Below are 260330 nucleotides of genomic sequence, written 5' to 3' on the forward strand. Positions count from 1 at the left end.
ATCACAGGGACAATATTTTCTTCATTAACATGGCTAAATAGCCTAAGGATGATGGTGCCTGTACATGTACTAAAGTCACCAGAGCTCAGGAACTCCAGGAGGATCACTAAAGACACTGATAAGTATGTTTAAATCCTAACACACTATCAATAGGAATAAACAGCATGCGTGCTGTGGCTCAGTTGGATACAAACTCCTTTGGGTATCTCTGCAACTAGAACCTTCTACCAATGAGGAGCATCTCAATGCACCTGGTTATATAATTTTTAAAAAACAGCACACAAACACTCTTTAAGCCAGGTCAGATACAGAGATATGGATCTGAATTCTCTCTTCCCAGCTCAGACCCAAACATGTAAAGATATTTAGTCCAGCTCAAAATTTAACCCTTTGAAGACTCTGGGCCAGAATCACTCAGCCTTATATAAGACATCTCTGCTTCAGTGAAAGTCCAAGTCCAGGCACTGAAATGGGATTCAGTCTAAGAGGAGGTAGCTGATGGTACAAACACCATCTGCCCTCTTCAGGGATTCTGCTAGGGAGAGCAACTTTTGTTTTTGTTTGTTGCTCCACCGGGGTCCTGACTGTGGCTGCTATAGCAAGCCTGTGTTGAATCAATATACTGACTCAACCAGAATTCTTGTAGGGGTTGAGAGGTGGATGTGTGGGAACATATGCTAAAGTGAAATCACCACCTTCTTAACCAGGGAGCAGTATGTGCTCCTCATCACACCAGTCACGTCTGTTGGCCAGTGCAGGAGACAGGACCTGAACCCATTCCACCCACTTTGGGGTGGCTAGTATCAGTAGCACTAGCCCAAAAGTAACTATGGCTATCACCAAGTCAGGGACCCAAATGGAGAGAGAACAGTTTTCAACCATTTGCTCACTGTTGTGCATCCACTAAGGGCTAGACACAATGCAGCCCTAAATATGTAGCTTCATGGATTACTGTATATTTTAGAATTATACTATAAAATATGCTGGACATGGAATGTTGGTGAGATAAGGTTAAGTGATCTCATAAGAACATAAGAATGGCCATACTGGGTCAGACCAAAGGTCCATCCAGCCCAGTATCCTGTCTACTGACAGTGGCCAAATGCCAGGTGCCCCAGAGTGAACCTAACAGGTAATGATTTAGTGATCTCTCTCCTGCCATCCATCTCTACCCTCTGACAAACAGAGGTTAGGGACACCATTCCTTACCCATCCTGGCTAGTAGCCATTAATGGACTTAACCTCCATGAATTTATCCAATTCTCTTTTAAACCCTGTTATAGTCCTAGCCTTCACAACCTCCTCAGGCAAGGAGTTCCAAAGGTTGACTGTGTGCTGAGTGAAGAAGAACTTCCTTTTAGTTGTTTTAAACCTGCTACCCATTACAAAGGTTACCCATTGCTGTTAAAACCTTATCTTTTACAATTCCTGCCATTTTATGATTTTAAGCATACAACCTTGACACTGAAGTAGTGTTTCCTTTAGTACTTATATCAATGGAGTAGGAGGAGTGGACCAAACATAGCTGAAGAAATTGTAGGGAACCAGAGAAGTCTTGTGATTTTTTTTTTTGACACATTGGTTTAAAAAGTCACCTGATGTATAAAATTTAGGAAATCTGCCTAGAGTCTTAGCCCGGGTGCTTATTTTATAAAATGTGTATATTAAATACCTGTGTTCCTAAGCATTTAAGGAATGTTAGGATTCTGTGGGTTAACTTTGATCTTTGATCCATTACTCTCTCACTCAAACACACAGAACCACCACCTTAGGGACTCTCAGTGTTTGATTTGATTAAATGAATAAATATAAATAAAGCTGCTTTTCCTACACAGAAAATTTGCAAAGCATTCTCGAAATTTTATTTTGCCAGTTTTAGCTTACGTGACATTTTTGCACTTCTTATTTTCACCTTTCACTAAGGGGGGCAAAAAAAACCCAACTTTGGGACTGTCTATTTCAGTAAATTAAATGAAGATATTTAGGCATTGACCAAAAGTTCATGCTGTGCAACAGATGTTCCAGGGACTAAAAGCCAAAACCTTGAAACTCTTGTATTTCTAATGAGAGAACTGCTTTTTTTATTGCTATAATTGTGTTGCACAGCTAGATGCAGATAGAGATGATAAATGTGGAGATTTGTGTAACAGTCAGACACTGCACAGGTGTCCTTTATAAATGTCAGATATGGAAAGACTGCTCCTTGGAGACTGGAATATTACAAAGCTGAATGTTCTACACATTCATCATTGAAACAGGCTGGATGCCATCACTCTAGGCGAAAGCAAAGCCAAGTATTCTCAGCTAGACTCCATAGCACATCTAGTAATCAGCTATCCTAAAATGGAAAGCAGAACGTTTGTTTTAAAATTATCATGGGAAGTGGAATCTCACAAACATTCAAACTCTTCTGAGTCAGAATCTCATTCTTTTTCTTCAAGGTTTCTGTAGAAAAAGGTAAAGAAATTATTTCAGGAGGAAAAAATGCTGTAGTTTTCTCAAAGGAAGACATAGTTTGCAGTCTCCTTGTGTGTTATTAAGGTCAGCAGTGGGTATATCTGCTTGTGTTGATGAGATTAAAACTTTTTTTAATAAAAAGAACACTACCAACTGAATTTCTGAACTCAAAATCAACACAGCCACACCCAGTAAGGCCAAAATCCTGCTGGCCTTACTCATGAATTGTCCCAGGGCCTTCAGGAGGACTATTGTATGTGTAACACCGACAGACTGTGGTCATCAGCGGGCGGGATCGAACCTGGGACCTCTGGAGCTAAATGTATGAGCCTCTACTGCATAAGCTAAAAGCCACATGGCCCTGAGCTAACACTGCAGAGCGGACTCATTACTCTCTAAGTGGTCTTGGTGCCACTAGAGGGGACAGAACACCACACCCAGGAGGTTTGAGAGTTACATAAGCATGCAGGGTTTGGTATTCTTTCTAATACAAATGACTTTATACTTTTTACACAAGCTTGGTTTATAAATAAGACACCCTAAAATAGCAGCTCTCTTTTACTGGGACAGGTATTTAAACCTCTCATACTCTTATTAGAAGTAGCCCACGCTCTTGCCTGTTTCAGTTTAAGGACAGCATACTTCACAACAACTATTCACTGAGCCACTTTTACACTTTATATTAAAGACGAAAAAAATCTGGTTTATATATTTTTCTGTTTCCTATCTGATGCCTTCTCTCAACATTAAACTAGTAGCCTAAGCACCTTTGAAGCTAATGCTAAAGCTTCACCAAGATATAAGACATGAACGAATAATCTTTTGCATGGTCTGGGCAAACAGAAGTAATAATTTATTCCCCATTGGAGCAGGTCGGAGGCAAGGCATGAGGAATAGGTGGGGCCTTAGCTCTGCCCCCTATCACACTGGCTAGTGCTGGTGAACCTGTGCAGGGGGGCAGCATAGGTGGTATTAATTTGCAGCAGCTGCAGGCCAAACAACAAAATTACTACTCTGTAGTGCAAAGGAGAGAATTGTGACTCCTTCAGCATTGTTGCACGACCCCCTACTACGAGCTGGATCTTATGACACAAGCTAGCCCTTAGTATGTCTTGAATTATCAAGACTTCTACTTTAATACATACATCTGTAACCACTCTTGTAAATATTAGCAATTACACTGTGCACATGTTCCAAAGCATGACATCTTCTGGGAGAAGAGAGGCCTCCAAATATAGAAGGCATATGCCTCATAAATTCTTAATAAGAGGGTCTGCATTTACACCATATTTGTTCTAGAATTAACTAAACTAATAATCTCCATACAAGTGTTTATCGCTCTAAGTATATAGCGCCTAAGCTATGTAACAAACTCTGTATGAAACTCCCAACTTTTGTCAAACCCTGATTAGAAACACACGTTTGTTGGTGTACATTTCCACAACCACACAATCAAAAATCCCATCCTTTACCTGACCACACATGTATCCAGAGTGGCTATTTCAAGACGCACAGCAATGTGTATCATGTATCTAACTACAGAGTTTGGACTGTAAGACTGAAATGTGTCAGTGTTATGGTATGAATTTGCCCCTCTCAAAGAACAAAGATTTTGGTGCCTTTCCAGACATTTTATAGGAGTCAGCGCTATGCCAGGCCAACTAATTCAGCAGAAATCTCAAAAGGGATTTTTAAAGAATTTTTCTTCATTTAAGAAGGAAACTAGGTCCATACAGATCCACAGGAAGAGGAAAGTTCCCAAGGCAGTTTTACCCAACCTGTTGGGCTGACGGTCCTAGAATGGTACCAGACTAGCCCCAGGGTAGCTGACCCAAAGAGAGGAACAGTGGGTGTAGAGAAAGTTACATTACTTTGTATCCATCCAACTCCCCAAAGAAAATGTACGAATGTGGATAAAATGTTAGATAGATCTTTGAAAACCATCTTCCCTTCCCTCCCCACACTTGTGGCCGCTTCTAATGAGGTGGCAGCAAGGGCAGCTCATGTGTACAAGGCTGAGGCTCTAACGGGAGTCTTTTAGCCCAAGCTTCTAAATTATTTTCTGTTTACACCACCCCCAGCCACATTTCAAGAGTGCATACCACCAAGAGATGCTCCCTGCCCATATTGAGCCCCATGAAGTTTTCTTCTAAATGGCAAGTAGGAGCTATCAAGGCAAGGGAAAGATATGCAGGAAAGCAAAAGATAAGAAAAATAAAAAAGAGAAAAGGAAAAAGACCATAGGAAAAAAGGGAAAGGATGGGAGAAAGGAAACAGGAAAACATGAGAATGTGCTGGTGTAGGGCATGAAAGAAACGAGATGGGAAAGGGGACAGCATCCATCCATCAATCCACTTCAAAAGGCACTCTAATGAAAAGTGTTAGGAGAAAAAAAACTGTATGATTCCTTAAGGCGGTGGCTCCTATTTCTGATAGTTGCCTTTCATTCTATTGACTTCAATGAGGTTGTAGGGTTGTAAATAAGGTCAGTATTTAGGTTGGCAGATACAGGGTGGGATTTTTCAGAAATGTTCAACGTTGTTTTAGCTCTGCTCCCCTTGACTTATCTGGGAGAGTGAAACCTATGCAGAGTACTTCTGAAAAATCCCACCCATAATGCTCAATTCTGATCAAGGTTACACTAGTACAAATCAAGAATCACTTCGTTCTTACACCAGTGTACGTGAGATCAGAACCAAACCCTTGAACTTTAACTCCGACTCTTACCAAATACACCAGGTATTCCATCAATTTCCATAGACCCTTAGGAGCAGAGCAGTTGTATTTAGAATAGCAGAAACATGTTTCATTAGGTCAGACTGTCCTTCCGAAATAATTAATTTTGTATGCAAAAAGCATAGTATGAAGCACCGAGGTACAGCTATGTCAATAGTGAAAGAAGTTGACTGTCATCTTTTGGCATGAGGGCATATTCGCTTACAGTGCATATCCCAATTTTATGGCCCTACTATGTCCACCCTTACATTTCAATAACAAAAGCACCTTTTAAAAAGCACCTATTTTCAGTAGGCACGTAGAAGATTTGATATGAAAGCTATTCATTTTATACCTTCTGGATTCAATACTACACAATGGCAAACCAAAAGAACGTCATCAGTAAATTGGTTCAGCTCTTGCAATATTACACAGAACATTAAAGAGTGATTTACAAGTCTTCCACAATGTGAAACCTACCCACCTCAGTCAAAAACAAAGATTTTTACATTCTCCTTGTAAGCGAGTGGACAGTCACCAGCGAGAGAAGACAAAATTGAGTCCCAGCTTCAGGTCTCTTCAAATTCTCTTCATTGGGGCTTGCTTTATTCTCAAAAATACAAATTCCAGACCAGAACACAGCAATTCAAACAGAGGCCTTTCCAGCTTCATCCAGCTAGGAGTAGAGAGCACGTGCTCTCTTCTAGTAGCTCTCAAACTTTTGTACTGGCGACCCCTTTCACATAGCAAGCCTCTGAGTGCAACCACCCTTGTAAATTAAAAACATTTTTTTATATATTTAACACCATTATAAATGCTACAGGCAATGCGGGATTTGGGGAGGAGGCTGAGAGCTCGCAACCCCCCATGTAATAACCTCACGACCCCCAGTTTGAGAACCCCTGCTCTCTCTATGACAACCTCCTCTACAGCTGCTTCCTCTTAACTTTTTTAAACCAGCCATGTGATACGCAGGAACCCAGTAGCCTTTTTCGTGCTGGGTGCCTTTACATCTTGTCTCATTTCTAATAATATGTACTTTTGTCTTTTTTCCCCTTAAAACAAAGTTATAAACTTGAATCAACTTCAGTTCAACTAAAGAAACAATATTAAGGATTATGACCACAGTATCATTCCCATCATTGTCCAATAAAAATGTGTCTGCCACATTTGGGAGTAACACAAAAGAACATAGATTAAGGATTCATTTAAATATACATTTATAATTATAACGATTTACTGTTTTATTTATCAAAGTGCCTGGCATTTTATCACACACTTTTGAATATACTGAAATCAGATATGAAACAGGCATTTATGTTGTTTAAACAATATTTGCCGGATTACATGCTATTTGCAACAGCTTGTAATAGCATTATTTGTTTCAAATTTAATGTATTTATAATGTGTGTTGTTATAAGATGATATGTAATAAGTATGAAAGAGCATGGCGCCATCTGGTAATCATTTAACAGCAATTAATAAGCCATTTATTAATGGTACTTTAAGTTAAGGTGTTACACAAATTTGTTCTTTAAATTTTTTTCAGTTTATTTAAATTGTGCCAAGGAAACAACTTTACAACATGTATGGGAATTATATAGCTGGAAAGCTTTTAGTTATTGGCAAGTTACATCTCTAAAGCAATCCATACTGTATTAGGGATTAAGCTTTCCAATCATAGTGGGAGGCACATCTAGTAAAACACCATTTCTTCAGCCAGCGAAATCTTGGATCTTAAAGAGGAGCTCAATCCAGCACATCCTTACTTACTCAATGGGATTACAATGGGAGCCCATTCACACAAAATGATGACAATCAGGGCTTCTGCCTGTGACTCTTGACCCCTGCTCTTCCTGGTTAATAAAAGGGACTAGAGCTCACCTAACCTCTATTAACAGAGCTTGAGTGTCTGCAGCTCCTGAACCCAAACTCATGGGTTACTGCCACATCCACACTACCCCTTGACGGTTCTGCTAGTGGCTGAAGATTTAGAACGCCTAAGGCCTTACACTCTAAGATACCACCCACAGGGACCTAATTGAGCCAGTACACTATTTAAGAAGGAGACACAAGCAGCTGTCTGTGAAACAAGGTGGATCTTGGTTTGCTGCTGCTAGAGACCCTGTCTGCTACCTGACTCCTGACCTCACCCCTGGTTCCTGACTTTGACTCTGCCCTCAGACTCTTTCCAGTTCCTGGAACCTATTGCCCTGGTTTCTGACTGTTCTGGCCTAGGCTATGGGTCTTTGGCTTCCAACCCAACACTCACTCTTGACTTTGGCTGCTGTTTCCTGACTGACCCCGTTCTGACTTTTGGCTCTAACACTTGGCTCCTGACATGCCAATTGCTCTTTGGTTCCTGAATACCAGGCCAGACAGCCCACATCCCAGTTGCTGGCATCGGTCTTCCACAGACCCCAACACAGGCTTTCAACACTCTCTTTGATTAGGGGAATCTATTATCACTCCAAAAACGGGGCACTAGGTGTAATCAATGTTAAATCAAACTATTTGTCAACACTAGAAACCTCAAAAAAATTACCAGCCAGCATCTGACCTCCCATTTCTAAGCAAGCTAATTAAGCAACTATTAAAAAAAAAAAAATCTCCAATACCATCTGCCAGTATCCTGGACTCCACATAGTCAGGCTTCTGTTAGAGACACTGTACTAATCCAGCATGTATTGATGGCCTCATGACTATAAATAAGGGAAGTAAGTCCATACTCACCCTACTGGACCTCTCTATGGTGACTGATGGTATCAAATGCCAAAGTAAGACCTGCCTAAGAAACTGATGAGTGAAAAGACACATCCTTAAATGACTCAGGGCCTTCCTCATAGGCAATTGTCCCTCCACCACCAAAGCCCTCTTACTGTGGAAAACCACAAGGCTCAGTCCTCTCTCCTGTATTATTCAATGTAAATGTTGCCACTGAAACAATTATAATCAGATGTTAACAATAATTAGCTACAAATAAAATTAAAATGCTAATGGACACTTGGGCAGAGTAAGGTACAATGCTCAATATTTATTTTAGTCCCTTGCTAACTCCCTTGCTTCTTGACAGAGCTCTACCAAAGAACTACATCACAAAAACTAAAAGCAATAAAAGCATTTCTTCAAAGACTGAAGAGAGCTCACATACTAAGAAAAAAGAACTTGTGAGTCCTTATGGAACAGCACCATCTGTTGACTCCCATCATAACAGTATTTATTCCAAGTGACGTAACAAATGGTAACGTTCTCCTGATGCCCTACCAAAGACCCATGTACTCCCCTTCCTGCCTTAAAAAGGCATGAATAGGCTAGAGAGATACAGGGTTCAAATCTGCCCCCATCACCTGTGTACATCAAGCACTTCGCACAATTTTGGTGCTGTACATCTAAAGATAATAATCTTCCCCTCCTGGAGGGAGGGACAATGATGGAATAAATAGGGAAGGAGGCTGGTCAACAAAAGTGAAAATGCTGGGATCTGTATAGGAGAAACCAATGGACAGCTAGCCTTGTAACACCCTGCTACTGAGTCTTCCAGGTCCCATCGTGGGTTCATGATATTACTGTGTGGTGTACCTGCCTTACCTCCTTTCCCCAGTGCATACACCACATCCATAGTATTGAAAAGCCATGGCAGGGAGAGGAATTTCTGCTACTAACAGTGCTTTAAGCACTATTTCCTGATTGGCTGGGAAGGTAAACTTGCTGTGCAGAGTAGCTCTTCCTTTCACTCCTTTCTGTGGCCATGCCTTCTAGCTGTGTCAGGGATGGTTGTGGCTATAGGGAAAGAGCCATGTGGTAGAGGAACATGTTTAGCTGCCTTTCCACATCACCTCCCAGACTCCTTTTTTTCCCCCCAATAGAGTATTTGCATCTCTAGGTTCTCTTTTGTGATGCATGAATGGAGAGACACATATGGTCCTAAATAGCAGCTACCTGAAATTGTCCTGTTGTTGCCTTGTCCACAGACTTTAGATTTTATATTTTAAATATAGTAATTTGAATTATGTTGTCCCAAAAATCTTTCCTAGGTAAATTTCTCTCAGGTGTCCTTTCAAAATATTTATTTGGAGATTAGCGGAAATCACGTCCAGGGTGATTAGGTGCATGAAAGACCAAGAAAGACACCTGTGAACAGCATGGCAGCAAAAGGCCCAGATCCAGCTATGTGTCACAGAGAGTGATCCTTGCCTTCCTCTGAGAACAAATCTCCTGCCTTTGCTGCAACCTAGCGAGACAGGATTTAGTAATAGGCTGTAAAACTGTAATAATCGGCTGCTGGCAATAGTTCAGTGTGGATGTGCGTCATCCCCTACAGAAGCAAATATATTTGAAAAATTGATGCAAGGCAAAATTTCCACATTTCCAGCAATAAATATCTGTTTTCAATGAAAATGGTAAAATGCCATTCTCCTGCAAAAATGGTGACTTTTCATTTATTTGCCCTGCGCAGCAATTACAAACGTTGAAATTTCTTTAGTGTAACAGCGAAGTGCTCTTGATCTTGGATCCTCATCACATTGAGCTTTCCCTGCTATTGATATCCTTTGTATGTGGCAAGAATGTGGCTCATTTGCCCCAGGTCATTTGAACTTAACTTTTCTACCACCACGGTATACTCATGTTTTCTGTGAAACAGACACAGTATGATGTGAAGTTTTATAAAAAGACTGCCATCTAAGACCATCATGGAGATATCCCACCACACACACACACCTATCCAAAACAATACTCAGCCAAAAGCTCCTGGGCAGATTTATATATATATATATATATATATATCTTTTGTTTTTGTGGAATGGGGAAGAGTTTCCGCTTACGGTTATATAAATTGAAGGGTAAATTCACACCTACCAATCTCAACAGGTTTTAATTCAACCCATAACACCCAGCTCATGATACTATGATGTTGTCAGAACGAGGGCATGTTAGAATTAATCTCAACCTCATCTTGACTCTTAAAAACAATGAAATGGCGTTTGTACATAGCTCAGTACAAACATTTTAAGCACCATCTAGATTTTTGTATTTGATGTCATTACTTTAAGTTTCTGTTAATCAGAAGATACGATTTTTTCTTAATTACCCGGTATCATCAAGGCCCAGTCTGTCCATTCCTAATTGTATGTAAGGAGGCTGTTTAAATCATCTCTTGTCAGGGTCTTCTCCAAACATGAATAAGTTCGATTTTCAGTACTGTGGAGACTCTAGAATATTCGGGGCAGGTGGGACAAAGGGAAGGTTTGAAGGAAGAGTGTTGGCAGCACTCCTACTGGAGCAGAGCTAAGGCTGTGGTGAATTGTCTATGGTGCACTGGTGACTGATCTAGTGGCAAAATTCATTTGTAGGTGTCTGGATGGAATATATATTGTCAATTACCTTAACTCCTTGTTCCTTGCTGTGGTGGTTTTGGAAAAGGTATGTTACAAACTCAACTTTTAAGTTATTTAAAACAAAATAGTAGAAATATTAAAAGTTCTAGGGTTTTATACCATTTTTTAAAATGAATGTACTATTTTGGTTGAGCCTTATGAGGTATTTTATGTAAACACTGAAGAAGTACCTGTTCACTGGTCACAGAGAAATGTACAGAGGAAAAATTAGTATGGTCTCTTTACCACTGTGACTCTAAAGTTATCAATATCATTAGGATAAAGTTATTATACAGTTAATTATGCAGCTTACTATGTGGTTTTCTTCAAACATATGTACCAAAACCTAGGCAAGACTCCCATTGACTTCAGTGAGGGTTGGATTTCATAACAAATTTGTGACATGTTGCTGGCGACCCAAATCTGCATATTTTCCAGTAAAAAAATTCAGCAAACTATAATTTCACCCAGCACTAGTCTTGAATGAGTAATAGTCAACGTGAAAGAGTGAGCCCCCCAACAGCATCAGGAGATTATTGTTAACGAGCAATTTCTTTATGCAAACCCTTTATCCCTCCTCTAAAATTTACTGAGATAGGATCAGACCATAGAAGATGAAGGAAATTGTGCTTTTGGAGCACCATAAAATGAAAAAGCACTCACCTGTGAAATGGGCAGCCCTAAGGGGGTCCAGCTCACTGATCAAATATTGTACAGACAGTAAAGAATTTGACAAGTCAGACAGAACCAGAATTTAAACCCATTCCCTGGGAAGCAGTCAATGGTAACATTGCCATTCTGGACTTGTTTGCTAAAGGCAGAGACTTTCTTGGATGAGGAAACCAGAAAGAATGCACCCCTCTGATTTCAGTTTCTCAAAAAGGACACAGCACTCTGCTTTTAAACAATAGTTAAAGGACCAAGCTCTAAGGCCTGTGACTGAAGGAGATAATACATTACCCTATGCAGCATTTAAAAGGAGTAAGAATTTTAAATAGATTTCCAATAAGATGGGGGCGGGGGGGGGAAGCCTGTTTTTTCTATTGGTTAGAAGATTGGTTCCCAAACTTGTTCTACCACTTGTGCAGGAAAGCCCCTGGTGGGCTGGGCCGGTTTGTTTACCTGCCGCATCCTCAGATTCAGCCGATCGCGCTTCCCAGTGGCCGCGGTTCGCTGCTCCAGGCCAATGGGAGCTGCTGGAAGCGGCGCAGGCCAAGGGATGTACTGGCCGCCGCTTCCAGCAGCTCCCATTGGCCTGGAGCAGCGAACTGCAGTCACTGGGAGCCAAAAATCGGCCGAACCTGCAGACGTGGTTCCTTCTGTTTTTAAACTCTATGACTATGACCCCCACCACATAAAAACACAGTTATTATGTAAACTTTTCCACTTTGACTCCCCACACCACCACCACCGCATAAAAACACATTTGTCATAATAAAACAATGTGGAGAACAGATTTTACATCTCATGATAAAAATTTAAGATTAAAAACAAAAACAAAAAAAAAAAGACCCAGGTTGGGACAAAAAAGCCAAAATTGAAGTTTTTTTGTGAAATTAAATTTAAAAAAAATTAAATAATTTCATGTCTTTCAAACCATTTCAGGCTACCTTGATATTTTTTTCCAATTTTTTTCCTAAACAAAATTTAGTCTGTGTGACTAAATTCACATACACAAAAGTTGGTTTCACCAAATTGGCATTGTCAAACAGAAAACTGTCAATTAAAGTTTTCTAACCAGCTAAAATCAGCATGAAAACTTAAAAGAAATGTGGAGATGCTACATTAAGTGGAAATCACCATACCAGTATATTTGCACGAGGTGACCTTGTCTTACAGGACAAACTAAGATAAATTTCCAGGGTGAACATGGAGTTTGCTTTGTGTCAACCAGGATCCCTGCTGCTCCAGCATCACAGAGGTTGTCAGCAATACCACAGGTCTCTGCTTCAGCAGAAAGACATTAATATTGTAAAGCTAAATCCTTAGAAGGAAGTACTGCCCTAAAATTATTTTTAAATATGTGCATATTAAATAAAATAATTTTGCATAACCAATTAATATTACAGGGTGACTGAAAAAAATACGTTTGGGTCACTTAACATTGTCTAATTACTATAATATTCCTAACCAAGCCTTCAGAAGAACAAGAAGAAACTACCCCTTGTTGTTTCCATCCCAGGTTTTACAATAGATTCAGTGCATTTGAGACAGGACTTTTGGAAGTCATTAGTAACACTATATGTAAACATGTAGCCCGATTGTGTGTAATCATCAAAGCTGCTGGTTCTTTATATTAATACTAAGCCTTAGCATACTAATTCAAGGCTCTCAGAAATCTGAAACAAGTCACCTTTTCTTTTAACTTCCTTTTGACCTTTTCTCTGGCATACTCCCTTGCCTTATCCTCTTCTCCAAATAATCTCAACTTTTTCTTGATACACATCCAAAATATTCTTTTTTGATCTTCCTTGACAACAAACACTCCTCTGCACAAATTTGTATTATCTACTCTGTTTTTCTTGACTTTCACTAATCTGCAGGGCTGGCCTGTGATCAAATAACAGTGTTAGAGTACAGTACCCCAAAACACATGGCGTTCTTGCTGACATCATGGGGTCAACTCCAGGATAGACCTTCCTGAAGTGCGTGGCACACTTGAGTCTCAGATTATTTATTGCTGCTGTTCTGACAAGCTGTCTACACTTTCCACCAGGAAATTCTCCCATACCCTACAAAAGTTCCCAGACTGAAATTGATGAAGGAAGAGAGAGACAAAATAATGCTAAAGGAAGAAGCTGAGTTTCTGAAAAATTATTAATTCAATATGACTACTAGTGAGCCAGCTTGTGACTGGTCTTTACGCAAATGCACAACATGAAACCTTGATCCCATTCCCCTCCACATCAGCCAACACCTCTTGCTCTTGGTACTTTGAGAATTGAAACACAACTCTAGAATTCATTCATTTAAAAAAAAATTAGGTCTCCTTTTAAGATCATGTTCATAGTCCTATTCTAACTTATCAAGAGTTGGAAAATGCAATCATTCTATTTAGGATCAACTGTATTTTAAAATGATTTATTTTACTACTTTATTACTCTGTATATTCAAAAAAATAGCTCTCTCAGGTCCATTTAAGAAAGTTGTCCAACCACAATAGTTTGAGAGCCTCAAGTTTTATAACCTGGTGGTTTTCTTCTTCCATTTTTCCAGGAAATGAATTGTATTTAGTGTAGTTTAAATGCAGAGATGATCAACCCTTTTATCTGCATAAAGAGTTAAGATATGTGTTCTCAGAGGAGGCTGAGTTACTCCACCAAAAGTGGTCATGTAAAGCAAAAGAAAATACTTGAATTTTTCAAGAAATAGACATAGCTACTAGATTTAACTTACAATACAGTTATAAAGATGTCTGTCTTGCAACCATAAAATAAACTATATACTAATACCAACTCCCACTGCTCTCTCATCTGAGTATTGTGATATAAATAGCTTGAAAAAGTGACAACTGAGGATACTCTAATACAATGACATATCACTAGGAAAGAATAAAAGGAAAGATTGAAAAAACATTATATATAGCTTAGCCAGATGACATCTATGCGGGCATGAGGAGATATAATCAATGTATGCATATCTGACAGCCGGAAGAGTATGAATTGTTCGAGATGATATAAGTTATTATAACTAGAAGTAATGGGATTATTAATAATTGTATTTATATTGCAACGGCACCCAAAGGTCTCAGACAGTATCAAGCCCCATTGTGGTAGGTCCTATACAAACGTGTAGAAATATATAGTCCCTGTCTTGTTAAGTTTTCAATCTAACTCAAGAGAAGATACAACAAGTGAGCATTACATACAATGGGATGGAAAGGGAGGGCAGAGGGAAGATGAGGGTAACAGTAATAAGATCATGTACTTACATAGGCTAGCTGGAAGCACACCTTCATAGCATATGGGTGGTGAAAACCTGAGCCTCTTAAAGTTAATGGGAATTTGGCTATTGACTTCAAAGAGGGCCAATATTTCACCCTATTTTAATAAAATATAGGTATCAGCAATCCTCACTGGCCCCATTATCTTTGAAATTCAACAAAAGAAATAGAGGCCGAACAGAGGAATCATTTCCTAAGAATGAACTCTATTAGATGATGGAACACCCAATAGAAGCCCCGTTGCTTTGATAATTAGAAACAGGATGAAACTAGCAAATATGTAGCAAGGAACAACCTTGCACTGGAAAGGGAATAGACAAGATGACATAATAGTGACTTTTCCTGATACACTACGATTACAATATGGATTTTGGGCAGGCTATTTGGGGCTTCTTGGTGATGTGATCCCAAACTTAAATCACTCCCAAAACATAGGCAAGATATTACCAAATAATTTTAGTTATACAAGTCTCAGGCATAGCCTATTAGTAGCCACATTAGCTAATGTAGAAAGACACCTACAAGAGCTCACACTGAACCAACACTTGTTACTCTCTCTGAAACAGTGAAGCCTGTGATACCCCATACCAGCTTCCATACAGAGACTGGTGTAGAAGGGGACTGGTCTCTGTTTCCCCCCCATGCATCCACATTCCTTTTGGATGTCTAGCACCCAAGTGCTTGTTCGTAGGGCATAAAAGGAGGGGAATTTTCCCTGACACATCAGTGAAGAGACTCACTGATGTGTTTGATTGGTTTAATAATAAATGGCAATGCTTTTAACAAGACCCTTTTGAATTTGAGAGGGACACCTGCAAGGAGCAGAAAGCAAGAGCCACAACAACAGTGAAGATCAGTCTGCAACTGGAGCAGGAAGGGGAGCTTTTCTGATTAATAAAATGAGTGAACAGGCACTGCAAATAATGGGAGCTACAGCAAAAACCGGAAGTGGGTGTAGGGGCCAGCAGGGGAAGCATGGAAGGCAAGGAGAGGAGACTCAGTAGAAGTGGGCAGGAAGAGGAAGAGAACCTTGACAAGGGAAGGAGTGGAAGCAGTAGAAAAAATGGAAGCAGAGTCAGAGCAACACAAGGCAAGTATGGGAGATTACTGGGGGAAGGAGGAGTTCAGGGTCAGGGAAGAAGTAATCTAGGAAGTATAAAATCATACACTATGGTCTGTAACTCCATCTCAGCGGTTCGGTGACTTGAACTTCACTCTTCTAATTAAGTTACCAAACCCACCCATTTTATTGATAGAATTATAGTCTGGTGATTTGTACTGAATTGTTTATTCTATATTTGATACACACCCAAGGCAGTGGAAGGCATGAGGCCTCTCAAAAGAGAGCACAGAATTTTTCTATTGCTGAATCAATGAATATACCCTGTTATTCTATGGAATTCCCATGATGTTTTTCCATCTTAGATTTTTCTTAATTCTTTTAAAATATATACAATTTAAGAAACACTCCCTTTCAAAACAGTAACAATGGAAAATTTCATTGGCTACATATGCTGACATCTCTTCAAAAGAGAGGTGTCAAAATGTTTAAACAATTGAGAACCCTGACCGGCTGAACACTCAGAGTTATATAGTAATAATAAACAAACAATCATCTACAGATTTTGGGTTCAATGTAAAATCTGCAGATGGTAATGACAGAATGGATAAAATGTGACAAACACATGTACAACTGCGAACAACCAAGCTATGGAATACATCTGAAGACTGAATTTAGCCCTATTTAAAGAGGATTTTTTTTTTTTTTTTTTGCAAACCTACCATTGCTGGTGTCCATCCTGTGGTAGTGATACCACTTAGGGGCAAATCTTTCCTCAGGCAAGACTCTCATTGAGTTCAGTGGCAGTTTTGCCAGAGTAAAGACTGGGGGCCAAATTCTCAACATCCATGCAAACACTGAGTAAACGGTCTTTGCAGATAAGATCTATGTGGGTCTGGGAGTGTGATATTCCCCCATGCCATACTGTAGCCATGGGACTCCCATTATGCACCACAGTGACTCAGCAACAGGTGACATGAGGCAAATGAACTATAACTGCCAAGAGGCACCATGGCTACATTTCCAAATCAAAAGTTTCAGTTTTCAGCTGAACATTTTCAATATCTGCCAAAAAGTCAATTTTCAGCAGAGGGGGGACACCTATTGTGACAAACTCTAAACTTAATTTTAAAAAACAGCTTTCATTCCAAGGGAGGCATTTACACATATTGGTATAATATATGTGCTTATTTTCCTCTAATTGCTATCTTTTGAACTCTTCTTGATATTTTGCTGGTTACACTATCTCACACAGCTTGATTGCAGCATTTCATTTAAAGTTGCTTAATCAAATATTTTATTTAAGTGGTACTAGGTTGACTGAGCTGAGTAACAAGGACACTTGGGGAGCAGCAAGGTGATTGCATTTGTTAAACTTATTTGCTAAATAATGCACAGCCTGTGCTTTGTTCTTACTGTTCCCTTACAAAATGTTGACATTTGTTCTCTCTTTCCCAGCTGAGACCTCATTACTTAGGCAGTTCAGGGACTTCTCTCATATCACTCCCCCTTCTGAATTGACCATAATGTGTGTATAATACCATACACCCTTTTTTGCCCCAAGCAAACAGAATTTTTATAGACCTCTCTGGCATTTTCTACAATGACCCATTTCAAAATCATTATCCATTTTGCATCAATGCTTTGGCATTGTGACTTCCTGGTCAGTTGCTTGAGATCCGTTTACCTCTTAGTTTGTTTAAAACAAAGTGTTTAAAATTACTTTAAACAGATATTTGAAAATAAAACAGTTAAGAAACAAGTGAAATAAAATTGAAAATTATATACTATGGAGGCAGTGATTGCAAATCCATAGTTAAGGTTGTGTTGAGACTTGCAGCTGAAGTGGAACTAAAATCCTTTAATACCTAAACACTCCTCCTGAATATTCTCACCATACTTAACTCATCTTAAATGCATTTTCACAATATGTTTCATTGTGTTAACAGCAACAAGCTGACCATTCAAAACAGTTAAAATCATATTTTTTAGGGGCAGGGAGACAGAGCTCTCTCTATTTACTTCCCTCCCTACACCCTTTAGAGCACCACATTCCCTATAGGAAACATTTCAGCAGCAGCCCCTGATCAGTTCAGTCTTCCCTAAGCTTAAAGGCTGCAATTCTGGCCAGCTTTATATGTGCAGCAAAATAAGACAGGAATCTTTTACTCCTTGTAGGCCAGCTTTTTGTGAATGAGCGAACTAGTATATCATCATATGATGCTTAAAGAAAACAACATGAACACACTGCCTTTATTTATTTGTTAAAAGTTTAGATGCCTGTCAGTGAAGAGACCAGCATGTTGAGTAACTGTCTTTTAGGACACAGGATGGAGACGATCTAAAGACTGCAGGCAAAAATGGAACCACACCACTGAAACTAACTCAGGAACACCACTTTGGACTTTTCTGTGTGAAAGGATAACTACACAGGACAACCAAAAAGCCTGAAATGCATCATTTGATCGATGGTAAATACTAAGTTATGCCCTAAAAACAACAAGAATTATATTAGTCCCAGATTATACTTTAATCATTATTCTTTTTAAAACCATGATACGTGATATTTTCTTCAGTTAAATGCAATCATGTTTCACAATAGAACTGTTCAGAAAGGTCACATCTGAAGGACACAAAGCATGTAAATAGTGAGCCATGCACTTTCTAATTTTATGGATATGAAAATGCAGTCTTTTTATAAGTAGGACACAAAGTTCAAATTTGTCTAATTTATCATTGCAGAGGGTAGCTTCTAACAGTACCATTTCCCTACATAGAAAAAGAGGGTTTAATCATGATGCTTTGCAGCAGGAAGCAAAACATATATCCCCAAAAGTGTGATAGTACATCCACATGGCTGACTTGCAGCTTTGTAAACTTGTGCTGCCACTTGCTAGGCTATCCATTGTAATTTTGAAAAAAAATGTTTGTAGGTAGTGAAGGAAGTGGGAACCTATAGAGCAACCATCTCTGTCAAAGCATCTCTAAACATCTCTATCCTGCAACCATGTTTCAGCAAACTAAGTCTGGATAGCTAATAATCTGTTACTGTGCGTGGTTTTCCGTACAAGATGGATGTACTGGTGTGTTTAATGCTTTTTCTCCTTCCCCAAAACATGGCTATTCGGCCCATCTGGTAAATAAATGGCATCCATCTTTTTCTTTTACCATTGTTTACTCCTTTGGTATTATCCAACCTATCCTTTTGAGGTAAGATCATTAATAATATAATGAAAGTGAAAGAGACATCTGTCAGAATCTCTGGGTGGCCAGCTATGGCAAGACTGGATGCATGATGAGCAGGGGCTGGCTAGCATGGAAACAGGTACCAGCTGGAACAGGAGCAAGGCCCAGCTACAGCACAAGCACAGGTAGTCTTCTGTCAGAAGAACTAGAAAATGGGAGTGGGTCCCAGATAGATAGCAAAGTGGAGAGATTGCTTCCCTGAGGAGTTTTGGCCAAAAAATTTCACCCAGCTCTAACTATTTGTTACTGTTACTTGTGGGTAGTATTACAAAAATACAGTTCCATTATTCCACACTTCACTGATTCAAGACAATCCTTGCTGAATAATCATGTACAAGCCACTTTACAGTTAAGTGTTATTTGGTCTCAGTCCCAGATTCATTACTCAAGCAAAACTCTCATGAGTTTTGCCTGGGTAAGGAATCCAAGAATGGGACAGTTGAGAGTAAGTTTTCAAAGGAGGACTGTTCAAATTTACTGGACCTTACTCCATGATCTCTCTGCATTTGACAGTGTGCCCCTGTATCAAATAAAAAGTTACTGATGAACTTTCTATTATTTTTATATAAAAGCAAAAAGCTTTTTAAACTAGAAAAACTCGAAATAGTGTTTTGTAAAGCTACAGTTGTTTCTTACCAAGCTTAATTTCAGACTTTAATTTAAAATACAGCATTAAATCAATTTCAAACTTTTTTAAAGAAGCTAATTCCAATACATTTTCACACTGTATAACATGTACTCTTTTCCCTTGGAAAGTAGCACCCTCTTCATTGTCCTGTCTTTAAATCAAACACCCTCCAATCCTTAATTCACTATCATCTTTGTGGAGGGATGAGGCTGGGACACTCTCTGAGACAGGACTTCTTAATCCATAAATTCCTTAACCAGTTGGAGGAAAGGTTACTGAATGAAGTGAGACATTGCCTAGAGCTTCCCCCCCTTCAGAGCTAAAAATGCTACCTGACAGCCTGGTGAGAGAGATCTGGACATGACTGCTTCTAAAAAGGATTCTTAGAAGCAATTAGTTAATATTTTTCCTGTATTTTTTTTTGACAGAGGAACATCCCTCAGCCTGCCTTTTCACTCCACTCTGACCCCCACCATTGGTCCAACATATAGGGCCAAATTCTGCTCTCAGACATATTAGTCCTACTGTCTTCAGCACAGATTTTGGCCTTGAAACCTTGAATTCTTCAGTATTCTCAACACCACCACTTTATTTTTCACTAAAAAACATTTAAGTTATTGTGATAAAAAAAATTAAGTTTATGATCAGTAACATCTGGACCAGAAAAAAAAATCCACCAGAAATTCACTACTATGCAGACAATGTGAATGTAAAAATGCTTTTTTAATTGTGCTGGAGCAGCTACAGCTTTCATTAACTGTCACTTGTTCCTCTGACCGCTCTTAGCATTCTAATTTAAAAATAGAGAGTATAAGTTAGGAGAATTAAATTCTCCCAGATTTAAAAAAAAATATGATAAAAAGAAGTACGCAAAGCACTACGGAAATTTTGACCAGTGCAACACAGGGGTCCAAAACAGACAGGAGGTCAGCAAGCCTGGTGAGTAGTGGGGAGACAGAGTATTAGTAGTGATCTTTCTGTTTAAGAGTTTTTAAAAAGATGCCCACTTAACACAAGAACAAAAGATTAAGGATTTGGACTCTATTTTCCTGTTTGTTTGTTTTCTTGAGCTTATTTGCTAGAATATGGAAAGTGGTGCTTAAAATGTAAGCAAGGTGGTTAAGCCAATGTCATATCCATGCATTGTTTGAGAATTGCTGGAGGGGTATGACTTCATCATCCACCAAGCAGATGGCTCCTTTCAGAAAATTCAGTTCAAAGCCTTATTATTTTTCTTATATGCCTGGTGTTTGCTTTATTATGATTATATCTTGCCAACTTGTGTCCCAAAGTATCTGGGAATTGATTGAAATAGAGTTGTGACCTTTATAAAAGTGACTTGAATTCACCAGTATTCTGTTGTCATGCTGTTTTATATTAAATGTATATGCTCTGCTGTAATACAATTGAAATTTGCTTCATTGACACCATTTGTGTACTAATAGCGCTCTAGAAAAAGATAACTGTAAAGGGTGGTTTGTCCATGGATGGCAGAACCAGTTCTTATGCACACTTAAAAGAGTTCAGTTGTGTTCCAAGTTGACAGATATCAATTTTCTTCAATGCACAGATCATACTAATCGCCTTTAACATATTGTGGGATTGTCATGTTGCTTTCCTACTGGGCAATGCACTGATGTTGTTTCTCTTTATATTCATCATGAAAGCTTTTATGATCAGGCCATCGGACAGGTACTTGGACCCAATTAAGGGCATACCTACGTGCTATAATCTGTGAATGAATGTAACCTGCCTTCAGAATTATCCTAGGAGGGGGTTTAGGGTTTACCTAGACCAGCTAAAAGGACATCTGTCTTGTCTACAGTGAGATTTTAATGCCTGGTAGCTAATAAACATTATACATTGTCAAGGTCCTTGTCCTCCTGAGGAAAAACAATCTTCAGAGCCTGGAGGTTATAAAACTCCAGAAAACAATACAAAACATTTCAGTCCAAATTCACTTTGGTTAGCTTCTGGGAATGGATTTGGCCCATTTTGTGTAGGTTTTAACTACAAATATTTGTTTTGTGTTCTATTTTCCGTAATTAAAGTAGCAAGCTAACACAGGTAGACCTTAGAGAATTAGAAGTTGATTCCAATCCTTAACCTATCTGAACTGGTCTCTGTAGCCAGGCAGTCACCCTGCTCTGGCCCTGAAAGGCTTAAAAGCCAGCCTTTGGAGAGGGCTGGGGCTGAGGGCTAATAAGAAGAGGCTGGGAGGCAGCCAATCAGGGCCAGGCTGGGCCCTATAACAACGCTGCTGGGCCAGATGGCAAAGAGTCTCACTCCAGCCTTGCAGTGGGAAGGATCCAGCTGCCTGGGAGCACAGGGTACTTGAAGCAAAGCAGTGCTGGAGAAGGGCAGGTAGAGCTGAGGAGCTCTGGCCTGATGAGTCCCCAGGCTGAGGCCTTGCTGAAGGCCAAAGGAGGTACTGAGGCTGCAGGGAGACAGTTGGACCAAGAAAGGCAGCAGGTCCAACCCCCTTGCCAATGATGAGTGGCCATCACAGTCTGCAGTTTGCCCCAGAGAATGGGGGCTAGATGATGATTGGCAGTAGCCACTGAGGCAAGGTGGGTATAGCAGGGGGTTCCCCTGGGAGGGGAGACCCAGAGTGGGGGTACTACTGTGGGCAGAACCCCGAGGGAAAGGGGTACCAGGGTCTGGGAGAGACATGGGGCCTGTGACAGAAGGGACACTGGCTAGCAGGAGGTGCTTTGGGGCTGGAAAAGAGCTAATTCCCAGACTGAGCTGCAGGAGGCACCACAGCAGTGAGTCTGCAATCTACGTTCTCCTTTTCACTAATACATGGCAGGTACTCGTATAATTTAACTCAGTAGTGAGAAAGAAGGGCATTGGTCTTGTGATATAGTTCTCATGCTCTGCTCAGTACAAACAGTAAACTGGCTGCTCAGTTGGGCTGTGGGACATGATCTGATAATTGCTATCTAGTTCTTCATGTACACTTGTCCACTTCAGAAACTTTTGTAGCCACCATTCCAGAGGAACGTCCATGCTGATGATGGGTTCTGCTCGATAATACAAAACAGTGCAGACCAACACATGTTCATTTTCATTATCTGAGTCAGATGCCACCAGCAGAAGGTTGATTTTCTTTTTTGGTGGCTTGGGTTCTGTAGTTTGCGCATTAGAGAGCTGCTCTTGTAAGACTTCTGAAAGCATGCTCCACACCTCGTCCCCCTCAGATTTTGGATGGCACTTCAGATTCTTAAACCTTGGGTTGAGTGCTGAATCTATTTTTAGAAATCTCACATTGGTACCTTCCTTGTGTTCTTAAAAAACAAACAACATGTGCTGGGTCATCATCCGAGACTACTAGAACATGAAATATATGGCAGAATGCACGTAAAACAGAGCAGGCACAATACAATTCTCCCCCAAGGAGTTTAGTCTCAAATTTAATTAACCCATTATTTTTTTTAACGAGTGTTGTCAGCATGGAAGAATGTCCTCCGGAATGGTGGCCAAAGCATGAAGGGGCATACGAACATTTAGAATATCTGCCACGTAAATACCTTGCAATGCCAGCTGCAAGGAAGTGCCATGCGAAAGCCTGTTCTCACTTTCTGGTGATATTATAAATAAGAAGCGGGCAGCATTATCCCCTATAAATGTAAACAAACTTGTTTGTCTTAGCGATTGGCTAAAAAAGAAGTAGGATGAGTAGACTTTGTTTTGTTTTTGAGTGCAGTTATGCAACAAAAAAAAAAATCTACATTTGTAAGTTGCACTTTCACAATAAAGAGATTGCACTACAGTACTTGTTTGAGGTGAATTGAAAACTACTATTTTTTACAGTGCAAATGTGTAACATAAAGTGAGCAATGTACACTTTGTATTCAGTGTTGTAATTGAAATCAATATATTTGAAAATGTAGAAAAAATCCAAAAATATTTAATACCAATTATTCTGTTGATAAGTGTGATTAAAAACTAATCGAGATTAATTGTTTTAATCAATCACGTGAGTTAACTGCTATTAATCAACAGCCCTACTTATTTTTAATTTGTATTGCATGATGCTCCTTCTGGTAGCCTCTGAGCCCATCAGATATTGAAGTAGAGCAAGTATTTAAAATGGCGTTCTCTCCAATTAGAGACTAAACTAATATACTAAATGATCTGCATGATAAATAATATGCAAATGAGGACCAGATTAGCAGGTTTTCCTTACGTTGTGCCCTGTTGTTTGACCAAAAATCAGGCCGTCACACACACCATTCTAGGAAACAATTGACACTCCACTCACTCCAGTAGAGATTTTGGTGTCTAGTTCTGGATAATACAACTTCAGAAATGGACAGCAGAAACAATGCAACAGATCTGAAGTGAGATGCAGTGTCTCAGGTAACTGAGTTCAGGGCTTTAAAGATCATGACCAAAACATTGACTTGTACCAGAAGCATATCAGTTATCAGTACTGTGCAGCTCATGGATAGAGTAACCATACATCCCATTTTTAAGCTCTGTCCCTGATGTCATGACTTTTTTGGCACTGGGCATTGTCTCATTTTCTCTTGCCGGGGAAAAGGGGGGTACAGAGGAACAAAAAGGCATAAATTCCAAATTTTGCCAAAAAAGTCACGGTGGATTCTGGACAAGGGGCCCCCACGTGTCGTTAGCCCAACCTGCCTGTTGTTGCCGCTTAGCCAGTGTCCCATTTTCAGTTTAGGGAAACGTGGTCACCCTACTCATGGAGCGCTGGTGTAATGTATTCTGTGACTTACCTCTCTGAGATTGAACCATTGCATTCTGTTCTCTCAGAGGACTGTCAAGGGTAGATCCAAATAAAGTCCACTCCAGAAATTCAGTCTGGGAGGAACAAAAGCATAGATCATTGTGTCAAAGTCCATATCCAAGAGGAGCAATTGTTTTCCGGCCAGCCTCACCTGCGGGGAAGAAAAAAAACACGAACTAGTATGAGCCACCGCTACTATCTGAGAACCCAGAAGCAGTGACAAGTCAAGTGTGCCTTTAGACTCCAAAAGCTATTGACAAGACCATGTTGCATTCCTGCACTAGAAGGAACAAGTGTCTCCCTTCTGATTCCCTCACAATGCTTCCCCTCTCCAGCCAGCATCACTTTTGTCTAGTCAAGAGGTGAACTCTAGTCAGTTTGCCCTCATCTGAATCCTCAGATCTATCAGACATTGGAAAGCATAGAATCCACAGTCTCTGGGGATCACAAAAGGGAGCTACGTATTCAAATTTGTGAGTACACAAATGTTTCAGTGAGAGCTGTAGCTATTGGTTACTCCCAGTAGTTCATCCTAAGTGAATAAAAGCTGCCCACAGAAGCCTAAGTTAGGAGGAGATCAGCCATGGAGCAGCAGTGTGATTCTGCTTCAGCTATAAACACAGAGTTTTGCTCCTTATTTGTAAGCTTCCATTGTGAATTCTCTGGAATTCTTCATGTTTTTGGCATTCCTGCCTATTTCAGCACTGAGTATAGGTACAATTTCCTGTGATTTTAGAATGAGATACGTGGACTTGTCAAGTTGGCAGTCAAAATTCGTAAGACAGGTAATATCTTCCAGAGAAAGTCCATTTCATGTTCTTGGGCCTTTTGAGTTTCTACTGCATTATCTTTCCAAGGGTGGGAAAGTTTGTGATATGGATCACAGAGCAGAGAGCAGTGTGCAGATCCCAAATATTTGCAGGGAAAGCAAAGAGCCATCCTGCTAATTCCATCCCATTTCTGTTAACGGACTTGCACTGTCCAAATTACCACTCACCTCCTTTTTAACTCTCATATTTCCATATATAGCTTGGAATTCATTGGAAGCAGAAGCTAGCTGCTCATAGAATTTCAGTAGAACTATATTTACAAAAGTGTTTTGAAGAGCACTTCTACAACTGCTGGCAAAATAAAAGATTTATTCTATTCTTAAAGAAAAAAAAAAGACAAGATGTAAAATTTAATGTTACCAGCTGCCTGGTCCCCAATAGAAAATTCAACCTCAGAAATGGTGTCTAATTCTGTTTTATTTACATTCTGAGAGAATGTGCATTATATTTTGTTTTGTTTCTATTGTGTAATGCACGTGCTCATTGCCTGAAACAATCATTGTACTTATCATTTAAGTGCCAGAATTTCCACACATGCCCCACTGCACAGTGACCTTCACAGCTTTTCTGTCATGTAAATAGTATTTTGTTAACCACACAGAGAGCTGCTGTTGAGAGCACTGTGGAATTAACAGCTGAGTAAAACTTTTAATGCCCTCTAGTGTTTCTCACTTGCAAATAAGTATGTATATAGTCAGTGAAAAATTTCACAGTTATTTGGATTTTCAAGTCCCTCTGTGTATATTGAAAACAAGCCCATTGTAAATAAAGCCCTGTCATGCAGAGTAGGAGATTTAGCAAAATAGCACTAGATTGATACAAGCTGTGGAATATTTTCAGTTTTTAGAATTGAAGTGTTGAGAAGCCAAGGGTAGTGAAACATTTTAGCTTATATTATGCTGCCCCAATAATCTATATAGTCAAGGCCCTGTGTCCTTCATGACAACCCAGATCTTAATTCTGTGCAAAATGACTGAATTCTGAAGCACTCTCCTACAAACGTGAACTTCTGTGGCAGCTTCATTTACATTAAAAATTTAGGTTTCACAGTAGCAGCCATGTTAGTCTGTATTCGCAAAAAGAAGAGTACTTGTGGCACCTCAGAGACTAACAAATTTATTTGAGCATAAGCTTTCGTGAGCTACAGCTCACTTCATTGGATGCATTCAGTGGAAAATACAGTTGGGAGATTTACATACATAGAGAACATGAAACAATACACACTGTAACCAGAGTGATCACTTAAGATGAGCTATTACCAGCAGGAGAGCGGGGGGTGGGGGGGGGGAACCTTTTGTAGTGATAATCAAGGTGGGCCATTTCCAGCAGTTGACAAGAACGTCTGAGGAACAGTGCGGAACGGGGCGGGGGGGGGGGGGGAATAAACATGGGGAAATAGTTTTACTTTGTGTAATGACCCATCCACTCCCAGTCTCTATTCAAGCCTAAGTTAATTGTATCCAGTTTGCAGCTTCTCTAGAAATCAGATTCACCTGAGTAATTGTTCATTTATTTTTGTAGTTTTACATGGCAGCAGTCAACATAAAAACCAATGAGTGTCTCAACATTAGAAATTGGAGATATCTCATGAACACCAAGGGAAGTTTTCCAATCCATTTGATAGAGGCACTACACTGAATTAATGGAGTTTCTCCACTTCACTCAGCCCCTTAAGAAGGATGAATTGAAAAGAGAATTTATTTTAAACTGAAGAACACAAAGCTGGGAGATAATTGCCTGGATCATTTATGTTATCCTAATACATCAATATCTGGACTGCTTAAACTTCAGCAATAAAGCTAAGTGTGTAATTACATACTATTTTTAGCATAACTTAGAGTACCCTGGCCAATAATTTTACAGGTGTTTTTAAAGCCGATAGTGTTACTGAGCAACCTGTTCTACTGCTAATGTCCATACATGAGAAGTGGGCACAGAAACTAATGTACACTAAATACTCAGTCTGAAAGGTGATTGGTCAATGCGTGAAAAAATGGCAAAGCTCCCATTGACTTCAACAGAGCTAGTATATCACCAAAGAGGTAGGGAAATCTAATTTTTCTAATAGGAAATGAAGCAATTTCTGAAAGTCTTCTATTCTTTGCTGAAGCAGAATCATTTACAGATCTATTGAATGTGTAATTTTAAACCCTTTTAATTTAACATTTTCTGAAACTCCTCAGGTTTATGCACTTATTTTCCTTTCTAAAACCTATAGATCTGTTTTAATTTTAGGCCTGTTAATCATAACTAGTAGCCTAAACATATTTGCTTTATAACACTTTCCGTTCACCAAGTACAGAATGGGCTCAACCCTGCAAATCGCGCCTCCCTGCCCCATCTTGGCCTATTACAGTCACCAACGGTCTGTGAAGCGATATTAGTATTGCCTGCCTTTTTGTAGAGTTCTGTTATTGGAAAGGGGTTTAATCTTTTCTGAGGTGGGTTTGACTTCTGGACTGTTGGGTGGTTTGTTTGTTAATACATTCTTTTCTGATCTCGATTTCATTAACTATTGAAGGGATACTCTTAAAAGGTTATATTAGTAAAAATATGGTTATTAGTTGCATCTTTTTGGAAAGTGCTTGAAACTGCTGTTTCTTGAGACTATTGTGTGTATATTTAAAAAAAGTATAAAACATTATTGATGTAGAGTAAGATCTATGTATATGAACTTGATACATTGACCTAATTCAATGTACACACAAAAAAAAAAATTATGTAACAGTTGGGTTGGGGGGTTCTTAAGGTTACTGCTGAAAGAACAATACTGTTGGTCAGAATTAAGGTTGTGCTGTGATGAAATATGCATCATTATACTTGATTAGAACATAGATGGTCCAAAAAAAATAAGCAAGTTTCACAATTAAAGCATTCATTCACATTAAGTGCTTATGTTTTATGTGAGAGGCAATAATGTGATCATTACCCCTTAGCAACCTCAACTGATTCTTTAAACAAAGTGTTTTAATATACCTATTTATTTTTTTACATCTAACTTCTTTTGTAGAGCTAAATGAGGACAGATTTTTTTAATGACTGGAACAAATCAGATTATTAAAACTGGGGGTGGCCAAGCCAACACCGACTCCTTCAGAAACCTGCTTCATTCAGGATGAAACCACCTCTGTACAACAAGCCAGCACAAAGAGCTTGTGTTAGCTGTCTCTGGGGGTGAACTTCACCCTCACTGCACACCTAGGAAGATATACACAGTATCTAGGTAGTTAAATTCATCAGGTATAGTCTGTTTTCACACAGATATATGATTTGCCAATATTCAATTACTCAAAGTTATTTACAAATACACCTTTTCTAGAACACAAAAGCTTAGTCTCTGAATTTATATTCTCCTTAGTGTCACTCAGTATCAATGCTTTTTTATCCCTTATATTATCTAACCAGCATTTCATGACCAACGCAAGAAGGGCTGCTTAGTTCTTCCTTACTAAACTGACTTCAATTTTAAAATTGTTTTATACACTTTTGTATATTAAACTTTTCAAAGTTATGTTGTGAATGACATGGAGCTGCTGTGTAATGATTTATTCATACTGATCTTGTTAGTGATGCTTCCTGTGATTGTTTTTGTAAAACAAGAAGTCATTTTACAAGAAAAATTTACAATTCACCTTTAAAAATTAAAAGTAGTTACCACAGAGTGAAGGGATCAATAGGTATATCACTGGTCACGCCATCTACTAAAAGGCAAATAAGGACAACCCAGGAAACTATAGATCAGTCAGCTTAATTTTGGTACCCAGAAAGATAATGGAGCAAATAATCAATTTATAAGCGCCTAGAAGATAAGAAGGTGATAAGTAAGGCTACCATTTAATCACAGGTATTTTTAGTAAAATTCATGGATAGGTCACAGGCCATGATTTTTTTTGTTTGTTTGTTTCTTGCCCGTGACCTGTCCGTTACTTATTCCATAAATAGCCCTGATTGAAGCTTAGGGGAGGCACTGCCAGGGTGGAGGGGGGGCATAGCCCAAGGCACCAGCTGCCAGGGGCAGCGAGCACTGAGGGGCCAGCAGCTGCTCCAGACACCACCATGGGCAGGGGAAGGGACCACTACTGGGAGCCGCTGAACTGCGACTGCTCCAGCCGCCCTCAGGACCACCGCTCAGGCGGTCCCTCGGGCCAGCTGCATCAGCCGCCACTCAGGCAGTCCCCGGGCCACCAGAGCAGCAGCCGCTGTGGCTGGCCCCGGGGCTGGGGCCACTCCAGCAGTGGCTGGTGCAGCTGGGGCTGGGCTGCCTGAGCAGCTGACTGCAGAGCTGCTCCAGCAGCAGCCGATGGGGCTGTCTCCAGGGCCAGCTGCTTGGGCAGCCTTGGGGGTCAGCCACACTGGCTGCTGCAGAAGTCACAGAATCCGTGACTTCTGCAACCTCTGTGACAAACATGGAGCCCTAGTGATAAGGAACAGTCCACATGGATTTGTCAAGAACAAATCCTTTCAGACCAATCTAATATCCTCCTTTGGCAGGGGAGGAAACAATGTGGATGGCGGGAAAACCAGTATATGTGATCTATCTCAACTTCAGTAACCGTTCTGTTATTGTCTCACATGACCTTAACATAAGGACACTAGCGAAATATAACCTAGATGTATGCACAACTGGTTGGAAAACCATACTCAAAGTAGAAAGGCAAATCAAGTGGGGCCCTGCAGGGATCTTTCCTAGGTCTGGTTCTATTCAGTATCCTCAAAAATAATTTGGATAATGTCATAGAGAGTACATTTATAAAGTTTGTGGAGGGGTTGCAAGCACTTTGGAGAACAGGATTAGAATTCAAGATGATCTTGAAAAACCTAGAGAAATGATCTGAAATAAACAGGATGAAATTCTTAGGGGGGCACTGCCAGTAGGGAGCAGGGGCAGAGCAAAAGTGCTACACTTAGAAAGGAATAACCAATTGTACAAATAGATAATGGAAAATGACTATCTAGGAAGGAATACTGCTGAAAAGGAGCTGTGGGTTATAGTTATTCTTGAGGGAATTGTGCACCAGAAAAAATTCTGCACACAATAAATTTAAAGTTCTACAAATTTTATTTGTCAATAAAGAAATGTAGAGGCTCCAGCATGGCAGTGGGAAGCATAGGCCACCAGCTGCATAGAGGTGAGAGATCACCCTGCAGTCCCCAACCCTCCCCAGGACATGGACTCTGTGGCAAGGCTGCACCTGACCCGGACATAGCAAAAGGGCCAGGCCTGCCCCTCCATACCATGTGCACCGAGGGGGGAGGGAGGGGGAGAGGGTCTGGGTGCAGGGCTCACCAGGGTGTGATCCAGGTGCAGGGAGCTCCATATAGAATCATAGAATATTAGGGTTGAAGAGACCTCAGGAGGTCATCTAGTCCAACTCTTCTCAAAAGCAGGGCCAACACCAACTAAATCATCTCAGCCAGGGCTTTGTCAAGCTGGGCCTTAAAAACTTTTAAGGAAGGAGATTCCACCACCTCCCTTGGCACCCATTCCAGTGCTTTGCCACCGACCTAGTGAAATAGTGTTTCCTAATATCCAACCTAGACCTCCCACACTGCAACTTGAGACCATTGCTTCTTGTTCTGTCATCTGCCACCACAGAGAACAGCCTAGCTCCATCCTCTTTGGAACCCCCCCTTCAGGTAGCTGAAGGCTGCTATCAAATCCCTGCTCATGCTTCTCTTCTGTGAGCTAAATAAATCCAGTTCCCTCAGCCTGTCCTCATAAATCATGTGTCCCAGCTCCCTAATCATTTTTGTTGCCCTCCGCTGGACTCTCTCCAATTTGTCCACATCCCTTCTGTAGTGGGGGGACCAAAACTGGATGCAATACTCCAGGTGTGGCCTCACCAGCGCCAAATGAGGGGAATAATCACTTCCCTCCATCTGCTGGCCATGCTCCTACTAATACAGCTCAATACGCAGTTGGCCTTCTTGGCAACAAGGGTACACTGCTGACTCATATCCAGCGTCTCATCTACTGTAATCCCCAGGTTCTTTTCTGCAGAACTGCTGCTTAGCCAGTCGGTCCCCAGCCTGTAGCGGTGCATGGGATTCTTTCCTCCTAAGTGCAAGACTCTGCAATTGTCCTTGTTGAACCTCAGATTTCTTTTGGCCCAATCCTCCACTTTGTCTAGGTCGCTCTGGACCCTATCCCTACCCTCCATGTATCTACTGCTCCCCCATCTTAGTGTCATCTGCAAACTTGCTGAGGGTCCAATTAATCCCATCATCGATAAAGATGTTGGACAAAACCAGCCCCAGGACCGACCCGTGGGGCATTCCGCTTGATAAGGGCGGCCAACTAGACAGCGAGCCATCGATCACTACCTGTTGAGCCGGACAATCTTATAGTCCATTCATCCAATCCATGCTTTAACTTGCTGGCAAGAATACTGTGGGAGACTGTATCAAAAACTTTGCTAAAGTAAAGATTACATCCACCACTTTCCCCATATCCACAGAGCCAGTTATTTCATCATAGATCAAGGCAATTAGGTTGGTCAGGCATGACTTGCCCTTGGTGAATCCATGTTGACAGTTCCTGATCACATTCCTCCTCTCCAAGTGCTTCAAAATGGATTCCTTGAGGACCTGCTCCATGATTTTGCCAGGGACTGAAGTGAGGCTAACCCATCTGTAGTTCCCCGGGTTCTCCTCCTTCCCTTTAAAAAAAAAAAAAATGGGCACTATATTTGCCTTTTTCCAATCATCTGGGACCTCCCCAGACCGCCATGAATTTTCCAAGATAATGGCCAATGACTCTGCAATCACATCAGCCAACTCCCTCAGCACCCTTGGATGCATTAGATCTGGACCCATGGACTCGCAGGTGGTGAGGCTCAGTGGTATGGGGGTTTGGGTGCAGGGACTCGGTGGGGTGGATGAGGCTCAGCCAGAGGTTCTGGCTCTGAGAGGGGTCTGGATGCATCAGGGTTGGGCAGACAGGGGAGCAGCTCCCCATACAGTGACCGCTCCCCCTGCAGCTGAGCAGCAATGGGGGCAGGAGAGGTGTGGAGCTTCCAGCAGCCAGGAAGGAAGGAGTCACAGTCCTTCCTCCAGTTGCCAGCACACTGGTAGACAGGCAAGCTACACTGTACCTTAGGCTGGAACAGCTTCTTTCTCTGCCGTCAGTCATTTCCATGGGACAATATTGAGTGAGGTGGGGCCAGTGGCTCCATCTTCTCCCCACCCTTTTCCCTCCCCCTTGAAGCAATTTGCCTCCTAGAAAAGACATGGAAGTAGCAACCCATGCACTCCTCTGACCAGTAAGAGTACCTGTACTCCACCCAGGGGACAAAAAGTATCCCTATACTCTGCCTCTGTGCAACCATGCAAGGCCAAAATAGACTGTTTAATTCTCCTATTGTGGTTCTAAATTGAATCTGCCTAATGGTCTAAAGTTAAACTTCCTGATGTTGAGAGCTTAGGAGACAGCCTTGGCAGGACTAACCAAACAGATTCTCTTCTTTCTAGGATTCCCTTCCTTCTATGCTTTTGCATAGTTCTTTATCCCTTTTGTTACTCATTATTTCCTCTTTTGTCTTTTCTTCTGCATTCAGACAAGCTCTGGTCTCCCACATTGACAAGGAAACATTATTTATATTACCATAGACCCTAGGATACCTACTCATGGACCAGAACTCCCTTGTACTAGCAGCAGAACAAACATTTCTCTTGAACAAAGGCTTCCTGGACTCTCTTCTTCCTCTCTCACTGAGGTTTGGGAGAGCGCTATTTATTCACAACTTTCATTTGTACAACTGATTACTTCTTCCCCTCCTGTCAGCTGCCAACCTAATCAATCATTCTCATGAAACTGTTGTTCTCAACCCCCCCAGTGCTATAGATTTTTCTTTATTCTTTTCAAGCTTGCAGTGGCTGAGTAAGCAGAGTCTTCTCAAGGTCATGTTCATCCCTTGTGTAATGAAATATTAGGAATGGACTTGCCCCTGCCCATTTCTGGCATTACAGCTCAGTTGGGGGAGGGGGTCCCCTCTCCCCATAGTACCTAGCTTATCTTTCTATCCATTGCTTCCTGTGTCCTGAGCACAGCAACATGGCAGATCTCTCCTCCAGTGCTGCAGCACATCCCCAGAACATAGGTCTGACTGGGGATTAGACCTTGTAGAGTGCATGATAAAGGAGCCATGAAACAGTACAGCAAAAGTCTGATTGGAATTCCTAGTCTTCACTAATGGGGAGGTTTTCAGAAATGACACACAACAAACTCCCTCTGTGCTTTTGAAAGTCTCCCCATTTCATTCCCTATCATCTTTTCATTTTCCCCTCAAAGTAACTTGTTTCATTCTTTAAAATCATTTTTTCTGTTCACGTGAAAGAATACGTGTTTCTGTTTTACTTTAGAAGATAAATAGGAGCCCAATGTGCAGAAGCCCTTCAAAAGCCTGAGTTCCACATTTAGGTTTTATGCTGTCACTTGCTGCATTCTTATAGATGCTCTGGATTATAATTAAAGTAAGAATCCTCAACAAGTACATAGAAGTTGAACGTAAAAACTCTGACACCAGATGGTGCTATTTTGCTATTTTTAGAAAGCATGTGAAACGTTTAGATATTAAAAGGATAAGTTTTGACCAAAAAAATCTAAACTAGGAGAAAAGTATCTATTGCATCAAATTATAGGCCGGTTGTGTGACTGCTTTAATGATCATGTATTTGGCATTTTAAGGAAATATGGATTTTTAGAGCATACTGTGGCTGAGCTCCGCCCTTGTCCCTGTGGGTCCTGCACTTCTAGGTGGTTTATGCTAGCCTCAGAGGCTCACTGTGACCCTCCATGTAGCCCTTCTCTCTCTAGGGCCAGGGTTACAATCTACTGAGCCCTTTTCATCATAAGCCAGCAAGGAGGTTGGTGAGAGAACTCCCACAGTCTCTGTTGTCCCTATGGGCTTATTCCCAAACAGTTTAGCCTCCTATCCTGACAGGGGCCTATCTTCCCCTCCCAGGAGGTGTTTCTGTAGTGGCAGGCTGGGGGGAACCCAGGCCCGTCCTCTACCCCAGGTTCCGGCCCAGGGACCCTAATAGTAGCAGCTGTTGGCAGCCAACCTTTCACTGCCAGAGTTGCTACATTTCCCTAGGCCACTTCCCCACAGCTCTCCCGCTTCTCTCTTCTTCACCCTTATCTTAGGGCTCCCTTCCAATGGCTTGGGGGGAGGGGGGGGTGTCTTCATTAACCAGCCCTTCAGCTGCACTTCCTCTCTTCTGGCTCTCCTCTGCCAGACTGGAGTGAGCCCCTTTTATAGTATCAGAGGGCCTTAATTAGAGTCAGGTGGTCACATTAGCTTAATGGCCTCACCTGACTCTTTGCAGGTTAATTGGAGTCAGGTGTTCTCTTTGGCCTGGAGCAGCCCCTGCTCTGGTCAGTCAGGGAACAGAAAACTGTTAATCCAGTGGCCAGCGTATCTGCCTTTTACTTCTCTGCTGAACCTTGACGCCTTTGAGGAGCAGTGGGCGCTGTCCGGGGTTCTCTGCTCAGTGACCCCGACCGGTTCCCTCCTTCTGACCCTTTGATTGAGGGGAAGAGCGAGAGACACCAGCCCCAGCCGCTGCGGATACCATCGTTACTGTCATCTAGGAGGGGTCCTATAATACGTGGGTGTCTACCCCCCCACCCCCAAACCGCCCACCCCGCAGCTGTGCCCATCTTGCCGGGCACTCTCAGGAGGGGGATAATCGGTGACACTGGGCGTGGCACTAGGTAACTCGAGGGGGTGGAAGACCACGAGTGTCGAGGAAGCCCCCCCGCTCTAGGCCACCAGGTAACTCAGGAGGGTGGAAGACCACGAGTGTCGAGGAAGCCCCCCCGCTCTAGGCCCAGGCTAGCCTGAACACTTCTCCCTCCTGAAAGCTGCTGTGTTATACCTTCTGTTTGCGTTGTTTTGTTACATAGTTTGGTTTGTTTTCTTGGTATTCTTGTAACTGTCACAATAAGATTTTTTTCTGTTTCAAAAAAAAAAAAAAAACCAAAACAGAAAACTGTTAATCCAGTGGCCAGCGTATCTGCCTTCTACTTCTCTGCTGAACCTTGACGCCTTTGAGGAGCAGTGGGCGCTGTCCGGCGTTCTCTGCTCAGTGACCCCCTGCTTCTGACCCTTTGATTGAGGGGAAGAGCGAGAGACACCAGCCCCAGCCGCTGCCACTGTGGATACCATCGTTATTGTCATCTAGGAGGGGTCCTATAACACGTGGGTGTACACCTCCCCCACCCCAAACCGCCCACCCCGCAGCCGTGCCCATCTTGTCGGGCACTCTCAGGAGAGGAATAATCGGTGACACTGGGCGTGGCATTAGGTAACTCGAGGGGGTGGAAGACCACGAGTGTCGAGGAAGCCCCCCCGCTCTGGGTCCAGGCTAGCCTGAACACTTCTCCCTCCTGAAGGCTGCTGTGTTGTACCTTGTGTTTGCTTTTGTTTTGTTGCATAGTTTTGCTTTATCCTTTTTGGTGATTCCTTGTAAGTGTTACACAAATAAAATTCTTTTCTGCTTCAAAAAAAAAAAAAAAAAAAAAACACTCCTCTGCTGAACCTTGACGCCTTTGAGGAGCAGTGGGCGCTGTCCGGGGTTCTCTGCTCAGTGTCCCCATCCGGTTCCCTTTGTTTGACCCTTTGACTGCACTCCTGTCCCTGTTGTTCGTTAGTTGTCTCCCGTAATTATTTGGTTTTCCAGGTCTTGTGGACCCCCCCTTAGGCTGGGGGGAATCCTTTAGCAGTGGGCAGGCTTTGCCCACCCACTTCCTGGATCCCAGTATGACTCCTCTGCTGAACCCAACTGGCCTGGGTCTATCACAATACATAATATGAAAAATAAAAGTCTTAACCTTTTGCAAATAATCCTGATTAACTCATGTTGAAAAGAGTTATATAAAATGCTTAATCCACAAAAATACTACATTTGCTTCTAAGAGTGGTTTAAACCCACAAAAGTGGAATTTAAGTTAAAACCAGCTAATACACAGTCTATAAAGTGGACGGGGGGGAGAGGAGAGAATTAAGCGCAGAATATCTGGATTATTGGCCATAAATTCTCATTTCCTTTTTGTTATGTAAGCATAGGAGAGAACTGTTGTTCCATCTCTCCATTTCTTCTGAGATTTGGGGCATATTCAGTATTTCTGGCCCCAAGCATTAAAAATTCCTGAGTCAGCCCCCCGCACCCTAAAGTCACAAGACTGCCTTAAAAGGGAAATTGGGCTGTATAGTTTGGATGTCCTCCACCTCAGTAGAAGGGGAACTAATCTCCAGGACAGGCTGGCTAGAATAGTCAGGAGAGGGTTAAACTGATAGCAAACAGGAAAAGGAAAAAAAGGGAAGATATGAATACTCATAGCACAAAAGAAAGATGTTGAGAACAAAAAATAAATCAAGAAACCAAAGGACATGAAGAAATTCTTGAATTGCCTATACACCAGGGGTGGCCAGCCTGTGGCTCTTCAGAAGTTAATATGCAGCTTCTTGTATAGGCACAGACTCTGGGCTGGAGCTACAGGCACCAACTTTCCAATGTGCCGGAGCGTGCTCACTGCTCAACCCCTGGCTCTGCCACAGGCCCTGCCCTCACTCCACCCCTTCCTGCCCCCTCCCCTGAGCATGTAGTACCCTCACTCCTCCCCCCTCCCCTCCCCGAGCCTCCTGAATGCCACAAAACAGCTGATCGGGTAGTGCGGGGAGTGGGGGAAGCTGCTGACATATTACTGTGGCTCTTTGACAATGTACATTGGTAAAGTCTGGCTCCTTCTCAGGTTCAGGTTGGCCACCCCTGCTATACACCAATGCTAGGAGCTTGGGTAACAAACAAGAGGAATTGGAATTGCTCATTTACGAGCATAAATTTGATCAAGTTAGTATTATTGAAGCCTGGTGGGATGATTTGCATGATTGGAACATTAAAAATCAATAGTTATCTATGTAAGCAGTGTCAGGATGAGCTCCACCCTGACATCTGGTGGTGAGGTGTGGCAAGTTGTGGAAAAGAACTTCAGGGGCCGATCTCATTTGCATAGGCACACCCACCCCGCCTAGAATGAGGCCATAGCTGCCCAACTGGTCACTTTGGCTGCTGTGGGATCCCCACTGTCTCTGTTATTGGGGCAGGAAGAATAAATTGTTATTACCCTGATTATGGGAACTGTGCTTGGAACTGTACTTGGCCTTTTGTTATGATGGAGGGACTCACCATCAACTAAGTAGCACTCGCTAGGCAAGGGTGATGGGTTCCAAAACTGTGAATTGAGAGAGGCTAAGGACAAGTATTAATACTTGGTGGCATGGGCCCCTTGGTGAGGGCCTTACATGTTAATTGCACTTCCTCCTCTCTCCACTGTGGAATATCAGAGCTAATTTTGATTCCATTAGGAGTCTAGTTACAGGCTGCTGAGCTCACTTTGGGCTAATGGTGCACCAGCACTGGGGCTCCCCTACTACAAGCTGAATTCACCTAAGAGCTGAAATCACTGAGTGTTGTGTTAAGTAGTGGGGGAGCCTGAAGATATATTGTGGAGCAGTTTGCGGGACAGCTGGAGTGCCTTGTGGACAGGCTGGTAGAGCAGTTCATGGGACGGCAGGAGCTGCTTGTGGGCCGCAGAGCGGAGCCGAGCGAAGCAGTTCGTGGGGCAGTTGGTGGAGCGGAGCGAAGGCCTATGGAGCTGTGGGGCGGTCAGCTTCAGATCATGTAAGGTGCCCCTTACCTCTCTTCCCCCCGCCCCCCCCATCTCCACCCAGGTTGGGAGGTAAAACTCTGCAGATAAACTTTCGAAGTCTGGGGCTGCCCTGACCAGGGACAGAGACTTTTGGGACTTTGGGTGATTTGGGGTTGCTGGACTTAAGAACCAAAGGAAAAGGGCATGCCCCAATTTGTTTGGGGTGGGTTTTTTGCTCATGGGTTGTGTTATGAATCCTGGTCGTGGTGTTTCCCCAACATAATGCCACATTGTTTCTGTTATTAAAAGGCTTTTTGCTACACTCAGACTATGTGCTTGCGAGAGGGGAAGTATTGCCTTTTGGAAGCACCCAGCGGGGGTGGTATATATTTGTCCCAGGTCACTGGGTGGGGGCTCGAGCTGGTTTGCATTGTGTTATTGGAATGGATCCCCTAGATATTGAACCCAGCCCTTGTTGCTGCCAACTCTGATGGGCAGAAGGGTTACATCTATTTAGGAAGGATTGAGTTGGTGGGGGGAGGGGAATGGGCATTCTGTCAAAAACCTGTTTCTAAATCACTGATAATTTGGAGAGAAAGTGAACTTGAATGTTTATGGATCAATATCCTAACAGATAAATCACAAGATGGGATATTAGTTGGCATCTGCTACAGACCAAATTTCACTAGTAAACTGGATGACCTCTTCCTTATGCACCTATCTATAAGATGGGGGGGGGGAAGACACAATGTGATCACAGAAGGACTTCAAATTTGAGTGACATATGCTGGAGGTCTCATACTGCCAGGACTAAAGTATCATAATTTCTAAACATTATAGATGAAATTTCTTAACTCGAAGTGTGTTGCACCCAACATGGTGAGGAATTCTTTATTCGATCTTATCCTAAAGAGAAAATGACCACAGAAATAAAAAAATATAATAATGGTAGCTTAGGTACAAATGATCATGACTTGATCACATAACATGCAAGAAGAATAAAGTCCAGACTAGTAAAATATATGCTTGGTGCTTTAATAGGTCCAGTTTCACAGAGCTGGAAACAATTATAAGCCAGATCAGCTGAGAGGAAGAATTTAATCAGAAAAACGTGAATGATAACTGTGAATCATTTAAGAACCTTACTACATATCCCAAAAGCCACTACTGCACAAGCGGGGGGGGGACAGGGGGGAAGGAGATGCCATGTTGGTTTAAAAAAAAATGCACTGGTTTAGAGGGGAAGTGACAGCAGCTATAAAATATAACACAAATGGAAGAAAGGGGAAGTTGATAGTAATGAATATAAATCAGAAGATAAGAATTGTAGAAAGTTGATAAGGGAAGCAAAGATACAAATCTATGGTCAGTGGAGTAAAAGACAATAAAGAGGGTTTTTAAAATATTATATATTAGGAACAACAACAAAAAGTCCTGACAATCGTTTTGGTCTGTTACTAGATGGAAATGGTAGAATTATCAATAATTCAGAAAAGGCACAAGTGTTCAATAAATTTCTGTTCTGTATTTGGGGAAAACAGATGATGCAATCTCATAATAGGGTGATAACACTCTTTCCATTCCACTAGTATCTCTGGAGGAGGTTTAATAGAAGCTACTAAAGTTAGACATTTTTAAATCAGCAAGTCCAGATAACTGAGGGGCTCAATGGACCATTAATGTCAATTTTCAATATGTCTTGGATCGATGAGGAAGTTCCAGAAGACTGGAAGAAAGTGTACGTTTGCCAGTTTTTTAAAAGGGTAAACAGATGACCTGGGTAATTATAAGCCTGTCAACCTGACATTGATCCCAAGCAAGATAATGGAGCAGCTGATATAGGACTTGATTAATAAAAAAAAAAAAAAAAGATTATGTAATTGATTAAATCAATATGGGTTTATGGAAACTAGATCCTGTCAAACTAACATGACTTTTTTTTGAGGAGATTACAAGTTTGGTAGATAGGGAAACCCAAACATTCTGGCATAATGTACTTAGAATTCAGTACAGCTTTTAACTTATTACTAAGTGACATTTTGATTAAAAACTAGAATATAAATAATGTGATACTAAATGGATTAAAAGCTGTCTAACTGATGGATCTTGAAATATAATTGTGAACAGGGAACAGTCAAGCAGTTCTGTTTCCAATGCAGTCCCACAGGGATTGTTTCTCAGCCCTGTGCTAGTTAACATTTTTACCAATGACCTAGGAGGAAACATAAAATCATCATTGGTAAAGTTTGCGCTACTACAAATTCACCATCCCAGGCTCTATAGTTGGAGGGAAGAGATCCCAAATGGTCTCTCATCCTGGGACAATCCTTGAAGATGGGGAAGGAGCATCAATTGAAGCCACTGGTGACCAGCAGAGCCTAGTTCGGGGCAGCTGCTGATTCTGAGGCTTTGATAGCCAGGACCCCCAAACCTGGCTCCCTATTTCCCAGAACCCAGGGCCTCCATCTCTTCCACTTCTGGACCCACTCCAGAAGGGGAGATGGAGGCTCAGCAAGGACACACATGTGCCTCACAGCAATGCTAAGGGGGAAACCCTGTATACACGCATGCACCTCTCAGAATGCAGCACATGCATAAAGCAGGATCCCATCCTGCCAACAAAGAAATTGGGAATGTAGTGACATTTGCTACTTCACAGGTAACCTGGACTCCCGCTTAGAAAAATTCCGGTCAGGCCTTTGCCTAGAGAGCAGCCACTCCGACAACATTTCTAATTGGCACCAATTTTGGGCCTTAATCCAAAAGTAGGCACTCTCTGCCAGATTTCAGCCTGGCTCTAGTACAGCTATGATTAGATTATCTACTCATTTTTTGGGTGCTCATCACGGTTATATTAAGCTTCCATATATGATATGGGCATGTCCTCTAGGAACTAGTGTCAAACCAGCAACTTATTTTCCTGCCCAAACAATTTATAAACTAGATTGTGTTTGAGTGGTTATGCAGCCCCCGTAATTACACTGGCATAATATTGTTTCCAGGATTATTTGTATACCTGCTTTGTCAGTTTGATAATACGCAGTGCTGCCAACACGAGCAGAGGTATTGCAGCTGCTTTTGTGGGTCTTGCATCATAAAACACAAACAGCTCAGGAATTTTGCTTAAGTCACCTACAGTTTTCTCCTTTGCTCACTAGAAGCCACTCTGCCACAGGCAGCTGCCTGCAGTATCCAGGCATCCATGAGTAGGTCTAGATCACAATAAAAACCCCACAGCACCAAGTCTCAGAGTATGTCAACACTGCAATTAGATACCCATGGCTGGTGCCTGCCAGCTGACTTAGGCTCATGGGGCTCAGACTAAGTAGCTGTTTAACTGCAGTGTAGACATTAGGGCTCAGGCTGCAGCCCAAGCTTAGGGACCCTCCTAACTCTCAAGGTCCTGGAGCCTGGACTCCAGCCTGAATATCTACTCCACAATTAAAGAGTCCCTTACCCTGAGCCAGAGTCAGCTAGCATGGACCAGCCATGAGTGTCTAACTGCAGTATAGCTCAATTGACTCAGGCTACAGGGCTAAAAGTCTGGGCCCAAACCTGAACACCTACATTGCAGTTTTTAGCCCTGAAGCCTGAGCCCAAGTCAGCCACAGCTGCGCTGCCGATCTTATTCCAGTGTAGATGTATCCCATGTGTACTCTGAGCAGGGCAGAGCTGGACCCTCCCCCAAGATTAGCAACCATAGCCTCACCCTCACCGTGAGGGTGCAGGATAAGAGAGTTAATGGAGGTAACAATCCAGGGCAGCCCCTCACCCTGAAGGCTGGAAAGAGAGAACAGCAGCTGGAACCTGCCAGGGAATATGGGGGCTATGGGACCTTGCTAGGACAATAGGGGATTGAAGAAGCCAGCCAGGAACAGAGGTTGCAGGGACTGCAGGGTCCTATCTGGGATAGTGGAGAGCGGGGAAGCACAGGTTGCTGTGTGTGGGTTTGTGTAATTATGTGTAGAAGTTTGGATTTCAGTCTGTAGTTGTCACACACATAGGGGGGTTCTCAGGACGAAGCTAAAAAAACAGAAGACAGACCAAAAACCATTTAAAAGAAAAAAATCTAAGTTTTTAAGTCCATGATTTTGGGGGTTTTAAGTTCTGATTTGTGAACTCTGTGGGTTAGGAATACTGAATACTTTAAACTTCCTGAACCAGGTTTTCTTATCTGGCCAAGCTGCACTCAGCATACAGCCACACAAGAGGCAACGGTAACCACCTTTGGAGCTGCTGGATTCTGGGACCAGCTGGAAACCAGTCTGGTCTTTAGTGTAAATCAGAGCAGCCCAAAAGGAATCTTGATCCCGGTTTTATTCTCTAGCCTCTAGAAGTTGCAGAAGTAATTCTGCATAGAACAGTTATTCCACTAAACACAACTTTGAGATTTACAAGCTAAGTCTGGCTTTATAGGAAGAGTGTATATCAGAGATACTCTTTCACTGAGTAAATGGTAAAGCAAAGAAGGGATCAAATAGCAAAACGCAACCTGGAAAATATTTGTAATCTGTCAGAGATTCAGAGCTATGAAAATGCTGAAAATTGAGTCCTGTCTACAGAGTTTGTAACTTTGCTAGTACCAGGACAACCAAAAAACAGCTACAATTTTCTAGTGTGCATATGTTGCTAGAGTAAAAATAAAAGTCCGAGAGAAATGTTAAAATAATCTACCATTCTTTTCCATTTTTATAACCCTAACTACTATCCTGGTCAACGTATCCCATCACATTGACCTAGCTGAGGAGGGCTGACACAAAAGAGCACAGGGACTATAAAGACCTAGTAATTTTACTGATTGTTGCTCTATGCAGATTCACCACTGAAGTACTCTCTTGTAGCTGGGCTGAGCAAAGAAGACCATCTCCTCACCAACAGCCTCTCTAGTCCTGTGGTGGTTTACCTCTTCTTGTGACAGCCCTCCAGACAGGTCACAATTTAATTCCACCCTTCCCAGGTGAACAAGAGTACAACACAAGACAGCCTTCTGCCACCTTTGGGGCTTTTTCCTCAGGGTGTCAGGTTCAGTCTTCCACCCTACCCTGCCATCGATACTCCTTATATCAGACTTATAAACCCTTTTCTCAGAGCTGGTAGGGGAATCCAGGCTCTGAACCATGACCTAGGGACCCTAGTTTAAACAGTTAATTTGCATATTCTTGTTTCCTGTAGCCACTCCCTACCTCTCTTCAGCTTGTGTTTAACACAGGCTCTCCTCTGGTTCCCAGTCTGCCAGCTTCTCCTTTCTCTGCTGGAACACTGCTCCCTGAGAACTAGCTGTCTGTGACCTGCTCCCTTTCTAAGGCCCACCACAGAGATGAAAGACAGAAACCAGACCACATGACTTCAGCTCTCAGTGGTTTCTCTGTCTTCCCTAAACCTCACCTGTAGCTGTCACTTCCTTCTTTTATAAAGCCCCAGCTCCTTAACACTTGGGTCTAATAACAAATCAAGTTTTACACCTGGAGGGTGCAGCAACTGAGGTCTCAAACTCCTGTTAACCTTTTGTTCTCCTCCACAGGGTAGGCACACCATCACACTCTGAATGAAATAATGTCCCAAATTCACCCCTAATGCAACACCATTGATTTCAGTCATATTACACCAAGGAATAATTTGACCCAGTATATTTTCCATCTCTGTATATACTACAATCAGGAACAGGCTTTATGCAAATGGCTGCCTGCATTTTTATTTTAGTTCAGAGTAGACAGTGCTTATTGTGTGTGTAGGGGGAAAGGATGGAGGAACTGGAGGTTAGAAATGCATCAAAGAGAGGGAAGAAAAGATGAAGATACCCAAATATTAAATAAATGTAATTATGACATGATACAGAAAGAAAGGACGGACGGACAAGGGACACATAAAAAGGAATAGAAAAAAACCACACCATTTCTCTTCCCCATCTTTCCTCCTACTGTTCTCACTCTACTTCTCCCTTCCTTCAATCTATGCCTTTCTTTTGAAGATGCTCATCAATATGCATTAACCAGAGTTGGATTAAGGTATAGGCAATACAGGTACAGTTTCTAGAGTCAGGTGATGACATCAAAACCTCAACTTTCATTTTAAAATAAAGTCTCAAGCCTTAATGGTTGCAAATAAGCTATGAATCAAACAGGACCACTGCAGTGACATCTAGCTGAATCTTCAGGGAGTCTGACATAATTCTCAGAGGTATGAACTGTCTCATGAATTTCAGTGGGATGTTAGTGCCAAGACCTGCTGCTCTGGGGGTCCCATCAGATACAAGCCCAACAGAGAACTCTGTATGTAGTAAGAGGAAAAAAGGGTAATGACCCAACCTGTCCCAAGCAGATACACCTGCAGGGGTAAGACACCCCTGGCTTCCTCAGTAGGGGGAGAGAGAATCCTAGCCGCTCCTGAGGTGGGTGTTTATATTTTCTGTTGGGGGGAGGAAAGGGCATGCTGCTACCTCTGCCTTTTTAAAGCCCCCTCTCCTCTAATGGAGTGTGTGACCATCATGTGGGTGTGGAGCCACTGAGGTCATTAACCAGAATCTCAAAAACAAACAAAAGAAAGATGAAAAATTTAGAGACGTAATATAGGATAGTAGACAAATTGTCTGAACAGTTTAGAGCCGTGGCTCTGAATTTTTCCAGACTACCGTACCCCTTTCAGGAATCTGATTTGTCTTGCATACCCTCAAGTTTCACCTCACTTAAAAACTACTTGCTTACAAAATCAGACATAAAAATACATTTTTTCTATAGAATATAAAATAAATCAATTGTAATATAAATATTGTACTTACACAGTAGTACTTTTTATGTAGCCTGTTGTAAAACTAGGCAAATATCTAGATGATGTACCTCCTGGAAGACCTCTGCATACCCCTAGTTTAAAGGGATATTGAACCTTTCATCTTTAAGTTACAAATTCAGTCCAGTTATTACCTTGTTATGGCTGTTCAATAGTCTGTCCAATTCTTAGAGAACAGATGTCCACATCACAAAACCACCACGACTACTAACTGGTCATGGACTGAACAAACATGGAAACCAAACTATCCTGCAGTTTAGGATTGAGGCACAGTCCTAGCACAAAGAAGGACAATTTTCTACAAGGACCTGCTTTGTAGCTTGAGATACTGCAAGGCTAACTTCACTGATGAAAATGGCTGATTTTATACTAATTTATGCAGCCACCCCTTAATTGTGCAGCAATTGCCACAGCTGCAGAATTGTTATGACTGTTTATTAAGCACTGGTAGAATATTTGGCACTCTGTATGAAGACATTGAGGAAAACAGTCACATTCTAAATAGATGGATAACACAACAGTGCTAGTTTAGCAGTTTTCTGCATTCATGTGGTAATGTAGAGCTCCTGCTTAGCATCTACAGCTGAGGAATCTATTCCTCAGATTAAAAAAAAGAAAGGGTGTACAGGTGACATAATCAGAAAAGAAAATCTCTCTATTGTCAGTGCCTGCTGAGAATTGGTTACTAACCTGGTTATAACAACCAAGCAGGTAAACCCATACTCAGGGCTGTAACTAAAATCCACTTAATATAGGCAAAAAACTGCTGTTGTGGATTTGCTTGTCACTATAACTATAAATCAAAAATCTGACCTAAAGGGCTGATCCTTTTAAAAAAAAAAAAAAGGTTTCTGCTAACTCCTCAAATCCTATTGAATTCCTTCAAACTACCATCATAAGTTCAGTCTTAGCCAGATGGAATGACAGCCATCTCACTCTCATCCAAGCCCAGATCCCAGCAAGATAGTGAGTGGGTTAGTCAGTCAACCACATTAGCCAGGTCCAATGAAATAGAAATGTAAAGTTGCTTATCATCTCAATATTGGACATATGCACCAGTCCATGCTCCCTCAGGAGGAGTGACAGAATAAACCTCCCATTATAAAACATTTATGGCCAATAAGCAATTATCCTACATTTCCCTTTGCATACTCTCTGAAAGACAAGAATAGAGCCACTTGAGTATGACTTGATCTATCCCTACCAAGATCTATAATAGTATTAACACCTTGTGATTAAGGTATCAATGGCAAGCAATAGATCTAAAAGAATGATCAGTTGATTTTAATCCATTGCCAGGAGATCAATAACCAGTTAAAGCAATGTAGTTTTTGGCCATATCCAGGCCTAAAAACCCAATCAGCCAGGCAAGGAAATCTGAATACTCCAGATATGGCAAAAGTTGATTCAATACCACCTTCTTCCTGATCTTCCTCCAGAAAGGAAGGTTACAGAAACACTGTCAAGAGAGAGTTTCTTGAGCAAGGGCCTAATAACTGTGTCTTTAAAAGAAGTCATCAACATTTCCTTCAAAGCTTAGGGATTGAAAATCTCCTCATGATATTACTCCCTAGCTCCACTGGATCACGCACTTCAGAGGGCCAACTGGATGTACCACAGAAGTCAGGATAGCATGTCAGGCCAAGGACAAGTGCTAATAACCTTACACAGTGTACAGTCTTAGGCAAAAATTTCTTTCATAAACATAACATAACAATCCTTCCCAATCTCTCTTACATTATAAACAATAATCAACACAGTCAAAAGTGGGGAGCCCTTTTAAAGGATCTGGTAGTAAAGCTTTTCAGGTGGAGAGTGGGACCAGATGCACTAGAATTTTTCTGTCAGGCAGGGTGCCACTTTAAAGAGTTTGCTTCTTTTTCCTTGTCCCTTTAATTTTTTTAATGATACATTTCGGTTCTTCCATAAACTCTCTCTAGCCCAATGCGTTTCAACAGGTTAAAGGTACATCCTGGATCTTGAAACCCCATCCCTTTCAAAACTGTTTCTTGTAATAAGAGCTAAGTAATAAAAGTGGACAGATTTCAAATATAGTGATCCCTAACATCCTTTCCTCCCTAACATATATAAATAGCTACTTCTGGGGTACTCTGTAAAATCCTGTATTTTATTAATTACAATAAAATAGCTCTCTGTAGCTTAGTGATCTCAAACTTACATGCTCAAGACTCAACTAAAATAATTCTTGTAAATGTCAAAGGTTAAGGATTTGCAGAAATCATGTTTGAGGATTAGTCCCACTTGCTTGGAGCTTTCTCTTTAGCTGTGAGGAACTTGTCTACAGCTGCAGGAACATAAATAGATCCAGGAAAGAAAATATACTTTCTTGAATGTATTCACTGCATCACGGTTGGATTGTTCCTCTTCTTTCTTTTTGCCACTTCTGTTATCTGGATGTATTGATCTGAGGTGTAGTGACCTTGAAAAATGTACAAATTTGTGTGTAGCAATACATTTTATTGGCCTTTAAACTTTGTGATTTTATCAGTTTGTCAACAGCAAGGCCCTGTTGGATCTTTTGTTATTGTGCCTCATAATTCAAAGTAATCCTAAACCAAATATTTTACATTTTCACATTTTGGCAAGCTTTGGGGCTTTAAAAATTTTTAATTTATTTTACAAGCTCTTTTTTTCCTGAGGCATAAAAGATTCTAACAAAGATTTTTCACACACATTTTGTAATGAGTGTGTTCAAAATGTAATATTTCTCACAGCAGATAATATCATTAAGAATAGAATTAGGTGCATAACTACAGGAAAAGTAATAAATGGTCTCTTGGGAGAAGTAGCTGAAGGATGGAGAAAAGCTAACAAGTTGCATGGGAAGTTTACTGGCAACACAATCTGATTTTAATGTTCAATGTGTCACTCTGCTGTTGTGCTTCACCAGCAAACGCTAGTACCAGAACTAGGTTTTACATTGTCCTAAGTAAATTGGGAAAATACAGAGCTTTCTGAGTCCAAAATGAATGTAACACCTATGTTTCCGTAAGGCATAAAAAATGGAAGGGAACAAAGAAATACAAAACTTCTGCAGCTTTTATGTGTTGCTATTATGCAATATTGTTCCCATACCTCCACTTTGCAAGGTCAGTAGGAATGTAGGGAGGGCAGACTGGAGGCAAGGCCAGATAAACTGCTGAAGCCGAGAATCCAAAAGATATCCTATCCTAAACTTTTTAGATCCTATCTTGTCTTATGAAGGGACTATTCCCTCAGCGCTCCTCAGAGCTTATACATACAATGGCAGCATGGCTGGCTCCTGCTTATGCTGCCATTGGCAACTAAGCACTGGTTGTGCTCTTTGACTCCTTTAAGGAGAGTAACAAAATGTTTTAGGATTAGATGCTGCTGCTCTGAGCAGTATTAGTTAATCTCTGTTTTTTCTGTCCATTGTAGTCCACACAGGAGATGGAATGTACCACTTAGAACAGCTATTTCCCAACTCCTTCCTACTCTCTTTTTCTGAACAGCCCCTTGGCTGTGGCAAATATTTTGTAAGGAGACTGAAGCAGCTACGTGAAAGAGGGGAACAAAACTCATGACCTTTCCATTTCTCCCTGATGCACACCTAGTGCAGGAGACACCATAGTGCAACCAGGTGTGCTACACCTTAAAGTGGGTGTGTCTTGGCAAGATGGGGATGTGACCAGTGCTCTGCCCTGCACACCTTCCAAAGCCAGTGTGGTGGGGAGTGCAAGAGTCTCTTCTAAGTGTGGTCAGCTAAGTAGCCCTGGAAGTTAGTACCATACATTCATCATGCCTCCAGCAACTGCTACTTGGGCACCACACTTCTGCATAACCCTCCACCTCCCTAGCAATACAGACCTGGCTTTAAAGATCACAATAAAGCCTTTATGGGCATGAAGATGAAAGATACATATACAAAAACATCTAATTACATACTTTGTAATAGTAGAATTCTGAGGAGACTGTCTCTCTGTCAGAATTTTTCTTCAGAGAAAGAAGTTAGGCACTCAGACCTTAGAGATATCTTACTCCAAATTAATATGACATTAACTCTAACCACCTAGCAATAGTGATTCTGCATTCATCACCTCCAGGCTGGACTATTGCTACTCAATCAGTCTGGAGCTGAAGGCAAAGACTCCAAGAAAAGTACAGCTTTTCCACTACATGATGGCCTACGTCCCAAGAGGCCATGTTGAAGACAGCAGAGCAGCTAACATCAGTTGTCCACAACTTTCACTGAGTTCCTGTTCATTATCAGATCTGTTTCATGGTAGTAGTCCTGGTCTTTAAGGACCTATTGGTCTGTCTTAGGAACCACTCCTTTTTCAGTGCTGTGCTGTATTTACTATGATTATCTTGCATACTCTGGCTGAGAGAGACTAAAGAGACAATAGCAAGGATCTTATCAGCTCACGGTCACAAACTGTGGAACTACCTATCACTGGAAATCGGGATAAACCCAAGTCTTGTTAAGTTCTGGAAATGATACAAAACTCATCTCCTCATGAAGACATTTCGCAAAGAATTAAGCAGAAGAAAAACCTGGCTTCCATCATATGAAAGACTATAATTTATAAGCAGGAAATGAGAATGGCAGAGGAGATGATCCTCAATCCAGATTTACACCATTTACTTAAATGGAGCTGTGTTTGATGTAAAGGAAGCATTGCATTCTGTGATTCAATAACCATGTAAAAGCAACTAGATTCTTTCATAGAATCATTGGAAGGGACCTCAGGAGGCAATCTAGTCCAACCTCCTGCTCAAAGCAGGACCAATCCCCAACTAAATCATCCCAGCCAGGGCTTTGTCAAGCCTGACCTTAAAAACCCCTAAGGAAGGAGATTCCACCACCTCCCTAGGTAACCCATTTCAGTTCTTCACCACACTCCTAGTGAAAAAGATTTTCCTAATATCCAACGTAAACCTCCCCCACTGCAACTTGAGACCATTACTCCTTGTTCGGTCATCTGGTACTACTTAGAACAGTCTAGATCCATCCTCTTTGGAACCCCCTTTCAGGTAGTTGAAAGCGGCTGTCAAAAAAAGACTAAATAATCCCAGTTCCCTCAGCATCTCCTCATAAATCATGTGCTCCAGCCCCCTAACCATTTTTGTTGGACTCTTTCCAATTTTTCCACATCCTTCTTGTAGTGTGGGACCCAAAACTGGACACAGTACTCTAGATAAGGCCTCACCAATGCCGAATAGAGGGGAATGATCATGTCCCTCGATATGCTGGCAATGCTCCTACTTTTACAGCCCAAAATGCCGTTAGCCTTCTTGGCAACAAGGGCACACTGTTGACTCATATCCAGCTTCTTGTCCACTGTAACTTCTAGGTCCTTTTCTGCAGAACTGCTGCCCAGCTGCTTGGTCCCTAGTCTGTAGTAGTGCATGGGATTTTCCGTCCTAAGTGCAGGACTCTGCACTTGTCCTTGTTGAACCTCATCAGCTTTCTTTTGGCCCAATCCTCTAATTTGTCTAGGTCCCTCTGTATCCTATCCCTACCCTCCAGTGCATCTACCACTCCTCCCAGTTTAGTGACAACTGCAAACTTACTGAGGGTGCAATCCATGCCATCCTCCAGATCATGAATGAAGATACTGAGGAGTATTCAGTTTTTTAATTTTTTGTTTGTTTTTGTATTCACAACACAGCCAACAACACCCTAGGTTGGATGAGATTCTGTATCTTCTATTATTTTTCATTTTTCATATAAATTTGTAATGAGGAAGAATAAAACTGGTGGGTGTAAGAGTATTCACTATTGCAACTGCTAGTAAAATATGTCAAAAAAAGATTTTCTGATATTGCAGGAGCCCTGGCTGAGTTGAAAAAGTTGTTACCTGAAGGATCTAGTAAAGAATTGTTTTCCTTTATACAAAACTTGAGTTCATTTCCACAGGCCCATATCTATTTTTTCGTTTGGGGGGGATAGACTGACAGCAGCATCATACCATATTAACAGCATTCTTCAATTCCTGGCTACTTTACAAGGGAGGCCTGTTGCTATAGCTGACAACAGACTGTGAAGCAGTTCATAATTTCAGTTCCTTTTTGGTTCACAGGATTCGGAAGATAAGGGGTCATTATGTCCTTAGAACCTAAAAGTTAGTACCCTTTTTTTCATGGAACAAATAATTGATTCCAGCCCAGCCGTTTTGGACTCTGACCCTCAAAAGTCACCTTGATCCCTAGCAGACGATGCATGGAGGACTTTAGGACCAGGGGAAGTCCGAGAGGAAGCAGGAGAATTGAACAGCTCCCACCTGCTCGGTTTGAATTGCCTTCGAAGTTTCATCTGCAGATTAAAAGTTTGCCTTGGAGGTTGGAGCAGTAGCCTCAGCCGCAAGTGACTCTCTCCTTCAGGTAGACACCGGGCCCTTCCTCGAAACATTCAGGAAAGCTCTTAAGTGAGCGCTGGTATCTGCAAGCATCGGCTTTTGGGAGAAGGAGGAGAGATTCTCCTGCTCTCTGGAGGCAGAAGCTGTTCGACTCATGTTTTCTTTGGATCACAGAAGAATTGCTCCGAGGGAACATTCAATCCTTCCTCTCTGCTTCTCCTGAAATGACAAGCTTGCTCATTGCTCTGAAATAGCTAACCCGTACCGGTGCAGTCATGCAACTGATCACTAGCACTTGGGGAGAGGGGCTTGCGTGAAACCTGGCGGGCAGTTCTGTGTCTGCAATGAAGTGGCCTTTCCTGTGCAGCATGTTCAGCGTTGGCAGGTACAGCATCCCGAGACCTGTCACCAGGAATCTGGAGGATCTGGACTCAGTGCAAAGTATCCTGCTGCACAGGTTAGTGTGAGGGGGAGGGGAACTGAAAGGCAGGCGAGGGAGCTCACAGACCCTCCCTTTCCCACCAGGCACTCAGTTCAGACTCGTGAAGAGCTGTTTTGTTTTTTAATGTGACTAAAGGCATTGGCAATTCTTGTTTTCCACTTGTTTTCTAGCTGCTTCCTCTGGGACAGGAGCAGCCGGATCTGAAGTCCCCTCTGACCCCCGTACACACACAGGCAATAGGATCTCCTGTAATTCCACTAATATGCTGTGATAAAGGGAACTTCTCCAACCCCAGCTCTGTAGGCACCCCGGAAAGGGGTATGCTAAACTTAAAAAAAATCTGGAAGGGCTAAGAACTACTGTGTGACACCCTCAGCAACGAGCTTCCGTTATAGAGAAAGGTAAAGAAAGAGATCATCTCTCCCTGTGCTCATTGCTTAGTTTACAGACCCTACTCCTGTGCATGGCACGCTCTGGCTGTGTTGTAACAGACACTTGATACTTACAAGAGGCAGCAGTTCAGTGCAGTAACTACTACCGCTCTCAGAACAAGGAAAACATTAAAACTGGGAGATGCAGTTATTAACTTACCGCTTTCTCCAGGAGGGTGATTTGTGGGCAGAGAGTCTTTTGTTGTTCAGACAGGAAATGAGAATGTGCTGTTTCCCCCTTTTTCTGTTATTCAGTCGAGGGTGGGGAAATGTTTAATGTCTGACATACAAAAGAAACATGCTCGATAAGAAACCCAAACTTTCTAAGCATTATAGGAGCTGTGCGATTCGGAGACATGGGGGTAAAATGGATTGGATGCAGAGAATATTGAGCCGGGGCTGTTTGTGTCAGGTAACCAAGAGGATGGGAAGAATTTTTACCTTCTTAATGCTAAAACTAAATAAAAGGGCTGGCTGATTTTAGAATAATTAATCATTCTTTTGTTTAGCTCCCTGTTTTAAGGGTACTGGCATTTCCTGTAGTTGCCACATAGAGATGGAAGGAACGCTGTATTGATACACTTTGTAAGGGTACTATAAAAATCTAAGCAATACAATTTAAGGGATTCCGGGGCAATATACAGGCTTACACTTAATAGAAATGTTGGCGGGGAGGGGGACAAGAGGAATCACTTACATGATCATCTTGAATTTTTTTGCTTTAAAAAAAAAAAAAGCACAAAGCTATGCCAGATGGGAAATCGTCTGCACCTTTTAAGTGAGAGTGCAGGAGGAACGTTGAAAAGAAATTGCTTCTTTTCCCCCTTCCCCGCCCCCCGCTCTCACCATCCCTAACATGCGATTTTCCAGTTTTCCCAAAAGAAGCACTTACAATGAGACCTTATCAAAGGGGCCCGTAAAGAAAGGACGCTAAAAGAGATTCCAAAGAGCATTTCCCAGCACTAACTAGAAAAGGCTCTTGACTAAACCACACGTTACAATAGGAAAATGATTCTATTGAGCAGTATTTAATAAAAGCTCATAAGTAGCCTGTGTCTAATAGAGCATCTGTTTCTCAAAACACACTTTCTGCTCAATGACTTTATTTGCTATTGCAAATGAAATGCTACAATCTGTCATGACAGTGCCAGCTCCAAATAGATATAGCTACTGAAACCTAATTATTAATACAGCAGCTCTGTAGCCCAAAAGACAAATCTATGCAACTGAAAAAAGTTTAAAATCAATATCTACAAAATTGTAGCTATGAAAATAGAGACAAATACTACCCTGGAAATAAGTAGATAGGGAATTCTGGAATAGATCTGCCCTCATATCGCATTGTGAAGCAACTTTATCTGAATTACAGATAAATGCTCCCATATGCGACTGGGGACCCTCTGAAATCTGAACGGTATGGATGCATTTGTCAGTGACTGTAAAGCTGAGTGGGTATTGTGGGTTTTTTTAAGCCACAGTAGCAAAATGCTGCCCAGTAGTATTTCTTATTTTAATTTACTTTCCATGCACTGGAGTACTATTTGTACTTACATTTGCATTTTGACTGACTGCAAAGAATCACTATATCCTTTGTGCTTAACCTATATGCCATAACTAAGTGATCCTAATAAAGGCTGTGGAATTTAACCCAAAAAAAAGCAAGTTGTGGAAAATAACGATTTCAAATTATTACTACTTTAAATGCTAATAGGCAATGGTTGCTGGAAATTAAAGTAGTTGGTGTCTCAATAAAATACTCCCCCAAAGGAGTCACATAGGTTGGTGTGGTCTTCCTGATTTTTTTTCATATCTGTCTTCCAAAATTTTGTTGTTCTTCTTACCTCTTACTTCACTGAGGACACCAATGAGAGAGGAAAGGGAAAGAGGCAAAAAAAAAGGTGAAATCTGCATTTACTTATTTTGTATGTGGTATTTGCAAACCTGAAGGCGTTTTCCTCAAACTTTCTATTATTTTCTGTCACAAAGGCAGCCTTCACTCTGGCTTTAGGTTATCTTAATATAAATACACTAATTTAAAATGAACACAGTTCCCCTGTTAAATTCACCTTGCCTTGAAGTAAACTGTCCCGACACAATACTAGCAGCAAAGTTGTGAACAAAAGGTTTTATGATGCTTGTTTCTTTGCTTTTATAAAGTATTAAAGACCTGAAAGTCCATGCCACTCACCTTTCAAACACAAGCTTTTTTTCTGTTTGTTTTTAACCTTACATTTTTTTTCATATTTGTATGTCTTCCCTTTCCTGTTTTGCTGAAGATGTCCCTTGGAGAACACAAATGTACCCCTACATTGAAAGGGCCAGGGTAGTGAATCTTTAACAAAAGAGGGTTGTTGTTTTTTCTTCCAACTTTGTTTCAGTTATTTGAGCAAAGTAGGCGTTAACAAAAACAAACAGAATCTTAAACTAAAATGAAAATCACTTCCCTGCTCCACTGTGGTTTTACTTGCTTGGTATTTATAATATCATATTCCTACTAGTTCTCTAGTTGACCATAGAGTCTTCCAGGAGAAAAACAAGTAGAACAGACCTGAATTTCAGATGTTACAAGATTTTTTTTGCTGCTTTTACTTATGTCTTCTCCCTCATCTTTAAAGAAACAAAACTTGTAACTTCAAAGTCCAGTGGAAAATGGGGGAGAGGGAGAAAGCTGGGGACCATATAAAATGTTGTTAAGTGTTGGCAGTTAAGAAAGGCACATTCTGTTGTAGTCAAAGCACATTCATTGTTTGCTGTGGTCTATTTATGCTGGCTATACTATGTAAAGGGGACATAGAGCTGGCAGATCCAGCCACCAGGAAATTGTCCTAGCTTGAGGGAATCTCTACATGGTATAGAGCCAGCAGCACAACAGATCTATGCAACAGTTCCCCCCTCAATCCCCCCCAGCCTCTGACATTGGGGGTGTAGATGGAGGGGAAAGGGTGTAGCTGAAAACTCTCTGAGCTCTAGCTATTCCTGCAATGGTCCTTCAGGCTCATAAGTAACAGTCATGAGTTAAAGCAACCCTGGCTGGCCCCAAATACAGGAGGTGCAAAGGTGGCATGCAGCCACCATGTCATCACTTTCAGTCCTGCATGGAGCGGAATTCAGCCACACCCAAGACCCAGGCCTGTGTCTTGTCTACAGTAGCCAAAGAAATCATGCTGGCATCTTTCTAGCAAATTATGTTTAATCATGGTTCCTAGATAAGGTGTTAAGATTGGGCCTTTTGACACAACAAGACTAGACTGTGCTATAAGAGAGTGAGGGCACTTCCATATTTATAAAAGCAAAACAACCAGTCTTTATCCTTCTACTACAAAAGAGAACACACATTCTGCAAATGCCAGACTTTCCTTTTGCAACTTCCCATTGGAAGAGCCAATTACCAATGAATAACAGTGGAGAAAATAAATTTGTTAGTCTCTAAGGTGCCACAAGTACTCCTTTTCTTAGTGGAGAAAATAATACTCAAAAGGAATAGTTTAATTTTCAATTTAGTCAATAACTATCTCTATTTTCATTTATATAAAGTAATGCATTAACCAGTTGTCTAATAGGAGATAGTTATTATATCAGTACCAATGACAGCCTGTGGCAGAACTCTTGCCATCTGTTTGTTGTTAATGCAGGAAGCACTGGAGAGAAGGTTCACTAGACTTCCAAGTCAAGACTTCCAGTCCAGCTAATCATGTTAAATATAAAGGGTCTTCCATATGAATGATTATTTCAAAGCTGCTTGTAATTTTTCTGTATAGGGAATGGTGGCAGGGTTTTCCCTTCTACAGAGATCTTATGGGAAATTCTGTCTTTATTCAAAAAACATCCTGCTGTGAGAGACAGTGCCTTTCCTTGGTTGTTTCCACAGCAGCAAAAGTCATAAATGTTTCAGAAAACATACTTGGGAGATTTGCCACTACTGCTTTCAGTAGACCAATGTTCTATGGTGCTTTGCTCCCTAATACGGTTAACCCTGTAAAACAGCAGAACATGGGCTTTCCTTCTTTTGCAGGGGGAAGCCTGTACTTCTCACTTGTTGAATTAACAACTGGAAACAATTAACCGACCCTTGAACTCAGTGAAATTTAACATAACGGAACCATCTGGCATAGACTATCACTTCTCAACAGAGACATTTTCATGTGCTGTTCACTGCATTAAAGGTGCTAGCAAATATAAATGGAATTAAGCAGGGAGGGATTGAATATCTCACCTCCATCTCATTATTAAATCCTGATTTCTTGTGTAATATTCCATTTAGAAAATCACTAGACATTGGGTAATTTGGAGGCGTTCGTGTGTCTCCTGTTTATCCAAACTGTTTTGTTTTGAGGAGGTGAATTGCTTGAGGAGTTGGGGTGGGAGAGTTTCCCCTCTTGCTTCTTTGGAAGTAATAAAAGAAGGCAAGTCAGAGTATATCTTGCCTTTATGCCATGTCTTAAAATTACCAATTGCTAGTCTAAAATAGAAGTCATAGGTCTGAATTTGTTTAAGAATTCTCCACCATTAAGATTGGTATACTTTGAGTGAAATTTTTATGTCACCTAAGATAGGAAAAGCCTATCACTTCCTATCCTGAAGCTGAATGGAACAATTAGGGTTTTTTGTACTACTATGTTTTCTTAATTTTCTCTTATTTTCTTCCATAAGAGCATATATACATGTATCCTTCCCTATATGTGGATGGAGTTGTATGACTAAACCCATATACTTGCATTCAGTAGATAACAGGCTTGTGCTTTTGCTCCTAAAAGTAAAACTCTTGCCTAGAGCCTACTTCAGAGGGACCACAAAATTCTAGTCTGAGATTTCTGTAATAGTTCCAGTTGAAAAGTTAGTTGTGTAGCTAAGGACATGTGTCCAAAGCACTCCTTTGTCTGTTAATTCACTTGGAATCCTTTGTTCACTAGTTAACATTTTCTGAGACTGTCTCAAGTACGGAAGTTTCACACTAGAATCTTACACCTACTGCAACAAGCTCCAGCAGTGTAACGTCTAGATCTTCAGAACACAGATAAATTCCACAGTTTTAGAAATGTTCCAACAAGTATTTTCCATCCCATTCTGCATGTACCCTAACATCCTGTTGCATTTATTGACTGTAGCTGTGCATCCAGCATAGGTTTTCATTGAACTGTCTACTGTGACACCCAGCTTTTGAGTTGATAGAACCCTGTTGGATGCCTTAATTTTTTTCCTCTGATGTGTATCACTCTGCACTTGTTAACATTGAATTTCATTTACAATGTGTTGCTCATTTAGGTCTCTGAAGTTCTTCACTCCTCTGTGGTTCAGACTAACCTAAATAACTTTGTGTCATCTGCAAACTTACTACCTCACTACTCACCCCCCTTTCAGATCATTTAATAAATGTATGAAACCTTGAGGCACCCTGCTGTTAACCTTTTTTTGCCATGGTGGAAACTGTCTATTTAATCCCACACTTTCTGTCTCCAAGCCAGTTTTTGATATATGGTGATGATTTTGCTTCTCACCAAGTGCCTACTTAGCTTCTTTAGGAGCCTCTTGTGCAGGACCTTGTCAAAGGCCTTTTGGAATTCTCAATAAATTGTCAGCTAGTTCTCCTTTATCCACTACTATACTGATGTGTTCAGAGAATTTTAGATTACTGAAACTCAGCCAGATAACATGTTAAAACTACAACTTGCCTTGTCTGCAATGGAATTTCAACAATTAGCTAACATGTTAAAAACACCCTTTTTTCCCCTCCTAATAAAAGGCCTCATGCATTGTCTGAACTGGGATTTAAAGTTGTGATATTAACATGTTAACTTTCACATGCTAACTAGCACATTTTAAGTATACTGTAATGGCACACTGCTTTTAACAGGTGCTAAATTGGTCAATTCAAAGCCTAGGATTTCCCCAAGGCTTCAACTCAGCCAATCTAGCAGGTTAAAGGCAGTAGTTTTGTCTACACTTCTTAAATTCTAATCTAGATAAGGCTATAATGAAAAACTACCATGAACCAGCCAAAGCCTTTGCCAAAGGTTAAACTGCTGCTGTGGCAACTAATCAATAAACTTTAACCTTGTAGTGTGTAGACCTGAACCATGTTTACAGCTAACCATACCAGTAATCAGAGGGGTAGCTATGTTAGTCTGTATCCACAAAAACAACAAGGAGTCCGGTGGCACGTTAAAGACAAACAGATTTATTTGGGTATAAGCTTTCATGGGTAAAAAACCCACTTCTTCAGTTCGTGGGTAAAAAAACCCATGCCCAAATAAATCTGTTTGTCTTTAAGGTGCCATCGGACTCCCCATACCAGTAATGTGTTACAAAGAAAATTCAAAGCTGTAGTGTGGATAGGGCTTTAAAGTACATTATTAACTAGTAATTGCATTAGATCTGAATCGAAAATAATTTCAGGGTTTTAACATCTGCTTTTTTTTCTATTACTGGAACAAGATCTATGGTTTGGGAAAGGTTTAGAGTTCCTTAAAAATGAGCTGGATCCCAAAAATGTTTGAAAACTGTTACAGGCCACATGAACATCCCAAAGTGACCCTTTTCATTTTGTTTGTTTGTTTTTTGAAAACTATAATTTCACATGAAGCAATTTGTAAAATTAAAGCTGATTCCAGGTAAACATTTTCGTCTACTGAGTCAACCATATTGATGTATTATGTGCCTCCTAGCAATAAGCAAGCCATCAGTTAATCCCAGATATTGGTTGTATTTGAACACATGCTTGCTTTTGGGATAGCAGGTGTAATGGGGAATCACTACTGGAAATAAACCCAGAAGGTTATGTTCAGCTTCTGTTTTACCTTAGTCTTACCTTAGTTCAGTTCTGGGGCAGGGAGTGGGGCCTGGTGGCTAGAAAGTGAGCAGAGACTCAAAACACCTAGGTTCTGTTCTTGGTTCTGTCACCAGTTCTGCTGGGTGACTTTAGGCAAATCACCGTGCCTCAGTTTCCCTACCAGTAAAGTGGGGATAACAATACTGACTCCTTTTGCAAAGCGGTAAGAGATCGACTGGTGAAAAGCCTTGGATAAGAGCTAGGGCTTATTAGTATAGTGTGAAATGCACCTCAGCCATGAGTCTTTTCACGGCTGGTGCCGGGGTCTATCCCACGCTTTTCTGCCTGATCCCTCGCAAACGAAGGTGCAGTCCGCTCGTCAGGCTGAGCCGTGGGCTGGGGAGATGGGAATCGGTACCCACGCCCTCGCATGCGGCCACAGGCGCCATCAGGGCACAGGGGTTGTGTCTGTCGCTCCGGCCCCGGCTGCCCGCGCCTCTACTGATCGCACAGCGCCCGGCGGGAGCGCTCCCGGGCTGAGGCCGGGTCGGAGCCCGCGCCTACGGGGAGCCCCCCGCGCTGTTCCGCAGTCCCGGACCCTGTGCCGCCTGCTGCGGGGCCGGGGGGTGGGGAGGCGCTCAGGCAGGTAGGAGCCCGAACCCGCCGGCGCTACCCGGTCGCTGCTGCAGCAGGAGCTGCCTCGCCGCCACCGGCCTCTCTCTCTCAACAGGGCTTCTCCCGTCTCCATGGCACCCGGCCGGCGGCACCAATAGAAGGGCGGGGCGGGCATCACGTGCCCCCCTCGTGCTTCCGGGGGTTGGTATCATGGCGGCTGGGGGCTGCTGGGCTCCGTAGTGGTGAGGTGACATCGCCCCCTCCCCCCCCCCGCCATGGAAGAGCCGCTGTCCCTCGAGATGCCCCGGGAGCTGGCGCCGCGGCAGGAGGGGGAAGAAGCTGTGGGCTGCGGCGACGACAGCAGCGAGACCGGCTCCTGCTCTGCATCGTTCTCCGGGGGCTCTGAGTAAGGGCGCCCCCACCCCCGTGGGCCTGGGGCAGAGAGTGACCGTGTTCTCTGGCCCTCGGGAGGGAAGGACTCAGATCTGGCCAGCGTGCGCCGTCCCCTGGGGTCAGGCGCTGCAGCCAGCCAGGCTGGCTGGCGTCCAGGGCGCCAGGTGTGAGACAGCGCACCTCGGCATCCTAAGGCTCCTGACGCCCAGCTCCATTCAGGAGCGCTTGGATTTCACGCTCCCCTTTTCCACTCTTCAGCTGTGAGAACTCGGGCAAATAGCTTCACTCTCTGTGCCTCTGTTTCCCACCGTAGAAAAGGGATAGGAAGGACCTCCTGCACTGGTGTCCTGTCAGAAAGTACTTTGGGGCGGAAGGTACTGTAAAAGGGGAAATGGTCTCAGGACAGTTTCAGCCCTTATGTTTGAGTCAATATAGGGAGGTTCAGTTAGTCAATTTCTGTTAGTCTTATTAATAATTTAAATAGCTCCCAGAAGGGGACTTGGCTGTTTAACTGTAATAACAAAACTGTTACAAATATTACGTTTAAAATAACTATTTGTGCATAAATATGGATGTGCCAAGTATTATGCATTTCCGTAGATTGTGGCAGCTGGGATCTGAAAACCTAAAGTTAGGCTCTTAAGTCCATATTTAGATACCTAGATAAGTGGTGTAATTTGCTCCTAGGAGCTTCTGTTAATTTCAGATGGCTACACCTTTTGTTATTTTAGGGTTACACAGTTCCCCTAGCTAAAACATAAAACATGTTGATTCCCCCCTTCCCCAAGTTTTGGGCAGAAAACTGATTTATTTATTTTTTACTCTGTTTCCAAAACATTGTTCATTTTATGCTGGTGGTAGGGTAAAGCCCGGTCTACACTTAAAATTTAGGTCGACGTAGCTACATCACAGGTATGTGAAAAATCCACATGCCTGAACTCTGTAGCCATGCTGACCTAACCCCAGTGTAGATGCAGCTAGATTGATGAAAAAATGCCTCTGTTGACTTAGCTACTATTGTTTGATGTAGACTGTGGCCTAGTGTACACTACAAGGTTAGGTCGATTTAAGCTGCCTTGCATCAACCTAGCTGTGAGAGTGTCTTCACTTAATTTGACTCCCGGTGATGTAAGTGAGTGCTGATTTAGTAACCTCACCTTCCTGAGTGACATACAGTCATGATCAATGCAATGTCAGTGTAGACACTTCGTGGCTTACATCGACTGTTACTGGCTTTGAGGAGCCGCCTCATAATGTCCCACACTGACAATACAGTTGATACAAGTACTTCTGGTGAGGATGCACACCATGAACACAAGGAGCCACGTGTGTGTGACACAAGCGATTTAATAACTGTGATGGCTGTATGCTGACATAAGTTAGGTCAACATAAATTTGTAGTGTAGACATGATGTGCCTGTACAGTTCCGCAGTGTAAATGTGGCTTGAGTTTTCTGTGACTCCTTGCTATGTTTGGTGGAATGAGTAAGGGCCTCAGTTCACAAAAGTAGCAAACACCTTGAAATCTACAGAAACCTGTTACTTCTGCACAGCTAACCTGCGTCCTGATCCTTTCCCTGGCATCAGAATCCTGAAATATCCTTGCTACTGTTGTCTAACCTTCCTTTTGATTATACTACTCCAGCCTCTGTTTTAGTGACTATTTTAGCTTAAGGCTGGAGTAGTTCTGCTACTACAGTATGGTCTGGAAGTATGTGTAGGATTTCTTCTCTTCCAGAAACATCAGTAAGATTCACAGTTAACACTCTAATGAGATGCATAGAAGCAGTGTATGCTTCTTCTGGAGGCAAATCCTGTTCCCTGCAGATGACCATCTTGTAACTAAGGGCAGGTCTAAGCTTAAAGTGCTGCATCAGTGCAGCTTCGCTGATGTAGTTGTGCCCCTGTAGTGCTTTAATGAAGATGCTATAAGCCACTGGTGGGCAACCTGCGGCCTGCACACAGCCCACCACTGCTCTGAGCCAACAGGAGCGAGCCTCTCCCATCAGCTTAGTTAATCCATCTCCGCGACAGGCCACATCAGAGTTTGGGAGCCAGAGCTCATGGCTCGGCGGCAATCAGCCTGGAAGCACTGAGAGCCTTTTTCAAGCTGGAGTTCTTGGAGCTTCCAGGCTCCCTGCTGCAGAGCCAGGGCTCCCCAGCTCTTCAGCATAGATCCTAAAAGCCCTGGGTACTCGTCTCCCCAGCAGCCCACCAGGCAAGCTGGCAGAAAACGAGGCAGGGTTCTGAGGAAACCCTGTCTGTTTCATAAGAAGTTTATCAAAAACAACACATTTCCACAAAACATTTCAACAAATTGGCATTTTCTGCCAAAAACCTGTTTCATCAGGAAATTCCATACCAGCTGTAGTTGCCATGTTTTGGTTGTGATTCATATGCACTAAAAACCTCTGGGACTTCTTTTCTCCTTTCCCCATTTGTCATTGTGTGGGTAAAATTCTGTTAAAACCTTAATCTGTTAGTATAGATTTCTTTTTGTCTAGAAAGTAACAAATATGTGTGTGGCTAGACAATTATTGGAAATATTTCTATAATAGTTCTAGATTTGGTTTCAGCAGAGGGAGAAGAGAACAACTAGTGAAGATAAAGTTAGTTTTTGCACAGTATCATGTGGACTAATGGTTGGAGGTTGAAGTACTTCACTATGTTGCATAGCTGACCTATGTTCTTAATTTGTAATTTTAGAATACAGACTATTTTTAAAAGCAGTCCTATTTCTGTCTGCCTCTGTTGTTTTCAAAGTTTTTTGTTTGGCTGTAAGATCAGAGCACGGATTATACATCCATCCATTCTAGTACATCTTTATTCATATTTTTACCAAGAAACCTGGACAGACGTTTTGTAGCTGACTCTGAAAGCACAGCAATGCTAGTTAGATGTAATTCATAGGTTTCAAAGTGTAAATTTGTATGAAAACTGATATCCTGCTCTAATCAGTATATTGTCCCAACTACTTCAGTGTCAAAATCCCTACTAATGAACCAAGGACATTCATGTTCATGCCTACTTCTCTAACAAATTTCATTTCTTGAGGCCATATTATATTGCGGGGGAGGAAGAATAACTTCCTATGTTCAGCTTATACAGTTTTTTTCAAATCTTTACCCAGGAAGGAAGAACCTTAGTGGATGGGTGAGGCTGTGTAGGTCGTGTGGCCCCATCATCTTGCAGATCCATGGGGAAGGAAACTCCCAGGCCTATACAAATTTGATCCCTCTGTGCTGCTGCTCTGCTTGCTACTCCCTCCCCAGTTGCAGTGTTCCTGTGGAAGCTGGGGGTATGAGGGTGGGAAAGACATGGAGACTCAGTTAATTTTTCCCCCAAGCAGCATGAACTTGTGTGCAGATGTTTGTTTGACTACAGATGGCGAATGCTGTGCAGAATGACTCCTTCTGCCACCAAGTTATTTATATTAGCAATTAGGAGTCCAGCTATGGGCTAGGACCCCATTAGGGTAGGGGGCTGTACAAACACAGAAAAAATATATTCCCTGCTTCCAAGACGTTACAATCTAAGGGCTTGTCTACGCTGGCACTTCACAGCGCTGCAACTTTCTCGCTCAGGGGGGTGAAAAAATGCCGCCCTGAGCGCAGCAAATTTCAGCACTGTAAAGTGCCAATGTAAACAGTGCACCAGCACTGGGAGCTACGTCTCTCGTGAAGGTGAGTTTTTTAGACTGCTGGGAGAGTTCTCTCTCTCTCTCTCTCCCCCAGCGCTCTGCTGTGACTACACAAGCCATGTTAAAGCTCTGCCATGGCAGCGCTTTAGCGTTGCCAGTGTAGACTAGCCCTAAGTAACCAAAACTGTGAATCTCCCTCAGAATGGCTCTCATGGGGTCTCAGGAAGGAAAAACAGCATCATGGAGTTCCTTCATAAGCATTCTATCGGAAATCTGTCCAGATGGAGTCACCTCAATTGTCCCTTAAACCTTCAGTTATATAGCTGACTGTATATAATGTGCTTTACTCACCTAAACCCATGGAAACCTATATTACCATAAGAGTAATAATTAATTTAATTTAGACTGACTGTGGAACTAAGATTGTACTGTTATCAGTTCTAAATGGAAGCTTATTTTATTGACACTTAAAAATAAACCCAGTTGGGATAGGGAAGGGAGGTGGAAATCTACCCATAAACAAAGCATTAATAGTCTGTTCTCTTTTATTGCTATAGTACACTTTACTAACTCAGTTTTTATTTGTATGCTGTTCATAAATGCCATCAATACAACTGTTCTTTCTGATGGCTTAAGGGATGAACATGGGAGAGAATGGACAGGATGTCATTCTTGTTTGACTAAAAGAAAATCCCTCACTCTGATGGATAATGGTTACTTATTTAGACATGGCTTTGAAAGGAACAGTTCAGTGAAATTGGCTTCTGTGAATGATGCTTTTGCAATCGATGAACAGTAAGACACTATGAAAAGCTACTTCAGACTCTAGAAGGGCAGTTGTGGTTTTCTGCCCCCCACTGCCCACTTTTTTTTATTCCTTTCTCCCTGTAAGGATTTTTGTATTCAACATGATCTAGAGCACCAACGCCATAGAATTTCAAGAGGCAGACTTTTTCTCACCCCCTCCCCGAAGTAAACAAATGTAGTTGGTATTGCTGTCTTCCTTGTCTGCATTAGCATTTAATTCTCTCTCTCTCTCTCTCAGCGACCTTGAGCCTGAATGGTTGGACAGTGTGCAGAAAAATGGGGAATTATTTTATCTAGAACTGAGTGAAGGTGAAGAAGAAACTCTTCTTCAAGACATCTCTTCGGAGGTGCCTGCAGGGAATCATGTCAGGTTCCGTGAAAATGAAGCTGAGGTTATTCAAGAGGGATCACGAAAAGAAAGAAAGTATGAACCCAGACTAAAAAAAATCACCAAAATTTTAAAAAAGAAAAGCCTTTTACGAAAGCATTCTGGTAAGAAAGGAACTGGTGGTAGTGATGGGCATCCTTCCGGCCCAACCTCCATACTGAAACACCAATCCACTCAGAAGGTGGGAGTCATAGTCCAGCAACGGTACAAGGATGTTTGTGTCTATGTAAATCCAAAAAGACTACCCAATGCTGGAGCAGGGGGAAAACTCAAGCTTCTGGAGGCACTGGTAGGGATTGTTCATCAGTCTTCATGGAGCAGCAGGAGAGCTGAAAAGCAAGGAGAACAAGACAGAAGCAACAAAGGGATCAATGAAGAGAAGCTTGTAGTGCATGGCTTGGTCCCAGGCAGCTCAGCCATAAAAACAGGTCAAATCTTGATTGGTAAGTAACCCAATGAACACTGACATGTGCTTACTCCCATTAAAACCAATACAGATACTAATTTACCCTTCAAACTGTAGCAAAACCTAGACTAACAAGCATTTTCAGTAGAGGGATAACTTAAATATTTCTGAGATTTTAAATCTGTTTGAGCTCGTCAGCTCATAACTGAGGTTCTACTGTAACTGGAATTTAGTTGAACACAAAACAGCATATATAACTTATTTTTATTAAACAAAAAAGCCATATGTTTTGGATACATAAACTTCTCTTATCAAAATATGATTCACATTTACAGCTATCTTATAATAAGTTTAGGACCCAACAAATTTTATATTAAATTCAGCTTTCATTTTAAACAAATTTATCTTCTAAAAGAAAAACATTGTAATTTGAAAAAAAAAAAAAAGTGGATTTCAATAAACAAATCCAATGTTTTTATTAAAATTTGTATCCACACTGAGCTACAGGCACATAGGCTATTCATAGATTACCAACAAGCAATGAATGTATCTTTGTGCTCCTGGCATGCTGCTATGGTTTTCTGTTGGGTCTTGGATCACTGGGGGAAATTAATGCAACTCTCTCAGCAGTTGAAGAAGTCTGTAGGTGTAACATGGTTGGAGTGGGCCTGTGTATACTAGTTTTGACTGGTTTCAAGAGGAGCAGCAAACAAAGGCCCCAAACTGTGAAAAGGATCAGCCTGAGCTGATTCAGAGTGAGGTACTGTGGAACAAAGAACTGATAAACTAGTGTATGGGCCTACGAGAATTCCATGCAGATGATAAGTAGTGCCTGGTGAAATTAGCCTGCATGTCGACTTTTGGTTTTGTAATACATTTCTTCTGTGTAATCTTTTTGTCCTACATAAATGTACTGTGGTTTGTGAAAATTGATTGGTCACTGGTAAACCTGTCATAGTTTCTGGTAGATAGTAGAACTGCAGGTGCTGGACTAAAGTAAGACTTGCTTGGAGAAGCACTGTAATTAGGGTTCCCAATTTTCGTTGATGTATTCCTGGAGGTTTCATCGCATGACATAGTCTTTAATTAAAGATTAATCTTTTATTCCTGGAGACTCCAGGACAGTTCTGGAGGACTGGCAACCCTAACTGTAACTTGCAAGGAAATTACAGCCTAAATCCACATTCTGGAGGGAGAAGGACATGAATTCCCACTCTGAAAAAGGGGCCTGAGATCTGAGCAGGAGTGCCCTCAAGGAGACTACAAAGGGATCAGAGATGCAGTTATCCCTGTGGCCATTTTGGGGTAATCCAATAAGACAATCACTGTGTGCTCCAAAGTATGAAGCTTTGAAATGTATGTATATGTGTGTATTCTGAAACTAAATTAAAGTGTGGGAGGGAAGCATGTTGGGTAAGGGAAGCATTAGGGGGAGGTGTGGAAATGAAAGTCTTAGGCTACCATTTTACAGGGTCTTGGTAGAAACTCTGCAATTACCTTAAATGCTCAAGGGGAAACAATCTGTAAGTATAAAGGTCTAAATGTATTTTAAGAAAAGATACATATTGCACAAAGCCTCTACTGTTTATCTGTACAGGACTGGTGATATTAGCCTTAAGATTGTTCTCTGGAAAGAAGAGAGTGAAGATGTATGCTCTGGATGGGATCTTCAAAAACTCCTGAATAATTTAGGAGCACAAGTCCCATTTGAAAGTCAAATCACATAAGCACTCTTGAAAATTCCACATTGTATACATAAAGACAGATCACACATTGACTCACGAGTGCATGTTTTGGATAAGAGTATTAAATAATATTCCCTTGTAAAAAATGAATAACCTTCAAGTTGTTCCACAAAAGGGGAAAGGGTTAATATATAAATAAGTTTGAAGGGAGATTCTGGCTGTATCTTCAGCTTGATAGGCCCGGTTTATATGCATAAATTTCATTAACAAACAGTTTGTAAATGCCTTCAACCACACTTACAAAGTAATTCCTTCGCTTGGGTCACAGTTAAGGTGACCAGAGAGCAAGTGTGAAAAAGAGGGACAGGCGGTAATGGGTAATAGCCACCTATATGAGACACAAACCCTGAATATCAGGACTGTCTATAAAATTGGGACATCTGGTCCCACTAGTCCTCAGTTAAAGTAGTATTCTTTTCTCTCCTGATTTTTGTCTACAAGAATGGGCACACAGGCAGATCACTATGACAAGTAGCAGGCCTAGGAGATTAGATTAACTCTTTAACCGTTTCTGTTTCCATGGCAGGTATAGCAGTATTGCATTTATCCTTAACAGAGCTAAGGAGGCAATAGTATGTTAAGAGGGTGTGGAGAAATGAAATCTTTGTTTTGTTTTAAATGGGAACAGTTACTTAAACCTCAGAGGCTGGTAGTTTATTACATGTCCTGAGCTACCATCAACCAATGTAACCTTATTTTTACATGTTGGAAACAAAATACTTTAAAGCATACTGCCATCATTCTGCTTTGAACAGGGAAAATGTGCTACATCCTGTGCCAAGTGGCATAAAAAGTATAATTTACATATAAAAATACTCTAAATTATATATGTGCAGTGAACATTGGGTACTCTGAAATCTGTATGTGGTATCTAGCACCAGAGATATTTTGCATAAACTAAATGCTTGGATTTTAATGCAGTTGGCATAAGGGATGTACAGTTAAAAACCCAAAAACTTAAATTTTTTTTGTAAACCACTTTTAATTTAGTTTGTTCCAGTCAGAAACCCTTCTGGTTTAGCGTTGCTGTATTGTATATCAGACGGCAAGATAGCCAGGCCTTTTGAGTGTACACCCAAACTCTCTGGTTAAAACCAGAAGTGCAGTTTAATTTTAGATACATAGATGGTACTAATATGAAGAGAATAGAAAAATACAAGTTTCTTATGGTCTAAAATATCACTTAAAAGAAAAAGCTTAAGATGAGATTCAAGAATCCTGTCCTGAATTGAGCAGTTCTTTATTAAGATGTACTTCAAGTTTAAGTTGATCTAAATACTCACGAGAATTACTAGTTTATCAGTTGTTAAGCTAATCAACATGGTATGGTTCAGGCTAACCAATGTTGCTAGAATTCTTCTTCTCTCATCTCTTACCAATAAGGGCCTGCAGAACAATACACTACTTTGCCTATATGCATTTGTTACTCTGTATAACATGGTGTGATCTTGCTGGTCGTCTTAACCTCGAGAACCAGGCATTAAACAACTCTTCCCTCTGAACATGAACATTTTGAAGTGCTATTCTTTGGCTATATTAGTAACAGTCTTGGGACACTTGGCATATCTAATTTAATTTTCTAATTTGATTTCTAAATAAGAACTCTATAGATTTTAGTTTTGTATCCCTGGCAGACAGAATACCTGATGATTTAAAGTAATCTCGTACAGCTCTGAGATTCCATTCTCAATGAGAAGTATGGTAGCTATTTCAATAGCTGTCAATGTTTAATAATATTGCAGATTAATACTGCAAATTAAGCACTTTGTTTTACAACCAAATGGGCTAACAAAAAAGGTGGACAAGGCAGTTACTTACTTAACTTTTTTAATGGAAATTTTTTATATAGTTCCTTAAAATAGTGTCTTAAGGTATCTTGTCCTGTTCATTCTGAAATTTGTATCACGATATCTTAACACTTAGATTGAACATTTATCTATTTGTGCACCACACATTTAAAAATATCAAAGGTTGCATATGGAAGTCATAAGTTTTCTTGCAATACTTAACCATATAGATGGTCAGAATCATGGTTACATTTTATATTCTGAGAAGAAATACGCCATTTTTGGCACCAAAAATTTGCTGTCTAATAGCCTTGTGTGTTTTCCAAAACAAAAATACTTTATCCAAGTCTGTTAAGCTATTTACTAAAAGATGTTCTAAAACTAAATCTTTCTGTATATTGTGACAGGTCCAGTTGAGTAGTCCTCAGTTGGCCACTTAGCACATCTGGATCTCCAAGTGTTTTAAGCCTTCCTGGGTCTTAGCAGGCTGCAGCACTGTTTCTTCCCTTGTGCGCTGTCTGGCACATTTCCAGGGCACTAACTCTCTTACTCCTTCATGGAAATGAAGCCCTTCAAGCTACTTGAGTAGGCCCCAACTTCCAGCACCCACAGGATACCCCAGTAGCTTATATAAACCCTTCTCCTAGAATCTTTCTGGGCTGCAGATTCTCTCAAGAGGCACGTGGTACGTGTAGCATATAACAGACACTTGTTCTGTGACACTTTGCTCTTTATTTAATAACCTAGGAAATACACCCATCCATTTAAAAAAAAAAAAAAAAAAAAAAACTACTACTACATGCACCTTGGCAGTCTTGGGGGGACAATCTGTGTTCAAATACATAGGGTCCACCCCTCTGTCTCATTCGTCTCCTGCAGCAGGTTCTCTCATCTTAAGTTGGTGAGAAGTGGCCAAAGAGAGAGGAATAGAGCAGTTTCTGCCCTTTGTAGCCTTCCTTTCTCCTTTGTCAGATGACTTCCTAGTCAGCCTCAACAGTTGACTGCTGAGTCCGATCTGGTGACTTCGTTGTCAGGTCACCTCTCCCCTGACAAACCAATTCTCCTAGCTGGGAGTCACTTTTGTCTACAGCTGTTACTCTACAATGATCGAGCACTCAAGTCAACAACCCTTTTTGGTTTGCCCTTTTGCTCCAGGCTGGACTGAAATACCAAAGCGCACAGAGAAAGCAACTAGCTTCCACACTAAAAATGGAATTTGCAGCTTGATAAGGATACATACAAAGTTCGTAATCTCACACAGAATTCGCTAATTGTAAAGCCAGATCCCCAAATCATCACAGAGGTATGTCATAGTTCACCATCCCAGACAGAATTCAAACAAACAAACCCCTCCAGTCTTCATTGGTCCAAGAAAGTTGTGGGTTTTTTTTCATTGTTGCTCTGAATGTACTTTTTATTTTTCTGCTCAAAGTAACAAGTAGCTAGGTATATTGTGTTTGTAATGGCTCTTATTTGAGATCCTCTTTGCAAATGTAAGCCCTTTCATATTTTTGCAAAACCACTTTTGCTTGCCCAGCTTCATTCTTAAGGATCATGAATAATCTTGTTCTACTTTTTCTGCTTTATCAGTCATTCCAAGAAACTATTAACTATATTCTCCATTTAGTATCTGTTCAGTGTCACTCTTTTTCTAACATTTCCCTATTCTTTGCTATCTTTGTTGAGACATATGAGTATAGGTCTTCTCTAGTATTCGATGGGGGTAATGGAGTAAGTTAGTTTGATGGCACTCTTCGTACACACTCAGTAGTTGCTGCCTGACTCATCATTCCTTAATTTCTGTGTCTAGGATGCCTATTGGTTGCATGTGTAAAGAAGGTAGAGATATAAGGTAAAGAGTCTCCTTTTCTATTGGAGATGCTGGTTGAAACATGTGTTTGTTACTGAGTCTCAATCTTTTCCTTTTCTCAAGATACAAAAGGAAATCTCATACACTCAGCTTTTTGTTTTGAGCAGGTCCATGAGGTGCAAAGATGCAAATCTGTACTTTCAAAACAAAGCTCATTTTAAAGTAGACTTTTGTACATTGAGGTGATCCTGCAAAAATTCTAGTAAAGATGATCAAAACTTGGAACTTTGAACATGTTCAGTATTTTATAAAATCTTCTGATAAGTGGTCTAATTATTCATTTAATTTTATAAAACTGTACATCGTTCTCTTTTCTCCAGTGCTGAGTTTTTCTTGTTCCAGTTTTTTCTGTTCTTGTAAAAGAGCTAATACAGATTTTAAAAGGCCCACCAAAACAAGCTGAAGAAAAAACTGGCCTCTAAAGGCAGATGAGGCTTGTGATAGGAGATGCCAGTATCATTGGTTCCTTCTCTTCAAATTGAGTTGATTAGAGAGAGTAGAGAACTGTGTCCCTATCTTGTGGGAAGGGTGTTACTTAAGTGATGCTACTGGAAGTCTCACAATGGCCGAAAGGTTAGAAGAAGCATGCATGGGGAGGGAAATCCTTGCAGAGACTGAAAGGTTAACACTGTGGCATCCTAGTTTCTTAGTACTACACAGTGCTTTCTGTGTTATAGCTACACAATCATTCTAGTATTGATCCACCTATTGACTTCCATTCGTTCTGTTACTGCACTCATCACCATGGTATCTGATTGCCATTTATGGCTTCCTTTACTCCCTCAGAACACAAGGTACTTTTGTCTCGTAACACGATATAAGAACTCGAGAGAGACTAAGGCTAAGTCTACACTGGCAACTGAATGACAAAACTATTGTCTTTCAGGGGTGTTTTTAAAAAAAAAAAAACACACACACACCCCCCGGACAGACAAAGGTTTTGCTGACAACAAGCTCTGGAATGAACAGTGCTTTGTCGGCAGGAGCACTCTCCTGCCGACAAAGCAAACACTACTCGTTGTGGGTGGAAATATTTTGTTGGCAGGAGAGCTCTCTCCTGCTGACAAACAATGGCTACACTGCGTGCCTTTTAGCAGCAAGGCTGTAGTGTAGACATAGCCTAAGTACATTCAGGATTACTGTAATTCTAAAGAGTGCAAAGCTGGGTCATAATTATCAGTTGCATGTAACATTGCAGATGCTCAGTCCCTGTCCAAGCCTGAATGAACACTAGAAGCTATGCTGGAAGACAGTCCTGTGTCCTCTTTTAATGGCAAACTGATCTTTAAGGTTTTGTCCTCTAAGGAAGGGAAACTTCATCTTATTTCTGCCTCTCACTCCCGAGATCCAATGAAGGATGGTGTTGGTTTCCTTGCACAGAGAATTTCTATTGTAGAGAAAATATGGTCCATCATGCTTATTAAACAATTAATTTCCTCCTGCATTTGAACAATAAAAGCTAGGGCTGTCAATTAATCGCAGTTGATGGTTAACTCAACAAATTAACTCGATTAAAAAAAATTGCCATTTTAATTGCACTGTTAAACAATAATAGACTACCAATTTAAATTTATTATAAATATTTTTGGATGTTTTTCTGGATTTTCAAATATTTATGTCAAAGTGTACAGTGGAATGGTGGTCAAAGGGGCATACAAATGTTTAGCATATCTGGCGCGTCAATACCTTGCAATGCCGGCTACAACGGTGTCATGGGAACGCCTGTTCTCACTTTCAGGTGACATTGTAAATAAGAAGCGGGCAGCATTATCTCTCAAATGTAAACAAACATGTTTGTCTTAGCAATTAGCTGAATAAGTAGTAAGACACAGTGGAGCTGTAGGCTCTAAAGCTTAACATTGTTTTATTTTGAGTGTAGTTGTGTAAAAAATTCTACATTTTGAAGTTGTACTTTCACGATAAAGAGATTAAACTACACTACAAAATTTGTATGAGGTGAATTGAAAAATACTATTTTTTACAGTGCAAAAATTTGTTATAACAATATAAAGTGAGGGCTGTACACTTTTTTATTCTGTTCCAATTGAAATCAATATTTGAAAATATAGAAAACATCAAAATATTGAAATGTTTTATTTAACAATTGCAGTGCAATTAATTGATTTAATTGCATGATTAATTTTTTTAATCATTTGACAGCCCTAATAAAAACATAAAACATCATTGGTGGAGATCCTCATGTCAAGTTTTATGTGTAATATTTTAAAAATAAATATACAATCCTAAAACTTCACCAATCCATGGGTATGGACAGTTATTGAAAGAGACAGGGCCATACCAGAGGATAATACCAAACATGGAATCTGCCTAACTTTCACTAGTTGTCAAACAGTAACCGTTGCATAAAGACAGGTGACTCAGAGGCACGTACCTGCAAGGCAGCTATCTGTGTCTGTCATAATGGAACTAACACACAGCTAGGATTCCTGTCAATGAAAGAATTCCTTTGAGAGCTCCAAAGTACTTTAAGGGATCTGATATTTTTTTCTTCCCGAGAGAGAGCGAGATTGTACTCAGTGAAAGGTTATGTAAACTAAAAAAAAAGTTTAGAAGCCAGAGCTAGCGATAGGGTATTTGCATAAGCATTGCCATGTCTCAATTTTCGTTATGGAGTTTGAGATGCAGCTTATATTTCAGCCTCCTCTTCAGGGCCGGCCCACAACATTTTGGCACCTGAGGCGGGGAGCTCAAATGATGCCCCCATACTCCCTTGCTTGGGCCAAAACTTTGAAAGGTCTCAATTCTGCCTTCTTCTTGTTCTACTCCTCTAATACTGCTCTACTACCTACCCCAATAAAGGAGAACTAACAACTGAAAATGCCTTGTTCAAAAATTTTAAGTAACACTTAACTTTCAAATGCCTGAACAGCAAATGTAACTTTTCTTGTCTGCATAATAAACACTGGCACTTTTATCTGTTTGAATAATGAAAGTGGTGCTTTCCGTGCCTTCTTGGTTGCAAAGATTTGAACTGCTTCCTGCTGAAGGTCCACAGTCTGGGCTAGCTCATGCTCTACTGAGATGGTTGCAAGGTGGACCAGCCTCTCCTGTGTCATTGTGGAGTGTAGATGTGTTTTTATTAACTTCAGCTTGGAGAAGCTGCGTTCTCCACTGGCAACTGCTACAGGAAGTGTTAGAAGTATGCGCGGAGTAACAAAAGCATTTGGAAAGAGGATGATCATCTTATTTATGCACATATATTCCAGAACAGCCTTTGGAGTTGATCCTGCTGAAATGTATCTTGAAAGGGCTTTCAGTTCATCACCTAAATCACTCGCATCAATATCGCGCATGTCATCATGTGTCACTGCCTCTAGTGCCCTGCATTGCTGGTGTAGGTCTTCTTCAGGTTTAGTGAGGAGTTTTGGAATATCATACAACATCCCAAATATACTTCTTTGTTCCTTGAGCTGTATGAAATGTTCTTCAACTGACTGTATTGCACAATCTAGCACCTGGTTAAAGAATTCAACTTTGAATTGTTTTTTGGGGTCTCTTATGGGATTATCCCGTGCCTCGTAATCAAAATGTCTTCTTCGGTGACTCTTGTATTCTTGAATGGGTGGGAAAATAGCTTCAATGTGAAGTTCCTCTGCCAACTTCTGTGCACTCTTCAGAATGTTTTGAAATCCCTCATCTGACCGGTAGGACTGTAGGTATGACTTTGCTTTGTGCAGTTCCATTTCTCCAGCTATACCAAGGTCAACGCCTTGGAGTCTCTTGCTTACAACATTTATTTCAAACACTATGTCATGCCATAACACTAAGCCACACAGAAATTTGAAGTTATGTATGTTTCTGGTGATTCCATTTCCCTCTGCCAGTGTTCTCCCATGTACAGTTCCTGCCATAGCCTTATGCCCCACAATGACATCATCTATCTTCCCAATTTGGTGTTTGATAGGTTTTATTGTCACCACTCGACTTAGCCGTTGTGTGGCACTCAGTGGTTTCAGTGTCAGCGAGGATGTTCCCAGATGTTGCTTCAAAATTTGCCATCGATGAGTTGATGCAGAGAAAAATACATAGATGCTTTGAATTACATTAAAAAGTTCAGCAGCCTCACTAGAAGCTGACGCTACATTACTGACCACCAAGTTCACTGCGTGAGAACTGCATGGGACAAAAAAAGCTCGAGGGTTTAACTCTCGGATCCGTGTCTGCACTCCTCTGTTCTTTCCTCTCATGTTAGCACCATTATCGTAGCCCTGACCACTCATGTCAGCTATCGCAATTCCCGTATCTTCCAGCTTTTTAAGAAGTACATTTGTCATACTAGCTCCTATAATATCATCAATGTCAATAAATTCTAGAAAATGCTCTCTGACCATCACTATTGCAGGGACATTTTCACTAGGTTCTGTTGTTGTTGTTGTTGTTACAAAACACACCATTAAAGTCATTTGTTCCATATGGCTGATGTCAGGTGTGCAGTCCAGAATAACTGAGTAATATCTTGCTGACTTGAGATCTGCCGCAATCTTCTGTTTGACTTTTGTTGACAGTAACTGTATGATCTTATTTTGAATTGTTTTTCCAAGGTAGTGGTGTGTGTACATTTCTTGGGTGTCAGAGTAGCAGCTCTTTTAGTCTGTATCCGCAAAAAGAAAAAGGAGGACTTGTGGCACCTTAGAGACTAACATTTATTTGAGCATAAGCTTTCTTGAGCTACAGCTCACTTCATCAGATACAATGACTTGTCTTTAAGGTGCCACAAGTCCTCCATTTCTTGGGTGGTGACTCTTCTTAGATCTCCTGGAGTACAGCATCAAACTTAGCCATCAGCTCCACAATTTTAAGGAAGTTTCCATTGCTTGGCACATACAGCTGATCTGAAGTGCTACACAGTGCAAGGTTTTGGGTAGCAAGCATTCTCACAATGTCCATGAGGCTTTTCAGAACATTTTTCCAGTAAAGAGACTCTGATGCAATCTTCTCTTGATGCTGATCATCTATGGTGGCCTTTAACCTTAGTCTCGTCTCAAGCTCTTCCCACCTATGGAATGCTCTCTGGTTATTTGCTGCCCTCTCATGGCATGCCAGATTTCTAGCCAGATTTTTTCAGTCCTTTGTTCCTGTAGAACCCAATGTGGTTGGAACATTAGACTGGAAGAGTTTGCAACAAAAACAGTATGCGGCATTCTGGGTTTTTGAGTACATAAGCCATGGCCTCTCCACTTTGTCACCATTGGGGATTTCACACCAGTAATGTGTTGGATGGAAACTTCTATTTTGTCTTTGGGGAAGTTTTTCACTTGCTGTGGCCCATGCAGTACAAGGAAGTCCCTCAGGCTACTGCTCAAGTGGGTCCACAGTCCTGGATCATCTAGACTTAAGGAACCAAACTCAGCAGCAGCTGTTTCTTGCGCCTCCACCACACTCTCTTCTCTGATCTAAACTTTTCTTCAGGAAAGTGCATGGTTACATCCATTTGAGATGGAGATCTGGATGCTGCAGTAGCTGCCAGGTCACCTGCACTCTGACTAATTGGAAGATCAGGCATCTCCTCACCACTCATATCCTCACTGGGCCCAGAAGGTTTACTGTGAACATTTGTGTCTCTGTATCTCAGGAGAGCTGCTTCCTGCTTAGATATAAAAGCTTCCTTTGCTTTCTTTCTTTTTCTGAATGCTGCCCCAGAGGGGCTTTTTCTTCTTTCACTCATGATTGCTGTTCTGTGCCAGCTATAGTGGCTCTCAACACGCAGTTGAAGTGGACAAATAAGCAGGCTGGTAGCAGGGCCTAAGTGAGGGAAGATATTGGCATCTTAAGGGCCTAACTGGCTCCTACGACTTCAGTTGACTGCCTGTTCTCCTCAAGTGGGTTCAGGGAAGCAGCAGGAAGCTCCCTGAGAAGCTGCTGTTAATCAGTCCAGGCTCTTGGGGGTGTTAGAGAGGTACATAAGAGGCTCCTCCTCCTCTCTCTCCCTGCAGCTCCGGCTGCTTTCTGTTATTCCCTCTCACCTTTTCTCCTGCCTGCCTGTTATGTCTCTTGTGCCCTCCTTCCTCAGCACAGCACTCCACCATCTCTGTGCATCTAGAGCAGCAAGAATACATATGCACCAGCAGCAGACACAATTTTCTACACTCCGGGTCCTAGGGGTGCTAGAGAGGTACATACAGCCCACCTTATATTTCAGACTCTATACTAGTTAGTCAATTTCTGTTGTTGTTTTTTGAGTGTTTCCTATGCAACAAAGGGGAGGGGATATTACCTTAAATAGGCAAATGTGGTTGTAAAACCACAAAAAAATTGGTAGGGGAGCTTTTGCAGGTCTTATATCCATCCACTATTCTTAATTCATATTTTTTAAATGGACTAGATTTCAAAGTGACATTGTCTTTTTAAGAAATGGTAGTCATATTTACTAAATAAGTCCATGTTCATACCAGATTTAGTAACCTCTTCTCCCCCAATGATTATTATTTTCATTTACTGGATTAAGGTTCTCTGTCCATTTGGTTGCTCTTATGCTTTCCGTATATCCTTGGAGGATCACTCTGATAAATGTAGCTTTTCTCAACTATACCATGGGTGATCTATAAAGATAAGGCATTTTTGAAAAATGGGAAACACCTGTAGGACTGCTTGGAGTCTCTGAAAAGCTCACTTATTTATAGTGTATGCTTACATTTTTACAAATTGAATAGAATAAATATTTACTGCAAGAATGGAAGTTTTAAATACATGAACTGTTAGGCATCAAATGATAAAACACTTTGAGTACATGAAGCGTAAATATTGCTTTTAAAAGGCAGTTGAAAATTTTCCGCTTCAGGAAATTTAAACATCACATGGGAAGTATGAAAGTCTTCCTTTCACTTCAAAATATTAAGGTGTTTACTTTCCCACTAAAAATGTGTGCAGCTGGTTTGAACTTTCTCACTTGGCAGAGGATTAAACGATTACTGTTGTGCAGACAATGGTCTAAAAATTTTGAATTCTCTAGTAAACAAATTTGTTTTATTAAGCAATGCCCGTAATCTGGAACAAGTTTCTATATTTCCTCTAGTGCCTGTAATTCAGGGGTTCTCAAACTTTTGTACTGGTGACCCCTTTCACACAGCAAGCCTCTGAGTGCGACCCCCCCGCCCCTATAAATTAAAAACATGTATTTATATATTTAATACCATTATAAATGCTGGAGGTGAAGTGAGGTTTGGGGGGTGGAGGCTGACAGCTTGCGTCCCCCACCCCCCATGCAATAACCTCGCAACCCCCTCAGAGGTCATAACCCCCAGTTTGAGAACCCCTGCTAAATGATAGTCTTAAACATCCAGTACTAAAGTATTGCATAGCATGGCACTTCGCTAATTCTATTCTGCCAACTATGTTCACACAAAAAGACATTTCTTGATAACATAACCTCTTAACATACAATGTTGGTGATGTCTGTCTGTACTATCGTAGTGTGGACACTGCATCCAGATTCAGGAACCCAAGATTTCTCTTGGCTGGTATAGATTCCCCTTGGTCGCTTTGGGCAAGCCATTTAACTCTGCCTCAATGTCCCCATCTTTAAAAAGAGGGGTAATATCTACAATACCTGTGGTGCTGATGAGGACATCTTATGTAATTTTAAAACATTAAAAATGTGAAATAAAATAAATGTAATTACTTCTACCCCTAGAAACTGATGGGTGGGTTTTAGGGAGCTGCTGAATACCCACAGGTTCCATTGACTTCAGGGGCAGCTGCAAGTGCTCAACACCTCTGGAAAATTAAGCTGTGATTGGCTAAAGTCCAATTCTGCATACCAGAGCCCAATAGTGCACAGCTGGTATAATCACTAAATCCCATAAAAGAAAAGTCCATATGTGCATCACATTAAATGGGTAGGTGAGATGAACCTTTGGAGTTAGAAGGGGACAAAACTAAGGGACCATATGTTGCAGCCTGAATGTGGGGGAGAGATTTTTTGTTCATTGGGAAGAAGTGGTGCTCGTGTCAAAGACTGAGCAGGCCAAAGACTTTCCTGTGGTGTAAATCAAAAGAAATACAGACTGGAGAGAGAATGGTAGAGACCATTATTTGAAAGGAAGGGTTTTCTATGGGATGTTATCCTAAGGAAACCCATGACATTTTGCTATTATAATAAAAAGGGATTTTATCAGTGCTGTTGTTTGTAACACACTTCCTTTTTGGGGGGTATTAATTAGAGGGGATTGTGCTTCAAAATCTATCAAGTGTTACTAAGAAAGTTTGAGGTCCCTGTTCTATGGAATAAAGACAATCTTTTATATAATCTTCAGTCCCTTTCTGTTTCCTTTTCAATTACTTTAAATAAACATCTAGCCAAAAATGTTAAGCGTGCCACTGTCAAAGGGGAAGGGTTTCAATCAGATTCCAAGATCTTTAAACCACTGAACTGAAGGGTAGAAATATACCCCACCACTGTGGGAACATTTACAATCCTCTCCAAATTTATTCTACTTCCTACCAAAATTATTTCAGCTTTCTTTAGACTCATATGAACCCAGCATTATGGGAGAACTGCTATCTCTGTTAGCTAATGAGAGAACAAAGAGAGAGCAGAATCTAGGTTATGTGGAAATGAGAAGTAAAGTTGAATATCATTAGTATCTTGAGGTGTTGCCTAGCTCAAAACATCTCACAATCTCCCTAGACAGTTTGCATGTGCACTTAATAGGAGGGTTGTGAAGCCTGAACCCTATTAGAATCATAGAATCTCAGGGTTGGAAGGGACCTCAGGAGGTCATCTTGTCCAACCCCCTGCTCAAAGCAGGACCAATCCCCAACTAAATCATCCCAGCCAGGGCTTTGTCAAGCCTGATCTTAAAAACCTCTAAGGAAGGTGATTCCACCACCTCCCTAGGTAACCCATTCCAGTGCTTCACCACTTTCCTAGTGAAAAAGTTTTTCCTAATATCCAACCTAAACCTCCCCCATTGCAACTTGAGACCATTACTCCTTGTTCTGTCATATGGTACCACTTAGAACAGTCTAGATCCATCCTCTTTGGAACCCCTTTTCAGGTAGTTGAAAGCAGCTATCAAATCCCCCCTCATTCTTCTCTTCTGCAGACTAAACAATCCCAGTTCCCTCAGCCTCTCCTCATAAGTCATGTGCTCCAGCCCCCTAATCATTTTTGTTGCCCTCTGCTGGACTCTTTCCAATTTTTCTACATCCTTCTTGTAGTGTAGGGCCCAAAACTGTTCATAGTACTCCAGATGAGGCCACACCAATGCCGAATAGAGAGGAATGATCATGTCCCTCGATCTGCTGGCAACGCTCCTACTTATACAGCCCAAAATGCTTTTTGGCAACAAGGGCACACTATTGACTCATATTCTCGTCCACTGTAACCCCTATGTCCTTTTCCACAGAAATTCTACCTAGCCTCTTGGTCCCTAGTCTGTAGCTGTCAAGGTTCCTCCCCCACTCTGAACTCTAGGGTACAGATGTGGGGACCTGCATGAAAACCTCCTAAGCTTACTTTCACCAGCTTAGGTTAAAACTTCCCCAAGGTACAAATTAATTTTATCCTTTGTCCCTGGATCTCCACTGCCACCACCAAACTCTAGGGTACAGATGTGGGGACCTGCATGAAAACCTCCTAAGCTTACTTTCACCAGCTTAGGTTAAAACTTCCCCAAGGTACAAATTAATTTTATCCTTTGTCCCTGGATCTCCACTGCCACCACCAAACTCTAACTGGGTTTACTGGGAAACATAGTTTGGACACGTCTTTCCCCCCAAAATCCTTCCAACCCTTGCACCCCACTTCCTGGGGAAGGTTTGGTAAAAATCCTCACCAGTTTGCATAGGTGACCACAGACCCAAACCCTGGGATCTGAGAACAATGAAAAAGCATTCAGTTTTCTTACAAGAAGACTTTTAATAGAAGTAAAGAAATCACCTCTGTAAAATCAGGATGGTAGATACCTTACAGGGTAATTAGATTCAAAACATAGAGAATCCCTCTAGGCAAAACCTTAAGTTACAAAAAGGACACACAGACAGGAATAGTCATTCTATTCAGCACAGTTCTTTTCTCAGCCATTTAAAGAAATCCTAATCTAACACATACCTAGCTAGATTACTTACTAAAGTTCTAAGACTCCATTCCTGGTCTATCCCCGGCAAAAACAGCATATAGACAGGTTTCAGAGTAACAGCCGTGTTAGTCTGTATTCGTAAAAAGAAAAGGAGTACTTGTGGCACCTTAGAGACTAACCAGTTTATTTGAGCATGAGCTTTCGTGAGCTACAGCTCATTTCATCGGATGCTATGCATCCGATGAAGTGCGCTGTAGCTCACGAAAGCTCATGCTCAAATAAACTGGTTAGTCTCTAAGGCAGCATATAGACAGACACAGACCCTTTGTTTCTCTCCCTCCTCCCAGCTTTTGAAAGTATCTTGTCTCCTCATTGGTCATTTTGGTCAGGTGTCAGCGAGGTTACCTTTAGCTTCTTAACCCTTTACAGGTGAGAGGATTTTTCCTCTGGCCAGGAGGGATTTTAAAGGGGTTTACCCTTCCCTTTATATTTATGACAGTAGCAGTGCATGGGATTCTTCCGTCCTAAGCGCAGGACTCTGCACTTGTCCTTGTTGAACCTCATCAGATATCTTTTGGCCCAATCCTCTAATTTGTCTAGGTACCTCTGTATCTTATCTCTACCCTCCAGCGTATCTATTCCTCCCAGTTTAGTGTCATCTGAAAACTTGCTGAGGGTGCAATCCACGCCATCTTCCATATCATTAATGAAGATATTGAACAAAACCGGCCCCAGGACCGAAAACTGAGGAAGCTCCTGAGATGAATATTTGCTCAGATCCTCCAAGGTTCTCCCAAAAAATAAAGAATGCAGCTACTCTAGAGAATCACAGAGTTTGTTTACTGATAAAGAGCCTCAAAAGTAGAAGTTGTCACTGTTATTGATGTTGATTTACTCTATTCTTCTCAATAAATAAAAGGGAAGATTAAAGACAGAACAAAAATTGAGAATGCTAATGAGAAGATTTGACCTATTAAGCATGAGCTTATCTGCCTCAAATGTGCTCAGAAGAAAATGCTTAGTTTAAAACTGGAAGATTTGTAAACCAGTTCTTCTCTGTAAAGAAGATATAATTATCTCTTGCTAGGCATCTTAGTGTCTCAAAGACATTAACAATTCTGATCAATAATAGACATGCTCTCTCCATTGACTTTGGCTGGGCATTAGTTCATTTTGCAGGTGATATGTGTGAACTTTTTTGAGATAATCTTTATACATCATAGAGTTGCTATATAAGGCACAAGGAAATTTCTCTTGCTTTTCAACGTGATTATTAAGTGCAGAATTTAGGATTTTCAACTCACTCCCACAAGAAATAAGAATGGCCATGCAACTAATCACTTTGAAAATTAAATGAGAAACTAATTTTTTCATCTTAGTTTGCCTTCATTTTCTATAGACAGAAAGCATAGACAACCATGTAAATTATCAACTAATTGAGCCATTTTTCCTGTCTGTTGAAAGAAAGTGTTATCAGAACCATAGCCTGAAAAATTGAAACTGGAAATAAGGCACAGATTTTTTAAGGGAGGATAATTAGCCAGTGGAACAGCTTGTAGAGGATTCCCCATCACTTGACGGCTTTAAATAGAGAAGATAATTTTAAATCAAGCACATCTTTCCCAAAGAGATCTAGTTCAGCCACAAGTTACAGGCTTCAATGCTGGCATTACTTGATCCAGTTCAGTAGCCTCTATTATAGAAGTGGTCAGACAAGGGACTAAATCTGTAAAGAGAATTAGGTGTTGCAATGCCTAACTTTTAGAGGTCATGCCACCCAGTGCAATCTACAGCCCCAAGATACATGCTTACGCTCCCTATACAATGTATGTGGAGAGAAGGGCATCTAAGGATGGGATCCACAAAAGCCAGCAAGCTGAGTGGGGAGCTGCCTAAGGACTTGTATATACAAACACTTTGTTTGAGGCAAACCAGGGTGTAAATCCACTCCATGTTTCCCTGTCCCATACATTTATACACTTTCCACAATGGAATGACTTCAACAGGAGAGTTTGAGAAAGCCCTGTGTCTGAATACCTCATAGCCCAGCGGTTAGGGCACTCTCCTGAGAGGTAGGAACTATGAGGTTAAATCCCACACCATATGAATTCTGCTGTTGTAAGCTAACAGGTCTTTGATCTAGCCCATTTTGAAACAGAGGTAGATTAAACCACACTAAGGAATTTTTAGTGTGCAGCAGCATGGTCCACACAGACACCTACTGTGCAGGGCAGTAAATTTACATTCTAGCTTGCCATGAACTAAGTGTTTGTATAAACAAGCCCTAAACTAGCCATTAGGAAATGCCTGGAAGGGAGGTGTGGCCTACAGCTTGCTCCCCAAAGGAAGTTAGGCACTTATCTCTGCTTGGTATTCTCAGTTGTGAACTCTCTTCTGGAGTTAGGTGCCTAGGCAAGAAACAGAAGAGGAAGTGGGTGGCAGTACCACCCGCCCATCTAATTTCTAGCCCCGAATGAGTGGTCTAATTTAATTATTTGTATACATTTATACACATTCCACAATGGAATGACTTCAACAGGAGAGCTTATGAAAGACGTGCTTCTGAATAGCCCAGTGGTTAGGGCACTCACCTGAAAGGTAGGAGACATGAGTTCAAATCCCCTCTCCATATGAGGCGGAGGGGAGAATTGAACCCAGGTATTCCACATCCTGGTGAGTGTTCTAACCAGTGCCCTAAAATGATAAGTTGTTATGGGGAATAACCACCACTTCCTCTGGCCATTTTGTGTGGGTTTGAGCATGCTGTGAGCACACATTCTGGACCACACCCCGCAGGCAGGATAGGAGAGGGAATGTCTGGATTGAGAATCCTCCTGGGGCTTATGTATGAGGCAGGCAGCCAACACTGAGATGGCAGTGTACATGGTTACTGATAGAAATTTAAGCACCCACAGACTTAGGCAGCAACTCAGTAGTGATTCTGAGGATCTCAATGGCACCTAAATATTGGACTCAGATGCACAAGTTATTTTATAAATCTAGCTGTAGATCATTATACTTTTTTTGTCTGGTCTTAAAATATATGAATCTATTGTTTTCTGTTTTTGAATACTTAGGGGGCACACTGATACCAAGGTAACATGGTGGTAACATAAATACTAAGATATAGGATCATAGAAATGTAAGGCAGAAAGGGACCTCAAGAAGCAAAAAAGTGCAGCTCCTTGCACTGTGGCAGAACCAAGTAAACCTAGACCATCTATGATAGGTGTTTATTCAACCTGTTCTTAAAAACCTACAGTGATGGGGATTTCATGGCTTCCCTTGGAAACCTATTCCAGAGTTTAACCACCTTTATAGTTAGATATTATGAAAAATGTTCTAACTTAAATATACCTTGCTTCATATTGAGTCCTATTATTTCTTGTCCTACCTTCGGTGGACATAGAGAACAGTTGATCACCATCCTCTTTATTACAGCCCTTAACACTCTTGAAGACTGCTATCAGGTCTTCTTTGCTCAAGACTAAACATGCCCAGTTTTTTTAATCTTTCCTCGTAGATCAGATTTTCTAAATCTTTGCAATTTTCTAAAACACTCTAATTTGTCCACATATTTCCTAAACTGTGGCACCCAGAGTTGGACAAAGTACTCCCGCTGAGGCCTCATCAATGCCAGGTAGAGCAAGACAATTACCTGCTGTGTCTTACATACAACACGCCAGAATATTAGCCATTTTTGCAATTGCATCACACGGTTGACTCAGATTCAATTTGTGATCTACCATAACCCACGGATCCTTTTCGGCAGTACTACCACCTAGCCAGTTATTTCCATTTTGTAGTTGTGCATTTGATTTTTCCTTCTATGTGAAATACTTTGCACTTTTCTTTATTGAGTTTCATCTTGTTGAATTCAGACCAGTTCTCCAATTCAAGGTCATTTTGAATTCAAATCATGTCCTTCAAAGTCCTTGCAACCCCTCCAAGATTGGTGTCATCTGCAAATTTTAATAAGCATAATGTTTATTCCAATATCCAAGTAATTAATAAAAATATGGAATAGTACCAGACCCATGACTGGCCATTCTGGGACCCCACTAGTGGAAACACCCTCCCAGTTTGACAGTGAACTATTGATAACTACTCTTTCAGTATGGTCTTTCAGCCAGTTGTGCACCCACTTATAGTAACTTCATTTAGACTGCATTTCTCTAGTTTGCTTATGAGAATGTCATGTGTCAAAAGTCTTACTAAAATCAAGCTTATCATGTCTACTTCTTCCCCGCATCCACTAAGCCAGTGACCCTTTCAAAGAAGGAAATTTAATTTGATTTGCCATGATTTATTCTTGACATATCCATGCCAGCTATTCCTTATAACCCTATTATCCTCTAGGTTAGCAGTTCCCAAACATTTCCCATACATGACCCCAGTTTTAGATATACTGCTTCCTGTGACCCCAGACAACCTTTGAAAAATGGATCCTCTATGCAGCGTGACCTCACATGCACCATATGTGCAAGGTCATGCTGCATGGAGGATGCTATTTTGCTTTACAAAATGGCATCCTCCACACAGCATAACCTTGCACACATGCAGTGAATGTGAAGTCATGCTATCTGGAGGATGTCATTTTGTAAAATAGCATCCTTCGCACACATGGGATTTCTGCAACCCCATCTGCTAATGGAGAGACTGCCCTTGGGGTTGTGACCTACAGTTTGGGAACCACTGCTCTAGGTGCTTAAAAATTAATTGGTTGTTAATTTGTTCCAGTATCTTTCCAACTATCAAAGTTAGGCTGACTGGTCTATAATTCCCTGGGTCCTCTTTGTTCCCCTTTTTAAAGATAGGCCCTTCTCCAGTCCTCTGGGGTGTAACCCATCCTCCATGAGTTCTTGACGATAATTGTTAATAGTTCTGAGGTTGCTTCAACTAGTTCCCTAAGTATTCTAGGATGAATTTCATCAGACCTTGCTGATTTGAATACATTTAACTTGTGTAAATATCCTTTAACTTGTTCTCCTCCATTTCGGCTTGAATTCCTTGCCGCTTGTTGTTAATAATAACTGTGTTGAGTATCTGGTCACCATTAACCTTTTTAGAGAAGTTCGAAGCAAACTAAGTATTAAACGTCTCAGCCTTTGTGATGTCATCAGTTATTAGCTCTCCTTCCATGCTTAGTAAAGGACCTATGCTTTCCTTCGTCTTTTTCTTGCTCCTAATTTATTTGAAGAACCTCTTCTCATTGCATTTTATGTCCCATTCTAAGTTTAACTCATTTTGTTAGCCTTTCTGATTTTTTTCTACATGCTTATGCTATTTTTTGGTGCTCCTTCATAACAAATAGTTAATGTTTCCACTTTTTGTAGAATTCCTTTTTGATTTTCAGGTAATTAAAAGCACTCCTGATGGAGCCATATGGGCCTCTTACTAGTCTTCCAATCTTTCCTTCACTTCAGGGTAGTTTACAGTTTTGCCTTTAATATTGTCTCTTTGGAAACTGCCAGCTCTCCTGAAATTTTTTCCCTTAGATTTTCTTCCCATGGGACCTTACCTACCAGTTCTCTGGGTCTGTTAAAGTCTGCTTTTTCGAAGTCCATTATCCTTATTTTGCTGCTCTCTCTCTCCTTTCCTTTGAATGACAAATCATTTCATGATCACTTTCACCCAACTTGCCTTCCACCTTCATATTTGCCACCAGTTTCTCCCTATTAGACACAATCAAGTCTAAAATAGCTGTCCCCCTTGTTACTTCCTCCTCTTTCTGAAACAAAAAAATTGTACCCAATACATTCCAAGAACTTTCTGGAAATGTTGTGGTTTGCTGTGTTGCTTTTCCAATATGTATCTGGGTAGTTAAAGTCCCCCATTACTACCAAGTCTTGTGTTTTGGATATTTCTGTTATTTGTTTTAGAAATGCCCCGTCCACCTCTTCTTCCTGATTTAGTGGTCTATAGTAGATACCTACCATGACATTAACCCTATTTTTACCCCTTTTATCTTTATCCAGGGACTCTCATCTGGTCTGCCTCACATCTTCTTCTGGACCTCAGAACAAATGTATATATTCTTGATGTATAATGCAACACCTCCTCCCTGTTTACCCTGCCTGTCCCTCCTGAACAAGCTATATACTCTGTACCAATATTCCAGTCATGCAACTTATCTCATGAATTCACAATTTAGCTTATGTACTAATACTTCCATTTCTTCCTGTTTATTCCCCATACTCCTTGCAGTTGCATATAGACATTGAACAGATTCTTCCACTGATTTTCTTGTTGTTGCTTCTATGTCCCTATTGTAAATTTCCATGTCTTCCCCTCACCCCACCTAGCCCTCTGTTATTTGATGCTTACCTGTAGTCTTTTGTCACCTGCCCCCCTTTGAACCTAGTTTAAAGGCTTCCTCACTAGGTTGGCAAGTCAGTGCCCAAAGATGCTCTTCCCCTTCTTAGTCAGGCAGGCCCTATCTCTTCCCAACAGTTCTTCTTCCTGGAACAGCATCTCATGGTGGAGGAAGCCGAAGCCCTCCTCCTGACACTATCAGCACAGCCATGCATTCATCTCCAGGAGGTGGATGTCCCTGCCTGGGCCCTTATCCTCAATGGGAGAATAGATGAGAGGACAATTTACATAAGAACGGCCATACTGGGTCAGACCAAAGGTCCATCAAGCCCAGTGTCCTGTCCTCCGACAGTGGCCAATGGCAGGTGCTCCAAAGGGAATGAACAGACAAGTTATCATCAAGTGATCCATGCCCTGTCACCCAATCCCAGCTTCTGGCAAACAGAGGCTAGGGACATCATTCCTGCGCATCCTGGCTAATAGCCATTGATGGACCTATCTTCCAAGAATCTATCTAGCTCCGTTTTGAACCCTGTTGTAGTATTGGCCTTCACAACACCCTCTGGCAAGGAGTTCCAGAGGTTGACAGCGCACTGCGTGAAAAAATACTTTCTTGTGTTTGTTTTAAACCTGCTACCTATTAATTTCATTTGGGGGCCCCTTGTTCTTGTATTATGAGAAGGAATAAATAACACTTCCTTATTTACTTTCTCTATTCCACTCATAATTTGTGCCCTTGACGCTTGCTCCCAAACCTTTGTAGTCACTGCTGATTTGCTCAGGGCCATACCTGGCGATATCATTAGTGCCCATGTGGATGAGCATCATGGAATAGTGGTCAGAGGGACAAATGAGCCTCTGCAGACTATCTATAATGTCTTGGCTCCAGGCAGACAGCACACACTGGTCCAACTAATTTGGAAAAGTTGTCTAGTGTGAGGGTTTTTGTTATTTCCAGCTTCTTCCTTTTTAAAAAACAAAAACCTTTTTAGGAGCTGAACTTGTAATTCTAATTTATTTTCCATTTACAGAAAGAATCTTCTGAAAGGAGGATGTGGGGAGAGAGTGAAAAGATGTTGTGGCATATAGACTAAAGGATAAAAAAAAGAGTCTTTACTAGGAACTTGAGGGTATATTTGGCTGTTCCAGGAGTGGGGAGTGGAGTGGGAATAGGCAAGTCACAAGTAGGAAGAAATAAAGCATGTGGTTAGGTAGGAGGAGTTAGTAGATTAACACATGATGGGGAGTGTAGTAAGAAATAAGTGAGGTAGGCAAGACAGCATTACGCAGGGCCTTGAAAAAAAGAATGATGAGTTAAACCTTGAGGTGGAATGAGATTAAAAACAAATGTGGGGACTGAAATGAGGTGGGCATAATATGACTGAAGCAGCAGCAAGAAACATACCTTTAGTTGCAGCATATTGAATAGATTGGAGAGTGGAGAGGCAGCAAACTGGACAGGAGGAGATTGCAGATAATGAGGTGATTGGCTTCAGTTTTGGCAGTAGGTATACAGAAGTGAATTTTGAAGACCTTGTCGAAGCAGCCTCACAATTTGTCAAGAGCCTGGTCTAAGAAGAGGTAGGAGTCCAAGATTCTGAGGTTGCAGGGTTGCATGACTAAGAGGATAGCAGAGAGGAGTAGTGTGCATTTGTTAGTGGAGAGGGAGCTGAAGATGAGCAGAGATGGTTCAGGAAAAAGTTCAGTTTTGGACATGTTTGATTTGAAGAAATTATGGGACATCCATGATGAGACATCAAAAGACATGCAATGATATAAGCCTGGATAAAGAGAAAGAGCTTTGAGTTTGTCTATGAAAAGTGACATCAATATGCAATAGTAAACCCTAGCTTAGTAGTAAAGGCTTAGAGGATCAGGCTATTAATCTTTGGCTTTTCTTAGGCTTGTGTAAATGATGTATTTAAGAGGAGCCTACTTATATTTAAGGAAAATCATCTGAGAGTACTGAATGATATTTTAAATTTGAAGAGAACATACTGTTGAATTTTGTATGGTGTTTGCATACACCCTGTATTTATTTGTTCCTTTTTGTTTTGTTTTTGTTTCCAGGAGATGCCCTTGTTGCTGTAAATGATGTTGATGTGAACACTGAGAATATAGAAAGGGTTTTGTCTTGCATTCCAGGCCCTATGCAGGTATAGTACTTTTGCAAGAAATGTATACTGTGTTTTTGATATATTTACCACTGCCCATCAATATTAATTTTATTCTCCCTGCTGATGACAGGGTCTTAACTCATCATTGGAACACATTAACTTTTAACCATTAATATCACAGCAATAAATATTACCTGTATGCAAAGAAGCAAGTTATAGTTGCTGTGAAAATTGCAACTCTGAACTCTATGATCTGTGTAAATAGAGGATAATATATGAAATGTTGTGGTGTCTTGATCATACTGGTTAGTTGAGATGGGGAAGATTGAGTGTCTGGTCTATAGATGTTAGGTATGAGGCAAAATATCACTGTCTTGCTAATGATAATGGACAAGTAAACTATTGATCAGAAGTGGTGGATGAATAATGGGGAGTTTGTTTGTTTGTAATCCACGGATTTTTTAATTATAGGCTGTTTTGGCAAGATGCTCTTTATTGTGGTAATGGGAATCAAGTAAGTATCTAGATAGATAACTTAAAATAATTTTTGTCAATCTAAATGATGGCCACAAAGTTACATCTGGGGAAAAACAACTTGCCTGTTAACCATAAGAGCATTTAGATGGAATGCTGTTGAGATCTCTGTGAAATCAAATTGAGATCTTGGACTCCCAGAAGGCACAAATGACAAATCCAACAACTTTTTGTTTAAAATATATATTAAAGTTATTGCCCCTGATTAAGATGGAGGATGTCATCCTTTCCCCCCCATACTTGCTCTTCTAGCTGAACAAGGATCCTGGAGTTAAGATAACAAGTTTATAGATTCTGGTACTGGGAAAACAGCAAGTAGACTTTTCGACCTCTGACATACAGCCTCTATGCTGCCTACAACAGAGATCTATAGACATAACAGTTCAATTATATCTATCCCAATCTGGGTCTGTTTTCCTCTGGTAAGCAGAAAAAAGAGTTCATAACTAACAATCTGAAAGCATCTTCCTTTACTCAGTGAAGTTAAGGTTTGAGGAGAATAAAAATTACTGTATCTGTAAATAGTTAGACAAGATTGAGGCAGTGAGAGCTCTGGAAAACCTCTCAGACTTTGCTGATATTCCTTTCCTGTACCAATGTTATTTATTATATATATATCTGTTAAATTTCTGTAGTTTGCTTACATACTATAATGTTACATATGTGGTCTATTATGGTTTATTTCTATTCCCTTATGGCACTCGGTTTTGCTGCTGGAAAATCTCTATACAAACATTTGATTCCATGTGCTCTGTATCTCTATTTTTAAATCAGTGGTTAAGTGAGTGGCTTCATATGGACTTGGGGCCAGTTTCTGGAGCGTGACTGACCAGCACAATCAGGAATGGTAAAAAGGTGGCTTAAAGTTCACATATGCATTTCCATGATCCCAATGCCATCCCCTTTGAACTGAATTAGAGTTTTCCGAGGATTACTTTAATTTATGTTCTCTGCAGATTCCCCCGAAGGGAATGAAATTACAACTAAGGATCAGAATGATTTAGGAGCACCCCAGCCATGACCCTTTCCCCTACTATACCGGCAACAGGGAGAGAAGGTGGCGTAAGAGCCCTTACATCAGCTCTATGTCATCAGGGATTACCTTTGTACTGGGTAATCTTCCTTGGGCTTCTTATGCCAGTTTTAGGCCTGACTGTGTTGGTGGTGTGGTACAGAGCACAGAGAATCTGGCCTTATGTTTGAGGCTAAGGATATGTCTACACTGCAAAACAAACAAACAAAAAAACATGGCAGTGAGTCTCAGAGCCTAGTGCTACAGACTTGGGCTTGTGGGGCTCACACTGCAGCATTAAAAATAGCCGTGTAGATTTCTGGGTCAGGCTGGAGCTCAGGCTCTGAAGCCCACTAGGGTTGCCAGGCGTCCGTTTTTTGACTGGAGCGCCTGGTCGAAATGGGACCCTGACGGCTTCGCTCAGCAGTGCTGACTGAGATAATAAAAGTCTGGTTGGTGGCACAGCAGGGCTAAGGCAGACTCCTTACTTGCCCTGGCTCCACGCAGCTCCCAGAAGCAGCTGGCATATCTGGCTTCTAGACACAGGGGCAGCCACAGGGGCTCTGCACGCCCCCGGCCCAAGCACCAGCTCCGCAGCTCCCATTATTTGGGAACTGCAGCCAATGGGAGCTGTGGGAGTGGCACCTATGGGCGTGGGCAGCATGCAGATCCCCCTGGCCGCCCCTCCACCTGGGAGCCGGACATGGCGGCCGCTTCTGGGAGCCGCCTGAGGTGTAAGCGTCCCCCAAAGCCCACATCCCTCACCCCATCCTACACCCCAACACCCTGCCCCATGTCGGAGCCCTCTCCCGCAAACTAACTCCCTCCCGGAGCCTGCACCTCTTCCACACCCCAAACCCCTCATCCGGCCCCACCTCAGAGCCCACACCGCCAGCCGGAGCCCGCATCCCCTCCCACACCCTAACCCCTGCTGCAGGCTGGAGCCCCCTCCTGCACATCAACCCCCTCATCACCAGCCTCACCCCACAGCCCGCTCCCACAGCCGGAGCCCTCACCCCCTCCAGCACCCCAACCCCCTGCCCCAGCTCAGAGCACCCTCCCGCACCCTGAACCCCTCATTTCTGGCCCACCCAGAGCCCGCACTCCCAGCCAAAGCTATCAGCTCCTCCTGCACCCCAACCCCCTGCCCCATCCTGGCGAAAGTGAGTGAGGGTGGGGGAGAGCGAGTGACAGAGGGAGGGGGGAAGAAGTGCGAGGGTGGTGGGGCCTTGGAGAAGGGGCGGAGTAAGGTGGGGCCTCAGGGAAGGGAAGGGGATGGGGCAAGGGTGTTCAGTTTTGTGCGATTAGAAAGTTGGCCCACCCGCCTCCCTAGGCTTCAGAGCCCGAGCACCAGCCTGAGCTGGAACATCTACATGGCTGTTTTTAACACTGTAGCACAAGCCCAAGTCTGTAGACCCAGTCTCTGACACTCACGGCTGTGGGGTTTTTGTTTGTTTGTTTTTTGCAAGGTAGACATACCTTCAGAGGCTTTTATCCACAGCTAACAAAATTTTGCTGTGGTCTCGCAGTGGTGAAGTGCTGTTGTCACAGTGCAGTTTGCATTTCCCTTTTAATGTTGTGCACTGGATGCATTGATCTGTATTTATTTGTTTTTGTAAATCTTTCTAACAACAATATTGCAAGCCTTATTTTTTTCATTTTAAGGTTAATTTTTTAACATTAACATTAGTGTTTATGTTCAAATTGTAAACTATAACTCTTGTCTGACACACTATAGTTAGTTAGGGTTTACAGCAGTGAATAGCACCCCATTACATGTGCACACCGTAATTCTCTAATGTGTGATGAACCCTTGCATGCTGGTTTGACAAAGATAGCTTTCCCCAAAACAACAAGCAGTATGCATTACTTCTGAGACTGTTGAAATTGACCATGTTTCTAGGAGCCACTGAGCCAATACAAATGTATATACTATTAAAACAATTATTTTATCTTAGAAATTGTTAATTTTCATGCTACCATGTTCCAGATAATTAAATATTTCAAGTTACTTTGTTAAACCTACCTCAAAAGGGACATTGTACATATTTATAATGTGAGATGAGAAATGGAAATTAAAAGCTAAACTTTTTTCTCATCACAGAATATGTCCCAGTGTGTGTACACTATTCTTAATGCTGATCAAATAGTTCAAGATTTAATCCAACTCCTACAGATAAACATTTCCTATCAAATAAACTTTTCTAGTGTATTGGGAACCTGGCTGTTTTCTTCTAATGCTATACAAAAATAAGTAATAATAGTGAAGATATGTTTACCATTCAGAAGGTGAACAGCAACTAGAATTTTTGATTTCTAGGTCATTACACTCAGATGAACACACTGCCATTTACGGCAAAGTTGGTGCTAGTGTTTGTGGGTTGTATATCTGCAGTTGCAGTAAGTCTAAGTGCTAGTGTGTCAGTTTAGGAAGGTTTCCAAGATATCTGACACCATGGAGCTTGACTAAACTAGTGAAGTTGTGGTCAAGTATTGGCAGAACTCCACTGTAGAAGAATCCTGTTGCATTCTGCCTTTGACCAAATAGGTAGTTGCTGTAGCTACTATTGTTTACTGAATGTGAAAAGCAGAAAATGTTGCTTAATTAACTGTATCCTTGTTCAATTAGAGCATATATATTGTTGCTCAAACATCCCATATATACTTTTTTATAGTAGTTAATGTTAATGCAGCCTTAACATTCCCATTTGTCGGTTAATCTGTCAAGCAGACAGTGATTGCTTGAAATGTATAACTGTTTCTCATGTTGGCTTTCCAAAACCTTTTATTAAAGTGCAATTATTCCCTAGTAACCGAACCAGCTTAAATCAAGCCAGAAGAGTGATTACCTAAATAGACCGTTGGAGAATTTTAATATATAGTTCTGGTTTTTTGCAATTGAAAACATTCTGTTCATGCCGCAGCAGAAACAGAAGTTTCGTTGCTTGCAAGCTTTAGTAAGAAAGATTGCTTGTTCCCAAACTGAGTAGTTAGAGTATTATCATTCACTAAGCATTGCAAAAGACATTGGATATAAGAAGTTTGCAGCTGCATAAGACAAACTGTAATGTTCTAAGTCAGTTATTTCCATAATAAGTTGCCACTGCTCTTTTGTGAGTATACATAACTTAGCAAAAAGTTATGTATATTTTTTATATGTATATCTGCCTTTTCAGAAAAAAATTCTATAACTTCTCTTAGCCCCAGTGAATGTGAATATAGTTTATCTTGCCCGCAAGCAATACTTCTAGGATTGTGCTTATCTTACACAAATATCAATTTTTGGATAGATAACGCCCAGTTTAGCATATTTGTAAAATATGCCCACCCAGCACCACAAACAGTTGCTACATCAGACTGTATTTTTTCAAGGCAAGAACCACATCTACCTGTCTGCTTCCACAGCACCTAGCACAATCATGCCCTGATTCTTAAGCATTTGGGTACTACCACAATGCAAATAATAAAATAGGTAGAGAGATGCAGAAGTAAATAAAAAACTAAACAAAAATATCCTCATTTTAACAAACCAGATTATCATTGAATATCTGAAGGTTTTATAGCAGTCTTTGAACATGATCTAGAGACTACAGAGTACCCCAGCCTCAGAAGGATTTGAGAGAATCCTGAATATTTACATTGTTAGTTCCATACAGGACCTACATTTTAACTTGCTGTAACCAAATCAACTGCTACTTAATTTGGCACAGATCACTGCTAGTGTTGACCCACTTCTGCTTAGCTTTGCTCATAAGAATATTGATGAGTCTGGACCCAAGGTTTCTTTTCTTTTACCACTGTTTAGAAAAGAAAACCAGACCCTATATTAGAACAGGCTTAAGTAAATACAGTGATTTACTTAATTGAGTTCAGCTTGGCTGACTATGTTTCTTCATGCCCCATGAAATTATTGCAAGACACACAGGCTCTACCATACCCTAGTCATAAGGGTAACAATAAGAAAAAAATCTCTTACTTTCTCCAGGATCTATTTTAACCAAATACTTTGAAAACATTCAGTTAAGTGAATGTAACTGACATTTCTGGAGTGTCTTTCAGCCAAAGATCCCAAAGCACTTGGCAAACTTTACAGAATATATATACAGACTTTGGGCTTCCTTCACCCTGATTTAAGTGGCAGAAGTAAGAAAAAGTATTGTTGTTTTTTAAATGGGTGACCATTAAAATGACCTTTTTTTAAATGGATGATTCCCTGAGCTGCCTGTAACCCACAGCACTGATGTTGTAGTCCCACATGTTCCAGCCCTGCTTTTGGACTACCTATATCTTTACAACCCAGAGTTAGGAGCAGCTAAACTTCTAGTCTGCTCCCCATTCCCAGATGACAGGATGATAGGAAAGCTAATGATTGAAGGTAAAGGGGCAATTGTGGATGACAAAAGGTGGTTCAAGACATGGGAAGAAGGCCACTTCCAGCTTGTGTAGTGGAGGGCCAGTTTGAAGTTGTGCTTGTGGAGGTAGGGGTCCACCAGTCATTTCACCACTGCTGGAGATTATGTCATGTATCACTGAAAGGTCACCACTTCTAAGGTAAAGGCAGCTTTCTTCCACTCAGGAGAGAGTGAAGAATATTTGAAATGACAGAGAAATCTTAAGTAGACAGAATGTCAGAATTTAGCCATGACCTGAGGCTTACAGCCATGTTCTCACAAAAGAATACAACACACCTGTTGTACACGAGCAGTGAATTTGTCCCTATAACTGGTATATAGAATTGATGATGTAGAATTTTGGATGCATGGTACTACCAGCTGCTTAGAGTACTGTATATATGAATGATTTCAAAGTAAGTGATTATCACCATATGTAGATATTATATACAAATAAACTATGTGAAAAAAATATTATTTAGGTTGCAAAGTCAAGCGCTCAAAAGTTAGGAAAGGCCATAATGGAGGTTGCCTGTGCAACTTCAATGTGGTCCCCTTGTGCATTTTGATACAGGCTGTAATTGATCACATACCATTTTTCCACAGGACTCTTGCCTCATTCAGTGCACAGGATGAATGGTGCTCACTGAATGAGCTGGATGAATTCATATTTCTTAAGTCTTAGGAATCGTGAGTTCAGTGCTGGAGTGGAGTAGTGCTGGAGCGATTATGAATCCTCCTCTCCCTGCCCCCTTTGCTCCCATTAACCTGCTGTGTCTGGCTTGTGCTCCTATCCCCATTTCTGCATCTCACCCCTCTGCATTTGAGTTAGAGGTCTTCATCCTCCTCCTGCATGCTGCCTGGACACCAGCAGCAGGAGCATTGAGAGCACAAAAAAGATTTCAGAGTAGCAGCCATGTTAGCCTGTATCTGCAAAAAGAAAAGGAGTACTTGTGGCCCCTTAGAGACAAATAAATTTGTTAGTCTCTAAGGTGCCACAAGTACTCCTTTTCTTTTTTTCCAAAAAAGATTGTCTCCCTCAGTTCCGCTGCCCAGCACACAGCGGCCCCTGGCAGCTGGGTGGAGCAATTATAGGGAAAGTTCTACTCAATGCCTGCATCCTTGGGGTGGTGCATGCTCAGTACAGATGGACTCTTTGGAGAATGTTGCCAGCGTCTAATAAACTTCTACTTCGTTCAAACTGTGATTTTCAGAGTCTTATAACTTGGCCAAATTTGGATGGCTTTTCATGAGAAAAGCAAAAGGCATAGTCCCTGCTCCAACAGCACAGAAATTCTAGAGTTTCTCAATGAAATAGTTGTAAGAATTTTTAAAGTGGGCAAAACAACATATTTTTCCTTAACTGCATTCTTGGAAATCACTGAACCATTTTAGTTGAAACTTTCCAAAAATATTCAGTCAGAGGCAGACACCTGGCATGGAAAATTTCAGCCTGAACAGTTAAAGTTTGGCAAGTTATAAGCTACTGAAAACAGGGTTTTATAACAGGGAGGTGTCAGGCAACTTTAACTAGGTGACACTGCCATCTCTGCCCATAATAAAAGCCATCTTTTCGGATATTTGGCATTCTTGGTATTCAGCTTATCCTTTTCTTAATATGATTTTTTCATGACAGCTGTGTCTTCTTTAACCAGAAACTCTACTGGAGCTGGAAAAGGGAATGGCCAAGAGTGTCTTATAGGATTTTCCCCTTTCCCATATGGAAGGATGGGAAGATCATGCACAACCACCAACTTTGTGGCATCATTTTGTCCTGTCCCCAGACTCCATGTTGTTTTTGTATTACTTGTAGCATCCAGGAGCCCCAGTCATGAATGAGGGCCCCATTGTTCTAGATGCTGAACAAAAAAATTGTCCATGTCCCAAAGAATGTACATTCTATGTATGATAAGAGATGAGAGGTAGACACAGACAAATGGGGCAGTCCAGAGAAACAATGAGAGCATGATAAACAGTGGTCACAGCACATCAGCTGCATCTCTGTTATCAAGATTTTTGTAGACCTCACAGCAAAGGGGAGTTTTAAATGGGAGATTTGAAGGAAGACAATGAGGTGGTTTTGTGGATGTTTATGCGGAGCTCACATGTATGAGGGGCAGCACTGGAGAAATCGCAGTGTTATTTAAAAATATAACAAATGGTTGCTGGAGGGTGGCATCGCTGGCAGAGTGGAGGCGAGAGTCAACATCTCAGTGTTTGAGAGAGGATAGGTAGGGTGGGAGTATCCGTTGGCTAGGAAAATGGCAGAACTGAAAGAGGAGAGAACATATATGTAGTGAAGGTTGTTAGCATGGGCACAGGTTTTCCACAAGACACACTTAGCAGGAGTGAAGGAAGCAGGTGTTAGGGGTGAGCCAGAGCTGTGGGTGGCAGTGACAGAACAGAGGGCAAAAGAGACAAAGGTGAAGGATAGTTAAGTGTGGAGAGAATCAACAACCATATCAATGGGAGAAAGGGAAGAGACATAGAGAGCAGAAGAGAAGTCATCACCATTCCTGTACTAGAAGTAACTGAAGTAACTGAAGGGTCTGTGAGAGGGAGGGGGCAGATGGGTGATGGTCAGATGGTCAGAGAGGGGGAACTCAGTGATGGATCAGAGATGAAAGTAGTGCTTGATGAAGATTATTCAAGTGAATGTTCATTTGGTGAGTGGGTGAGCTGAACCAAGGCTGAAGGTCAAATGAGGAAGTCAGGGTGAGAAGATGGGTCAGTAAAGGGTGGGTGGGTCATCAAAATGGAACTTTGAAGCCACTGAAGATATTAGTGGGATATTGAGAGGAAGAGGGAGAGCCACGAGTTGAAATCAGAGAGAAAGGAAGAGTGATGGGGAGGAGCTGGATGGGTAGGAATTGACAGCAGCATGGAGAGGGAGAAGGAAGAAGAGTTGGATGCAGTGCTGCTCAAAAGAGGAGAAAGGGGCAAGGGGAAAGAGGAAGAGGTTGGAAGTGGCAGGAATGGGAGAAGAGAAGCTCATCAGGTGGGAAGGGAGTAAGCTGGGATGGGGAGGTGGAAGGTCAGATGTAGAAATGGTTGCAGTACCTGATAGTCTTCTTTTCTGCTCTTTGTTGACAAGCATGAATATTGTATACTGTCCATATCGCTTGCTAAATTTTCTTTTGAATTTTTTTTTTCACACACACTACTTGCTTTTGTTCAGGCTTCTTAAGCTTAATTGCTATTGGGGAAGCATAAGCGTTTTTTCTCACATCAGTTACTCTAGTTCACTGGACAGAATCAAGGTTCCAGTAAAGTCAATGACAAAGCTCCCATTGGCTTTAAATGGAGACAGCATTTTAGCATGTAGTATACGGCCTTTGGAACATTTGTCTGATCAGATATTTTGAAGTTAATTTCCAAATGGGCAAACAAGTCTTCATCCAAGAAGGTAAAACATTTTATTTCCCCTTTCTGAAAGGTACAATTTTAGGCTCAGACAGGAAATAAAAATTCCTTTGTTTTCCCTCTCCCATACTTAATGTGCAGTTGTCATTAAAAGTAAGAATTTTATTCATTAATTTCATCATTTTTAAAATAATTAAAATTACTTTCAGAAGCCTACTGTACATAAAGATGCAGATTTAAAAATAAATTTTGAAAAATGAAGAATCCAGTTCCAAACCAAACTTATGCTTGGATTTTATGTTGTTTAAAATTCCAATGTATATACCCAAAGCTAAAAATTATACTTATTTTTAAAGAAAGTAGTCTAAAATAGTTGTCAACTGTACAATTTTTTGTAAAATGAATTTAATCATTTTGTCTTTTTATAAATGAGTGTCACATGCTCTCGAGAGCAAGTTTGGTAGTGCTTTGATTGTTGGAAGAATTGGAACAGCAGGTAACACAACATATGTTTGCGCTTTCTACTGATGGTATATAAAAGACAGTTGTTAACGTCCAATCATAAATCAGCACAGCACTTCTTTTCCTGGGTAATTTTTTTTAAAAGTTGATATGGCAAGGAGCAATGACAATGTACTGGCAAGTTAGTTTGTGGTGAAGAATTCAGTGGCCACTGAGTTCTAAAAATTTACTAAAAGGTTGTTGGTGGTTTATGGTTCAACCAAGGTAGGTTACATTGTACTAATGTACCTTTCTAAACTGCTGAGTTTAAAATGTTAAGGAAATACTTTCGAAAAAGAACCTTAAGAACATGTAAATGTGTAAATGATGCCATTTTGAAACAAGTTATGTAATAATGTTTCAAAATGGTGGTGCTAGATTGGGTGCTCAAATAAATCCAGAGCAGGAACTATATTTTTCTGTTTTTAAAACCATAAAAATCAAGTATGAAAACATATCAGGCCACATGCCTAGTTCACACGTTTGATAAAGCATTTAATAGCTGGCTTTGTCATTGGTAATACATGGTTTTATAATGTTGAATGTATAAGTGGCTTTCTTCAAACCACAGGGGTTTTTCAATGCTTATGTCTTTTATATGTGTTTAAAAATTTCTTTTTAGAGAACTCTCTCAACCATAAAAAAGGATAGAGGAGATTACAGCTCTTCTTAAAGCCAAAATATATTTTTATTTATTTGACATTAAACATGACTTTAAGAACAGCACCATTTTTATAATATATTTAATTATTTTAATAGGTGAAACTTACATTTGAAACTTCAGTCTTTGAGAATGAAGGAACATCTCAACAAAGGTATAAACAGGCACAGTCAGCTATGAACAATCTCGTCAAGCTTCTATGGGGAGAAGATAATATGGACCTTCAGCTGGCTATCCAAGGCATGCCTCATATTGTTCTGTACCTCACACTAAAATTGGACTCTGAAACATCTAAGGATGAGGTATGTGGTCAACCAAATGAAGCAAAAGACAGGCAGGATTCAATTTAAATCAATAGATGTCAGTAAATGTTGATTTCAGATAACACACTGAAATCGATTAAAAAAACCCATCGATAACAGTCAGTGCAGCACCTGCAGGGATGTGGTGTCACCAGCCCGGTAGCAGTGCAGAACGCCCTCTGCAGCTCTGCTGTCATGGGATTGAGTGAGCTGAGCCGTGACAGTGGAGCCACAGAGGGTGCAGCCATAGAGCCAAAGATGCTGGATCCATGTGGGTGCAAGGTGCTGGGAAGGCTGCAGTTCTGGTGTGGCAGAGCAGAAGACCCCTGGCCAGGGCTGCGAGGAGGAGGAGGAGAAGGAGGACAAGCTCTCAGTTGCAGGGGAGGCCACTCCACTTCTGAAAAGGTCTGTCCTGTGTAGGAAATGTACAGTAACAAGGTGGCCTCCCCAGGTGGGGGCTCTTCCTCCTCCTTGTAGACCTGGGTAGGGGTCTCTGCTTTGCTGAGAGAGCCCCTTGCACAGCCGCTGCATACCCACTGTCAGCGCTGCCCTAGCCCCTACCCTACCTCATCTTAATTTCCTGCAACTAAAAATTAAAATACTTAAAAAATAAAAAGTTGGTATTAGTCTAAATTGCAAAAAGTTAAAAATTAGATTCTGCTGAGTCTAATTATAATGATGTCAACTGCTGTGACTTTAAATAAAGGTACCTCATGTTTACTAATACTTTTGTAAGTGATTCCCTCTTATGGTCAAAGTGTCTGCACAATTATTATGTCTATTATAGAAATCAGGCCTGAAATTCCAGGAAAAAGTTAGGAGTCCATCTTACAATCTTTAATTGCATTTTGAAGCACTGCTGACGGTCCCTCGATAAAGAACATTACCATAGGCCCATAGAAATAAAGTGAGAAGGATTATCTTCAGGTTTTAACAGTTACCTGCCATATTCTTATCATGCTGCTTTGAACATCACTTTATAAATGTAAAGCACTATACAAAGCATCCCAACTCATCAGAATTTTTTTTATGGGAGAAGCTGGTAGCAAACCCTATATTTAAGTTGCCTAGCACTTTCCACTATAAAGGATTAATGGGACCTTTTCTTTGAGAAACATTAACATTTCCATTGTTTGTAGCAGGCCATTGATATTAGGCACAGACAACACCCTCATGCTCCAGAAATGCCCTTTCTTTGTCCTATGAAATTCCATTCAGTTTTTGCTGAAATATTAACTGTTGAGAATTGCTATTTCCTTTCTCTCACTTACGTTTGTCAGGAACATGTTTTCAGAGTGCAAGTATAACTGAAGACACGAACATTCTAAGGTTGGGTTCATTCTGTAGACAAAGCAGCCGCAGCACACACTGTCTGAGGAATGACTGGGAATTATCAGAACAGCTGTAGCAGGAAGGGAGAGATAGTTGAGCTGGGCTGGGCTTCTATCCCTGCCCTGGACCCAACATGACTTCAGGGCTGCTTTAGGAGCATCACATGGGGCAGCAACCAGGCTCCCTACCCTAAATTGCCCCTGGACTCAACACTTGATCCAAGGAGCCTATTTTCCCTCACTCGCTCTGGGGCACTATATAGAGCAGGAGCTTTCCAAACTCCCAGGGTAGCAGGTGAGAGAAAGATCTGGGACGGGCTATGTTCCTTTCCTCTCCTGCTGCTGACTAATCTCTAGTGGTCCATCCCTCTGCTGGGATAACAACTTTCTCCAGTTGCCAACTAATGCAATTTGTCCTGTAGTTTAAGTGGCAGATGTCTTCACTGCAATGATGACGGTTAGGGTTCAAACTCTTCTGATATTGCATTATGGAGTGGAGAGTGTTACAGGTGCACATAAAGGAATTTGTTTTTACCGTTTTTCTTTGTGAGGGAGAGGAAGGTAACTTAAGAAATTACTTTAACCGCTGTTCCTTCCTCCTACATTAAAGAATATTGTTTAGTTTGCAAAATCAAACTCTTGAAAGTTAGGATATGTCAGATTTACAACTACTTAATTCAGCCCCTTGTGTGTATGCCTTATGATACTGTCTCATATTATTTTTTTCTGCAGGACTCCTGCTTCAGTCAGTGTTCAGGATGGACAGACAGGGGGCAGAATTAACGCTACACAGGCAACTATAAATCTGGCATTTCTTAACTTTTCAACCCTAGTAATGTTCTTTGAAAACACACACACTCTTACCCTCCCACCCCGCACTGGGATAAAGGCTACATTATAATACTGTAAGCCAGCAGTTCTCAAACTGTGGATCAGGATTTTAATGGGGTCGCCAGGGCCAGCATTAGACTTGTTGGGACCCAGGGCTGGAGCTGAAGCCTGAGCTCCATCCCTACCTGGGGCAATGGGTCTCAGGCTACAGCCCCCTCTCCTCCCACTAGGGGCAGCAGGGCTTGGCTTGTGGCCTCCTTTCTCCCCACCCGGAGCGGCACAGCTCAAGCTCCGATGCACTCTCCCCTCACTCCCCCGCCCCAAGGTCATGTCGTAACTTTATTGTCAGAAGGGGGGTCGTGGTGCAATGAAGAGAAGAGAAGGAGAAGGTCCAAGAGAAGGAGGCGGGTGGTGGTGGTCGGGGACTCTCTCCTCCGGGGGACTGAGTCATCTATCTGCCGCCCTGACCGGGAAAACCGAGAAGTCTGCTGCTTGCCATGGGCTAAGATTCGCGATGTGACGGAGAGACTGCCGAGACTCATCAAGCCCTTGGATCGCTACCCCTTCCTGCTTGTCCACGTGGGCACCAATGATACTGCCAAGAATGACCTTGAGTGGATCACTGCAGACTACGTGGCTCTGGGAAGAAGGATAAAGGAGTTTGAGGCGCAAGTGGTGTTCTCGTCCATCCTCCCCGTGGAAGGAAAAGGCCTGGGTAGGGACCGTCGAATCATGGAAGCCAATGAATGGCTACGCAGGTGGTGTCGGAGAGAAGGCTTTGGATTCTTTGACCATGGGATGGTGTTCCATGAAGGAGGAGTGCTGGGCAGAGACGGGCTCCACCTTACGAAGAGAGGGAAGAGCATCTTTGCGAGCAGGCTGGCTAATCTAGTGAGGAGGGCTTTAAACTAGGTTCACCGGGGGAAGGAGACCAAAGCCCTGAGGTAAGTGGGAAAGCGGGATACCGGGAGGAAACACAGGCAGGAACGTCTGTGAGGGGAGGGCTCCTGCCTCATACTGAGAATGAGGGGTGATCAGCAGATTATCTCAAGTGGTTATATACGAATGCACAAAGCCTTGGAAACAAGCAGGGAGAACTGGAGGTCCTGGTGATGTCAAGGAATTATGACGTGATTGGAATAACAGAGACTTGGTGGGATAACTCACATGACTGGAGTACTGTCATGGATGGTTATAAACTGTTCAGGAAGGACAGGCAGGGCAGAAAAGGTGGGGGAGTAGCACTGTATGTAAGGGAGCAGTATGAATGCTCAGAGCTCCGGTACGAAACTGCAGAAAAACCTGAGTGTCTATGGATTAAGTTTAGAAGTGTGAGCAACAAGAGTGATGTAGTGGTGGGAGTCTGATACAGACCACCGGACCAGGGGGATGAGGTGGATGAGGTTTTCTTCCAGCAACTCGCAGGAGCTACTAGCTCGCACGCCCTGGTTCTCATGGGTGACTTTAATTTTCCTGGTATCTGCTGGGAGAGCAATACAGCGGTGCATAGACAATCCAGGAAGTTTTTGGAAAGCGTAGGGGACAATTTCCTGGTGCAAGTGCTAGAGGAGCCAACTAGGGGGGGAGCTTTTCTTGACCTGCTGCTCACAAACCGGGAAGAATTAGTGGGGGAAGCAAAAGTGGATGGGAATCTGGGGGCCAGTGACCATGAGTTGGTTGAGTTTAGGATCCTGACGCAGGGAAGAAAGGTAAGCAGCAGGATACGGACCCTGGACTTCAGGAAAGCAGACTTCGACTCCCTCAGGTAAAGGATGGGTAGGATCCCCTGGGGGACTAACATGAAGGGGAAAGGAGTCTAGGAGAGCTGGCTGTATTTCAAGGAATCCCTGTTGAGTTTACAGGGACAAACCATCCCGATGAGTCGAAAGAATAGTAAATATGGCAGGCGACCAGCTTGGCTTAACGGTGAAATCCTAGCGGATCTTAAACATAAAAAAGAAGCTTACAAGAAGTGGAAGGTTGGACATATGACCAGGGATGAGTATAAAAATATTGCTCGGGCATGTAGGAATGAAATCAGGAGGGCCAAATCGCACCTGGAGCTGCAGCTAGCAAGAGATGTCAAGAGTAACAAGAAGGGTTTCTTCAGGTATGTTGGCAACAAGAAGAAAGCCAAGGAAAGTGTGGGCCCCTTACTGAATGAGGGAGGCAACCTAGTGACAGAGGATGTGGAAAAAGCTAATGTACTCAATGCTTTTTTTGCCTCTGTCTTCACGAACAAGGTCAGCTCCCAGACTGCTGCGCTGGGCGTCACAGCATGGGGAGTAGATGGCCAGCCCTCAGTGGAGAAAGAGGTGGATTAGGGACTATTTAGAAAAGCTGGACATGCACAAGTCCATGGGGCCGGACAAGTTGCATCCGAGAGTGCTAAAGGAATTGGCGGCTGTGATTGCAGAGCCATTGGCCATTATCTTTGAAAACTCGTGGCGAACGGGGGAAGTCCCGGATGACTGGAAAAAGGCTAATGTAGTGCCAATCTTTAAAAAAGGGAAGAAGGAGGATCCTGGGAACTACAGGCCAGTCAGCCTCACCTCAGTCCCCGGAAAAATCATGGAGCAGGTCCTCAAAGAATCAATCCTGAAGCACTTACATGAGAGGAAAGTGATCAGGAACAGTCAGCATGGATTCACCAAGGGAAGGTCATGCCTGACTAATCTAATCGCCTTCTATGATGAGATTACTGGTTCTGTGGATGAAGGGAAAGCAGTGGATGTATTGTTTCTTGACTTTAGCAAAGCTTTTGACACGGTCTCCCACAGTATTCTTGTCAGTAAGTTAAAGAAGTATGGGCTGGATGAATGCACTATAAGGTGGGTAGAAAGTTGGCTAGATTGTCGGGCTCAACGGGTAGTGATCAATGGCTCCATGTCTAGTTGGCAGCCGGTGTCAAGTGGAGTGCACCAGGGGTCGGTCCTGGGGCCGGTTTTGTTCAATATCTTCATAAATAATCTGGAGGATGGTGTGGATTGCACTCTCAGCAAATTTGCGGATGATACTAAACTAGGAGGAGTGGTAGATACGCTGGAGGGCAGGGATAGGATACAGAGGGACCTAGACAAATTGGAGGATTGGGCCAAAAGAAATCTGATGAGGTTCAGTAAGGATAAGTGCAGGGTCCTGCACTTAGGACGGAAAAACCCAATGCACCACTACAGACTAGGGACCGAATGGCTAGGCAGTAGTTCTGCGGAAAAGGACCTAGGGGTGACACTGGATGAGAAGCTGGATATGAGTCAGCAGTGTGCCCTTGTTGCCAAGAAGGCCAGTGGCATTTTGGGATGTATAAGTAGGGGCATAGCCAGCAGATCGAGGGACGTGATCGTTCCCCTCTATTCGACATTGGTGAGGCCTCATCTGGAGTACTGTGTCCAGTTTTGGGACCCACACTACAAGAAGGATGTGGATAAATTGGAGAGAGTCCAGCGAAGGGCAACAAAGATGATTAGGGGTCTGGAACACATGACTTATGAGGAGAGGCTGAGGGAACTGGGATTGTTTAGTCTGCAGAAGAGAAGAATGAGGGGGGATTTGATAGCTACTTTCAACTACCTGAGAGGTGGTTCTAGAGAGGATGGTTCTAGACTATTCTTAGTGGTAGAAGAGGACAGGACAAGGAGTAATGGTCTCAAGTTGCAGTGGGGGAGGTTTAGGTTGGATATTAGGAAAAACTTTTTCACCAAGAGGGTGGTGAAACACTGGAATGTGTTACCTAGGGAGGTGGTAGAATCTCCTTCCTTAGAAGTTTTTAAGGTCAGGCTTGACAAAGCCCTGGCTGGGATGATTTAATTGGGGATTGTCCTGCTTTGAGCAGGGGGTTGGACTAGATGTCCTCCTGAGGTCCCTTCCAACCCTGATATTCTATGATTCTATGATTCTATAAGTTTGAGAGCCCCTGCTGTAAGCTTTGCTTTTCAAGCCTCTATCATATCATTTAGGGGACTACACTTTCACTATCAGAGGTGGCTATGGTACAAAGTAGTTTATACAAATGTCTTTTATAAATCCTCAGGACCACTCTATTTCACTTTCTTCTGTTTTTTGCAACCTAAGACTTCTCCCATTAATGTACAGAAAATTTCAGAACATTTCTCACTTTGGTATTTTCCCACAATAAGAATGTATAAGGTACTCTCAACTGGCAATGAAATAAAAATAAGAAGCTTAATCAAAGTTCACTTATAACATGTTGCAAATGGTTAATTTTTCTTTTCAAAATCTTATGCTGCAGCTCCTTGTCCCCGTTCATGCAATATGATAAGGCTAGAGATGGTTGTCTTATAAAGAAAAAGGCAGCATTGTCTAGGTGAAAAACATAAACTTAATATTACTAAAATAGTGAAAAATACAAGGATAACCAAGGCTTATCTGGTTTCAGAGCTACTAGTTTCCTCATTAGGAGGTTGTTAGATGTGGCACAGTTACAGTCCCTGCACTTGGGTATGTGAGGGCCACTCCCTCGCTACCCCACATGGCACCATTGTCCTATCCCTTCTCCACACTTTTCTGTGATGCAGGACTGGCACAGCGTAAGGAGTAGTACACTACACCTTTGAAAAAGAGGTTGCAGCTGTCCTGCTCCCCCTACATTCCAGGGATAAATTCTTCTCTGAGCAACCCCAGAGGCAGTGCAATCTTAAACAGCCACTAATGCCGTCCTGTGCTTAAATGGCACAATTGAGCTCGTAAAAACACAAACTTTACCAAAAGAACACCATGCCTTTTGGAGAAAATTGTCCTTAATGTTATCCTTTTAACAATGAATGAATAAGGATATGCTGTTCCAGACTCCAGAGTTTACTTATTACAGTTTGGATTAGAATTGAAGAAACTTGTCTATCTGTCTTCTATAAGTGATCCATTACTGGGCTTTTTATCTCTATCTTGTGGCTGGTTTGGTGTGCAGATCACATCTTAGCCTCATTAGTAAATAATGGCAATTTATACTAGGTTCTCCCAGTTATGAGCCCTGGGCACTCAAAAGCAGAATTAAAGAATCCTAAGCCTCACAGAGCTCTGGCTGTTGTATCATAATGTAAAAGTCATCTCCCTACAAGGAAATTAGTCTTCCATGTAATCACGGATTCAGCTGGCAGGCTGGGTCTCAGTTGGGCTTTTTAGAACAGAGTAAATATTTTATTCCACTGTAACAGATTTCTGTACTTGGACAGTCTTCCAGTGATGTCATGTTTTAAGGGAATAATGTTATTCATGTCTTTTCTAAATGATTGATATCAGTATTGGAAGAATTTGTTTAGTTTCTATGTAAAGCAAGCATTATTGAGCAACTAATGAGACCCTATTGGCCTTTACAAATACTTACCATGTAAATTTGGCAGTAATAGTTCCTTTTTTAATAGGTTTTGAATGAATCTTGCAGGGCTCACAGTCTTCTTGTGTACAGCAAAGCAGAAGACTGTTGTCTCCTTTCACTGCGGTGTAAGGACAACTTAAAACATCCTTTGTCAGTGTCCTGTGTTTGAAGGTTGTGGGAGGTTTTTAGGTGGTCAGCTCTATTTTGACAGGAGTCCTTTCAGCCATCTTTCTTGGTGCCAAGACTGTTCTGATTAAAGTAAACTGTTTCTTTGCAGTTCATTATATGAGAAGTAAGGATACTGGAAATAGAAGAGGTGGGATTTACTGACAAAAAAGTATTTCCATGCAATATTTTAGTGTTCGGTTCACAAAATATTGTATTCTTTTAAGATTAATTACTTTGTAATTTATTAATTCAGTTGTCCTTGGCCTTTGCACCATTTAGACAAAATGACACTTTTCAACTTGCTTGGAAGACAACTGATCTGCTTGTGTGGTGATAGGTACTAAACCTTACTAACTCATTAATATATAGATGGTGCTGCTGGGATCTTTTGTTATGTTTGTCTTTTCTTTCCCTGGGAAAGTGTATAGTTATTTCTCAAATGAACAGTGTAAAGGTCCCTGTTCATTGGGAAAGAAAAGACGTTTTTTTCTAACTCATTGCAATGCTGTAATTCGAAAAGGCTTTTTTTCTTGATGAGAGGTTGATGCAGAAAATCCTTGTTGCAAACAAGTATTTAAAAATAGAGCAAATTAAATTGAATGAGAGTGGCAGAGCTTGCCAGTTCTCTCAACAGTGAGACTTGAAATTCTTTTAGTCTGATTGAAAATAAAATTTCCCAACCAACTTTTGGTGCTGTCTGGATGTGCTTTGTCATATGAAATAAAAAAATTAATGACTTCACTGTTGCTTTTATTTGTTAAGAAAGATAATTTAATATTTAATAGTATCTCCTGGCCTCTCTATCTTGGGTAGACTTGCTATTTCAATTAGATTATTTCCAGGCCATCTAGTAAAGATTGAAAACACTGTATAGATTGCAGTATCTCTATAGGTATCAGTTATTAGCTCTGTACATTTCATGGGTTGACAAACTGCACCAAGTATGTGGACATTATCCTTTATTTAGTTTATTATTCCCACACAAAAGTGCTTTAAGTTAAAGGTTTCTGAAGTAATTAATATAACTGTTATGTAAAATAGGTAACCTACAGGATTTCCCTTAAAGAACCTAGGAATTTAAAAGACTGGAAAGAATCAGGTAAAATAATTTACCTAAAGATTTATTACCCCTACAATTACTGATTCTGCAATTTTTTGCCCTCAGGCAGACTTCTGTTCCTGTGCACCCATGTGTAAACAATTGCATGCTCAACACCATATTTGTTAATGACCTGTGAATTTTTTCAGTATGTACCGACTAATATCCTGGTTTATATGTAAATATATCATCAGTGATGTATGTGTAGAAAGGCTGTGTATTTATGTTGTAGTTTAGGGCCTGATATTTAGAGGGGCTGTGAACCCACAACTCATAACTGAAAAATGAAGAACACCGTGGTTCTATTAGTGTGAGTAAATGCTTGCCATTGTGAGTAAGGGGTTCACAGATTTCCATTTAGGGGACAGATTACATGTTCAGATTGCTGTACAAACACGAACAAATCAGATTCCACGGGACTGTCGTCTTTTAAAATGACAAAAATATTTTTAAGATGTGAAATTCTGCAAAATGTTGTTGTTAATTTTTGAATATATTTTCCCTCATAGTAAAGTTTTACAAAAACCTTTTTTCCAAACATATATATGCACATGCTTAAAAACTTTGCAAGTTTGTAGCAAGGTCTGGAAATGCCCTGACAAACCAGTGCTAGATAATATACTGGGAAGGTATGTGATAAAAGTTTTCAGGTCTAAAATAACTGATGTTGCGGATATACTTTTTCTTTAGCAATCTTTTCCTTTGCTTAACTGACTAATAATTTGGTATCCTGACAGCAAGAAATTCTTTACCAATACCCCATATCAGAAGCATCCCAAAAGCTGAAAAGTGTGAGAGGAATATTTCTCACTCTCTGTGATATGCTGGAAAATGTGACTGGAGCCCACATTATCAGGTAACAGTATTTTCAATTTAATACAAAACCTTTTTATTTATTTTTTAACTTCCCTTTCTTTTTATTTATACTGAAGAAAACATCTGTACATAAGGCTTTGTTATTATGCCTAGTCAAAACAAGAATCAGTAATACCTTTTAATCAGTACTGTTTTATTTGGTATAGCCTGCTTGAAGTTGGTCTGCCTAATGTGGCTGTACTGTGAATGGTAATGTGATACTGGTCTGTTTCTTTGCTTTAGGTCTCGGTGGCTAGAAATTTAGTATAATATGTAACGTATCACAGAATCTGGTCTTATGAACTCCCAGTGAAGCTTGATCTAAATTCTTTAGCAAGATTCCTGGATTCTGTATCATTTTAGTAAGATAGACTGGACATTCTGTAGCAGCTTAATTTAAATTAAAAAACTAAGATTTTAACTCAGTTACATATGAAAATGAGTGATAGTCGGTACATAAACTCCTATTTATTAATTTTGATATTAAATTTATTTTGTTTCCCAAATTTTTGTGTGTTTTTGATTTGTCAAAGATTTTTGTATTCTCAGCACGTAACTACATCATCTTTAGAGGTGCAGCACAGAATCTCACCCATTATTTTAAGTCTGTTTGCAGACTCAAGAAGATGAGATTGCAACAGTTTTAAACTTAGTTCACATTTCAAGTTCAAGATTTTCTTCTCAGCCATAAAATCTGAGGCATAGTAGTTTTAAAAACTGAAAGCTTAAACTGTAGAACACATTTGCTTGGCAAATTCCACAGCCTTAGAATCTGAGAGTATGTCTACACTTGGAACTGGGGGTGTGATTCCTGGCTCACATAGACATACTCACACTAGCTTACATAGCTAAAAATAGTCGTATAGTCATGGTAGCACCGGCCATGGCAAGCAGCAGCATGAGCTAACTACCCTAAGTACAAATCAGCCTGGACCTCTTGGGTACATACTCAGGGTGGTTGGCCCATGCCACTGCTGCCAATGCTACCATGACTGCACTATTACTGTTATCCCGCTAGTTCAATGCGAGCTACTGAAAGTATGTCTACATGAGCTGGGAATCACACCCCTACCTCCAAATGTAGATGTGGCCAGAGAATACATGGGGCCCTGGTTATATGTAAGCTAGAGAGAAGTTAATGAAGCTGTATAAAAATGGGAAGAAGAAATCTTTGGGAATAGGAAACCAGTGAAGGAAAAGGAGGGATAATGAGGATCAGCCATCTTCACAGACTAGAAGTAGGTTCCATTTTTACTTCATGTTACTCCCTCCTGACCCCTGATTTATATGTTCTGTGCCAGTCACATCAGTCCATAAGTGTCTAAGTATCAAGCCTGTCACAGTGAACTGGTGATAAGTGGTAGTCTTCAGTGACTGATGTTCCTGGTCTATAACATGGATACGTACTGGATGGTACAATATATCCATGTGTGCACAAAAAAAGCATTTAGCACAAGAGCTGCTGTTGTCAGCCATTTTCTAAGGAAGCATTGGAAAGTTTTACCAGCTATACAGGTATATAGTTATACTCATATAATCCCCAGTGTGGACACTCTTATTCTGGTGTGAGTGCCTTTTTCTAGTTCAGGTTAAAACCCTTCCAAAGCAACATAAGCTAAATTGAAAAAAGGCACTGTTGTACCAAAATAAATGTATCTTCTTGGGGTGGGGGATGGTTATGCTAGTGTAACTACATTCATTGAAATTTACACCTGATGTTACACAGAAAAATCTTTCCTATGTAGATAAGACTTAAGTGTGATGGAAAGGCTATGACCTTTTCCAGTTTATGCAACTCATTATTACTTCTTTGAGTGTCCTCTGCATATTCCTACTCCAGGGAAGCACCAGCTGGTACAGTTCAGATGTTGGAACCTTCTCCTAGCAGTGCCCATTAGAGCACTGGTACGTCCCACTTACCTCTTTCCTCAGCATTCCCAAACATTATGAGGGCAACGCTATTAAAGGGGGCATGGGGCCCTCTTCCACCTTAGTTCCTTCCATCTGCTGCAGCCCATGGATGTGAACCTCTCCGGATCCTTCTCTCAAAATAAATATTGAGTGCCTTAGTTTAACAAGTAATATAGTTAGTATAGATAGCATAATTAGAATAAAATAATCTAGTTGTTTAGGATATTGTTTTTATTGTTTGTATGCTTAGCAGTTAAACTCATCTACCAGCTTCATAGGGAATCCAAAGAGAGCCAGGTTTAAGAGGTATGCATCATGTACAGTGGCCTTCCTGACATTGGATGTCCATGTCAGATGCTTGATGTACCTAAGTGAGGGTGTGACAGAGTTGGGGTAGCTTAGGGCTAGCTCATCACTCTTTGCACTTTGTAACAGTCCCCGCATGGGCCAAACTGGGAGATAATTGATTAGGACTGGGTAATTAACCAGTTAACAAAGAGATTCAGCTCGTCAGCTGGGGACTGTTAAATGGAAGATAGGAAGGGAGAAGGGAAGGCTGGAAGGAAAGGCAAAGAAACCTAGGATTTCAGAGAGGTTGAGATCTCTCTCTCCACCCTCTTCCCCTGTGCCTAGAGTTACACTGAAATTTGGGGAAAACCTTATGGTAAATAAAGTACATTGTGGTGAACTTAGGTAAGAGGGTGTGAAGTCTACTTGCAAAGAGAAATCCAGGGTGAGGGAGCATCCTCTGTGACCGCGGTCACTCTGAATTCTGAAAAATTCTCCTTTTGGGTTGAAATGTTCTATGCTTGGTCTAAACTAAAGGGTAATTTTTGTTTTTAAGAAGGTGGAAGTGTCTGAAAATAATTCATTTCTGACTATGCAGTATATATCCCCTTGCCAGTTTGACAGATGCAGACTACAGCTCTCCCAGCACAGAGAGCTGGACACGGATAGTGGGCTGTTAGTCTCAAGTCACTTCTGGAACATCTTCCATGGTGGAGACTGTAAAGGCCTAACTGAAAACCCACAATGGAGTGCTCAAAAATCACAACAACAACACGCCACCTGCCCTTAGCACCAAAAGGAGAAAGTCTTGTTGTTGTTTAAATACAAAACTGGTAGAATTAGTGATTTTATAGGGACTCCAAAGTGTTTACTACATTCTGAAAATTCTAAGATTTCATTTAATAAAAAATGTAGGTTTCTACCTTTTTCAGTAGACTAGGCACAGCTACCTAAAAATAGATATGCTGATACCTTGTTAAGTCTTACAGAAAACTGACTCCTGCCAAAAAAATAGAAATAAAGGTCTGAATTCTGTTTCTTCAATGAGACATGAACTTCAGTACCTAAGTCCTCCTCTTAAAATCTTAATTTACTTAACAGCATTTCTTTAAAGTTAATTTGTTTGGAGCTAAGGGAGGAGGAGAGGAGTTTTTGCTTTTTAAAGCAACATGAAGATTATGTCCTGCAATGTAAGCTCTTTGGGGCAGGAAAGGTCTTTTTGTTCTGTGTTTGTGCAGTGTCTAGCACTAGCACAATACAAGCGATAAATAATAATGAAAACCTCTTTCCTTTTATGAGGCAATCTCAGCACATCTAGGTTAAGTTTTCCTCCTGTCTTATGTTGTTGAAAGTGCTTCTGGCACTTCGTGCTTAAAAAACAGTTAATATTTGCTAGTTTTGATTGATTTAATATTTGTTAGGTTTTTTCAGTTCCGATCTTGCTTCCTTGATGCAACTGGGTGTTCTGCCGTTGAGTTGAGGAATTGCAGCCTCCTGCTCTAACCATGATATAACAGTCTAGCCTATAAAAGTTGTGAAAATGCTTCTCCCTTTACTATAGCTTCTCTTTTCTAGTGTACGCTGCTTTCTTGCTTCATTTATTCACAAACCATTAGCATATACCTAGTCTGCATATTTTAGGCACCAGGCACTTACCACTAATTCTTGCACTTGCACATATGTTCTCCCTTGCATCCTCTTACATTCCATATAGGTATCAGTACTTTGACTCACACTTCATCAGTCATAGCCAGTAATTATGTGATTTTCTTGTAAATCCTTATGGATGCTGAATGGAGATTCTCCCACAGAGGCATTTTCTGACAGCTCCAAACTGTCTAAAAAATATCTTAAAACAAGTCAACCTATTTCCAGATGTCCTACACATTCTCTATTCTTGTACCCTCAAGAAAAGGTTACAAAATCCATGAACACTTAGACTGACTTTTGCTGGTAAAGAACTATATTTCCCAAATTTAGATGAAAAATTAAAGTGTAAAATCATTTCTTATGGCTTCTAGAGGCTGTTACATATTGTTTGAAAAATGTAATAGAAAATACCAGTATTCTGTCCGACATTTCCTCAGTCAGAAAAGTAGCTTTTGATTTTCACCTCTGTACATGTATGAATCGTTGCTGAGTATATAATGAATTGCTGTGTTTTCTATTTTCTATACATATTTACTTCACTGTTAGTGTCTAACTTTTTGTTTGTAAAGAACATTAGAATACCTTAAGTTGGATAAGACTAAGGTGGTCACTCTTGTGCTGGTGAATGGCAAAGATCTTTAATTCTATAATAACTCATTACTGACTATTATACAATATAAATATTGGAACCAAATAGAGTGATTTAATCATAGAAAGAGAGCTTGAAAACTGAAATTATTTGCTTTTTTAAATTTTAAACTAAACTCTTTATAACTTTATTTCACTTTGATACAGTGGTATCTTAAGTTGCTATTTAAAATGTCTAAGGCTGTAATAGGAATGGTGGGGAAAGTAATACTTGGAAACTGTGGTCTGTGAAAATTTCAGTACCATTATGACTGCAGGATGTTACACCCACTAATACTCACTGTTTATGGCTTCATGTCCCCCATTAGGGTAGTATTTCAGCATCTCATAAACGTTAATGAATTAATTGTCACAGCAGTTGCATGATTTAGAAAATATTGTTACTCAAATTTTACAGATCAGGAACTGAGGCAGAGGGAGATTAAATAACTTGCTTAAAGTTGCACAGCAAGTCTGTGGCAGAGCCAGAAATTGAACCCAGACTTCTTGAGTCCCAATACAATAATACTTTAATCACAAAGACCACCTTCCTCAGTCTTTTCGATTTAGGTAGAGAGAGATTTATAGTCTTCTAAAACATCTTGAAGTTTAGCAGCAACCAACAAACTCAATCTGTTGGTTTTATATTTAATCTGAGATAGTCTGGTAGCTAGATTATTGGATTCCAACCCTCTTTTTTTGTCCCACTTCACTCTCCATTTAAAATATGTACATTCTCCATATATTTCTGTGATTAACACACTGAATACTGTAACAATTCAGGCTTACCTTTGTCATTATTTCAGGTAAAAAATTTTGAAAGTGCTGAAGTCCTATTTTCAAAAGAGACTGAGGAGCCAAAGTCACTTGTGGGGTCTCTCATATGAGAATATAACCAAGGGTTTGACCACTGAAAATGTTGCCTAGAGTCTATAGCCGTACCACTTTCTGCTGAAATCCTGTTAATTTTGTAAGCTAAGTGGAAGACCTCTAAAGAACACCTTAATGGCTCAGAAAGAGATGATTGCATTCATCTCTGTGACATAGTACTTGATTCCCACATGGGGCATGGAGTTACTTCAGGAGTCTTTTGGTTGGAACATAAAGCAAGTCCTCTCCTTTGTGGTAGTTTGTCCCAAGGCCCATTTTGTAACAATAGGGGCTTTAACCCTGGTGTCTTGGACATTATACTTGGCCTGGCTAAATTCTCCCTGTAGTTTCCACTGGAAAAAATATTCTGCATTTCTTATCTGACAGTCTTTTACGTACTGTAGTATTGCTTTGTACCATTAAATACAAATGACTGTATTTCAGTGGTTGAAGAACCAATCCTGTACATACAGCTCATACAAAGTTATGGTTTATATGGAAGTTTATAAGATATGTTGGATGTGAAGTGCTGCTGTCTGTAAGCTCATTACTATTAACAGCATGCTCTGCATCTTAGTGTGCAGTGACACATTTTCTTCAGATATTTATACTCTTGGTGCCAGATCCAGTGGTCTATTCCTGGCCCAGTTTGGCAGTGCAAAGCTAGCATCCCTCTTATCAGTAGCCACTCCAAAGAAATCAGGAAAAGGCAATAAAGAGGCAAGGACCGGAGGAAAGCTGTTAAAGGGTGGTTCAGTGGATGCTCTCCTTGTAATTCCAGAATGCATTTTTCTAACCTAAGAAGGGACAGAGCCTTTTGGAGCTCCCACGTGGTAGAGAATTTTCACTGTTTCCAGTGCTCACCGGACTAATCTGGGTGTGTTTTGCAAAAATCATTGGTATAAATACATCTTAATTTAAAACTGGACAATATTTCTAATTTGTTTGCACTCTCCAGAAATTTTTTTCGCTGCCTTTTCTTTAGTGTGTTCCAGTATTCTGCTGTATTTAGAAAAAAAGGAAAGATATCTAGCAGTTTTTTCGGTAACCGTTTGTGGAAATGTTAAGAAATAGATCTTATTGTTATGTTTTCCCATTATCCCTATCAATTTGTTTAAAAAATCTATTGTACAGTAGATGATTACCTTACAAATAACTTGTAGAGTGTGCACTTCAAATTCCATAATTATAAATGCAATTGTGTGACCCAGCTGAATACTCAGTATTTAAGTGAGCATAAAGCTTCATATATTAACATTCAGAATAAATGATGACCCTTCATAAAGCCTAAGTAAACATTTTTTCTGGCTTTATTTTTCTAGCTCATCCCTTTTTTTGTGTGGGAAACTGGTTCAGGTGGTTTACTGGAAAGAATCTGACAAGTTGCTTGTAATTGGCCTTCCTGCAGAAAGGTGAGTTTTAAACACAGCATGTTTATTTTTTAGAAGATTATTGAAATGTGCAAAGACCTGGGAATAGTAACTTTCTTATATCACTTTAATATATGTATAGAGCTATGTTTTCAGTTGTATGGCTGGTAACTCTGCACCTATGTAGGAATTATTCAGCTTGCGGTGTATGGAAAATCACTGCCAAGAACATGACAGAACTAGTTTGTCACTGAAAAATATTGTGACTTTTATGAATATTTGAAATCCCCTGAACAAAAACTGCTATTTGTGTGGAAAAAAATTATAGTTAATGTGATGTATCTGATTTGGATTGTAATCTCTTTGCAGCAGGGATTCTATTCTTTATCTGAGTATACAGAGTTTAGCACAAAGGGGCTGCAATCCTGATTGGGGTCTGTAGATGCTACTGCTATACAAATAACAGTAATAGTGAGTGCATTGTCTGGGAGGCAGGAACTCTTTTTCCCAGCTCCACCACCGATCTCTGTGTGACCAGGAGTAAGCCACTTAAAGGAAAACTACTGTATATTACTATTTAAGTATGTAGCGTATGTGTAGGGTCCTACCAAATTCACAGTCCATTTTGGTCAATTTCATGGTCATAGAATTTTTAAAATAGTCCATTTCACAGTTTCAGATGTTTACATCTGAAATTTCACAGTGTCGTAACCATGGGGGTCCTGACCCAAAAGAGGGTTTTTGGGGTGGTGTAAGGTTATTGTAGGGGGATTGTGGGATTGCCATCCCTACTTCTGCGCTGCTGCTGGCTAGGGCACTGCCTTCAGAGCTGGGCAGCCAGAGAGCAGTGGCTGCTGGCTGGGCACCAAGCTTTAAAGTCAGCGCCACCACCAGCAGCTGTGCAGAAGTGAAGGTCTCAGGGTATGGGAAGGTGGGTTACCATAGGTCCATGTTTTCCTGGAAGCTTCCCACCTGGGTCCGGGACTGACAATTAGACCCGCAGCCTCTCCGCAATGTGGGGTGACAGCTCGAGCCACAGTCTTTCCACGTAGGGTAGGGGTGACAGCTCAAGCCGCAGCCTCTGTGCATTGGAGGGAGGGGTGACAGTGTGAGCTGTAGTCTCTTTGTGCAGGGGAAGGGGGTGACAGTTTGGGCCGCAGCCTCTCCACCCAGGCTGGGGGTTGACAGCTGGGGCTGCAGCCTCTCCACTTGGGAGAATGGGGGAGTGACAGCTGGGTTCGCAGCCTTTCCGCCTAGGTTAGGGGCTGACAGCTGGGGCCGCAGCCTCTCCATGTGCTGGGGAGGGGATGACAATTGGGGTTGCAGCCTCCCGCCAGGGACAGGGTCTGTCCCAGACAACAGCAGCAGAGCTTCCTGCAACCAGGAGAGGTTCCCGGAGGTGAGTCTGACCCTGCTCCCGGAGCAGACCCTGCTATTCTATTTTGTGTGCGGATTAGAAATTGTGAATCAGTGAGGCCAGCAGCAAAAAAGAAATTCACCCTCTCTTTATCCGTGATGCATTTCATCATATTGTAAACACAGCTTAAACTGTTTTCTTATTTTGTTTTGTTTTGCTAGTGTGCCTCTTTCTCAGCTAAGGAACATGATTACAGATGTTGTCAGAACCTTAAAATTTATGTATGGTTCTTTGGACAGGTAAGTGCTTCCAAAGGATTTATTTTTAATAACTAATTTTGAGGTTAAAAGAGAAGGAGTACTTGTGGCACCTTAGAGACTGACAAATTTATTTGAGCGTAAGCTTTCGTGAGCTATAGCTCACTTCATCGGGTGCATACAGTGGAAAATACAGTGGGGAGATTTTATATACACAGAGAACATGAAGCAGTGGGTGTTACCATACACACTGTAACGAGAGCGATCAGGTAAGGTGAGCTGTTACCAGCAGGAGAGGAAAAAAAACCTTTTGTAGTGATAATCAAGGTGGGCCATTTCCTGCAGTTGACAAGAACCTGTGAGGAACAGTAGGGGGGGGGAAATAAACATGGGGAAATAGTTTTACTTTGTGTAATGACACATCCACTCCCAGTCATTATTGAAGCCTAATGTAATGGTGTCCAGTTTGCAAATTAATTCCAATTCAGCAGTCTCTCATTGGAGTCTGTTTCTGAAGTTTTTTTGTTGAAGAATTGCACCTTTTAGGTCTGTAATCAAGTGACCAGAGAGACTGAAGTGTTCTCCGACTGGTTTTTGAATGTTATAATTCCTGATGTCTGATTTGTGTCCATTTATTCTTTTATGTAGAGACTGTCCGGTTTGGCCAATGTACAGGGCAGAGGGGCATTGCTTGCACATGATGGCATATATCACATTGGTAGATATGCAGGTGAACGAGCCTCAGATAGTGTGGCTAATGTGATTAGGCCCTATGATGGTGTGCCTTGAATAGATATGTGGACACAGTTGGCAATGGGCTTTGTTGCAAAGATAGGTTCCTGGGTTACTATTTTTGTTGTGTGGCGTGTGGTTGCTGGTGAGTATTTGCTTCAGGTTGGGGGGGCTGTCTGTAAGCAAGGGCTGGCCTGTCTCCCAAGAGCTGTGAGAGTGATGGGTCGTCCTTCAGGATAGGTTGTAGATCCTTGATGATGCACTGGAGAGGTTTTAGTTGGGGGCTGAAGGTGATGGCTAGTGGTGTTTTGTTATTTTCTTTGTTGGGCCTGTCCTGTAGTAGGTAACTTCCGGGTACTCTTCTGGCTCTGTCAGTCTGTTTCTTCACTTCAGCAGGTGGGTATTGTAGTTGTAAGAATGCTTGATAGAGATCTTGTAGATGTTTGTCTCTGTCTGAGGGGTTGGAGCAAATGTGGTTGTATCGTAGAGCTTGGCTGTAGACAATGGATCATGTGGTGTGGTCTGGATGAAAGCTGAGGCATGTAGGTAAGTATAGCGGTCAGTAGGTTTCCGGTATAGGGTGGTGTCTTTGTGACCATCGCTTATTAGCACCTGTCATAAATATAAAGGGAAGGGTAAACCCCTTTAAAATCCCTCCTGGCCAGAGGAAAAATCCTCTCACCTGTAAAGGGTTAAGAAGCTAAAGGTAACCTCGCTGGCACCTGACCAAAATGACCAATGAGGAGACAAGATACTTTCAAAAGCTGGGAGGAGGGAGAGAAACAAAGGGTCTGTGTCTGTCTGTTGGTATGCTGCTTTGCCAGGGATAGAACAGGAATGGAGTCTTAGAACTTTTAGTGAGTAATCTAGCTAGGTATGCGTTAGATTATGATTTCTTTAAATGGCTGAGAAAAGAATTCTGCTGAATAGAATGACTATTTCTGTCTGTGTGTCTTTTTTGTAACTTAAGGTTTTGCCTAGAGGGATTCTCTATGTTTTGAATCTAATTACCCTGTAAGGTACCTACCATCCTGATTTTACAGGGGTGATTCCTTTACTCCTATTTACTTCTATTTCTATTAAAAGTCTTCTTGTAAGAAAACTGAATGCTTTTTCATTGTTCTCAGATCCAAGGGTTTGGGTCTGTGGTCACCTATGCAAATTGGTGAGGATTTTTACCAAACCTTTCCCAGGAAGTGGGGTGCAAGGGTTGGGAGGATTTTGGGGGGAAAGACGTGTCCAAACTACGTTTCCCAGTAAACCCAGTTAGAGTTTGGTGGTGGCAGTGGAGATCCAGGGACAAAGGATAAAATTAATTTGTACCTTGGGGAAGTTTTAACCTAAGCTGGTAAAAGTAAGCTTAGGAGGTTTTCATGCAGGTCCCCACATCTGTACCCTAGAGTTCAGAGTGGGGGAGGAACCTTGACAGCACCGTAGTGTCCAGGAAGTGGAACTCTTGTGTGGACTGGTCCAGGCTGAGGTTGATGGTGGGATGGAAATTGTTGAAATCATGGTGGAATTCCTCAAGGGCTTCTTTTCCATGAGTCCAGATGATGAAGGTGTCATCAATGTAGCACGAGTAGAGTAGGGGCATTAGGAGGCAAGAGCTGAGGTCTCAGAGAGAGCAAGCTTTTACACCAAGTGTTTTGCTTTTTGTATTTACATGGCTTTGCACTGGATTCTATTGCACTGGAAGCCTGATGTCTGTATGTTGTTGTCTGTTTTTGTTTCAACCTTACACTAATACAATTCTTTTAACCTTCTTTGATAAGCAGTATTTTTTTTTAAACAGCTTTGGTCCCGATCATGCCAAGACTTACACGTGTGCTTAACTTTAGGCATGTCAGAAGGTCCATTGAAGCCACTGGGACCTATTCTTCTAGACTTTTAGGTGGATTACATTATTAGATTGTTATTATAATATACAGTCCATAATTTTTAACTTTATTTGAGGCAGGGACTGTCTTCCTCTGTGTTCAGAAATCATCTAGCACATTTTGAATACTACTTCAGTTTTCAATAAAAATGCCAAGGGCCAATGTTAGTATAACTGTATTAATTTCAGTGTGAAAATCATAATAGTTATGTCTATTCCTGTGTTAAATAGCAAAAAAATATATGTGTTGTGTTCTAGGCAGAATAATTTGACATGACATCGGGTCTCCTGTTTACTCCAATAAGCATGTACGCACCACTTCTTATACATTGGCAATTTTCAAAGATATACTGGCAGCTATGTACATGTATCTCCGAAAAGAATCAAACACTGAATATGATGGATAAATCAGTTTATTTTGATACAACTTTAGTAGACATTTGGAATAGTAGAATTTTTTTCTCATTTTCTGAAGGTAATATGAAGAACATGCTATAGTATAATCTTTTTTATTTAAAATTGTTTTGGTTGACATCAATTAAACAATAGTCAACAATGGCAGGTACACTAAAAATAATTAAATGTCTAAAGAAAAGGAGCAGGTAGAGTCATCCAGGTCACCAAAGAGATGAATGTATTTTAGAGCCTTATTTCAAAATCTGAAATTTGCTGTAAGATGTAAACTGCAGAACTATTGGTATTAAGAAGTATCAATTGTTTTCCAAGCAAACCTATTTTTATTCTGGGTAACAACCTTGTGTTTAACACTGAGTGGTTTTTGTTTGTTTGTTTTGTTTTAATCCAAATGGAGTATCCTGCTTTGAAGCATCTTCTATAACATAGACAATTATACAAACAAGGTACCAGTCTCTCGATGTTATTCTAACTTCCAGTTCATATTTGTTCAGTGCTTTTTGCCAGGTGGAAAACATTTCCCGCTTGGATCATTTTTTCAACCTGTTCTTCCAGCGAGCAATTCAGCCAGCCAGACTCAACTCAAACGCCAGCCCCAGTGCTCAGCACTATGATGGCTGCAGTGCATTGCTTTTAGACAATCTCCCAGGGGTACGCTGGTTAACACTGCCACAAGAAATCAAGGTAATCTCCTTTACAAATCTCTTAAGAAGGACTTTTACGTGACAGGGTAAACATTTCACAAAAGCAATTTATTTACCACACCATTTTCTGTGTTCCTTTCCAAGGTAGCTTTTGCTGTTATTTCTAAGATGTAATTTAAACAAAGGCTTCCCCTGTTCCAGGCCATCTTTTCTTTCTACCAGATCCTTCTATGGAGCAGTAATGCTGAATTTGGAACCCCACATACATTTTCATAATCAACAGCATGCTGCTGTAAATACAGCTTAGTGTCTTCACTCAGGAATCACGTAGGAAGAGAAGATGAACTAAAAAGGAGTTAAGGCCTTGTTTAACAAAAACATCTTCAATATGTAGCAATTATAGTAGAAAAAACAATTGATGGTATATGTGTTTGTTTCGTTCTACCATTTAAACATTTTTCCAGTAGGCAGTCTTCTAATCTTTAATGTCATATTTTTATATGAGCAGCTTGTGTTGCAGCCGAGTTGCAGCCAGCTGCTGTAGAATCTGAAGAGATGGCCACATGACATTTGTGTGGCAACACACTGGTGCAGCTTCCATGCATCATTTTTCTGTATCTAATTCCCCCCAAATTCAGGCAGGAGCCGAGAGCTACACAGAAAGGATGTTTGGTTTTCTGCACTAAACTGCAAGGTGGTGGAGGGTTTGAAGAGAAAAGGTGAAATATTCGGTATAGCTTAGAGAGCTTGGAGTCTTACATCTGAACCTCTTCTTCTGAAAGATTTAAGTGGGGGATATTGGAAATTCCCCCAAAACAGAAGGAAAATCACTATGTAAAGAAAAAGAACTTCAAGAATAACTTTGTAATCAAAAGCCAATTACTTGACCTTAATCTATTTCCATAAGCCCTACCATCACCTTTTCTACAGCTTGCCTCCTGTCTACACTGCAGAATTTACTGTGCTGGAGCAATGTGTTATAATACGTCAGGGACACAACTGTTTTATAATACAGCATTGTCTCGCCTTTGTGGTGCGCAAGTTCTGTAGTATGGTCCCAACATGATTTGGTTCTTCCCACATATGAAGTCGAAACTGTGCTGTAATGTAGTTGGCACACAATCTTGCCCCAACATAGTAAATTTTACAGTGTAGAAAGAACTTAATATTTGGAGAGAGTTATGGGAAGACATTTTATGGAAGCGCATTTAGGGTAAAGACGAGTAATTGTGTTTTGGTGACAAAAGATATTCCTGACATATGTTTTTCTTTATATTGTGTGTATATAGGTCAGCTCTTGTTTTGTTTTTTTAATAAACACTTGTTTTTGTATAAACTTAGCGCATAGTTTACATTAGACTAACTAATTTGTTTCTGTTTTACCTCATCTTGCGTCCGCTGTTAACTATGGAACTGTAACTAAGGAAGGAGAGAAACATTCTAATTTGATTTTACAGAGGTCAAGAAGCCCAACTTTATATCTGAGCACTAAATACAAATGAAATAACCCCTGTTTGATGGTAGTATACATTTTATTACATTTTCTCTCTAAAAGTAAAAGACCAATTTCCTTTGTTATGAGCAACCTTTCTTTAAGCCTCTAAAAGCAGGCAAGGGTCTGACTAATTAGGGTATAAAATAAAAATATTTGTTAAAAGAAAACAGTAGAGTGGGTCTTTAAAAACAAAAAAACAAAAACAAATGTTCCTTATTCGGGCTACCACTTTCCATCTTTTTCTTCTTCATCTTTATTTGGTTTTGTAGATTCCAAGGCCAGAAGGGAACATTGTGATCATCTAGTCTGATCTCCTGCATACCACAGGCCATAGAACTTCCCCAAAATAATTCCTAGAGAATATCTTTTAGAAAAACGTCCAATCTTGATTTAAAAATTGTTAGTGATAGAGAATCCACCACAACCCTAGGTAAATTGTTTCCCAGGATAGAGTCTCCCATCCTGTAAATATGGCCTACAATCTTTGTTCCTAGATGTAAACATTTACATTTAGCTATAATAAACTACATAATGTTTGCTAGTTCCCAGTTTAGCAAGCAATCCAGATTGCTGTGCATTAGTAACTTGTCATCTTCATTATTTACCATTCCCCAATTTTTGTTGTCATCTGCAAACTTTATCAGTGATGATTTTATGTTTTCTTCCAGGTCATTGATAAAAATGTAAATAGCATAGGGCCAAGAATAGATTCCTGCAGGAATCCACAAGTAAACACTCAACTCAAGGATGATTCCCCATTTGCAATTACATGTTGAGACCTATCAGCTAGCCAGCTTTTAATCCATTTCAGGTGTGCCCTGTTAATTTTATATCATTCTATTTTTGTTAATCAAAATGTTACGCAATACTAAGTCAAAAGCCTTACAGAAGTCTAAGTATCCCATCACAGGCAGTACTACAATATGTTTTGATCTTTATGTCCTGTGTAAATTTGGATTTTCTTGACTGACATATCCATTGATTATATGTATATAATATATATAATATATATATGTATATATATTATATGTATATAATATATATAATATATGCACTGTGACTGTTGGACTTCATCTTTCATAGCTGCTATCTATCAGGCCTACAACCCCAAGGTCCTGATAAGGCATATTCTGTCAAATGAATGTCAGTAGCTGTGGCCAGACACTGCTCTGTTCCTGTCCTGAAGGTATGAAGGGCAGCCACAAGAAGTTCTTTGACAAAGCATTAAAGCAAGAGTCTAAGGGTATATCCACATTGCAATGAAAGCCCAGGATTATTGGAACTTAAGTCAGCAAACCTTGGGTTTGAGAACCCAGGGCTTGAGTGTCTACACTGATTGCTGACCCTAGGTTGAGAAATTTTCAATGCCGGGTACCAACATCCACACCACAGTATACACATCCAAGTCCAACCAATCATATCTCAGACTTCCAAGCACCATCCCAAAATGTGACTGCTGCTGCCCTTTATTCATGGCACAGTGTGGGAAAACTTGACTGTCCATCCCCGTGCGTCACAGGAAGTTTGAGCAGCCCACCAGCACCTCCTGCCAAGCCGTCATTTTGGTCTGCATGCTCCAAGCAACCGGAGCCAGCAACCTGGAGGCGTTGCAAGTAGAAGAGCTTGCCTTGCTTGCACTTTCACTCTTGTTTGAGGAAACAGGCAAAGCTTCCATGAGTCGCTGGTAGACGTTCCAGCTGTGTTTGCTGACCCACCAATGACACCTGACAGAACTAATGATGGGGGAGGACACAGACATGGTAGACTCGAACTGGCTGGTGCTGCTCATGACACAGTCCAGCCGCTGATGACCCCTGAATAGACAGGTGCTTCTTGAGCAGGGCCACAAGAAGAGACTGCTGGGACGATATAGTCATGCAGACCTGGAATGGCCAGCAGCGGGTCCAGAACTTTTGCATGAAGAAAGCTACATTTCCAGAGCTTTGTGAGCAGCTTGTCCTGACCCTGCAGCAACAAGACACGCATGAGGGTGGCCATGCAGGTTACTATAGCCATCAGGAAGTGGTTACCACAGACTGATACAGGTCCATTGCCAACCAGTTTGGTGCTGTAAAATCATCTGTGGGTAAAGTAATGGCAGAGGCTTCTGAGGCAGTCAGGTGTGCAGTTTACCCCCAGGTGGCAGGCATAAAAGATGTACCTGAAGTAATTGCTGGCTTTGAGAGAATGAGGTTTCCAAACTGTGCCTGAGCCATCAATGGGATTCATGCCCATTGGTTGTCCTCCTCAAAAAGCATGTGAGTACATAAACTACTCCATTGTGATACAGGCCCTAGAGGACCACAGAGGCTGCACTGGAGAAGTTCATGATACCAGGATTTTCTGCCAGTCAGAAGTCTATATTAATGGACAGGCTGGGACTGTCTTCCACCAAATCACATTGTTCATAAATGGAGTTACTGTTCCCACCCACTGTTGTTTTTGGAGACCTCATGTACTCCCTTTTGCCTTGGCTTATGATCTCAGAAACAAAAGAAGGTTTAATTATACTCTAAGTGGGAGTAGAATGCTGGCTGAATGTGTGTTTGGCAGATTGAAATCCTGCTGGCACTGCCTACTGACAGTTTGGATTCCCGTGTCATCAATGCTGTCCACATTACTATGGCTTGCTCTGCTCTTCACAATCTTTATGAAGCCAAAGGTGAGCCATTTTCCTCCAGATTAACCTGTGATAGTGATGGACTGCTGAACTGGTACACTCAGCCAGAAAGTACCCAGGCAACACAAATTACAGATGCTTTGTGCTCCCACATCATGGATATCCATGGGCCAATGGCAGAGGGAGAATAGTACGTTTATGAATGTGCTTTGTGCAATGCTTGCATTAGAAAAGATGTGGGGGGTTGATTGTCATACATTGTTCTTCTGAAAGACATGACCATTTATGAAATGGGGGCAGGAGGGGGGAAGAACTTTGGATTTACACTTACGGATTCATGTAGATATCTGTATTGAGAAATAAATAGTGTTTGCATACAACTTCCAAGTTATCCCTTATCATGTGTTTACCTTTATTATTTGAAATACACATATGAAGTGATGCTGTGGTGGTAATAACATTTTGTATTAGAATAAAAACCTTTGTTTTCAAACATTTATTAGAAAACCACAATATTAAACCATTGCCAGGCAAGTCACCTGCTATTAGGACACCAAAACACACCAATAACACCAAAGCTTTTAACAAAATCATAAACAAAGTGCATGAACAAGAGCAAACAGTGAAACAGTTTCCAAGATTGAAATTCCCTACTGTTGCGTGTCCCCTGGCCTCCCATTCTCCTTTCCCTTCTTTACACATTTACTGCACTCTGTGCACCAGAGCAGCAGGGTGGAGGGGTTCAGTGTGTGGGACTGCATGGGGTACATTTGGCCTATCTGTCTGCTGTTAGGGCTTGATTGCATGGCCCACCCATAGAACTGTCCAAACTGTTCCTCGTCTGTAGCACTTTATACAGAGGAGGAGACTCAGGCCCTTGGGGTGGGCACAGCAGGAGGTCATTGTGGCTGTTAGCAAAAGCATCCCCTCAAACAGTTCTTTCTGCTCTGCTCTATCTTCCTTCCTCATCTGTCATTCCTATTCTAGGAATTGTCAAGCAAGTGTCTGCTCCTGCACTGAAATCCTGTGCAGCCAGCCTGAGCCTTTCTGCTTGCCTCTCTTTCCTTTCCACTTGCTGTAAGTCCCTTGCTCTTCGGTATTGGACCTGCTTCTTGGCTCTGTCCAGAATGTCAACCATAAGTTCATCATGGAAACACTTCCTCTAGGACCAAGCCACAACAGTACAATGACTCAGGCTTCTACTGGAGCATGGGCAAGCTGTCAGGGTACTATGGTCTGTAAAAGTCAATGGTCCTGGAAGCAGACAAGACACAGAAGGTTATTGTCTCAGTGGATGAGCACAGAAAAATTCCTTTTGAAACTTCAAGGACACAGAACATTACTTTTGTAAAAATGTACTTTATATGGTTAGAGGTACGCGTCAAACCACAGAAGTTCCCTGGACACTATCGAGTTAATAGCAGTCAAAGACGTGCACAGATAATGGTAAGTTAAAAATCACAGCTGCTTTTTTTTCTCTTTTTTTTAATTGCAGTCCAATTTGGGATTTGGGGGAGAGCGGTTGCCGTGGTGTTCTACATAACCCTCCTCTATCATTTCAGGCATTCCACATTTTGGAAGATGTAACAGTTCTTGGGTTCCCAATTGACAAAAAGAGGTTTTATTCAAATCTGCCAGTAGGAAGACAGCCAGGTATGCCACTGAAACATTCAAACATGTGGTGAGTGAACAGCACTGCTATGAGTGGAGAGAGCTGGTCAGCTACCGAGGTGGCCCTGAAAAATATGCCCTTCCCTGAAATGTGACTACTTATGTGGAGGTTCCGCTACAGGAAAAGTTTGCAGCTATCAGCACCTGGGATTGGGGCAAAATTCATGAGGGAATCAACAGGATGTTGCTTTAGCATCCATGTGGGTTGGTGCCTCTGCACAGCTTCTGATATATACTGTTATGACTGCATGCAAACAGATAGAACTCCGCTGGCAACTCCCTTCCTCCCCCCGTCCCCAAGTCCCCATTTCTGGCACATTTCTGGACTGTATTCAAACCCCCAGATGTATTTCAGACAAATGATTTCATCACACATCAACCACATGGACTACAGTTAACTGAAATGGACTACATTTCAACCTCCCTCCCCCAGTTCACTGGTGGCTTATTACACCATTAAGTAGGTACGGAGCACCGTGCTAACAGGAAAGGCAATATAAGGTTCTTATTTGTAACAAACCGGAATCTCCTTGCTAAAATTGTGCTTTTCAAGTAAAACTTCACTTTTAGAGGCTTATTTCACTGTTCGCGTGTTTCCATATTGAATTCCACTTGGTGGGTTGGGGAGGGAACACCAAGGCACTGGTGTGCAATCTGCCATTAGCAGATACACATTGCTACCTAGGGCTTGTAATAACTTTTTGCATTGGTTCATACTGTAACTATATTAATAAACACAAAAACTGAGCCAAAAACTTACCAGATCCAGGGAAACTTCTGCCTCTTCCTTTTCTGCTGCCAGTTCCACGGTGCACTGCTCTTCCAGTGAGCCATCAGAAAGTTCCTTCAAGTATGGCCCAGGATGTGCTGCAGCTGTTCATGCAGCAAAGCCTCCTCAGGGACCAGTTTCATCACCAGAGTCACTTTGGTGGCCTCATCCGGCTCTTGCTGCTGGATCCCATCTCTTCCCATGTTAGATTCTGGGGTCAGCAGGTCACCATCCTGGCTGACTAGGTCATCATACACTGCTCTTGGCTCCATGTGAGGTGCAGTACCCAGCACTGCCAAAGTCCTTGTAAAACTGGCTTGATGATGATGAGTTCCCAGAAATGCAATTCTGGTCCCTGGCTTTGCAGCTTTCTGTCTTGAGCCACTTAATTGCTCCCTGCACTGGTCACTAGTCTGGTAAATTTCCAGTGCTACCAGTTTCTTCTCTATTTGCTGTTAGGCATAATCATTCATGGCACTCTTACTGATATCAAATGTTTTGCTCACCTCACACCAGAGAGTCACCAAAATCGCACTATGCTCCCTCAACCAGGAAGCTGTATGCTTGGCAAAGGACTTCTGGTCAGTGGCCATTGCAAACTCAGGAAAAGGTTCAAACAAACCCTAAAACAGTCAGTTTAACATTAATCTGGATAAAATGGTTGTGTTGCTAATCAGCATAGAGAGGCATTCTGAGGATAATAAATAATAAAATGTTTTGCACATGCCTTTCTTCTTCCACAGATCTCAAAATGTTTGCAGCTCAGCTGCCAAAATAAAATGGAAGTGCCTAAACACTGAGCTGTACTTGAGCAAAGGCAGATTGTCTGCATTTCCTGGAATAGGAAGTGGGATAGAGAGGACAAAGAACACCATCCTGTGGGATTGTGGGATAGCATTGGTAGACTCCCAGGGCCCGAGTCCAATGTGGCTGCATCCACACGGCAAAACAATAGGGCTTGAGCTTGGGGTACTGGCTGGACTTGAGCTCAGACCCTCCATCTCTGTGAGGCCCTAGATCTCTCAGTGCAAGCCTGAGTCTGAGAGATTTGTGTATAGACAGAAGGACCCTGACTCTGAGCCCAGGCTTACATTGCAGTGTAGACATTCCCTAAATGTGGCTTACTGGTGTTACAGAAAATGCCCTAATTCTATGGCCCGTGGGTGTCTTTTTTCCTTCTTCTTAGGCTAGCTTGGTGTTTTTTGATAATGCTTCCTATTTTTCCTTCCTTTAGAGTTTGTATTGTTTTTTTCTAATTATTTTTTAGCTTCAATGCAAGGTGCTGCCTCACTTTATTGGATCAATAGCTGCTTCTTTCTACCTTCTTCAAAGGTTTTTTTTAGTATCTGCTCCTCTTTCGCACAGCAGCATTCCTGGAGCTTTTGATTCTATGGGCTTGTCTACATGGCACAGCAAAGCACCCCAGAGGGGTGTGATTTGTAACATACCCTAACATGTTGCACTCTGATTGTCCTGTTAACACATTTTAGAATGTGCCAAGAGGGTCTACACAGGCCAATTAGAGCACTTTACAAATCACACCCCTCTAATGCACTTCGCCAGCAAGCCCTAAAACAGATGGTTTAAGATTAATCTGGATAAAATGGTTGTGTTGCTAATCAGCTTGGGGTAGCATTGTGAAGATAATAAATAATAAAATATTTTGCACATTCCTCTCTTCTTCCACAGACCTCAAAATGTTTTTGAAAGATGGGTAAGCATGATTATACCCAATCTGTAAATGGGAACATGGAAACAGAGAGCGGTTAAATGAATGCCAAATGGTTATATAGCAACTAAGTGGCAAAGCTGGGTATGGAACACAGGTATTCTGACTTTCAACCCTGTACACTCTCCCCTGCTAGAGCACATTTCCCTACAGTAGTGAGCTTGAATACATGTTGACTACATATTTGGAAAAATAAAGTCCCTTATCAGTCTGCCCCCGTGAAGGTATTTAATTACAGATCCATGCTCACCTACCTAATTACCTCATGGAGTTGTAAAGCTTGATTTGGCTGTATTTTTGTATATTCACTCAAAAGAAGCTGATGGTAAGAGACCCATGTAGTTTCACGAAATGGGTGATATGTTGTACTCCCTGCTGGGGAATCAGTCTCAGTGGCTTTAAGAATTTTAACTCCAGGAATTCTTGTTAGTTTCTGCTAGGAGCAGAGGTCTCAAGATCATGGCTCTGTTCTATTTTTTCCCCCTGCTACCTTAGCAAGTCAATGTAGCTGGGGTGCTGGATCAATTTGTATAGTGGAGGTGCTGAGAGCCATTGAACTAAACTAAACCCTGTACATGATATAAACCACTTCAAGCCAGGGGATGCGGTAGCACCCCTAGTTCCAGCACCTATGCAATGCAGAGTGCAGTGCTTCTGCTGGAAGACATTCACTATTGTGCCTTGTTGATTCTACAGGTGTGGGGCAGGAGACGGGGTTAAATTTAACAAGTAGAGAAAAAGGCACCAATAGAAAGAATATATTACTAATAAACAGGGGGCCTCTCATGTCTAGTGACCTGGGCAGAAGGTATAGTAGGCCAGGGGAGGCTTTGCCTCCCCTGGCGCAGCCGCGGCACCCAGACCTCCGGCTGCAGGGTTTGGCGGTGAAGTTTTTGTTTTAATATGCCCCATGCAAGTTCCAGGGTGGTTTAGGAGGCACATACCGCTTCCTCAGCCACCCCGGAACCTGCATGGGGCATATCAAAAGCGTCTTTTAGGTAACAGAAGCTTTTCCCCAGGGTGGGTTGGGTCTGGGGAGAGGAGGGGAGGCATGGCGTGGCTTTGGCCAGCCCGGGGCTCCTGGCGGGGCTGAGGACTTCGGCCAGCTAGGGCCGGGGGTGCTCTGGGCTGTGGCTAGCCCTGGCTTCACCAGCCAAGGGGGGGCGCTCCGGGGGGAGACTCCCGGTGGGGGGCAGGCTTGTGGATCTGCTGGAGGGGCGGCAGGGGGTCTCGGGGCTCCAGCTGTGGGGAGGGCGCGGGTGGAAGGGGTAGAGCCAGGGGCTAGCCTCCCCAAAGGGGGCTCTACCCACTGCCCATGCCTAGTGAGGAGAGAAGCCAATGGAGCAGCAATAATGGAAAAGACAAGCCCATATGTCATTCTTCTTCTTCCTCCTGGAATGGCAGCAGTTCCTCTGCATGACCACAGGATATTCCAGATTATACATGATTCAATGGCAGGGATGGGATGGCCTGGCAGAGCTGAGGAACAGTTACTCTAGAGATCACATGCTCCCCTTGGAAATCTATCTATGTCCCCATTGAGTTAAATCTGCTCCTTGTAGCATAAATTTGCAGTGTATGGTTTCTACTCCCAGCAAGAAGGTATAGGTGATAGCATGTATCAGCAGACAAAGAACCAATGTCATCCTGTCCATAGAGCCAGTCATGCTACCATAGGACTAGAGGGAGATCCGGACAATGTGCAAGGAGCTAGCAGACTGCATATAATGCCCCAGCATCTGTGGGGTTGGTGACAAGATTTCCCTTGAATCACTGGGTTCTACATAGTTAACAGGCACAGCCACTGCATTTTCCCTGCCAGCACTAATCCCAGCCTCTCTCCCTGAAGAGATGTGTCATGTTCTGTCCCCCGTCAGCCTGCTGCACTTTTTTCTCATATTTTGTACCTTTTCTGAGATTCTGTTATGCAAAGGAGAGATTCCAATTGTAAGAAGAAAAAATCCAATATTGTATAGATGTACTACAAATATCTACCAAATTCAGAGCCTGAATAATGAATATCTAGATATGTAAAGTAGGAAATGTTTATTTTTAAATATGTAACGCTTTTGTATCCAATCACATAGGTGTGCTGTAATGGCTATACATGCGTATATTCTGCGGGCTATAGCCTCTTTCCTTTGCGCTCCTTCACACACTACTATCTATGAACTAAAGTATTAAAAACAATTAATACAATTTAATAGAAACCAAAACATTTGCTTTACAGAAGAGACTGTCTCCACTTTAGTTTAAAATGTCTTGTTTCACTGATTTTTGTGTATGTAATATTTACTAAATCTTCAGTCAAATAACTTGCATCTCCAAAATAAAGCCAGTTTAGACTGTATATCCTTAAAATATGAAGAAACTCATTATACAGAAATACATAATCAAACACCTTAAAAGATTCTTATTACATGACCAAAAGCAGGCTATTTTGGAGCAGTTATCACATCGTGAATGCAAGTGAGAAGAAGCAGATCTTTTTTGTGTTTCAGTACATTGCCACCTACAGGAACACTTCTTGTATTGAACATGGTCTAAAATGATCCTGTGTCATAAAGACATTCCTGCTCTACACAAGTCATTAACCCCTAACTTCTGATAAGGATGCTTACAGCCCACCTGTGCTGTAGGGGATTTTATGGCTTGGTGGATGAAGTAATACGGATTCTCTTTTAGTATAATGATGCCAAATGATAGAGATACTTTTAGCAATAAATTTAGTCTTGTTTAAACCTGTGAAAATTGCATACTATACCATATAACCTCTTAAAGCATCTCAGTTCCTATATGTCATCTATAACATTGCTAACCTATAAAGCAGTATCCCTGACAGCAGGGAAACTCATTAATTTTTAAAAGCACTTCATCTAATTTAGTATTTTAACCTTTTATCTGACATGTTAAACTGAACAAATGTCTATTTAATTGAGCAATGAGGGCTGCAGGAGTACTGTACCAGACATGTAGCTTTACTAACACACTCATGCATTCAATGGCTTTATTCTTGATCATGCTGAGCATTATTATTGCTATGACTTTTAATTGTTTTGATTTTGAAAATCCTACTCAGTTTAAAAAAAATTATAATCCAGTCTGATGTCAGATCAATGGAATTATAGTATTAAACCCCTTGATTATGGCTTCCAGGATGTCTTATTCAACAATTATTTCCACTATCTACCATATATATTATAAGCATTTCTAAAATAACCTAGATTAAAGGAGAATCTGATTAGTTGACAGGCTTTGGACCATGGAATTAATTCAGCAGTAGACACATGTCAGGAACCATTAAGCATATTATTTTACCACTTAGCCATAGGCTTATGAAAACAAAGGAAAAAGTAGTAGGGAAAATTTGAATGAGATATATCCTTATTATTTTTAATATATCACTTTCTTGTTTATGTGCAGTGGAACTTATGTCAAAATTTAAAGGCAGCTTTTTGTTGGAGTCAGGGGATCAGTGTACAAATGAGGCTGAGAGCTGCCAGTCTTTTATCCCCATCCACCAGGACACATGCTTAAGTTCCCTGGTTGAGAAGGAAGAGAGGAGTTGTCAGTCCCTACCTGGGTCAAGAAGCAGATCCACAAGTCACTGCCTGGGACATAGACTAAAGAGGCTGATCTTAAGGTGTATCTTGTAGCTTGTGTTGTTTATAAGATTTAGTACCATACAAAATTCTGATTAAAAAGCTATCACTGCAAAAAATCAGTATACTTCGTATAAAATGAAGTCAAACTTAGTTAACTGATAGATCTCAAAGTAATTGTAAATAGAGAGTCATCATACTGTGGGGCATTTCTGATGGGATCCTACAGGAATCTGTTCTTGAACAAATGCAATATCAAAATCTTTATCAGTTATCCGTAAGGAAATAAAAAATCTTTACTGGTAGTTTGCCAGTGCTACTAACATTGGTAGAGTTAATTAGGACATATCTGTTCTACAGAGTGATCTTTCTAGATCACATGATCTAGGCTCATTGAAACAACATGTGCTTTAATACAGCTAACTGCAAGGTTGTTCATCCAGGAACCAAGAATGCAGGTCACACGTATAGGATGGGGACTGTATTTTGGAAATCAGAGACATAGGGGTCATGATGAATAACCAGCCAAATATGCACTACCTGTACGATGCAGTGGCTAACAAATAAAAATGTGATCCGTGGATGGATAAGCAGGGGAATATGAAGTAGAAATAGGGAAATATTATTACCACTATATACTGCATTTGTTCATAATAATCCCTTCTGGCCTTAAAATTTATTATGACTTGAACTTACCTATTAGATCTGCTCTTATAGATAAGATGTGTACCAGCTGCACGTACACAATCTTATGTGAACTTGGAGTGGGCGGTTTCAGTTTATACAACTGGACACTAATTTCCAAAAATGTTGTTAGGGAAATGAATTGAAGGCTTAAATGTGAGTATTTACTGTGGTTCTAGGATGAAGCTCTAAAGACACTGAATCCCTGTAGGATCCTAAACATTGTAGCTGCCCACAAGAAATCAGCAGCTTGCACTGAATCAGACTGACAAAACAGAGCCTTTGTAATGGAGAATGAAGGGTGCTTGCTACCTTGGAAAATGGCATGTTGACTTCAAAAGATCAAGATTGTTGTTTTTGGTCTTTATTGCGTGAATTCAATAAAACTCCTGTTCTGATGTTTACAACAGGGCATATTTCTAGCCCACTCATCCTCTTTTAGCACCTATTTAAAAATTCTTAACTTTTACAAGCAAACCTTGAAGGTTTTGTTTTGGTAGGAAGAATGTCAAGACCCAGGGAGTCAAAAATATGGCCACATAAGCAGCTGGCTATTAAATAAATTAAATGTTTTTTTAAAAGACAGACACAATTTTTAAGTAAAATAACTCGAATTTGGAGCAGTCTTTTTACAGCTAGTAGAAAAATCTCTGTTCAATTTCCAGTTGAAAAAAATCTTGAAATAACCTTCATCAATGTGCACATTTTACTGGACTTGGTATGCTGTAATAATTTTTACATTGTATTTTGATTTAAGAAGTGTCTGATACCATGAGCCAAGCACAGCTGTAAGGCTTAGTGGACCTATTTGATTTTTTCCCCCTTTTTTTGTTCATTTCACTTCACATAATATATACAGGGTTATCTTTTGAAGTGTGTATATATACAGGTCATGAAAAATTTATCTGACACGTTCTACACCAAGAACTATATGTGTTAACCAGAATGAAAAATACATGTGCTGCTGCACACCTTTACCCTCTACCCCACTTCCGAAAGCCATGCCCTTGTAATTTAAAGGGAAAGAATAGTTATATGCTGGACAGTGTAGTATATTCAGTTCTAGCACATGGTCAATCAGTGACCTAATACACATTTTGAAAGGTAATTTATTGAATCTCTTTTGTTTTTATAATCTTTCCTTTCCGGGCTTCACACCACTTTTTCTTTCTTTTCTGTAATAAATAATGGTTATTTGCAGTGTTGTTGTAGCCCTGTTGGTCCCAGGATATTGGAGAGACAAGGTGGGTGAGGTAATGTCTTTTTATTGAACTAGCTTCTGTTGGTGAAAGACACAATCATTCAAGCTTACACAAAGCTCTTGTTCAGGTCTGGGAAAGGCACTCAAATGTGTCACAAGAGTGGAACCGATACAATACAGGGGTGGAACCAATAAGGTGTTAACACATGTTGCAAGATGAAAACCACGTGTGATATGGTGGTCTTTGTCTTATCATTTCTGGTATAGAGTTCATTCAAAAGTGTAGTGATAGTTCTGTTTCACCCACATAGTTGTTATTGGGGCATTTAGTGCACCGGATGAGGTGCACCCCATGTTGTGATAGGCATATGTAGGACCCATGGATCTTGAAGGGCACGTTGGGGCACGTATTAATCATTGTAGCACTGAAGATATGTCTGCAGGTTTTGCATCTGTTGTTCTGATAGGGGAAGGAGCCTCTTTGAGTTGATGTGTCTTGGTCTGTAGGCAGCTTGCTTCTGACAGTGAGCTTAGAGAGGTTGGGGGGTTGTTTGAAGACCAGAAAAGGGGGTTCAGGAAAGACTTCTTGCAAGATGTGGTCTCCACTGAGTATGGGTTGAAACTGTTTAACGATACATATGGGTTCCAGCATGAGTGGTAGGTGACAATGAGGGGTGTATGGTCTTAGGGGTTTTTTTTCCCCCTTTTTTGAAGCAGGGTCTCTCATAGTATTTGGGTGACCCATTGCATATGCCAGGGTGGCCAAACTGTGGCTTGTGAGCCACATGCAGCTCTTTTACCGTTAAAGTGTGGCTTGCGAAGCCCCCTAAACCTCCCCCCCCCATTCTCCACTTACCAGATTGATGGGAGGGAGAGAGCTTGTGACCTCTACCATGCAGCAGGGTGGTCGGGTAGGGGCTTCTGCTCAGTGGGGAGCACGGGCCTTGGGGCTTCTGCCCAGCGTGGAGTGGGGGGGTCTCAGGGCTTCAGCTCTGTGGGGCACACCTGCTGGGGATCGGGGCTTCAGCAGGAGCAGGTATGAAACCCTAAGCCCTGTCAGGCGCCTCCCACGGGGCTGAAGCCAGAGTCCTGGCAAGTGTGCCCGAGCTCTCAAACTTCTGAAGATTGTTGTATGCAGCTCAGAGGGTCAGTAAATTTGGCCACTCCTGGCATATGCAATCTCCGTCTTCAGTGAAGTGTCTTTGTTTGGTGAAGGTAACTTTAAGTGTGTAACCCAGATTTTCTCCTCAGAGGATGTTCTGTGATGTCTGAGTGCCTGTCTGTAGATAACAGATTTCTTGATGTGTTTGGGGTGGTTACTAGATCTGTGAATGAAGTGATCCATAACTATATAGGTGTTAACTGCCCACTTCACATTGAATAGTTACTCCTTATCTGTTCCACCCACTATTTAGCTGTGACACTCTGAGTACATTTACCAGACCTGAAGAACAACTCTGTGAAGCTTGAAAGCTTGTATCTTTCATTTACAGAAGTTTAGTCAATAAGGCTGTGTTTACAACTAGCACTTTTGTCTATAAAATACACCCTGACTGACATAACGGTGTGGATTGCGCCATGTCAGTGGGAGACACTTTCCCACTGACATAGCTGTTGCTGCTCGTTGAAGGTGGTTTAATTATGCTGACGAGAGAGCTCTCTCCCATCTGCATAGAGCAGCTAGACAGGAGACCTTATAGACCATAGCTGCATCGGTGCAGATGTGCTGCTGTAAGGTCTCGAGTGTAGACATAGCCTAAAAAATACTACCTCACCCACTTTGTCTCTCTAATAAACAAAGATGTATTTTTTCTGCTGTTTTCAGGGCCTGTTTACTCTTTTTTTCCTTTCTCTTCACTGTGTTCTCTGCATCCCCTTATATCTTATCTCCTTCTTCTCCCCAAAAATCTCTCTTCTTTTCTTCTTTCCTCATGTCTCCCATCAGTCTCTCTCTCTCCCATCCTCATAACCCAAACACACACCTGCATCAACTCTCTCAACCACCCCCTTAGAAATACATAAGGGTTGGAAATGTATCAGACGTCTAAAACTCAGAGGACTAAACCTACTAGTTAAGACTGATAAAAGAGTAGGGAGATCCACCATCCAGGAGCAACATTTAAGTAAAAAGCCAATCTCCACCACTTCCCAGTTGCTGGAATTCCTACCTAAGACTCCATGGGTTCTGAAAGGGAGACGTCTCTGTTTGCCTCCTCCCTCCCACACAAGAGCCTTCTGGCTGCAGCCAAGGTGGGATGTTTCTGCTAGTCCTGACTGCTGCAGTTGTGGGGGGCATTTCTATTATTTTTCTCTTGGCTCCTGGAAGGAGCGTCTCCAGTATTCAACCTCTCCCGCAGCCTCTCTATTTGTTCCTTCCCCACTCTGAACTCTAGGGTACAGATGTGGGAACCTGCATGAAAACCACTTAAACTTATTCTTACCAGCTTAGGTTAAAGGCTTCCACCACTAAAGTGTTACACAAAGAACAGGGGAAGTGCCCACTTGGAAATGTCTCCCTTCCAAAATCCCCCCAAGTACTACACCCCCTTTCCTGGGGAAGGCTTGATAAAAATCCTCACCAATTTGCATAGGTGAACACAGACCCAAACCCTTGGATCTTAAGAACAATGAAAAGCAATCAGGTTCTTAAAAGAAGAATTTTAATTAAAGAAAAAGTAAAAGAATCACCTCTGTAAAATCAGGATGGTAAATATCTTGCAGGGTAATCAGATTCAAAACACAGAGAATCCCTCTAGGCAAAACCTTAAGTTACAAAAAGATACAAAAACAGGAATATACATTCCATTCAGCACAACTTATTTTATCAGCCATTTAAACAGAATCTAACGCATGTCTACCTAGATTGCTTACTGACTTTTTACAGGAGTTCTGACCTGCATTCCTGCTCTGGTCCCAGCAAAAGCATCACACAGACAGAGAGAACCCTTTGTTCCCCCGCCCCGCAGCTTTGAAAATATCTTGTCTCCTCATTGGTCATTTTGGTCAGGTGCCAGCAAGGTTATCTTAGCTTCTTAACCCTTTACAGGTGAAAGGGTTTTTCCTCTGGCCAGGAGGGATTTAAAGGTGTTTACCCTTCCCTTTATATTTATGACAGTACTCCTCCACTGTGAAAAGCTCAGTGTCAGCCTCTGTAGCAACAGAATGAAATTTACCTGACCTGATTCTTCCCAATTTCACTGCTACCAGTTGGGTTCCCATTATCAGTAGTGAAAACTGGCAATATACTGGTCAGTTTTCTTTCTCCTGCAACTTGTGAAACCTCTGACTAGCAGCAGACATATTGTGTAGTTCTCTGTCTGAAAATTAAGGAAGACAGCAGTACTTACATTCAGTTCATATTTGGAAAGTTATCTTTGCAACTGTAAGGGGTAGAAATTTGAGTTTGTTGGGGTTTTGTTTTGTTTTGTTTTTTAAACAAAAGCTTGGATTCTGCTGAAATGAAGGCGCTTACCTGGGAAAGCTTTCTACTTACCACAGACTTTTCAAGCACTGTATATATAGCTGTGGTTTTTTTATTCTCATGTTAATCTCTAATTCTGACATCTGTCCCCCTGAAGAAAATATATGAAAGGCATTTCTGTGAGTTTGACACTCTTGGGGAAGTGAAATATGAACTTTCTATGTGACTCTGTTCTGGAGAGAGAGAGCCAAGAAAGTAGCAGGAAAATCTTTCAAAAGTATATAAGGACATTTTTAAACCCCCATGCTTCTGAAATTCTTTGTGCCCACATTTTTCAGAAAAGTGATACTGTGTAACAAGTTGAAATGTCTGGGGGATTGGTTTTGGTGAAGTTGGGAGTGGGTTAAAAATTGGGTTTATATTTGGAAGCTAGTTTCAACCTTAATTAGGGAAGGACTGGCAATCCTCCTTAATAATAAAAATAAGAATATCAGTTCTGTGTGGGATAGATGTATAGCTTAGTTCTAAACCAAGGGAGAAGTTGAGAGGCATGATTATTTGTTGACTGACAACAGCATGGTTAACATTTCTATAAATCTGAAAAATTTACTATATCTCAGTAAGAGGCAGCTTGTTTACAGAGCCCAAAAGGGGTGCCATGGCCTTTTAAAAATTCTTTTCATTAAGTAGCATATTTGTCATGAACCTGGGTGGCTGCTATTATGTTCTTTAACTAAAAGTATTTTTAGTAAAACTTATATTAATCAACAGCTCCTGAAGCTAAAAAATATGCAAGCTTATTGCTGTTTGAGTAGAACAAAGGTAAAGTGTGAGAAAGTTTTGGAAACTTCCATAGAGACAAAAAGTAAATCCAAAGTGAAAAAGATTTTTCTAATAACTCAGTTGGATACTAAAGCTTTGCCAGCTTTCAGGGGAGCCTCCTGCCTTCAAGTTTTAGTCCATGAAGAAAGTAAGATTGACATCTCCTTTATATAAAACAGTGGGTTCAGGAGACAGACAAGCAGAGTGAGGGAAATATGCAGAAATTGGAAAAGATTTTTCTTTAATCTTTTGGAGAATTCAGATGTTCGTGATGTTTGATATTATTAATGCAAAAAGTATGTACAATTTTTTACCATTTCCCTATAAAGTAACGAATAATGACTCTTAATCTTGTGAGGCTACTAGTACTATGTCATATATGTTATTGTAATTGTCACTATAGTTTTTGGAAAAATATGTTCATATCCACCATTTCAATATTTCAGATGGAAATTGACACAGCACTGAGTGATTTGGAGGCAGCTGATTTTGCAGAGCTGGTAAGGAGCATGTTTTTATAGAGCAGGCGCTTTGTGCTGTTCACATTCAGTAGTTTGAAGAAATCTTGGATCAAAGCCCATAAGTTTTCCTAACCAACTGAAAGTCAAAGCAAGCTATGTCACAATGGTGTAACAGTCATCCATATTTTTTCTTGATTTGTAGTAAAAGTTTAAAGAACTTTCCTTTTTTCATGAATTTCTTTTTGCAGTTACACCAGTAACTATAGGGACACTGAGTAGAAACTAGATCTGATATAATTGCAAGCTTGACTGATGCTTAGCTCAGCTAAAAAGCCACTCTTTGCTGTAACAGGGATATTTTCTTTTTCAATTAATAGTAAAAATCACCTTTTTCTCTTTCTTTCAAGTAGTTATGGATAGTCCTTAAAATTGCTGTACAGCATTAAGAACAAAACTCACCAATCATAAGAAAGCAACTAAAAGTCTCAGTAACAGAAAGTCTAGAAGGCTATGTGGTGCAATATAAGACATTGTTCTTACCACATTTGTGTTAACACTTAATGATGTAAGCCTAATACTTGTTAGAGAATGATGATATAATATATCATTGGCATAAAATTGTGTGACTGTGTGTGTACAGAACTGGCTGCTTTTCTCTACACAGTACAATTATACACATTCACAGTTTTCAATAAGTTTTATCTTGGAACAAACTTGAAAGAAGCAAGTCATTCAAGCATCATTTTTTGTATATTTCCTTTACTACATATCAAATGGTGAGAGGTAAATATGTTTATACTTTTGAAAGTTTTCTCCTCAGTATGAAAGTCCCTCTTTAAATTCTTGCTTCAGAAGAAACTTTTTTAAAAATGAAGTCATAGCTGGATCTGTTATGCACACATGTAAAGAAAATATTATTGAATATATATAATACTGAACATTTTGGGGTTTATGTCTTTTTTTTTTTTTAACTAATAAAATGTCCGGGCCTATAAATCCAAGGCAGATGGATGTCTATAGTCTCACTTCTTGTTAAACTTTACTGTTTGTGTCTAATAGGAACCAAGCCATTTGTTTCTTAAATAAAATCATTTCCTAGTGATTATTGAAAATTATATTTATAAATACTGTTTTATTGAGCAGAGCTATATGTATCCACTACATTTAAAATTAAAGCTGCCCAGTTGAGATCTGTGTTGTGATTGTGAGAGCATTTGTCAATTAAATTAAAAGGTGAATGGAACGAGTTAATGTTGGGTAACGTATTTCCGGGTACTGTGAAAAAGGACTGGTATGTCTTCCTAGATTTGCTATATGAGGTCCCTCTGGTGGCAAGAGCTATGCAACAGCTAGCTGGCTGTTATGACCTGTGAAACTTAGAGAACCCTATAAAAAAGCCATCTGCTTTACAGATAGATTAGAACTGAGTAGTAAATCTGAGTACCTATTATGCTGTGCTGGAAATAACTATAAAAATGACTCTGCAGTGACTTGAAAACCAACAATAAAGTCTAAGTGTCATATTTTATTTAGCTGTTTGTTCTAACTTCACCTCTCTGATGCTCAGCTGCTAATAAATTAATATTTAAAGAAGGCACTCTGAAAAATTGAAGTATTAAATAACACTGACTGTTATTTATTGAAATTAGTTTCACTTGCCTTCACTCAGTCATGTAACAATCAGGAGTTATAAATGTACTATATTTTTGTTTGCAGTCTGAAGATTACTATGACATGAGACGGTTATATATGATTCTGGGATCTTGTCTCTTCTATAAGGTGAGACCGTTTGAGTACAGCATGGAGTTTTGAAAAATGCACCAAGCAGAAACATAAGCCAAGCATGAATTGACACTTGCCTGAGCTTGACAAATATGAACAATGTGTGGTCATTTTGTCTGTTTAACAGACATAATTGAACTCAAAGAATAGAACAAAACCATTTACTTCACAGACGCAAATAAAATATTTAAAGTCTTAAAACAATTCTTACTGTATGATATGTAGCACTAAAATATCTTTATGAAACCAGTAACAACAACAATCTTGCAAAATGTGGTGTGTGAAGAGATGAATGAAGAGGTACAGGAGTCAGTGATGAATTACCACATTAATTGATAAGAGAATTACTGTGTGGTATTCTGATACCATTGTTCTTTGCCCATCCCTGTCTCTAACTGAAGGCCTCTGGTTGTAACTGTTATCCAGATAGATAAGACTTGAGAAACTGAATCAATAACTTTCTTTCAGCTTGGCCTCTGGTATTTGTAAACATGTTATTTATTGAGCATTGTCAGTATATTCAGAACCATACAAAACAAAAAGTAAATTACAACTCCTACTCTACAGAGCTTATGTTCTAAGGTCTCAGTCATCCAATCCTTACTTATGCAGGTAGTCCCATGGATTAAGTCTACTTGCATGACTAAAGTACAAGGCTAAGGCCTGTCTACACTGAGACTGGTGTGACAGTGCAATACCAGCAAAATGCTAGCAATAATGGAAACTCTAGTGCAGACCATCCATTGGCATTTTTACCATCATGTCATCCAGACCTGCTCTAGAAAAACTCATGCAGCTGGTCTCCTGTGTGCGTGTTTTTTAATGTAATCTGGAAAATCAAAAGAGGTACAGAAAGGGCAGTGTTAGCAGAAGACTTCGCCTGCCAACAAATCTCAGTTCTGTTTTGGGTGAAAAGCTAGTGACCATTCAAACACCAGTCCAATCTTATGAGGTGATAGGCACCTAGGAGTTTTGATATTCAGTACCTTGCAGGAAGTGCTCAGTAGCTAGCAGAATAAAGCCTTCAGGCGGCAATACTTTTAAGCTGTTGTTCTAAAGGGAAATATAGCAGGACTTAATTAATACTATGTAATTTTTATGATGTACAGTTATGAGGGTCATATTTTAAATCCTTGTTTTGGTATATTCAGTTCTTGTCCTTGTCTGGGAAACATATTAATTTCAGTCAAAGAGCTAGTGTTTTGTGGTAGTTACACAGGGGACTGGGAATTAAAACTCTTTGGTTCATTACTGATTCTGCAACTAGGTGTTTGGCAAGCCACTTCACTTCTGTATGCCTCAGTTTTACACCTCTGTAAAACTGGAATAATAATTTACAGGAGTGTTGCTTATTTGTTGGTTTGTTCTTGTTTTATCACAGCACCTAAAAACCCCAGTCATGGACCAGGATCCCATTGTGCGAGGTACTATACACACACAATATAAAAAGATAGTCCCCACTGCCTGCCCCAAAGAGCTCATGATTTTAATATGTAAAACACTGAGATCTTTAGATTAAAAGACACTATATAGTGAAAAGTATTGTTATTTTTATTGAATGTGCATTCTTTTTTGTGATTTAATTAAGGGCTATTTGATTGGCAATCACTTACCAAAGGAGGATCTTATTGATATAGCTTTATATAGTCGACACTATTGCCTGTTACCCTTGGCAGCAGAACAGAGGATTGGTCAGTTAGTGATATGGCGAGAAGTATTTCCACACCATCACCTCCAACCAAGTGAAGCTTCAGGTGTTACAGGATACAGGGAGCCTGAAGCAAGATACTTTTTACTAATAGTTGGTTTGGTAAGTTACAATTTCCAGAGCACCCATGGTTTGATTGTCTGTTCTGCTGTTGCCTTTACATTGTAAAATGTTATTACATATTTCCAGTACTAAGCATACACTGATTTCATCATTTAAAAAGCATCCTTATTGCAGCTGTGAATTGGTGTAGAATTTTTCAGCTGGGGAATACAATTATTATTAATATTCATAAAGCTTATAAAATTAAGCATAAATAAAATTGTCATGGTTATGATGCTCTTTTGTTCACTTAAGTTGAAATTTTTACTTTTATAATCTGATGTTTTTCAGATACTTCATCCATTTTGGGCGGAAATTATTTTAAAAATAACCAGCAAATAACTATTTAGAGGCAGTTTCTCATATGCACAGTAACTTAATTTTCATAACTTGTGATTAAATAAACATTCATTTGCATGAGGATTGTAATAGGGGGGAAAAAAAAGCCCTAAGGAATGATTTTGACATAAAGTGGCTCTTGTTGGAGGGCAGGGGACCTGTCCAGTTTTGCAAATCTTTGTAATTTGCTGAGATACCATATTAGATTTGATAAGGAGTGTAATATAGAATGGATTCTACAGTATGCAGTATTTTAAATCAAAGATTAATTTTTTATACCCATTTGTTTTACAGAGACACTTTATGCTGTGTGTTTTGCTGGAGACAGGGGGCTGCACTTCCAAAGCCATTGGGAATCCAGGACCAGATTGTATATACGTTGATCAGATCAAAGCAACTATACTTCAGTTGGAAGGCATAGATTCTAGCATAGAGGAAAGATTAGAATCTCCTTCCATACCATGTCTATCTTGTGCTGACTGGTTCCTTCCTGCATCACGTGACAAACTGGAAAGCTTTACAACCCCACCCATCCTTAGTAAACTGCAAAATACTTCCAAATCCGCAACCTCTACAACAAGCAAGAGAACACTCTTCACTGACTCCTCCTTAAGGACACGTAAGCCCAGTCCCTCAAGGAGCAGTGGAGGATCTGACAATGGCAGTGAAGGTCCTGAAGAAGGTGGAGGCCTTAACCCACTTGCTACACTAGATCAGGTCCGAAAGCACGAACGAAAAGAATCCCAAGGTTTTGGCGGGTCTGACGGAAGTGGTAGCTTGTTCAAGGTATTATTGTTATTACAATGTATTATGTATTAAACTGTTTAACTTTTGAAGGTAGGTACAGCCAACGGAATGTTCAGAAATTAACCAATGCTATTCTGGATGTTTGCCTCTTTATGGTAAATGTTTTAATAAATGTGAGACAGACTGATATTCACTGAGGAAAAAAACGTTATTAATAAGGCTTTTTCTATACTGGAACCTGAATCACAAAACTTTTGTCATTCAGGGGTGTGAAAAAAAACATACACACACACCCCGAATGACAAAAGTTTTGCCGATTAAAAGCACCAGTGTGAACAGCGCTTTATCAGGAGGAGAGCTGTCCTGCCGACAAAGCTACCGCCGCTCATTGGAGATGGAAGTATTTTGTAGGTGGGAGAGCTCTCTCCTGCTGACAAACAGCAGCTACACTGCGTGCCTTTTAACGGCATGGCTATAGTGGCAGAGCTGTGTCACTAAAAGGTGCATAGTGTAGACATAGCCTAAAAAATGTACGGTAAGGTTGCGGATTCTAGTTGCATTCTGTGACCGTGGGGACAGCTATGAAAAAATGAACACAAACTGACGCATTTCACTCATTCATGGGGAATTATTTTTCTGTATAAATGGAAACAGAATAATTCTTTATATTTTTTATAAATTATGCTTGATTACTTTAAAGTTAGTATAGTGCTATAATTATGTATTTATTTGTTTTGGATTTATATAATGCAACTCCTGGTGCTTAAGAAGTCAGTGTTGGTTTTCCTGAGTTTCATTAGGATAGTTTCAGTTCTTAACTAAAACTAGAACTAAAATTATCAATGAGACTACTCAGATGTTTAAAGTTAGGCAGCCGCTTAAGCACCTTGCTTAATTGGGGGCTTAAGGGCCTGATCCAAAGCATGCTGAAGTCAGTTGAAAGACTCTCCTTGACTTCAGTGAGCTTTGGATTAGGACCACAATTAGCACCTGTTTCTTTCATCTGGCTCATCATCTCTTCTAAATATTTGGCCTTCTGATGACTAAATTGGGCACAGCTGTGTTGAAAACTACAAAAGTAATTGGAGAATTTTTCCAAAGATTATAAAAGCATAAGCAATATTGACCAAGGAAACTTGTTATACATTGAACAAATGCTACCAATTGGTTTTAGGCTGAAATATACTTTACCCTATAAAGTACATTCTACAAATTGCTGAAACTATTTAATTTTTTTTAATATTTCCATTTTAAATAAATGATATCATTGGCTGGATTTTGGTCCTTGATTAAATGTCCTTATTATGTTAGTTTACTGTGCCATTTTTTTTTTAGGTCACTAAAAAGAAACATACCCTTCCAAATCCTTTTCATTTAGGAAACCTGAAAAAGAATCTTTCAGAGAAAGATATGGAACTCTATAATGCTGTCAAGTAAGAGATTATCGGTTTTATTAAATATTTTATTCTTCAGATCACATTCACCATTTTTGTCCAAAGACATATGCAAATCACCAAAGGTTCTATGTAAGGCTACAATTTTGTCATGGATATTTTTAGTAAAAGTCATGGACAGGTCATGGGCAATGACCAAAAATTCACAGAAGCTGTGACCTATCCCTGACTTTTACTGAAAACAGTAAAATGGGGAGAAAAATGACAAAATGGGGAGAAAGGAGGGTCCAGCACTCTGCCCCACTGCATGCAGTGGCAGGGAGTTGAGAGGGACCCCTGACCGCAAGTCTAGGACCTGCGAGGGATCCCCTGCCGCCCAGCAGGGCTGGGAGCTGGGGAAAGGGTCCCCTCACCGCCTGCAATGACTGGGAACTGTGAATCTCCTGCCACCAGTAGGGCTGGGATCTGCAAGGTCCCTGCTGCTGCTGCCAGCTGGGAAGGTCTCGGGGATCCTCCACTGCCCTGCAGGGCTGGGAGCTGGGGGGTGGGGGGCGGGCACCACAGTGGCTTGGAGCTATGGAGGTCCTCTGCTGCTGTGGCGGCCGGGCTGCTGCAGAGCCCCAATGTCATGGAGATTGCAGAAAGTCACAGAATCTATGACTTCCGCGACCTCTGTGACATATTCGTAGACGTAGAGGACACACAGTCACTGTGGTCAAGCAGGAGAACAGTTGCAGTAAGAGCCAAGGTTTGGGGGTTTTTTTTACATTACTGTGTAACCAGTTTTCCTTACTTCCTACAATATATCTAAATATGCTTAGTGATGAACACTACCTCTCCCATAATGCATTATTCTGAACCCCACACATAGAGGGATAAGACACTAGGAATGTATTTTAACTAGGCTGCAACTTTATTAACATTTCTGAGAAATTACCTGGCAATAACTTATCTAGTGCTGGTTGTTCTTCCTTCTGTAATTCCTGCCATCTGGGGGAAGGCTGCCCTAACCACTTCCTTCCACACCTTTACACTGGTCCCAACACCACTGCTGTGACCCCACTTCCCTTGCCTCATCTGAGGGTTAAGGGTATGGGGGGAGAGGTGTTGGCCCCTACCAGACATTATGCGCTGCAGCCCAGCTCCCTACCTTCTTTAGGTGATACCCTCCCCTAATCCTGCTACACCCTTCAATCCAGCCACTGAGCTAGGAAGCTCCCCTTCTCCCTCCACACTCTTGCTCCTCAAACTGACGAGGAAATGGAGTTCTCACTAGAGGGGGACAATCCTTAAAGAGACCTCAAGGTTTTCTTTTCCCTGCTGGCCCAGACAAAGCCTCCCCACCTCTGAAGCTGCAGAAGTGAGGAGGGCATTCTTATTGTGAGGGATTTTGGAGTCAACTAATCAAGTTGTCACACTAGAGGAATGTTTCAAAATTAATAGTGGGCTACTTATTGTATGCCGGTATGGCACAGTTTCTCAAAAAAAATCAAGCCTGTGGAACAAACAAGCCTGAGTTCACACAAATTACTGGGCTCAATGTTACTGGATTAAATTAAATGACCTGTGATATGCAGGAGACCAGACTAGTGTCCCCTCTGGCCTTAAACTCTGTGAATCTCTGAATTTTTGTGTATTTCATCACAACCCTCCCCAGTTTTCAAAGCAGTGCAGGGGATTTAGCCACACCTCTTACATTAATTTTTTACAGTCTGAATACTAGCCTTTGTTAGAGTGAATTTCACCTCTGTGCAGAGGCCAAGCACAATGCCAGTATCCCACTTAAATCTCACATCAACCCTCAAAAATAAACCTTAAGTGGTGCACTGGCTTTGTGCTGGCCTTTTCCACAGAGACTAATTTCTCCTGTGATGATTATTCCATCCCATGGGTGAGTCCAAACTGCAGGTAGCATCTCTCTTCTGCCACTCTAGTTAAGAAGGTCCATCAGTAAAATGTAAAATTGCAAGGAAGTGTGTACATTCCATTTACTCATCTTCCAATGATTTTTTAATCCATGCTATATCATTAGTGTTATGCTTTTGGCCTAAGAGTGTCCTGGTGAAAAGGGGAGATCAGGAAAATGTAGTCTTTAAAAAACAAAAAAGTCATAAGTGATGTTTTGCATCTAAAATAATCTTCAATTTTAATGTAAATATGAAACAGTATGTTTAACACAATATTTTCAATTTTGTGTCTGTGCTTAGAGAATTTGACCAAGTGTATTTAATAATTTAAATTGTGTGTGTACTTTTACTAATTAACAATGTAACTATAACTGAATCTCTGCATCATATTCCCTGTTGGCATAAATCAATGTAGCTCTTATTCATGTTTAGTGGACTTACATCAGTTTATGTCAACTGAAGATCTGGCCTTCTGTCTGGAAATCCAGCCTCAGCCTCTGGGTTTTGGAGGGTTTTTTTAATCTTATTTTATTTTTTCCATTAAGGCACTTCCTGATGACTCTCTTGAGGAGTTAGAAGTTCTGACTGACAGGGGAACTATTACATTTTTCCTTTGTAACCACTGTCTTGTCTCTTAACTCCTATTCTGTTAGTCTCCTGTGTTACCTCAGGCTTAATATAACCGCTGTCAACAGATTATTTTCAAATGTTACCATCCTATCCACCCACCTCCCTCATTCATTTTCACTTGTTCTTGGAAACCTCCTGGCTGTTTGCAACATTCTATTCATCTCCTTTATTCTGTATGACTAAAAAAACCACTGTAACATCAAATGTACACATTTATATATAAATATTATTTTATATAAACATATCACACTCAGTTTCTTTTAATTAAGATGGTTGGATATATACTAGTAACTCACTGTTTTCAGTCGATAAAGTATGACAAGGAAAGTATGACTAGTCCTTATGGTCTCGCTTACCAAAACTGAAACTTGTATATGAAAGTAAAATTGGTGCTAGCCCAGAGTATTAGTGGGGAAAATACTTAATGGAAAATAACATTAGAAGTGATATTAGAGACTAACATTAGAAGTGCAGTTGTCTTCAAGCTTTAAAAACAGAACAAGAACAGTAGTGTGGTTTAAAGAACAGCTATGTTCTTTATAACCCACAGCACAGAGGTGACTTTGTGACTAATATGTCCTTCTTAAACGTCTTTTCTATTTTGAGTGAGCTACTTATTTATGCTTTCTTTTTTGTTTTGGATAATACTACCTCTTTGGAGTAGGGCAGTAACCCCCAGTTTACCTCCATGATCACTGTTTTTTTTAACTAATCAGTGTTAACAATTTTAATTAGAAGGAAATGTATCTTGTGTAGAAATAGGAAAATCTTGACAATGTCTGTTTCCATTCTCATACCATGTTACCACCAGCAGAAAGCAATCAAGTGTAAGAGAGTGTGTTGTCTAGACAAGGTTTAATTCAAAATCACTTATTCTAATTTTTGAAGGTTGACGTCTGGTCCTGAGAACACCCTCTTCCACTATATTTCTTTAGAAACAATGCAAGGAATCTTTATTACTCCAACGCATAAAGAAGTACAACAGCTTAGTGGCTCCATCCACCCTCAGCTAATCAAGAATTTTCATCGTTGCTGTCTTTCAATTCGCTCCATTTTCCAGCAGGCTGTGATGAAAGAAGTAAGAAACTTTGTCTTCCTAACAGAATTGTTTTCTTCTACTTTTTTCTTTACTTAATCTGCTACTTAATATTTTCAAGACTACTATCACGTCAGCATTTAAATAGTCCCCCAGTAGAAGATTCTTTATGAGCTTTCTCTTTAATTTACTAAGTGTTTTACTTATATGGGCAGACTGTCCAACCAATCATGCATATCAAAAGGGCTTCACCTCCGCAAGACAGTGCTCTGAGAATCAGAGAATTAGATTGCTCTGTGGGATGTGGTGTTATGACTCCTGTACTGTCCATAATTTAGCAAAGAGTTTCACAGAAGGCCTCTAGGAGAGAATGGCAAGAGAGGAACTAAAATCATTTACCCTCTCCTGCCTTCTACAAAAACAGGTTTTTTTGTTGTTAATGTAGTGCTTTTGAAGGATGCTAGCTTGACAACACGGGAAATTTAAGTTCTCTGTTTCTTCACAGAAAGTGTATGGCATGTGCAGTGACAGTTTAAGCCAGCCCCCCCCACCCCCCTCCCGCCACTGTGTTTCAACCCTGATATGAAGAGACTATCTCTGAAGGTGAGAGGGTAGCTCATTCTCAGTCTCTTTGGCCTTCCTGTTAAAACTGCCAACAAATTGGCCAGCCACTAATGTTTGTAATGGTGAGTTTTTAATGTGGACATCTGTCCAGTAAAAAACACATTGCAACTACCAATTCCTTTCAGGCATGTTGCCAAGTAATCTCTTCTAGGTGTGAGACAGGCACGCAAGGGGTACACTCTTCCAATTTCTTGCAAGCAGCATTTATTACGACTCTAATAGGATTTTTTTCCCCTTCATGAGACTTTCTAACACACTCCTAGAGATTTATATATCATTGCACCAACTGTCATTGATCATATTGTGTGCATATGGGCCTCGTCCACTTGAGACATTATCTCTCTGCCCTGTGAAATCATGGCAGTTGTGATTATCTGAGTCACTGCAAGCTTTATCTGGGTGGAATCTGGTGCCAGATTATTTGTTTTACTTAGGGTTGTCAATTAATCGCAGTTAACTCACACAATTAACTCAAAAAAATTAATCGTGATTAAAAAAATGTATCTTGATTAATCACACTTCTAATTGCACTGTGAAACAATAGAATACCAATTGCAATTTATTAAATATTTGTGGATTTTTTTTACAATTTCAAATATACTGATTTCAATTACAACACAGCACACAAAGGGTACAGTGCTCACTTTATATTATTATTTTTATTACAAATATTTGCACTGTAAGAATGATAAACAAAGAAATAGTATTTTTCAGTTCACCTAATACAAGTACTCAACTGCAATCTCTTTATCGTGAAAGTGCAACTTACAAAGGTAGATTTTTTTATTACATAACTGTATTCAAAAAATAAAACAGAGTAAAACTTTAGAGCCTACAAGTCCACTCAGTCCTACTTCTTGTTCAGCCAATCGCTAAGACAAACAAGTTTGTTTACATTTATGGGACATACTGCTGCCTGCTTCTTATTTACAATGTCACCTGAAAGTGGGAACAGGCGTTTGCATGGCATTTTTTTAGCCGGCATTGCAAGGTATTTACATGCCAGATATCCTAAACATTTGTATGCCCCCTTCATGCTTCGGCCACCATTCCAGAGGACATGCTTCCATGCTGATGACGCTCGTTACAAAAATAATGCGTTAATTAAATTTGTGACTGATATACAGTACTTGTATGAGGTAAATTGAAAAATACTATTTCTTTTGTTTTTTACAGTGCAAATATTTGTAATAACTAAATAAAAACTGAGCAGTGTACACTTTGTATTTTGTGTTTTAATTGAAATTAATATATTTGAAAATATAGTAAACATCCAAAAATATTTAAAATAAATGGTATTCTGTTATTCTTTAATAAGATTAATCGCACAATTGTGATTAATATTTTTAATCGCTTGACAGTCCTAGTTTTACTTTGTATGTAATTCACCTAGATGCAAGATAATAGTCAATGCACACACAAAAAAACTAAATAAATGAATGTCACATCTTTAGAGACTTGGATTACAAATAGATCCACTGATGTGTGTGCAGTACAATTTTTTTCTACAGTCCTGGTTTGTTTGTAGCAACTGTCAGTCATTACTGATTTGAACCAAATAGCTGATAATCCATGACTAATTCCTTGAACTCTCCAGCTCCTTTGGGGGCAAAAACTTTACATTTTGACATAAATATACATGGATGTTGTGTACCATTTTTTAAAGCTCTTAGAAGTAGCAGACAGAGCAGTTAGTGAGAAAGAAGTAATCCCAAGCTATTGACCAGGTGGCATTTCCTCACCATGCTGCCTGTAGGCAAAACTGTACTTTAATTCTCACAAATGGTGAGGAATGGAAAGCACTTGTACAGAGTGAATGAATGCAGTTTGCAAACAGCAGTGAAGTCTTCCTTCAAGTTTGTTTGTAGTTTGGAGGTGTGAGGCATGTGTACCTAAGAGGTCTTTTCAGATTGGACTGTTACCCAGACATAAGTCTGTTAGGATTGCTTAATACTTAGAAAAATACCTGAATAGTGAGAATTTTTTCATCAACTGTACATAAATTGATGCTCTGTTGACTGGAATCTTGGCTGCAAATTAGTTTATACCTTTGACACTTCTATAGGGAGGTACAGAAATCCAAAAGCAAGCAGAAAATGCAGCTGAAAAAAGGAGAATGTTGGTTTTGCATATAAGCAGTTAAAATAATATAAGTTGAAAAACCTTTTCTTTTAAGTTCAGATTGCCTTTGGTCACAACTAACAAGTACATGAGGTTTCCAATTGTTAGTTTACACCAAAAATACCTGGATAAAGAAACCACTGACACATGCGTAGGCATTTCCAGGTGTAACCAATAAAAATTGGATACACGCGTCTGAAAGTGAAAACATCTGTTATGGCCACAGCCACATCAGCATGCACCCTTTCTGCCTGTTTCAGCCACATGTCATTACAGTGGACGCCAGCTGAGCTCCCAACGCCCTGTAGGTCAAAAAGAACTGATGAATATGCTATGGAGAACAAAGATTTTCTTGTTGAGGAGAATCAGGCACACGTGTAACCCAGTTTTACAACATTTTGGGACTGGACTATTCCTGTGAGAAAATTTACAGACAGTTTTTGTGCATTTGGTCCAGCAACATACGCTGTAGCTGTCTGCTTGGCATTTGGAAGCTATGGCTCGAGAAGACAAGTTTGGACTATTTAGTTTACAGTGCATGATAAATGGATAACTAAGATACACAGAAATATGTATTCACATTGTATGATTTTTAGATCAACAAAATATTGCTGTGGTTTGGAATTTTATAGAGATGCACAATATTGGACCAAAATGATGGTAATAAAATTGATTAATAATGAATTTTGGGCCATTTTCTAAACACTGAAAAATCGCTGATGTTTACTATTTTAAATGTATGCAAAAATTCAAAATAAACACTGGAATGGGGAAAAATAAACACTGAAAACTAGAAACTCTACATACTGTACAGTAGGTGACAGGCAACTTAGATTCTGATGTTTTTCTTCTGCATCTGAAATGAATGTGTTCTTGTACAGGATCCCTGGGGTACAACCTGGAACTGGGGGACCACTGTGCTCCCTTAACTCTCCAGCCTGGGCTGTCTCACACCCAGCAAAATTGCATGAATGGTCCCTGAGCCATTCATGAATCATACAGAGATAGGCACCAGTCAATCACCCCAGCCTTGCACCCCAGAAATATACTGTCTTACACTGCTCAAGACTCCCTTGTGCAATACAAACTCATTAACTAGTTTGCCACTCTGACGAAAGGGTAATGGATGTGAAACAGCCTTTGTTAACCTGAGCTGAGATTCCACAAGCACTTCAACTAAAAACACACTTTTAGGTAAAGTATAAAACAGATTTATTAACTACAGAAAGATAGATTTTAAGTGATTATAAGCAGCAGGCATAGTGATCAAACTTGGTTACCTAAGAAGTAAAATAGAAATGCAGTCTAAATTCTGACTTTAACAGACTTAGGGCAAGTCTACACTACAGCAGCACAGGCTGCGCCGCTGTTGCGCGTCTGGTGAAGACATGCTATGCCAACGGGAGAGTGCTCTCCTGTTGTCATAATTACTCCACCTCAGTGAGAAGCGGAAGCTATGTTGTCAGGAGAGTGTCCCCCGCCAACATAGCGCTGGTGTGGACAGTGTGAAATTTGCATTGCTTTGTGGGGGGAGTTTTTTCACACCCCGGAACGACGCACGTTATATCAACTTAGGCTGTAGTGTGGACCTGCCTTAAGCAAGATTTGGATCAAGCAGTCTCTTAACCCTAACAGACACATTACAGGCAGCTCACAGTTCCTCAATACACAGACTGGACTCCCTTCTATTCCTGGACCAATCTCCCTAGCTCAAAATCTTTGTCTTCTAGAGTCAATCTTCCAGGTGTTGAGATGGGAGGGGAGAGAAGCCAAGTGATGATGTCACTGTCCCTCTTTATACCTTCTTCCAGCTGCTAGAAAGATCCTTGCTGTGATGTGGGGATCAGGCAGTCCCCATTGGTCAGGCAGTCTCTGTTGCATATGTGCCCCCTCTAAGGAGCCTCTGGGAGAGTGGATTCTTCTTGATGGGCCATTAATGCCTGTCTGGCCAGTGATAGCTGCTCCTTTGTTGCAATTGAAAGACCAGCTCTGGGTGTTTTCCAGCCTCACAACATATTTCAGTAATACATATAACAATACTTCATAACTTCATATACAATGATGGTACATACAATCCAACAGGGTATTAATGTTCAGCAAATCAAGACTTCTTAAATGATGGTTCACAAGGCATACTTTGTACAAAACATATCATAATCATATCACAGTGTTGAATATGGGGGTTCTAGGGTGTTACTTTGAGGTATAGTGTGTCACAGTTCTGATCTGTGTATAAATGTGAAGGGGAAGGAATTTTAATGCTCATGAAAGTACAGGACTAATAGCCTACATAGCTCTGCCAGTGCACCTTATTCCTGATTTACAAGTTCTCTGCTCTTCCTGTCCTTGTTAGTTTCTGAATGAGTAGTGTAAATGATGCCAAATTATGGATGGTGGACAAATGTCAAAAGGAAAATTGGATAAGACAACTACACATTTTTATTTGAGAGAAGCATTTGGAATGCTAGATGACATATATTTGTAGCTTGTTTAGTGACCTTAGGTCTTCGACGTGGCAACATCAGCATGACCAGACTGTGAGAGGCAGCTCTTCTCTGCAGCAATGGTAGACACTCTAGGGAGGGGCTGCGTCTGAAGTCCCATACTCTTTGTTTCATTCTCCACTATTGCATTAGTGAGCAGTGCTTCAGAAGTTTACTGTATCAACTTTGAAAAGCAGCACAGTTTGAGCAGTTAAAAACCTTTCGACCACATGGGTACCCACTGTTCTGTTAATCCAGTACTGATGGACTTTACATCTTTGTCCCTCCCTTTGCTGGTAGATATGAGGTTCCTCTTCTGATATTTTCCATCAGCAATCTTTTTCCCCCCAGCCCCGCCCAACCCAGCAAGTTAAATGTCTTCCACCCCTGTTGGCAGACTTGCAGTACTACAGCCAAGTTGAAAGTCCTGTCATCTATTTCTGCCTAAGATAAATAGAAGTTCCTCAGGGCTTCCTCTGTATATTTTCCTTTCCAGGGAGGCCTCTTTTCCTCTGCCTTCAACATAGCAACAGCTCTGAAGGAGAAGGGGTCTTTGCAAGATTCCAGAGGAACTGGGGAATTCCCCCCAGCTTAGCATTTCCTCCACACTACTTGGTTGTTGAAGCAGAACCCAGTTCAGAGGAATATGCACTTCAGTTTCTCCTCATGTCATTATACTTTTATTTTAAGACCTACAGATGGTCTAGTTCAGGGGTCGGCAACCTTTCAGAAGTGGTGTGCCAAGTCTTCATTTATTCACTCTTATTTAAGGTTTTGAGTGCCCGTAATACGTTTTTAGCGTAATACATTTTTAACGTTTTTAGAGGGTATCTTTCTATAAGTCTATAATATATAACTAAACTATTGTTGTATGTAAAGTAAATAAGGTTTTTAAAATGTTTAAGAAGCTTCATTTAAAATTAAATTAAAATGCAGATCTTACCAGTTTAGTGTGATCCTTACCCTTGCTTTTCCTTGCTGAGTTTTCCAATGTCTGGCAAGTATTTGGATACTTATGCTGCACACAGGCTTCTGAGTGATCAGTTGTTAACCAGCTCCGAGAGGGACAGAAGACAGATTTCATGTGTGAAAATACCTGTTCACACAGGTATGTGGATCCAAATGCTGAAAGCATTGCAAACGCAATTTTCTTCACACTTAAATTTCACTGGCAGGCACATCCAGCAGGTCAGAATAGAGGCCCCATGATCTCTCTCGGTAGCTTCAAGTGCACTCCGCAGATCTCCAAACTTTGATGCTCACAATTCTGAGCTTTTTAACTGAATGAGCTGCATTTCAAAATCTTCAACACCCATCCACTGAAATACAGACAAATCCAAGTCACTTTCGTTTAACTTTTCAGGTTTAATTAGAAAAGGAAGCATTGGACCAAATCACTGGAAATCTTGAAATCTGTCAGAAAATTCTGATTCCAGTTCTTTCATGTACATTTCTAATCTCAGCGTCATACGCAGTGCGCTGTTCCACATGGCGTGATAGTGATGTAAGCAGCAAATCAGGACTTAAAAATATCCCAGTACAGTGGCGCTGGAACAATTTTTAAGGTGGGGGTGCTGAGCTGTGACCCCTCTTGCCCCTGTCTGCACCCCTCACTGCCCCAGGCTGGGGCCAGTGGGCCACAGCTGCGGGTGGCTGCAGAGCCCCAGGCCGGTGGCCAGGACCCCAGGCAGGCAGCAGAGCCCTCCAGACCGATGGCCAGAACCCGCGGCCGGCAGCGGGCTGGCAGCAGGTACCCCAGGACAGCAGCGGGGCCCCTGGGACCAGTGGCCAGGACCCAGGCAGTGTGAATGCCACTGAAAATCAGCTCGCATGCCGCCTTTGGCACGTGTGCCATAGGTTGCCTATTCCTGGTCTAGTTAAAACTCTTTGCAACAGTAAGGGCCCACTCACCAGATTCTTGTCTACCTCACGGGCATTGCAGCTCAGAGCATCTTACAGTGAGATCTGCCATGTAACAATTTGATCTTCAGTCACTCCTTGGGCACTCCTTTACTAATCACTAGTTTTACTTATTAAAAACTCCCAGTAACCTCAGCAGAAGCAGGGTTAGGCCATTTTAAGCACTTTTGAAACTCCCACCCTGAATGTTTTATCCCTACTGGGATCTGTTTTGTCTCCCCTTTGTGAGAGGGAAGCCATCATCTATACTGGAATAACAGGACACTGGGTACTTTCTCTCAGGAGAAAGAGAAAATTAGTTTCCTTGCATATAATTTTATCTTCTCCATGTGGGTGCCAGCTGTTCAATGAGAAAACATCCTGCACGTCTACAAAGGTTTTCTTATCCTTACTGACTTGGCAGAGCACAGGAATACCCTTTTTTGATGGAATGTTTGGAACAAGAGAGAAAAAGTGCTTTTAGCAAGGTATTAAGAACATAAGAATGGCCATACTGGGTCAGACCAAAGGTCCGTCTAGCCCAGTATCCTGTCTTCTGACAGTGGCCAATGCCAGGTGCCCCAGAGGGAATGAACAGAACAGGTAATCGTCAAGTGATCCATCCCCTGTCACTCATTCCCAGCTTCCGGCAAACAGAGGCTAGGGACACAATCCCTGCCCATCCTGGCTAATAGCCATTGATGGATCTATCCTCCATGAATTTATCTAGTTCTTTTTTTAACCCTATTATAGTCTTGGCCTTCACAACATCCTCTGGCAAGGAGTTCCACAGGTTGACTGTGCATTGTGTGAAAAAATACTTCCTGTTTGTTTTAAACCTGCTGCCTATTTCAGTTGTTTATTTAAAAAAGAAACTCCTGTCTAAGCAAGTTCATTCAAATGTCCTTTTCTGGTGCAGTATTTAGTTTTATTATTTGTTTTGTCTCCTTTTTGTTGTTATTCTTGCTTCTCCTTAGCTTTGGCAGCATGCCTTGCTTCTCAGTGTGGCTGTATTACCTCATATGCGCTAGCAGGGAGAGTGAGCATTCAGTTTCGAGAGGAAAAACAATCACAAAACAGAGCTTGTATCCTTCTCACTATGTGGAACAAAGTCTGAAAGACTATCACTATCAAGCTAACAGAACTGTGTGTAGCCACTTGGAGAAAATAAAATTACACATTAGGAAATTAATTTTACCTTCCAAATCTTGTTTTACAGGATATAGTAATTGTGATATCAAGATCATCCTACACAGAACCAGCAACTTACCTGTTCCTCCCAAATGAATCACACTGCAGTTCATTATCCTTCTGTTTATGCAGAAAAAATATTTCACACTATATTAACATTTAAACTGCTATTTTACAGAAAAAGAAAAATGCAGACAGTGGGAGCAATTCAGATTCCAGAAAGGCAAGTTCTGACCTCAATCTAGTGAGAGAACATGGGGTTTTGTTTGAGTGTTCTCCTGATAACTGGACTGACCAGAAGAAACCACCACCAACTATGACTTACTGGGTTGTAGGGTAAGTAGAAAGAAATTTACTCAGGTTTAAATTCAGATGTATCTATCTATCGTAGAGTTTTCTATGGCAGCCACCACCATTGTAGCTATGTATTGATATTCTGGTATCTTGCTCTATCTTGTGTTTTCTTTGTTCTCTTCCTACCCTCTCAGACCTCTGCACTGTCCCCACTTTGCAAGTGAATCATACCTGTGCTCCTATTCCAGCACACAACTCTTATTCAGTGGTGTGGGGGAACAAACGATGGAAATGCACAAAATTCAGAGGGGATGAAAAGAGAAGTGAATAAATTTAACTATTACTGGGGAGAACATATTTGAGATATTAAACTACCAATCCACTTGCAACATTTTGTAAAGCAGTCTTTATTTCAATGTGCTTTCAAATACAAACACGTGAAATTAAACTCTGCCATTATCATTATAAATGGATTATAATTACTTTTCTGTTGTTGGCTATATTAAGTGTTAATTATTTTTTCTTAAGTGATTTTTCAAATTGATCTCCAATTGGGTTCTGGTGGGTATGGTCCTTATTGCGCAACTGTCTCATGCTTATTTGTATAGCCTGGCACCACACAGTGCTAGAGTTTGTGAAGTAAATATTAAACATCAAACCTACTTTACAGTGGGAAGATAATTATAGTGTAACTTGAAAGAGTTATGACTATAGCAAATCTTATAATTGTTTAGGTCCTCGGCATTTGGCCATATTCTATAACCACCACTTGTCTATATCCTTCTTCTCCCACCCTAGCAGGCCACAGCCTTTACTTGTCAGCATTATAGCTTCAGTAATCAGAAAGTACGATCACGATCTGTTAATCAACAACAGTAATTTTCCTTCTTTGTCTCTTTCATTCTATCTTTGGTGTACTTGTTAGAAGGATAGAAAAAGAAGAAGAAGAAGAAGGAAGACTGAGGTTCCCATTGAGTCATACTTTCAGCATGCCAGCAGCTAATTATTAAGGGCAAGGGGCTGGCTTGGAGTTTATTTACTGTAGTTGACTGACTCACTGAATTTGTGTCCTCAATTGTGGAGCTATAAAGCCAGTAGTAAAGACTTTTGCCCAGCTAGCTTGGGAGAAGAAGACCACAAACCAGCTTACCATTGAATAATCTTCCCAACACCGCATTTCAGTATGTGGCACAAACTCTTGTTTCTAAAGCATTTATGGTGAATGTAACCAAATAATAATAATTAATAATAATTAATAAATAATGGATTTGGTCTGGAATCATAATTTTAGAAATTCTTAATATCTCCTGAACCACTCTCATCTTTATTACAAAGTATGTCAATTTATAGTACTGCCAATTTTCCTTCAACTCAAATATTTAAAAAAAAGAAAAACTCCTATATAGTACTGAAGACAAATAAGTGTATGTAACTACAGTGTGTGAGCAGCTGTAATGCTATTAAGATTTAACAGGTTAAAATCCTGGGTACTGTTTAAACTGTTGCTGTCCCTGTTAAGAAAAGCTTCAGTTTTCCAGTCTCAGCATGCTCAATGTGTGACATCAAGTGAAACTCAGTACCACTTGTGGAGAAAACTACTGTGCTCACATATTAATAATTTCATGGTTTTGGTTCCCACATGGTAGGCAACCAGAGAGCTGACAGGTAGGAATATTAAAACAATATTAAATTTAAAAGGATGTGAATACTATAGTTTTCTTCTCAAGCACTCTTGTGAGTGTAGCTGGAGAGCACTGAGATTTGAAATACTGCAGAGAACCCAGTGTCATGGGAATGAATATTGAGAACCTGAAGAACTTTTGCCCGACAGAGTCTTGAAGAAAACTGAGTAGAGGTGAAATTTAAATTGTTTTAAATATCTAATAAATGGGAACTAAAAGATTTCCAGGAGAACTGTGGAAATCTGCTATTAGTCTTGGTTTGCAATTACTTTCAACTTTCCATTGAAACCTTGTCAAACACAAATAGAATTTCTAGAACAGTGACCGCCTCTCTCTGACACTGGATTTTTGTTTTTCTCCAGGAGACTCTTCCTACATCCAAAACCTCAGGAGTTTTATGTCTGTTTTCATGATTCAGTCACAGAAGTTGCTGTTGAACTGGCTTTTAAACTGTCCTTTGGCTTAGCTACATAGATGTGCTTCCTGACTAAGCAGCAGTCCTGAACAGTGCTGGAATCCATCTAAAGCACTTAAATATAAACAGAAACTGAGTAAATCATGATGTCCTTCTGTGTGTTCTTTTGAAGTGCTTTAAAAAAATAAATCTGCCTTGTGGACTAGCTCTGTTAAACACTGAAGTAACACGTTACTGCTGATTTACTACATCAGCAGCAACGTACGGGAGATGATGTTTTTGGGAGAAGCAAAAAACATTAATTTTAGGTACAGTCAAATGGATCATGATGAATAAAAAGATGGAATTACTTATCCTGAGTATAGCTTTACTACATAAAATATTAGCATAACATGTACATTCCAGTAATGTCCAATGTTTAATATCAACTGCAAGATATTACACTTGATATACTGTCTAGGTATTTGGCAGTCAGCAATAGAAAAAACATAACTTTCCCTGGTAATTAAGCACATGAAGCTCTGATGGCATGAACAATTGCTGGATGGTTTTAGTACTCCTCTGTTAATCAAAATGAAGGGGAAACCAATAGCATCTGGATTAGGGGCTACAAAACACAAAATTAGCATGTTATCTTTTTTATCAATTGTGATCTTTCATACAGCCAAGGGCTATAATAATATTGATATTTTAATAGATTTCATGAATGGCATTGTAAATAACAAAGTGCTACATTTGTTATAGAGTAATTTTGATCCTTATGAAAGTATAATAGGTACGAAAGTGTGTGAAAAAAGGCTTTAACTGGCAATTTTGTTTCTGAAAGCTAGGCACGAACATAGCTATTTTTATATGATGTTGATGCTTTCATAATAAAGAAATTTGTATATTTGTAGGAGGAAAACAGTGTGCCTTCTATATTTCTTGTACACACTCATCCATTTTCTGGTTTGTCACATTAGGCAATATTAGTTTGGTTAGCCTTGTTATGGTTTACAATAGGATATTTTTCTTCATATACCTATTGGCTAGCCTATAAAAAAGGTTCTCTGAGGCAAATGGAAACAAAACTCTTGCAAAATCAAGATGTCTTCTACAAAGCCCATATTTCCTACAAACTGTTGGAAGTTTTGTAATTCACAGGCCTGCTATTTTCAACAGTTTTCTTAAAAGCTGGTTTTATTTATAATGTATATTTTTAGTCCCCTTTTCTCTTTTTTTTTTCCCCCAACCCTAACACTTGGTGCTGGCTTCTTGGGGAGCATCTCATCACATTCCATGTCAACAGTTGAACTGTTCTTTCTGGTTCTGTCATCGCTGGTTGCTTTTCATGGTTTGCCCAGCATGAGAATGCAAGCTATTAAAGTGTATGATTAAACTTAAAGTTGCATTTTAAGCTGTACAGTTGGATAACTCAAGCTGAAGAAAAATGTTGAAGAAATCAAAGGTAATTTCAGTTGGCTATCACTATCAAATATATTTCTTGGGTCTTGTCTGCGTGAGAAAATTGTACCAATTTAACTAAATCGATTCATATTAGGCAAGATAAGGCACTTGTATGCTGAAATAAAAGGAGGGGTACAAACAGAAGCATGTCTTTGCTAGAGTCAGGTGATACTTATGAAAGTGGCCATCTTGAAAATGTTGGCCTTAATCTCTCTGCATCTGTGTTCCCCATTTGCAGAATGATGATAGCCACAGACGTGATCTGAGGTCTACTTTATTGTTTATAAAGTACATATAGTCCTGTTACTGATGTGTGTACAGCATTTTGGAAAGGCAAAATGCTTCAACACTACTTTAAAACTACTTAGTGTTAAACTGGAGGGATTGTTTTGCACATGGAAGAAGGAGCTTAGAAAAAAGGAAAACAATCTTTACTGCACTACTTCCAGCTGAAGAAGCCCAGTTGATGACTATCCATAAAATTTTTAAAGGTATTTAGGTGCCTAACTCCCAAACCAATGGGAGAAAGGCACCTAAATACATTTTAAAATCTGGCTGCATTTATTGTACTGAATAAATTTAAACATATTCTTTACGGAAACAGAGGGAAAATTCAAGTATTAGCTGAGTAAGACAAATAGTTGCATAATTATTTGCTGGTATACAAGACTGTGCCTGAGCTAAATAAAAGTTAAAATATAATCCTTCATCTGGTATGATGATAATCCATACTCTTTCAAATGTGCTGATATTGTGGGTCCTGCTGGAAAACGGAACAGTGTTTTTCTATAAAACATTCTTCACAATACATATTTCAGCATTTTGTAGAGGTGCATAAAATGTTTATTAGTCTTCAGTATCTGGTTGATTATTGCAAACTGTAGCTGCATATAAAACTTATGTAAACAGAAAAGGCCTCCTTTTAACTATTAGCTCAGTTTCCATTTGCCTTATCCTTTTAGTTACTATGTGGGATGTTCCCCCCATATACCCAGCCCCACCCATGTCATGGGGATCCCCCCGCCCCTCCCAGTCCAGCCATAGACTAGACATAAAGCTCTTTGGAATCCATTACTTGGATAATAGTTAGAGTTGTACAAATGAAGCAAGTCACTCCCGAAAAAACCCTCAGGCTAGCCATGCTGCTTTCTAATCCCTGCTAGCCCAGGCACAGAGAGCCAGGCTTACAGCACAATCTGATCTCCATTTAGCAACACAATGAGCTACCTTTAGATGGCTGCCTATGTAATAACTTTTTAAACTGCTGTTCACGTTTGTGGTGTGTTCCATATCATATTACCAAACAAAAACTACATTTAAGGTTAAGACTTCAACAGGACACACCCCATCTACCCGTAATTTAGAAGCATGGAAATAAGAAGTTAAGGGGAAAGACTACTGCGTTCCTTTCCACCTTCATATTAGGTATAGCACTGTCAATACCGAACTCCAGTGTTCCATAAGGCTTTCACTTCCATCCCCAACAGATACTTCTAGGCAGTAGATACCCCAGCTTCAACAACCGAGCACTGTAATGCGAAACATTAACTGTGACCTCATATGCTTTTCACATTCCATGCATTTTGGAAGTTACTTTGCTTTAATACTTGTTAAGATTTTTTGTTAGAATGAAAATTTGCTTAAGTTGGGGTATGTATTGCCTTTTGGTATCTGTTGGAGATGGAAGTGAAAGCCATATGGAACTCTGAACTGTGTTAATAATTGCATAATAATTAACTGCGTGAAAGCCATATGGAGCTCTGAACTGTGTTAATAATTGCATAATAATTAACTGCACTATGATACCCCTAAGCTGTTGGTGTAAATTGTTCATGTAAAATGTCTATCCTCTTGAAAATACCAGTTAGTTATAGGCATTTCCTACAAACTCATTTAGACAAATTCAAAAAGAAATAGTATGGATAAATCCTAGCTACAACATTCCAGTTAAAGAATAGATGTGCCTCCTATGTTGCAGTAGATAATACTCAGCTTTGTCTCTGCAGCAAAGAAGTAAGGGTGATAATAGTACAGTTTACCTAGGTAACATACTGGAACCAGTTAGTAAATCTCCACCTATTCCAGGACCAGTGAAGAATCTGACAAATTAAAACCAGCATCCTGTGTACAATCGCAAGTCAAAAGGCATTTTCAGTCATCAGCACACTCAGAAGAAACTGAAAATGGCAGTTAAACAAGGGAATTGTTGCTGATATTTAATCATATCTCTCCCTTATGAAGGATGGTGTTTATAATTTCATAGCACCCAAGGCATGCTAGGTGTTCAACAAGACTCAGACAAAGTTTCTGCTCTGAAGACTGCACAATCTAAACAGACCTTGCGTAGACAAGGGGGGTGAGGAGCAACAGCAATTATGTGATTGAGTGCTGAAATTAGTATGGAACTTGTTAAATTCTCCATTTTTGTTAGGGGGTTTTTATTGCTTGTTTGATAATACTGCTCAAAGTACAGAACTAGGTTTTGTAGATTTTTTTAGAAGCATGTTTTAAGGAGGGCCCTAAAGAAGGGGAGGATATAATATAGAACACAGCAGGGAAGATCTTTATCAGATATGTTCAGTGCAGCTCTTGTCTTTTGTAACTTTGGGGAAATTTATAGCTATGAATCAGGGTACATGAAGTTGATGACAAAAGGAAAAGAAATGGAAAGTAGCTACTAAAGGAGTCAGAACTCAAGTTTCATGCCACAATAGAAATGGGATCCTCCCTCATTGCCTTTATACAATTTCTTATAGAAAACTTTACAGGGGAGCAGGTATGCAACATATTTGGTGAAGTGCCAGGGTCTAAATGATTAGATTTCAAGAAATTATAGGAAGTAGAAAAGAAATTGTCAGCATTTAGAAATAGTATTTAAATCCATAAACAAGCAAAATGTTTGACTGTAAAAAAAACATGGTGGTTCCTCTTTGGTTGATACCTTCATCAGCCAGAATAGTTTCAGGAACTTGGGAAAAAGGTAGTAAAAATCACTTTCAAAAATCTTGCTTTACTAATAGTAAACCTAAGAGGAATAGATATGTCTGGCTTGTAAATGAAATAGACATAATTGAAGCAATGTTTATATGAGCAGCTTGTTGTGAAAGAACCTGAGAAACAGCTCAGACAGCAACATTCGTTTTTTGGGCTGTTACTCTCTGCTTTCTGGTAAGTCCACTTGCTGATTAAAATGATTATAGACTAGCCAAGAATAGGGGGAGAGATTTAACAGCCTTTCTTCCACATTATTCAGCACAGCATTATTTGTTAGTGGATCAATACACATAGCATTGCATTGTTCCCTGTTCAATTATAGCTTTAGGTTCCCAACTGCAGTCTCTCTTTCTTGCATGCTTCATAGGGCAGAGTTCTGCAGCAGAGATCAGTGGGCCACCAAGTACTGGTTTTCTAGTTCCCTTGACCCTGTTGCCAAGACTGCCTATCTACTTCTACTCTCATCACTGCCAACCCTTTTGTGCTACTACAAGGAAGGAGAGAGAGGAAATGCAGTAGTATGTCCCTGTCTTCTCTCTCTCCCATCAAGCAGAGGATTTGGCATTCTCTTTCTCCATATCAGGGTAGGCTACATTGAAGCTTGCTACCGTAATGGTAGTAGAGGGTACCACCTGCAACTGGCTGCGTGGTGTTCAAGTAACTTAGCAAACCTCAGGAAGTGCCAATGGCTTTGGGCAGATGAGAAGTGTAGTGGAACTCTTGATGGAGGAAATGCTATCGAATGGCAAAAGAGTTAAATAATGGATCTAACGCACAGCAGCCACCAACCAGAGGAGGGCAATGGGAAACCACCCTCTGTACTTTTCTCCCATGAGAACTATGGCAGAACAGAGGCAAAGTGTTAAATTCTGTTATGTCACCAATGTTCAGACATGAATAAATGGATTTACTTACATCCCCACCCTCACTTCAAGCAGGTCGGAGGCATGATGGGAGAGAGAGCCCATTTTCTTTGTCTTCTGTCACATTATCAGCACATAGGGGCAGCAGGGAGAAGAGCAGAGATAGAGTATGTCTACACAGCAATCAAGGGGGGTGATTGCAGCCTGTATAGACATACCTGATCTATCTTTGATCTAGCTAGATCAAAGCTAGAGTGAGTAACAATAGCAGTGAAGCCATGACAGCTGCTCATGTACATACCCAAGGTCCTAAGGTGCAGGACTAACCATATCCTCATCCTATGTACCATATAACCTCACTCTCCACCATCCACAAGGCTCACTTTCCATTGCTGCCCTGTCTCCCATTCTCACCCTCTTGCTGGACTCTAATCCTTCTACAAACATATTAACATTTCAAACTACCACAGCTAAATATTCTTTAAACACACACAAGATATCAAGGTGTATTAGTAACAGGAGCATGACACACAAGAGTTTTTTACTGAGGTAGTCCTTGCTGTCTGATGGGATGCCTGCTTCTGCAAAGCTTCCACACAGGAACTCTCACTGACTACTGTGCAACTTCCACATTTCGATTCCTTGCAGGAGTTGCTTTTGGACTGCAAATTGCTTGGGGTACAGCTCTGCCTTCTTTGTCTGTAAAGCATGCCATGCTGTAGACATACTGCCCGTGAATGGAATGGCAGGTGCTTGTTACTTCTGAAAGAGAGACATTGTGTGGCTTTAGCAGTTGAAGCTCAATAATCAAAGGGTCAAGATTTACACATTCAAAATATCATTTGATTACGTTTTTTCCTCCCTCACCTGAAATATTTCATAGAACTAATGAAGGATACGCTATTGAAAGGTATAAATATGAAGGCATCTAAGTATATGTTAATGCTGTTTGAGACTGTTGTAAGCAAGAACATAAGGCTTAGTTAATTAAAGCTCATTGAATAATATAGTGGTATGCCAATGCTAAGCTATGGAAAGTGACAATTCATAACATGGGTGGATCCAGTTAATGCAAATTTTAATCAGTGAATTAGGATGTATGATGAATTAGAATTAGAATTTTTCTAATCCAATCATAAACTTCAAAGCTCTTATGGATACCTCCATGAAAAGCCTCAGAACATTAAGAATGTTGCTTAGTTACTATTACACAAGCTGTGCAAATGATGATAGTACACATAAGCCTAAGAAGTTTCATAGTTATAACCAACTGATAGCAAAATAGAAATTGATCATACACCTCAGGAATTATATAAAGCCTCCCAAACTGCCCCTTATATTCAGAGACTTGCAATGAAAATGCAGCCAACCAATTATCATTTGAAACACAAGGAAAGTACCTTACAAACAGGTGCCCTTTCAGGAGCAAAATTATAACACTACAAAAGGACTATGGTTTCATGTGGGTATAGTGACAATATCACATCTGAAAAGCCTAAAACCTAGGGATCATTAAGAAAGTGATCTTGAGCTTTCAGAATAGCATGTGATACAAACATTGTGGATTCTGACCAGCTTGTCTAGTACCCTGGCTCCAACAGCAGCCTATTATTATTATTATTATGCTTGATATTCACAGGGTGACTTTGCTCACTTCCCAATAGTGTCCGAAAATATCCTGCTTTTACACCTTTCACTATGGGGCACCTACGTCTAATTAGCATATGAAAAGTGCTATTTTACCTATGCTAAAATGCATTTAATTGGCATTGCTCCTCAGCTCAGAGCATCCAGGAAATCTGCATGGGTGCTCTGAAACGCCCACTGAGCACAAGGGGATAGATTTGTAAAAGGTATGTAGGTGCCTAAAAATGCACACAGGTGCCTAATGGGGTTTTCAAAAGCAGCACCTTCAGGGACCTTTAAAAATCTGGCCCCTTCTGCTCAGGCAACATGGATGCAGACAAACACCAGCTTTGAAAATTCCTGTGTGTTCAACTTCCACTTGAGGGCCTAGATAGGCACCCAAATTGCCCTTTAATCTGCTTCACATTCCACTTCTGCTGCATTTAAGAACTTTTTAAAATGGTGACAAATTCCCTACACTCTATCTATTTCTGAGTTTTTCTATTAATCTAGGTGCTGGTGAGGTCACTGTACTATCACAGCAGGCTCCAGAGTGCCCCACAAAAACACTGCTGTAGTGTAAAGTCAAAGTCATTGATTTTAATGGGAATTGGATCAGGCACTAAAACAGGAACACGAGTTCAGGAGCAGAGTTAAGGTTCCTTGGGTGCTTGATCTTCGTAAATCTCCGAGTTAACATGATGCCTGGCTCCTGCAGCTTCACATGAGAAGCATTGTGCTGTCCAGGGAACCTTTGATCATTGGTTGAAGCTTTCTCTGCTGGGCAGGAAAAGGTTTTCCCAGCATGACTATGATGATTTCAGGAGCTCCCCAACCCTGGTTCCTTAGTCAGTCCTTGTTGCCTAGTCCAGCCTGCGGCCAACCCAGCTCCAATTCCTCACTTCCAGGCTCCAGGTCTCAGGCCCAGCCACCTAGCTCCAGCCCCTGGCCGTGGCTCCTCCCTTTGTGCCTCTAGCCCTTGGCTGCCGTGTGGTTCGCTCATGTGACCTGCAGGGGTGGGTTCTGAGCTGTGGCAGTTGGCCTTGGCCTGCTGGGGGGAGCCTGCTGTCTGGAGCTCCTGCCCCATCCCAGCCAGTGCTGCTGCCCTCTCCTCTCTGCACCATGCAGGCCTCGGAGAACCAGCAGCTCTTCGACCCCATCTCCTTCGTGGCAGACCTGATGGCTGGGGGCATCGCGGCCGCCGTCTCCAAGACCACGGTTGCGCCCATCGAGCGGGTGAAGCTGCTGCTGCAGGTGCAGGCCTCATCCAAGCAGATCCGCGCTGACCAGCAGTACAAGGGCATGATAGACTGCTTCGTGCGCATCCCCAAGGAGCAGGGTATGGACCCCCAGCAACCCCTGCCCCCTGCTTCGTGCGCATCCCCAAGGAGCAGGGTATGGACCCCCAGCAACCCCTGCCCCCTGCTTCGTGCGCATCCCCAAGGAGCAGGGTATGGACCCCCAGCAACCCCTGCCCCCTGCTTCGTGCGCATCCCCAAGGAGCGGGGTATGGACCCCCAGCAACCCCTGCCCCCTGCTTCGTGCGCATCCCCAAGGAGAGGGGTATGGACCCCCAGCAACCCCTGCCCCCTGCTTCGTGCGCATCCCCAAGGAGCGGGGTATGGACCCCCAGCAACCCCTGCCCCCTGCTTCGTGCGCATCCCCAAGGAGAGGGGTATGGACCCCCAGCAACCCCTGCCCCCTGCTTCGTGCGCATCCCCAAGGAGCGGGGTATGGACCCCCAGCAACCCCTGCCCCCTGCTTCGTGCGCATCCCCAAGGAGCGGGGTATGGACCCCCAGCAACCCCTGCCCCCTGCTTCGTGCGCATCCCCAAGGAGCGGGGTATGGACCCCCAGCAACCCCTGCCCCCTGCTTCGTGCGCATCCCCAAGGAGCGGGGTATGGACCCTCAGCAACCCCTGCCCCCTGCTTCGTGCGCATCCCCAAGGAGCGGGGTATGGACCCCCAGCAACCCCTGCCCCCTGCTTCGTGCGCATCCCCAAGGAGCGGGGTATGGACCCCCAGCAACCCCTGCCCCCTGCTTCGTGCGCATCCCCAAGGAGCGGGGTATGGACCCTCAGCAACCCCTGCCCCCTGCTTCGTGCGCATCCCCAAGGAGCGGGGTATGGACCCCCAGCAACCCCTGCCCCCTGCTTCGTGCGCATCCCCAAGGAGCGGGGTATGGACCCCCAGCAACCCCTGCCCCCGCTTCGTGCGCATCCTCAAGGAGCGGGGTATGGACCCCCAGCAACCCCTGCCCCCTGCTTCGTGCGCATCCCCAAGGAGCGGGGTATGGACCCCCAGCAACCCCTGCCCCCTGCTTCGTGCGCATCCTCAAGGAGCGGGGTATGGACCCCCAGCAACCCCTGCCCCCTGCTTTGTGCGCATCCCCAGGAGCGGGGTATGGACCCCCAGCAACCCCTGCCCCCCCCCCGTTTTGTGCGCCTCCCCAGTGAGCAGGGTATGTACACCCCTCTGCCCCCATAGCGCTCTACTTTGTGTGAATCTACATGGAGCACTGTGTAGATTCCCCACACACAATCTTGTTCGATCCACACCCTCCTCCAATTCTAGGGTTTGCAGGAGTCATGCATCTCGCATTACACTCCTGCTTTTATCACTCATATTATGTTATTATTTCTGCATTACACTCCTGCATTTATCACTCATATCATGCTATTACTGGCATTTCATGCATCCAGCATAGTTGAAGACATTTGGCAGGGTTTCCCTTGCAGCTCAGCCTCCTGTCACTAGATGATGATGTGACGCCTGGTGTGCAGGCTGCCTTCTCTCCCTCTGCTCCCCTGCTGGCTTGCAGCTAGCGGGAGAGGAGCAGGCAGCAGCCACAATACAAGGTAAGAAGAGAGCACTGACAGTCCTTCCCTTCTGCTCCAGGGTCCGCCTCACCCACTTCACCACCAATCCCCCCACTCCAAGTACTTCTTCACCAAACCCACCCCCATTTTGTTGCCGCCCCCTCCCACTTCCTTGTCCACCAGGCCTCAGTTCACCGTGTCCTACCCTAACTTTTGTTTTTCTTGCTGGAATGAAGTTGAGGATTCCCTAACTGACTCTTCTTTTTCAATTGATCACTGCTGTCGCATTTTTCTGAGGAAACACTGTTGTGTTTTAATAACATTAGGTACATACGCTCAGCAATTTTAATTGAGTGTATTTTATAAATCAAAAAAGTAATAAAAAAATCAGAAGTGACACTTCATTTAATCTACAGACACATCTTTACATGGTGTGATAGCAAAAGTGTGTGTTCGTAAATATGGGTTGCATAAGACATCTTAGGTTTGGGTGGTATTTTTAATATTCTTCCATTATCAATAGTTGCAACTATTTGGCATGCTAATCTTAATACCCATAAAAACAATGTTTAAAAAAAGGGATTTGGGAAGCCTAAAACTTCGAGGGTTCCCCTTTGTGAATGGACTTTCATACCCATCCCAAACCAACCTAGATGAGTGAGGCAAGTCTGAACTGATGCATGTCAGACTTTGTCTACACTGCACTTTCGTCGTTAAAACTTTTGTCATTCAGGGGTGTGAAAAATACACACCCCTGAATGAGAAAATTTTTAATGACAAAGAGCACCGGAGTAGACAGCGTTTTGGCTGTGGGAGCTGCTGTCCCATCGACGAACTACCACCCTTCATCGGGGGTAGGATTTTTTTGTCGCCAGGAGACCTGGGGGGCACAACCATGCTGTTGTAAATTGCGCACTGTAAACGTAGCCTCAGTTTCACGGATCAGCTGGTGATTAAGAAAGCCAGGAGCAACAGCTAAAGCACTGAAGGTTTGCCCTGATTCTTGTTAGTGGCCTTCTCACAACCTCCTCATATTTCCGAGCAGATTCTAGCAGGCAGATCTCTGATAAATTTGTCAGTCCCTATATCCATATTGCTTGCAATTTTATGGCTCATTTCTGTGCTGAGCACTCTTGCTCTAGTCCAACAAAGTACTTAAGAACACGGTTAACTTTTAAATATGTATGTAGTCCCTTTGACTTCATATTGAGACCAACTGATCATCAACTCTCATGTTGTTGTTGTTTTTTTTCTTGAAACCGTGTCTCCTGGAGTCATGTAATTATGTGAGACTCAACTTTCATTTGAAAAGGAAGTCCCTGGCCCTGCTCGTTGGAGAGAGAAGCACAAAAGCATGAAATCTAAAGACTTGAAAAGGCTAATAAAAAGAATCCCAAACTTACTATTTTTTAAATTCTCATGATTTTTAAGCCAATCTCATGAAATTTTGGGTCCTGACTCATGATTTTTGAATGCTTGAAGCTGGCAATACTGTGATGGCTTGTCCCATTCCACCCTAAAGTGTTCTGTGGAACTGCAACAGTCAGGAGTAATCCAGATTGCCAGCAAGACAATAATGACATTTAGTTCACCGTTGGAAGGTTAGAAACTTAAAACAGGGATCTCAAACTCAAATCACCAGGAGGGCCACATGAGGACTAGTACGTTGGCCCGAGGGCCACATCGCTGACACCACCTGCCCCTGCTGTGCCCGGCCCCGCCCCCACTCCACCCCTTCCATGAGGCCCCACCCCATCCAGCCTCTTTCCACCCCTTCCCCTGCCCCCATTCCAACCCCTTCCCCAAAGTCCCCACCCCAACTCCGTCCCCTCCCTGCCCCTATTCCAACCCCTTCCCCAAATCCCCACCCCTACCCCGCCTCTTCTCCGCCTCCTCCCCTGAGCACGCAGCTCCCCGCTCCTCCCCCATCCTTCCTGGAAAGCGTTAAACTTCATTCTGCTGGACACTAACTTGATATTGTGGGGGTCATTTTGGCAGCATTGCCCTGAGAAAACTAACAGCATTGGTAGGAGGCACTCATTGTGCAAATGGACTGCGTGCAAACTTCTCCACATGTCAAATAAAATTACACATATCCAGACAGGATTTGCACCTTGGTAGTGCTGTAAGTTGACACACTTGCCTGTCTCCTTAACAACTTAATTATATTGTCCAAAGGGATCATTTTTTTAATGTTTTCAGGAATCTAGTGATAAAAGGTCATTGTACATGCTGAGTTCCCACTGTGTTTCATAAACATTTCACCATTCCATGTACATGGAGCCTGAGCTCCTTCTGTGGTGATTAAAATACACATGCAGCCACACTTAAATGAGATAAAGAACATGATTGGTATATATATCCCAGTAAAGAGTTATGAGATTTTTTTCAAATACATTAAAAATATGTATCCCAAATTTTATTTATGAGGTAAGGAAGTTAGGAACCTTCAGCATTTCTGAGCGTTACTGTCATTTCTCTTATGGTCTCAAGAGTTGAGATTTCTCATTGTTGCCTACTAATACAGACATCTGTTGGTTAATGTTAGAAAAAAATTCAGATTTCCAGTGCCATCGGAATTTTTTTGGCCACTTTTACAACTCATCATAAACTAGAAACAACAATAATGTAATATAATCTATTCAGGGTGATATAATACAAACTTTGTAAATGTAATTTAATAATCTGTTTTCTCCTACAGGATTTTTGAGCTTCTGGCGTGGCAATTTGGCAAATGTTATCCGATATTTTCCAACACAGGCTCTAAACTTTGCTTTTAAAGACAAATACAAACAGATTTTCATATCTGGAGTGGATAAAGACAAACAGGTGAATGTGCTCTAGCAGATTTGATCACTTTAATAAGTAAACCTGTTTTGGTATGGCCTAGAGTGGATTGAAAATTTTCCAATGGAAAATGCTGATTTGATTAAATCTAAATGTTTGACAGGAAATTAGTTATCTAATTTGTTTCATGTGAAAAAAATAGCTCAAACATCCCTTTTATCTGTATCTGTCTTACATTATCTTTTTAGGATTCCTGTAGTGGGTTTCTGTAATTTCAAAAAAATATGGTGTTCTCTGCTTCTCTTCCTGGCAGCTTTTTCTTCAGTGCCAGCAACAATTCCAACTTCAGGCTTTCCTGTTGGTACTGACCTGAAAGAACTCTGGACATGCACTAATCTCTGATTCGTCTCTTTGTATTGCATGGTAATTCTTAATCTGGTCCCTTTTGCTCAAAATGAATAAATATATAAGAAATTTCAGTTTGCAAGTTCACCTTTTTACAAGGGAAAAAATGAGCTATACTTGGTGTAAATTATATTGAATTCACAATTCTTTAAATCTCTTTTCCTTCTCATAAAAATGTACCCAGCTGGGATGCATTTTCATGTTTTTGGGACTCAAATTTTACAAACATTTCTATAAATGAAACAATGCTCAGGATTCAGTTCTCTAAAAATTAGCACATTTTTAAACAATCAGTGTGTTCTTTTTTTGAAGCTCAGTCCATTGGGATGCCCTTGTATATGTTTTGTGTTGTGGGAAAACCTAAAGAGGAACTACAAGCTATAGTTCCCTTGCGAGCTAAAACCTGTTAAAATATGTATATATCTATTAAAAGCAATAAAAGAGGTTGTGGGAATTAAAGTGCTAGATCGTTAGCTGTAGCTCCATAGAAATCAATGGAATTAAGCCAATTTTCACCAATCTGAAGCAAAATGTTTTAATCTGTTCCCCTCCTGTTAGTTTTTTCCTTGCACCTCTTAAACTTTCTGAACCAGATTGATGTAAGTCCATTGACTTCAATTTGGCCCATGAGACATAGGGACTTTTTTTCTGTTGTAGTACCAACTGAGCACCACTGGAGTTGGTGCACAGTTGTACCGTCATCAGAAAGTCTCATCAGGCCAGCAGTAATGTGGGTTTGGAGAATCATGGACCAGAACCGTATTCTAATATATTATAAAGTGTTTTTTTGCTTGCTCTTGAGAATTACAAAAGCTCTTTAAAATTTAAAAATAGATCAGGGGAAGACCTGATAAATATTTTGTAGTGAATGGGAGGACAGAAATGGAATCTTGTCAAATCGATATGGATGAAATACTACTACACATACTCTCTGAGCCTTGCATGAACATTTATTATATGTTAATTTGTAACATTATCTGATTCTTTAGATAATTTTTAGGGCTTCCATGCTAATGATGGGTTCTGTTTGATAATGATCCAAATCAGTGCGGACTGACGCATTTTCATTTTCATCATCTGAGTCAATGCCACCAGCAGAAGGTTGATTTTCTTTTTTGGTGGTTTGGGTTCTGTAGTTTCCGCATCAGAGTGTTGCTCTTTTAAAACTTCTAAAAGCATTCTCCACACCTCGTCCCTCTCAGATTTTGGACGGCACTTCAGATTTTTAAACCTTGGGTCAAGTGCTGTAACTATTTTTAGAAATCTCACATCAGTACCTTCTTTGCGTTTTGTCAAATCTGCTGTGAAAGTGTTCTTAAATCAAACAACATGTGCTGGGTCATCATCCGAGACTGCTATAACATGACATATACGCAGAATTCGGGTAAAACAGAGCAGGAGACATACAATTCTCCCCCCAAGGAGTAGAGTCACAAATTTAATTGACGTGTTATTTTTTAACGAGTATCATCAGCATGGAAGCATGTCCTCTGGAATGGTGGCCGAAGCATGGAAGGGATATACGAATGTTTGGCATATCTGGCATGTAAATACCTTGCAACGCCAGCTGCAAAAAAGTGCCATGTGAATGCCTGTTTTCACTTTCAGGTGACATTGTAAATAAGAAGCAGGCAGCAGTATCTCTCGTCAATGTAAACAAACTTGTTTGTCTTAGTGATTGGCAGAATAAGAAGTAGGACAGAGTGGACTTGTAGGCTCTAAAGTTTTACACCGTTTTGTTTTTGAGAACAGTTATGTAACCAAAAAAGATCTGCATTTGTAAGTTACACTTTCACGATAAAGAGATTGCACTTCAGTACTTATATGAGGTGAATTGAAAAAATACTATTTCTTTTGTTTATCATTTTTACAGTGCATATATTTGTAATCAAATATAATAATATAAAGTGAGCACTGTGCACTTTGTATTCTGTGTTGTAATTGAAATCAATATTGAAAATGTAGAAAAACATCCAAAAATATTTAATAAATTTCAATTGGTATTCTATTGTTATAAGTGTGATTAATCATGGTTAATTTTTTTAATTGCGATTAATTTTTTTGAGTTAATCGCGTGAGTTAACTGTGATTAATTGACAGCCCTAATAATTTTCATTAACTGGGTTTGGTCACAGAGATGCCCTTGGGACTGTCACCTGACGTTCTGGAATTACCTCTGAGTCCATTTTCCCTGCCAGCCTGGGACTCCAGAACCCTGCCTTGTTGAGCCAGACATGCTAGCCTGCTGCAACACAGACCCAGGTTTGGCCCACGCCCCCAAAGCTAAAGACTTTGACAAAAAACCACTCAGCGGGTTACCTATCTTCACTACCCAGACACCCAGTTCCCAACGGGATCCAAACCCCAAATAAATCTGTTTTACGCTGTATAAAGCTTATACAGGGTAAACTCATGAGTTGTCTGCCCTCTACAATACTGATATAGAGATATGCACAGCTGTTTGCTCTCCCAGGTATTAATCACTTACTCTGGATTAATTAATAAACAAAAGTGATTTTATTAAGTATAAAAAGTAAGATTTAAGTGGTTTCAAGTAATAACAGACAGAACATAAGAACATAAGAATGGCCATAGTGGGTCAGACCAAAGGTCCATCCAGCCCAGTATCCTGTCTACTGACAGTGGCCAATGCCAGGTGCCTCAGAAGGAGTGAACCTAACAGGTAATGATCAAATGATCTTTCTCCTGTCATCCATGTCCACCCTCTGACAAACAGAGGCTAGGGACACCATTCCTTGCCCATCCTGGCTAATAGCCATTAATAGACTTAACCTCCATGAATTTATCCAGTTCTCTTTTAAACCCTGTTATAGTCCTAGCCTTCACAACCTCCTCAGGCAAGGAGTTCCACAGGTTGACTGTGCGCTGAGTGAAGAAGAACTTCCTTTTATTTGTTTTAAACCTGCTACCCATTAATTTCATTTGGTGACCCCCTAGTTCTTGTATTATGGGAACAAGTAAATAACTTTTCCTTATTCACTTTCTCCACACCATTCCTGATTTTATATACCTCTATCATATCCCCCTTTAGTCTCCTCTTTTCCAAGCTGAAAAGTCCTATCCTCTTTAATCTCTCCTCATATGGGACCCGTTCCAAACCCCTAATCCTTTTAGTTGCCCTACTCTGAATCTTTTCCAATGCCAGTATATCTTTTTTGAGATGAGGGGACCTTTCTCCAGATCATTTATGAATAAGCTGAATAGGACTGGTCCTAGGACTGACCCTTGGGGAACACCACTAGTTATTCCTCTCCATTCTGAAAATGTACCATTTATTCCTACCCTTTGTTCCCTGTCTTTTAACCAGTTCTCAATCCATGAAATGATCTTCCCTCTTATCCCATGACAAAGTAAGTTACCAAGCAAAATAAAACAAAGCACGTAAGTCTAAGCCTAATAGATTTAAGAAACTGAATACAGGTAAATCTCACCCTCAGAGATGTTCCAGTAAGCTTCTTTCACAGACTAGACTCCTTCTTAGTCTGGGCCCAATCCTTTCCCCTGGTACAGTCCTTGTGTCAGCTCAGGTGGTAACTAGGGGATTTCTCATGACTGGCAGCCCCCTTTGTTCTGTTCCAACCCTTTTATAGCTTTGGCACAAGGCGGGAATCTTTTGTCTCTGGGTCCCCACCCCTCCTTCTAAATGGAAAAGCACCAGGTTTGAGATGGATTCCAGTACCCGGTGACACAGTCACATGTACTGTGAGATCCTAAGCCTCCATTCTTTCTGGCCTGACTCACATGAACACAGGAAGGCTTACAAGTAAACAGAGCCATTTACAACCAATTGTCCTGGTTAATGGGGGCCATCAAGATTCTAAACCACTATTAATGGCCCACACTTTGCATAATTACAATAGGACTTCAGAGTAACACTTCTTATTTCTAGTTTTAGATACAAGAATGATACATTCATACAAACAGGATGAACACACTCAGTAGATTATAAGATTTGTAATGATACCTTACAAGAGACCTTTTGCATAAAGTATATTCCAGTTACATTATATTCACATTACAAGTATATTTTCATAAAGCTTCCATTTTCATATGGAGTGCAACATCACAGACAGCCCTAATAATTTTCATTAATTCTTTAAATAGCCATAGGGGAGATCACTATGATGGGGTTGTAATTCTATATTTTCATAACTGTATGCAGTAATTTTTGTATTTCAGTTCTGGAAATGGTTTTTTGCAAACCTAGCTTCTGGTGGAGCGGCTGGAGCAACATCTTTGTGTGTAGTATATCCACTAGACTTTGCACGAACTCGATTAGCTGCTGACATTGGGAAAGGTAGTGAATTCTCTTAAATTACCCTTCTAATTCTTCCCTAGATGCGTTTCAGATTATTTATATATATCCGTATATTACAACCAAATCATTATTCAGCTGTGTGCATTACAGTTCTTTGCATTACTTAGAAAAATGCCCCAAACAGTTAAAAAGTCATAAAAATATATTTAAGGGTTGTATGGTCTTTATTGAAAATGAGAGAGAGAAAGTGTGTGGAGAGGGAAATCTTTGGAGACAACTACAGAGCATAATTCTTAAATTTCAACAGTTTTGCCTTTATATATTGCTTAATTTTTCACATTCACATTAAGCTACTCCACTGGATTTTGCCAGATATAAATGTCAACAATTGTAGGATTTTATTTTTGTAATCCTATGACTCTAATGGCATAGACTTCACAGGGCACCTCTGGTCCACACAAAGAATATCAATGGGAATTTTGTACATATATTAAAGGTAGCATGTGTCCCTAGATATGTGTCTTAGAAGTCTCTCAAAAGACTAAATTAAAGATGTTTAAGTTTTGCTCTGATGTATACTCACATACCCCTTTAGATTTTGTTCTCCAGAAGAAAAGTGGACAACTGACACTGGGGTGCCATATCACTATGTCCCAAATTGCTACTTTTCTTCAGTAATGTGGCTACGGTCAACAGAATGCCAAGAATGTTCCCTTAGAATCAGAGGGTCAGATTCACAATTTATGTAAATCAGCATCACTCCATTGACTGCAGTGGTGTTCTGACCATGTGCTTGTCTACCAAGCTCCACAGTTATGACTACAGGAGTGTGAGTAGCAGTGCGCACCAAAAGTGCTGCACAGTTGTAACTCCTCCGTGTGGACTCTGTGGGCGAGAACTAAAAGGTTCCTCATTCTCATTAAAGAGTATTACCTTAATGTGAACAAGGAATCTTTTAATTCACACCTGCCGTATCCACAGGGGGGAGTTCACTGCTATTCACACCCCCATAGAGTCCAAACTGCAAGGCAGCGTAGACAGCCTGTGTGAAATGTTACAGTTTGGTGGAGAGCAAAATGGTTGCAGCTCCCATTTAAGCTGGAAAAAGAACGAGATTTCTAAGAATAAACATCAGTAATGTCCAAACTGCTATTTTTAATTGTCTGAGGATTCAGTATCCTGAAGGCTGGAAAATGATTGGCAAACACAATAGAGTTATGTTAAAGAAGGGCCTAGGCATATTATATCGTAAAATAGCTTCATGTTTCTATACTTGCTGAAAATGCCTCTCCATGTCTCAGTGGGGTGAATGGGAGGAATGTTTGATTGTATCATCATGGAATAGGCAAGTACTGGTGTCCAGAGAAAGAGAGAGCAGGCTCAGCCACTCTAGGGGGCCCTCCCTGCTCATAACATATATGGAAATTGTGTCTGGCCTGGGGGACATAAGAGGAAAAGACGTTTCTCTGTTGTCCATTGACCAAGCTGTGGAGGACAGAGGAACCTGGGTTTTTGTGCCCCCCGCCCCTCCCCCCCATCCCCGTGCTGTGTACCGGGTTCTTGGGCATGCAGCAGCCATCTTGCCCCGATTGCTGCTGTGCCCTCCCTGCCCATAGTTGAGGTATGTTATCAGGAAGCTGTTGGTCTGATCAGATTGAGAGTTTTGGGGGATCAGGAAGGACTTTTCTCCTTAAGGAGAGAATGGTGGGCCTGTCTGGTGGGTTTTTCACCTTCCCTACAGAATTCTGGGAGCCTGGTTTTAGGAGGAAGGAAGGAATTAAAAAGCGGAGTTTGTCATTTTGTCACCACCTACATCCAATAACCCAGTGCAGGCTAAAGGCTGAAAGGGATAAGCTCTGAGGATAAATATGAGTATCAGGAGATAACTGATGGGCCCTTTTAGCCTGGAGGGAGAATAGGAAGCCTTAAGTTTTTACAAAGAGAGGTACCCTGCAGGTACACCCTCATTCCCCTTTGCAGGGAAAGGGCAAGAGGATTCAGAGTGGGCTGAATTCAAGGGTTAGCTTGAAACGGGCCAACCTTGAATATTGGATATTTGGCATGAAGACCATTTAACACTGCACGGTACACTAGTCAATGTCTGATTTTTTTTGGAGAGGATGGATAGCCCTCTTCCCATTAAATTTAAAAGTTAATAAAGTTGTTGCTTGCTGCTTTAAATCCATCCCTGGGTCTGTGTTTCATTCTTCTGTGTGCCCTGATCAAATGTTGAATTTGTGGAAGAAACAGTTAGAATCAGCTAACTTTAATTAATGATTGGGAAGTTTGGATAATTTGAAGATATTATTGTGCCATTTTCTGGACAGTGATGCATATCGGCAGAGGAGGAGTACTTTTTCCTTCCCCTGTCAGCACTCTGTTTTTCTACTGTGTGAAAGAGAAATTTAATGGATTCTCCTGTCTAGCAATGTCTTTTGGCCCAAAATGATGCAAAATTTTATTCTTTTAAAGCAGTTCTGACAAAGACACAAATATGCATGTTGTTTAATAGAAAACTTATTTTATATTAGGTCTTGCTGAGCGACAGTTCAAGGGCCTTGGTGACTGTATTGTTAAAATTGCAAAGTCAGACGGACTTGTTGGCCTGTACCAGGGCTTTGGTGTTTCAGTACAGGGAATCATTGTGTACCGAGCTTCCTATTTTGGATGTTATGACACCATTAAGGTAACTCTTGTGGATAAAAGCACATGCTTATAAGATATTTTAAGTATTCATCAGGAATTAATAAAAATGTTAATTTTTTTCTTTGTCTTTAATTTTAAATACTCAAAACTATATTTAATTTTTTATTTACAAAGGAGGTATAAAATTTCAAATAATCTTTCTCCAGTAATTACAAAAGAAATCTAGGAAAATGACACTTTACACCTACTGATTTTGACATTAACTTTAGATGATCAGAAATTACATGGTCATCTGTTGGTTTTCTCTTTCTTTATAGGGGCTATTGCCAAATCCAAAACAAACACCATTCGTATTGTCCTTTCTCATTGCCCAAGCGGTGACTACATTCTCTGGGATACTGTCTTATCCCTTTGACACTGTCAGAAGGCGTATGATGATGCAAGTAAGCAATATATTTTGCTATTCTTTTTTGAAAATCATGTTGGATTAAAAGAATCTGGTATGTCACTATTACATGACTTTATCGCACTCTTCATCTGAGGTAAAAAAATCTCTCATCAGCTGCAATCAATGAGACAGCTCCCAAAGAACTGAAGAAAAAGTCTGACTACTCCCTCTTACTGACAGCTTACCTGATATGTAGTGATTGATTCCTTCAAAGTACTTGTGATTATCCAGGCAAATATATATTATCATTCGAGACAGTTTTAAATTTTTTCTAGTAAACTTCGTTCTCTTTCCTCCTTGGAGCCCAGATATTTTAAGATATTGAAGTAACTTCTTAAGAATGCTTCAGAGAACAAATCCTCACTATCAGGAATTATCCTCAACCAAAAAGTAAAAATGTTAAATATGCTCCTGACAAAACAGGAACTCCTTCCCTAGATCTTTCGGGAGGCTTTGACCATCTGGTATTAGAACAGAGGATGGCAGTTCCAAAAAGTTTAAAAAGTACTTGCTCTTCTCATAGCATCAAAGAAAATTTTGATGCATCAAAAGTCAATGGGAATTAGGCACCTAACCTGCTCGGGCACTTCAGAATACCCCACTAATGCCAAGCATTTGGTACAATACTTTCTGTTTCTCCAGCCAGTAATAAATTTGGCTCTGAAGGCAACTTCCTGGAGTACTATTACTGCTTCCAATGCAAGTTAGTTGTTTTATTAAAAATGAGAAGAATTCTTACCTCAACATCAATATCCTCCACCAGTATCCTTTGAATATATTGAAGTAGATTCAGATCCTGTATAGATAGGGTAACAGTGTTTGCAACTCTATTATGCCTTCTGATACACCTATTATATTGCATATTGCAATATACAAGTCTACAATAGCAGCCAGTCCACAACTTATATTAACATTTTAATCAGATGGAGAAGCACAACATCTGCATGGTATGCTTTCTTGATCAGTAAACTTCTATGATTTTCCATTATGACGACACTTAGAGAAGATACAGAGAGTTATGCTTGTCACTACTGACAGGTGGACAAGCAGTCGGACAAATTTATGTAATCTTTCACTGCTCAGAGGCTTTCTCCTTCAGCTGTAATCACTATTATTATTATAATTATAACTATCCCCAATGAATGTGGCACTGAGGCCTCTGCAAACCTTTAACAAGTCTTCCTTTTTGCTTCACTTTCATATGTTACAGCACCTTTATGAAGAGAAGAAGCTGTACTGCATGACTCATGTTTAGATTACACTTTTCCAATACTGTGCTTCTATAGGGTCTATCCCTTAGGCCAGTAAATCCCTGTGGCTTTTCAGGGGATACTGAATCAGCTGTTTTCTGGCTCCACCACCCATGCCCTCACCCGTTGAAACTCATGGGAGCCTGCTCATACTGAGTTTGTGCAGAGGGATTTTTGTAGGGTTGGAGGATGAACATATATTGACTCAATCCTCCACCTTTTGACAGACTGAGCCACAGGAGCAGAGATTCCACTCCTCGTCATCCGCCCTGTGGTTCTGGGTTTTTATGTGAGTCAGAACCTTACCACTCTTTTAAAGGAATTTTGTGTAAATATATATACACTGGATGAACTCTGTTAATTAATAGAGAATTGAGGTCTTCTTGCTGTACAAGAATTCAGTGGCACTAAAGGAGGAAAAAAGATGTGATGCAGAAGTTTTGATAGTGTCAGAGTAGTTCAAGGCACCCTTAGGGTAGGAGAGACCTCATTTAACTCCTAAGCTATCCACTTACCAACTAAACCTGAAATGAAGCATCACAAGAAGGATTGCAGCCTTTCTAAATGTAGCTTTGGAGAACTAGCTAAATGAGCATTACATCAAAGAAGTATTTAGTAATTCAAGTTCTCGCATTTGACAGGAAGCAAACTGAGGAAAAGGTGTTCCCAAACTATCATACCTAAACGTTCATTACTATTGAGGGAAGAAAAAAACACATTTGCTGTGTGCTAAGCATAAACATTTTCCTCACTGTATTGCATGAATGTTTTGTTTTTATTATTTGCATGCAGAGTGGAGAGGCTGAACGTCAATATAAAGGAACCATTGACTGCTTTTTCAAGATATACAAACAGGAGGGACTTAAGGCTTTCTTTCGGGGTGCCTTTTCCAATATCCTTCGTGGAACCGGAGGTGCGTTAGTGTTGGTGCTTTATGACAAAATTAAGGAACTTGTCAATTTGGATGTTTCGAAGAGTTCATCATCTGACTAAATTAATGGATAAGAATCTATTTTGCTTGTATAACATATAATGATTCAAGTCTCATCATTTGGATTACATGTTAGTAGTTCACTATTGTCCCCTTAATGCTGTAATAAAAACTGAAGAGTTATTTGTTTTCCCCCAAATCATTGTGCATATTGTGCTCTTTTGTTTAAAATACTGAACTTTCAATTTTTATAATGAGAAATAAAACATGCGTGATACACAAAAAAGATAATCACCTATGAAATATAGGTATTTCAGGATGCCCCTTTGTCATCAAAGAATAATTACTGAGATTAAATGCTACATTTAATGAGCTTAGTTGCCTCCCTGGTTCAGCTTGTAGGCCTCCAATAAAGGAAAGATTGCCAAGGGAGGAGTGGGTTTGCATCCGTGCAAATAGCCCTATATCTGATACTCTCCCGTGTGTCAGAGCTGGCTGGCACAGCTAACAAAGTGGGCAGGGCTGTCTGGAATGGATTGTGGAGAGACATACAGGAGATGTGTCTGTTCATTCTCCTAGGCAGTTTACAGCACCTTTCTGTACAGCTTCTGAAAGAACTGAAATCTGCTCTCCCTTGGTGAAGGGCAGTGTTGCTCTTAAATCTGCCCTTCTCTTCTGGGTGCGTTTCTCCAATGGTGCAGGGGAATGCAAATGATATCTGTGAGGACAAATTGAGCCCATTAACTTTTTTAAAAAGTTGGATTTCTTTTACTGTTCAATTTTTTTAAAATAATCTCTTTTTTATGCATAATCACATCAGAAAAATTAGGAAAAAATAAATGAGTACATTATTTGAGCAAAAACACTCTAACCATATTTGTCAGAAAACTTGGCAGGGAGGGCAAACTTTCCTTTTCCTCATCCCCATGTTTCCATTAGAAATCCTTCTTTCTCCTCTGAGCCAGGAAAAGTCCTGCAGAAATGGCTACTGCTCTGTTGGCTCCCTCCTCCAACAGGAGCCACTCTGCCATTGCCTAGATCTCCAATTGATCTAGGTCCAATTGCTGCTCAATAGAAACTTCATGTAGGACTAATGAGAAGGGGGTTCATCTCATAGGTAATCTGACTGTGACTTCCACATGGAAATCTGAGCATAGAGCTTGCTGTGGAGAGCACCTCCTCCCTTGCTCCAGTCCCTCAGACCCCAGAAATCCCTTGAGCTCCTGAGTAGGAGTGTCTGTGAAGGGCCAGGGAGGGAATGGGAAGTCTCCTCTTCAATGTGAAAAGGAGGAAGTTTCACCCAGATGACCTCTCTGCATGTGAATCTTCAGAAGGTGATCTGGGCCAAAGTGTTTATTTTGCAGCTCATGAAAAGAATTATGTCCATGTAGTTGTTAGGCTTTCTTTAGCAGCAAGAAACAGCAGGATCACACTACAACTGAGTCAATGCAAAATATGTGAATGCAATATTATGATTTACAATTTGAATGCAAAGAAATCTAGAAATTGAAGGTTATAATTATTTCTGCAAGTGTAACTCTCTCTTGCACATGGTTTTATTGTGTATGACTGTGCATCGCATTATAATTAATGTCTGACTGTATGGCCTGGTGCCACACAGCACTTCTGTGCATGCCTAACTTTAAGTTGATGGATAATCCCATTGACTTCAGTTTATCAATTGGAAATACTATAGGTCCTCTTATATTGCACCTTTCTGCCTCAGTAGGGATGAATCTCACTCATCTATAACACTGCATTAACAAGATGGCTTTTTGCACGGAATTCCACTTTTTCTTTAAAAGGAAAGGAAACATATGTAGAACTGTATCTGCTCCAGTAATAAGTTTTATGAATTTTTGTGGTTTTGAATATACATGATACAGCATGTGACCAAAAGCGGGGATTTGTGGAGATAATATATTCAGAAAACTCCAGTTGCTTGTAAGTAAACCAGCACTATTCTGCTTTCTGTGATCACTGCAGCAATGTCTTTGGGAAAACATGGTTGCCTCCCAGACAAATGTTGCCACAAGCACATCACTTTTCTACTGAGCTTTGCCTCTATCTTTTCCTTTCAGAACCCTATGCACAGGTGAATCAGACAAAGTTGATTTGCTTTTGATGCAATGTAGTTGCAAAAGGCGTGTTCCAAATACCACTGGAATTTTAAACAATAGAATATATGTAAAATGATGCCATAGCTGTGAATTACAAGGTACAACCAGTTCTTACTAGTGGAGCTGCCAGCAAAGAAAACTGATCCAGAGATGATGAAATAAGAACTGTCATAGTAGTAAGACGAGAAACTGCTCATGTGAATTATTGGAAATGGCAAAATATAATAAACCAGACTGACATAATGATAATCTCACACAAAGCTGAGTGTCTGCTGAAATCCTGCTGTTGTAAAAATACATTTAAAAGGTTCATAGGTCATACACAGACTCAGATCTCAGACTTCAAGTGTCAAATCTTACAATCTGCTAAGATTTTGTATGGCTTTTCTCATTTCTAAAAGAGAAAAGCAACAGTTTTAAGAAGTACTCTTTTTTTATGCTGAAACTTGAAAATTTGTGGCATAGTCATCTATTTTATTTACTTATTTAGATGTACAAAAAAAGTAAAAAGGCACTTATCCTAGGCACTTCGTGCTTTCAACACTAATTTAAAACACAAGTCAAGCAACAAAGATAAATTCAGTGTCAGTCCTCAATACATGACAAAGATAACCCAATCAAACATATCTGTTGGGAAAGGGTCAAGATGGATTTTGTAAAGGGAAATCATGCCTCACCAATCTATTAGAATTCTCTGAGAGTGTCAACAAGCATGTGGACAAGGGTGATCCAGTGGCTATAGTGTGTGTGCGTTTTCAGAAAGCCTTGGACAAGGTCCCTCACCAAAGCCTCTAAAGCAAAGTAAGCAGTCATGAAATAAGAAGGAAGGTGATCTCATGGATCAGTTACTGGTTAAAAAATACGAAACAAAGGGTAGGAATAAATGGTCATTTTTCACAGTGGACGGAAGTAAATGGTGGGGTCCCCTCATGGATCTGTACTGGGACTTGTGCTATTCAATATATTCATCTGAACTTCTGACAACATGGCAATCCTTCAGCACAACTCCTTTCACAAAAGAACAATTTTATATCTAGTGGGGTGACTGACTGACTAAGCCAACCCTGATTATAGAATGGCCCCACCTGAGAGAAATTAGGTGATTCCAGGTTTAACCACTGAGTGGGCCCAGCTGAGGAAGGGCGGGATGAAAGAAAACTGCACTCTGGGTAGAGGATTTGATTTAGCTGTGCGTACAGGGCCCTGGACTGTAACCCAGAATTGAGGTTGGGACTGGATTCCCCTACCAGCCCCAAGGAAGTGGTGTAAAAGGATATCTGACCCCAGCGAGGGGGCTGCAGGCTGAATGTGACCTCGCTGAAGAAGATTTGTGGAGTGGATGGAAGCTTTTTATTTCTGTTAAGATAGTTTTGAACTTTAGTTTGGATAGCTGACCCTGGAAGGAACGGGCTAAAGACTGTGCCCTGGCTGGAGGGATATGAGTTCTCTGAAAGAAACCACCACAGCCCCAGAGTGACTGTTGACAAGGGCTGCTACCTGACAAGGACACTGTCATGCCATGCCTGGCCATGAGGAAGTGCAGAGTGGTGAGTAAACCCTGTTACAATGCTTTTTTCTTACATTACTTTAACTGTAGCATGTCTGAAACAACTATATTTTTGTAGTTTTCCGTGTCCACTCTCTCTTTTCCTACACCTCATGTCAACCACTGTATCTCAGCCTTAGTCTACATCCAGCTCCTTCTTCCTTCAAAGTCAGTCTCACTGATGATAGTACCTTTGGCAAACAGTAAATGACTGACTGTCCTTGGCCACTTTTATATTGCGTGAGTACGTGTGCTGCCAGACCCCTATCTGCAGAAGGGATTCTTTCCGCAGCAAATTAACATGAAGTGATTTACTTTGTCCATATCGGATACAAGGTTAAGGGGGTGGGAAGAATCACTCCAGGTTGCATTTGATTTTAAAATCTTTACTTCCATGTTCCATAAGTCCTTAGGAACAAATTTCATACAAAATGAAATCAAAGATTGCCCACTTGAAACTTCTTTTTTGGATGGGATAAGTATTGCTGGTAAGTCATATAATCATTGTACTGTTCAGATTTGAATTTACTTAGCTCCTGGCCTAGCCCGAATTTGGTTGTGTGGTGTGTGGGGTTTTTTTTTGTTTGTTTGTTTGTTTTTCTCTACATAGATTGTGCTGCCTTGGAACAATAAATAAACTCCAAACTAGAAAAGGCACATTCTGTGCATTAAGGGCTGGCTTCCTCTCTCCTTTACTTTCACTGAGCACTACTTTCATTCCATGAGTCATCCCCCTGATTTCAGTGGGAAACTTGACTAATAAGATACTAAAAGGAGTGCTGTAGCAAAATTGATCCCTTGTTACCACATTTTCAAGATCTCAATTCCCATTTGGATGCTTTAGTGAAGTGGCCAGACTTTCAAAAGTTCGCCTTACCTGCCAGCTCCCAATATTCTAGTCTTTTGAAAATCTGATGCTAAGTGTTTGTCAGTGCCCTAATTATGTTTTTCAAAGGCAGAAGGAATGTGGGATCTTTTATGGTAGAGAATGTCGGAGACAATGTAGCTCAGGATAATAGCACAGATTTAATGCTGCAATTCAGCAAATGAAAATTATTATAGTTGCTTGCGGAACTACATTTCCCAGGATTATTTCAACCTAAGATCAGAACTCTTCCTCTGCCCAGGTATAAAGGCCAAGCCCTGGAAAGTCTTGAAAGAGGGTCTTAAACAGCATAGTTTAGAGACCATCCAACCAGGTACACATGTATGTTGAAATGACTCAGTTTCATAAGCCCGGATTTAGCTACTCCTCCCAAAATCGGTGTAATTTAAGTTTTCCTGTAATTATATACTTTCCTAAATGTTCCTTTTCACCAGCTGACTACCTGTCTGAGGTCATGACCTGCGTGGTCCAGGATTCCCTGAGTGTTAGTCACTCTCAAGCCAATGGGCCGCAGGGCCCAGGGGCGGGCGGGCCTGACAATTGAGCTTGTCTTCTCTTTTCCAGGGTTCTTGGGTTTTTCTCAATAGCTCCATTTTCTTGCTTTTTGGAAACTCTCCTACTTCCAGATTTGACTGCCGGAGGGCACCCGCCGATTAAGTTTAATTAATTAAAAAACAGCAACTTTCATTGTCTATCCAAACCCTTCTAATTTCTCTCGAGTAGGATCATCTTTCATCAGTGTTAGATGGCATGTTGAGGGTCAGGTTATTAATTATATTATCTAAATATTTTGTGTATATATATAGAGAGAGAGAGAAACAGGAGTGTGCTCGGTAGTTTTTGGACAGGTCAGAAGATGTTGGGATAGTTTTCCCCTGAGGATCAATGGAGAAAGGAAGCTGCAATTGTGATGTGCTTTCACCTCTGCAGTGACGCCTGACTCCCTTCTGCCAGGCTGCACGGTTCTTTCTGGAGTTGGCCCAATAGGGGGCTCTGGACTGCTACACAGAAGACTTGGGTTTGATTCTGGCCTCAGCTTCCCAAACCTTGTGTAGGCAGCCAGCTGGGAGTACTGCAAAGGTTTTATGCACAGCAGCAGTGTCTTGAGTCATTCAGGACCAATCTTATGATTTCTGGTGCCCAAAGCAGCCAGAAGGAGAAACTGAAGTGTGAATAGCCTCCCCTTTCACTCTAGCTGCTAGAGATGTCTGATCCTGCTGTCAGAAAGGGAAATTGGGCCATGAAAGGGAAATTGGGCCATGAATTGCTGAAGCTAACCAAAAGCAGCAGTTTGTTTTACTTGGGCTTAAGCTAGTATGGTGTCACTGCTTAACAGTGAGCTGTCTGATTGCTTATGGAGAGGTACTGAAGGGTTCAAAAGGAATTGGTATCCAGTGCTTCTTGACCAAGATGATGCAGGTTGTGGTGCTGAACACTGATGGGATATAAAACAGAGGAAGATGGGGGAATAATCAAATCACTGATGGGGACACAAACTTGTGTTTCCATTTATTTGGAGGTTTTCCAGTAGGACAAACTTGCGGATCATAGTGTCACATTGTGTCAAAATATCATAATATTTTTATGTCAGAATGAGGTGACATTTTTCAGGACCTGAAAGATATTTATGGACTTTGCCATCCCATAAATAAAATTTTCAGGATGTGGAATTGCTCTGCACAACTGAAGTAATCCCAGAAAAAACATAAAAGGGTACCCATTATATGGATATGCAGACTCCCACTCCCTATATAAAAAAGGCAAATAACAAAGAAGGGAGATAACAATTTTGGCATTGAAATGCTTCCAGACTGCAAATAGCTTTCCATAACTGTCAGGCACAGTGACCAAAATGTATTGTTATAGGACCAAGTTTAATGATCAAGTAAATTTAGTGGCCAAACATATGATTTAGTAGCACAGAAATCAACATCACAAAACCATCACTAAAATGGAGTGAATTGTTTGACGTCTCTACAAAATGGACAACCAAACAAATATTTATGGAAACCCACTCTTAGAGAATGAGGATTCCTGCAGACAGCACTGAGGCACATTAGTGGACATGTATATCTATACAGTGATGACGGATATACACATATACATGATGAGCTTCTATATGCTATCTGAAGTGGTGGTTTATGCAACCTATGAACCAATGCATATGAATTTTAGATTGGTTCCAGCTGTTGACCGTACAGTGCTCAGATTTTTGTTTTATTTTTATACCTATCTCTCTCGGCTCTAAATTTGGCTTCCCTGCTTTTCTTTCACAAACAGATTAACTAAAGACAGTGAGTCACTTATGTGAGTAAGGTGAGCGGAAATTAGGCCCTGATTCAGCAAAACATTTACAGACATGCTTAAGTGCTTTTCTCAATCGGAGAGAGCTATATCCCAAAGCACCCTATCGTGAAATGTGCTTAGATTCCTAAAGTTTCATTGTCTTTGGTTGGAGATGAGAATGATCTAAATCTTACAGGAGATGCACAGGTTTGGGCACATAATCTCTTTGTGTCTAATTGGTAAAGTAGCGATGAAATACTTACCTACTGTACTTTGCAAAGGTGTTGTGAATCGAAACTGAATTGACATTGGATATACACTTTGAGATCTTCAAATGAAAGGTGGCTATGTAGTGTGAACCTATATATTAATCATAATGATGACACAATATTTTATTAATCATATTTCATTATTCATCTAACAGTAATTATACTGGATTGTTATAATTATATATATTATGTTGCAATACATTATTTTATTAACTATAACATAGCATTACATTTAATTATGTTTTACACTCTAGCATACATAAATATTCACATAAATTCTGCAACTGTGGCATATGAACAACGCTTGTGCCCACACAGTCAGTTGGAGGATCCTGGGCATAAAATTAGACATAATAACAGAATAGCCTAGACTAGCATGTGTATAAGATTATAATGTTAAACAATTAATACATAGGCCAACCCCAAGTGTTCAAAAATCATGAGTCAACTAAAAAGACAGTCATGAGATTTTTAAAAAGGAATAAATGTTGGGTTCTTCTCATTTGCTGCCTGGAGTTTGAGCTTTTGTGATGTCACTTTCTCCTCTGCAAACATGGGGACTAATGATGTTCTTAAAAAACAAAGAGAATTGAGCGTCTCCTGTAAGCACATGACTTCAGGAGCTGGGCCTTTAATACATACACCATATAGCACCCCTTCCCAATAAAGTGTTAGCAGCCGGCAATGCTGTGTTTCATGCTGTGACTAAGGCTACGATTTAGTCACGGGTATTTTTGGTAAAAGTCATGGACAGGTCATGGGCAATAGACAAAAATTCAGGGTCTGTTACCTGTCCATGACTTATACTATAAATACCCCTAACTAAATCTTGGGAGGGGCATTGCTGCGGGGGACACCCCAGAGACCCCTGCTGCAGAGGGGGGAGAGGGGCACTGCTGGGGTAGCTATGCTCCAGGGGGCTCGGCCCTGCAGCAGCTGCTCTCGCTGACCCGGGGACTGCTGCCAGGGACTGCCAGAGCAGTGGCTGGGTGCAGAGCTACTCCAGGAGCACCCGGTGTGGCTGTCCCCAGAGCCAGCTGCTTGAGCAGCCGTGGGGTTAACCACACTGGCTGCTGCAGAAGTCATGGAGGTCGTGGCAAGTAACGGATCCATGACTCTGTGACGGTCCCCTAGCTATGACCCAATAATACACTATCCGATTTTAATCTAATTATAATGCAATGGGAGCAGTCCAGCTATACTCTAAACAAGAGACCACCATTAATTGCAATTCACACGCAGAACAGCCCCTTTATTTTGGGTGCTGGCCCTTTAACCAGGTGGTCTGCGGGAGGACAGCAGCAGTACTTCCGTGTGGCCACACGATGTCGCCCTTATACAACGGCTCCCTCCTCCCCGTTCCAGATCTTTCTCGAACTCATGTCGGCCGGAGCCGCCTCAGCCCGAGTCTGTCCGGAAAGTGCCGAAGGTCCGCCGGGGTCTCGCGCAGTCCCCGCCGGAAGGCGCAGCGCGCTTGCGCAGAGCACAGTAACTGCCGGTTGGTGGCTGGTGCTCCGCAGTGGGGAGCGCGACGGGTAGGGACTGAAAGCCGGTGCCGGCAGCCGAGACCGCTGCAGCGACAGGCCCGCGGGGAGCGGAAGGCACCGGGCGCAGTCATGTCTGTGGTCGGCATCGACTTGGGCTTCCTCAACTGCTACGTCGCGGTGGCGCGGAGCGGCGGTATCGAGACCATCGCCAATGAGTACAGCGACCGCTGCACCCCGTGAGTACCGGCCCCGTCCGCCGCACCCCGTGCGTGCCGGGCCTCTCTCGCCGGTACCGGTGCGGCCCCCCCACCACTCAGTGCACACCTCCCCCGCCCCGAGGACCGGGCGCGTCAGCGTGGCCCCGGAGGGGGCCTCGACAGTCGTTTTGAGAAGCCGCAGCGCGCAGATCCTCGTTCGCTTTCCCTGCCGGACAGAGCCCCCCACCCCCCCCCCGTTGCCCCGGGGCCTGGAACAGGTCCTTCTCAGCCGCCGGGGGAGCGGAGCCGAGGAGCGCGGGGAGGCGGGTAGTGGCAGCGGGTGCGTGTGTCCGTGCCTGGGATCTGCCGGAGCAGCGCGGTATCAGTGGCAGGATTAGGTCCTGCTCATTCATCCTCTTCCCTTCATACTCCCAGTCGCCGCCTTCTCTGCGCTCTTTTCCCTGCCTCCCACCTCTGTGACAGGCTAGCTGATGATGATTTGTGGGGTGGGGGTTCTGTTCAAGTGATATTTCTTGGTTATCTTCTCCGGTGCCCGGAGGTGATAGGAAACCATTTTATAGCCTCATTTTATAACCTCCTTTATGCCGAAGGAGGCCTTTTCTGAGGCCCAGTGGAATTTCTCTGCTCTCTGATACTTCGGGATTTGGTCAGTGACAGTGAAGATCTCATTTAAACAGATGGGTTTATGCACAGTTCACATTGCAGTGGTTTGCAGTGTTCAGAAGCTATTCCACTAAGAACAGATGATGGAGTGAGTATGAGGGACTGGAGAAGATGGAAGAGGATGTTGTCTGAAGGAGGATAAAAGAGGATGGCATGAAGAATCTTTCCCCCCATACCCTCCCAAAAAATCTTGTTCCTACTTGTTCTGCTGCTTCCTCTGCTGGCTGTGAAATATTGCAAAAAGAAAAGGAGTACTTGTGGCACCTTCTCTAAGGTGCCACAAGTACTCCTTTTCTTTTTGCGAATACAGACTAACACTGCTGTTACTCAGAAACCTGTGAAATATTGAGGTTTCTGGCAAGGGGGGATGGACTATGTGATGGGACATGCAAGAGGAGATGGAGATTTGCCTCCTCTGTTTCTATGGGATACAACCAGGACTTTAAGTGAGCTTCAGCTTTGGGTAATCTACTAGAAACCAGGAATTCACGTAAAAGGCTCATAAACTGTACTTCTTGAATAGTGCATGCTCATTTGTAAAAAGATTCCAGACCCATAAATAGCAACTAAAGTAAACTTTGCTCCTCCCAGAGAGATCTGTATTGAGTATAGTATTTTACTATTTTATCTCTTAGGAATAAATGTGTTTTACTTTGCCCAATATTTATTTGTATATAAAAAGGATTTAGTCTATAAAAAAATAAAATACTAAATACTGAAACACACTGGTTAATGTGTCTAAGACGTTAACAATGAAGACACTTTGCTTTAAATGCCACAATGTATTATCTGATATTACCACGCTATTCTTTGATTCCAAAATTTTCAGTAAGGAACTCGGTGGTGTTTTTTTGTGAGCACCAAAATTTTGAAACCTATTTTGAAAGTTGTGCCAGAGACCATTCTTCATAGGCAGCACTGTCTTGAGACTACTCAAAAAAATCCCCAAATATCAAGTATATTCTGATCCATCTATTTTAGACTACCACTTTTGCTTTACAGCTGTTTTTGGAGTACATTCTTTGCATATGCACTTTAGACATTTCAATGTATTTAGTTAGCCTTTTAGTATATCAGATGGAATAATATACAAAATTTAGCTGTTTTCAAACTGACCAAAGCAAGAGGAAACATAGCTTGTGCTTTGATACTTGTATGCAGCATGATGCTTTATAAAAATCATTAAACAGCTCCTCTTTTTGTCTAGGTATTGAAGGACTTGTGGTATTTATCTTGATTTTTCACGTTTGAGACTAAGCCCTAATACAATCTAATGAGGCTTTAGGAAGAGAATTAATTCTTTGTCTTCTTTTTTTGAAGGAGCATGAGTTATTGTAGTGGACATAAATGTCAAACAAGCAATTTTTATTTTGCATAGGAGCACTAAGTCTTATCAAGCCAATATGGCCTTGTTTAGACTGGTATTTAGAAAGGTGTACCTAGATTAGTAAAGCCTGGGTAAGCTCCAAGAACCTCTGTAAATGTCTAGGTTTTGCCTAGATCAGGATTTAAAGGCATGGAATTAACAGGTTAGATAACACATGCAAACTAAATATGTTCTTTAGCTATGTCTGCACATTGCCAATTAACTTGAGGTAGTTAACAGCTTCATAAACTAGCCTGGACCTCCCCAAATATTTGTTCCAAGACACAGGTGTTTGTGGTCTACCCTAGGGAGTAGCATGTGCTGACCCATGGTAAAGTCTTGTGTAAACAAGGCAGTGCAGACTTGTAAAATGCATTTAGTTAGCACATGCTAGCTAGCAATGCATCTTTGAATCCTGGTGCAGGAAAAGCCACATTCTTCAACATGCTTAGGTCTAAGCTCTTTAGGCTATGGTCATGGGAAAGATCCTTTATGCTTTAATTAGTAGCTTTTCTCAAATTTTTACTCTGTAATTGTGAGGAATCTTGATTGTTAGCATTCCTGCAGGGATCTTAATAAAGCTAGTACTCAATCCTTAAAGTTTCAATATATGCACAACAGACAGTGTTTGAAAAATGCGCATGCCAGTAGTGAGATGGCTGTCATGATTAAGGCTACGATTTAATCATGAGTATTTTTAGTAAAATTCATGGACAGGTCACAGGCAAAAACCCCCAAAAATCATGGCCCCATGACCTGTCCATGATTTTTACTAAAAATACTCATGATTGAATCTTGGGGGGCGGGGGACCCCTGCTTCAGGGGAGGAACTCCTGGGGGCCCGCTGCCACTCTGGCCCCTGCCAAAAGAAGAGTCCCAGGGGGCCCGCTGCCAGGGGGGGGAGGGAACTCTGAGGAGCCCGCTGCTGCTCTGTTCACTCGGGGGGGGGGGGTAGCCCTGGGGGCCCGCTTGAGCAGTTGGCCAGTGTGGCTGTCCCCAAGGCTGCCTGAGTAGCTGGCTCCGGGCCCAGTTGCTTGGGTGGACCTGGGGTTAGCCACACTGGCTGCTGCAGAAGTGTGCCAGGAAGTGCTGCTGGGAACCATCCAGCTCCCACCCCCTCCCTCTGGCAGTGTCTTCTATTTGCAGGTTAGGCTCTGCCAGGTCGAGTGCCCCTGGTGGTGGCCAGCAGCTCTGCAGCCCATTTCTGCTCAAATTTTGCATTGCCCTGCAGTGCAGAATTCCCACAGGAGTACAGTAACTCCTCACTTAACTTTATAGTAATGTTCCTGAAAAATGCAACTTTAAGCGAAATGCTGTTAAGCGAATCCAATTTCCCCATAAGAATTAATGTAAGTAGGGGGGGTTAGGTTCCAGGGAAATTGTTTTCACCAGACAAAAAACTGTGTGTGTGTGTGTATACACACACACACACACACACACTATAAGTTTTAAACAATTTAATACTGTACACAGCAATGATGTTTGTGAAGCTTGGTTGAGGTGGTGAAGGAAGAGGGTGGGATATTTCCCAGGGAATGCCTTACTCCTAAATGATCTAGCATTTGGCTTAGCCATCAAGGGTTAACACGTTGTTAATGTATTCTCACACTCTACAAGGCAGCACAGGCGCCAACTCTGTGGGTACTCCGGGGCTGGAGCACCCATGGGGAAAAATTGGTGGGTGCTCTGCACCCACTGGCAGCTCCCCGCCCCGCCCCCTGCCCCAGCTCACCTTCGTTCTGCCTCTGCCCCTGGGCGTGCCGCTGCGTCCTGCTTCTCCCTGCTCCCTCTTAGTGCTTGCGCCATGAAACAGCTGTTTCATGTGGCAAGCCTGGAAGGAGGGGGGACATGGCGGGCTTGGGGCAGGGGGTGGGGATTTGGGGAGGGGTCCAATAGGGGCGGAGTTAGGGCGGGGACTTTGGGGCAGGGGTGTAGTAGGGGCAGGGGCGGGGGACTGCGAGCACCCACCGGCACAGGAAAAAGTTGGGGCGTGTGCAAGGCAGCGCGAATGGAGGGAGGGGAGACAGCATGGCAGACAGAGCACACCTGTGTGTGGGAGAGAGAGATGCACATTGCCCCTTTAAGTATGCTGTCCCCACTCTAAGTACACTGCCTTTTTAAATACAGTAATTCCTCACTTAACTTTGTAGTTACGTTCCTGAAAAATGCAACTTATGCGGGGGGTTAGGTTCCAAGGAAATTCTTTTTGGGGTAGACAAACGGCATTATATACAGTACAATACTGTGGTGGGGAGGTGCCCCAGGCTTACTCCACAAAGGCACAGCCCGCTGCAGACAATGAGGCAGGCAAGTACGCTAGGAAGCACCTTGCGCAGCAGCAGCAGCTTCCCCGCAGAAGAACAGGTGCTGACTTTGCCGGGGGATGCTCCAGGCCCGCCTCTTCCCGTCCCCGCTCCACTCCAGGCCTGCCTCTTCCCGTCCCCGCTCCACCTCCTTCCTGGAGGATGCCGCATCCCCGTTCCTCCCCCTTTGTCCCAGCAACTCTCTGCTTCCAAACAGCTGTTTGGCAGCACTTAGGACTTTCTGGGAGGGAGGGGGAGGAGCGGAGATGCAGTGCTTCCGTGCTCCTCCCTCCCTCCCTCCAGTGGCAGATATAGAGTGAGTGGGGCCCTGTGCATTCTCTTATCTCCTTCCTCTCCCTCTCCCCATCCCGTTTTTCATTTTTTTTTTTTCTCCATTCTCCTCCTGGGGCTCAGGGCTGGGGGTGCAGGGTCTGGGAGGGAGTTAGGGTGCGGGAGGAGGCTCAGGGCTGGGGGAGGCAGGAGGTGCAGAGCACTTACCTGGGGCGGTTCCTGTTTGGTACAGGGGGTGTACAGGTGGCTCTGTGCAACGCAGCACCGCCCCCATGGCTGTGATTCTGGGAGTCATGATTCTGAGAGCTGCTCTCCCTTCCCCCTCGCCCCGCCCCCTGACCAGGCAGAGCCACCCAGAACGCAGGGGCTTTAGGGGCTGCAGGGCCCTGGGCTGCAGCTCTAAAGCCCCTTTCGGAATGCAGCCCTTTGAGCATGGGCCGGAGGACTCAGGAGGAGCAGGGGAAGCCGTGCAGCCAGCCGGCCGGAGAGAAGCAGCACTTTCCCCTTCAGAGCTCCTCTTATCTCCGGCCAGCTGGCTGTGCAGCTGCCACTGCTCCTCCTGAGTCCTCCGGCCCATGCTCTCAGGGCCACATTCCAAAAGGGGCTTTAGAGCTGCAGCCCCTAAAGTCCCTGCATTCTGGGTGGCCCTGCCTGGCCGGGGGTGGGAGGGGCAGCTTCCCCGCTCCCTCCCTCCCAGAAAGTCGTAAGCGCTTGGAGGGAGGGGGAGGAGGCGGAGAAGAGGAACTTGTGTAATGCTCCCTTGTAAAGTCGCTGTTCTTCCCCAGAATCCTACAAGCAGTGGACAGAGCAGGCAGCCAGACGACGTTATAAGGAAGCATTGCACAACTTTAAATGAGCATGTTCCATAATGGAGTAGCGATGTAACTTGGAAACAATGTTAAGTGGGAGGACATTAAGTGAGGAGTTACTGTATATCAGGAAGTTGAGACGGCAGCTGCGGCTAGCAAGCTCTCTCCGTCCGGAGCCCTGTCATGTTCCCACCCTGCTCTATAGGGAGAAGGGGTAAATGGGGGGCAGGAGCAGGGTGGAGCGGGACACTCCGACATTAGCCCCCTTCTTCTCTCCTCCCCCCCGCACAGCAAGCAGGAAGCTCCAGGGAGCAGCTCCAAGCGGAGGAGCAGCACATGGCAGTGTGGGGAGGGACAGCTGAACTGCCGATAATGGGTAGCCTGCTGGGCGGCTGCCACACAGGGAATTTAGGGGAGCGGGGAGCTGATAGGAAGGCTGCCGGTCCACCCTAGTTCCAAGCCTCCACCAGCTAGCTGCAATGGGCTGCTCTTCCTGCAAGCAGTGGACAAAGCTGACAGCTGCCAAACAACGTTATAAGGGAAAATTGCTCAACTTTAAATGAGCATGTTCACTAATTGATCAGCAACATAACAATGAAACAACGTTAACCTGGACAGCTTCAAGTGAGATGTTACTGTACCATTGTCATGTCGTTGTCCCCCCACCCCCGGTCCCGCCCGCCCTTAATCTCCTCTTTTCCAAGCTAAATGTATCCAGTTCCTTCAGCCTTTTCTCATATGGCTTGCAATCCACCCCTTTGATCATCTTTGTTGGTTGCCTCTGGATCCTTTCCAGTTTTTCTACATCCTTTCTTTACATTGGTGACCAAAATTGGACACAATACTCCAGCTGAGGCCTAACCAGAGCCAAGTAAAGGAGTACTATCACATCCCGTGACTTGCATGCTATGCTTCTGTTAATGCAACCTAAAATTGCATTCTCCCCCCCCCTTTTTTTTGTTTGGCAACAACATTGCATTGCTGACTCATATTGAGGTTGTGACCCACCACAACTCTCAGCAGTGCTGCTGTCAAGTCAGTTTTCCCCAATTCTGTATTTGTGCATTTGCGGTTTTCTTCCCAAAGTATAGCACCTTACATTTGTCTTTGTTGAATTTCATTTTGTTGTTTATAACCCAGTTCTCCAATTTATCAAAATCCCTCTGAATTTTAGCTGTATCCTCCAAAAGTATTGGCAATCCCCCTCTCCCCAGCTTTGTGTCATTTTCAAATTTGATCAGTATGTCCTCTGTACAGCGGGTCCCTGGTATACGTCAGGGTTGTGTTCTTGAAAAGGCTGACGAATACTGAAACGATGGATACCGGGGACCCGCTGATAAAGCAGTGGCATAGGCAGGAGGCGATATTTGGGTGGGCCCCAGGTGGATGGGCAATGATGGGGGACGAAGGGGTAGGAGACATCTGGCTGCTTGTCCTCCCCCCCCGTCCCCCTCAGCCGGCCTTGGCCAGGGGCTCCCGGAAAAAATGTGCACACGCCAGTCGCTCCGCCCCCCTCACTTGGGGCCCGCCCCACTCCGCCAGCCCGGTGCTCCTGCTGGGGTGCAGGGGCTTGCCCTGCTCCACCCAGCAGGGGAGCGGGACTGGGGCACAGGGGCTTGCTCCGCTCCAGCCAGGTAGCAGGGGTTGATGGCTTGGAAGCCCCTGCACCCTGACCTTGCTCCCCGGCAGGAGGGCTCGGCGAGCGGATGGGGGCAAGCCCCTGACCCCGCTCTGTGGCTGGAGCACCAGTGCTGGGAAATCCTCCTTGCAATGGGCGGGCAGTGTGGGGCAAGCGCTGGGGTGGGAGCAGAGCCAGGACTGGGCGGGCCCTGGATGTTAAGTGGGTGGGCAATAGCCCACCTGTGGTTACGCATACCTATCGCATATCCCTTCATTTGCAACTTATCCGTTGTTTGCAGTACTGTACTATAGGGGGATCGGGACCGACATGAATCGGAACACGTTTCCCTTTTGATGAGCAGTGAATATGCGAAACAGATAAGGGGGAGACGTATACCGGAGACCCCCTGTATCTACATCCCAGTTATTAATAAAGATGTTAAACAACACTGGACCCAGAACAGATCCTCCTGGAACCCCACTTGAGATCTCCCTCCAATCCAACTTTGATTTTATTAAGTCTGTAGCTCTCTTAGTTGCAAAGATGTCCTAATAAATAATAACTAATGTGCTTACATTTTCCCAAGTTGATAGGGAGCGCCATTGTGTGCTGCTGGTCATGGCTTTCCTAACAAGCAGAGTGTGAAATTGACAAAATTAATAGGGCTAATTCTATTATTGCTGTTCAGAAGACATGGGGTAGTGATGAAATTGACAACCATTTCACTTGGCTGTTTTGGGGAGGAAACTTTGAGCAGTATCTACTCCTGGGGGGATTCTGTGCCAAAAAAGTAAAGATTATGTGCCAAAAAAATTAAAATTCTGTAAAATTCTGCAAATTTTATTTGTCAAAATAATGCAGTATAATCACACCAGTTTCCATTGTTTTGGTAAGTTATTTAAACTACAATACAGAAAAAAGTCACAATAACCATTCTTCATTTCCTAAACACATGAAAGTTAAGTTACAAATACTTGGTAACTAATATCCTACATTCTAATTATAATCCTGGATTTTCATTTAATTACATTACAGAACACCAAACGGGGGGGGGGGGAAACAGTAGAATGTCATTTTAAATTTCTCAGACTTTCATACATGACAGTCATACAATTTCGCTAATCATTGTCCTGGACCTAGCTGGGTACTTTGCAAAATGCTTCGTTCCGATTGTCCTGACATTTTATGATTGCTTGGTAAATGTTTTATTTGCCCTCAAAAGTGTGTGTGTTTGTTTTTTTCAATGGCTAAGTAAAAATCTAACCCCTTTGTGTCACTTTGGCACAGGAAAAAAGTGAGCACATAGATCTTCCCAGCTGATTCCCTTACTGTCATTTATAAGGCTTTATATCACTCTGGCAATGTAGGGGGCCTTACATGAACAGCAATTGTTCAACATTAACAAAATGGGTTTTTTTGTTTTTTTTTACAAAAGCTATTTTCTTTAACTTAAAAACAAACAATTTTCAGTAACAGGATACTAATATTTAATTGTTTTTTTCAGTTTTCAAGAAATTACATTTTATTAGGCAGGCAGGCTGCTACATTTCTGCCGGGGGGACAGAGCCTTCCTCGTGCATAACAAAAAGACCTACTCTTCTTCACGCCCCTTGAGCTGAAGTATCAAGAGAGACAGAGTCTCTTTTCCTTGTTGGCCAGCCTCGCTCCCTCACGGTCTCCCCCGTGCCCGGCATGCACACCGAGCCACCCTCCCTGCACAGTGATTTGCGTCTCTGAAGCTGCTCCAGGCACGCTGAAACAGACGCATTGCCAGGGAAGAGACGTGAGTCCTCCTGCAGATTTCTTTTGTTTTTCTGCTCAGGGGGCATAAATATGCAGGCCATGTGAATTCTGCACCCCCACATGGGTGCAGAATTCTGTCAGGAATTTTCAGAAAGGAGTGCTGGGGTGGTTTATGGGGGAAGGGAACTGAAAGGACTGGTGGGGTTAGAATCATGGAGGCAACAATCTTTGGAAAGGCTGCAGAGGCGTATGGAGCTCTAGTCCCCTCCCATGAGCCAGTGGCTGTTGGAACTTCAAATTTACCAGACACACATCAGCTAGGTATTGATACACAATACGTAGTCCCTGGGTAGGCTTTGTGAACAGCACTCATCTAAGAAAACGCGCAGGAGGTTGGTGGTACTTGGCCTTTTTGCCGGTTCCATTCTCTGTTCCTCACTCTCAACCCACAGGGTCTGGATCCGTCAGATCCGCCTGTGGCTACTAAGTGTCTGATGGTAAAAGTTCCCTCTTGTGCGGAGAACCAGTAGCCTTAATATTAAAAGCGCTCTTATAAACTCTTTAAAATAAGGATTTGCTATGAAAGTTCTCATATGATCTTCTAAAGCTGTAGTTCTGATGTGGTAAGAGAGCATCCTCGACCAAATGCTTATATGGCAAGGCTTGAAATCTGTGCTCAACAGCTAACCATTTGCAAATGAAAAATTCTGGTGAAGTACAATTAAGATTCCCAGATCAATGCTTCTGCTATTGCTGTGGGAATTGCTGCTGTTGGAACTCCCTTTCTTGCTTTAAAAATCCTGTTAATGAACAGCATGTAGGAGGAGGAAGCATTTCCTCTTCAGCAGCCCCTCTTCATGGCAGGTCTGCTTCTCCTTCTCCTCTGGACAGCCTCTAATACACAGCCAAAGGGAACATGTCTTTTTTTACTTTCTGACATCTTCCTCTCCCCATGGGGAGACCTGGCTTGCACATTGCCAGAGTAGCTTCTGACTTGACACTTCAAGTCCTATATAGCAGCCTATTAATTAATGCTGCCTCTGTGGATAAAAGGAATTTTCTAAAATTTATGGCATGTCAGTACCATTAACCAGTCATAACTAACCTATGAAATGAAGTGCCTTGTAACTAGTCTACATGCATCTTAAGTCATCCTTGTATTAGATGGTCCTTTGTCATATTTAATACATATTTTAGACTTAGTTCTTTATTATCATTAGGGTATATTGAACAGCATAAAATCAGCTTCCATGGAGGATGTATTGGGTGCTTTTTCAAAAAGATCAACTACTTCTGGTTTATAAACAATGAAAAGTAGTGCTGTACACAGAATGTACTTGTAGGATTTTGTCTGGGCTTAAGTATTGCATACTTTGATACAGTCTCATATCAGAGAGTGCTGGGTATAGTCCCCAAATGACAGTTCTCCACTTTGGGAGAGTCTAGAGGGGCCTGGAGGGAAACTATAGTATTGACACTCATGCACATTAAAGGATCGGATTGGGACTCTGAAACCTGGGTGTTCATAGATTTCAAAGGCCACAAAGGACCATCGTGATCATCTAGTCTGACCTCCTGTATAACACAGGCCATAGAACTTCCCCAAAAGAACTCTTAGAGCAGCAAGCATATCTTTTAGGAAAACATCCAATCTTGATTTAAAAATTGTCAGTGATAAAGAATCTATCACAACTCTTGGTAAATCGTTCCAATGGTTAATTACCCTCACTGTCAAAATGTACACCTTAATTCCAGGTTGAATTTTTGTAGCTTCAGCTTCTAGCCATTGGATCGTTCTCTGTTAGTGTCTCTGATGAGCCTGTTAGTAAATATTTGTTCCCCATGTAGATACTTATAGACCGGGTTGGGCAAACTTTTTGGCCTGAGGCCCACATCTGGTTATGGAAATTGTATGGCGGGCCATGAATGCTCACGAAATTGGGGGTTGGGGTGCAGGAGGGGATGAGGGCTCCTGCTGGGGGTGCAGGCTTTGGGGTGGAGCCAGGGTTGAGGGGTTTAGGATGCAGGAGGGGGCTGGGGCTGGACCAGAGGGGTTTGGAGTATGGGAGGGGGCTCTGGGCTGAGGCAGGGAGTCTGGGAGGGGGTACAGGCTCTGGGCTGGGGGTGCAGGTTCCAGGGTGGGGCCAGAAATGAGGGGTTCAGGGTGCGGGAGGGGGCTCTGGGCTGGGGCAGGGGGTTGGAATGCAGGAGGGGACTCCAGGCTGGGGCAGGGGTTGGGGGGATAAGGGCTTTGGGATGGGGGTGCAGGTTCCAGGTGGGGCCAGAAATTAGGGTTTTAGGGTGTGGGAGGGGGCTCTGGGCTGGAACCGAGGGGTTTGGAAGACAGAAGAGGGATCAGGGCTGGGGCAGGGGATTGGGGCGCAGGGGGAGGTCAGGGATGCAGTGGCATATTCCTCCCTCCCCCCCCCACCCCCCCCGCTCCTATGCAGAAGCATGCCCAGGCGGCTCTGTGCAGTGCCCTGTCTGCAGACTCCGCCCCTGCAGCTCCCATTGGCCGTGGTTCCCAGCCAGTGGGAGCTGCGGGGGGCGGCGCTTAGGGCGGGGGAAACGTGTGGAGCCCCCTTACTGCCCCTATGTGTAGGAGCCAGAGGGGGGACATGCTGCTGCTTCTGGGAGCCTCGCGGAGCCATGGCACACGCAGAATGGAATAAGCCCCTGACCCTGCTCCCTGGCGGGAGCTCGAGAGCTAGATTAACAGGTCTGATGGGCTGGACGTGGCCCGCAGGCTGTAGTTTGCCCCACTCCTGTTATAGATTGTAATCAAGTCATCCCTTAACCTTCTTTTTATTAAGATAAATAGATTGAGTTCCTTTAATCTGTCACTATCAGGTATGTTTTCTAATCCTTTAATCATTCTGGTGGCTCTTCTCTGAACCCTCTCCAAATTATTCTGAATTGTGGGTACCAGAACTGGACTCAGCATTTCAGCAGCAGTTGCATCAGAGCCAAATACAGAGGGAAAATAACCTCTCTACTCCTACTTGAGATTCCCCTATTTATTCATCTCAGGATCACATTTGATTTCTGTATGTGTTTGTATGTCTGTCTATATATCTGCCTTCGCTCCCCTTCTAAACTAGGTTATTTGTTTAACTACCATGGCTTTCTTCCTTAATGGGGATTGTGACTTTTTTTGAGCTTCTAGAAAGGATTATTGAATGATTTCCAATTATCATTCACATTTTTTTGATTAAATTCTGCCCCAGCTGATTTCTCATAATTGTTTTCGACTTTGTGAAGTTGGCCCTATTAACACACCATATATATATTATTGGTATGGACTTCATTCTGCTTGCACAGTATGTATGTGATCAAGTCATGATCATTTGTACCTAAGCAACCATTAACATTAGTTCTCTGATCAGTTCCTCTTTGTCTGTTAGAACAAGGTCCGATAAAGAATTCCCTTGGGTTGGCTGCAACACTTTTTGAGTTAGAAAATTGTCATCTCTAGTGTCTAGAAATTCCAGTGATGTTTTAGTACTGTTGCTGGCCTGCTGGGTGACCTGGAGCAAACTCCGTGCCTCAGTTTCCCTGCCTGCAAAATGGGGATGCTAATATTTACCTGCTTTGCAAAACACTTTGAGATTCTCTGATGAAAAGCACTATAAGAACTAGGTATTCTAATAAAATGCACATTAAAATATGTGCTGAAACAGACAATATATTTTATTACTGGTGCATGAAGCCTTTAGGTGTTGGGCATCAACTACCAGCACACTTACAACTGAAGAAAGGGAAATAATTTTGGGTAATAGAAAATGTTAATGTGACTTTTAAAGAATTCCACAAAGTAATTTAAGGAGCAGTTGATAGTCTTTTAAAAGTAGTTTTAGGGTTTACTCTGGGGGGGAAATTACACTTTTTTTTCCTGATGTTTTCTGTCAAAGCTGAATATTTTTCTTTCTGTTATTATTTAGAGCTTGTATATCTCTAGGATCCAAAACCCGGGCCATAGGGAATGCAGCAAAAAGCCAGGTAAATGGATCTAAACATATTACTTTACAGGAATTTAAGCGATCTTTAAATTACTCATCTCCTGTTGAACTGTGAGGGAACTGGAAGTGTGAAGAAATCTGATATATTGTTTCATGTTTTAACTCAAAATATATGCTTAATATCCTTTCTTTTGTTACCAGTTATTTCTAAATCAGAGGCTGTACTCCCCTTTGTTAAAACTAATTGAAATATTGCCTCTGGTTAATTCTTGATTATTTTTTTTTTCTTTTTTTCTTCTTTTCTTTTTAGAGGAAAGACAGGGAGAAATGTAGGACTTGGTCTAGTCACCAGTGAAGAATAAGAAACATCCCTTAGTTGGGGGAGGAGAATGGGTATAGGCTCAAGTCTTCAATTATCGAAGAATGTTAGCATTCATTAAGAAAAGTTTCTGTCCCTTATAGTTTGAAAATGAAAACAGAAGCAGTGCTGTCTTTCTGAATTTACGGACACAACACAAATGTCTGTGCCGCTGCTTGTAGGTTTCCCAGACAGTATAGTGAAATTCAGACTCGTCAGTTTCACTACCTCTGTTCAGAACTCTGGACAGCAGTAAAACTTGTGATCTTTGTAACTTCACTTTCTGCTGCTTGGGAAAACTAAGAACAGGAGCAAAGGCTGGGACTGGAGATCATCACCAGGAGGAATACCTAAAAAATGAGGACTGAATAGCAAAGATCCCTTGCAGCAGACTCGAGGGAGTGGAAATAATAACTGAGGATATCCCTTACCCTTTACATGCACATGCACCCTAGTCAGGAAGTTGTGGAGTAATAGGGAGAGAACTCTTTCTGTCTCTTCCCAGAAGGTGGGTAGTTAAATTTCAGATACTCTTACATGATTAGCCAAAGGAATGGAGCCTTCAGGCATGTTCCAGGGGCAGGTGGACCCTCATTTTCAGCAGCCATGCACAGCTCATCAGTACACAGCTAATGGACGTTGCTGGAGATGGGGGCCCTTGTGTTTCACATTGGCTTCCAACTGTTAAGCTTAATTCTCAGGCTAGTAAATACAAGGTACACTTTCAAAGCCTGGAGTACAGTTGTAATTGAGTTAAACATTCTGTATTCATTATAAAATGAGCAAGTTCTTTTGATGTGTGATGGGTCAAAAAAGTCAGGCTTTAAAATCTGTGTTTTAAATCACTAGCCCAAAATATTGAGACAGTAGCTAAGGGGAAGGCTCATATAGAATTGGGATCTGAATTAAGCATTTTTTGGGTACTTTAAGCCCTGAAAATTACTAGGCATTTAATTACCATATTTTAATAACATTGTTAAGATGGTTGTATGTAGTTCAATCATTGTTGTTCAGTCATTGTACTGGTACGTAATTAATTCACTGTCCAAATTGGGTATAACAGGAAGTTCCTTTTAAGATAGGGAAGGGGAAAACTAGTGAAATGAATACTGACTTAGACATGAAAAGTGGGTTTGAGTGTATTAATTGGTCTCATAAATAAAGTGACATGCTTAATAACAGTTGTATTCAGTGGGAAGTGAGGAAAAGGATACATTGCTCAAATGCTGGAAGTTTGTGTTCATAGCAGGCCTCTAGTTCCTATTTTAAACTTTAAGCGACACTGAGCTAGATAAAGCCATAATTTCTGTGTTTTCTGATATGCCTCTCATAGCAACGCATTTATCTTCCACAGATTGTCACAAATGTAAAGAATACGTTACATGGCTTCAAAAAAATGCATGGAAGAGCATTTGATGATCCTTACATACAAGGTGAAAGGGTCAGACTTCCCTTTGAGCTTCAAAAGATGCCAAATGGGAGTGTAGGACTGAAGGTGAGTTTTGCAGTTTCCATGCATACCTGCAGCTGCCATAATCTGTGTCGTTATTTTGACAAGCAAACAGAGATTCTTCTTCGAGTGATTGCTCATGTGTATTCCACAGTAGGTGTGTGCGCTCACCATGTGCACCGCTGCCAGAAGTTTTTCCCCTAACAGTACCCGTAGGGGGAGCACCGCTGCGTCCCCTGGAGTGGCGCCTCCATGGTGCGGTATAAGGGGAGCTGCACCCTTCCCCCACCCTCAGTTCCTTCTTGACGCCAGGGAAGGTGCATCGGAACTACTCTGCTCCAGCTTAGCTGTAGCTTGTCCCGAGAACTTTTCCGTTCGCTTAGTGCTAGTACCTGTTGTTAGTCAGTTCTTTCAGTCAATTCGGTTAGCTAGAGTACCCAGGCTGGGGCATGCCCCGGGCTTCAAGTCGTGCGACCCTTGTAGGCGTTCTATGCCAAGAAGTGACCGCACGTGGATTGCCTGCGCTGTTTGGGTAAGACTCACGTCGGTGACCGCTGTAAGATTTGTAGATCTTTTAATCCCTGAACAAAAGACATTAGACTCTGGGCCACTCTCATGGAGTCAGCACTGACCCCAGCTCGGGCGCGCTGCTCCGATTCAGCTCCAGGCACCGCAACTTCGGTGCGCAGAGACCCTTTGGTGCCTTCCACTAGCCGGCACTGCTCCCCATCTACGGGACACAAGAAGCCAAGGAAAGGCCTGTCGTCACAGTGGCAGAGAAAGTAGGGGCAGAGGCTAGACCCATGTTGAGCAGCCCTCATTCCCATGGCCTCCGATGCATGTTGAGTGGAGTAGCCCGGCTGCGTCGGGTCAGGCCTCTCCGGATGCCTTCGACGCCGGAGGCCTTGCAGGCGGTTCGAGACATCATGACCATACTGGTACTGGGGGTGCCACTGGTGTCGGGCCCCTGCTCCAGAGGCAAACCGCCACTGGGCTCCCTGCCATCGCCCCCAGCTCAGCGCAGATCTTGGTCAGGAGACTGCTCCCGACCACGTTCTCCGCCCAGCGATCGTTCGGGACGCAGTCCTCGTGCATTGCTGTCGACGTCCGCTAGACTGTCTGGTTGGGTGCCATCCAAAAGGGGTCGGACCCCGAGTCGTCGGGGTTACCGCAGTCTGTCATGGCACAGGCACCGTCACCACTCCCGGTCAAACTCCTGCTCTCGCTCCCCGCCGAGACACTGCCCCCGCAGCTCGAGGCGTAGATCGCCGGCACCACGCTGTGGAAGGTCCGTGCATCGGAGCAGATTGCGGAGCAGCAGCTATGAGCGGTACTGCTCCTCTGCATCAGGGTTGCAGTCCCGTGGACGCCATAGCTCCAGGCACCACCGTTCCTGCCATGATAGAGCCAGGTCACTTGTCAGCCTGACCTCTGCTCACAGCCGCCCCTCCTTGGGTTAGCTGAGTAAAACCAACCTGCCGGTGCTGCATCAAGGGCAGTGGCATGGGGCCCCGTGGCAAGGACAGTGGTACCAGTGGGCACCGTGGCCTCCGACGCAGCCCCAGGTGGGGGCTCGCTTGGTAACCAGAGCTTCAGAAGCACTGTCGGCCTCGATCTCTAGACCCCTGGGAGCTAAATCTGTGGGACATGCGTCCTCGGCTCCGTGCCCGGAGTCCGACCAACAGGTGGACCCTCTGGTGCCGGCAGAGACTCAGAGCTCCATGACGGCCATCTCCTTCCCCGCTCTGGATGACACAGTTGCGGCCCCTCCGCCCCGCAGGAGGATTTCAGGGCACACCAGGGGCTCCTGAAAAGGGTAGCATCGAGCTTTAACCTCCAAGCAGAGGAGATGGGGAGGGGCCCTCGGACTCTTTTTAATGTCCTGTCCTCCCTGGTGCCAGGCTGGGTGGCAAACATTTCGAACACCTTGTGGCAAACGCCGGCTTCCCTGGCCCCCATTTCAAAGAAGACAGAGCGCAAATATTTTCTACCCACCAAAGGGCGTGAATACCTTTTGTGCCCACCCGGCACCCAACTCCCTTGTAGTCGAATCTGTGAATCAGAGAGAGAGACAGGGCCAACCAGCTCCCACACCCAAAAATAAAGATTCAAGGAGACTGGACTCTTTCAGTAGGAAGCTGTATTCATCTTCAAGCTTCCAGCTGCGGGTGGCTAACCACCAAGCTCTCCTGAGCAGTTACGAATTTAACTTGTGGGGCTCACTGCCAAAATTTGAGGGCTCCCTCCTGGAGTGAGACAAGAAAGAGGTCAAGGCACTGCTGGAGGAGGGTGCGGCTGCCGCCAAAGCTGCCCTACAGGCGGCGTCGGATGCAGCGGACGCATTTTTTTTGGCGTTTTTGATGGGGCACTGGGGGGTACCCGGGCAACTCCCGAGGGGACTCCCCCTTCAATAAAGCTTCCCTTCCGCAATCGCTTGTGTGCTTTCCTCGGAATGGTCGCAACTAACCTCGGGCCAATGGGTCCTCAACACCATCTCTTGGGGCTACATGTTGCAGTTTGTCTTGCCCCACCCAACCACCCCCTTCGTTGGTCTGGGGGACCCATCACATGTGGACCTGTTAGAGCAGGAGGTGGGCCAGTTCCTCAGTCTAGGAGCTGTGGAAATGGTGCCTGGGGGAGTTCAAGGGCAAGGGGTTTTACTCCTGTTATTTCCTTATCCCCAAGGCGAAAGGGGAGTCTCAGGCCTATCCTGGATCTGCAGGACCTGAACCAGTTCATGGTCAAGCTCAAGTTCCGCATGGTCTCCCTGGACCCCAGGGATTGGTACGCGGCCCTGGACCTGTAGGACGCGTATTTCCATATTCATATATTCGAGGGGCACAGGCGTTTCCTCCAGTTCTTAGTGGGGCAAAACCACTATCATTTCACGGTCCTCCCATTTGGCCTAACCACTGCCCCCAGGGTGTTCACGAAGTGTACGTCGGTGGTAGCAGCCTACCTCAGGTGCCGGCGGGGTCTAGATCTTCCCCTACCTGGACGACTGGCTGGCTGGTCAAGGGCAGCTCCTGGTCGCAGGTGCGGGACCACATGGCGCTCCTTTTGTCCACTTGTGCCAACCTGGGTCTGTTGGTAAACAAGGCCAAGTCAACATTAGTTCCAGTCCAGCGCATAGAATTCAGCGGGGTCTAGATCTTCCCCTACCTCGACGGCCATGGCTTCCCACCCACCGGGCAGGTTCAAGACCCTGAAAGGGCTAATCGCCTCGGCCTTGAAATTCCCTGTGACACCTCCAGGGCGTGCCTACAGCTCCAGGGCGTGCCACGCCAGACTCCAGATGAGGCCCCTCCAACTTTGGTTGGCCTCACAGTTCTCCCAGGCCCGAGACAGTATGGACAAAGTCCTCACCATGCCCGACCCGGTGATCGCCTCCCTATGGTGGTGGTCCTCCCCAAGCAACATGCTCCAAGGGGTCCCCTTCAGGGACTCGGCCCTGTCACTGGAGCCAATGTCTGAAGCGTCGGACCTGGGTTGGGGGGGCCCATCTGGGGACAGTTCAGACTCAAGGGCTGTGGTCGACCACAGAGTTGTCCCTCCACACAAACGTCAGGGAGTTCAGGGCGGTAGGCCTGGCGTGTGTGGCCTTTCTGCTCACGCTTACAGGGCAAGATAATCCGGGTCCTCACGAACAACACGGCCTCGATGTTTTACATCAACAGGCAAGGTGGGACCCGGTCTTCAGTTCTCTGCCAAGAAGCCCTCAGGCTCTGGGACTGCTCCAGGCGGGGTTTGGGACGGGGTGCTATCTCGGATGCCTTCCTCCTGCTGTGGTCAGGCCAGCTTCTCTATGCCTTCCCCCTCATCAGCAAGGTCCTAGAAAATGTGAAGTTAGACAAGGCATGGGTCATTTTAATTGCCCCGGCTTGGTCCTGGCAGCATTGGTACAGGACCCTCATGAGCCTAGTGGTCACTGTGCCGTGGCCATTGCGTCTCCGCCCAGACTTGCTTTCCCAGAACCAAGGCCATCTTCTTCACCCCAACTTAGAGGCTCTCCACCTCACTGCATGGCTGCTCAATGGCTAGGCAGGAAGGAGCAGGCGTGTTTGGAAGGGGTCCAACGCGTCCTCCTGGAAAGTCGGCGGCCATCCACACACTGAGCCTACCTGGCAAAGTGGTCCAGTTTGTCCAGGTGGGCTGTCGAGCAGGGTGTTTCCCCGATGGCTGCCCCGATTCATCTTATCCTGGATTACCTCCTCCACCTTAGGACCCTGGGCCTGGCCCCCTTCTCGGCCAGGGTGCACAGGCGGCCATATCGGCCTTCGATCTGCCGGTGCAGGGTCGTACAATGTTCTCCCATACTTTGACCGGACGGTTCCTCAAGGGATTGGACTCTCTTTTCCCATATGCTAGGCCCTCTGTCCCAGAGTGGGATCTGAACTTCGTGGTGTCCTGTCTCACAGGACCACCCCTTCGAACCTCTGGCCATGTGCTCCTGGTCTCATCTTTCATGGAAGGTGGCCTTTCTGGTTGCCATCACGTCGGCCAGGCAGGTATCGGAGCTCAGGGCTCTGACCTCTGGACCCCCGTACACACTTTTTCACAAGGATAAGGTCCAGCTCTGCCTATACCCCGCGTTCCTCCCTTAGGTGGTCTCCGCCTTTCACATGGGCCAGGACATCTTCCTGCCTGTCCTCTGCCCCAAGCCTCACAAGTCCAATGAGGAACGCCTCCTTCATGTGCTCGATGTGCCTAGGACACTGGCTTTCTAGCTGGAACGGACTAAGCCATTCAGGAAGTCTTCGCAACTGTTCGTTGCTTCGGCTGAGCGCATGAAGGGGCGGGTCGATCTCCACTCAGCACCTCTCTCGCTGGATCACCTCATGCATCCGCACCTGTTACGATCTGGTAGGAGTTCCCCCGCCACCGATGGTAAAGGCGCACTCGACGCGGGCACAGGCCTTGTCAGCTGCCTTCGTGGCCCACATCCCAATTCAAGACATCTGTAGGGCTGCTGCCTGGTCCTCTGTTCACACATCCACCTCACACTATGCGATTGTCTCCCAAACCAGGGACGATGCCGGGTTCGGTAGAGCTGTATTCCATCCCAGGAATCTGTGAATTCCTACCCACTTCCAACAGATATAGCTTGGAATCACCTACTGTGGAATACACATGAGCAATCACTCGAAGAAAAAAAGACAGTTACCTTTTTCCGTAACTGGTGTTCTTGGAGATGTGTTGTTCATGTCCATTCCACATCCCACCCTCCTTCCCCTCTGTCGGAGTTGTCCGGCAAGAAGGAACCGAGGGTTGGGGGAGTGCGCAGCTCTCCTTATACCGCACCATGAAGGCGCCACTCCAGGGGGTGCAGCGGTGCTCCCCCTATGGGTACTGCTAGGGGGAAAACTTCTGGCACTGGTGCACGTGGTGAGCATGCACACCTACTGTGAAATAGAGATGAGCAACACGTCTCAAAGAACACCAGTTACGGAAAAGGGTAACTGTCTTTTCTGCTTGGCTGTATTTTACTTCTCAAATGAAATTACTTCACTGAGCTTTCTATTTTAATTTTCTTAAATTCTATAAAGAAGGCTCTGGATATATGCATATCTGTCCAACCTGGGGGAGGGAAGGAAAGGAAGAGTTTTTCTTTGAGTGCTTGTTCATGTCAGTTTCAGTCAGGTGTGTGTGTGCAGCCATAAGATTTTTCCCTTAGCAGCATCTGTCGGGTTGGCGTGGGCACCCCCTGGAGTCGCACTCAATATAGAGCCTTGCTGACCCCGCATCCCCTCTGTTCCTTCTTACCACCTGTGACCGTTAGCTGAAAAGTCCCATATCTCTTGCCTTGGCAAGTGCCGTTAGCAGTGTCCATTGTTCAAAGTTGTTTATCTCTTAGTATAGTTAGTATTAGTGTTAAGGTTTCTTCTTTGGGGGTCCCCCCCATTGGTTCCCCAGCACCGTGGCATGCTGCGGTCCCCCGGGTTTAATACTTGTGAGGTCTGTGGTAAACGCATTCCCAAAAGCAACCGGCACACTTTATGCTTGAGGTGTCTCAGAGAGAGTCACCAGAAAGACCAGTGCAGGATCTCTTGCGGGTTTCGCCCTAGAACTTTGAAAGACAGGGATCAGTGTCTCAAAGTTCTGCTGATGGAGGCCACACTCCGGCCCCAGTCAGACCCTGGATCGGGGCACCCCGTGCCTAGCACGTCCTCCTTGGTGCGGAGCACCCTGACACCATCGTCCCAGGGTCTGGAGGAGAAAGGACTCCTCACGAGACTCTGGGCACCATCACGGCTCCTCCTGCATGCAACTGGCGGGCAGGCACGGGTCACAATCACCGGCCAAAACCAAGGAGCTGGCCATTGTGGGACCCTGGTTGGCCCACAGGACTTCAGCCACTTTGCCCACGAGGGTCGCATCGACTCCTGCCCCGGTGCAGTTCAGTCCGGACCCGCCCTGCTCGCCAGGCCCTCGGAATAAGCAGCTGCAGTTCCTGTCGATCCCAGAGGCATTTAAGGTGACACAGGACTTGTTGCGCCTCCTGGCACAGTTTTCCCCTCCAGGAGGGATGAACCGCTGGCATCAGCCTGCCCCGGAGTCCAGTCAAGGGGGAAGACAACCGTGCTGCTGTGGCGCTCACCATCTCTACAGCACCCCTCTGGCGCCAACAGCTCAGGAGTGGGAGCCTAATCGGTCTCCTAGCTCCTGACGGTTGGTGCCTCGCAGCACAGCTCCTCCATGGTCTTCATTTTCGGAGACCTCAGATAGGAGTAGGAGCAAGAGGTCGAGGTCGCGAAGGGATTGGCATGCCTACTCAGCACTATGGCCTCTGCAGTGGCCCTTCTGGATGCCATGGACCTTCCACCAAAGCCAGGGACGAAGCCAGAGGTCACATTCAGCAGAGTCGGTAGCATCGGCTACCTTTACTGCCCTCTGCCTCTCTGGAAGCTCCAACTCCGACGCTGTCCAAGGTACCATAGCTGGCCACCACGGCACCGCCGTAGCTCATGTCAACACAGTCAGCTTCGGCACCTTCGCCGGTACCATCAGCACCAACTGCTCCGGCACTGGTTTATGCCGTCCTGGCACCATGGGGCACGGCACTGTTCGTTTTGGCACCAGCTCGGGAACCCCGAGGCATCATGGGACCCCATGGGTGTGGAAGGAAGGGAACAGTCTCCCCTTATGAGGGTCTCTTCCTCTTCCTCCCCGGACGAGGCATTGGAGGACAACAGGGTTCTGCAGCAGTCCCTGGAGGACAACAGGGTTCTGCAGCAGTTGTTGTGGCGGGTTGCCCAGGGCCTGGGCATTCAGGCAGAGGAAGTAGTGAAGGACACGGATCCCATGGTGGATATTCTTGCCCCCTGTGGACCTGAATGTATCGCTCTGCCTCTAATAAAGACTGTTACTGTTACAACAAAGACTTTGTGGCAGACCCCAACCTCGTTGCCCCGACACCTAAGCGCAATGAAAGATGCTACTTTGTGCCGTCCAGGGGCTATGAGCGCCTTTATACACACTCCACCAGATTCCCTGGTCGTGGACACTGCCAACCAGCACGAGCCTCCCCGAAGAACCCAGGGAGGTGAAAAGACTCGACCTTTTTTGGGAGAAAGGTCTAGTCCATTGGCAGTTTGCAGCTCCATATTTCTAATCAGTAGGCCATTGTCAGCAGTTACTGCTACAATACATGCAGGGTAATGGAAAAATTCGCAGTGTTCCTGCCACAGGACTCCCATGGCGAGTTCTCAGACGTGGTTGAGGAGGACAGGCTCATTTCCCGAGCTTCGCTGCAGGCTGCTGTGGACGGGGCTGATGTGGCTACTTGGGTGATGGCTACCAGGGTTGCCGTGAGAAGGGGCTCCTGGCTCTAGGTCTATCATACGAGGTCCAGCAGACCATTCAGGATCTAACCTTTTGGGGGTTTGACACTTTTCCAAAAAGGCAGATAAAAGGCTACATAGCCTGAAAGACTCGAGAGCCACCCTCAAGTTGCTGGGTCTCCACACCACCACCACGCAGGCATTTTAGGCTGCAACCTCCTCTGCGGTTCTACCAACCGCTGAACCAGCAGGGCGGTTCACGGAGGAGAAACAGGAGCGGCAGGAAGAGGCCGCACCCATCCTCAGGCCAGGGCTCTGGCCCACCCAAACCTTCATCTGGCCAGAAGCAGGCATTTTGAAGGTGCAAACGAGGACGGCGCACCAGTCGTTGGACTGGATGCAACCCGCCTTACTTTCTTGTCCTGACTGTCCCCTTTCTACCATGTGTTGGCCTGTGTCACATCCGACATCTGGGTGCTCCGAATGGTAGAGAGGGGCTACACCCTCCAATTCTCTGCCCTTCCACCCCCTTTCTCCGTCCCTCTTTAGGGACCCTTCTCACAAGCAGCTCCTCTGCAGGAGGTGCACTTGTTCCTATCGCTGGGAGCAGTGGAAGAGGTTCCTCAGGAGCTGAAGGGCAAGGGCTTATATTCCTGGTATTTCCTAATACCAAAAGCCAAAGGTGAGCTCAGGTCCATCCTAGACCTGCGAGAGCTCAACAAGTTCATGAAGAAACTCAAGGTCTGCATGGTGTCTTCGGCCTCTGTCATCCCTTTCTTGGATCCAGGGGACTGGTATGCAGCCCTCGACTTAAAGGACGCATACTTTAATATAGTGATTACACCGTCCCACAGAAGGTACCTCAGGTTTGTGGAGAGCAATAAATACTGCCAGTTCACAGTCCTCCTGCTCAGCCTGTCAGGGAGAAAGACGCCTCGTGTATTTACCAAGTGCAGGCAGCAGGTACAGGTGTTCCCATACCCCGACGACTGGTCAAGGCCGCTCCAGGGCTCAAGTGGAGGCACAAGTTGACTTCATAAGAACGACATTCGTCAAACTGGGCCTTCTGAACGTGGGGAAATTGACTCTGTCCCCTTTTCAGCCGATAGAGTTCATAGGAGTGGTCCTGGACTTGACTCAGGCCAGGGAATACCTCCTGGAAGTGAGGTTTTAGGCCCTGGCGACAACAGTTGAGGTCTCAGGCAGTTTCCCACCACCACAGCAAGGAATTGCCTGAAACTTCTGGGTCATATGGCCATTTGTACCTATGTGGTGCAACATGCCAGGCTCAGACTCCGGCCTCTCCAATTGTGGCTAGCCTCAGTGTATCAGCCAGCTCGGGACAGGGTTGTGACTGCCTCGCCCGCCTTGACTCCCTGACTCCCCTTCACCAGTCCTCAGCCGTCCCTCTTGCTAGTGACAAATGCCTCAGCCTTGGTCTGGGAGACCTCAGGACACAAGGCATCTGGTCCCAGGCAGAACTCGCTTTCAGTGTCAGAGAGCTGAGAGCGGGGCACCTGGCATGCCAGACTTTCCGAGCCCACTTGACAGGGAGATCTGTATCAGTTATGACAGACAACACCACGGCGATGTTCTATGTCAACAAAAGGGGTGCACGCTCCTGTCCCCTGTGCCAGGAAGACCTCATGCTATGGGACTTTTGTGTAGCTCATTCGATACACCTCCAAGAGTCGTACCTCCTGGGAGTACAGAACGAGTTGGTGGACCGTCTCAGCAGGTCATTTCATGGCCACAAGTGGTCCCTATGCCCAGACTTCGTGAACTCCATCTCCCAACTGTGGGGCTTTCCCCAGATGGACCTGTTTGCCACGCGACGCAAAGTGCCAGCAGTTTTGCTCCTTCCTGAATCACAGCCCAGGCTCCATCACAGATGCGTTCTTCCTCTCATGGGGGGGTAGTCTTCTATATGCGTTCCTGTCCTCTTATTCACAAGGTTCTTCTTCGAGTGATTGCTCATGTGTATTCCACAATAGGTGTGCGTGCTCCCCACGTGCACTGGTGCCAGAAGTTTTTCCCCTAGCAGTACCCATAGGGGGGAGCGCCCCCACGACCTGCAGAGCGGCGCCTGCCTGGTGCGGTATAAGGGGGGCTGTGCTCCCCCCACCCTCAGTTCCTTCTTGCCACCAGTGAAGGTGCATCAGAACTGCTCAGCTCCAGCTTTGCTGCAGCTCGTCCCCAGAACTCTGTTCAGTAGTACCTGTAGTCAGCTAATGCAGTTAGTTTTAGTTAGTCGTTGAGCCCGGGCCGTGGCATGCCTCGCGCCCCAGTCTTTAATCGTGCTGCTCTTGTAGGCTCTTTATGCCAAGGATTGTCTGCACTGCTTGGGAGAAACCCATATCAGCGAAAGATGCAAGATCTGCAAGTCTTTCAAGCCCCGGACTAAAAAAGAAAGGGACATTAGGCTCAGGGCCATCCTGATGGAGTTGGCGCTGGCCCTGACCCCAGCACACGGCTCCAAACCGGTACCCGGCACCACGGCGTCCGTACGCGGAGACCCTCCGGTACCATCGTCCAGTCGGCACTGCTCCCCGTCTACGGGGCACGCCAAGAGGACCGGAAAGACTCCCTCTTCGCAACGGCACCGAGGGAAGTCTGGGACAGAGGCTAGGCCCATGTTGAGTAGTCCTTGATCCCCATTGGGCCCCGGGCCTCCGACTCATGTTGAGCGGAGTAGCCCGGCTTCTTTGGAGCAGGCCTGTCCAGATGCCATCTACGCCTGAAGCCCTCTAGGCAGCCAGGGACGTCATGTCCATGCTGGTGCCCGGAGCTCTGCCCATGTCAGCCCCACGCTCCAGAGGCAATCCGCCACTGGGATCACCGCAGTCGCTACTGGCTCAGTACTGGTCTCGGTCAAGGGAACGTTCCCGACGCTGCTCACAACCCAGCGACCATTCAGGGCTCAGTCCATGTGGATCGCCCTCAACACCAACCAGACTGTCTCTACAAGATCTACCCCTTCATATAAATGTCAAGGAACTCAGGGTGGTGCGACTGGCATGTATGGCCTTCTGCTCACACCTGGAGGGCAAGATAGGGTTCTCACGGACAACACGGCCTCGATGTTCTATATCAACAGGCAAGGTGGCGCCCGATTCTCTGCCACGAAGCTCTCAGTCTGTGGGACTTATGTATAGCCCACGACATCTACCTAAAAACCTTCCACCTTGTTCTTCAAGATACGTTGCTCGTGTCTATTCCACAGCCCACCCTCCTTCCCTTCTGTCGGAGTTGTCCAGCAAGAAGGAACTGAGGGTGGGGGGAGCACAGCCCCCCTTATACCGCGCCAGGCAGGCGCCACTCCAGGGGTCACGGGGGGGTGCTCCCCCCTATGGGTACTGCTAGGGGAAAAACTTCCAGCACCGGTGCATGTAGCGAGCATGCACACCTATTGTGGAATAGACATGAGCAACACATCTCAAAGAACACCAGTTACGGAAAAGGTAACTGTCTTTTCTCCTCAAGATACAGAGTGAAGAAGCTTCAGTGATATTGATAGCTCTAGCCTGGCCCCACCAGCATTGGTACACATCTCTTCTGGAAATGTCCGTGGAACCCCAGTCATCTTGCCGCTCCTCTTGGATTTAATAACTCAGAATCACGGCTGTCTCCAGCACCCGAACCTTGAGTCGTTGCACCTCATGGCGTGGAAGCTCCATGGCTGAACCCTGTGGAGCTCTCCTGCTTGGACCCAGTTAGACAAGTCCTTCTTGGCAGTAGGAAACCCGTCACCAAGGCTACCTACCTTGCCAAGTGGAAGAGATTTTCAGTCATCCCTGATGCTCACCTCTATATCACTTATACTGGACTACCTTCTCCATCTCAAGCAGCAGGGGCTGTCCATGTCGTCAGTAAGGGTTCACTTGTCCACCATCTCTGCTTTCTGTTGAAGCGGATCTTCTAATGGCCCACGGTTGGGCAGGTGTTTGACAACACCAATGAGAATTTGGAAACGAATATGCTTAATGCACAGTCATTTATTTGAAAGAGAATTATACAAGCAGTTAAGGTCACTTGGTATACCTTCTTTTATGTAAGCCTCAGTTCCTCACGCATAAATTCTCAGTAATTAATACAGGTTCCTCGAGGATTTCTGCACACACGTGTACCAGGCCAACTCAAATCCTTTGAGTGGAATAAGCAATGTGTAGCTATAGCATCAGTTGTTGGTGTTTTGAGTGCTTTCTGGGCTCATGGTGTGGTGAAAACTTAGAAAAAGATGTCACTGCCCAGAAAGGCTTGAAATCTAAACTAGACAAACTCTAAAAGAGAAATCCAAACGTGATTTTATCATCTCTGGGAGGACGTTGGTTTGTCTTCTGGTTTGACATATGACATGTTTGATTCCATCTTATTTTTAATACGTGGGTTTTTCTGATTCTGTTGGAAAGTTTTGAGAAAAGATTTAGAAAACTCTTGTCTAAAATAATTAGATGCACACCTACTGCCCACCTACAAAGTGGTTGCACTTAGGACATAAAGATCAAAGAAGTATTGGAATGAAACAGCCCATAAAACAAAACATTTCTTTGTACTGTGAAAATATTGATGTCTGCTTTGTAATTGTTTAATCTTGTGTTTCAGGTGCGATACCTGGATGAAGAGAGACCATTTGCAGTTGAACAGGTTACAGGAATGCTATTGGCCAAGCTTAAAGAGACTTCAGAAAGCGCACTAAAAAAACCGGTGGCAGACTGTGTGATTTCTGTAAGTTGTAATATATTTACCAGAGTTCTGCTTATGGGTAATTGTATATAAACAGTACATTATAATGGTGTGATGGTGTGTTAACTGGAAAAGAGCCATGTGAGGTGCTGCCAGAAACCACCCAGAAGAAAATAAAACTATAAATATATGCTGAAAAGCACAAAATATATTTTTAATATCTGATACCCATTCACCAAAAAACCAGGCAGATCTTGTGTAGAGGTTTTATACTCAGTGGAGATAAGAGACAGAATTTGCGTGATGACTTTGTGGTGTTCCTCAGACAAGCTCTAGTACAGCAGCAGGCTTCCTAACACATGCTGTAGCTACATTTTTGACCTACTGTACAAGAAGTGTAGACCAGAAGTGCCAAAACTTTGTTATTCTGAGGGCTCCACCTTCAGTTTTCCTTAAATATAAGAGCTATACCTAACTTGTGTATTTCTACAAAATCTCTGTTCTTTTTGCTTGTGGAACCACAATGTAAAAAAAGAGTTTTCATAGCACATTTTGGATGCCAATGTAATATGTGCCATACAAATAAGACACAGAACCTACCACAAAGAGCTTCTAATTTAAAAAAATAAAACAACTTTGGTTGGGCCTTTTTTGGGGGGGGGTCCTCTTATTTTTATCTTAGCTTCATTCTTCCTGCCTCCCTTCTGTTCTTCATTCTGATACTCTTCAACCACCCTGGAGTTAAGCTTCAGCTGTAGCTTCCTGTAATAAGGAGCCTCAGTCTTTGGAATTATTTTATATTTTTGTTTCTTATGTCCAGATGGCTTATGCTTTTGGGGTCAGACATGTCCTCGATTTGTTTAGAAAATGAGCCGAAATTTTACTGTGCTATATAAATGTTTAAATATTTTCTCTGTTAGTAAATAGTTAAACTAACTTTTTGTTAAAATCTAAACCTTGTTTCTTGAAATCTTATGCTATCTGGGATTTTTTTAGTGTTAAATATATTAAATGTAGTTTGTGTTTAGAAACACTTGTGCATCGTGCATCTGGACTGTCACTGATTCTGTAAATCTTGACAATGCAGGATATGTATTTGTCTTAATACCAGTTTGGATAATTGGAACTTGTAATGAAGTAACTTTTTAAAAGATTTAGCAATTTTAATCAGTCTTTATTAACTAAATATGATTGGTGTCTTAAATTTCCATGTTAGTCAAATTTGTGGAATTGTTTTGTTTTATGGATATATTAACTTTTAAAGTGAGCGTAGGATTTTGTGTGTAATGAGATTTGTATAATGGAGTACAAACTTTGTTTGAAAACAGGTCCCTAGTTTCTTCACTGATGCTGAGAGAAGGTCTGTAATGGCAGCTGCGCAGGTTGCAGGTTTAAACTGTCTGAGGCTGATGAATGAAACTACAGCAGGTAAATATGATACTTGCTAGAAGCAGACCAGGAATAAGTGTGTAACACTATTTTTAACAGTCTAAACTCTTAAACTTGGAAGATTGGATTCTGAATGATCATTACATAACCAATTGTGTAGTAAAAATATATAAAGGCACCTATAAAATATTGATAGTTTAGCTGTTATGCTTTTCTTTTCTGAAAGTCCAGTTAAAATATTACATCTGTAGTAGTGTTCTCCACTTAAAAAAAAAAAAACAAAAAACAAACAAACAAAACAAACTTTGGAAGGTGAGGGGTGTGGGTGGAGTGGTTTTTTATTAATTATTATTATTATTTATTATTTAATCATTAAAACCAGGACTGCTACGTTCCAAGAACCGTACCACAGGGTGCCTTTATGTCTGTGGTTTGAGACCAGATAGCTCTTCGTAGTATTGTTTAGTTTCAGGGAGATGGATGTGCTGCAGAAAAGATACTATTATATATACTCAATCCACAAATCAAGCCAAGAGTACTAGTCTGCATGCAGGAGTGTGACCATACCATGTTTCAAACTTTATCTAGTTTGGTGAAGTCCTACTAATGTATGGCTTAAATATATATTACAGTAGGGAGTCACATTTTTAATTTATATTTGAAAAGAAGAATAATTGTGTTGAAATGCTGATTACAGTAGTCATGACTGCCATGCCTTTATTAATAGACCATTAATTCTAAAATTTCATCATGAAAGATTACTATTCCTTATTTATCTGAAAAGAAGTTGTGGAAAACTAATTGTTACCAGTTTAGTCCCTCCAGTGATTTTTGGGAATGAAAGAATATTCAGATCTGTTTCTTCTCTATCAACAATGATGTAGCATCTGTCTCTACACTCCAAAGCTAGAGTCAGCACCAAATTTGTTCGTGTACTTTTGAAGTACTTCCCTCCCCTGGCAACTGGATCCATTATCCCTTAATTAACAGGTGCAATAACATGTGCATCTCTTGGTTATGATATGGACATTTTGTCAGTCTGACATCTGACAAAATACTTAATTCATAGTCATTATGAAGTCTCCATCCAAATCAGATTTTTTTTTCTCCCCCTCAGATTTAGGTACATATCTTTCTCAGTTTGTTATCCGGCCTGTCTCAGCCTAGAGTCCAATTATAGCATTTGGCACAAACACCCATTTGTATGAGTGAGTAATTTGCTCATTCCAGTTTTTCATTGCTGTATTACAAATTCTTTGGCCAGTCTGAGAGCTATGGTTGATTACAGCAAAAGGTAGATCAAATTCTCATTTGCCAAAAGAAGGGTGGCTGTGATGAGATGCTTCCATTATAGGAGTATCAAAGTAGAGTAAATTGTGTGGGATCCAGGTGGAGCAATTTAAATCAGTGACTTTTTTAGAGTAGGGAGCTGGGCTGGAGTGGAGCTGGGGACAGAGTGGGCCTGGATGGCACTCCTTCCTCACCCTCTCGTGGGGGTGGCCCCATGCCCTGCTGTGCCCTCCCGGATGTTCCTCCGCACCCCGGTAGGGGGGCATGCCCCACAGTTTGCGGACCACTGTCAATGGCATGTCCTTTTTTGAGTGATGTCCCTGTGGGTGCTCCACTTCAGGTGTCAGTGCGTCCCTGAGCCATCGATCAGAGAATTTTATCAGCAGTGCCTGTCTGGGTTGCGCATGCACCATCCCTATTTTGTGGTGCTGTTGGTGCCATATCCAGTGCAAACGACCTGACCCCCGCAGTTCCTTTTCAAAATGGATCTCATGGTGCATTCACCTCTGCTACCAACAAAACAATTTACAACCCCCAGTGGGGATCAGAACTCATTCAGCCAAATCTATAGCAACCTCAGTAACCTTTCTAAACAGTGTACCACTCATAGACATATGCAGAGCAGCTACCTGGGCCTCTGAACATATTCATAAAGCATTATGCAATTGACCAGACCTTAGGCTCTGATACACTGCTAGGCCTAGCAGAACTATCTTCAATCACTCAGACAACTCCGAAACCCCTTCTGTCCACAGAAGGGGTACTGCTCTACAGTCACCTGAAGTGGAGCACCCGCAGGGACATCACCTGAGGAAGAAAAGATTACTCACCTGATGCAGTAACTGAGGTTCTCCAAGATGTGTTCCCCCTATGGGTGCTCGTCTACCCACCATCCTCCCCTCTGCTTCGGAATTCACACTATGTACTCTACAGTAGAGAAAGGAACTGAGGGGGTCAGGTCACGTGTGCCAGACGAGGTGCCAAGGGCGCCGTGAGACAGAGATGGCGCATGTGTGACCCAGATGGGCGCTGCTGCTGAAATTCTCTGATCAGTGGCACAGAGATGCACGAACACATGAAATGGAGCACAGGGGGAAACCTCTAGAAGAACCTCAGTTATTGCACCAGGTGAGTAACTTTCTCTTATCTTTGTCACTTTGGAACAAAATCATTCCATGTTAACAAAGTGAAAATTTGTGTAGACTTTCAATACATATTATCTCAAGTTACTGTGAATTTTTGTACACAGTCCTAATTTTTTTTAAGAGCTTTAAGTTAACTTTTTTTTAAAGAAGTCTAAATTATTGAAAATTGCTTGAGACATCTAATTTAATGTATTTATTTATTTTTACAGTTGCACTAGCTTATGGAATTTATAAGCAAGATCTACCAGCCTTGGAGGAGAAACCAAGAAATATAGTCTTTGTAGATATGGGGCATTCTGCATACCAAGTTTCAGTTTGTGCTTTTAACAAAGGAAAACTGAAAGTAAGTTTATTTTTACTACATTGTTGCACCAGAGGCTAAGCAACAGTAGTCTTTCTTAATTTGGACAATGCTCAGGAAACTGTTCAGTGAAGTGCATTTCTGAATGGGTTAAATGTCATGCCTTGTGTGGGCAAACCTGTTTGTAGTAAATATGTATGAAAGGGTAGTAACTAATAAAAGCTTTCCTGCGTTCTAGTTATTAAATGACCATCCTTCATGGCATTTCTTCAGCAGCTCACTGTAGAAGGTGAATGCTTAGCCACACAACTAAGGAATCTCTTTGAGTATAAGTTAGAATTGGAAAGTCGGTGCATAGCCTTAAAGTCCCATCTTTTATAGACCAAGAGTACAATTATCTGATCTCTAACTGGAGAAGTCACAGTAGCAACTTCTCTACCTCCTCTCCAGTGTAAATGAAGTTTTGTTTAACTTTCTTGAGAAATGAAGTGGGCTATAGCTGAATTGCAGTTTTCCCAGACAGGCACTGAAAGGGAGTCGGGGAGGAGAGTTGACTCTTTGAATTCTAACTTAGGGATGTTTGCTAAGTACATTTAATTCAACGATTATAATTTTGTATCTGTGAGACTTTCTCCTTTCAAGATTGGGGTGGTAGTGGCTTAATTCTTTTTTATCCTAGACTACTTTTATCTTCAGTAACAAAACACAGTAGCTACAAAAGTTGTGTGAAAAATTAAAGTGCTCTGTGGTCTCAGTTCTTTTTAGATAAATACCCTAGGCATGCTGTGCTCTGAACAAGGACATGCATACCCAATGGAAAACTTAAGCAAGAAAGAGTATTAGCAGATTTTACTTTCTCAATGGAATGGCGTATTTTTACATAGGGAGATTGCAGCATGACAAGATAAAGATCCCAATTTTTCCTTCTGTATGTCCAGAACTGCTCAGTTCTATATGCCCGTAAGCTTCACGGAGTGGAGGGGAACATTTATGGAAAATGCTGATTTGGCAGGAGGTAGAGGATCACTATATACTTGACACATTTCACTTCTGTGCAGATCTTGGCTACTGCTTTTGACCCTTTTTTGGGCGGCAGAAACTTTGACGAGGCTTTAGTAGATTACTTCTGTGGGGAATTCAGGACAAAATATAAACTGAATGTGAAAGAGAATGCTCGGGCACTGCTGCGCTTGTATCAGGAAAGTGAAAAGCTGAAGAAACTTATGAGTGCAAATTCTTCTGACCTCCCACTCAACATTGAGTGCTTCATGGAGGATCTTGATGTCTCCAGTAAGATGAACAGGTACAGTACTGCATATTACATTAACTCCAACCAGAATATGGTGGTTTTAGTTCTGCCTGTAACGCAATATTTCTTCTTCTACAGAGCTCAGTTTGAACAGTTATGTGCTCCTCTCATAGCTAAAGTGGAACCTCCTCTAAGAACAATAATGGATCAAGCTAGTAAGTAGAAATTAATTCAGGGTACAATGTTTTGTTATCTGGCTCAAAAAAAAAAAATTGCTAAACCTTTTTAAATACCAAAAATAGTTAAAAGATGCAAAGCTAAGCACTGAAAAGTTAAATGTCAGTTAAGGTTGTTGAGGCAAGTTTAATTTGTCCCTCTTGCCATGTAGGCATTATGATATGGTTATGTGATTGCATAACTTTTCATGGGACTTTGGGTTCAAATATGGCATAATTTAGTATGTATCTCTGATTTATTGAGCACCATTCATCCTGAACAATGAATGAGGTGGGGTTCTGAGGAAAAAAATGGAATATAATCATGCAGTTAAGGAGTATCATTTTACTTGCACTATGGATACAACTGACCGAGAAACCTTAATTCTTGTGTTTCCTAATTTTTAAGTGCTTGACTTTGCAACCTTTAAACTTTTTAGCATAGCCTTTTATATGTGACTTACTTCTATTTTTCCTTTAATAAAAAAAAAATTACATGCTACTGAAATAACCTTCTGTGTGAATCATCAGAAGTGTTTGAAGAGTTGCAGTAGCTGCTTCACAACAGTGCTTAGTGGGACAGGGGAGCATGGTCAGTGCAGATGGAATGATGAGAATTTAGGAGAAAAGCCTGCAGTGTAAGCCCTGCAGCACATGTGAAAACTTTCTTTTTTGGGGGCTAAATAAATCTAGATGGATTTTCAGAGACAAAAAGGCCACGCTCTGATCTACCCCTAAAACATATTAAAAGTAAAGGGAAGGAAAAATTGTGAATATCTTTTGTGAGCTGACCTAATAAAATGTGAGTAAATAAATAATGCAAAAATGAGGAGAGAGAAGAGAGCCTGAAAGCTAAAAGTTGCCTGAGAGCATATTAGTCATGCCCATATGACGCAAATCCAGAACTGCAAATTTGACCTGAAACCACAAATGCAGATTGTTCACCATGTTTCTCGTGAATGTGTGTGGTTTTTTTTATTTCTGTATTGCAGCCAAAAAAAAATCAATTTCACCCAAGAAACCCTATCATTAGATTAGTCTTCAAGTGATTGTCCACATGGATTCTACTTCTGGCACACACGTACCCATGCACACAAGATCAAATTCTCTTGGCCAGTTGCATCCATTGGCCCTTCACCTGCGCCTTGGATACCCTCTCTCATGTACATTTCCCACCCCTCAAACATGAAGGCATAAAGAACAGAGCAGGCACAACTGTTCCTTGTTCCTTCTTACTGCCATCGCAGTGAGACAGAACCCCTACAATGGCTTAATTTCTGTGCACTGTGTGACTTTGCTCAACGTATGTGTGGGTATATTTAGTTTTCTCCTTTATACCTGTTGTCTTTAAAAACAAACAAAAAACCCCCAAAACTTTTTTTATTTTTGGGGATTTCTCCTGTTACTAGGATTTAACAGTTATGGCTGAAACAAAATCACCAGTGTTTAAAACTTGCCCCTTCCTGTCATGTGACTGTTCTGCTCAATGTCAAGCATTTGAAGTACATTTGGGGGGGGGGGGGCCTTAAAGAGGGGTACATCCCTGGTAAGTGTTTAATCTGTATCTCCTTCTCCAAGATGCCACAGAAGAGGAGAGAGGTCTATTTTTAAGTTCTCTCTTCCGGAGTGCACTCTATGAAAGCCGCTTCAGAACTAGAGGGGGAAAAGGGCCTACTAAGCCAGAACAGGCTTCCTCAGCTAGCACTCTTGTGAGTTAGAGTGGTAGCAATGTTAGTCTGTATCCACAAAAACAACGAGGTGTCCGGTGGCACCTTAAAGACTAACAGATTTATTTGGGCATAAACTTTCCTGGGTAAAAATCCCCACTTCTTCAGATGCATCGAAAGCTTGTGCCCAAATAAAGAAGTGGGGTTTCTTACAGAGGAAAGCTTATTCCCAAATAAATCTGTTAGTTTTTAAGGTGCTACTGGACTCCTTGTTACTCTTGTGAGTTGAAACTCAGGTTGGACCTCCATTGAGTGCCAGCCTAGGTCACTTTCCCCAGGACTTAATAAAATGAGTCATAGATCTTGTCAGACTGCTGAGCCACAATAGTTTAGCCCAGACAGGTCCCTCGGATGCTTTGGCGCTATTTGATTATACAATAAACTCATTACCCACCTAAGACTTCTCTTGGTACCAACATCTGTGCCACTGATTCAGGCACTGACCTCTGTGTTGCAGATGCTCCTCGCAACAACAGAGCAGTAAGGCAGTCTTGGGCCTCAGGCAGGGTTAAGCACCAAACACAGGTCTCCTGACTTAATGTAGGGTGGCTGTCACCCCAGGGGTGAGCTGGAAGGGGGTAGAGGGACTCGGGCCCACCCTACTCCACCGGGTTTCAGTCCAGGGCCCTAACAGTGGCAGAGTGGTCTGCCACTGGGTCAGCAGGAATCTGCCGGCAACACACTGACCTAGTATCAGGCCAAGGCCCAACCAGACTGTTGTCTAGTTTCCCTGGGCTACTTCCTACCTCCCTGGGGTTTGATACCTCTGTGCTGTACGTGCCCTCCATCTCCCCGGGGTTGGTGGTCAGTGATAGCCTCAACCGCTCATTGGCACCTCGGCTGGCCTGCAGCCCCGGGAACTCTGGCCAGTCCTCAGGTGGTAGCCTCAGGAGCTCCTCCTTGACGTCCTGCTCCGGCAGCAGGGGAGAAGCGTCTATCTCCCTGGGCTGCTCCAACCCAACTGAGCTGTGGGACTGCCTGCATTTTGTACTTCTGCTTCCTGTCCCTTCCCATAGCTTCCAACATGGCGTGCGTGGCTTTCCTGGCTCTGCAGCCTCCTGATCTGTTGCCACCTCGCTACAGCCATGAATTTGGTAGGGTTCTACTTATCTTACAGTTAACTATATGGTTCTTTAAGATGGTGTCCTCATGGAATCTTTGACCATCCTATTTCCCTGCTGCTATAGAATCCTATACCACCTGGCTTCTGTATTGGGGGAACAACTATGGGATGGTTAGGCTCCCTATACCCTTTATGCCTTCTGGGGAGGGGAGGGAAGTGGGTTAGAGGGTAGCCACATACAGGCACAGCCCCAGTGGACACTGTTGGTCAAAAGAATCTGATTTTATGTGTGCATAGGCACATGCACAATAGAAGTGGAATCCATGTGGACAGCCATCTCAAAGAACCACAGTCACTAAGCCCTGGTCTACACTGGGTGGGGAAACGGGGGGGTCAACCTAAGATACGCAACTTCAGCTATGCAAATAGCGTAGCTGAAGTTGGCGTAGCTTAGGTCGACTTACCTGGCCGTGAGGACGGCGGCAAGTCAACCGCTGCCACTCCCCGGTTGACTCCGCTTCTGCCTCTCGCGAGCTGGAGTTCTCTGGAGTCGATGGGGAGTGTGTTTGGAGATCGATTTATTGTGTCTAGACAAGCCGTGATAAATCGATCCCTGATAGATCGATCACTACCCGCTGATCTGGCAGGTATGAAGACCTGCCCTAAGATAAGTAACTTTTTTAATCTTGATTTTTGCACTTACAGCCTGAAACTCCCATAGAGTAAAGGAGGGGCAAGAATTTGTTTGACATTGCAACTTAATATAAAATTCTCATTGTACAGTGATGGCCATTGACCTATCTTCACTGGTTCTTGTGGTGACTAGATAATTCAGTTTCATTTTAAGACCCCCTTGAGCTTTTCAGTCAAGAGTGAGAATCCAAGCTATATGATCTCTAGCTACATTCCCCCCACCCCAAAGTCAGCTTTGGGTAATTTGAAGCTAACTTCCTTAACTTATGGCCTGAACTGTGTCTTTTCTAGAACTACAGCGTGAAGACATAAGCAGTATAGAAATTGTAGGCGGAGCCACTAGAATCCCAGCAGTGAAGGAACAAATATCTAGGTTCTTCTGTAAAGATATAAGCACTACGCTGAATGCAGATGAAGCTGTCGCAAGAGGTTGCGCATTACAGGTATGGCTGTTAAGATCCTAGTTTGTCGTTTTACAGCACACACTGCTGGAAATTGTTCACTAACCAAAAGTCAAAGAATGCTACAGCTTAAACAAAATGTCCCTCATCTCAGGATTTAAGGTCTTCATACTAAGCATTCGTTCTTTCTTGCACTGTCTTATTCACTAATCATTTAAACATTTGTTGTAGTTGTCACATTTGGTAATAATTATGAGAGTAATGACGGGAAGGATGGTCTTGTGGTTAAAGTACAGGAGTGAAAGTCAGAATATCTGGGTTCTCTTCCTAGTTCTGCCACAGACTTTTTGCACTAATGTGGGTAAGTCACTTCCTTCATCTGTAAAATAGGAGTGTTTACCTCTCACACTGTTTTTGAAGCTTAATTCAGTCTGTTTTAAAAACTCATTGAGGTCCCTGGCTGGCAGTCACTATAATCACGCTAAGTGTTACTATAATTAAACTTAAAATGACACTCTAGACACTCTCTCCATCAGTTTAACTAAGAAGATAATCCTTAATGAAAGTGACTTAAAATTGCCTCAATGTTAGTATGTGTAGTTCATTTTAAAAATATTTTACATTCTGAGATAATCACGGCCAACATGCTAGTTTTATAGAAGAGTAACGATGCTAAATTCAGGTAAATGTGTTTCTTCACTAAACTATATGCATAATCAAAATTTGGTCTCTCTTCCAGTGTGCAATTCTCTCCCCAGCATTTAAGGTGCGTGAATTTTCCATCACTGATGTTGTTCCTTATTCAATAACTCTAAGATGGAAGTCCTCTTATGAGGAAGGAACTGGGTAAGTTTACTTTGAAAATAAAAGTACACAAAAAGACTTGATGGTGTGGGAAGATCAAACCTGCAAACACCAGAAAATAGCTCATCTAGTCTACCTCTTATACTGTATTGTCATTAATCATTTTGCCTCTGGAAGTTGGAGTCACATATCATTTTACTACCAGTTATTTTCAGTCACCCCATGTCACGTTGTTCTGATTTTGTTTACCATAAGTTGGTTAATTTTAACTTTGTATACATTAAAAAGCTTTCTACCTAGAGATACATGTAAAATGTAATATTGTCAAGTTGGTGGTTGAGTTTGTAGCTCTCATTCTGTCTTCAAACTTCAGTTAAGTTAGAGAATGCAAAATAATTTTCCAGAGCCAAAGCAAATGCGTATTAAATGTTTCATTTGTTTGCATGGATGTTCACAGCTAACATAACAGGGTTTAATATAACTTGATTCATAGTCATTATATAAACTGTTACTTGTATTTACTTGAACACTTTTTATTTCTATAGGGAATGTGAAGTTTTCAGTAAGAACCATGCTGCTCCATTTTCAAAAGTTATTACTTTCCACAAGAAGGAACCTTTTGATCTGGAAGCATATTATACCCATCCAAATGAAATACCTTATCCTGAACCCAGAATAGGTGAGAACAGATCATAGAAAATATATTTTAAATAATCTTTTGTACACCTTTCTAAAAAAAAGATTCATTCCTTTAAAAAGTTTATATAAATCACTGAGCCAAATGTTTTGGCATAGAATCATAGAAATGAAGAGCTGGAAGGAACCTCAGTGTCAAGTCCAGTCCCTCTCACTGTGGCAGGACCAAGTAAACCTAGTTCATCCTTAATAGGTATTTTGTCCAATCTGTACTTAAAAACTGTCAGTGGTGGGGATTCCACACCTTACCTGGAAGCTTATTCCAGAAGTTAACTACCCTTATGGTTAGAAAGTTTTTCCTAATATCTAATTTAAATCTCCTTTGCTGCAAATTAAGTCCATTATTTCTTGTCCTGTCCTCGGTGGACATGGGGAACAATTGAGCCTCATCCTCTTTATAACAGCCCTTCACATATTTGAAGATTGTTGTCCGGTCCATCCTCAGTGTTCTTTCGTCAAGAGTAAACATGACCAGCTTTTTCAATTTTTCTTCATAGGTCAGGTTTTCTAAACCCTTTTTATCATTTTTGTTGCTCTCCTTTGGACTCTGTCCAATATGTCCACATCTTTCCTAAAGTGTGGCACCCAGAATTGGACTCTTGCTGAAGCCTCACCAGTGCTAAGTAGAAAGAGACAGTTTTCTCCCGTGTCTTAAATATGGCACTCCTGTTAATATACTCCAGAATATTAGCCTTTTTTGTAACTGCATCACTTTGATTCATATTCAATTTGAAGTGTGAGAACCCCTGTACTAGATGACTAAACTAGAAACTTTTTCCACTTGAAGTCTTTAGCACTTGGAAGTCTACGATTCCTGAAAGTTATCAAAGTAAGTCAGAGTTCTAGAAAATAGGACCTCTCTAGATTGGTCAGACTTGTATGGGTTAAGCTGTCAGGAACAGTGAATGTGGGTCTAGCTGATAAATTCAGACATTCGGCTGAGTCAACAGGTCTGTAGTCATAGAAAAAGGTGGATACACCCCCTCTGGAGGCATGGAGATCTGGACGCTATGGCTTTGACTGTGGATGCAAGTGGTGAGCCTGGGCAATTACCACAGAGATGCTGATGGCACAGAGAAGTCTAAACTGACATCCAAAAAACTGATGCACTCATTACTTTGGGGGCATATCTCTGTTTGGGATTTGCCTTATATTTGGTCTAGGTCAGGGGTTCTCAAACTTGATTGCACCGCGACCCCCTTCTGACAACAAAAATTACTTCATGACCCCAGGAGGGGGGACCAAAGCCTGAGCCTCACCGCTCTGGACAGAGGGGCCAAAGCTGAAGCTCAAGGGCTTCAGCCCCAAGCCAGGGGGCCTGAAACCTGAGCCCTGCCACCCAAGGCTGAAGCTCTTGGGCTTTGGCTTTGGCCCTGGGCAATGGAGCTCGGGCTTCAGCCCTGGGCCCCAGCAAGTCTAAGCCAATCCTGGCGACCCCATTCAAAGGGGGTCGCAACGCACTTTGGGGTCCCAACCCACAGTTTGAGAACTACTGATCTAGTAGCAGTGCGCTCCCTACTTCAGTTCCAATTCAGTTCCTCTTTATCTGTTAAAATTCACTTAGCAGCCATATCTGATTATCGCAATCTAATTAAGACTGTATTTACTCATGACATACTAAAGAGACGTATGAAGTTGTCTAGAGGGGACCATCTGTTTACTAGTTAAAGATCCAACACCATTAAGTGTTCGTAACCAACTCAAACTGGGAAGACTCTGAGTGAAGTTTGTTGTTTCACCTGTCAGTCAAAATAGCATTTGTTATAGCTATATCGCCTGCTAGAAGAGTAAGCAAACTCATGGCTGATCTGCCTTCAGCTTTCCTCAAGGACAAAGTGATACTCCATACTCATCCTAATTTTTTGGATAAGGTTATAACTGGTTGAGAAAGAAATCATTTAAGTAATCTGCCAGTGTCCTTTTCCCATATGTCAAAGTTTCACAAACTAGTTGCTAAAAATGCATTACCTTTCTATCTAAATTTCTTAGCCCTGTTTAGAAAGTCAGCAAATTGGTGCAGGGGTTGTTTTTCTTTTTGGGGATAATAAAGGCAGTGGGATGTAATTGCATGTCCTGTCTAAGTGGGTTAGGTAGTGTATAGAGGAGAGCTATAAAGTTCTCTACTCCTGTGCTAGTGGGAATTAGGTTACATTCTACAAGGGCAAAGGCTGCTTCAGTGGAATGCCTTAGGCATGTTTCCATATTTTATATATTCCCACCTTTACAAAGCACTGTGTGTTAAAGTTAGCATTCTGATCAGCAGAAAGAACGGGGAGTACTTGTGGCACCTTAGAGACTAACAAATTTATTTGGGCATAAGCACCGTACTTCAGTTGTTATTTAATTAGGATTCTGGATCCTGCCTTCCTTGGATGAGAGTACTGCTTTCTAAATTATCCCAGGAGTGGGAATGGGAAGATGCAACCTGAAGAAATGAAGGTTACTCACCTGTAACTGGAGTTCTTGAAGGTTGACTATACATTTACACTCCCTATCCACCTTCCCCATTTCTTTAGAGTCCTAATTATCATCTTGGCTCTGAAGAGGGGTAGAAGGATCTGAGATGGCCAGAGTATTCCACACCCCTTTCGTAGCCTTGCCCTCAGAATGTTCAGGAACAGGGAGGAGGAGGAGTTGGACAGGATGTCAGAACACCCCAATGAGTACTGATGTGAGAAGTTTGTGCAATTCTGACAATGGAATCAGCACATCCCATGAATGGAAATGTGCCAGAGTCCATCAAAGAACTCTGATTATAGACAAGAAACCTTAAAGTTCTTTGTCATTCACTCATCTTACTTGTGCTCATATTTTCTATGCCTGGTGGTCTTAAATATAAACTTCTGTGAAAGACTGAGCAAAATTTATTCAGCTCATAGATAGGGTAGAGTGAGAATGGGGAACATATTCAGAAGACTTTTCTGTGCATGTATAACTAGAGCAGCTGAATTTGAAACTTCATGTCAGTCATTACCAGAGTAGCAGCCATTTGGGAAACTTTCTTGTTGCATGTGGGTATAGTTTGAAGATAAGGTAAGCAATTAATATCCACATACACGGTAACTATCAGTTTTTTGAACCATGTTATTGCCTGTGGCACTAGAGTTGCTAAACGCTGTAATGCACCTCAACCTGCACCTTGAAACTAGTCAGAAGCCACTACAGGTGAACAAAAGGCAGTGTCCCCCTGGGAAACATGCCCATAATTGAACCAGATTCTGCACTAGCTGAAGCTTTTTCAGTTGCAGCCTTCTTTGTCATTTCCATAATGCAATATTGCAGTGTGCTCTAAGAGGCGTGGAGGTGCATATCAAAACAGAATGGTTGCAATTAGAGCTGAATGAATAATTTGCAGAAAGACTTGATGGAATTTAGCCCCCTCTTCCTGCAAACAATGATATTTTTTAAAAAAAAAAAAGAGTGAAGGAAGATCTAAGAAACTGGGGTTAAGTATTAAGTATATTCCTCCAATCTTCCAGGATAGTAATGTGTTTGTCAATAAGACCTCCAGCGACCTCAGAGCCCAAATGTATCAGTTTGGGGTACTTAGCAAAAGGTACTTATGTATAGTGTTTTACATGTTAATATCACTGTACAAACTATTGCAATGTCTCATGTAAAGAGATCCTCGTTTTACAGTTGGGGAGACTGAGGCAGATTTTTGAAGTGACTTTCCAAGGTGCCACAGTCAGTGGCAGAACCAAGATCAAAATTGAGGACTACCTGATTCCCAATCCTGTGTGCTCATTTTCTCCTTAGATCCATTGCTTCTCACAGAATATAGACTATGGAATTCTTCACAGGTATATATTAATTATATACAGGAGAGATTGTACGACTGAAGTTCCTGCATTTGTTAAAGGAATATCTGGGGTAAATTAGACATTGTTCTAGCTACTGAGTTACCCCTCTAAACTTACAAATACTTGTGTTTTGGAGAAATCTTTCATGGCCTTTTAAAGTGCTTGGCAGTGAAAGCAGATCTGGGGAATATTTTTGAGGAATGATTGCCCCTCTAGACTTTCCAGAAAACCAGATTAATCCTCATATGCTGCTTGTTTGTTTAGGGCTTTTTGCTATTCAGAATGTTGGTCCTCAGTATGACGGTGACAATTCCAAAGTGAAGGTTAAAGTACGTGTCAATGTACATGGAATTTTCAGTGTGGCTAATGCATCAGTAATAGAGAAGCAAAATGTGGAAGGAGATCACAGTGATGTACCTATGGACGCAGAATCATCATGTAAGAATCAAGGCAAAGATGATGAGCTGGTACGTAAAACTTCTCCTTGTAATTGCAACAAAAGAACAGAGAATCAAAGATTAAATCGTAGTTAAGTCCAGTCTGCTACTTTTGAGTGATTTATTTTCCCTCTTTCATTACTATTTGTTACAAGAATGGACTGCATCATCAATTAATCTCATATGTGTGCAGCTTTCTGTTTGAGTAAGCAGTAATGATATGTTCAGGGCTACTCAAGACACATACCTTTCACTCCACATGGAGTTTGCAGTATAAAAGACAAATGAAAATAAGATTCACACAGATACCCATAGAAAAGTGTTACATTTTCCTCAATTTTTTATCTTCTGTTAACGCTAACAGTTTTCAGCATTTTTTAATATTAGCATTGAATGGCAACAGTGATGTTGCTTTTGAAGGAAAGATATTTAATTTCCAACAAACTTTATAAAACACTTCATAAAATAAACTAAGTACTTGTTCAGTGAAGCTTACTAATGAAAACAGTTTTAGGTTCTGTGCATCTTACGGAAAATCGCTATATTTCATCTTTAACTACAATCAGCTAAACTTTGTTTGCATTTTTTCATTTTATATACTTTAATCATGAAAACCTTTAAGTGCAAACTTGCTTGCATGACTGAAAGATGGGGAAATGTTACAGTATTTTTACAATTTTATGCCATACTTAATCACTGATACTGAGGAATTGGCATTTTAAACTTTGTGATATACTAGTCAGTGACATAATCCCCATAAGACTTCGAAATCAGCTCAAGTCTTCATCTCAGTTCCATTACCTCAGCATGTCCTAACCTTAAAAGCATGCAACCCTTGGACTCCAGACTCTTCTATAGGGAGAAGAGAATAAGAGAGTTGCATGACACTGGATCGTCTACGATCCACAACTGCAGACCTGCACTTGTTGGTAAAGCAATGGGCAAGCTTAATCTACCTTTCTTTCCTGCTCCTGCTGTGGTCTCTTCTAGAGATAGTCACATGAACAGCTTATACGTACAGGATTACAGTCTTAACTAAGACTGTAAGTCCAAATTTTTGCCTTTGTTCTTGGGATCTATCACTTGGCTCTGAGAGCGCATGTCCTAACTACACGGGCGATTCCAATGGATGTCAAGAGCAGCATGCAGCCTTCTGGCAATAGGAAGAACTCTCCCACTCCTCCTTCACGCTATTGCTCATTTAATTTATGACACCTCTAATCTTAACCTCTAATCTTTTCTTCCTTCTGATACTTGCTGCTTGCCAGCTCTTTAGCTTCTATCTTCAACTCCACCCACATTTTCTTTTTTGACCCTCATCTTATGGGGCTCTTGCTTTGCATTGACTATTTTTATACTTGTACCTCAGCTGAAAATAATGACTCTACTTCCTGCTATTCAACTATACGTTTATTTACCCCTGCCCATTCTATTTGTTCCTTCGATTCTGCCTAAGGTGCTTGCTAAACAATTCCTGTGTTCTGTGACTGTTATGCTTTCAACTCCTGGTGACTGTCTTTAAATATCTGCAGACCATATTGACCCAGTCGATCAAGAACTTTCCTCCTTTTTCTCCATTCCTGTATTCCTTGTTTCTGAATGAGGTGCCCCTCCTATTATCCATCTGTGACCATTCCTCTTCAACAGTGCTCCTTTCTCTCTGCCTTAAAACATTCTCTTGTGTCCCGCTAACTAAAATTCATCATCCACTCATCTGTCTTACCCACTGACACTTCATATGAAAGATTCCTGAGCATACTGTATTCTCACTGTCTTGACTTCCAATCCAGTTTCCGCTCTCTCTTCTCCAGAGAAACTGCTTGAGGTCACAAGTGAACATTTTGTAATAAAGTCAGACTTCTCTGTACTTGGCTTAATCTGTGCTCTGTTTTTGCTGCTGCTCATTTTGTACTTTATCCTTTGGCTTCTGCAGTGGGGCTTGACATGTTCTGCTGTTGCTCTAGTATCTCTGGTTCCTTTCTTCCCTGGCATCCCTCAGATTTCTTTTCTTGGTATCCTCCTTTTTTGCTTCCATTATCTGCATTTTTTCATTGATGCTTTGTGTGGCAGTCCCCACAAATGTAGCTCTCTATCTTCAGTCTCTTCCCCTCCATTCAAGCTTGCCTCTAACTGTGGCATACTTCCTGCAATTCCTGTCGTCATATTAAACTTCCTGTTCTCTTCCAAAACTGTCACTTCTCTTTATCACCATTTATAACTTTTTTCCCAGTTAGACTCAACTTCAGTGTTCCCTTCGTTTTCTTCTCCATCCAGGCTTTTGCTGAATCCTGCTGGTTTCCTTCTTTCACTTTTCTGAAATCTACCCTCTATTCCCTGTCCCTGCTGGAAAAATCTTGGTCTGTGCCTTGATCATAAATTCACCTGGACTACTCCAGACCACTTCTTACGTCCCAACATCTCACCTTCTCAAATTGATCTGCCACTTCCCCCAGTGTATCCAGAACATTGCTGCTCCTATTAAAATAGCCTACTATTGTGTAAGTGAAGCACCTTGCCTGCCTACTCCTTTAAATCTCTTCTTGAAGCTAATTTTCTGTCTTCCAGAAGATTTGTGCTAATTTCATTTTATCTCATCCTCTTGCATTTTAACTTGTCTGAATTCTGTTGTGAGCTCCTCAGGATAGGGACTTGTTTAGAAGGAACCTTCTCTTCCAAACATCTATATTTCCTCCCACGGTAATATTTTTCTAGTTTTTCTTACTTAGTTCATTCAACCTTTGTTTTTATGAAGGTTAGAACAAGTGGTAGAGCAGTTAGCATTACATAAGCATAAGGGTGTTTTTTTGTGCTCTGATAACTTGAATGGGTTAATATTTTAAACTTACAGTATACTTCTCAAGGAATACAAAAGTGCCTGACACATTTTGAAGACACTTATTAATAAGTAAAATGTAAAAAGTAATGGAAAAAGACATGGCTGACATTTCCACGTAATGTACTATATGTGGAGAATATTCAGAATAATAATACACTGTGCTCAATACAAAAGTAACCACTTTTATCCCTAGGCTTTCTTCCATGACAATATTTCTATTCTTCCTAATTTGTCTTCTGTTTTTACTATGGTGCTTGTCAGCAATTCTCTTTCATAATTGAGGATGATACCCTTGACTCTGAGGATAAGGTTTGTGATGCATATATGCAGTATTCTTATAATTAGCTGTTTCTCTTAAATATGGAGAAGGTTCCCCCTTCCCCTCTTTCCGACTGTTGCCTTTTGGTAGTCTGTGTGAACAGTAAGAACAGTAAGTTGAAAACTGCATTTCTCTTCTGAGAGGACAAGTCTAAGAACTTGGCAGAGGTAGCCTGCTGCTGCTTTAAAGTATATTGTTAGACAATAGTTTAGCAAACTAAATTATTTCATGCTCGCAATATATGCTGGTGCCTAAAGTTTCACAACAAATCTTATTAACATATAGGGAAATAATTGAGTTAGTCCATGTGCATGTGTGTTGCTGTCAGTTACTAAAGAGAAATTTAAAAGTAATTTTCTTTGCATTTATGTGTATTCTGAGACAAATCCAGGAATTTTATTATTTTTCTAGGAATTGCTTCTAATCTTCTTATAATGGCAAATGGTAACTTTCCTTTAAGTACAGTATGAAAATTTAGCAATCTACTGATACTAAACTCGCCACTTAAAATTTAAAGGATTCATTTTAAGCAAACTGAGTAAATGTGATTAGTAAGTAAATATGCATTTTGAATTCTAGAAACAGTATTAGTGCTATATAGCTTTGCTTTTATGGCTATCACTTCCCTAATATTAAAAACTGAAATCTTCAATAAATGTACGTGCATTACAACCACAAACACAAGGTTTTAAAATCAGACAGACTTCTGTCTTGTGCAATTTGGGGGTTTTAAAGTACTTGACTCCAAACTTCAGTTTGAACTCTGAATGTTATTGCTGCTGTTTGTTTTAATTCTGGTGTTTAAATAGTTGAGTGCATGTGACTATTTAATAGAAGACATTTCTGAGTTAATATACATTGTGTTCCCTATTTTATTATTAAAGGTGTCTACATGACAATCTTTGTTACTAAACAGTTCAGCTGCTAGTTGAACTGACTTCATGTGTTGAATAATTGTTCACAGTAATTGTGATGTCCTCATTAAAACTTGAATCTAGGAATCAGGAACAGGTGAACTAATCATAGGGCTGTTACTTAGAGGAAAGATACAGGGCAACAAAAGTGGGCGGGGGGAGAATCACATACTTGTTTTAAAAAAAATGATGCCAGCAACTCCTAGTGTTGTCTAAAAATAGTTCTAATATGCTACATGAGCTGTATCTTGACATTTACAAATTTAGAAAGAAATTATTCATGGAAGGTACATAAAACTAGTTTTCAAGTGCTAATATCATGGTCCTGCCCTGCTTGCTGCTTTTCATACACCCGGAAAGTGTCAAAGAGCCTCCATGGTACAGGAATTAGTGAGCATGATAGTATATAGTAGTTGTAAAGCAGGGGGGAGTTAAGACCCCAGTTGACATAACCTTTTTCAAAGGGGTTCAGATTTAGTTACCCTCCTTTGAGCCTTTCAGGAGGGAATTAGACCCAAACTGGGATGATGTACCCCACCTTCTCACAAAACTGGTTTTGAACAAGTGCTGATCTGGTATAGTGGGTGTCCACCCACCCAAGAAGAACTAGTGTTAGAAGCTCTTGGCAGCTTCCCCTTCATTTGGAGCAAGAGAGGCTGTGTACAGGACCCCAGTAGCATGCCCAATAAGTATTGCAGTAAGACTTTGACACTAACACTGAAAACTAGTTTCATGGTCCTACTATGACTATATATGTAAGTAAAAATTTAGTCAATGAAAATGTTTTTTCACATTGAATTTTGAAGTGTAAACTTGTGGTGATGCAATATATCTGATGAAGTTCTGACTGTTCCATAGAGAATCTTTTCCTCTCCTACCCATGTGAGTGTTGTGTTCTTAAAATATGTCTTTTCTATTCCTTGCCTACAACTTACTTTCAATTAAATGTGTGTAAGTACTGCGGGCTTATTGTAACTTTGTCACAAGGCACATTCAAAAGGACCATTTCAGAATATTTTTTAGTTTTAAAAGTTCAGTCTTTTTCTGAATTAAGTACACAGAATAAGACTGCTTCAAAACATGTCACTTTAATTATGTTACATATGAGGATTTTGTCCTGTTTCTAAACTAACAGACTGCACTGTGTTTTATAATAAAATGCTGATCTGTAGTAGTTGACTCCAGTCAGAAGAACATCTTTGAGCAAGGTTGGGTGTTCAGTTATGTTACTTTCTCTTCCTAGGATAAAATGCAGGTTGACCAAGAGGAAGGCAATCACAAAAGCCAGGCAGAACAGCCAAGCCAAGCAGATGAGGAAAGTGAACAACATGGAGGAACTGAAACAAAGGTTTGTATCAAGTATCAATAAAGGAAACTTTTGTGAATTTGTCCATATTGATTTTTTTTTCTTGTCTTCATGTGACCATTCTTTGCTTGGTATTCCTAATAAATATGTAAATCTATATATGCTTCCCAATGTATATCTCATCAATTGAAGTACAAGGGATTATTCTAGGAGTATCAAAACTATAATTAGTAGTACTGCCATGGTACAGTTAAACTCATATCAAAAAAGAAGTGTTGAAAAAAGTTGTCATTTTTAAGACTTCAGAGAACATTTCCCTAAAGTTGACATTAAAGAAATAATGGGATTCACATTGATGCTATGACAAGTTTGGGTTTTTTTTGAGACAACGGATTATGGAAATGCAGGCACCAGAGATTTTGCTGCAACCAATTTAAAGAGCTCTTGGGCTGATTCTCTTTTCAAGCAGTGTTTAATGTAGTGTTACTGCCTGATTTCACATCTTTGTCAAATTCAATATAAGGCATTGCTAGTGTTCCAAAAATTAATAGTAATGTTAATTTCATCATTTCTCATTTTAAATTTACTATAGGTATTTATTCTCAAACTCTGCCTTTTAGAAAGGCAGATAAAGATAAACTTAATACAAAGTTAAGATAGCAGTGTCCCTGGAGTAGTGCAGCAGCAGCAGTTTTTTTTCCCAGTTCTTTCTTGGCTGTTCCATTTTCATGTTTGGCATTCTCCTTTTTTAGTCACATACCTTCAACTACCATAGAAATGTTACACATAGTGTCAAATAGTTCTCAGAATGTAATTCTTTTCATAGACCGCTTCAGGAGACAAGCCAGATCATCTAGCCCAGCCTGTTAAAGCTAAAGCGAAGATCAAAAGTATTGAACTACCTATCCAGGCTAGTCTGTATAAACAATTGGGGCAGGACCTTATCAATAGCTACATAGAAAATGAGGTAAGTGCATAGTTCCTTGAAGATTCACTCATTCAAATCTCCATGCAAAGAATTCTTGTCCAAGAAATAGTTGGAAGCATACACTAGCTTGTTCCTGAGTTAAATAACTACCAAATTTACTTGAAACTTCTGTAATATCGCTAGTCATACCAGTTTTTTCTTAATAAACTGAAAATTCTAACTCCTAGTCTCCAAAGGTCTGTGCAGTTCAGGCTAAACCATCTCCACTAACTTTAGTGTAAGTCTCTTTGGTTGGGGATCGCAATGAATCTAAGAACTTCCAGAAAGAGGTAGTACGTTCGAGACAGCTGGTTGACAAGAGCTAGTTCTTCTTGGGGCAAAGGTAGAATTGACAAGGATGCAACTTTTCAGTCTTTAGGTTTTAACAGAGGTTTCGTCTTCAGCTATCCTGTTTGTCTAGGAATTGCAGGGGAGAAGTCTAGAAATGGAATAAATGGTGATCTCTACAAACAGAGTTGCTGTTCAGAGGATCATTTTTGAGCATGTTAGGAATTGTCATGCCTTGAAAGGCAAAATAATTCCTCATGACTTGCAAACAATTGTCCAGCCTCTCGTCTGCAGCACTCTCCAGCCCCATGCCAGTATTCTTCAGCTGAAGAAACGCTTCTTGATCCCATCAATCTGTAGTAATGCCACTCAGCTCCCAAATGAGAATTCTTTTTCTCTGATCTGCTAAGAGTGCAAACTTTTGCCCTCCAATAAAGATACAAGTTCCTTTAGGATGTTAACTTGGATTAGAAAATAAAATTGAGAGGTTTGGAAGCTTCTATGTGGAGGGAGAAAGGAAAAGGCAGAACTAAGCTGCTAGAGGTTGCAAAAATAGAAAATTATATCAATCTACCTGCTTCTCTGTGTTAGAAGGGGGTACAATCAGATTTCACACCTGTAACTTGGTCAGAAAAAGAGAGCAGGGACTATTTATGTGTAGGCAACTCTGCAGCATAATTCAATCTAAAATGCTTCAAAAATCCTAGTTGCTTAAACCAGTGCTTCCTCAAATTGTCAAAGCCCCCATGTTTATAAGGGGATGTATTACTCAAGTTCAGATCATCCCCAATTTGGATCTTTATTAACAAGAGTATATGTTATCTCATTGTCAGTCTGATAATTGTTCTCTATTAGTGATCAAACAGCTAGGCAATGTAAAACCTGTTGCATTTCAGAATTTTTTTCTTGTGCTGCCACTAAACAAGCTCTGAATAGCGCCTATGTTGAAACAGAAGTCACATTAGCTCGAATCTGAAAAAGTCTGCACAGCTAGGAATAGCTTGCTACAGGATAACACTTAAATTTTTAATATGGCACTCTGATGTTTCTGTGCATCAGATTTAAACTGATTTTGAGCTTTTTTTTTTTCTTCTACCCTCACAGGGGAAGATGATGATGCAAGACAAGCTAGAGAAAGAAAGAAATGATGCTAAGAATGCTGTTGAAGAGTATGTGTATGATTTCAGAGACAAGCTGTGTGGTATCTTCGAAAAATTCGTCACTGAGGAAGTAAGAAGCCAGATATAAATTTATAACCGTTCTAACATTGAACTTATTTAATACTGAGTATGGTACGGGTAGGAGCTATATGAATTAAGTAAGTATTGCTTTTCTTTTTGGGCTTCAGGTTAATTCCTGGGAGAAGTGCACTAGCCTTAAAACATAGGCATACTAACTATCCAACTCAATTCAGTTTTGTTCCACTTTAACAATCATGAGTCTACTGACCCTAGTTCTGTGTGAGAGAATTCTCTAGATGGTAAAGATTTGTCAGGTATGGAGGTATATCATCCTGGGGTCTAACTATAGTCAGGCTCCAGTGTCACTTATCTCTGTGAAAATCTAGGAAAACATGACAGATCTGTTAGTATTTGGTCCTGAATGGGGTGAGTAGGTTTGAGGAATAAAATGAGAAGTGGCACAAACAAAGCTTGCCACTCTTGATATCTTTAACCTCGCTTTCTCCTTAGCCTGGAAAGGTATTTCATATTGAAAAAGCTGTTGTTGGGTTGGTATGTCTTGCAAGCCCAAACCAAAAGTGCCAGACAGAACACCACTTTACCCCTTCTATGTCTTACCATGTGTTTGGAGGCAGCATCCAGTGTTCCTTGATTGTCTTATTGTGGTGTCCCTGTGTCCAGTAGCTGCCAAGATAGAAATCACCTACAACTCCCAGGCAGCCACTTTGGCTAACAGCGACACTAAACTTTAAGTGTTGATACCAAAGCCTGCTCCAGTGGTTATTTGGGAGCATAACTGGTGAATGCTTTACTAGACCACAAGTACACGTGGTGCAAAGACCTTTGAAGATAAATTAAGGGAGAATGAGGCCTCAGTTTTCTGCCAAAGTCCAAAAATCATCTTAAACCTTTTACTGTGATGGAAATACTGAACCGAATATTGTCAATATCTGCTTTTATGCATCAACAAGGGAGGCTGTAATTGGTAAAACCACAAGTTACACTTTAGCTGGCTACATAGCTTATATGTAATTTGTTGAAGTACTTCTGTTTAAACTCTTGCCAGTGCCCCATAACCTTCTTGTGTACAAATATGCTACCGAGGAGAATTTGACAGAATTAGAAGCTAAAGATACTTTCTGAATATAATTTACCTTTGGAGAAATCCAAAATTTCGTTACCAGTATTCAAAAGGGAATATGCAAAATCTCACTTACAGTAAATTACATGCCTGATTAGTAGAGATGCAATACCTCATTGTACCACTATGTATAGCCTAGGCTTGAAATCCTGGCTATCAGTCTTCAGTTTCCCCCACTTGATTTTCCAGCTAAAAATGAACTGGCATGTGAACCCCAAATTCCCTTTCATATTCAGTAGGTTTGAATGAATTAGGACATTTCTGTATTTGTCCTGCTACCTCCTAAATTCTATTACCTTAATAAAGGGAGAGAGCTCTTCTGAATGACTTTTTTCCCTATAAAAATCTTAACTTGCTTTTTAGGAGTCCAGTAAACTGACCTTAATGTTGGAAGATACAGAAAACTGGCTTTATGAAGATGGGGAGGACCAACCAAAACAAGTATATATGGATAAACTTCAGGAATTAAGAGTAAGATTTTTTAAATTTTATTTTTTTTCCTTTTACAGAACAGTTTTTTTTTAAAAACCTCATCATTAAAGATGAAATACAGTGATCCCTGTGTCTGAGCACGTTTATCCATTGAAAAAGTCCTTTAAGCATGTTCATGAACATTGGTATCAGGGAGTGATTCAGGATTAATGAAATCTTAAACTAGACACCCACATTTGCATCTGAAAATGTTTTTTATGCTGTCGTGTGCAATGACTAGAGTAATTCAAATTTAGTATACCACATTTGTCTAATATTGTGGTTGTATTTGAAGATTACTTTATACTTTGATTTGTCAATTTTTTTTGCTACCTGTTGAATGTCACCAGTAGGTGCCATCTGACCAAGTGGCACAAGGCTTTTCTGTGACTCGTCGCTACTTTTCCAGAAACTGCTGGGTAAAAGTTAGATCCAAATTTTTAGAAGGTCTTGTTAAAAACCACTTTCTATGTGCTAGCACCTTAAGATGGCAGCCTTCGTTTTCTTTATTTCTTCTTTGTGCTCATAGCTGAAATCTGCTTTGCTGCTAACAGTTGCATTAGGTGCCTCAGCAATGATTCCTAACATCATGGGCATTCTCTACCTTTCATAATTAAAATCTTGGACTCTTAACTCTAACCTCAAATTGAAAAATGCTTTGTTCTCAAATAGCGTAGTGCAGGGATCGGCAGCCTTTCAGAAGTGGTGTGCCGAGTCTTCATTTATTCACTCTAATTTAAGGTTTTGCGTGCCAGTAATACATTTTAATGTTTTTAGTAGGTCTCTTTCTATAAGTCTATAATATATAACTAAACTATTGTATGTAAAGTCAATAAGGTTTTTTAAAATGTTTAAGGAGCTTCATTTAAAATTAAATTAAAATGCACAGCCCTCCAGGCAGTGTGAGTGCCACTGAAAATCAGCTCGTGTGCCGCCTTTGGCACGCGTGCCATAGGTTGCCTACCCTGGTGTAGTGAAACTGTTGATTTAGTACTCTGCTGTTATCGGTTTAGTGGCCAAAAAAAAAATTAAGCCAATCTGAAGAAAAATGTTTACAAAATCTTATGGGCAGATGGTGAATTCTGAAAAATGGCTGCTGCACTGAGCTTTTGCTGATTGCAATAAGCCAACTGGGGAGCTAGAGAGATGGGATTCAGACTATAAGTGTCCTGCAAGAGTGAGAAAGTAAGCACTTTTTTGTGAACAGGAGAGGTATCGTAAAGAAGGAAACTGTAGATTCTGGCAGTTTTCTGTTTCCTGGAGTTACTTGGCTTGACGCCTACTGAATGATTACAATCTAGTTGTGACCTTTCACAACCCAAAAGTGTTTTACAAGGATATCAACTTGAAATCTAATACACTTCAAAAGTATGTTAAAAGTAACTCCATATATTACCCCAGCCAACTTTTGTGGCACTCAGATCCTGTTTCCTTATTTCTTAGATGGTTCTCTTCCCCACTATATAAGGATCTCACAATATTCGTTTAATCTCTGGCAAAACATTTTACTACAGGATATTCATGCAGATAGGGACAAAGTATATTTACCCTACTGTCCCATTCAGTCACTGAGTTGGCTAAGCATAAATGTTTGCAGGGGAAAGAACAGCCTAATTAATTGTGAAAGTACAGTTTTGGAATTCTTCGGAACTTAATTTAGTTCTTTTTTGGAGGTAATTATACAATGTGCCATGGTCTGTGTGTTTTATATTTACAGAAATTTGGTCAGCCTATTCAGGAAAGGTTCGTGGAACATGAAGAGAGACCAAAAGCTTTAAATGACCTGGGAAAGAAGGTCCAGCTTCTAATGAAAGCAGTAGAAGCATTCAAAAATAAGGTACAAATTAATACAGTTGGGGAATGGGGGGTTATCTAGGCGAGTAAACAAACTTAAAAAAAAAAATCACAACCAACTAAGGGCTTGTCTACACTTTAGCTGCGCCACTGCAGCATTCACTGCTGTAGTGCTTCACTAAAGATGCCATCTATGCTGACAGGATGGCATCTCCACTTAGCCTAGGTAGTCCATCTCCCTGAGAAGCAGTAGTTGTTGACTGGAGAAGCCCTCCCATCAACATGGTGTTGTCTGCAATGGGAGTTAGGTTGGTATAACGGTGACACTTAGGGTTGTGAATTTTCCACATGCCTGAGAAACAGTTACACTGACACAAGTTGCTAGCATAAACCATGCCTAAGTCTAGGAATAAAGTTTTCAAAGGCACTTAGGTGCTTTTAGAAATACTATCCTAGAGCTTGAGGAAAAGGGGTTTCTTTGTATCAGTCAAATGAAATAATTCAAAATTTCAGTCTTGTACTTTATTTTAAACCAATTCATATTAAAATGTGCGCATAATTCATATGGCAGTTAATTTTGTTAATCACCCTTTTTAGTTGGTGGGGATTGCCAAAGTGCATATGTTAAAATAAACTACTTGTGGGCACTAATGTGATATATTGAACCATATTGGGCTCCGAGTTAAACTACATCAAGGAACAGCTAATTGTAAATTTAGAGAAAAACCACACATTTGTATTTTGCATTTCTGTAGAGTGCTGTCTATAAGACTATCTTGAAGCACTTAAATGTGAACAAAGATGAAACCTCCCTGTAAGGATTTTTTTAGATCCAAAGCTTTTCTTCCCTCTAAACTTTAATTCATGCATGAATTAATCACAGAAATAGTACAATCCTGTTAAATATTATAGGCTTCTTTTACCAGAGTGAGCCCCATAAATTCATTGTGGTGTTTTAAAACAAAATACTTCTCCTTTTAGGATGAAAAATATGATCATCTAGATCCTGCGGAAATGGAGAAAGTTGAAAAGTATATCAGTGAAGCCATGAATTGGTTGAACACCAAAATGAATGCCCAGAATAAACTAAGTCTGACTCAGGATCCAGTTGTGAAGGTGGCAGAAATACTAGCAAAATCTAAGGTAAAGCAGCATAATTGTACCTATTACATTCTTAATATAAGGAAGTTGCATTAATCTCAGGCGAATGGAGAGCAAAATGGGGTATAGGAGATTAGGGGCCTTCCTTAGTTCTGCTAATAGGCTCTCTCCTGGTCTTGACCTAGAATAGTAAGTCTCCAGGGGTTTTTCCACTAGAGACATGAATGGGAGGGGCAGTATCTTTATTTAGTGTCTTAATCAATCCTACTCTTAGTGATATGGGATTAAATATTTCTCAGTGACTATTTGCTTTACAGCTTAAGTAGTTGGTATTATTTTACTGCATCAAGCTTTATATAAAATTGCCAGCTTTACCAACAAACAATTTCAAAGCTTTTCAGCTAACTAGAATTAGAGAGAACATCCATCCATGCAGGCTTTTCACACTTTAAATTCTAAAATAAAATCAGATTCCATGGAAAATGTGAAATAAAGACCCCTCTCAATTCTGTTGTGCTAGATAAATGGGAACTTCTCAAATGTATTCCTTAGTACAAGTTTTTAAATGCTTGTTGCACCACTAAATAAACATACTATTTTTTCAATTCTAATATAATTAGGAATTGGATAGTTTCTGTAACCCTGTTATTTACAAGCCTAAGCCAAGGATGGAGCCCCCAAGTGAAGCTCAGACAAAAGCCAATGGTGAACACAACGGACCAGTGAATGGACAGAGTGGTGCTGAAGCAAAACCAGATCCAGCAAAGGACAATTCTCAGCAGACCAAACCATCTGGAGAAATGGAAGTGGACTAAATTTTACATATTTCTTTCCACTTAATTAAAATAGTGCAAGTAACTACAGGGTCCATTCTTCTTTTATGTCTGACACCACTACAGATGTTCAGTTATTCTTAGCTAACTTTCTGTTCTTTGCAGTAGTTTTGAGCGTGTTTTATATTGAGTGCCCTCCAGTGTTCATTTCCATTGATGCTGCTTATGTGGAGCTTTAGCCGAATATAGATTGTAAAAGTCAGTTTAAGCTTTCCCAATATATTTTATATCAAACATACAGAATTGATATATAAATAGCAACAATCTACCTTATTTAAAGCTTTTATTGTGGATAAACCTCAGTTCCTTTATTCAGAAAAGGACACTGTATTGCACTACTGATGCTCAAGTGTAGATTTAATTGCATCTTTATTTTGGAAAAATATTGGAATTGAAGTGGTGTAAATATTGCCACTTGAAGCACTGACCTTTTTTCTAGTTATTGTACTGTTATTTAAATATAGGTTAGCTAGTATACTAGTCCATCTTGTTGATGAGAACTGTATGGTCTTTATATTTTTTCATATAAAACATACAAGCTTAGAGAGAATTTTCTTAATTTGAGAATTAAGAACAAATAATTATAAAATAATACTGGTAAATTGGCTGTGTCATTTGTTCAAAATAATATTCTTGGTTGGCCTCTTCATACACTTGCACCATATGTACCTGTGCTCATGGTAGACTGATACTAGAGTTACAGTAGAACGCAAAGTTAGTCCTTGCCAATTCTATTTTTTTTTTGGTACTTGTTACTTCTGGTTTTATTGGCTAGATTTCCTATCAATTAAAGCCAATACATGTTTTTCCTCAAACAGCCCATCTTATACACCCTTACAGGAGAAATGGTTTTAAAAAAAACAAAACAAAACCCCAAACCCTAATATTGCTTCCTAAACTGGCTTTTAGCATAATTTTGAGGTGTGGATTTAAATCCTTTACATTACTGAAAATTTGAAATGAAAGCAGAAGGGATTATTTACACTATAATTTGCAAATGATCTTTATGATGAGGGATGTTAATAGGCAACAAGTACATGAATTATGTGTAGGAGATGTATCATTCCTGACAAATCCAAGCAGATTTAGAAGTGTTGAGAAACCAAGTTTATTTCAAATATATATTAAACTGAGATCAACCTATGTGAATTTAACTAGTAAAAATCTACAGCCTTGTCCAATATAAGTTGGAGATCTTATAATTTAAAAAAATGGCACCACTATCAAAATACTCCATAATAATGAGGAAGACATGCAAAGAGCAGTCATGACTTGCTTTCAAATGTTGTCTTGTCGAGCTAATGGGCTAGAGGGAAAAACCTCTAATCTTTTACATTAACCTAGGAAACAGTTTAATTTGAAATGGGAGTAGTAATGTGTTTTGAATCAATCTTTGGTGAATCCTTTCCCTAAATTTTCCTGAGGTAAATTCTGACATGATTAGATGGTCACTGTCATATGCAGTGTTGACACTCAGGAAAGTGCAGGTGTTGTAGCACTTGCTAGAAAAAAAATCCCTACCAGAGACTGAGATGAGGCCATAAAAATGTTAACTGCCTGTGATCAAGTCCAGCTCCAAATAGTACATTTAAACTACTTTGCCATCTCGTCCCACTGTTTTTGATCACACATTCCAAAAGTAAGTTCTTCAGTGTCTTTATTCTGGGTTAAGCTTGTTACTGCTGTAGCTTGACTCTAAGCAAAGATGTAAATGAATGCCCTAAAAGAGAGAGTTGAAAGCCTGACAAGTGCTTACACATTCCACTGGTATATTAAGGAGTAACACACAAAAGGGGAAGACAGTACCCCAGACTGCATTTTGACTGCAGTTCTTTCAGGGGAACTGTCTGTCTTTTGTAGGATTTGATAGTTCATATGGTCTTGACAAACTATCCAACAGAAGATAAATACTATCTTCACCCTCAAAACAAGTTTAACAAATTACATAAAGATGTACTGCTGTAAGTCACAGCAATAATAAAAATGTTGATGTAATACAAAAGGCTGAAGCTAACTAGTTAACCTTTTGTTTTTAAGAGACATTTAGGTTTTCTACATTAAAGATGTAGAATGACTCACATGTAAAGTGAAACTTTACATATATTTTACTGAAGGGGAATAGATTTTACCATTTTTGTCTTTAAGATTTCAAAAATTCAGACCTTCATTGCAAAATCTTAATTCCCCCAAGATGAAAAAAATTGACCTTATTTAAATTCTAACTGTCCTTCTGAAATAGGATTTAAAGTAGTTTTTCCACACTTCCTAATGTTCACACAGTTGGTTGTCATTTTCCCCCTCCTCCCCCCCAGCTACAGTACTTCCTAAGTTAACAAATGTATGACAACATAGTTCAGCTTTGCATCTTACATCCCAGTTGTATCTGGCATGGCCTTACTTCAGCAGTACTGACTGGTATTCCAATAATATGTCACAATCTGCTAGAATGTCAATTTTTGAATATAAGGAAATTAACTAGAGGTAAAAGTTCACTGAGGAAAAATACCTGTTAGAGGCCTTGAGACAAAGTAGCAAAAATAAAAAGCCATAAAAATGTTTGTATGGTTTCCAGATTGATTATAAAAGTTTCTATAACATCAAAAGCATAAGAAAGAGGCACTTTATATATAAAGTATAAATGTAAGGACAATAAATATTTGAAGGGTTGTACAAAATGATCTTAAATTGACAAGGTTCATATAACAATTATGTAGAGTATTCTAAACACTTTCTGCTACTTACCTGTGCTCTCCCTCAGTCTTTTCTAGGTTTATGATGGTAATGGTCTGCAGAAAATAAGGATATTATCCAAAAGTCTGTCAACACTGGTACAACTTCTAGATTTATTCCATGAGTAGCAGTTGGTTACCAGGAGTTAAAGTTCACCCTTCTGACAGTCTTGGGTTAAAACTTGTAGTCTCTAACTTTGAAAGCTTCAAAAGTGTATTGTGGATATTACTGATATTCTAGCAGGAAATCTTACCCTAGCACAAATTTTGAAAGGACTCCTTGAGATCCATAGAATAACTGCTAGTAATAAAAATGGCCACACTTTTTCAGAATCATTTATATTGGCACACTTGCCAGCCCTAAGAACAAGCTATCATCGTAGGCAATGTGACACACCATTAGAATGATACACTTTGAGTGCACAGTACTCTAGCAATAGTGTATTTAGACTGTCCTGGCCTTATGTTTATGCAATGAAAGAAGGAGATGGCTAGAACTTAAATGCTGGTATCTTAACCTCGATTTTTTTTATAGCAGTTCACACATCTGATCTGTTTTAGAAGACCACTTAAGTTTTTTTCCTGCAAGGGAAGAGGCAGATGCAGCAGTGCCTGTAAAAATGGCATGGACTTTCTAGATCCAGTGGGAGTCTGTTTTATGGATGTATCAAAAAAGTGATCAGAGAATGGCTTTCAAAAACGATCTTGATTAAAGTTTATTAGCTTAATTCCATACAATAGCTTAAAATACTGAAAAATAAAACTTTACATAAACATACTGGTAAACAGAACTACAGAGCGAACATTGTAGAAGGCAGAATGTGTGGCTTTTCATTAGATTGATCAAAAAAACCAAGAGCTTTGGTTTACAGTTTATTATGGAGTCATGAAAACAACTAATTGACTTTAGTTCAAAACTTTTTGTATCTTACTGGCTTTCTTAATCTAGATTTGCATCAGTTTTTGAAATGCACTAGCAAGAGGCTCTTCTTTTTAAGCTCTGCTTCACAATCAAATATGTCCATTGGTTCATTATACAGGAATCTTAGATTATAAACAAATGGACTGAAAAAACAATTTTAGAATTAGTTTCCCAACTTCTGATTAAACAAACTGATTCTACTGCCCTCTTCCTTTGTCCGTTATTAACCCTTTGACTACCTTGGTCATTTTGGTCTGGCACCCACACAAGTTGCTGAATGGGATTAAAGAGGCTTTCCTTTCTTCCAATCTCTGAATTCTCTATTTGATAGTTAAAGCATTGTGCTTCTGTACATACCTGAAATTTACAGCAGGAAACTTAAGCATACGGCAGCTGTGGCAACACTTTACACCTCCTTTGAAGTACCAGTGACTGAGGGTAACTTAGGTCACTGTTACACAGCCTACAAAGGTGAAGCTGAGGTGTATCATAACAGAGTTGGAACTCCACAGCACGAGTGCCTGTTACAACTTACATATGCAGTGAGGGGTGGTTTGATACTTCAGAGTGAAAGGAGGTTGTTAGTCTAGCCATCAACCTGTGGCTTTAGCTGTTACTTTTTCAAACGATGGTCCAATGGTTTCCGCTATAGTCAATTTATTTAACATAGGCTGAAAAAGTTGAACACTTCCCTGTATTTCTTTCAGTGTTTTAGAGCACTCCATATCTAAGTATTCAGCTCTGAACAAGACTCAAATATTGCATATTTTTGATATCCTTTCTCCCCCCTGTTGTTGAATGGAAATCACTGAGCAGGGTCCTTTTTTCCTGAGTTGGACTAACTGCATGGTCTTACCCAGGCCCCACTCCTGCTCTTCCCTCAAAAAGACCCTCCCCTTTTGATCACAAAATTCTTTCCTGTCACCCTGGCTTTACAATCTGTACTCTGCTCCAATTTCTTCACAGATCAACCTTGAACTGTAAATGTCTAAAATGTCTAGGTTACAGTTGTGGGAGCAAGTTTGTTGATCTGCTTCAGAGAAGGCAGCAGATCTTACAGGACATTGTTCTAATTTCATTCGTAGCAGCCAGGATAGCTATGACCTCCATCCTTCAGCAGGACTTCTAGCTCCAAAAAAAACCACCACTGATTATTCAATTGAATTTCCATCTTGGAGGAAATTAAGCACCACTTTTCTCACTTATACCTGCTTTGCTTTATTATGTGTAGGCTTTGCATTGTGTGTTATGCATCTCTGACACCTTCCTATATGTACCTTTTTCCTTCAATTTTAAGGTATCCCACCTTTCCTGGGTTTAGGCTTTAACTTTCATTTCCTATGTCAGAGCCTTAGACCCCTATTCACAATTATCTTTACTTTTTACCTCTTCCCCTCCCCATTTAACAGATGGACTCAGACAATGGTAAGAGAATTCCCTGCTTGAAAGGCACTAGATTAACAGCCCTTTAAATTGAAGTCCCAGTTTAGTTACAGGTAGTGATAGTGCCTGGCAAGTTTTCTTACACTATTCTACTGCTTAATATCCCTTAACCGAGAGAGAAATCTTGCTAGTTGTATTTTTAGTATCTTTTTCTTAGTACAGTAAACTTTCTAAAAAGCTATGCATCAAAACAGTGGTTCTAAAAAAAACCCCCTGAAAACAGAAAACTTGTTACAGAATATGGGAATAAAAAAATCCTGTTACAAGAGGGGTGAAACGTTGACTATTCAAGACTTTTCAGTTAAAGGTTATTTTTCATTATACTTTTTTCATTTGTGACTACAAAACAGCTGGAGTGCAAATATAAATCTTATATGCTTTAGAAGAATAGTAAAGTAAATAGTAAAGAATATTTAATGTTTGTTTTTCAGTGAATACTTTAAGAAAAATTCTGGTGATCTGGTCAACAGTGTCCAACAATCCAACAGTTACATAAATGAGTAAAATAACTAGCATAATTCCTTTATAGTTACATGTGATAATCTGAAATACGCCACCTCATGAATATTTTCTACTTGCTCGAGTTTTGTTGCTACAGTTCTATTGACCTCACATAACCATTAACCCAAAAAAAGCAGGGATTTTTTGTCTCAAACATCTACCATTGCATTGCAGAAACCACTGCAATGTTATGATTTGAAGAATTCATTTTAAATTGAAAATGAAGTTTGAACTAAATACAACCAGCCACCCATATTAAAAGTGCTGAAAAGTTATAGTTAACTGTGGTTCATGACAAGGTAATAGTCATTGGATGTTGCCTATTTGTTTGTGTTCTAAACACATTTTCAGAAGGCAGCAGGAATGTGTGAAACTTGAATAGACTTACAGCAGTGTTAAAGTAGGGAAAAAATTTACTATGTATGTAAATTACATCTTTATATTAGTGATAGATCATGTGCAAATTGACAAATACTTAAATTTATTTTTGAATGGCAACTCAGATTGTTGAGGTTGTGTATAATTTATAATAAATACATATAAACCTGCTACTTGAACCGTAATCAAGCCCCCCTGAGACTTTTTTTTTTTTAAATAGTGAACCTTTCTGCAACCAACTCAGGCTGTACTCAAGTTCCCCCCCCCTTTCTTCCCTTGCGTAATGGGAATAGCTATTCCCAGGATTGATGCTGATTAGAACATTGAAGGATTCACTTTAACAGTGTTTGTAATACATCCAAGAGTCTAAAAAGATGTAATGAAACCAATTTTGTGCAGCTGAAAATATAAAACAGTAGCACTTACATTGGCTACATCCTGATGGGAGTTTTCAAATGTACTGAAAAAAATGCAAACCATTTTGAGGAGCTAACCCGTACAGCAGAGTAATTAAGATACTCTATTTAGACCAGAAGTGACTCAGTCCACCTATATTTTCTACTATATATATATATTCCACTCAAATCATCATACTAAATGTGACCTCATTGCTCTCAACAGGAGTGCTGCCAGTGAAATCAAGTGACTTTGCTGTAGAAAGTAGTGGCAGGTTAACTGGCACTTAAAGGAATATAGTCTTATTTAGAACATAAGCATGAAGTCATATCCTTATCATAGGTGACAGGACCACCATTGGGTCATATCCCCCCCCCGGTGAGGAAGAGGGGGGTTGTCCTACTGAGTGCTTTATAAGCATTGCTGTGGCAAAGTGAGTTAGAATAACTAAAGTGTCACAAGTAGACTCTCAAAAGACCAAAATACAAGACTCTTTAGTACAAGCAACATGCTAACTTAGTATAACAAAGACTAGAGAGCTTTGTTTTTGTTTAGTGTACTGCACTTTAGTCATATGCTGTTGCAGCAACAGAGCAGTCTTCAAAGAAACATGTAATTCCTCACAAACATTAGCAGCAACTCTCATAAGAAACCTCATTTTAAACAACTAGATTCGAGTTGGTGTCCCTTAACTGGCTGTAATACTATGCTTAATGTGGCTATTGCATAGTATTTTTCAGTGGTAATTCTGAGCTTTACAGTGCATCATTATCCACAAATTAGATGGTAAAACTGAGGGCACAGATGAAGTAACCACCTTGGATAAGTCTGACTGCAAATCCTTCCAGCTTTAACCAATAATCCACATTCATTAAAATGGCTTTAGGTGCTATATAACCATGCTGACACTATACATCTATTAGAGTACATTTTGCTCAGAGAGATCCAGCTAGCTGTTTTATAAAGGTGAGTAATATCCCATTATTCAGATATGGAAACAGTGTTTGAGTCAGGGCAAGGAGTGCACAGAACCCATATCTTGACAGTGAGTAAACTCTAACCACTGAACAGGAGAAGTGCTATAACAAGCTTATGCTGTGTGTATTATCTTATTTCTAGAAGCCTAGATTGTGACAATAAGAAAATGTCTGACTAGTCAGTGGCAAGCTTTGGGTGAGAAATGTAGGCAAGCCCTACCTTTCAGCCTGTCTTTTTTGTATAAGAATGTATCCCTGATGATTTCAGTTGCCTCTAGTTCTGTAGTCACAGAACTAGACCTACACATACAATTTCTTAAATTTATACTTGTGTAATGATCTGTTTTGTTTGCTGCCTTTCTTGTTATGCTGCAGTTAATGTGAATTGGACCGAACAAGCATACAAAGCAACTGAATGAGCATAGGCTGCTTAGGAATCAAAGAATTAGCTACAGTATTTAATATATCAAAATAAGCAAGGTTTGTGGATCTAAGTCTTCACAAATAATGAGTGGACAATTTAGTGGCTGAAGGAATTATTTTACCATTCATTCCCTCTAGCTGATCCACTGCCAGACACTACGACTGTTTATAATGAGACAGAACAATCTGGTGGTAAAATTGGATAGTCCCTAAGCAGACCCATAGTCATACTCAAGAACTTGTACTGAAGTCTTCACACCAGTAGGCTTGTTCTGGGTTTTCTAGGACATCCACCCCTATTTCAACAGGGGATTGGCTCCTTCACTCCATGCTCTTTCACTTAGCTGTTGAGGGACATGCTTACCCATATATGCTTTTTCCATCTGTTACCATCAAATAGGTGTTCAAACAGAACTGAGTTCCAGGCTGTGAACTTCCTGCCACCCTTTTGCTGCTTCCTAGTCTGAAAAAGGGAGTGGGAGCCAGTAACTAAAAGTAGGTAGTTATCAGGGAGAGGGCCAAGATGCAGGCCTTGTTTAAATGGGGACACTCTGGAAAATTCATCCAGATTAATACAGTTTAACTAACCACAGCTGTGGAGTAAACCCCTGTGGAGACCTACTGATTCAGAATTAAAGTGACCTTAATTTGGTTCTCATTAAGGCCACTTTAATCTGAACTAGCTGAAAGTGTGAATTAAAGGTGGCTTAGTTAAACTATTAAACCCCTGTGGAAAGCCACTGATTCAGAATTAAAGTGGCCTTAATGAGAACCAAATTAAGGCCACTTTAATTCTGAATCAGTGGCTTTCCACAGGGGTTTAATAGTTTAACTAAGCCACCTTTAATTCACACTTTCAGCTAGTTCAGATTAATTTTCCAGCCTGTCCCTGGGTAGATATGCCCTCAATGTAGAACCACTAATGGTCTCACCAGAATTATAGAAGTTAGCAAATTCCAAAGTTACATCCTGGGGGCACTGGCTACTGCTCTGAGGATTGTCAATCAGCTCACGGACTAACTGCCACTGTTCTTTAGGTTTGAAATACTTAATGAAATTAAATGTTTTAATGAATGTTTAGCAAATGCAATAGTTATTGTGTTACTAGAGCTAGGCAACCATTTTCTGACATTTACTGTAAAATGTAGTTTCAAGTTGACAAAATACAGTTTTGGCCAAAACAAGTTTCAGGCTAGAGTCAGAGGGTGACTTAACTGCTATTCTTAAAACCAGTGGAGGATGAAGTGATGGTACAATATGCCCCAAATATCCTATAATCCTGTGGCTAGAGCCTGTACTTGGGATATGGGTGACCCTGGCTTAAGTCCCAAAACTGCCTCATGCAAGGATTTGAACGTAGGCCTCCAACGTTGCTGGTGAGTGCCCTAATTGCTGGGCTAAAGGGTGCTCGTGTGGGGTGTCTCTCTCCCCATCACTCATGTTGACACTGTTCTAATTTTGTATAAATAATGATTCATTGGAGCAGAAAGACACCCAAGTTCAAATTGCTGCTTCAATGCGTGGGATGGGGGAGGGGAGTGGCGGCCTTCTGCTTTGTGAATGATATTGCTAAAATTCCCTTTGCTTTTAGTAACTTTCTTGTTCAGTCAGCACACTAGAACAATTGATTAGCACAACTCTGCTACAAAACAAGTCTTGCTTCATCGTGCTTGATTTCTGCAAGCCTGTATGTTGAGTTTGTTCATTCTGAAGTTTAGCATGCCTGAAAACCAGACTACTAGGAGTGAATGTCTTTCTACCCTAGTATAGAGTAACAATTGTAATAATGCTTAGTCTTTCAGAGTGGTTTTCATTTTTAGAGTATTATGAATATGTATGGGGCTGTACATGTAGACTGCATTACTTTATAGTACATAGCTGGGATAATTGCTGTGTGCCATAGTGCAGGTTCATACTTGCAGGATGTACTATAATGTGCTCTAAGGACAGTATATCCTTTTGTTGTGTAGACTGCCTAAGTTAGCTGAATACAGTACATCACAACACCTAGGATCTTTGTTGCAAGTTTCATGACTAATTGTTAATATGTTTAGATTTAAGTGTGGACTAAACCAATACCAACATTGAGGTGACAAATTTAAAAAAAAAAGTCTAAAGGATTTTGGAGAATTAACCAACGTTGTGCAAAAAGATCAAAACAAATCTCCATTAAAGAAATGGCAGACTATATTCTACTTTGGGCGTTATTCATCCCACATATTGTGCAAGCTTAGAGAAAGTGGCTTTTGCAATAGATACACCTCTACCCTGATACAATACGGTAAAGCATTTCCCCTCCTCCCCTCTCCCCCCAGGCTTGTGCAAGCCTGGGAGGGAGGAGAAGAGGAGCAGCAGTGTGCTCAGGGGAGGAGGTGGTGACCTGGGGCAGGGGCACAGGGAGGACTGCAGCAAGTAACAGGGCAGGGGGAGGTGGCGCAGAGGAACCGCTCCCTGCCCCAGCTCACCTCTGCTCCTCCTTCGCCTCCTCCCCCGAGCATGCCACCACTCCACTTCTCCCCCTTCCCTCCCGGGCTTGCAGCGCCAAACAGCTGATTCGCCAGAAGCCTTGGAGGGAGAGAAGCAGAGCAGCGGTGTGCTCGGGGGGGAGGAGCACGCGAGCAAAGGCGGAGCAGAGTAGGGGGCCAGGGCAGGGAGCTGCCGGTGGGTGCTCTGCACCCACCAATTTTTCTCTGTGGGTGCTCAAGGGCCAGAGCACCCACGGAGTCAGCGCCTATGACAGCAGCGTGTCTGGCTCAGATATGCTGCTCTAAGCGGTGTGTTAAGGGGGCTGGGCCAGGGGCAGAGGGTCAGTCAGGGGGCAGGAAGTAGGTGGGAGTCAGATGTGGGCAGGGCCAGGCTGTTTGGGGAGGCACAGCCTTCCCTACCCAGCCCTCCATAGCAAGTTCGATATAATGCAGTTCTACCTATAACGCAGTAAGATTTTTTGGCTCCAGAGGACCGCGTTATATCGGGGTAGAAGTGTATTCCACAGTATGGGGACCTGCTGATGTTTGATTCTTTCTTCCCCTACAGAAAAGCATAGAATGGCCTAAAAGCCATGGTGGTTTTCAAACAAGTGGCATTTTGCAGAGGAAATAGTAGGAGATTACTACTCTAAGCATCATCTCTAAGCAGATGCCCATTGTGAGCAGGCCTGAAAGTGCCATGCACTGTCTTCGGTGAGAAACTGACAGACATGTTAAAACTTCACTTTTGAGTGTCCACATTCAGGGGATGTTTTAAAAAGCAGGATGAACCAGTGCACAGAAAACTGCTGCTGCTAACAAACTGGTAGGTGATAATTACACAAGTATCTACTTTTCTGAGAAACAAGTAGATTTTAAACACACACTTAATTTAGCATGACCCTTGTCATCCTCTACAAGCCCTTTAAAATGCCCCTGAAACCCATGAAGGCGAGTACCTTTGCTCGGACTTTGCTTTCTGCCTTTGTTTCAGTTCTTCTGCAATTTCATCGTCTTTTATCAGGCTCAAAGGAGAAACCACTTGACTATGAGGCTAAATAACAAAAATTATTCACATGCGACAGTAACGGCAGGTGGACCAGTGCTAGTACAATTTCATGCATATATTTTTCATCCAGAAAGTTGCAGATATGCAGCAAAACTTTGGGTCAAAATCCATAGAAGGCTAATGGGGTTACAAAGGTGTTACTGGGAGGAGGACTTGGCCTTTTTGAACCTTTATATTATTGGTAATGAAAAAGGAAAGACCCAGAGTCCATGCTGCGTTTGTAGGTCTTGATGTTATAAAGGAAAAGTCACTGCCCCCACCCCGCCAAGAGAAGCAGGTTTGATATGGTGTCAGTAGATACAAATGTGTGGTACATACAACCATTTCAGTCTGTTCTGTGAGCAGGAAGAAACCAGTATTTAAGGAGGGATCTCTTTTCTGCTGATCAGTGTTTAAGCTCCTTTACTCATCATTATCTCAACACTTTCCAATCCTAGAGCTGCACTTTTAGCACAATCATTCATAAATTGTAAATAAGCAGCCCCTGTTGCAGTATGCATTAGTCTTCAGAGAAATGGAATCTCTTCCCCGCAACAAACAGGGTAACAAAGTCAGTCAATATAAATAAATAATGAAAAGTGTTCCCACCTCTGTGCTGTCTGCCACATCTTTCCTTCCTGTGGCACAGCTTGGTTTTATTGCTGACACTTGCCTAGCAGGTGCAGCTGGAGTAGTGTGGCTGTTTGGATTAGGCCATCTCTTCCAGGAGATTTTATCCTTGATGTTCCACAGATCTTTTTGACCAGATGTATCTAATGGTAAAAACTCTCGGTGATTTTTACTCTGTCCTCATCTCTTAACTCCCAGTCTACAGTACAGCTTCCATCACTGATATCATTCTAGGAATTTCATAGATTTTCAAGGGCTGGAGGGACAATTAGATCATCCAGTCTGATCTGTAGAATACAGACCAAATAATGTCACTTGTGTCCTCCTGTCACTTATGTCTAACTAAAGCATATCTTCCAGAAAGGCATCCAGTTTTCATTTGCAGACTTCAAGCAATGGAGAATCCATCACCTTGCTTGGTAGTTTGTTGTAATGGTTAATCAACTTCAGCGTTAAAAATCTATGTCTTGTTTTAAGTTGCATCAGTGTCATCAGATTACATGTCTGACTCATGACTTCCCTACTGGCAAAAGTGGAGGGAGATTTCATAACCCTAAAGTAGATTAATATGTTGCTCAGTAACTAGTCCATGTAGATCCTGCTGATGCGGGCTCAAAGTTCCCTAGTGCACTTTAACATCATGCTGTTTCAAATAGTACTATGTTAAAGCACTCTAGGGCACTTTTAGTTCACCAGCAGGGTCTACAAGGACCAATTAGCGGGCAACACATTAGTGCACTTCAGAAATCACATCCCTGAAACATGCATTGCTGCACCAGGTAGTCTAGCCCCCAAAAGAAAAAGTCCCCAGGAAGTTGGGAACCATTCCATCTGGGTTAACTAGAAACGGACACTAACAGAATAACATTTCAAGGGAGGCCACGTCTATCACTTCTCAAAGCTGACACGGTAGGAAAAATATATTGCAACAAAAGTAGTGGCATGAATAAGAGCAACCCTGGAATATTATATGTCTGTTAATGTCTTTACTTACTCCAGTTTTCCTGTCCTCTCAAATTTGCTTTAAAAAACTTCTTTATGGCATCCTTAAGTGTATGCGTTATGGTACTTTGCCACATTTTATTGTAGCAATGCAGAGTGTAAAAGGGATTCTTCTTAAGCTAGATCTATGCTACAGCCACAGGTGTGACTGGCAGCTTGCACAGACATACACATTTTAGCTATACTCTAGCCAGCTTGCTAAGAATGGCAGCAAATGCAGCAGTGCAGGCTTCAGAGTAGGCTGCACAAGTATGTACTCCAGGGGATGGGTGGACTTGTGCAGCCCTCATCAGAGCCTGCACACAACTGCATCCTCACTGCTGCATTTAGCGAGTTAACTATAGTACAGCTAGCACAGATATGTCTGCATGAGCTGCAAATCACACCCCCAGCTGCAGTGTAGATGAAGCCCCTTAAGCATCATCAGTTACCACTCTTACATTCTCTTTTCACCCTCTTCCTGAGGGAGCTTTCCTTTGTTCCACATGCAGACCTTAACAAGATCTACAGCTAAATCTGACTCCCAGATGTTCAATGAGTTTGAAACAACAGGTTCTCCCATCTGTTTGCAAAAATTATGAGCATCAGCAAACTAGCAGGCTAAACAAAACAAGCAATATAACAAACGTAAAAAACAACGCACTGAAATTGGCAAACTTGCAAATTTTGGTCTCTTAAATTCGCCACTCTGACCTGCTCTACTGGGACTGCAGGAGCCAACTAAAAGCAGAAAATAATTCCAGGTTAAATTAGGGCAAAATAAAAATAGTAAAAGCCTTAACTATATCTGTAAATGAGTCACCTCACCCCTGGATTCCCTCTGAGCCACGGTGTTTTGGAGCTGCTCTGCTCTTTATCCTCCCTCTTCCAGGCCCTTTTAACCAAACTCCACACACTTACTCATTCAATCACCTCCCATATTGGATCTGGATTTATTCAGATAAATGAACTCAAAAGGCAAAACTG

At 41.7% G+C, this 260330-nt stretch overlaps 3 protein-coding genes and 1 long non-coding RNA gene across 7 annotated transcripts; 3 read left to right on the forward strand and 1 right to left on the reverse strand.

Moving 5' to 3' along the window:
• Window positions 1-50877: 50877 nt before the first annotated feature.
• Window positions 50878-160657, forward strand: INTU (inturned planar cell polarity protein). 4 transcript variants are annotated; one of them, XM_037897172.2, is made up of 16 exons: window positions 50878-51243; window positions 64119-64711; window positions 88502-88587; window positions 99109-99312; window positions 108811-108929; window positions 115597-115686; window positions 117223-117300; window positions 120775-120964; window positions 139385-139438; window positions 141116-141178; window positions 142770-142991; window positions 143625-144116; window positions 145413-145510; window positions 148897-149086; window positions 157541-157698; window positions 159701-160657. In XM_037897172.2, exons 1-16 carry the CDS (start codon window positions 51131-51133, stop codon window positions 159810-159812), a joined length of 2862 nt encoding a protein of 953 aa, XP_037753100.1. In that variant the 5' UTR covers window positions 50878-51130; the 3' UTR covers window positions 159813-160657. The 4 variants fall into 4 exon arrangements, with proteins under 4 accessions (XP_037753100.1, XP_027677412.2, XP_037753102.1 ...); XM_027821611.3 differs by lacking the exon at window positions 50878-51243 and adding an exon at window positions 59221-59446; XM_037897174.2 differs by lacking the exon at window positions 50878-51243 and adding an exon at window positions 59226-59446 and having other exon boundaries at window positions 143625-144047.
• LOC122465528 lies at window positions 50879-58602 on the reverse strand. The gene is made up of 3 exons (XR_006290446.1): window positions 58465-58602; window positions 51820-51939; window positions 50879-51005 (listed from the first exon to the last, which is right to left on the reverse strand). It is a non-coding gene; the product is annotated as an uncharacterized LOC122465528 (long non-coding RNA).
• Window positions 160658-167709: 7052 nt separating the features above from the next.
• Window positions 167710-182399, forward strand: SLC25A31 (solute carrier family 25 member 31). The gene is made up of 6 exons (XM_007059157.4): window positions 167710-168021; window positions 172203-172330; window positions 176894-177011; window positions 179504-179658; window positions 179936-180061; window positions 182109-182399. Exons 1-6 carry the CDS (start codon window positions 167805-167807, stop codon window positions 182307-182309), a joined length of 945 nt encoding a protein of 314 aa, XP_007059219.1. The 5' UTR covers window positions 167710-167804; the 3' UTR covers window positions 182310-182399.
• Window positions 182400-190722: 8323 nt separating this feature from the next.
• Window positions 190723-252168, forward strand: HSPA4L (heat shock protein family A (Hsp70) member 4 like). The gene is made up of 19 exons (XM_037897175.2): window positions 190723-191077; window positions 203797-203854; window positions 205527-205667; window positions 218006-218128; window positions 219415-219514; window positions 222120-222253; window positions 223270-223514; window positions 223599-223675; window positions 227450-227601; window positions 228299-228405; window positions 228909-229042; window positions 233127-233329; window positions 238612-238716; window positions 239501-239641; window positions 241034-241159; window positions 242615-242722; window positions 244440-244559; window positions 245498-245659; window positions 246238-252168. The coding sequence occupies exons 1-19, from the start codon at window positions 190971-190973 to the stop codon at window positions 246430-246432; spliced, it is 2538 nt and encodes an 845-aa protein (XP_037753103.1). The 5' UTR covers window positions 190723-190970; the 3' UTR covers window positions 246433-252168.
• Window positions 252169-260330: the final 8162 nt, after the last annotated feature.

This window comes from Chelonia mydas, chromosome 4, assembly GCF_015237465.2.
Source record: "Chelonia mydas isolate rCheMyd1 chromosome 4, rCheMyd1.pri.v2, whole genome shotgun sequence".
Classification (NCBI taxonomy): domain Eukaryota; kingdom Metazoa; phylum Chordata; order Testudines; family Cheloniidae; genus Chelonia; species Chelonia mydas.

What these genes read in the sequence shown, in the direction of transcription:
- INTU (XM_027821611.3), top strand. Translation starts at nt 59,316, where the DNA reads ATGGAAGAGCCGCTGTCCCTCGAGATGCCCCGGGAGCTGGCGCCGCGG. An exon ending in CACTGCCACAAGAAATCAAG is followed by an intron (nt 120,965 to 139,384) that starts GTAATCTCCTTT and finishes TCAATATTTCAG; the next exon opens with ATGGAAATTGACACAGCACT. An exon ending in GAACTCTATAATGCTGTCAA is followed by an intron (nt 145,511 to 148,896) that starts GTAAGAGATTAT and finishes TAATTTTTGAAG; the next exon opens with GTTGACGTCTGGTCCTGAGA.
- SLC25A31 (XM_007059157.4), top strand. Translation starts at nt 167,805, where the DNA reads ATGCAGGCCTCGGAGAACCAGCAGCTCTTCGACCCCATCTCCTTCGTG. An exon ending in GAGTGGATAAAGACAAACAG is followed by an intron (nt 172,331 to 176,893) that starts GTGAATGTGCTC and finishes TTTGTATTTCAG; the next exon opens with TTCTGGAAATGGTTTTTTGC. An exon ending in GAAGGCGTATGATGATGCAA is followed by an intron (nt 180,062 to 182,108) that starts GTAAGCAATATA and finishes ATTTGCATGCAG; the next exon opens with AGTGGAGAGGCTGAACGTCA.
- HSPA4L (XM_037897175.2), top strand. Translation starts at nt 190,971, where the DNA reads ATGTCTGTGGTCGGCATCGACTTGGGCTTCCTCAACTGCTACGTCGCG. An exon ending in AAAAATTCGTCACTGAGGAA is followed by an intron (nt 241,160 to 242,614) that starts GTAAGAAGCCAG and finishes CTTGCTTTTTAG; the next exon opens with GAGTCCAGTAAACTGACCTT. An exon ending in AAATACTAGCAAAATCTAAG is followed by an intron (nt 245,660 to 246,237) that starts GTAAAGCAGCAT and finishes TAATATAATTAG; the next exon opens with GAATTGGATAGTTTCTGTAA.